At 36.6% G+C, this 288358-nt stretch overlaps 4 protein-coding genes and 1 long non-coding RNA gene across 6 annotated transcripts in view; 3 read left to right on the top strand and 2 right to left on the bottom strand.

Moving 5' to 3' along the window:
• The first annotated feature begins 6081 nt into the window (after nucleotides 1-6081).
• LOC149807163 (palmitoyl-protein thioesterase 1-like) lies at nucleotides 6082-46887 on the top strand. Its single transcript, XM_089962935.1, has 10 exons — nucleotides 6082-6239; nucleotides 7561-7670; nucleotides 12128-12255; nucleotides 12684-12754; nucleotides 23763-23850; nucleotides 29694-29708; nucleotides 34033-34123; nucleotides 36462-36560; nucleotides 37794-37865; nucleotides 43187-46887. Exons 1-10 carry the CDS (start codon nucleotides 6101-6103, stop codon nucleotides 43310-43312), a joined length of 939 nt encoding a protein of 312 aa, XP_089819061.1. The 5' UTR covers nucleotides 6082-6100; the 3' UTR covers nucleotides 43313-46887.
• A 5939-nt stretch (nucleotides 46888-52826) lies between these two features.
• Nucleotides 52827-132265, bottom strand: LOC149807164 (sister chromatid cohesion protein DCC1-like). Its single transcript, XM_089962947.1, has 12 exons — nucleotides 132185-132265; nucleotides 119944-120108; nucleotides 106911-107076; nucleotides 104672-104806; nucleotides 101902-101992; nucleotides 97312-97454; nucleotides 92940-93027; nucleotides 91142-91218; nucleotides 80880-80957; nucleotides 74476-74561; nucleotides 62400-62462; nucleotides 52827-53042 (listed from the first exon to the last, which is right to left on the bottom strand). The coding sequence occupies exons 1-12, from the start codon at nucleotides 132223-132225 to the stop codon at nucleotides 52934-52936; spliced, it is 1242 nt and encodes a 413-aa protein (XP_089819073.1). The 5' UTR covers nucleotides 132226-132265; the 3' UTR covers nucleotides 52827-52933.
• Nucleotides 132266-161141: 28876 nt separating this feature from the next.
• Nucleotides 161142-206488, bottom strand: LOC149807165 (DEP domain-containing mTOR-interacting protein-like). The gene is made up of 9 exons (XM_089962960.1): nucleotides 206131-206488; nucleotides 185432-185610; nucleotides 175848-175968; nucleotides 170795-170973; nucleotides 169590-169799; nucleotides 169015-169158; nucleotides 167606-167676; nucleotides 165187-165291; nucleotides 161142-164108 (listed from the first exon to the last, which is right to left on the bottom strand). Exons 1-9 carry the CDS (start codon nucleotides 206214-206216, stop codon nucleotides 163971-163973), a joined length of 1233 nt encoding a protein of 410 aa, XP_089819086.1. The 5' UTR covers nucleotides 206217-206488; the 3' UTR covers nucleotides 161142-163970.
• Nucleotides 206489-233653: 27165 nt separating this feature from the next.
• The window catches only part of LOC149807166 (uncharacterized), a 268034-nt gene continuing 213329 nt past the window's right edge, over nucleotides 233654-288358 (top strand). The window contains exons 1-2 of one of the 2 annotated variants that reach the window (XM_089962987.1): nucleotides 233654-233948; nucleotides 273552-273665. In XM_089962987.1, the coding sequence (XP_089819113.1) occupies nucleotides 233923-233948; nucleotides 273552-273665 (140 nt within the window). In that variant the 5' untranslated portion in view covers nucleotides 233654-233922. The remainder of the gene's footprint in view (nucleotides 233949-273551; nucleotides 273666-288358) is intronic. The other variant, XM_089962973.1, reaches the window with a different exon arrangement.
• On the top strand, nucleotides 241383-242974 carry LOC149807167 (uncharacterized). The gene is made up of 2 exons (XR_016414487.1): nucleotides 241383-241993; nucleotides 242614-242974. It is a non-coding gene; the product is annotated as an uncharacterized LOC149807167 (long non-coding RNA).

The following is a 288358-nucleotide window of genomic DNA, read 5'->3' on the forward strand; positions in this document are numbered from 1 at the left end:
TCAAGGGAAATTCATGGCTTTGGTTATGCATGCTTTAAGATTATGTAAGATGGAATAAACTAGGACTAGAAACAGTAGTGACTCCTATGCCAAGAAGTTGAACAATATATATGTATATTACAGTATATAATACAAATTCAAGATGTCTGATTGTCTGATTGTCAGCATTAGACAGGATTGGCTGACTTAAATAAACATACTGGAGATATCAAGTTCGCAGATTTTGCATGTGACTAAAAGTACTATTATCAAGTTAAAATCCATTGTTTGTTGAGTGCTGATTCTCTTAAAGAGAAACACCTTATATCTGGTTATGAAAGGTATGTAAAATAATTATGATATGCTTTATTAGCATGGTTGGGATTCACTTTATTCCATTTTACCACACCAAAGCAACTCTAATACCAATAATCAAATCAAAGTCCAGTGAAGACTGATGACAAAACAATGATAGACCTGTTGCAATGTCCACAGTGGTATCCAAAGCTTTAGAACTCATTTTACTTTGAAAATGTGAAAACGTAATCAGTCTGCCATTAAATAGCATCCCTCCCACTGATGTGTGTTGTCTGCCTCCATGGAAATAATTAATTACTATGTCGATAATGGTAGTCCAGTTTACTAATGTTTCTTAGATGACAAGAAGGCTTTTGAGTAAATAAATCACTGAACCTTAACCAGAAAGCTAGTTGATAGAAATGTTCAATTTTATGGCTTTACTTTGTTTTTTAATTGGTATGACAAAGAATAATTTGTGCAAAGTAGGATCAAATAAATTTCATGTTTTTCCATGTGACTAATGGTGCATGGCAAAGAGGTATTATGTCCCCATTTCTGTTTAATGCATATACTGATAACCTTAATCGTCATTTGAATAGGTCTTATGATGGATGCAACATTGGCAATTTATTTACGAATAAAATCAGAATATGTCTGTACTTAGCCCATTTATTGTAGGATTAAAAATTTATTAAAAATTGTTGTATTCATATTTTTGTTTGTCATACTTTTGTGTTAAACTGCTGGCTTTTGACAATAGACTTTAGTCTGAAAAAAAGTTTTGATGATGATGATGATGATGATTATTATTATTATTATTATTATTATTATTATTATTATCTTTCTTTCAAGATGTCTGATTATCAGGATCAGAAGCAGAGAAATAAAACTTGTGCATATTGTAGAATGGGTTACAATATGGTTAATGGTTGCTTTCTAACAAATCACATTGAACATCACAGGATATTATCTGATTTATGTCAGCCACAAAACAGCTCAAGGTTTCTTGGTTTATAGAAAGAATTTAATAATTTTTATCAAACAAATATACTGATAACTATATACATGTATGCAAGAACATAATATTTAATATAAGGAATCAATATTTTTTATACATAAAATTATTTCTAATTTTAAACATTGAATACTTCATATAAAAAGTCATGCACAATATTTGGAATCAAATATTGCAATTTTAACTAAAATATTTTATTTTTTTCTTCTTAAATATAAATATTTTATATCATAAATATTTATATCAAAAATTAATTTTTCACGAAACCTGTTAAATTATAAATATTGAATAAACAGCACAAGTCTAAGCAAGGCAAATAATATTTTATACATTCAACACCACCAAGCTGCAATAAATTCATATAATCTCCAGTTTTATGTTGACTTCATGACCCTGCACAACAATCCATATGATTATTAACAAATCTAAACCAAGAAGGACACTTTAATTAAATATTAATTATACCACATAATATTTCTGATTGGAAATAATTACATAGTATCAGATGACACAGTGAGAGGTTTCACCAGTATCAATGCTCATGTACCAATATAATACCTTTAAGAGAATATTAAAATATCATATACCAATATAATACCATAAAGAGAATATTAAAATATTATGTACCAATATAATACCATAAAGAGAATATTAAAATATTATGTACCAATATAATACCATAAAGAGAATATTAAAATATCATATACCAATATAATACCATAAAGAGAATATTAAAATATTATGTACCAATATAATACCATAAAGAGAATATTAAAATATCATATACCAATATAATACCATAAAGAGAATATTAAAATATTATGTACCAATATAATACCATAAAGAGAATATTAAAATATCATATACCAATATAATACCATAAAGAGAATATTAAAATATCATATACCAATATAATACCATAAAGAGAATATTAAAATATCATATACCAATATAATACCATAAAGAGAATATTAAAATATTATGTACCAATATAATACCATAAAGAGAATATTAAAATATCATATACCAATATAATACCATAAAGAGAATATTAAAATATTATGTACCAATATAATACCATAAAGAGAATATTAAAATATTATGTACCAATATAATACCATAAAGAGAATATTAAAATATCATGTACCAATATAATACCATAAAGAGAATATTAAAATATTATGTACCAATATAATACCATAAAGAGAATATTAAAATATTATGTACCAATATAATATCATAAAGAGAATATTAAAATATCATATACCAATATAATACCATAAAGAGAATATTAAAATATCATATACTAATATAATACCATAATGAGAATATTAAAATATTATGTACCAATATAATACCATAAAGAGAATATTAAAATATCATATACCAATATAATACCATGAAGAGAATATTAAAATATTATATACCAATATAATACCATAAAGAGAATATCAGAATATCATATACCAATATAATACCATAAAGAGAATATCAAAATATCATATACCAATATAATACCATGAAGAGAATATTAAAATATCATGTACCAATTCAATACCAAGAAGAGAATATCAAAATATCATGTACCAATAAAATACCTTGAAGGGAATATCAAAATATCATGTACCAATAAAATACCTTGAAGACAATATAAAAATATTATGTACCAATAAAATACCTTTAAGAGAATATACAAATATCATATACCAATATAATACCATAAAGAGAATATCAAAATATTATGTACCAATATAATACCTTTAAGAGAATATCAAAATATCATGTACCAATATAATACCATAAAGAGAATAGCAAAATATCATGTACAAATACAATACCTTTGAAGAGAATATCAAAATATCATGTACCAATAAAATACCTTGAAGAGAAGATCAAAATATCATATACCAATATAATACCATAAAGAGAATATCAAAATATTATGTACCAATATAATACCTTTGAAGAGAATATCAAAATATCATGTACCAATATAATACCATAAAGAGAATATCAAAATATCATGTACCAATATAATACCTTGAAGAGAATACCAAAATATCATGTACCAATGTAATGCCATAAAGAGAATATCAAAATATCATGTACCAATAAAATACCTTGAAGACAATATCAAAATATTATGTACCAATATAATAACTTTAAGAGAATAGCAAAATATCATGTGCCAATACAATACCTTGAAGAGAATATCAAAAAATTATGTACTAATATAATACCATAAAGAGAATATCAAAATATCATGTACCAATATAATACCTTGAAGAGAATATCAAATATTATGTACCAATATAATACCTTTAAGAGAATATCAAAGTATCATATACCAATATAATACCATAAAGAGAAGATTAAAATATCATGTACCAATATAATACTTTTAAGAGAATATCAAAATATTATGTACTAATATAATACCATAAAGAGAATATCAAAATATCATGTACCAATAAAATACCTTGAAGAGAAGATCAAAATATTATGTACCAATATAATACCTTTAAGAAAATACCAGAATATCATGTACCAATATAATACATTTAAGAGAATATCAAAATATCATGCACCAATAAAATACCTTGAAGAGAATATCAAAATATTATGTACCAATATAATGCCATAAAGAGAATATCAAAATATCATGTACCAATAAAATACCTTGAAGAGAAGATCAAAATATTATGTACCAATATAATACCTTTAAGAAAATACCAGAATATCATGTACCAATATAATACCGTGAAGAGAATATCAAAATATCATGCACCAATAAAATACCTTGAAGAGAATATCAAAATATTATGTACCAATATAATACCATAAAGAGAATATCAAAATATCATGTACTAATATAATACCATAAAGAGAATATCAAACTATCATGTACCAATATAATCCCATAAAGAGAATATCAAAATATCATGTACCCATAAAATACCTTGAAGAGAATATCAAAGATTATGTACCAATAAAATACCTTGAAGAGAAGATCAAAATATTATGTACCAATATAATACCTTTAAGAAAATACCAGAATATCATGTACCAATATAATACATTTAAGAGAATATCAAAATATCATGCACCAATAAAATACCTTGAAGAGAATATCAAAATATTATGTACCAATATAATACCATAAAGAGAATATCAAAATATCATGTACCAATAAAATACCTTGAAGAGAAGATCAAAATATTATGTACCAATATAATACCTTTAAGAAAATACCAGAATATCATGTACCAATATAATACCGTGAAGAGAATATCAAAATATCATGCACCAATAAAATACCTTGAAGAGAATATCAAAATATTATGTACCAATATAATACCATAAAGAGAATATCAAAATATCATGTACCAATATAATACCTTAAAGAGAATATCAAACTATCATGTACCAATATAATCCCATAAAGAGAATATCAAAATATCATGTACCCATAAAATACCTTGAAGAGAATATCAAATATTATGTACCAATATAATACCTTTAAGAGAATATAAGAATATCATGTACCAATATAATACATTTAAGAGACTAACAAAATATCATGCACCAGTATAATACATTTAAGATAATATCAAAATATATTAAATTGTTTAGAAATGTCAGCACATATATAGATACATATACTGAGTTGGTAAAATTGTACTGAATTCATGAATGACTATCTTCTAAACCAGCAAGCCGAGAAAGAGATAGATAGGATCAGGTGGGATAACTTACACTAGTAAAAAACTATTTTTAAAAAAACAAACAAGTGGACTAAGTTAACAAGAACACACCTAGAAAAATTTACAGGATAATCGATGTTGCCAATATAAGTGTTCTTGTCACATCTCTTTTAATTTTGTCTAAGTTTACCTGGTGAAAAGATGTTCTACTACTTGACAAAGGAGAATCTTCTACAGTCTTCTAGTAATCCTGTGCCAAACACAGAAAATGAACCCATATCCAGAACATTTGTTGCAAAATACAACTCCATTTTAGAGAGATCTTGAATCCCTTAATCCCTTTAGAACAACCATACTGACACTTAAATAGTTAGTGGCCCATCTCCTCTACAACAAAGTGAAAGAAAGAGAATGACAATTCACATTTGGATTTTTTTTTAAAAATTACTATTTTGTGTTTGTCTAAGGAGAGATATTTTTATTGAAAAATGTATGCATAAACATAATAGATTTTAAACAATAATGGAATAATAGTTTAATTTGTGTGGAGATGGGTGGGTGGCATTGGAACTATTAAGATGCAAAAAAATCTGACCACCAAATAACTTCAAAAAGTATTTTATGATTGATGTAAAAACAAGAACACATTATTTTCAGTATATCAGTTAAATGAAAAAATTACTGAGGTGAAAGAAAAATAAATATCTTTTCTGAAAAAAATTGCAGCCTCACCCAGTCAAATCATCAATCCCAAAGTTAACTAATTCATGAATGTGCAATTTAGGCAAATGTAACTAAATAAATTTCCCGAAGAAGTAACTCTAGGTGTCGACGCACTGCTTCTTAGAGCGATGTTAATATTAAGTAAATGCCATAAGGATCCCTCCGTTAAGAGAATAGACACACATACTTACAAGCAGACTAAACTCAAAACTAATTGCATTGAAATCAATTATAATATCATTATTAATTCTTTTATTTTTATATTAATATAAAATACGTTTAACTGACAGTCTGGATTAGTGCCAACACCAAAGAAGAGAAAAAGAAAATGACTTTCCCCTATGGACTACAAGAGATAAAGACCTCCCTTAAAAGTCACATGATTTTGGTGTCGTACAAAATGGCCAATAACGCTCGATCAAGACTAACAATTTCCATTTCAGTATTTCTTATTTTGCTGAATACGGTTCCCCATGGCAACGCCTCACCGGTGCCTGTTGTTATTTGGCATGGAATGGGTAAGATAAGTGACATGGAACAGAAATCGATTGAAATTTGTAATGCGGGTGAAACGACACACCTCTGCAGCGTGTCTTATCGTACATATCACACGGTGGGTCCTACTAAATACTGCTAAGCCCGACAAAGCCATGCAAAGTCAAATTAAAAAAGTGTATTAATATTGTTGATTATATTGATGAATAAATTAACCAAGCCGAAAGACTAGTTTTAAACATATTTATACAGAATTATATGACCGAAAATTGGGCGACAAAGTTCGAAATCGAATAATGACAAAATAATAACAGTCTAACAAAATCATATGTAAACTGTTTATTTCTTTATAAATTGTTCATTTAACTTATTATAGAAAGAAAATGCAATTTTTTTAATATATCCTAATCACACAAAGTCATACAAAGCCTGACAAATCCTCACAAAGCCTGACAGTCATACAAGTTATAAATAAATGATAAATAGATAGATAAATGTATTTATATTGTAAATTATATTGATGAATTAATTAACCAATCTGAAGGCTTAGTTTTCAACATAATTATGCCAAATTAAATAACCGAATCAAATTTTGTGGCAAAGCTCAGATTTGAATAATGACAAAATCATGATTCATATGTAATGTCTATTATTTGATAAATCATTCATTTGAAAGAAAATGTAATATTTCAACATGTCCTAATTATACAAAGCCTGACAAAGTCATACAAAGCCAAACAAAGCCTAACAGTCATACAAAGTAATATAAGACAACATATATTGTAAATTATATTGACCAAACAGAAGTACTAGTTTCAACATAATTATAAATAATAATAAAGTACTGATAAATCTGAAGAAAAAAAACATATTTGAAATGTTTGTTGTTTTATAAACTTTTCATTTGACTAATTATTGAAACACAGGTTGACAAACTCAACAAACCTTTCAATTGTTAATGTTAAAGTGTTCATGTTAAAGTGTGGTGATCCAGAATGCCTTTAACATGATGCTTTTACTCATATTGAATGTTTGTGACAGCTATCCTCAGTGTGTTCATAAAAGAATGTGTTACAAAATCATCCTTTATCCAGCTGGTTATTCAGCAGGATCAGGAGTTGGAAAAATTAAAGTTCTTGACAATCAGCTGCTACATTCAAACTATTTCTGCTTTTATTTAAAGTGAAATACCATGTAAATTGTACTTGTTCACTGCCTTTATTTAAAGTAAATACCATGTACTCCTACACCAGTTTATAACATGGCATCCAATACTAGGTTTTCACACCAGTTAGAATTGTGCTAATAATGATGTTTTTTCACATTTGTCCATTTTCTTTGCAGGAGATAGTTGCTGTAACCCTTTAAGCATGGGATCCATCAAGAAACTGATTGAAGAGAAGATCCAAGGGGTCTATGTCACGTCCCTGGAAATTGGGAACAGCATTGCTGAGGTAAGGTGATTTAGGGTAGAGCAGAGTCCTCTTTAAGTGGAGTCCCTTTAGGATTTTAAGATTGAATTCCAAGGCCCCATTCATCCAAATACTGGAAAACTAGCAATAAAAATGGCTGACCAGATTGTACATACTGAAAGTCAAGGTCCTCTTGACTGACTGTAAATAGGGCTTTAGGTCTTACCATGGAAATCAAAGTCAGAATGAAAATATTTATACACATTTTTGTCAGGTAGTTATTTCAGCATAGGAGAGTATGACATTTTCTGACAAGTTCATTATGTTTTTGCTCAACCCATCAAAAAGATAATGTGTACAAAGACTTCACTTGAAAATCTTTACAAGTCTTGTCAGTAGGCTTGTGAGTGATATCATTTAGTATCATGGCTTAATTATTCACAAAACATGAATCCATTTAGAGTTATCTAGAATGATATCTTTTAGTATCATGGCTTTATTACCAAGCCTGAATCCATTTTAGAGTTATCCAGCTCCTATTTAGAAAAAAGGCTTGAAAATCCAGTTGATCAAAAAACATGCATGTGTTTCCTTAAACATTAAGAATTTGGTTCTTAAAATGTTGGCGAAACTAATTTGATCAATTAAACAATTTTATGAATTTTTTCATCATGTGATGAGTTAAAATGTCCACAATTTGTATAGTTTCATGTATTGTATATTTGTCTTTAGATCAAAAGATTTAGTCTAAATATTTCACACTGTAATTCTGAGAAAATTTAAGATTTATGTGTCAAAGTTGACTCTTCATTAAGTTATAGAAATATACTAAGTGTTGTCCATGTGTCTACCATTTGTTTTGGGTTATAATTTAAGTTTTAGAATGTATAATTTATATAAATCTTTATACCCCTGCTTTGAGAAGAAGGCTTATATACAGTAGTTTATACTTTGTTATTCTGTCCTCCACCTCCCTGTCCTATCTATAACCCATTTTTTTGTATGCTATATAGACCAGATTTGCAGATTTGAGTCCTCTTGGAATGAATTGTTCTCCTTTCTAACACTGAGTCACTCTAACCTGTTTACTAGAGGGTCTGTGGCAGTTGCCACACAGGACTATTTACCACATGATCATTAGTTATTTGTGACTACGCAGTATAGTTGAACGTGCAGTGGGAAGAATTTACTCATAATGCAAGGTGAATTTTTCTGTGTACAACTTAAACAAATATTGCACAGAACATAGAACAGTTACAAATAGTTTGGTATCTAGTTCTTTGCAGCACCTGGTGAGAAAATCTACATGGCTTAAAATCTTGTCCAGAATAAAAAACAATTTCTTGTCAGATTACCAATTAATATCAGAGTTAAAATATGAGGTATCTTGTGATGAATGCATGGCTTGTAGAAAAACTCAGACACTGTGACCTACTTTAATATTTTTTAAACATTGGCCAAATTGTTGCTTTTTCCACAGAAGTAGAAGGATATATGTAAGGTTTGATACTTTGATGTTCAAAATTGCTTAATTATCTTGTGTCAAGCCAGATTCTTCACATCATGTTGTATATACTGTATATATTGTACATAACAGATAGAAGGCCTCAAGGTAGATTAGTTCTGTGACTAATTGAGTTATCTTCTCTAAATAAAGTCTTTATTATTGTTATTAACCATCTCACTGACAGTGTATCTTTCAATTTAAAAAATTTCCATAATATTTGTGTTTCTTCTAGGGTTTATAGAAAGAATATGAAGTACATAAAAGCTTGCTTTTGAGAATTTATAATGCAGTGGGGCCCACATAATCCAGCCATAAAAGCATACAAATAAATGTAGTGTGTACTGGACATAAAGTTGGAATGGTAATTGTCAGGTTTAAGTGAACTATGAAAGGGCCATGGCTTGACAGTCTACATTCAAAAATATGGATTGAACATGATTATATTATACAGACACGGATGGAAACCCACCTTCTTTGCTCTCCTTTGGTAGAGACTATGCCTGCAGATAATTAACCATTACATAGTGTTACTTTAATATTTTCTGCAGTATGTCCAATGAATATACTTCACTTTAATACTGTATGTGCTTGCTTAGAAGTCAAGTCCAGCTGTAAACTGCACTGACCCAGATCTGTCATTGCATAATGTGCTGGCAGATCTTGATCTGTGAAGTTTGTTAGGAGTAATCAGTAGAACAAACAACATAGACCCTGGTCTGCAGGTGCATAATGCTATGGCAGATCAGTATCTTTGTTGTTTGCAGTTTGAATCAACTTATATGCAAGTACATACAGTAGTTCATGCCATGCATTGAACAATTTCATCAACTTTTATTGCAATATACATGTACTACCATGAAAGCAATGCCTCACCTGAGAATAAATTAATTGGAATGAAGTTTACAACAGGTTAGTGCCTCAGAGGTCTCACTAGGATATTAAAACTAGGAGTCCAGGACTCCCATTTTGGTAAAAATAGGAGTCCTACCATCAAAAGTTGCAGTCCCTTCTTTCCTACAGAATCAACACAGACGTGAGTGCACATATTTTTAGATGGAGAGGTTTACGTAATGTAATCACTCACTCTAATATAGCTTCATTACAGCAGTCCATTGGCAGGATTGCACATGTATGGTTTATTTATTTGTCTACATCCTTGTAGTAATTTTAGGCAAATAAATAGTATCTGATTTGCTGTTTTTTTCCCGTATTTTCGCAAATACATGACAAGTCAGAAAACAGCTTAGACCTTAAAGCGCATCTCACGAATTCCACAAAATAGCATTGTCCCATACGTTTCTGACCTGAATAATTTGCATTTTGAAGTTAAATCTTTAATAAAATAATACCTAGGCTTTGGTTTCAATGAATTGTATATTTTTTCTGAATATATTTGCCTGATGATTTACGAAAACAGACAATCTATTAAACTGGTACATCCCAGACTCCGCGAAGTCCGCTATTATTCCTGTCAGGCCTACTGGTTTACTTACAGTTTCAAACTAATTTTATGACGAAATAGTATATAAGAGGCAGTTAATAAATATCCAGATCACCGATTCTGATCTTAAAACACAAGTCTGTATGTTTTATCATCAAAATGATATCATGCATGAAATTGATAGTTGCTACCTTACTCAGAAAAGGGTTAATGGTCAATCAGCTATCAAAACATAATGCTTGTGAATGGATAAGAGTTTGTTTGTCAATGTAATGGATATAAAAACTTGGCCTAGCTACTGATGCCTTGATGAATACATTTCGCTACAACACTAGAACTAACCGGGCTAAGGCGAGGGGCATTTAAAAAAAAATATGGTATGGTCAGTCAATGTACCTCTTTAATAATCACAGGGCAAAGTTGTTTTTGCCTTTCTAACAGAAGAAGGCAAAGTTTACATTTTTAGGCGACTTGTCACCCACTTACGAATGGCATTTTGTCTATGTCTCAACATGTCTTGATTCTGAGGTCACGTGCACTGCTTATTCCACTACATTCGGAAATGAACACAATAACGAAAGCTAAAGTCGTTTATTTGATGTACTTTTATAAATGAGTACATGTACATCTCTGGGTCTTTCTGCCTCTGAATTCAATCACTGTAAATATCAGTACATTTTTCACCCGACTGCCAGTCAAAGCCTTTGAACTTGCTTCCCAGCTATTGCATCGTGTTCTTTTTTTATGTACTCTTATATAATGGCAACACATAGGTACATCAAGGGGTATTTGAGTCACTGAATTCTGTCATTGTAAATATCAGCACAGCTAACTGATAAACACATTTTCCCACAAAGCAGGTGGCTGAAGCAGGACTGGCAAGTCTTTGAATTTTGCCGCACACCTATTACATGCGTACAAAGGACTCCCGCCTCAGTGATTTTCTGCATCCCAGATAAAAAAATGGCGTCCAAATACGCATAATTAAGCATTTCCGAGATAAAATGGAATCCCCATTTTACACTAGTCAAAACCATCGACTGTTTCTAAATACTACTTTTAGGTATATTTTTAAACCAATGAGAGGAGGGTTATCCCAGGCAGCTGTAAATTACTATTTCTCTTTCTGTTCTCAGGCTGCATTTTGTAATAAAAGTTGATGAAATTATTCAATGCATTCCACAAGTTGGTAAAGTCATATTAATTGGAGTTATTCAAGAAAAATAAGAAGGAAACACTCATTAAGTGAGAATTAGCCAGTATTTATATATCATAGGGAAGCAAAGATGACATTTGTCTGTTTTGTATTTATGAGACACGGGAGTATGTTCCAGTAAAAATGTAGAGACTATCAAACATCAAGCTCTTGTAAATATGACAAACCAAAATTGTGTGGTTGACGCATGCAAGTAATCTGATATAATTCTTCAAAATGAAATAAAATAATATATGCTGCGTTTGTTTTAGTTTTCTGTCTTGTGTGGATTCTTAATTGTAAAGGTATGTACTTTATTTATTTATCAGTTAGCTGTGTTCTTGTACATATTGTAGGATACATTGAATGGCTTCTTCATGAATGTCAATGATCAGGTGAAGATTGTATGTGGGAAACTGGCTAATGACACCAATCTTCAAGGAGGATACAATGCTATTGGATTTTCACAGGGTGGACAGTTCTTGTAAGTCTTTTTAGAGCCTGATATGTTGACACTACCAACAGCATTAACAGTTATAATGACAACAGTAGCAACCATTGAAGAACAGTAAAAATAATAGCAACAATTACAACAGTAGTAATAGCAACATCAACAACAATAATATCTATGGAGGCCATCATTTAGTTGTCTGCCATAACACTTGCTTAGGAACTCATTTGTTATCATTTTTGTGATAAGAACTTCTGGATACCTTGTTATTTTCCAGATGTGCCTCTTTTTGGTAATACCTCAGCCCTGTTTATTGTGCAAATAATTTTGATTAAATTGTATAGACCTGTATAATTATTCTGTTTTATAATGTGTCTGCCAGTTTGGGTCTACACTGCATCTGCAGTTTGATATGCATTTTTTGGGGGGAAATACTGTTTGAATATACATCTTTGTTGCAGGCGAGCTGTTGCGCAGAGATGTCCCAACCCTCCAATGCTAAACCTTATATCTGTTGGAGGACAACAACAAGGTCAGTAGTCCAGTATATTGTATACTTTGCTGGGTCTATAGTCTAATGTATTGTATACTAAACTAAGTCAGTTGCCCAACGTATTGTAAACTTTACTAGGTCAGTAGTCCAGTGTATTCTAAACTTTACTAGGTCAGTAGTCCAGTGTCTTTTGTACTTTGTTAGATCATGAATCGAATGAATTGTATACTTTACTAGGTCAGTAGTCCATTGTATTGTACACTATACTATAAACAAGCTCATTTTTTTAACATGGCAGAGCAATAGCAGTTCCTATTCCCAACAAATCCAGACTCCTGATACTAAACCTAATTTATGAACATAATTAACAAAACTGCAAATGTTGTTTTTCTAGGCAAGTATGTTGCACCCTGGTTGTTAATAATGAAATAGCTTGACATATTGACTATAGTGAATTGAATTTTAATGGTAATACATTACTTACCATATTGATTATAGTGAATGCTTTTTATGGTTATACATTACTTACCATATTGGCTATAGTGAATTGAATTTTAATAGTAATACATTACTTGCCATATTGACTGTAGTGAATTGAGTTTTAATGGTAATACATTAGTTGCCATCCTGACTATAGTGAATTGTGTGTGTAATTTGGATTTTTAATGCAGCTTTAAAAAAAATTCAGTCATATCACTACGATGTCTGCAGTGTGGCAGTTTATATTTATATCTAGCACTGGAGCATTATGCCGCAGACATGTAGCATGATATCCCACCCGGTCACATTATCCTGACACCAGGCCGACCAGTCCTAACACTAACCTCTTAATGCTGAGCACCAAGCGAGGCAGCTGTTAGTACCATTTTTGTAAGTCTTTGGTATGACTTGGCCGGGGATTGAACCCATGATCTCTGGCAATCCGAGGCAGACACTCTAACCACTATGCCACCGGAGCAGTTTATACAGAATAGAATTTTAGTAGTAATACATTACTTGCCATATTGACTATAGTGAATTGAATTTTAGTAGTAATACATTACTTGCCATATTGACTGTATTGAATTGAATTTTAATAGTAATACATTGCTTGCCATTTTGACTATAGTGAATTGAATTTTAATAGCAATACATTACTTGTCATATTTTCTGTATTGAATTGAATTTTAATAGTATTACTTGTCATATTGACTATATTGAATTGAATTTTAACAGTAATACATTACTTGTCATATTGACTATATTGAATTGAATTTTAACAGTAATACATTACTTGTCATATTGACTATATTGAATTGAACTTTAATAACATTACTTGTCATATTGACTATATTGAATTGAATTTTAATAACATTACTTGTCATATTGACTGTACTGAATTGAATTTTAATAGTAATACATTACTTGTCATATTGACTGTACTGAATTGAATTTTAATAACATTACTTGTCATATTGACTGTACTGAATTGAATTTTAATAGTAATACATTACTTGTCATATTGACTGTACTGAATTGAATTTTAATAACATTACTTGTCATATTGACTGTACTGAATTGAATTTTAATAGTAATACATTACTTGTCATATTGACTGTAGTGAATTGAATTTTAATAACATTACTTGTCATATTGACTATATTGAATTGAATTTTAATAGTAATACATTACTTGCCATATTGACTATAGTGAATTGAATTTTAATAGTAATACATTACTTGCCATATTGACTGTAGTGAATTGAATTTTAATAGTAATATATTACTTGTCATATTGACTATATTGAATTGAATTTTAATAGTAATACATTACTTGCCATATTGACTATAGTGAATTGAATTTTAACAGTAATACATTACTTGTCATATTGACTATATTGAATTGAACTTTAATAACATTACTTGCCATATTGACTATATTGAATTGAATTTTAATAACATTACTTGTCATATTGACTGTACTGAATTGAATTTTAATAGTAATACATTACTTGTCATATTGACTGTACTGAATTGAATTTTAATAACATTACTTGTCATATTGACTGTACTGAATTGAATTTTAATAGTAATACATTACTTGTCATATTGACTGTACTGAATTGAATTTTAATAACATTACTTGTCATATTGACTGTACTGAATTGAATTTTAATAGTAATACATTACTTGTCATATTGACTGTAGTGAATTGAATTTTAATAAGATTACTTGTCATATTGACTATATTGAATTGAATTTTAATAGTAATACATTACTTGCCATATTGACTATAGTGAATTGAATTTTAATAGTAATACATTACTTGCCATATTGACTGTAGTGAATTGAATTTTAATAGTAATATATTACTTGTCATATTGACTATATTGAATTGAATTTTAATAGTAATACATTACTTGCCATATTGACTATAGTGAATTGAAATTTAATATTAATACATTACTTGCCATATTGACTATATTGAATTGAATTTTAATATTAATACATTACTTGCCATATTGACTATATTGAATTGAATTTTAATAGTAATACATTACTTGCCATATTGACTATAGTGAATTGAAATTTAATATTAATACATTACTTGCCATATTGACTATATTGAATTGAATTTTAATAGTAATACATTACTTGCCATATTGACTATAGTGAATTGAATTTTAATAGTAATACATTACTTGCCATATTGACTATAGTGAATTGAAATTTAATATTAATACATTACTTGCCATATTGACTATATTGAATTGAATTTTAATAGTAATACATTACTTGTCATATTGACTATATTGAATTGAAATTTAATATTAATACATTACTTGCCATATTGACTATATTGAATTGAATTTTAATAGTAATACATTACTTGTCATATTGACTATATTGAATTGAATTTTAATATTAATACATTACTTGCCATATTGACTATATTGAATTGAATTTTAATAGTAATACATTACTTGTCATATTGACTATATTGAATTGAATTTTAATATTAATACATTACTTGCCATATTGACTATATTGAATTGAATTTTAATAGTAATACATTACTTGTCATATTGACTATATTGTATTGAATTTTAATAGTAATACATTACTTGTCATATTGACTATATTGAATTGAAATTTAATATTAATACATTACTTGCCATATTGACTATAGTGAATTGAAATTTAATATTAATACATTACTTGTCATATTGACTATATTGTATTGAATTTTAATAGTAATACATTACTTGTCATATTGACTATATTGAATTGAATTTTAATAACATTACTTGTCATATTGACTATATTGAATTGAATTTTAATAGTAATACATTACTTGTCATATTGACTATATTGAATTGAAATTTAATAGTGATACATTACTTGCCATATTGACTATATTGAATTGAATTTTAATAGTAATACATTACTTGTCATATTGACTATATTGTATTGAATTTTAATAGTAATACATTACTTGTCATATTGACTATATTGAATTGAATTTTAATAACATTACTTGTCATATTGACTATATTGAATTGAATTTTAATAGTAATACATTACTTGTCATATTGACTATATTGAATTGAATTTTAATAGTAATACATTACTTGTCATATTGACTATATTGAATTGAATTTTAATAGTAATACATTACTTGTCATATTGACTATATTGAATTGAAATTTAATAGTGATACATTACTTGTCATATTGACTATATTGTATTGAATTTTAATAGTAATACATTACTTGCCATATTGACTATAGTGAATTGAAATTTAATAGTAATACATTACTTGCTATTATTGCATTACTGTTACCCTCTTCTGGTGCTAGCATGATGGTGGTAGGTATATATTCATAAGACAGTTATATATTTATTAAAGAATGTCCATAAACTAGGTTAAAATTCTGAATATAGACTACCTAGATCATCATCGATCCGTTTCAGTTTTGTTTTCTTTCCACTTTTGGTTTTGACATGCAGTTTGTTTCATCAGCTGCTTTTGTTTATAATTGGCAGATTTGTCTTGTTTTCTGACAGAAATCCAGGCCAGTTAATTGTTTTAAACCTTGAAACTGGCTTTGGTAAACAAGGTTATTGCAGTTAACTCTGTTTTTGTTGTTTTAATACTGGGGCCAAATTTTTCTGTCAAATACGTTATCTGGACACATTATATTAGGATAACTATCTCTGCTACCAATATCTCTGCTATCAACAAATCAAGCCCTACCAGAAAAACATCTTTCTTTGTACCATATTTCACGTTAATTTTTTGTATTTTTTAATTTTTCTACACCATCAAGCCATAAAAATAAAAATTAATTCTATCATATTTTTTCGTACACAGAATTTAATATTTTTTCGGTCATGCTATTATTTTTTATACATAAAACAATCTACTGTGAAGATTTACTTTTCCCAAAGTGACAAAAAAGCACAGCCCTTTAAATTTTACAGCTAAGAATAAGACATAAAATCATTGTTTTAGTTGCATTTTGATTTATCTTCTATTTTTTATCATTTTGTTAAAATTGAAGACAGGTTCCCATTTCAAACGGATTTAAAAATATACCAAAGTTCGATGTAGGTACATCAGATGACCAGGGTATTGTTTTGCTAATCAAGTTATGAGTAGTGAGTAACTTTGGGCAAGTTCTTAACTGAGGCATCAAATAGTGAAATGAGAGATTCACGCAATATGACAATCATCATTTTTAATCATGCATGTATATCATTTATAATTTCTTTATTTTATTATTGAATTTCACTACATATTTTTATGCTTTTATTTGCATCACGTTTCAAACAGCATCAGAAAAAATGCTGATTTATCACTTAGATATGCAAAATGACTAATTTATTCTTTGCCGAGTATATTTGGTATAATCCCATATGAGAAATGTAAATTTTGTTTCCTCAATGAAACACAAACCCGAATTATCTGTTATCTTCGCGTAAATGTGTATCTGAGGCATCTAATAATGAAAAGAAAAAACCTAAAGAAATATTCACCCATTATAAGTGTTTAGAAAGCCCTTTGCTCAGCTTACTCAGAAAGGGCAGCTGTTTTGTTAACTGAGAATTTATTCACTTTCATCATATTGCCCTTCTTTGTCTTTTGTATTGGCAAGAAAATATAATGATTGATGTATTTGTTCTGTTGTTGTCATTAGAATATATACTGCTATTCATTAACAACTGGATGTTGTTAATGAGCACTCTTGATTACACCAGTTGGTGAAGCAAAGAAACACACATATTTAAAAATGAGTTCAGGAGCCATTTGAATTTATTTATCCAGTGAAAATAATATCTCAGTACAGGAAGACGCAAAGACCACAGACCAATGGGCAATTAATCTTATTGTCTTAATATAGTAATGCAGTAAAAACTATAAAAACCCAGTTAGTTTCAATCATAAATGCAAAAGTCATTGACTCCATGAGTTCAATTTATATATATAGTTAATATCTTCAAAGATCTTAGTCTATTCATGCTTGGGCATGTCTTCATTACATGTATTAAGTTTCTTCAAACCTCTGCCAAAGGGAGAGACTTTTATCCCACCACCACCTAAATGCACTGAACCACCAAATAAAAGGCAGAAAATTGGACCTGGACAGCCCAGAAAAGAAAAAGCCCATCACCTCTCTGTTACTTTAGTTACTGAGATCAACAATGTAAAAGATGATGCTGAACTGCATAAATCAAATATTGATGCAGCAGATAATGCCATCATACCCAAAGATACTGTTGCAAAGGCGCCCATTGTTGCTGACAAATTTCCTGAGCCTGCAGTAGACAAGCTGGACTACAGCAAAGATATGAGGGATATAAGCCAGTTTCCTGGTACGGCAAAGTCACCAGTAAGAGGACTACAGCAAAGATATGAGGGATATAAGCCAGTTGCCTGGTACGGCAAAGTCACCAGTAAGAGGACTACAGCAAAGATATGAGGGATATAAGCCAGTTGCCTGGTACGGCAAAGTCACCAGTAAGAGGACAGTACAAGAAATGGGACATTAACGATAAAATAAGAATTGTTGAGGAGGCAAAACTATGGGAATAAGGCCCATAGCTGCAAAGTACCACCATACACCAAGTACTTTATCAAGCTGGATGAAAATGGATTTCTCGAAAAATATTCAAAGGACAAAGAAAGGATCTATCCCAGGTGCCGACCGACCCTTGACATATTTGCATGAGAAGGAACAGGAAATTTTATCCTGGTTACTCTGTATACGGGACCATTACATACCTGTAACAATTGAGATGTTACAGGGTTATGCTACTGCAGTTATTCAGCAGGAAAAGTTTCATGGCTCAGGAGGATGGGTTGATGGATTTTTCAAGCGAAATGGACTTGCACTGAGATGTAGAACTTCAATATCTCAAAATCTACCTCGAGACTGGAGGAAAAAATAGACTGCTTCACCAGATATATAAGTAGGCTGTGGGAAGATGAGGAATTTGATGAACATTTAATTGAAAAAATGAATGAAACTCCAGTTTATTTTGACTTGGTTCCAGGGAAGATAATTGATAAAGTCGGAATGAGAGAGGTGCGTATTAGAGGTACCGGCAGTGACAAGCACCATTTAACTTGTGTATTGACATGCCTGGCATCTGGTGGCTTGTTGCCACCCATGATAATCTTTCGGGGAGATGTAGTGAAAGTTCAACAAAAGGCATGGATGGATGAACACCTAATGTTGGATTATATTGTTGAAGTTTGGAAAGTACACATGAAGCTTGCACGTTCTCTCCTAGTGTTGGATTCATTCCATGGCCATTTGACTGATGGAGTAAAAAACTCCATGAAAATATCCAGAACAACAATGGCAGTAATCCCATCCTTGGTGGATGTACAAGTAAACTAAAGCCACTGGATGTACATTTTAATATGCCTTTCAAGGGACTGCGACGAAAAAAATGGTCAATGTACATGAAGGACCAGGCTTTCAAAACTATTGCAACCAGGGAGGCTGGTGAGAATGCAATCAAATAAATTCCAGCCTCTTCAAAGCAGCAGATGATTGACTGGGTTTTTGAAGCCAGTGAAGAATTAAAGAAGAAAAGGGACATGATTATCAGTAGCTTCAAAGTTACTGGCCTTTCAAATGTAATAAATGGTAGAGAGGACCACTACATAAAGAGTGACAATGTAGCTCTTTTGGAAAGTCTTTCTAGTGACAAAGAATGTGAATGGCTTGAGGGTTTTGAGCTGGAAGACTTGTAAAACTCTTGAAAATTATGAATGTTTCATTGCATCATGTATTTGCATTTGTTTAGTGCATTCATCCAACGTTGGAACACAAATTATATCCTTGAAAATAACATGTTATGTTTATTATACAAAAATATTTTTATACACGTTGCTTTGTTGTTCTCTCTCTATTTCTCTATATCTCTCTCTCTGAAATTTATTTGCCATTTTTTTCCAGCAGGCTTCAGAACAAGTATCTGTAGATTAATATTGTTCTTCAGCTAATGGGCTTATTGTGCACATTTTCAGTACCCCATGGGTAGCCTCATTTCCCTATGTAGAGCCTCCTTAATTCAATCCAGTATTTACTGGAAAAGACCAAGCTCAAGGTCAAGCATATTTAATTAGCATGTATATTACATCCGTAGAGCCGTGTGGCAAAGTGACAATAGATCTCATAATTACAACCAAAATGATTTATTTATTCAGGTTTTAATTGCCAATGGAATATAATAGTGCTCTTACAGTGTTTACATAAGGAATAACACAACTGACAGGTAACTGAACAACAAAGATTACTCTCTCTCTCTCTCACATAACAACAGTCAGATTCTTGAGTTGAGAGCAGAATGAGACAGAATTTGTACATTAGTTTTGTATGTTAGGTTGACGAGTGTCGTGTGTTCCACAGGCCTTGTCTGGGTATGATCTCTTTATTTTTTGTACACGGTCATTACCACAAAACGATAACTATTTACTTTACATATAATATTTTGTTCACTGAAATTAATAATTATTTTTTCGTGTATGAAAAATAACATGAAACAATGTGGCAGAAGATTTGTTACCCCTTGGCAGCCTTTACACAAGCCCATTACAAATGGCCCTTTCAAGTCTACCTTTCATATGCTGTCTAGATCAGAATATGATTATAACCACATCAAAAACTTCCTTCTCCATTGGCAGACAATGAGTGGCTTGTGGTAGGAATGCTCTAAAAAAATCCAGAACTGGAAATAATGATTTATATAGATGATAGTCTGTCAGGATGGGGAGCACACTTGCTACCAGACTTTATGATAGTCAGTGGCAGATGGATACTGAAAGACATGGCTCTTCACATCAGCTTCTAGGAAATGAAAGCCATTTTCGATGCCGCCAGCACTTGGGTAGTCTGCATGCATGGCCATACAGTTGGACAATTCAGAAGTGACCATGTACTTCTTCAAACACGGAGGGATGAAACTACTAGATAGTTCTGATCCCACCTCTATGATGGGACAAATCTGGGATAAATGATCCCACCTCTACAATGGGACATATCTGGGATAAATGATCTGAATGCTGTAGCAACAGACATACCCAGAAAAGTCATAGTGACCTCCTCCCTGCTCAAACAGCCCATGTCACCACTGTTCCATCCATATCCAAAGAAAATCCTCCTTCACACTTACTCATCAGCTGGGCAACTTCTTTCTCTTTGAAGACAATAAGTTAACCCCCATCAGTATGATGGCATATCTGTCCATGATCTCAGACAAATTTCTGACATTATGGATATTGGATACAGCAAGGACCTTTCCAACCTGTTGTCTAGTGTAGATTTATCCAGACAACGCTCACTTATATTCCTAAAATGGAAACTCTCTAGTTGTTGACATCATCCAAGCTTGAGGCCCTGTCATCCACATCCATCAGTCAGCTATCCTATAAGTTGTTTCCTGATAGTGATTGCAGCAGCATGGAGAGTATTATGTTTTATGTCCTCTCTGTGGACTCAAACTTCAGGCAGTTCCATCCTGATGGATCAGCCTTGTTTTACAGAGAAAAAAAACCAGGTTGCCATCACTAGACAGTCAGTAAATATGTTTGTCCCCTCTCCTCAATTGATAATTAAAAAAAAAGAGTTGAAGTTCCGAGATCCTGTATGCAACGGCCAGACTTTTTCTGCCTCTCAAGTCCAGAAAGCAAGTCATTATACCACAAGTACTAGTTTCTTGGTGCAAGGGAGATATACAATCTGCATACATTGATCTCTCCTAGGAACATATATGCCTCATAAAAATCTCAGCTAACAGAATACATGCAATTTCCACAAGCCTTGCATTTGAATATAATGTCTCAATTTGAGACATAGTGAAGTCAGTTGGACAGCATGCCCAGATCACTTTTGCCAGCTTCTATCTGCAGAATATGGCCTTGCATATGAGAGAACTGAACCTCATCAGGTCAGTGGTGCATGTATTTGCACAGACGGTAACTAGTTTATAGTAATGTTTAGCACTGGAGCATCATGCCACAGACATGTGGCATCATGTCACACTCATGTAGCATCATGTCACACGCAGTCAAATCATCCTGATACTAGGAAGACCAATCCATACACTAACATCTTAATGCTGTACACCAAATGAGGCTGCTGCTAGTACCATTCTTTTTTATATAAGTCTTTGGTATGGCTCAGCTGGGGTTTGAATCCATGACCTCCTGCATCCTAGGTGGATGCTCTAGCCACTTAAGCTACTGGAGCGGTTCAGTCAAAAATGTGCCATGCAGTCAGAAGAAGTAAAAATAAAATTTTAAGGTGTCCCAAGACATATAGTACATGAAAAAAATGTCTGTAGTTTCATAATTTCATGTCCCAACATGTGTGGGTCATAACAAATAGTTTTGATCATAATTAATGTATCCAAAGACTTATAGTACCACAAGAATCACCATCATTATAGTAATTTCCAGTTAAATGACATTATTTCTTCCTTCAGTTGTTATTCGACATGTAGAATAACAAACAATATGATTCATTCTGATACGTTAGTTTACATCCAACAGCCAGAATATCATCCTTCTACAATGTCTCTTGTGCATTCAGCACTTCATCATCTAAGTTGTCTTCTGTCATTTGTATACTTTTTGTGTTGTATTTATTATTTTCTTTCCATTCCTTGCTTTATTTTCATGTATGTGTTTTCCTTTTCATTGATTTTGAGGGTCTTGAGTACATCACTATCAGTGCTTCTTGTGTTTAATTTGTCTAATAGTAACTGGTGTTCATATAAGCAATTCCTGCCCTTTTGTTCTGGATTATTGTTTTATTTCTTTCAAGAGCATTTGGGTAGGTATTACTTATCCTGACACCAAGACATAGAATGATGATATTCCAAATGTCTGATGCGGACTGAGATATTAGACTGGAATCATGCTTTTTTGAAAGTTGATTCTGGACCTCCAGTTGGAGGAGGGAATAATCACCTTGAACTGGGGACTGATAGCAGGACAATGCATGAACAGCAAGTAAGTATTACGTGGTAAAAATTAGTTTACTCATCCACCACCACCACCTGTAATACAAATACATATTCTTGCATGGTAAAGATATGCCCATATCCAGGGAACATAAAAGAAATAGCGTTGTGGTTGATACAGTTAGTACCAACTCAGTAACAGTCTTGCAGTTGTTACAATGACTACCAAACTCAGTAACAGTCATGCAGTTGTTACATTGAGTGCTAGACTTGGTAACTGTCGTGTGGTTATTATATTGAATGCCAGACTCAGTAACTGTCATGTGGTTGTTACATTGAGCGCCAAACTTAGTAACAGTCTTGTGGTTGTTACATTGAGTGCCAAATTTAGTAACAGTTGTGTGGCTGTTACACTGAGTGCCAAACTCAGTAAGTCTTTTGGTTGTTGCAGTGAGTGCCAAAATAAAAAACAGTGTTGTAGTTGTTGTACACATAGGCATTCTTTTTTTTCAATTTATACAGATTTGTGTAAATTGCTATTTACATTCTTTATAAAAGTAAATTGTTGAATATTTCTTGTTTGTATGCAGGTGTGTATGGATTTCCACGTTGCCCTGGAGACAATAGCACAGTATGCAATATAGTCCGGGAGATGCTGAATGTTGGAGCCTACGTCAGGTGTGGTATTTTAATATATATAAAAGTCAGTATTAAATTTAATTTTGTTTCATATGGTGACGTTTGTTATGGGGTACTAAGTTTCAGACATGTTATATCAGCTACCGTTCATGAATAGTTTTTTTTTTGCTTAATGCCATATATAGCTGGTGGAGGAAGACCATGGGAAAACCCCAGCTGCTGGCACCTCTCTCACATACCCACATTAGACCATGGCAAAACCCCAGCTGCTGGTATCTTTCTCAAATATCCACATTTTTTATTCACTAGAATGTGTTTTCATCAGAAAGTCTTTCAGATTTTTCTGTTTTCATCCATCCATCATGAAATGGTTTCAAACCTTTTATCATGATATATCTAGCAGTGTGCTAAATAAAAGATACTGCTGTCAGATTTTCCCTATACAGTGTGGGGTGATTCCCCATATGTATTCATAATAGCAGTTAATGGCACTGCTATAATAATCAATCCAGATGTAAATAGTGTAAATATCACTGGTCAACAGTGAAATCATTACTGACTTGAAAAGGCCCTAATCTGTAGTATTTTGGTGTGCCGAACACGAATATAACCGTGAAAAATTTGTATTGGCTCTCGTTTTGAAGATATTCATATACCTCATTTTCTATGTTTCACTGTGTAAATTTCTCCAGTAGGACTGCAGCAACATCCGGAATAATGATGTAACATTGCATAATACCATCATGCTCACATCATCCACAGTTGATTGCATCATTTTCTGATGCAATGCAATACTAATGCCATGCGGCTGCTGAAGTAAGTTGACGTCAGCAGTGTACTATACATGTGTAGGCCTATTATACTAATGCCAGGCGGCTGCTGAAGCTGACGTAAGCAGTGTACTATATAAAGCCCAATCAGATAGGTTCAGCATTTAAAATATTTTAGACGTTGTGCGAGACAGTTCAAGCTACTGTTACATAAAACTTATTATTTTATCCATTTACGTACAATAAAGAACAGTAATGCCTCGAAAGTGTGTTAATACCGCGGACAATTTTTGCTATATTTGTGGGAAAGTGACATTTGCCAACCAGAAGAAAAGTATCAATTCTCAAGTGAAGAAGGCATATCATCTTTACTTCGGATGCAAGGTTGGTGACCAAGACAAGCCTTGGGCTCCGCATATATGCTGTGCTACATGTACAACACAGCTTTCACAGTGGTTGAATTGCAAAAGGTCATCAATGCCGTTTGCAGTCCCAATGGTGTGGAGAGAGCCAAGCAACCACCTAAATGACTGTTACTTCTGCTTGGTTCCTCCTCTTTCCGGCGGAATAACGAAGCGAAAGAAGTCGAGAATAGTCTACCCAAACATTCCGTCTGCATTGAGACCAGTTCCACATGGTGAGGGACTTCCTATTCCAGAACCTCCAGCAGAATATTCTCTTGATTCATCTGACGAAGACAAAGGTGAGTCGACCTGTTCTTCTCCTGGTCCATCAGCATGCAGTGATCCAGATTTTCACTGTGGTGCATCATCAACCCCACACAGAATAACACAGGAAGAACTAAATGACCTGATTCGTGATTTGGACTTATCAAAGAACAAGGCAGAATTGCTAGGATCAAGACTCCAACAATGGAATCTTCTAGAAGAAGATGTCACAATTACTGCATATCGAAAGCGCCACCAGCAATTGGAGCCTTTCTTCAGAAAGGAAAGTAATCTGATATTCTGTTCCGATATTGAGGGCCTCATGAATGCTTTAAAAATCACTCATGACCCACAAGAATGGAGACTATTTGTGGACTCTTCGAAACTGAGTCTCAAGGCTGTGCTTTTGCACAATGGAAACATTCTTCCATCTATTCCAGTAGCGTATGCTGTCCACATGAAAGAGACATACGAGAACTTAAGGCAGCTACTGAATTCCATTGAGTATAACAAGTACAGCTGGCACCTCTGTGGTGATTTGAAGGTAGTTGCCCTTTTAATGGGACTGCAGCAAGGATATACAAAATACATGTGTTTCTTATGCGAGTGGGATAGCCGAGCAAGGGAAATGCACTACATGAGGAAGGAATGGACTCACAGGCAGAATGTAGCCATTGGAGAGAAGAATATCCAACACCCAGCTCTGGTTGAGGCTCAGAAAATCTTGCTACCACCCCTTCACATCAAACTAGGTTTGATGAAGAACTTCGTGAAAGCCATTGACCGGACTTTGCCAGCATTCCGATACCTGCATGAAAAATTCCCTCGACTCAGCGAAGCAAAGATTAAAGAGGGAGTTTTTGTGGGTCCTCAGATTCGAGAGCTTTTCAAAGATGACCGGTTCAACAACTTGCTGGAAGGTGACGCGAAACAAGCATGGAATGCTTTTCGCCTAGTTTCTACAAACTTCCTCGGAAATGTTAGGGCAGAAAACTATAAGGAACTAGTAGAAGACATGTTGATGAAGTATAAGAAACTTGGCTGCAATATGTCTCTAAAGATTCACTTCCTTCATTCCCATTTGGATTTCTTTCCTAGCAACTGTGGTATTGTTAGTGATGAACACGGCGAACGTTTTCATCAAGATATCGCAACAATGGAACAAAGATACCAGGGAAAATGGTCCACTACAATGCTGGCTGACTACTGCTGGACACTCCTCAGAGATGCTCCCGAACAGCTGTACAAGAGACAGGTGAAGAAATCTAAGATGTAGTCAATGACTTGATTTTTTATAGGTAGGCTATTACAGTTGACCTTTTACTATTGGAATGCATTTCGTTATGTAAACATTAATTTCTTGCAGATTACAAAAAAACTAGAGCCAATTTTGCAATTTGACTGTCATATTCGTGTTCAGCACATAAAAATTGATAAGAATTGACTAATTTTATTTCAGTAACATGACTTTTGTAAAAATTTGTTGTCCAGTGTATTATTAACACTTATTACCTAATAAGTCAGTACCTTTTTAGCGGATGACAATATTTCCCTCAATGTAAGATAGTTTCCTGCTGCTCTTGATTCAGGGTTCCCTCACTACAGAGAAATTGGGACAAAGTTGGAAAAAATGATTTTAAAAAATTCCGACCATGAAAAGTCCTTAATTGTTGCAAATATTGATGAAAATCAGGTAAAAACCTGAGAATTTTCTGCCACCACTTGATTACAGAAACAGTTATATAATAGTCTTATAACTGAACTGATTGGAGTTTAAATTGATTGAGTTTTGACCAGAATATTTGAATGTTACGATATGGATCAATTGGATGCCTGCTGTAAACATATTTGTATAGTCAATCCAAGTAGTCATTTGATTAGATTCATCTAGTAGACTGGTTTATCTACAGACAGCTCCATATCAGTGTCCTAATGAAGAAGGTATGAAGACCATTCAGTCATACAAGAAGACAAAATATCTGTGACTTGTGATCTTGGAGAGTTTTAAAGATAAATTATCCAGCTTATTATCACCGGTAACCTTGGCCACTCCCAGCCTTTGTGAAAAATGGGCAGCCATTGCTTATAGATAGAGCAGGAAGTCCGATTTGATATAGCCTCAAATGTTGAATCTTTGAGCTGAACATTGATGCTAAATCCTTACACTGTTTGAGATGTAGCTTTCAAATATCCGTGTCATTTCTTACAGGAGAAATTAGAGAAATATTGCCCCTTGTATTATGTATTAGGTAAAGTAATAGAAACAAATGACACTCTGTGAGTATCAACACAGGTTTGGGAACTGGTCTATCAGACATAATTGAATTCTACAGAAAATTCTATCCTTTTTTATGAAGTAGGATATAATTTTGATGGTCTTTTTGTCAAAATTTAAATCAACCCTTTGTCATTTGGGCCTTTTAAGTGATGGATTTTTTAACCAAATTGTCTTGAGGAGTTCAATTCATTTGAAAAATGTTCTTAGTTTTTATTTTTACTGGCACAGATTAATTCAGGGTTTAAAACATTTTAATTTACAACATAAGCATACTTTGCATTTGTAGTGTTTTTATACTCTGTTAGGAAATGTTTACTTTGTATATCATGCTATTATAGATTTCAAGTGGTACATGTACCAAACCCTTGCATACGGTTTGGAGTTTGTTGAAAACAATAACATTTGTTTTCAGTAATTAAATGCTGTGTCAGTTAATAGATATTCTACTTGAGACATTGCAGTCTTCCTTTACAACTGATTATTCTGATTTCTTTGAAAAATTAGAAGTTTGAAGAAAACAAAACTAATTTCAATTGTTCATTCTATTCTTGTTTCCTCATACCAACATAATGCAGTTCAGCAAAGCAAAGTTAACATTTTTATTCTGTAAATTGAAATGACTTAATGTGCAAATTTTTATGAATTTTCAGCAGTAAAACTTGCTTGTTGTGATATGTTTTATATGTTAATACATGGTCAAATGTCTGATTCAGTTGTTGTGGGTGAATCTAGAAATAGAAACATCTTTTGATTTGAAAAATGCACTTTTCTTGGATAAAATTTTCTTTATTTCCATTTAGAAATAGTCATATATGAACCTTGAAAGAATTAATTTCATCCTGGAAAATATTTGGTAAAGACCTGAACATTTTTCTTTAAAAAAAATGAGAATGATGTTGATTGGGGGTGAACTTAACAAAATCCAGGTCATACAGTTTGTTGACAAAAAGGGGCTGGTGGTGAAGAATTAAGCACAGCAAAAAGTATTACTCTTGTTGTTTTATGTTTCTTAAATTTGACTTGATTAAAAACAATACTGCTGTAGTAAATTATACAGAGAAAACTGAATTAGTTTAACAAAATTAATTGCTAATTTGTCTTTTAAAAATCTGTCCATTGTTGGAAAAACCATTGTAATAAAATATTTAGCTTTGGATGTGCTTGTTTACTGTTTTATGGTACTTCCTGACCCTCTAAAGAAAATCATCCAGCATATTCCAATAGTCTTTATTAATTTGCTTTGAAGTGGAAAATATGACAAAATTAAAAGGAATCTTTTAGTCGATGACTATCAAGATGTTGAGCTCAAGATGCCACACATTCAATCTTTTTGTCATACACTTAAGATTACACGGATAAAATAATGTATTGATCCACTTAAGCATTCATTATGGAAACTTCTTACTTTAGATGTTCTTGAAGAGTCTGTAGGGGACAATATATGGTGTTTGTGGGAGGGGTTAGGAAAGAAGGATTCCACATAGTTTCACAGAATTTTAAGAGTTTTTGGAAAGATATATTTTTTGCATGGTCAGAATTGGATGACTGTCCCACCACAACTCCTGAACAAATGTTATCAGTGCCATTTGGGTATAATAAATATATCAAGATAAATGATAACACAATCTTTCTGAAGAAATTGTGTGAAAAATGTGTATTTTTGTTCCTTGCCTACAGTGGGTTCATACAAAAATATAATATCAGTATTACTTTTGTAGAATTCTGTTGAGTTCTTGCAAAAACACTACATATTAGAAATACAATGAAATTAGACTCTCCACTACATAAAAATATAAATCTTCTCAGGAAGAAGGACAAAATTGCATTTTTATTGTATACATTATATATGAGGGAAAAAAGGCCTTCCCGTTTAACTGGAAGCATTTTATGACTAGAGCCTGCCAGGAAAGTATGAGATGATAATATTTTGTGATTTGAAATTATTGAGTAACTAATAGTTATGATTTAAGTATTTTACATTTTTATCCAAATTTGAAAGAAATAATAATGTGGTATTTGGTTGTGGTTATTTTGAATAATTTGTTTTTTTATCATTTAATATATCATGGGATTTTTATTACAGTAATATAACTTTCTTTTTTGAAGTACTTTAATATAGCTTTCTTTGTTCAAATAATTTAATATAGCTTTCTTTCTTTTTTCCAGCTATATACAGAACCAGTAAGATCATTTATATTTTCCACTCCTAATATATTTTAACGTGTTACAGACTTAGAAATTGAAAGTCAGTGACTCATCTAAGAATAATTTGCTGCACCCTATTTATATATAATTTAATTAGATTGTTAAAATGTGAAATGTTCCTGCTGTAAAATCCCATACACAATGAGAAATAGCAAAAAGGCATTGAGCTCCATATGATTTGGAACTGCAGCTTCTGAAACTGTACCGGAGGTAATTAAGGTAATTAAGGTCTAAGTGTACTTTACAAACTTTTTTGTTGAACATAATGTTTACCATTGCTGTAGTCTCAGATCACATTTTTGAACTTTTAAATGCATGTTTTTCAACTTGACAATAGCAGTACATGATATTTTGTTACACTTTACTGAAAAATAAAAAAATAAAATTGACTGCCTTACTGAGGTGGTCTTGTTAGAGTTGGCAAGTTTGATAACATGATACTACTTCAGACCCAATGACCAAAATTATTTCTTGCGAATGTAGAACTTTTAAGATCCATTAAATGCTAATTGTAACTGAAGACCATTGAACTTGAATTGATTTATCAAATGGATGACAATATGGGTGGAATGAAAATCTCAGGAAGCTTAGTATTTTGTCTTTCCACAGATTTGCTGGTCATTCTCACTATACTGCATTCAGTTAAATAATGCAGTCAGCAGTTATGGACCCCAGTTACTGCTCAATACTGAATTTGAAATCTGTATCACCGCCATTATAATTTGATCAAATTCAGCAAATCTGAAAACAATAGTTGTCTCCAAGTTATTGATATTAGTGGCAGTTCATTCCTAAACTACCTGACAGATTGCCAGGAAACTTTGCACACACATTTACCCTGAAGTATTGTTGGACCTCAATGAAAATGTTGCTGTTTGAACATCCAATGTGGCCTTCACAGCGGCCTTCTGGAAAATCTTGTTATTGCTACCCCTCCTTTGTGGATGGTCAGATCAACTTGGGAGGTTTCGCCTTCAGATACATTCCCTGATCACAGTAATGTATAGAAAAATAAGTGTCTTTTCTGTATCTGTAATACATATGAAGGGCTGTAACTCCTGCCCACAAACCGCTTCGGTGGCCTAGTGATTAGAGCATCTGCCTCAGATGTGGAAGGTCGTGGATTCGATTCCTGGCCAAGTCATACCAAAGGCTTACAAAAATGGTACTAACAGCTACCTTGCTTGACGTTCTGCATTAAGAGGTTAGTGTTAGGACTGGTCGGCCTGGTGTCAGGATAATGTGACTGGGTGGGACATCATGCTACATGTCTGCGACATGATGCCCCTGTGCAAGGCATCACTATAAACTGCCACACTGCAGACATCGTAGCGATATGACTGATTTTTTTTTAAAGCTACGTTAAAAATCTAAATCACACACAAACTCCTGCCCATTACCTATCCTTACCACTGCCAGGTATCAATAGTTTAAACTTTTGATACTGTACAGGTAGCATCATACTGTAGACCTCCCAAAAATTATGTTATCTCCATGGTTTTCAAACCATCTGTCCCATTATTTGGGTTTTTACTGTATAGGAAGGAAGCTACTACAGGCGGTATACATTATATTTTGATTCTGAGCAATTTTTGTGTGAATTTGTCACATTCATGGGTTTCAGTTATTATGACCATATGCTCCATCATATTATCATGGATGCCTGTTACTGGTTCACATATTAGTGCTAACTAGTTTTTGCTCACTCAGCTATTAACAAGTGTTGGTTTTGCAAATTATGAACACATTGGACTTGTTAATTTATTAATTTTTTGTTGTTCTTGTTATTTCTGTTAAATGATGACAACAAAATGACCCAAATAGAAGAAGTTAAAGGCCACCAAGGCCACACGACATGTGCCTTACCTACTCAAAATACACATCAACTGCGACCTGCAGTTTTTGTGCCGTCTGGTCAGAGGATATCTGGCCAACTGTCCTTTGGAAGCATGTTAAAAAAAAACGGACAAAACTGATAAATCTCACATCAAGGAGCCTGACAATTTGGGTATCCACCCCAGGATGGATTCAGCTGTGAGTTTTGTGCGGACACCATCTGCCACCATTATATTAGCAGAATTGGAGGAGCAAGATGCTGCAGTTCTTCCATCCTCACAGTTTTGCACACCATTATTAGAACTATCGATGCATCACCTGGTCCAGGAAAAGATGATACAATTATTACACAGTAATCCAGGCAGTTCTGAAGCTTTTTTTTTAGAGAGCCAATTAAGAGCAACTTTCTCATCAGGCTGGTAGAAGATGCACTCAGGTGCCTTTTAGACTGAGCTCCATAATCAACAGTTTAGCAGCTGTTAGGATGACTGCTGATATTTTCTGTAAAGTTGATAACATGTTTCAAACAACATTGAAACTGGTAAGTAATACTGTAGCCACATCATCATTGTTAGATTTGATCTTGTTAGCAATTTCCAGCTTGCCCAAAATAAGGGTGAAAGTTATGCCGCAATGACTAGAATTGTGAAATTTATTAACAGAGATGCATGTCTCCATTCACCATCACTTAGGCTGCATCATGCCCTGGCATTGTGGCTGAAACCGTTTGGATTGCCATTGCTGTTTGGAGTAAAATTCAAGGAAGTGAGACAAGCAGCTCATGAACTGTCCCTCCAATTTGCTGTGCAGCCTTAACAGTCCTATAAATCTAATCAGTATCATCCTCAGAGGAAAGATGATTGGAAAACAGATAAGGGTTAATTTGCTCTCCCAATCATGGAACCATTCTCAATCCCACTCAGATGTCAGTAGGCAACAATCTCCTTGGTTTAGGAGGTAACCTTATAGAGGGGACAAGGGTTCTTGTTCCCCAACCTCCTAACTCTCACCATTGACTCTCCATTTTGTCTGTCCAGAGACAGACTACCAGGGGATACAAGACTTCTGTATTTCAGCCCTCACTGAATTGCTCTGATTCCACAAAACAAGTTGTTTTGGAGGGACTTCAGATTTGGTTTATCCAAACCCACAACTTTTGTCCATCCTGCTCAGGATGAACATACTGTCTGAGAAGGACAAAATTATACAGCAGGGATCTCGTCATTAGTTGACAAGTTAGTGGTGGGGATTGTTCGGAAACTGCAGTCATCAGGGTTCTATTCTAGGCCTTTCTTTATGAAAAAAGTCAATGACAAGCTCAGGCAAGTCATTGACCTAAGCCATTTGAAGAAATACATAGTTCTATCAAAATTAAAGATGGAGAAAGAACAGTTTTACTCTCCATTGGAGGGATGAATTCACCATCAGTATCGATCTGACAGGTACATACTTTCATATGTCTATCCATGCATCATCATGGAGATTCCTATGATTTGCATATTGAGGGAATATCTACTAGTTCCAAGCTCTTCCATTTGGTCTAAACGTCAACCCTTGGGAGTTTATAAAGAGGAGGAACTGTATTATAACAATATGCATTATAGGATGGAACCATGACATGACTGTGTTATAACTGTTATGTATATTTGATTTAATTTATATTGATTTAATTTGTTTGTTTGAAAGTTTTAATTTTTTTATTCTATTGCATGCTATTGTAATATAAATTTTTTTATTGGAATAGAGGTCAGTTCATCCAGATTCGAACTCAGTTTCATTTGGACTTTTTATTACTAGGGCTTTTATTTATTAATTCTTGGGTTAGTTTTGGATTTGATTCATACCGTAAGTTCTTTTTCTCACTTTTATCTTGTTTTTCTAGGGAAATAAATTATTTGTTAAATTTGTTAAAGCTTGTTGTCTTCACTCTTTTCTTGTTACGTTTTGTAAGAGCCTAATCATGTAACAATAACAATATGCATTATAGGATGGAACCATGACATGACTGTGTTATAATAATATGCATTATAGGATGGAACCTTGACATGAGTGTGTTATAACAATATGCATTATAGGATGGAACCTTGACATGACTGTGTTATAACAATATGCATTATAGGATGGAACCTTGACATGACTGTGTTATAACAATATGCATTATAGGATGGAACCTTGACATGGCTGTGTTATAACAATATGCATTATAGGATGGAACCATGACCTGACTGTGTTATAACAATATGCATTATAGGATGGAATCATGACATGACTGTGTTATAACAATATGCATTATAGGATGGAACATTGACATGACCGTGTTATAACAATATGCATTATAGGATGGAACCATGACATGACTGTGTCATAACAATATGCATTATAGCTTATAACCTTGACATGACTGTTATGCATTATAGTGTGGTTCTTCTGAATGCATGCTATTGATTCCGATTCCCATCCACAGCCTAGTTCAAGCCGAGTATTGGCATGATCCACTGAATGAGGACGAGTACAGAAAAGCCAGTATCTTCTTGGCAGATATCAATCAGGAAAATGTGAGCAAAGCAATTTTTCTGTTAGATTCTAGAACACATCGAGGATGATATATGTTTTCATAATGGTTATGAATAATTCATGAATGTCAGCAGGTTAGATTCACTGAATGAGATGATCTTGGACACAATGAGATGTTTTGCCATGCTTGTATGTATTATTGATTACATATCTCATGGAAATAATGTTCTGCACTCATCTGTTTTATTGTTGAGAAAATAAATATGTACTTGTGTTGGTTGTTGTTAGGCCAGGGAGATAATATATTGTAGCAGTAATAAATGATGGAAGACGAGTCACAATATAACAATGAATAAATTGTCAAAATGTAAGCAGTATGAGGTCATTCAGTTAGGCCGTGACATTGTACACATATAAACACTGCCCACTTTTGAAGTGGTGCTGAGTGCAGGACATGCATATCTATGGTGGCTACCAGAGAATTGCTTTCTATGATTCAGTGAAATATTTAGCAATAATGGTGAATAATTTGCCACTAAAATATATATAATAAAAGTTTGTTTTCATTAATTTGACTTGCGTATATTTGAAAATTCTGTTGTAAGAGTTAATTGTATATTATACACTTGGAATTATGTTTTGTTTCAAAACTAGGCTTTATGAATGATGCGAAGATACAAATAATTACCTTTGTCCACCATGGCCTTTAGTAGATTTAATTGATTTCATTATGATAGAATTTAACATCATTATCATCTTTGTAAGGTTAGCATTTTTAAAATACATACATATCTAGGTAAAGCCTTTATTAATTAATTTATTTTCCTGCCTACATGTATATAGTATTACCTATAATCAACTTGACTGAAAAATTGTTAAAGCTATGTTAAAAATCCAAATCACACACACTATAATCAACCTACCTATCTACCTATCTACCTATATTATAACGAAATACTCATGTGTAGGTCTTTCCTTCATATAGAAGTATTCTATCCTTAATGGACCAAACATTGGCTTTTTTTAAAAGAATATATTAAAGCAGAGAAGACACATCTTTTATTTAATATTGTTTTAAAATTAGAATACTAGTCCCTGTTTTAGCTTGTGTTACTTGTTTAGGCTCGAATAAACAGTAACACAGATAGAGGGAAAAAAACAGCTTTTTAAAAGTTAACAAATAATTTATTTTCCTGGAAAAATTCTGTAAAAATGAAAAAAGAAGAACTTACGGTTTTAAGAATCAAATCCAAAAATAATCGAAGAATAATCCACAAATTATTTTGCAAAAGTCCTTGTAACAAATGTTCTAATAGTTTCAAGTTCAAATCCTGATGGAAAATCCAAGATGGATGATGATGACGTATGCTGTGGTCATTACTGTGCTTATCTACGTTCCTTGTAGAAATAAAAATAATGGCACTCCGGTGTTGGAAATTCAAATTAAATTTGTAAGCAATGTCTTTCCAAAATCTCATTGTGAGCACTCCTCAAAATATTTCCAGAGAAAAAAAAGAATTAATCCTTTTGAAATCCAACTGATCTAAAGAAAATTAACTCAAAATCTGGCTACATCAAACTAACTTGACATCAGTGTAAAAAGCCCCAAACTGAGAGATCTCTCTCTAAAACAAAGGTTATTTTGTATTATAAGACGCAGTTTCGAAATTCCCCCAAGTTGCGAAATCAGAAGGGGGTCACGTGATCATGTTTATACCACGTACACAGAATATGGCCTTGATTAGACCAATAATTTTCTCTAAGAAATAAAAAATAAAAAAGTTGTTTACATCTTAAGCCCAAAGCCCTATCATGACCTTGACAACAATCGATCATTTTAAAATAAAAATAGAACTTTGTTTACTAATTTTGAATCAAGGTAAGCATCCAGGCCAACACCTGGTGTTTATGAAAAGAATGATTCAGGTCAACCGATTTTCTAGAAAAATATCATCTCCAGTGAATAAATTTACATTATAACAGCATATAATAGAATACAAAATTTAAAACTGAAAAACAATTAAATTAAAATAAATATGAATTAAATCAGATGTACGTAACACTTGTATACAGAGTATTGAAATGGTGGGACAGTGTAGTATGCCTATGGTGGGACTGTATAGTGTTCATATGGTGGGAATGTGTAGTATGCCTATGGTGGGAATGCATAGTATGCCTATTTTGGGAATGTATTGTATGCCTGTGTTGGGAATGCAAAGTATGCCTATGGTGAGAATGCATAGTATGCCTTTGGTGGGAATGTGTAATATGCCCATTGTGGGACTGTGTAGTATGCCTATGTTGTGAATGTATGCCTATGGTAAAACAATTGCTCATCATTTAAATATGCTTTTCATTTCTATATAAATAATTTGCAAGGTCAAGAACCCAACATATAAAGCTAACCTGGAGAAACTGAAGAATTTTGTGATGGTCCAATTTCTGAAAGACACTATGGTTGACCCAAAAGAGAGTGAGGTAATTATCTCCCTTTAAATTTGTATCTTTGTCACTAATTCAGGCATAACCATGTATCTCACTTGTTTTGCATCTCTGCAGTCACAGCTTTCTTTGTACATGGTAATTTTGAAAGATTCAGAGAGTCAGCACTAAGTGCCCTTAACTTTGCAAAAACCAGTGTCACATCTAAAATTTTTGAAAGTAAATTGGACCCAGTCTGTGCCTCCAATGCATGTTTGAAGATTTATTGACCAAACGGGAGATTGCAGTTGTTCAATTTTTCATTTTGATTGGTTTTTGCAAAGGTACAAATTTGCATAATTGAATCATTTTACTATATTGGTTGCCGTTGATTTTGGTTTAAGTTTGGTTAGTTGGTTGCATGCTGCTATTTTTATCACTTGAAAGTTTAGATGGTTCATTCAGATATATTCTTAAGTGACTGTGGTAATATGATGTCATTTTGGCCAATGAAATAACCTGCTACATGAAATCTTCATATTAATTAAATTATAATCTTCTCAATTCAAGTGTTAGTTGTTTTCAATCCAAGATCTTATTGCTACCCCTCCTAGATTGAAAATCATATCAGAATTGGATTTTCACCAGAAGACTTCTGTGATGTCTAAATGAAAATGGTGTCCATCTGATATCCAATATGCCCACCATGGCAACCATCTTGAAATCTTGTTATTTATGTTTCTGTTAAATGGAATGCCACATCAGCATGGGGTTATCACCAAAAGACTAATTATACTATCTTGTTGGTCCCGAATAAAAATGGTGCTGAACTGACTGCCACAATGAACATATTGCAAATCTTGTCACTAATTCTTCAGAAGGGATGGTCTTATAAAGATGTGGTTTTCACCAAAAGTGTTCTAATGGTGTCCAGTTTAGCCTAAATTAAAATTGTTCTGATTGTAGGTCTGGTATGTCTGCCATAGTGGCTAATTTGAAAATCTTATTACTCGAGAATACAGAGATGGCTTCAGTACTCTACAATTAAAAAGAAGAAATGATATCAACTTGAAATTCTGGAAAGCCAGGAGATTATCAGTTCATTTAATGTACTATTGTTGATTGTAAGTTACTTAATTGAATTTAATTAGTCTTTTATTTTTACAAACTAAGACATATTGAATTCAGGTTTTAATAATCTTCAAACTTATAGGTAGTACTTAAAATGAAATTTTTAAATTTTCAAATCAAATAGAATGAATTGCTTTAATTTTGTCATTTTCTCTTCAGTGGTTTGGTTTCTACAAACCTGGACAAGCAAAGGACATAAACAACCTTTTTGAGACCCCGCTGTACACAGAGGTAATAGCAGTTAAATGATAAATCAGATGACAACTACAAAAATTAAATGGGTGTTGGACTTCAAAGACACAAATATAATTAATTATGAATCTAATGACATTAGAGTATAGTCAAACCCATCATAAGCAGCCACTTCTAGGAAAATGAAACAAAGCTGCCACAGAACAAACCTATTTGTCTTGCTTAGCCTACTACTTTTCTGTTGGTTACAACAGTACACATTACATATCAAATTAATTAGTCAATGACAGGGTCAATCAGTGCTTGCGGAAACCCAAAGACAACACTCCCTCAATAACTCGAACACAAAGGGGTGAAAAATATTGATCACAGCATAAGTGACAGTACAAGCTTTTGCAATACCATTGAAAACTTAAGAGATGGAAATCAACCATGAGATGAGAGAGGGTGTGTGTATGTTTTTATATGGGTGTGAGGACCTGATTTGTGTTGCATACCATCATCTTGAGGAAGTAACTACATTTCAAGGAGTTGCACACCAGTTCTCTAAATGTGTGTTTGGAAATAGATTCAGAATGATCATTGGAGATGATTGATATGTTACTGTGAAAGTTATCTCAAAGTTGGTAAAGTCTGTATATGTGTAGTACAATTTAGTGCCTTCCCTTGGTGTGACTAGAAAAGGCATGTAAACATCAGCCAATCAGGGTGTTTGGCTTTAGCTCGTCTGTCAGCCATTCAGAATGATGCTTCTTTACATTGTCAGTGTAATGTACACTAATATTTATAACAATAATAACTTATGTGTGCTACTGTTAATGGTAATTCTTCTTTTTTTATATAAAAGCTATGCCATATAATAATGGCAGAAGATAATTTGCTATATTAGGCTTATAGTGTCTGTGATATTGATTGGTTTTCTTCATGTGCTTTTGGAAAATCATGAAGCCAACATCAACAATTTAACCAAGAACTACAGGATCAGCCTGGTAAGAAACAAGAAGGGTCTTTCTAAGTTGTTTATTATATTAGTCCAAAAGAGCCAATCATAGTAAATCATTAGTTAGCCACTCATATGACAACTTGACTTTATCCCTTTTCCAAATCAGCTTATCAATACTTTATATGGTCTTATTTTGAATCTTCATTTTACGTGAATGAAGCACACTACAGCTGTGGGTGAAGCCCACTACAGCTGTAAACGATGCACATAACAGTTGCAGTATCGAAGCATGTGCAGAGAAAATGTTAAACACTGATTTCAATTATACCCTTTAAGAATCTGCTACTTTAGAATAACATACCTCTACATGCATGTAGGGTACACCTTGTAATAACAGTAACAAATTTATTTGTACCTTGAGATTCCTTATCCATACTTTCTGTAGAATCTAATGTGTAGTATATACAGTTATTTCTTGTACAATTTTTAATGTCTTATTGCATCGAGCTTTATTTATATCTGACATTGATACAAAATTATATAATGGTTTCTAGTAATTCAAGTATTTCTTTTCTTAAATTTTGTACATGTCCCATTGATGAGTAAAATAAGAATTGACTTGAATTATAGGGCAACCTCAGTGTTTTATTGGTCCATAACAAAATATGCAGACAGCATGATAATACAGATACAATGCTTGATTCTCTGCATATGTAGACAGCATGATAATACAGATACAGTGCTTGATTCTCTGCATATGCAGACAGCATGATAATACAGATATGGTGTTTGATTCTCTGCATATGCAGACAGTATGATATACAGATACAGTGCTTGATTCTCCGCATATGCAGACAGCATGATAATACAGATACAGTGCTTGATTCTCCGCATATGCAGACAGCATGATAATGCAGATACAGTGCTTGATTCTCCGCATATGCAGACAGCATGATAATGCAGATACAGTGCTTGATTCTCCGCATATGCAGACAGCATGATAATACAGATACAGTGCTTGATTCTCCGCATATGCAGACAGCATGATAATGCAGATACAATGCTTGATTCTCTGCATATGCAGATAGCATGATAATACAGATACAGTGCTTGATTCTCTGCATATGCAGATAGCATGATAATACAGATACAATGCTTGATTCTCTGCATATGCAGACAGCATGATAATACAGATACAGTGCTTGATTCTCCGCATATGCAGACAGCATGATAATACAGATACAATGCTTGATTCTCTGCATATGCAGATAGCATGATAATACAGATACAGTGCTTGATTCTCTGCATATGCAGACAGCATGATAAGTTTTCACTATTAAATAATGTTCAGATTTTTCATCATTTCTTAGCAGTTTGAAAACTTGAACTTCTTTGTATCAAATTATTTGAATTATTTAAATACATTTAATGTAGGCAAATTAAATTTTGCAAGCTTTTTGATCAGTGTTTAAAAGAAAGACAGTTTGACCTTTTATCCAATTTGGAAGCAACTGCTTATAATGCAGATTATTTCATGCATAAAATCAAAGATATTGAGATAGGTCATTTGGACTTATTTATGCCTAGAATTAAAGATACTGCACATTTTTTTAATGTGATGCCATTTTTGTTGAGCCCCTTGGTACAAGCTTACCATAGTATCACTTTACATAGTGTGCATGTCCTTAAATACGTCCTTGCTTACCCTAGACCCCACCCCCTGAGTGAAGTTGTTTACTTCCTTTCATTTCACTGCCATTTTGTCCAAAATTTCTTCACATGATTTGGAATGCAGCACTAAGGCAAACTCAAGCTGTTGTCGTGGCCAGCTCTTGTATTAATTCATTAATGACATCAAATTCTTGGAAGGAAAATGTGAATATCTGTATAGCTTTATTAATATAGAATACAGTTTAGAAACAAAATCCTACCTCTTTTTTACTTTGACTACTTGGACATGCAGATGTTACAGAATTATGCCTAGTTTGCTTCTCAGGCTCTGTTAATGGAGTCATGAAACTGATAGAAATGTGAGTACTTGACCATTTTTCAGAATTCAGGTTACTGTGATGTAGTTTGTGCACTGTGACAGTTCTTAACCTTAAATTAAGTTTAACTACCAGGCATTGTTTGTTGACTATTAAAAGGCTGAGCATATAATGTACTGTTCATGGGACTCTTGTTCAGAATGTTTGGTGTTCATGGGGTGGGGTGGGGTGGGGTGGGGTGAGGCATACTTGTCTTACAAACATAGATCTAATTATGAATTTATGGGATTCAACTTGTGCATTTAATCTTTGGTGAGGGGATGTTCATCTTGTGATCTGATGCATTGAGTACATGCACAAGATATCTGAAACTAAATGTAACAGAATGCATACAAACACTTTGCATTTTGATTTTGATAATCAGCTTGGAACATGATATATTCTCATTCTTAAATATGTGAAATGATTGTGGATTATGTTCTAAAACTTAAAAAAAAACTAGGACTGTATCCAGTTGATTAGAACCCTCCTCTCTGTCACACTTTCTTTCTCTGTGTTTAATAAAATTTTCATAATTTTAATTCACATCAATAGTTACTAGCACAAGTCCTCAGTTTGATGCATTCTTTGAATGACAACCAGTCTCATTTAGGAAACTGCTTTCTGACTTCAAAACTGAGGTCCTCACAGGTAAACCATCTGCTTGTCATTGAAATGCTTTGTTCACAACTGAACTTTTGAAAAAAATATATAAATTCTTTTATGGGTGAATTGACAATTTAGATAGCTTTGTAATTTTTAAATTTTCACTCTCTTGAGTTGATGCTAAGGTTTTATTGATTCATTATATTTCTCAGTTCTCAACTTAGTGGTCATTTCTTAATGCTTAAATATAGTTCTTACAAATACCTCCTTATAATAATCATATAGTTAGAGAGGTCATTAAGTTGTGAAACAATGTTTGAAGTTTTGTATCTGTCTGTAGTTAGTTCCTAAGCATTCATATTAAAGTGTTCTCATGTTGCTGCAAGTTATGAATGAAACACAAGAAAAAGATTGTTCAAGCCATCAGGTTGATGTTACTTTGAGTGTAATTGGTCCTCACAATGATAGTCAAATAAGAGTAGTCCTCATAATCATTAAAGAGACATACAGGATAAAGGAAGTGATGTACAGGATAAAGGAAGTGATGTACAGGATAAAGGAAGTAATGCACATGTACAGGCCTGGCCTTTGGATGTGTGGGGCCCAAGGCAGCATGTGGGCCAAAGGCAGCAAGCGATGAGCACTGGGCCCCAAGCAAAAAAATTGCATTGCAAGGCAGTTGCCTCGTTTGCCTTGCCCTAGGGCCAGGCCTGCACATGTAGCCTGGACTGCAGTTAAAGCTTATATTCAGTTTTCTAATCTATGCTTTCATTCCTTCTTTGGGTGTTGGAAATGTCAAGGTCCTCACAAGTTGGTCAACACAATTGTGTATGTGTGTGTGTACATGGTAAATTACTTGTTTTATAATTTGTATTGGGAATAATTGTTAATAAATAACTTTCGTTTATTAAGTTTTTTTTTGTGGTACAAATTACCTTTAGTTTTAAAATAATCTATTTTTCAATGATCATTGAAAACATCACTGAAAGAGATTTCAGTCTTCATCACATGTACCATTGTGTATTACATCACTGCTTTTGCATGTGAGCGTGGATACATTCTAGTGTTATTGTTGATTAAGAAACTGAACTAGATTTTTTATATAGAAACAGTACCATCAAAACTGGGTTTTGTTATTGTTCTATCAGTAAAATATTGAAGCTGTGATTTCATTGCAAGTAGTATTGAAGTTTCGGCTCATCCTTGCACAAACCTCAGAGCACCACCAATTTAGGAATTTTATATTCACTACAAACTATGGATCTCTTTTTTTCCATAGTGAACCCTGGTCAGTGAAACTAAGTATGCCTTTGTCTGGACCCCATGCTATCCTTGATCACATTTGTGACTGATTAGGATAAACCATTAATTAAATGGTAGATGCTTGAATGTTGTTACTTACATAATTATACAGATTTGTATGCCTTTCAATTCTTTCATTTTGCCTCCTTTCCTTGATTTGATACGAGACATAATGTGATAAATACAAAATGGGTCCAATTTTAATTAATTGGAACAGTACATCAAAGATTTCTGCAAATCACAGATCAAAACAGTCAGCACTCAGATTTTCAGACAGATCTGGGTTTATACAGTTGGGCTCTACTTTAAATGAGTATATATCATATGTGCTGTTGGTCTACTGGTTTCCCATTGAAGAACTGTTTACTCCACAAGCCTTTTACAGCACAGAACCAATCTGAATATCTTCTAGTGCTATAGCACCATTTAATCTGAACACATTATGTTATGGGTTAGTTACAGCATAATCTGTTTAATTTCAGGACTGGCTTGGTCTGAAAGTGTTGAACAGCACAAGTCGACTTCACTTCCTCAGCTCAGACACGGACCACCTTCAGTTTACAGAGACCTGGTTCATTGACAACATCATCAATAAGTTTTTGATGTGATTAGTGTTACAGAGAAGAGAGACATTGTTGTTTAGCATATTAACTTTTCCACTTGACCCATCCATGACAATTGTGCAAATATAGTTTTTAATAAGTCAGGCCATTAACATTTCTGTAGAAGTATTTAAAAATGTTCCAAACTAGTTTTCAGCTTTTCAGGATAAGTACTTCAGAATTTCTTGCTATAAGTTTTATGTAGAGTTTGTTAAGATTAGAGATGTGTTCATGGAACACTAAAGCCCCACCACATTACAGTGGAACCCCACTATAACGCAGTACTTTACTTTTTTCAGAGAACAACTCATTGGCACATATATGTGTATTCATGTCTAATATATATGATGAATAGGGTATCAACACCGTTTACTATCGTGCCATGCAGTTTATCCATAATGAATGTAATTCCATTGAAAAATTGCACAGATTTATAATATTGTCCCAGATCATTGTCTGAATTCAACGTCTAATATGTAGCATGAACAGAGTATTAACACCATTTACTTGCCATCTGATATCGTACCGTTGGGGCTTGCAATTAATCCATAATATATGTAATTCCTTTGCAAAAATTGCATACATATTTAAACTGTTCAATAATTTTGTCATAGATCATTATGCATCTGAATTCAATGGGAAAAATTAACAGCAAAATTAGGTTAAGAAAGACGAAGCATGTGTATGGTTTATTATGTTCCAAGGGGGGCCCAGAGTGGCCGAGTGGTATAACGCACTTGCCATTATGGATCACTGCCATCTCACCTGTCTGTGTGGGTTCGAGTCTTGGATTCAGCCAATGTGGGTATGTGAGAAAGCTTGCCAGTAGCTTTTAATGGGTCAGTGGTTCTTTCCGGGGTTTTCCTCCACCATTAATACTGGCCGCCATGGATAGCCTATCGTTTGCTGAAAAATGGCGTTAAACCCTACTACAACAACAACAACAACATTCCAGGGTCTATGAATTGTGTCTGTACAAATTTCATACTGCTAAAAATTTCTCGTATGTGTTTCCATATACATTTATCCATTGTAAATTTCCAATAATGAATGCTTATACGCCTTTTCATTTGAATGACTACAGCAAGAATAATTAACAGTCAACACATGCTTTCAGCGTGCTTGTAACTTTTACTTCAGATTTTGGGAATATCGAAAGAAACATGAAAACTACTGTACTAATCATTGCGCAAAGTGCATAAAATGACTTGCATTGTGAACTTGCTTTTCCATAATGGTAAAATATTTTTATAAAAAAAAGGAAATTAATAACGAGTTCATAAGCAAACACCATACACATGTAAAACCTGAGAACTAAGTACATTAGGCCTGCAATAGTCACGAGTCACTTTTATAAAAAGTTTAAGCTGATCCCATGTACAATTTCGTACCCTTTCAGTTTCCAACTAATAAAGCGAACATTATTTACTGGTCAACTGAAAGTGTCTAATAACACCGCCAAGCCAAGCAAACATGTTGGCAGCCTTCATTTTTTGATGTTTATTAAATTTTATCAACCACCACATTGTCTGCTGCTTGGTTGTGTTTGCAGTTAAAGAAGAAACACATGTTAACTATTGTTTGAGCAATGATTGTATAAGAATTAATTGAAGACAATCACAAAGACAACTTACTGGCTTTACTCATGGATCAGTAATAAGTAACATTTCTGATAATGTTTATTTTGGCATAACACTTCAAGAACCTGGTGAAATTGTTAAATTTCAGAAGCTATGCCACAATCGTATTAAATTCAAATTCATATGCGAACTCTTCACCAAAATGATAATAAACGTTTTACACACTATTTCTTGTACTTAAAAAAAAAAAAAAATTCCTTGGTACAAGAAAAATACACGTACATGTATTTAAAATTTCAGGAACCACACCATGATCATATTATATTCCAATTCATGTGATATCTTCCCCAAAATGATAATACATTTTTTATACACTGTTTCACGTACTTTCAACAAAAAATATTTTTTCATGTGCAAATGAATATACAAAAATTTCAGGAGCCACGCCATGACTGCATTATATTCGAATTCACGTTATGGTGGGGCCACACTGTACTTAAAATTACATAAACACAAATTTAACCAAGGTGTGATGGGACAGACAGAGGTAACACTGTATACCCCCCATCAGTAAAGCAAGGTGAAACATACAAAGTAACGAAATGTTTGATGTGCCACTGTCTAGGAAGATACTGTACATATATCCCTCCATATTTTTTTTTATAGCATCGCAGAAGTTGTTACTTATTAGTCAAATTATCAAGTACAATAGTATTTAAAGGGATACATGCAGGTAGTATCATCATTAAGTACAGTGTGTATTAAAGGGAGTTGAATATTTTGATTCAACAAGTTGTGTCTCTGTTCAATATTTATCCTTTACAAACTTCAAATTGTTGTCAGAAGATGCAGTATTTCTCGGTAATTTATCATGTTGAGAGAATCCATTGTATCAGCAAACTTGTATCTCTTATATTTTGTATAAGTGTCTTCAAACACATGTTGAATTGTACTGAATCATATTACTCAGTAAAATACCAATTATCTTAACCTAATTTTTCATTTCATTCTTCTTTTATGCTGAAAAGTGTTGAGTACCTAATGATTTTATCCTGCTATGTCACACATTTATCGTTATAAATGACATGTATTTTTGTTCACCCGTATCTTAATTTTTCTAATTTTTCAATATTCTTGCTCTTTTAGTGCTGTTGTTCACTCTATTTTATTTTATTGTTTTAAATTAACAATGTGACAGGTATGAAATGTTCAGATATACAGAAGACTGGTTGTCAGTATGGTACAAATGAAACCTCTGCAAAAAATTTTAAGTTAAGCCACTAGATAATATTTAAAGATTTTTTTCTTCAAAATGGTTCCTGATCTAGTTCATGATGTTTTACATGAGAAGACCGTATTTTATCACCTTAAATAGTCACATATAAGTTAGATCATGTTGCAAACTGCACAGACCCAGATCTGAAATTACATATTGCACTGGCTGTTCTGGGTCGATGTAGTTTGTTAGGACTAATCAGTAGAACAAACAACACCCTGATCAGCCAGCACATTGTGCAGTGACAGATCAGGGTTTATGTTGTTTGTAGTTGTATGTGACCAATAAGTGAGTATATATGGTAATTGAAACAATTTCACTTGTACCTGAAAATCTTATCTGGTCATTCAGAATAGAAATGGCTTGCGTTATGTAAAATGTATTCCAGGTAAAAAGAAAAATTCCAAAACACGAAATATTGCATTTTGCCTTTATAAATTTCAAGAAAATACTCACATACTCCCTACCATTGACACCAAATCAAAGAAACTAATAAATATCAAATTGTACAAATGTTACTAAAATTGTAAAAATTTTAACTAAAATAGGATGTGTAGTTATAATATTTTAGAAATCTAGAATCTTGAGTTTTGTTTTGCAGTGAGTGTGGAATTGTATATGCAGACAAACCCCATATTGGTAAAATTCTGTGATAGCTGGTGTTACCTGTTGCTGTATTTTGATTCATGCCTGTTATTGTGAAATAAATATAATTATTATTACAATGTGTAATTTATTTTTACCTCATCTTGCCATAAGGCCAGTGTGCTTTTGTATAGACTGGCATCTGTTGTATGTCTTAACAATTTTTACAACTCTGTAAACTCTGAAACCGTTTTGCTTAAATCTGGATTATGAGCTTATACCATCAAGATCCCAAACTACTTTCATAATGAACAAGATAATAATGAGGTTTATATTAATGAGGTTCACCCAGAAAACTATATTTCTAATCCAGTTCTGATTTACGCTTGCATCGAGTTGACTGGGCATGTAACTACTTCGGATACCATATTTCTGATCGGATTTTGATCAAACTCGGAATATGGGCCTTTTATCATCAATATCACAGTTGAGTTCAATAATGAGGATGAATCACATAGTATTGAGGTGAACTTGAATTTGGTTCCCTTAGCTTGTACTTTGGAAGCTATATTTATCACCTTATTTCAATTATTCTTGGTCCAGTAAATCAGTCCCCAAACTTGTATCGGTCTATGTTCATTTGTGATTGGATCTCAACAATCGTAAAATACTTCAATTATTGTTGACATATTTATTCCATCAGTATTGAGCAACCATCAGATGTGACTTTCACTCAATCTATATATTTTGGTCACATGTTTCCAGCATCCATGGATTTGTCATGTGCTTTTCACATGATAAATAACATCTCATAATGTAGATATTAACACAACTAAACAATGTGGCAAATTGTAAAGAGGATGCATGGAAGTAGTTTGGGTTGCAATTTACAATTAAAGGCAAGGCAGTGTGAATCCTTATTAAAATTAGCTGAGGGAAACAGTGCCAGATTAAACCCTATGGAGGCCCTTAGGCAGACAAAATCTTGGGGCCCCCCTCACAGATTATCTCCTAATATTATTTTGATCCGTTGACATGGGACACCTAGGCCAGTGCCTACTCTGCCTATTTGGTAATCCAGCACTGGAGGGAAAGCATGTTGTTGCTTTTGTATCAAGAGACTCAGCAAAAAGCCTGATAAATTTTCATTTTTCCTTCTTAAAGACATAGGTACATTAAATTTAAAAAAAAAATTAAGATATGTTGACGATTTAAGTTGCATTTTGTGGAAGTAATAGTGGTTGTTTGTATGTGAAAATGACAGCTAAGAATTATGATAATTGGTGATTTTATTGATATTATTATTATTATTATTCAGGTGGAGTTATATTAAATTTATATCTATGGTTTATTTTATATAAAAACAATGGATCAGAAATCACAAAAATTAACTTTATATTGCTTCTTACTGAGACATAAGAAATGCTTTGACAAAACACAGAAAGTTGTTTTCTTAACATATTCAATTAACAGCAATTCAAATTTTTATTTTTACAAAAGCATCCTACTAATTCAGATTTCTGGGCCAACTGCTGTCTTTAAATAGCTGTCAGCTAGGTGACTGAAGTCAGATATCTGGGCCAACTGCTGTCTTTAAATAGCTGTCAGCTAGGTGACTGAAGTCAGATATCTGGGCCAACTGCTGTCTTTAAATAGCTGTCAGCTAGGTGACTGAAGTCAGATATCTGGGCCAACTGCTGCCTTTAGGTAGACGTCAGATAGGTGACTGATTTCAGATTTCTGGGCCAACTGCTGCCTTTAGGTAGATGTCAGATAGGTGACTGATTTCAGATTTGTGGGCCAACTGCTGCCTTTAGGTAGATGTCTGCTAGGCGACTGAATTCAGATTCATATTAAAAATCCTATTATTTTGCACTTTTTTCATATCCATACAGACAGCAAGTTTCTTAAAAAACCTTTACCATCAATATGGATGGATAAAAGAAACAATTGAGCAACATACAAATAAGCAGCACTAATCAAATATCACACCAGCTACCAATGAAATGTCACAAGCCACCAATCAAATGTCACACAAGCCACCAATCAGATGTCACACAAGCCACCAATGAAATGTCACACAAACTACCAATGAAATGTCACACAAGCCACCAATGAAATGTCACACAAGCCACCAATCAAATGTTCACACAAGCCACCGATCAAATGTCAGAGAGTATACAAATACAAAACTTGACATGACTGCATATTCCCTTGCATTGTTTGGAGCATGTACCTGCTTATGGTGTTTAATTTACCTCCTCTGTGGCTGCTTTTTGGATCTGAGTCCCGAGTGTTAATCAGTAAAACCCATTTCAGTATATATTGTACAGTCTGCTTGAGATTCAGGATAGTTTGCTTGCTGCAGTCATGAAAAAGTACAGCTGTCCCTCACAGTAAAGTTCTCCTATATGGTACAAAACTTTTTCACTTAATTGAGTTCCTGTCTAATGAGAATTCATTGTAATATTGTTTCATATAAAATTCCCAATTTGTGTATTCTTATGTGGCCATGATACAGCTTTGTTGGAACATATTTAAGTAACCTCCATTATATTGGTGGTCAAAATGGCTTGCTGGACAGCATCATACCCAGGTCATCTCATAATGCATGCCACTGGTTTGGCTCCCATGAACAGCATCACCCCAGTATAAAATGGCCTCACTAATATAACACGGATTTCTTTATGGCTCCCTAACAGCATCATACACCAGTATAAGGTGGCTTCACTACTAATGCAGGTCAAATGTATGACTTTTGGGACCATCCATATGATGTCATGCATCGAGGGGGTTTGGGGATCCAACCTGTGTGACGATGGGGGTAGGTGGGATTTGAAAAGTATGATGTTACAAAAACAATACCAGCACAATGGGAGGACAAGAACATTAAGAAATAAATTTATGAGATGAGATGTCTACCTTGCATTTTAAGTCTTATCCTAACCAAAATTTTTCTCTTTAGGATAGATTTCCAGAGAACTAAACCTGGCTGGATCAGGATATTTAAGTATTAAATAATTCAGAATGTAGTGTTGTATTATTGTGTCTTTTCCTAATACAAACTGATTTCAAACCAGTTTTATTTTTTTTAAATGGGGGGGGGGGGGGGGGCGAACAAAGCTTTGTGACATATGATGTGGGTCTGAGTTATTGTGATGGGATGTGATGAGAGGGAAAGGGGGTAAAAAAAAATCTGCCAAAATTATGTAACAGCATCATATGCAGTACAAGGTGACCTTGCTTTTAATGCAGGTCAAATTATGGCCTTCATAAACAGCGCTCATAGCTAACATAAGGGCAATTCTAGTTTATGTCTCTCTTGCAGTGTCACACCCCAGTATAAGGTGACCTCACTAGTAATATGGGTCTCTTTAATGGCTCCCATGAAGAGCATGATACCCCATTATAATATGGCCTTGCTAATAACATGGGTCATATTTATGGCTCTCATGAAAAGCATGATACCCCATTATAATGTGGTCCCACTTATAACTAGGGGTAAAATGGTGCACCTAAGCCACATATTGATACAATTCACAATACACAGCCCATGATATTATGCACTATCAATACACATGAACTTTATGTTTTTTTTATCTTTAGATCTCTTAGTGGTAGAGTGGTGCCATTTTGTGTTGTCAGATTTGTTGTATTTCTAGTATGTAGATTACAGATAAATATAGACCTACTATTTGTTCCTATGTCGTTCTCATTCTTGTAAAGATTTTTGTTTTTAAATTTGGTTGTCTGATTTTAATTACAACTTCAAGGCTATTTCATGTGATGTAGGGCCCATTTCAGCCACCATACCACATTTTGCACTGCATGAATGCCCAAAAACATCTTATTTAATGTTATCATTTACATTTGGAAGGCATTATGGTGTTATCTTCAAAACATGAAATTGTGTTATTTTCTCCTTCAAGGATAATATTACAGAGATCAAGACAGTGTGGAAGCAAAGGTGACTAATAACAAGCAAATCCATTGTATTGTACTTATTGCAGATGCATAATAACTGCTGTGGCCACATGTACTGATTTCTGACAGTGCCTGTGAGAGTAAAATTAAATTACTGAAAACACCTACCCCTCTTCCACAAAGACCTGGTGGATATAACTCATGTAGATTGGAACTGGCTCCCTCCCTTGCCAATTCTGCACTAATATTTGTTTTATCCTGTCATCATGTTTAGTCTCAGATTACATATATCAGTGCAAAAGAAGACATTCCAAACTTGTTTTCCATGTAAGATTTAAGTACTGTAAAAAAAAGTCATTTTTGTGTGAAGCCTATCTACTGCGTTGCATCTATTTGGATGGAATATTGATGCAATGCTTTTAATGTGTTGCATGGTGAATAAGCTACAGTTCTGATTGGTGGTTATTGGTTTACACTGGACTTGAACAAATAATAACTAGAAATCAGGATTAAATGTAATATATTTCACTGCAGGAAACAAACCAGAAGTGTAGCCTTCTATTCAAGAAGAGAAGGTTCCTCTAAAAATAGTTATTATTTGGTCCTTAAACTATCTGAATTGTACACAAGGAACATATACTGAATGTCTCCTTTATGATTATATATAAGGGACTGAACATGTTGACAGGTGATATATATATATATATATATATATATATATATATATATATATATATATATATATATATATATATATACACACACACACACATATATATACATACACACATACATATATATATATACATACACACACACACACATATATACATACACACATACATATACACACACACACACACACACACACACACACACACACACACACATATATATATATATATATATATATATATATATATATATATATATATATATATATATATATATATATATATATCAATATCAATGTTGTGTGTTTAACTCTTGTCCATGATTGTGGATTGTAAGGGTCATTTTGTAAACAACATATTACACAGCTAACTTACATCCATGATTGTAGACTAAAGCTTAAGTTAATATTCGTAAATATGTTTACTTGGATCTGAGTTCAGGACACTGCTTTTCACCTTGGAAATTCCTGGTCTACCTGATTTTTGTCATGTTCTTTATCAGTATTTAAGTATTACCTGACCTTCTTTAAAGCTTGGAATGTTCTGGAAATGAACTTTTGATCCTCATTCTGGTCCTCTTATGGTGTCTTAGGTTTTTATATAAAGGTTGTGATCAAAAGAATTATCCATCTCTATTTTAACATCTGTCCAATGGAACCAGTCTTTTAGTTGTGTCCAGAGAGGTAAAAAGTTCAGCCAATCAGATACAAGATCACCTCATTAATATTTGTGGATCTTGTTCACTACCAAATTCTTAAGAGATCCTGATCATATAAGCCTTTATTCCAAGTTTGACCAAAACCTGATCAGAATTATGGCCTCCTGAGTCCCAACAAGCACTGCCAATCAGATGCAGTATCATCACATTATTATACATGAATCTTGTTGTTTGATATTAAACTCATCCAAAGGCTTGATAAAATAAGCCCACATGCCAAGTTTAATTAAAACCGGACCAAAAATGTGGATTCAAAAGCAATAACAATCTCAGCTAATCAGATAACTTTGTTAATATGCAGTGATCTGGCTCATTATCAGCTCTTGATGATATAGGTATGTATTCCATGTCTTGTCAACTTCAGATCAGAAATACAGACTCTAAAGTGGTAACGTGCTCAACCAATCAGATGCAAAATAACCTCATTAATATGCATGGTGTTTGCTCATTATGGAACCTATCCAAGATCCTGACTGAAAAGTCGCACATTCCAAGTTTAAATAAAATCAAGTTTGGCCTCCAGAATAGTAACAAGCTCAAGCAATCAATATGTAAGATTATCTCATTATTATTCAAAGATCTTGCTCAAATCTGAGTTCAGCTGATAATAATGATGATATAAACCTATATTCCAAGTTTGATCACAACTTGATGAAAAAGATGGCCTTCGAAGTAGTAACAATCAAATGTGTATGGAAACACACAAAGCCATACTATAAGCTCATTCAGCCTAATGGTCATCCAAAAATGAATTACACCACCCTCTTTTTCAAACTAAATTTATTATGGAGTATTATTATGAATTGGAGGCACTTGAAATCAACAATGTCTAAAGTTCATGTTTTGTAAGTCAAATCTGCACTGCTTATATCACATGACTGACTTCCTGGAGTTATAGACCTTGATACCATTCTGTGTTGAAGCTCTGGCATACTTAGTTAACAGGGCCTTAACATCGGTTGTTTCTGTAGCAAGATCACTGCAAAATACACAAGAATGCATACTGATGAAACAATCTCTTTCAGAATGGTTGCTGATATTAGTCCAGGTTCATTTTTAATCCAGTATGCATTTATTGTTAGGAAATAAAATGCATAATATTAGGTATTCTTGATGAAATGTGAATATTTAGCATCTGCTTTTTTAATTAAAAAAATAATAGACTTTACATTTATTATGATATCATTTTGGATGTCTTTTTGCCATTATTACAGACCGCTCTGGTGGCCTAGTGGTTAGAGTGGCTGCCTCTGATGCGGGAGGTTGTAGGTTCAATCCCTGGCAGAGTCATACCAAAGACTTATAAAAATGGTACTAACAGCTGCCCCACTTGGCGCTCAGCATTAAGAGGCTAGTGTTAGGACTGGTCGGCCTGGTGTCAGGATAATCTGACTAGGTGGGACATCATGCTACTTGTCTGCAGCATGATGCCCCAGTGCTAGACATCACTATAAACTGCCACACTGCAGACATTGTAGTGATATGATTGAAAAATTGTTAAAGCTACATTAAAAATCCAAATCACACATACCCACACACCATTATTACACTACTGTTATCTCTGCTATTACTGTCTTGTTAAATCACACAAAATATTAAATAAATTATAATTTGTTAGTACATCTAGCCATTTAGTTAGGAAAATATTACTGCTTCTATTTAAATATCAGTGAAATCATTCTGATCTCAACCGCAAACTGTACATTGATGACCATGTGACAATATTGCCTGGATAGCTTTGCTTTCAAATGTGTTTTCATTACAATAAAAGAGCTTGAAGTCTTCATCCCCTTTGGGTTGGGGGGGGATATAAAATAGGACTGTCAATAGCAAGAACGCCACTTGAACCATACTAATATACATGTAGATCAAAGTAACCACTTCACTGTACTCGATGCATGAGCTTATCACAGTTCTGTGCCATGTGTACAGAGGTAAATGAGAAAAGGACCCTGCCAAAAAAACACTGCACAAATAACTGATCATTAGAAAATGGTAATGATGACCTATCGGCTGGAAAGACTTCTGCCTTTTAGATAAAATACAGATATCAAGTTATATTATTGTAAAGATGGCAAAGAACACTGATATAAAGTTAATCAATTGAAATTTTAATTGTCAAAGCCTGCTTTGCAAGCAAAACAAAAATGAGACATTTAAATAGATGCAGCTAATTATCCACATAAAATGGTAGATTTGGTAAAATCTATAATCAACCTTTTAATTTTCATGATTTAAGAAGATAGTGATGACAAAAATTAATTTATTGCAACTTGAAAGCTAAAAATAGGTGTCTAAAACACCACCATAATGATGTAAAATATCAACAAAAAATGATACACACATAGGTTGATTTGATCTAACAAACCTAATAATAAATATTTCAAGTGCATGCTTTTAACATTGCATATGAGACAGACTTTTTCAATACATAAACCCAGACTATGTCGACTTCCATATACTATGCATGATTATTGCATGATTACATTATCAATATCTCAGCACATCTTCAAGTGTAATGCAAAATCTGATTGAAGGAACATGAAAATTACATCTAACAAATCTAAAATTATATACTGAAGGACTGATATTAAACAAGGGTTACACTCTCATGCTCATGAATGGCATATCAGTGAAAGAAAATTAATATCAGAAATCATGTTTCTACCAATCACATTTACTTCTGGATTTAACTCTTGCTACATCCCAAATCCAGTACGCTAAAAAATAATAAAAAAGTGGAAAAATAGTGCATCTTTTTCATCAATATACTGTTTAGACTATAATAATAGCATCCATGGGAAAAAACTCCTTTGGGATATCATGATGATAATCTCCCATCTGCACTATTTTGCTACGTGTATACTGGATGTTTAAGTTATGCTTCAGTAATACATCAGTGAGAATGCTCACATTTGCAGAGAAATAAGTGTGGCTTAAGTAAAATTGAATCAGGTAAGTATTCTCAAGATCATAATTTACAATTCAAATTTCCTTTCTTAGTTGAATACATTACCTGATCACATTTACATCTAGGAGAATATGTAACAGGAGGAGGTAATTCAAGGCCATTCAACACTACTTTGGTCAAGGACGTAATGATAGGGATCCTTGTATGATGATTAATACCAGTCCTCAAATAAGAAAGGAAACATCACTTAGGAAAAACAATTAAATTGACCAACTCAAAAGCTGTCAAGCTAAGCCAGAAAACAAGGAAAAGATATGCATGCAGTTCCCTTTCCTGAACAAATTTCCACGTGAATCCAGTGAGATCTTTAAACCAATGCCCTTGACGAGTTTGTGCTGGCATCAATATCAGGTGAAAGTCTTGACAACCACTACTGGACCCAACTACTTTTTGGCTTCCTTCTCTGCAAGGCTCAATCCAAAGGGTAAGAACAGGAAAACATTAACTGAGCATGCCAACCCAAAACTTCAACAATGTCAGTTTGAAATGATTCAGTGCAGTTACAGCTTTTATCCCATGTGCTGATATCTTCAAAGTCGTATCTGATCCGTGAAGAGCTTTGAATGAACCACCCAATAAGTGCTGAAGCTTGGGAATTGATGTCCCAAATCTACCAGAAAGAAAAACCTGTGACGACCATGACAAAGTCTTTCAGTGCATTTAAGACATAAACTCAAAACACAGATTAAATTAGGGCTGGGTATTGTATTGTAACATATACCATGGTGATTGGCCTTGCCATGATGTTATCTTTATAGTATTGTGTGTGTGTTAAGAAAACAAAGAACTTACGTGTTGTTTCAGAATATGCTAAACCCCCAAAACAATGAAAATCTAATTTTCCTTTTATCTACGCCTTTCTTTAAAATATGCACTCAATGACTGAATCATACAATTTAAAAACACCCCTATTATCATATTCTGCTGAATAGATGCACTCGGCGCATGACGATAAATGAAGGCGCCTTTTTAAAAACCTCCACAGCTAATGCATCTTGTTCTATCTATGTGCACTATTAGGAATATGTACTATTTATCAGTTGTTGATACAATCTGTTTAAGATAAAAAATAAAAACATCACAATATATGAGAACTAAACACATCTGCAGATGCCATTTTCCCTGCATAGATCATGCCATCAGATGGAAATTGTACAGCTAGCTATCCGTAGTAGCATATTGGTACATACCTACTGAAAATGCCATATCTTCAAACATCATGCCATCAGAAGGAATGGGTACAGCTAGCTATCCAAAGTAGCATATTGGTAACGTACCTAATGAAAATGCCATATCTTCAAACATCATGCCATCAGAAGGAATGGGTACAGCTAGCTATCCGTAGTAACATATTGGTAAATACCTACTGAAAATGCCATATCTTCAAACATCATGCCATCAGAAGGAATGGGTACAGCTAGCTATCCGTAGTAACATATTGGTAAATACATACTGAAAATGCCATATCTTCAAACATCATGCCATCAGAAGGAATGGGTACAGCCAGCTATCCATAGTAGCATATTGGTAAATACCTACTGAAAATGCCATATCTTCAAACATCATGCCATCACAAGGAATGGGTACAGATATCAGCAATAACATATTGGTACAAACCTATTGAAAATGCCATACATCAGGCATCATCATGAGGAGTAGTGATAATTTATGCTACTGGACAAATGGCTGATTGACAACGAACAACAAAACAATCACTTAAGCTCTTCTGGTATATGACCAGAAGACCTAATAAACAATACCAACTTTGTTAGCAAATAGTTAATATTTCCTGTGAAATCCAGTGAATTTCAAGAAGTGATAGACAGAATTTGGCCTTTTAGAAAGCTTAAACTGATAGAGGTAGCCACCAAGTGGAAACAGTGGAGGTGTTTATGGTATCCAAGAATAGTTTTCTACCCATAAATACTATTATTATAGTCTGCACAGAATACAAACAGTAACGAATTTAATTTATCTTTTTGTAATGGCTTATTCTAATGTACATGTGGTCAGATAATAATTAAACAGAGAAATACTGTAATATTAATCTAAAGTTTTAGCTGAATACAGCATTTACACACAGAATCAAAACCGTGGTGCTGATGTTATCTGAAATCTGATACCTCCATCTCACTATTGTGAAAAAAAAAAATGACATCACAATGCTCCTTGAAAATTATACATTTAACATAATGAGATTTTCAATAAATTCTTTTGCAGCAACACATAAAGGGTATAGCGATCATAGTATTTCTTTTTGGCAATAGCTCTGCATAAAGTCTTCATGACAAATCATATCTCACATAAGTTGTAAGCCTATAAAAAAACCACAAAATCACATCTCACATACGCTGTAAGCCTATCAAAAAGACACAAAATCATCTCACATACACTATAAGCCTATATATAAAAAATCATATCTCACGCTGTAAGCCTATCAAAAAGACACAAAATCATCTCACATATGTTGTAAGCCTATTAAAAAAAACCCCACAAAATCATATCTCACATATGCTGTAAGCCTATAAAAAAAACACATCTCACGTATGCTGTAAGCCTATCAAAAAGACACAAAATCATATCTCGTAGGCTGTAAGCCTATAAAAAAAAAACCCCACAAAATCATCTCACATATGCTGTAAGCCTATTAAAATGATAATATCATCTCATGTACGCTGTAAACAATTAGCCATAAGTACAAGAAAATCTTTGTCAGTCCATATTTATCATCATTTAAGTGGAGCTAAATGATTAATTTTAAAAACAGTGTTAAATATAAACCTGAAGAATGGGGCTATATCGAGGCTAAACCTTTAAAATAATTTGCATTACTTTTAATCAGGATCTTTTACGATTAAAATTTCGCAGATACAATACATTATGTTTGCTCAAGGCTCTAATTTGATTTTTTTTTAGTACACCTCTCCCTCAATAGCTTGCACACAATGGAGTCCAAAAACACAAATTGCACTATAGGTGATGGCATGTTATATACCAAGGGTCCTCTGAAAAATGAAGAAGGTACAATCCTGGCCAGACATCAAGAAAAGTTTTACAAAATGACACATTTGCATTGTTCTATACAACAAAACACTGTATATCACATCACTGCTTTTTGAACAATAAAACATTCCTTTTGTTTCTAAAGTAGACATTTATTTTGTGAAAAAACCCGTCACTGTTGAAACCTGAAATTTAAAAATTGTTTTATTAGTGAATTATTCATGCTTTGATTTCACTGCAAGTAATAATGAAACTTCTGCTCATACTTGAGAAAATCTCTGAGTACAAATTCAGGAATTTCAGTTCACTACAAACTTTGGAACTTGCTTCTCCATAATGAACCATATCTATCAAACAAAACTTTGAATTCACTGGGTATTCCTTTCTCTTGGTTGCCTTGCTATCTTTGATCATATTTCTGAATGACAAAAGGTAGTTTATTTATTACTTACACAATAATATTTCTAACAGTGTTCAAGCATTCAATTGAAAAGAGTTGACCTGACACATCATCATACTTACACAATAATATTTCTAACAGTGTTCAAGCTTTCAAATGAAATGAGTTGACCTGACGCATCATGAAATGAGTTGACCTGACACATCATGAAATGAGTTGACCTGACACATCATGAAATGAGTTGACCTGACCCATCATGAAATGAGTTGACCTGACACATCATGAAATGAGTTGACCTGACCCATCATGAAATGAGTTGACCTGACACATCATCATGACCACTATCTGTTTTACAGGTCGGATTTGCATGCCTTTTTAAGTCTTTTTTTGGTGATAATTCCATATCTTTTATTTGATTTGACACAAAAGACAATGTAATAATACAAAGCAGGACTGCTTTTAATTGAAAGTAACAATATAAAATATGTCCGCAAATCAGAGATTGAAACAGTTGCCAGTTAATTAGGCTCTCACACAAACACCAGCAGACAACAGTAGATTGGCATTTTACACATTTGAATAATAGACGGCATGTCACATTTATGATGATTACACTGAAACAAATTAAAAAATATGACTAAAACACACATTTCACTGGAAAAAAATTGTTTCATTGCTATTTATTAATAGTGACATTTTCACACATTAAATTTTATCAAAGAATTATTTATAGTTTACTGAGAATATCTGTTTCTTTGGCCAAGAAAATGTAACAAAATATAAGACTTCTTAAAGTAAGGCGAAAATTTCATAACATCGGTCGAAGACGACGAAGCCAACAACACTAAAACAATACTTCCATCTCTGACACAAATAAAACACCTGTCAAGATTAATCACTTTTGCCATGCTTTTGTTTGAGTGCTAACCATCAAAGGAAGCCGATGCAACCAACAACACTTGGCTAATCGGTTATTAAAGTACATATGAATGATCTCTTACTTAAACCACTGTCTATGAAGTTGCACCACCAGTACTTTCTGACTATCATGGCATTAACAGACCTGCCAATAGCTTTTCACTCATGGGATTAAACATATATATTATCCACTTGGAGCCAGCAAATTTTCTTTTCATTTTATTCTCAAATGTATTCCATAGCACTATATTATAACAGACTGAAAGCAGATTTCTTAATTTAATTTAATAGACCCTCGCCATAATGTCAGTTGTTTACCACTTATGTTCTGGTGTTTTATGTATATTCACACACAAAATATCACTAGTAACATAATTTGTCCTTCCTAATTCAAGACAAAACCCACATTAAGAAAAATAAAATAGAGGAAAATAAGATTTTAACATTATTAGATGTGAACTTGGCTCATTTGCATTATCACATTTATTTCATTTGGGAAATCCAGTAATTAATGGCTTAGCATAAAATAAAACAAAACATTTTCATGCCTTTGTATCACTTTAATTATTATTTGATCTGCCATTATGTTTGATCTATGTGATTCCTGTAAAAAATTAATACAAGCCTGGAGTGAATTTCCATGCCTTTGTAGCCCTATCATGAACAAATTAATACTCAGTGGAGGTCATCAGCAAATTACAACTCTGTGGAGATTTATAAGCAAATTAATACATTGGAAATTTATAAGCAGATTATTACTCTGTGGAGGTTTACAAGCAAATTATTACTCTGAAGGTTCATAAGCAAAGTATTACTCTGTTGAGGTTTATAAGCAAATTAATACATTGGAGATTTATAAGCAAAGTATCATGTCCCACCAAGTCATATTATCCTGACACTAGGCTGACAAGTCCTAACACTAACTCTTAATGCTGAGTGCCAAGAGAGACAGCTGCTGAACCATTTTTATGTCTTTGGTATGACTCAGCTGGAGTTTGAACCTGCGACCTCCCACATCCAAGGCAGATGCTATAACCACTTAGGCCATGGAGCGGTCAATAATATCACATATTTGTGGTTTTTAATGTAATGGTTCAGAACAATAGAAATAGTGTTTCCCCTTGAAAACATGTCTGTGCCCTAGAATACTGTATATTATTAATTGGTATAAGTTTGGCCAGAGTACTGAGGTACACACTAAATAGCATATCACACGGTGAAAGAATAAATGCCAAAATAAAGTTTTTTTACATCTTGGAATTCTGTATTTGTATTTATTTAATTTATGTTGTTGTTGTTGCTGTAGGGTTTAATGCCATTTTTCAGCACAAGATAGGCTATACATGGCAGCCAGTATAACTGGTGGAGGAAGAACTCTGGAAACCCACGGGAAGAACCACTGACCCATGAGAAGCTACTGGCAGGCTTTCTCATGTACCCAAGTTAGCTGAGCCTGAGACTCAAACCCATACAGACAAAGGTGAGCTGGTAGTGATCCAGGATGGTGAGAGCGCTTTAGACCACTCAGCCACTGCTGTATATCACAAGAAAATTTAGCACTTAAAAAAATAAGATTCCAGCTTGCATATTTTGCAATTAACTTAAGTGCTGATTCATACCCAGTTGTTGGATAAAATTTTTATTAAGCTTTGACCAGTTTTGACCAGTGTTATGGAAATTTCATGTACAATAAGACAAATCTATTTTAATGCAAATAATATTCTGGCACATTTGAATAAAGTGATGACAAATTTTAGCTGTTATATATAAGCAAGACACCTAGAATCCAGACACAGTGTTCATTCCAAAAATGGAAATGTGAGGCTCCAAACAGTTCCAAAATGGAGTTGTATAGAAATGAATGAGCTCGTAAACACATTTGTTCTTGTTTTTGGCTTTTCTACTGTTGGCCTTCCATACCAGGAATTAAATTTTCATGCTTGATTAACTTCTAGAATTTTACTTTGGACACTTAAGTCTACAATGTTCCTCCCTGTGAACTGCTTGGACACTTAAGTCTACAATGTTCATCTCTGTGCACTGCTTGGACACTTAAGTCTACAATGTTCATCCCTGTGCACTGTTTGGACACTTAAGTCTACAATTTTCCTCCCTGTGAACTGCTTGGACACTTAAGTCTATAATGATACCCTTGTGACCTGCTTGGGCATTTAAGTCTACAATGATCCCCCTTGTGAACTGCTTGGACACTTAAGTCTACAATGATCCCCCTTGTGAACTGCTTGGACACTTAAGTCTACAATGATCCCCCTTGTGAACTGCTTGGATATTTAAGTCTACAATGATCCCCCTTGTGAACTGCTTGGATATTTAAGTCTACAATGATCCCCCTTGTGAACTGCTTTGACACTTAAGTCTACAATGATCCCCTTTGTGAACTGCTTGGACACTTAAGTCTACAATGATTCCCCTTGTGAACTGCTTGGACACTTAAGTCTAAAATGATCCCCTTTGTGAACTGCTTGGATATAAATGTAGCAGGGTTTTCCTAAAGATTTGATCTTTTGATGATTGCTGACCATGTGCTTTTGATTTGTGACCAAGCTAATAAAAATAAAAATCATGAAAACATTTGTTGGTCAGTGAAACTGACCATTGTATGCTTCTCTGACAAAGACAATACTTGATTCAATAGGCCAACATGGGGTGCATTAAATTTAGTCAGTCTAAAATCAGTTGTAAGGACCTTTTATCCTTATTTTCTGGGATATTTTGTATGCACCCTATGGCCACTATAGTGATAGCCTTCTTGCACTAAAGATGAAAAAATAGATGTCTATGGTTCAACCTAAATAAACTTTACCAGCATGTCTGGGTAAAAACTTCAGCTTTAGAGTAAAAGTCTGGCAAAGTTTTAGTTGAATACAGCAAATGATCCAAAAGATACATGGTTTTCCAAACCTTAAACACAGCACCTTAAAATTAGACGCCATCAATGTAATCAGAAGAATTATACCAATGTGTTGCCAATTACAGGTAGGACCAAAATGGGATGGAAGTAAGAAGTGGTTTTTTTTTCTCACCTGATAAAGGGTGTGATATCCTCCAGACTCCATTTCTCTCTAGTCCTAAATAGGAAATTGAACCTAGAAATGGAAAACAAGAGCATTTTACACTGAACATATCCGTGTTGATCAATATAAGGTTAATCCCTTAAATGTGTGACAGTCATTTATTACCTCATTAAAAGGGGCAGCATAACTGGTAGCAAATCTATATTTATAAAATAAAAGATTCTCTTGTCAATATGTTACATAATAATGAAGCAGCAATATTCTATCTCTAGTGAAATTTCTATTAAAGTTCAGTGAAAAGTAGGATGTTATGTAATGTAAAACTGTAATAATGTTAAGTACCACCCTACTTTTAAACAGAAAGCCAATCCTGATGATGCAATGTCAAGTAACAAGTTCAAAAGAAAGCCAAACGTGATGTTCCATTGTAAAGTACCACCCTACTTTTAAACAAAAAGCCAAACCTGATGATGCAATGTCAAGTAACAAGTTCAACAGAAAGCCAAACCTGACGTTCCATTGTAAAGTACCACCATACTGATCAACAGAAAGCCAAACCTGATGTTGAAATGTTAAGTACCATCACGTGGTTCAAAAGAAAGCCAAACCTGATGTTCCAATAATAAGTACCATCATATGGTTCAAAAGAAAGCCGGGGGCCCCGAGTGGCTGAGTGGTCTAAAGCGCTCTTCGTTATGGATCACTGCCATCTCACCTCTGTCTGCGGCGGTTCGAGTCTAGGATTCAGCCAATGTGGGTATGTGAGAAAGCTTGCCAGTAGCTTCTCGTGGGTCGGTGGTTCTTTCCGGGGGTTTTCCCGGGTTCTTCCTCCACCACTGATACTGGCCACCATGTATAGCCTATCGTGTGCTGAAAAATGGCGTTAAACTCCACAACAACAACAACAACAACAAAAGAAAGCCAAACCTGATGTTGAAATGTTAAGTACCATCATGTGGTTCAAAAGAAAGCCAAACCTGATGTCCCATTGTAAAGTACCATTATGTGGTTCAAAAGAAAGCCAAACCTGATGTTCCATTGTAAAGTACCATTATGTGGTTCAAAAGAAAGTCAAACCTGATGTTCCAATGTTAAGTACCATCATGTGGTTCAAAAGAAAGCCAAACCTGATGTTCCAATGTTAAGTATCATCATTTGGTTCAAAAGAAAGCCAAACCTTATGTTCCAATAATAAGTACCAATGTGTGGTTAAAAAAAAGCCAAATCTAATGTTCCAGTGTTAAGTACACCACTCCCTTGATAACTCGCACCCTGATAACTCGCGAACCCGCTTATAACGCGGTGTCAGCCGTGGATCCCATTTTTTAAACCTGAAAATACCCAAAAAATTTATCCCTATTTGTTGAACTTGAAGAAAATCGCGATCAAAATTGGTAATGAAAGCTTTGATATACCACTCATTTTATCGTTGAAAACGGTAGATAGGACCTGTAAATTTTAGTCAACACTATGAAATATCAAATTTAAAAATAGCTCATACAATTTTTTACATTTTCTTTCCAAACGACATTCCTAGTAAACCGCAATTAATGATATGTAAGGAAATTTCGATCAATCAAAATGTCACGCCACGTGGAGGCAGTACTTTAATAAATAAATACAAATTAAATAATTTTTTTATCAATTGAAATTTGTGTTCTAGATCCATCTTTTAGTTCCTTTTAAGTGTAATCATCATAAATGCAATGTGTCCTCTTGTAATTAAACGTAAAATATGTCAATCTACTGTAACAGCTATGTCCGTGAGCGTTTCTCTGAGAACCTAATTAAGTGCCGACTGTGTTTTGATAACTGACTTGCGGAAGTATCTGTTGTATTATTGCACTGAATTTAAAGCTGGCCTCCTTTGTATTATCACGTTAATGATGTCTTTTGAATAGAAAAAAGGAGGTGGAATAAAAGAAAAGTTAAATGGCACAAAAATCGGACTAACTTAAAATCTAGCAGCCTCGGTCGTATGTTGGGTGAACTCACTTCATTTGATCAATTGAACACTGTAATAAACGTTTTTGTGTATGTAACAGAAACTACCTTAAATTCATCGACTCTTTCATAACTGATAAAAAATAACAAGGCAGCCAAGCAAAAAATGAATACTTCGTAAAATATAGAGCTTGGTTTCACAGATACGGACCATTGTGGGCAAGCAAGTTTCAGAGAATTCTTGAACTGGTATTTAGAGATATCCTCAGGGATGATAAGCAATTTCATTATTACTTCCACTGAAATCACGACATTAACACTGTACTAATTGAACAATAAAAAATTGAGTTTCTACGTAGACGTGTCACAAAATAAATGTCGCATGTTTTTGAGAAGAAAACAAAAGGAATCTTGTTTGGTGGTATATCATCAGCTAGTCTGGTTCCCAAATTATGGACTACCGATTTGGCAAGATATTATTACACACCATTACGGGAACCAGACTCATCAAGAAAACAAAAAGCAGTGACGTAATACACAGATTTTTCGCGTACATGTAATGGTTCAAACTAGTTGGAACGATCTTTCATATAATGGATATTTTGAAGAATTTTTTATTTATTTAAACAGAATAATGAACAACTTCATCAGAAAAAGCGCATTTTTAAGAATTATTATCGACGTGATTGTAAAATGATGATTCAGTCATTAAACAGCCCAGTTCCCTAATGCGACCCACCCCCACGGTTTTCTCGATGTCAAAGCGACTTTTTTTCAATTTTTGGAGGTCCCTCGGTAACTCGCACCTCGCTTATAGTGCGGTCTATGTTTATGGACCCCATTGTGCGTGAGTTATCAAGGGAGAGGTGTACCATCATGTGGTTCAACAGAAACCAAACCTGATGTTCCAATGTTGTGTACCACCATACTGGTTAATAAAAAGCCAGATATGATGTTCCAATGTTAAGTACCACTATATCTGGTCAACAGAAAGCCAAATATGAAGTAGTAGGATGCAAGGGGGTTATGGGTACAGTTATGTATACTTCCATCCATCCAAGCTTGTTTTTGCCATTTTAACCCTTCTAAGATGAATTTTAATGACCTTCTTATAGTAATCAAAATTGTTTTGAAAATATAGAATAAGATTATTATAATGATACCTCCTACAACAACATTCTTTTTTACTTCATCTAAAATTAATTCTGTTGGCTTGCTTCATACAAAATATAGCTATAAAATAAACTTACACCCTACTACTAAACAAACTGAAAACTTATTTACAAATGTGTTTTATAATGCCCTAATGCAAGTGTGCTTATACCATCAGTACAGTATCGTTTATCATCAAAATTAGTTAATCCTTGTTTGGTTATTTTATCCATTTTGATTTCATGGCAACATGATCTTATTGTGGTCAATTCTGCAATGTGATTTCATTCTTCATTAAATAATACCTGTCAAAAGTTATCATGAATAAAATTCTTCTTTACCACAACTTTTTCAACACCTTTTGCCTGCATCATTTTCTTAGGATTTGAACATAATACTGAATACATCTTGCTTTGAAGTCCAACAAATTCGATAACTGGCTCAAAACAAAATTTGTCTTTGATCTTAACGATTACTTTTTTTATTTGTTGAGTCCTGAAATCCTGCCTTTGGTGAAAGATCATCAAATAGATCCAATATTTCTCTATTATTTTATATATTTTGATACACATAATCATATGCGAATGAATCAGTGTCTGTGAACAACAATTTTGCACTTGGCCATTTTTTCTTCACAAAACCATACTGAAGATCATACATAAGCCACTTTGAGATTTCTAACACAGATGCACCAACAGATTGGCTTATTAAGTACTAAATTCTTTTTATGCTTCTTAATCATAACGAGATTTTCATTGATGTGTATTAATAACGCAAACTTTTCTGATGTGACTAACTTGCTGCATCGTTTTGGATTATTAACGACTTCACTATCAACCCCAATACGAATATTCTCCACTGTCTTTCTGTATATAGAATTATTCATCAACATGAAAAAATCTTTTTCAAAATCTGTTTTTGCTACAGTTCGCACGTTAGTGTTAAATTTGATATAACCTGCCATCATCCATGACTGTTTCAATTTTAAAACTGTTGAATTTTTTGGAGAATAGGTCCATTATCGAGTGACTGTTTAAGCAAATTATAATGACAAATATAATTATGTTTACTCAACAAATTCAAGACTAATTTAGCTACTGAATACGTTTTTCCTTGCCGATGTGATAACTGTTCTTTTGACAATAAAGAATCTGGTACTATCATTTTTTCTGCCATGAAAGGATAGTCATTACGATAATCATCCAATGATTCAGGATCTAGTTCAACAGAATAAGTAAAATCTTAATCAGAAAGATCCACGGTTATATTTTTCGCTTCTATGAAAAAATTGTCTGTAGTTTCCCATCCAATACAGCTATATAGCATTCATTCTGACATTGCCCACCCAAACAGGTTATTTTCTATCGAAGTATAAAATATATTGGTTGGTTCAGTAGGATCATAAACAGATAAATACTTGTTATTAGCATGTGCATGTTTTTTTTATCACAATGCTGATTCTGCCACAAATTCCTCTTTCAATAAAATGGTACATATCAGGATCTGTTATTAATCCTAATTCCGCTTTGGTAAGTTTGAGTAATGCATCCCATGATAACCCTGGTGATGAGAAATACCAACAAGGATCTAATTTATATTTGTCGATACTTGTTCGACGAAAACTCTGAAATATATCATTGAGTAATACAACATCTTGCATTAAATATAAATCCAAATAATCACCAAGAGTCTTACTACCGAATTCTTACCAGACTCAATGTGTCTGATCATATTCATCATCAGTTATATTTTCCACTGTTAGTGATGAATAAAATTTATCAAGATCTGGCAGTAACGTTTCATTAAGTCATTCAAAGTTATCTAAATACTCATATGGGAAGATGCCTTTCTGCTTCATTAATTCTGCTCGTTCACCAAAATGTCCCACCAATGATGGAAAGTCCTTGCAATTTTTCACTAGCAAGTTCAATGAAAAGTTCATGAATTGCAGACTATCAATAAAACAAAGTGGCCCAACTGTTAGCGACATCAATTTTTCAGAGTTGATTGGGATACCCTCTATTTTGTGACTATCACACAATTTAATAATATCAGGATGACCTAACACTGATAAGATGAAATGGCCATTACAGCTTCTAAAATTATGTACAACACAAGGAACGAACTTCGATGCATGAAATTTTATGTTACAACAATTATGTACGGCTCCTCTAAATTCTCTAGTAATATGACAGTGATCATGAACTTTTCTATTATCATCAGAATTTGCATTTGTTAATAGAGTTATAAATGGCTTTTCACAAATGTGATAGCATACAGCTGTTTCAAACTCCTGCTGCTGCCCTGGAGTTAATTGATTCATAAGAACTGATTTGAAAGGCGTTTAAATATTTTTGCTGCTTCACTGAAAAGGTTTTTTTATTAACCAAACAGCTGGTTCTTTTTCATTTTTATTTTTTCGGACGTAGATTTTAATAGGCTCAGTCAGCGCAGGATTAATCATACAAGTAATTTTATAAGCAACAGAGACTGGAATCTGTTTATGTATGTGCGTGGTTATTCGTAATCCAGTAAAATTAGTTTCTTCAGGAATTAACTCTTGAATGGACTAAAACTCATACATGATCGTGAATGGTATCATGAACTTCTTATAGTTGGTGAATTTCAGTATTTTGTCTTCTTTTTTGGCATTGTTGTGCGTTGTTGATAAATACAATAATTATTATGCCTCAGGAGAAATTCTTTATTGGTAAAACCCCATGAACAACAATAACAAAAATACTTTTTTCTTTGTGTTTGTTAAACTGTTTATCTGCTAACCCATTAAAAAAATTTATCAATGCATAATGTTCTTTTTTTACAGTAACAGATTAATCATCTTACTACACCGCTCCCTCGATAACTCGTGCCTGAATAACTCGTGATCCTGCTTATAACGCGGTGTCCATCTTGGCTCTCGATTTTTTCCAGAGAAAATGTATTTAAAATATCTTTAAAATATGTTGAACATGAAAAAATTATGATAAGAACTGATAAATTAAACCTTGATACATTGCTCGTTTTATCATCGAAAATGGTGATTAATGCCCGTAAAAATATCATCCATATTTTGAAATTTTCAAGTTCTAAATAAGAATTAATTTCAGAGATCTCGAAAACGCTTAATTACGCGTATCTGGATGCCAATTTTTGATCTGGGACGCAGGAAATCACTGAGGCGGGAGTCCTCCGTATGTATGTAATAGGTGCGCGGGAAAATTCAAAGATTTGCCGGTCCTGTTTCAGCCACCTGCTTTGTGGGAAAATGTGTTGATCAGTTAACTGTGCTGATATTTACAATGACAGAATTCAGTGACTGAAAGACTCTTTGATGTACATACATGTTGCCATTTTGTAAGAGTACATTAAAAAAAAGAACATTAAAAAAAAAAGAACATGATGCAATAGCTAGGTGGCTAGTTCAAAGGCTTTGCCTGGCGGCTGGGTGAGAAAATGTACTGATATTTAGTGATTGAATTCAGAGGCAGAAAGACCCAGTTTTAAAATCCTAGCGAGACCTCTATTTAAAGATATCATATATTGTGTAAGTTTTTATGATAAATAGTTGTCAGTATACTGTAAATAAACAGTCTGGTGAAATAGCAATCAATGAAAACTTCTGGTAAATGCTAACAGGTGGCAACAGAGAATGAAATAAACACCAATTAAATGTCTTCCTGTGTGAAAGTCACATTCTAATCCTTTAATTCCATTTCAGTGTAAACATTATAATCACAACATATTCTGTTCATTGAAAACATGAAAAGAGTCAATCGACCGTCACATCGAAACCTGTGAGTACTTCTGTGAGAACCTAATTACATGCCGGCTTTGTTTTGATCAACAACTTGGGGAAGTGTTTGTTGCATTAAAAAAAAAATCGATTACAAGAGACCTGGGGTGCTGGATTAAGGGTCTTGGAGCTGCCTTTGACATAAAGCAAAACAGTAACAGAGACAGCGACGATGATAGTGACTTTGAAGGTTTCAGTGAAACTGATGTCATTAATGTCGAGGCTGTTTGGGAGAAATTCGTACAGACTCATGGTCCTGAGATGGGCGTTTCTATTGATGATATGGAGGAGTGGATTTGTGCTGACAATGATTGCCCCACAGCCAAATACATGTCAGATGAAACAATAATTAATTCAATAACGAACAAATTGCAGCAGAAGACGATTCTAACTGGAGTAACACAAGTGTTGAAAGTGATGCAGACGCAGATGTTGCACCCCCCCACCCCTCTGTACAGGAAGCAATCAAATATTTTGATATTGCCATTAGGTGGCTGGAGACCCAAAATGTTGACTACGTAAAGCTCATGCAGTTGAGAAATCTGAGGGAGTAACACAAAAAAAAAATTAACAGATTTTTTCAAAAAGTGAATTGATATTTGTCAAGCGCGGCACAAAGGGCAAGTATTAACTTGTTCTAATTTACGCTGTTTTAAATTTGTAGACCAATTAAATATGTTAGTACTGATTAACCCGTGTTTTTTTGTTTTCCATTTTACTTCTATCGCATTCAAATATTTCTACCTATCGTTCGATCGACACTGTTTCTCGAAAAGAGTTGATCTTTCGTACATAAAAAAACGTCTAATTTGGATCAAACAATAAAACTAGAATGTATCCAATTCAACATAAAAATTATTGACGTAGTACACAATATGTGAAGTGGTACACATGTTAAGCGAACGGAAACCACGTGGAATAATGTTTTCGATGATCGCCTCAATATACTGTAATTTATCCTGAAATTAATGTTGCCCTATGAGGAAATAATAAAGTACACCATTATTAAGAGATATTTATTCACAGTTAATCTCAGCATGATTATAAAGTGAGTATTCAACAGTATAATCTGCCTACCCCCCCCCTTATTTTTCCTTTATGTCGTCAATCACTTTATTGGTTTTGGGCTTATTTTATAGGTCCCTCAATAACTCACGCCTCACTTATAGTGCGGTCGATGTTTCTGGACCCCAATGTGCGCGAGTTATCGAGTGGTGTATTAGCTTTCTTTGAGATTCATCTTGGATAGATTCTATTATCATCATCAACACCAAATACATTAATTCCACCTGGTAACAGATTTTTATCATCTGAAATGACATTTATGCAACATTGTGTGTTCTTATTTTTTTTCTGCGAGCTCAACAAAATTACTGATACATAAAGGGTTGTATTTATGGAATTGAATCAATATTTTTTAAAATCTCAATTAAAACCCATCCAGAACCAAATGATTTGTATTCATCAGCAAGATAATCATATTCTTAAAGTTAACAAAACAATGAGGTTTTAGTGATAAGTAAGGCTCAAAGAATTTTTCAACAGCCACAGCGTGTCTAAATAATACCTGAAACTCTACAATTATTTTATAGCTTGGACTGTTATATAAAATTGATCTGTTTCAAATTGCTTTTTGTATTTTGAGGGACCCACTGAAAAGTTTTATTAAATCCTTTAAACGATGAATTAATCAATGTCAATTGCAATTGTTCTTGTCTGAGTGAATCAACATTTTTTTGTAAACGATCAAGCTCAACATTTGATTTTGGATAATTTTTTTCCAGACAATTGTTGATACTCGCTCATTAAATTTTTAACAAATTCGTCTCTGGTAAATTTAGTTCTTGCAGTTGTTGGTCTTAGTCTAGGAGGACTTTACATTTCTTTAAGTACTTGCGTGAAATAAGTTTTTTGTTTTTCTAACACCGCTTTTTCAACATCATTTTTGAGACATTCTAAGTCAGCATTTGACTTTGTATACCTTACAGTTTTTCCTGTAACGGTCTGATATTCATTCATTATTTTTGTTACAGTAATAAGATCAGTGTATTTCATCTTCATAACCATTATACTGTTTATATATATCAATTAATAATAAAATATGATTTAAACAAAATTTAAAATTGAATTAAAAATATGTTTTCGAAGGCATTTTTGATAACAGAGAATTATTTGATCTTTCCAATGTTCCACGCGATAATCCTTTTCATGATTCTACCAACCTGAAGGTGATTGGAAAGTTCAAGGATGAGTTTGGCTTTGGAACTGTTTCTGAATTTGTTAGTCTGCATAGTAAAATATATGCCATATTGACAATGATGGAAATGATAAAACAAAAAAAGTGGAATGGTTAAATAACAATTATGTCAAAAACAAAATATGATTTGCGTATTATAAACAAGCGCTATATAGGAAATCAGGTGAAAAATTTGATTCAATAACACGAGGTTTTAGATCCCATAAGCACATCATTGTAACAGATCAAATTACCAAAAACGGCCTAAATAATTATGATGATAAGCATTATGGCGTTATTGGTATAAATACTCCTGCGCTGGGTCATTATTCAATAAGATGAAAAAAATTTATTTTCCACGTATTGCTCATTTATGTTTATAAAACAATATAGCTGTTGTCTCTTTTTGTCAGGAAGGTTTCTTAATGCATGTTCAAATATGTCAGTAAAAGGATCAGACATCGAATCTTCCAATCTTAAATCATCTGCTCAGAAAACAATCCAAAATGATTCATCAAATGTCTGAAAATAATTAAAACCACCAGATGATTTATTAATTGCCTCTACGGGAATTGCCAAGCCTAGAAGCCATCATTCTGATTGATTCAAATTCTATAATCTGTTTCTTCGTCATATTTAGACATATCATCTTAATATTTCTATCAGGAAAGTCACATGTCCAGGATTTTGGTAGTGCCATCTTATTTTCCATTATTTCTACTATCCATGATTGTAAATACCGTTATACCATTTTATTGTTAAATTTACCCTTTAATTTTTTATTTAAACTGTTTTGTATATTATATTTGCTGGTGAAATAAAAACCCATTGAGGTGTCTTGGTACCATAAAATTCTTGATTTTTTTCTTAGGAGCAGGCGTTATCTGATGAAAAAAGGTTTCTGGATTGGGGTGGCCCAGAATCAACAAAATCCCCGAGTATACGGGGGAATGTACTGTACAAGGTCATGCTTCCTATCACTTTTTTCATGGATTTTTCCTGATTTTTAGTCTGAGCAGAAGCAGTTATTTTAATTAAAAAAAGGTTTCTAGACACGGGTGGGCCAGAATCAGCTTGTTATCATACTACTTATGTTCCAATGTTAAGTACCACCATGCTAGTCAACAGAAAGCTAAAACTGATGTTTTAGTATTTAATACCACCATGCTAGCCAATAGTTGTTTTGAGTTTAATGCCTTTTTTTCAGCACAAGAGAGACTATATAGACTATACAGGACAACCAGTATATATGGAGGAGGAAGAACCAGAAAAATGCTGGGAAGTACCACCGAGCCCCAGGAAGTTACTGGTAAACTTTCTCGCATACCCACGCTGGCCAAGCCTGGGGAATCAAACCCATGTGTACAGAGGTTAGATATCAGTGATCTGTAAAGGAAAGCACCTTAAACTATTTGGCCACCCAGGGCCCATACTGGTCAATAGGAACTCAAAACGGATATTCCAATGTTAATTATCAATATGCTAGTCAACAGAAGACCCAATTCAAGCAACTCTGCCCACAAAGATGATGGGACATCGCCCTGTATCCATGACTTTAAAGATCCAATATAAACAATTCTGCCTGTAAATAGATCACATACCAAAAGATCTGCTTGTAAAGACATCCAACACAGACAAATCTGCTTGTAATGACATCCAACACAAACAAAACTGCTTGTAAAGACAAAAGGATACTGCCCTGTGTCCACAATGATAAAGAATCAATAGAAACAGATTTGCTTGTAGAAACAATAGGACACTGCCTTTTGTCCACAATAGTGTAGATCCAATAGAAACATATATGATTGTAGAAACAATGGGACACTGCCCTGTGTCCACAATGATAAAGATCCAATAGAAACAGATCTGCCTGTAAAGACAATGGGACACTGCCCTGTGTCCACAATGATAAAGATCCAACTGAAACAGATCTGCCTGAAGAGACAATGGGACACTGCCCTGTGTCTACAATGATAAAGATCCAGTTGAAACAGATCTGCCTGTAGAGACAACAGGACACTGCCCTGTATCCACAATGATAAAGATCCAATAGAAACAGGTCAGCTAAATATAGAAAATATATGCATTCACAAATATACATCAGAAACTCTTAATTTAAAAGTTTCTTAAAATGATATCTCCATACTTTCTATGTTTTTCTTATATATTTTATCTTTCTTCCATGTTTTACTGAGGATGTTGGGGACTTTCAATTTTAATATATAAAACACATTTATTGGTCACATTTTTATACATAATAGTAAATATACATATAAAAACAGAATATCACAAATAAGCAAATGAAAAAGTACTCTCCATGAAAAAAATGCTGTCTAAAAACCGAATTTTTAAAAATATTTGCTACTTTTTTTTCTAATATTCCATTTCAAAATGTTCCTACTGTTCATGAAGCACATCAAAAAATATCTTGCATACATGTTTAAAAAACATAAAGTTCATGAAATATGTTCAGTTCTACTTGCTTGCAGTAAGTGGCATATTAAATTGCTTTTAAATTAACAAGTTTTAAATGTTTAATCTCTAATGAAGATATTTTTAAGAATATTCATTTTACATATAAAAGTGTACCATCATTGCAAAGACTGGTGTTATGCCACAGAGTGACATTATGTATATACTCACTTACAAGTCCAACTGCAAACTGCACTGACCCAGATCTGCAGCGCATAATGTGCTGACAGATCTGGATCTGTGCAGTTTGTTAGGTGTGATCAGTAAAACAAACAAAATAGACTCTGATATGCAGGTGCATTATGCTAGGACAGATCAGGATCTTTGCTGTTTGAAGCTTAACTCAAATTATAAGTAAGAATATATGGTAATTGCACAGATTGGTGTTATGCCATTGTGACTAATGACTAGTGTTATGCCAAAGTGTGACACAAGATATTTTTATGACATGACATTTTGACACCAATAAAAGAAAGTAAGACAGTTACCTCTCTTCCACTTCTTCAGGTAAATCAGCTACACTGAAGTACATAATGGTTTCTGGGGTGGAATTCTGGTCAACAAGGGCCATACCCTGACAGATGAAGAAACAGGAACAAGAAAAGAAATATCAGTAAATTCAGCAGTGTCATTCCATAAGGAACACAAAAGGCTGGACCATGTCGTGTAATCTGACTCAGTCAAATGTAATTGAGAAACTGACCAACATAAAACTTTAACATTTTGGTGTGAACATATCGATGTATCATTTGGTGAAAGCTTAACTGTGTAGTAATATCATTCATATTTGACAATGTGTTTTTACTTTCAACCAACATACACAAACAATATATAGAAACTTAGCCTGAAACTTTCATCCTTCTACATATCTTGGACAATTTGTTAACATCCCTCACAATTCCATTGACCTATGTTAACAGTCAGTTGAAATTAAATCAGTCTGCCGATGAAGTCTTTAGCGAGAACGAAGGTTTCAGATTAGCTTTCTATATATTGTTTGTGTATGATGGTTGAAAAGTTAAAAACATTGTCAAATATGTGGATGTCAATGGATAAGCACATCAACACTAATGAGATTGCAATTTCCAGCTTTAGGCAGGTTAAAGACATACTCACTCCCGATGAACAATTCTTTACAACAATGTCTTTATTATCAAAGATTTGTGACATCACTATTCGTGTATACTCAAAAAAGTATTCACCAAGTATCACTGCTAAGAATCGACTCTGTAACTCTAAAATTCAGATGTCCATGATAGTGCTTATGCACTGGTTTTAACGTTTTATTTTTAAAGTTACTAAAAAATATATTCCAATAATTCATAGTTGCTTATATAGACTTATCTCCATCACAAACTGTTACAATACCAGTAAGATTTCAAACTGGTACCCCACTGATATCATAGTCATGTGATTTAGGGGTACAAATCTGGAGCCAGTATGCAATGTGGACCAATTTTCCAATTCCATGATGAGGAAGAAAACTATACAAGTAACTGTAAGATATTAGAGTACCACTAAGAGACTCCACATTCAGGGAATAGGTTTTTGGACTTGATAAATATTTCTTCACTGCCTGCTAGGAGTCAAATGAGTATTCAGTATATTGATGTATCAATACTTTTTCCTTATTGATACCCATATTGACACAAGAGGTGAAGAACTGATACGAAACAGTAAAGAACTGATGCAAAACAATACTTACCCTATACAAATTACTTAAATTTTCAGCAGCTATTAATAAATCTTAGTTGTTTGCCTTTTATTCTTTAAATTGAGAATGAATCTGAGACAGCCAAATCAAACTCATACAATCATTCTGTCCACACACAAAAAATGAAAACCGTCAATATCTACATGCCTTCTATAAATTAACACAAGGTGACAAGGTTCAAAATTAGCCCCCACCCTTCTAAATTCCATGCAAATTATTGTATCCAGCCATTTAAAATATATATCAACTTAAAGAAGACATTCTAGATTTTTTCTCCATATACTCTACTGATTACTTAATTACCACTTTTATCTGCCACTTCACATATTGTCCATTTGGATTGAATTCACATATTGTCCATTTGGATCGAATTCACGTTTTCCATTTGGATCGATTTCAAAGGCTACACTTATGGTGTGTCGTGCAATGACATATCACACATACAAATCTGATGATGGTTATTGTTTGTTAAGTCTAAAGTCCAGGGTAAAACAATAACCACCAATCAGAACTAACTGGCTTCTTCCCTACATGACACATTAGAACTATTGGCATCCAAACTTGTTCCAAGCTGATACAAAGCAATGGAGTCACTTCACACAAAAGTAGCTATTAAATGATCTGTAGTACAGTCCTACATATTTTGTCAAATTGAAATTCCTGAAACATGAGTACATACAATACAGCGGAACAATCTGCATTGACTTTCCGCAGAGTGCACGTCAATGTGTTAGTCACATTATACATTGTACAACAAACCCATTGTTGACACATGCTCTATTCTTGATGACTCTGCCTTCCTCCAAGTTGCTGCAACAGCAACAGGTTTCTGGTTGATGTTCACAGACCAGTATATTGAGAATTGTGTCCTTTTACAAACGGAATGTGACTTTAATATTTTTGTAATTTTGTTCAATATTGGAAAGGGGTTTATTGTTGGCATCATGTGACTACTGGAGCTCTGAAGTCATTGACATGTAGGTTGCAAGATTTGTGTAGTCATTTAACTAGAAATGCAAATGGCGAATACCAGGTCAAATTTCATTACTACTGCAGTTATGTCTTGCCTGTTAGCAGATTGAATAAATAATGATTATAATACTCACAATTTATTAGAAAATAAATAATTTTCCTATTGACTTCATGCAGGTATATAACATTGGATAAGTTTGCTAGGCCTGCTGGTAAGCAGCTAATATAATAACTTCCAAAGTCAGAAAAAGAACAAAAACAAATGTTTCTTTTAGCCATTACAAGGTATTAGGCAAGGCTGGATGTTTATTAATGTTTTTTAAAAATCCAATTCTGACTTCAGCCCATAAAATTTTACTATAGTGACACATTACAGTGTATCAGTGAACACACCCAGGTAGTTTATCAGCAACGCTGTTCTTTTATTGTCTGCTATGCACAGCTGGAGTCTGAATTCTGTCTAAAAAGTTATGAAATCACAAATCTTGTTACTAAAATAAAACTGTAAAAATAAAGCAACAATTAATCATAAAACTATGACCTGTTTGTCAGCAACGTTCTAGCAAACATGAGAGTAAGAGACAGGAATAAAAGTCAAGGACAGGTTTAAAATTACATTACTAGTTTTTTGAACCTTATATCTTGGGACCTAGTTACATCAATGATTTTTTGCCACCCCCAACATAACTGAGATAACTGGGTTTGACTGTAATAATATTATTATCTGTAACCATAAACACGTATGTTATTACTGATCAACGGACATGGATTACCTATACATACTTTAAAATTGACAATGATTGTAACCGGCATGTTAGTTAATAAACATCATTCAGATTATCTGTCATGTTTTCTGACAATTCTCTATCCCTCTTGGTGGAGGTCACTCAAACCCACCATCTACTTTGGTGACTCACCCAATAATTTTTTAATCTAATGGAAGGCCCTGCATAGGCATGTTAGGATGGATAAATCTATTACTAAGGTCTCTATAAATTCAAGAGATGAAGCCACAGACCTGGTGAGATGGTCAAATCTATTATTAAGATCTCTGTAATTGTCAAAAGTTGAAGCTATAGGCCTGGTGAGACAGACAGATCTTTTTATAATCATTCCCTGATTGAGATGGCTGGATGATCATGGCTGGTTTCAGACTGTGATATGGTAGTAAAGGATAGAGCTGTTGGAGGAGCAGATACTGGCTCAGACCATTCACTGGTGATGGCAAAACTAATGACCAGAATCAGCAGCATAAAGAAGACTGGACCACATAAATATCCATGATATGACACCTCCAGGATCACAACTGTTTAAAAACAACAGATCACCATTTCACTCTCCAAATGATTCCAGTTTTTTTTCCTGCTCTCAATGATGGCTCTTTAGAAAAGAAGCGGAAACTAGTTAGAAGTACATTCACATCAACCTGTGAGGAGATGATATGATTCAGAAGATGGGATCTGACTGTCAAAAGACACAAACATGAAGAAGGAAGACAGATGAAAAATCAAGCTCAGACTTGTACTGGCAAAAACCTAAGTACAGAAACAGCATTTTCAGGATCAATACAAAACAAACCATAATGAAGTCAAAAAGTTGACAAGAAAGACAAGCTTGTCACAGATGCAGAGAAAGCTGCAAATATAAATAACATGAGGACCCTCTAAAACATCACTTGGCAACCAACACAAGCATGCCTATATGTGGAAAGAATGAGAATATCCTAAGCAAACCAGCAGAACAGCTTAACAGGTGGAAGGAACATTTCAGCAACTTGCTCAGACACACACCTGTGGAGAACACACCCATCATAGAAGAGGGAAAGGATCTGGAAAGCAACATAGGACCCATTACCAAGGAAGTGGTCATATAGGCAATCAAGAAAATCAAGAGTGGTAAAACCCATGGCTGAGATAACTTTCCAAATGAAGCAAAGTTACATGGTTCTCCTTGATTGACTGTCTACAGCAAATATAGGACAAAGAAGATGTGCCATAAGAGTGGAGGAAGAGCTACATCATCAAGATTCCCAAGAAAGGAGACCTTAATGACTGCCAGAGTGGAAAGGTATTCAACATCTATCCCTACTGAGCAAGATTCTCACAGAGCTATTTTTGGAGAGGACTAGGTCTACAGTAGATTCCAGGCTGATAGAACAAGCAGAATTTATTGCTGGAAGGTTGTGTAAAGACCAGATAGTAATATTCCACATTATCATCAAACAGTCTCTACAATGATGGTCACCCCTGTATGTAACTTTTGTAGACTTCAGGAAAGCATTTGACATGGTGGATAGAAAGACCATTTGGAAAGTCATAGTAAACTGCAGCATCCCAGAGAAGATTTTCAGGATTATCCAGTGGATCTACAAAGACAAAACATATATCTTACACAACAATGACTTACTTCCATCTTTCTCTGTTGACCCTGGTGTCAGGCAAGAATGCTTACTTTAACTATTAATCTTCTCACTAGTGATAGACAGGGTTATGAAGATGGTAATGGACCAACCACAATGAATACAGTGGACCCTGCTTCAAAAAATGAAAGATCTGGACTTTGCAGACAATATTAAAAATCTGGACTTTAAAGATGATATTGGACTGCTTTCACACACACACACCAGCACAAGCAATTAATGCCAGCAAGCCTACATACTGTAACCTGAACTACAGCCTGAAGACCAATGCCAACAAGCCTACATAATAATGTAGCCTAACTATAGCCTGGAGATCAATGTCAACAACCCTACATACTGTAGCCTGAACTACAGCCTGGAGACCAATGCCAACAAGCCTACATACTGTAGCCTGAACTACAGCCTGGAGACCAATGCTAACAAGCATACATACTGTAGCCTGAACTACAGCCTGGAGACCAATGCCAACAAGCCTACATACTGTAGCCTGAACTACAGCCTGGAGACCAATGCCCACAAGCCTACGTACTGTAGCCTGAACTACAGCCTGGAGACCAATGCAAACAAGCATACATACTGTAGCCTGAACTACAGCCTGGAGACCAATGCAAACAAGCCTACACACTGTAGCCTTAACTACAGCCTGGAGACCAATGCCAACAAGCCTACATACTGTAGCCTGAACTACAGCCTAGAGACCAATGCCAACAAAACAAGACAAAATGCCTTGGAGTCAATGCAAACCAGGATGCACATATTCTCTTAGAGGGACAAGCCACTGAGGATGTTAACATACCTTGACAGCATTGTTAAAAAGTCGGATGGATCAGATGATTAAGTCAAGGCCAGGACTGCCAAGACCCTTGTCTATACCACTCTAAGACCAGTACAAAGGAATAATAACATCTACATGAAAACAAAGCTCAACTCCAATGTTACATCAGTGCTGGGGAAGAGACCTGGAGACACAGAAAGAACTTGAAGCATAAGCTGCAGGCCTTCATCAATACTTATTACCACCACACCGAATCCCCAACCAGGCATTATGGTTGACAACAAAACAGAACCTCATATCCAAAACCAATAAAACACTCAAGTCATGACCATCTGCATTTCTGGGAGGGAGGCAAAACAGCCCATGACCATGACAAATGAAGGAAGGAACAAATAGGAGTGATGATGATTATTATTTTTATGATTACATAAGGAACATTTCTGCATGTCATCTAATGTTTTCCACTGTATATGATTTCATCATCTTTAGAAACAAAGTAAAAACTAATAACCATGTTAAAACCAAACTGTTCTATGAAGTACCATAAACATGGGTACATCCATGAACAAAATATCAATAATGTCTAATACAAACAGAATCAAAAGTCAACCTAGTGCTTTAATTATGAGCAAACATTACATCTAGAAATATAAATATTTAGGTAAATCTTATGTGCTATAAATTTGATTCAAATTAGAAGACACCAAAATAATCACAATTTGATAAATTAGTGACCTATTATTTGTAGCTTAACAAGATGGGTCTTTACTGATTTTCATTAGCACTAAAACTTTTACCTCAAGTGCCAAAGGCGATGCCAAGAAAATGTTATAATCCTAAAAATTACTTTTCAGCATATGGAAGTAATAATGCAGGAGTATTATTTAAACAAGTCATTTTATTTACAGCTTATGAAATGAAGTGTCACACAAGCACTGAGAATATTTATAAAAAGCTAACCAACCTGTAAAATTCCACCTTCATCATAAGATGAAGGCAGTTGGACTCTTACCTCAATCTGATAAAGCCCTGTTTTCATTCCTTCTGGGACACATTTCTGCCACACTGACAAAAAGTCCTTCAGATTAAACTGGAATTAACAAAGGAAAATAATACTTATATATATATATATATATATATATATATATATATATATATATATATATATATATATATATATATATATATATATATATATATATATTATAAGTATTGTAACTGTATCTGTTGCATCCTGTAACAGATGAGTATGAGAACACAGTAGTAACATACTTGCTTTGCAACTATATGGTTCCAAGTTTGATCCCAAGTTTCTGTATAAGTGAAGGCTATTCGCTTTGTATTCAACATTAATTGTTTCCACAGATTTTGAAGTTTCTGCAAAGACTATCACCAACTGGAGACAAAAAGACTTTTCTATAATGCCTGGATACTAATGGAGCAGTACATTTTATCCTTAATAGAAGCTGTCCTTTATAAAGTTTAAATACATAAAGTTAATGAAGATAATGACATCTTAAACCAGGGGGCAGTTTTCCCACATTGGTACAGTGTGACCCACTATAACACAGTAATTGGGAGCCATAAAGCCTGACTGTGTTATAGACCAAACTGTATTATAAGCAACCAGTTCAGTTAGGTGAAGAAAATGATGCATGTACCCCAATATATTTGCAGGGGTGGGAGGTGGGGTAGGTAATAAATGTGGGTGCAAAAATTCATGCTTCATTGGACAGTTACCATCTTAATCATTGCATATTAAATAAGAAATACAACTGTAGTGAAAACAGAAGGCATATATAATATTTTACTTTATTCAGAGAACCACACATCAGTACATATACATGTATACTGTTTATATATACCTGTCTAATGTTAGACATGTATATATAAACAGTATACACGTATATCAACCCTGTGTACTCACCCGCGAATCTTATCATGTACAATGAATCCACAATACAAGTATTTCCATCGAAAATATGCTCACACACAGATTTAAAATATTCAATAACTTTGTCACAGGTCATATAGGTCTTGAATCCAGTGGGAAATGAAAGCACCATCATGTAACAAATGATGAAGTACTTTTACTTTTCAGTATGTCTCAAGTCAGTAAAAGTTAGTTTGCATTTTAAGCTGCTGTTGGTAGCGTTCATAAGCATATTAAACTTTTTTCCTGCAAACTTTCACTGCACAGTAAACATGTTCCAGTCACATTGGAAAATTAAACAATCCATCAGATTCCATTACTCTTTTATTTAAGTTTGGTGCTGACTTTCTTTGAAGAAAGGTTCATTGTTTTTATTGAAGATTGTAGTCTGCTTTCATTGATGAAGGATGAATGTGTTATTGAAATTACCTCTAAACGACAGCTTTGGAGAACCAAACAAATATCCGTTTCTTATTGTGGCAGCAACATCAAATAATTGTATTGCATGATTGAGACTGATTTTTTTTCCACTTGCTTAGTACATTTTCATATCAATCGGTGCTTCAAAGGTAATCTGTTTTCTTTGAAATTTCAGCAAACTATTTTATCTGGGTACATTTTTAAAAAAAAGGAATAGGCTGTCATTTGGATTATGATATAACAATGCACTGTTAAGATGGTTTGTCAAGATGGACAAAGAATTTTTTCAAGTAACAATAGATAAATTTCAGTGCATCAACTGTGCAGCTTCCTTTCATGGGACCTCTGAATTTCTGCACTCCAAGCAATGGTTGTATATACAAATATGAAAGCCAACAATGTTGCCAAACAAAAATAAATCGCCAAATGGTATATTTTACTGCCAATAAGAAAAAATATATCACAATTTGTGACATTGGCGAAGCCCTGTGTGATCCCTAAATAAACTTTTTACACATTATTTTTCATCTACGAGAATATTACATAAAAAATTTCAGAAGCCATGCCACAATTGTCTTGCATTAATTATAAGTGATCTTTTCCCCAAAATGATAAAAAACTTTTAATGGTTTTTTTGGTAATTTAAAAAAGATTTTTTTTCGTGTACGAGAAAATACATGTATATGAAATTTTGGGAACCACACCATGACCGTGTTATATCTGAATTCGTGTTATAACGGAGCATGCTTTAGCGGGGTCACACTGTATCTGTACATTATTCACGCAGATAGTTTGGACTTTGAAACAGATTCCTGTAGATTTCAATGATTGTTTCAACTTACAATACAGCTGGATTTAAATAATAGGAATTGATTTCATATACCCTCAGAACCATCATCAATGGAGTTGCTTCTAAACTCTCATAAATTCCATGTGAAGGACCATTCATAAACCTGAGAAGTAATAGCTAAATACATTTCCACTGATATTTGTTTAATTATCTGATAACTGTACTGTGTATGAGGTGACCTACAAACCCAAACAAGATGAAATCTGAGTCTGGAGAGAGCAGGCTACCAAGCTACATCGAACAATTACTATCAACGCTACTTAGTGGTTTTCATACCCAAATGACAGATTGTTTTAAACTGCAAGTATCTTTGTATGAAGAGTAGATATATGACAGTCCAAACACCCCTAAGAAACTAAGACTGTTCCTTGTCTTGAATAAGCCATTAACTGTTTAGAGTATGGCGTTTGCATTACAGTGCATTTATGTTGCTGCAGGTAAATGTGGAATGGCTATTATTTGAACTTTGTGAGTCAAATCACAGGATGGAACACAGATTGTTTTGAGCAATGGAGTGAAAAAGACCAAGAAGAAAAAGTCCACTCTAGAGAGACTTCATTAAACATAACTTAAAATTGACATCGGATCTTTACCTTCTCCAGGCCACAACAGAAATAGGTATTGTGTGTGATCAAAATTCATCAGTTTTGGAGTTACTGGAATAATCATTATGGTGTAGTTTGAACCTTCCATGAATGACCTTTAACAAATGCATGTTTAAAATACAGGCTTCTTAAAAAACCCAAAATGTCAGATTCCTGGTGTTGTTCATTATGTTTTTGTTCAGCAAATACTGGTTGGTGATGATTACAACAATTTTTTAAGTTTTGAAGTATATTGGATTATTGGAGCTGGGAAAATGTTAATGGAGATACCAGTGAGTGATTTTGAGCCAGAAAATGGTATTAAATACGCGTCAGATGTACATGTTGGATGGACAAAACAGACAGCAGAACGAACAATCACCCTCTCTGCAGTATTTCAAAATTAAATGTAGAAAAGGAAAAATACTGATCATATTTAAAATAAAGAATGCAATTTTTATTTTTTACCAATTAATTTAGCTCTGCGGATCATATACTACAAAACCATATATCCATATCAGGGTAAAGATAAACTGAATAAATAAGGATGAAAAATGAAATTAAGAAGTAAAGATATTTATCTGCATACCTGTTTGCACATGCAGACTATGGTATTGGTGAATTAAAAACCCTAACACAGCATTATGGAACAGATAAGAAATCTGGCATGATAGTAAAATACTGATTTAAGAAAGTAAGTTTATTTTAGTAAAAAAAACCTAATTTGGAGCGGATGTATCCAAAAGAAAATATCTGTGAGCTCTGGGAAATTGTACATAACAGCCATAAAGATCAGTTCCCCAACATCTTCAAGCTGACAAAGCTAGCTATTCATATGTCCCTTCAGATGAAAGCCCAGAAAATTATTCATACACAGATATGGAACAGATTATGCTCAGAAATAATTAACAGAGTAATACTTATACAACTAGATGTAATGTATCACAGGTGACATCTTTTTTAGGAGTTTGATTTCAGGAAAATTCTAAAAAGTGGAGCAGGATGAAAAAGAGACAGTTCTTGATGTGTTTGGTAAATACTGAACTATGGCCATTTCCTCCTCCCCCTTCTTTTCTACTGCACACGTCTTTCGGTGACAAAGGGTGAAGTCCTCTTAAGATAAAATCCTGGAAGCATCTCTCATTAAATTGTACATGGGAAACAAAGTTGGAATTTCTCTTTTCATGCAGAGATATTTAAACAGTGAATGAATGTGCAGATGGAATATATAAAATTAGCACAGAGTCAGCAAGGTGAAGGTTTTAAACTGCTCAAGTTTGCAATCTTGTGTAAAAAAATTAAAAACTTTATAGAACAGGACTGGGTGTTGTCAATAGTTTTCCTTCTTCACTAATGAATACAAATACCTGTAGCTGCAGCAGCCTTTTGCATCTGCAAGAAGGACAGTATGATAGATTTTGTTGTTATTCATTCTCATTCCCATGCCAGGATTTGTTCTAGATGAGATTTTCTTTGCACGAGGAAACTGCATTATTTTCTCTGTTTTGAAGATAACATCATAATGCCTTCCAAGTTTAAATGAGACATGAGATTATTAATAAGACGTTTTCAAAGCATTCATGCCATGTAAGACAAAGGCCTTGTGGCTAAAGTGAGTTAACTGAAGCCACCATTTCATAGCCTAAAACACTGAATAAAACTGACAACCAACAGGTAGTCTGTTTGAAAGGATTTTCGTTTTCTTATTCTCGAAATACAACCAGTATGTCAAGATGGAAAGACCACCAAGTTCATATGTGTATCGATATGTATCATGTCACAGGCTGTGTATCGTGAATCGTATCGATATGAGGCACAGGTGTATCATTTCACTCCTAATACATAGCTTACAGTATGTCAGTAAACCCAATTTGCAGTAGTTACTCACTGGATAATATTTTTTATCCACTTTATCCCAACTTTTCTGTTAAAACAATTATTTATTATCACTATCAGGAAATACTTTTCTATTTGCGATTAAAATTTCGCAACTTCTTGCAGAATGATGATTTTTCTGGTCTAAAGCATCTTGTGTTTGACAACATCTCCCTTTCTTGACATTGTGTTTAATAGTGTTAATAAAATTGTATTTATTTACAATGTTATGTTGTTTCCTCTCTTAGCATACTCACACAATGTGTCAAGCACAAGAGTGCTATTTTTAGAAGTGTACATTTTATAAAAAAATGTACTGAAAACAAATTTTAAGATAAATTATGTTTCTCTGAGAATACTTACCTAATCACATTACCTTGGGTATCATTCTAGGGAATGATGGCTGGATTTCACATGCGAACAATAACCCATTTTCCTAAGTACATAAGCAACACAGCCTAAGGTCACTTAATCTTTGACCAATACATATGGTTTAATAGATAATTATTGAAATCTTCTCACCTACAAAATTTCACTGGTAAATCCAGCAAAGTTGATAGGCTGACTGTTTCAATTAGGCCTGATAGTCATCTGTGATGTGGCCACCACACCTATCAGAATCAAGGTTTGCCTCTACGAAGCTAAAGCTCTTCCATAAAAACTTGAGAAGGTTGACTCTGCATGCCAGCCAAAAGCTTCTCTTTTATCTCGGATTGAAATGCTACATTCGAACATGAGGCTCACACAGATGGCTCAAATCTCATGAGCAGTAATGTTGATGATATGACTCTGATCTTGTGAGACCTCAGAGTAGGCTGAGCACCCATTTGAGCCACAAGGCAAGGGCTTGAGGGATGATATCCTGTTTCCTGGCTTTCAGAAAGAGGCTTTTGCACATGCCATGTCATGCCTATGTGCAATTCAAGCAGTGCTTGAATGTGTGAACAGGATCTTGCATGGCAGCTGCTTTTGACCTGTTGATAGGAGAAAGCGAGCGAATGACTACTCTTTGGTTACCAACAGACAGTAACCTATTTTTGGCTATAAAGCCAGGCTGTGTCAAGAGGACCAAAAAACCATCCGATCTGAATTAAAGATAGTTCAGGTCGATGGAGAGGGTGTGTAGCTTTCTGACCATGCATACTGAAGCTAAACTATCTGGAAACATGTCTTGCATGATAGTAATTTTAAGAAAGTGTGGGCTAGAGGCTCAAAATTATTTGAATTGAGCCAGGTGAGAACCCAAGACAGATTCCATTCTGGAAACAGAGTGAGGGACTTTGGTCGATTGGGATCAAAAATGGCTAAAGGATCAGAGTGGTCTTTATCATGCTCAATGTCATGTCTACCATGATAACAAAATGTGTCTGATATCATGGATCAATAGCCTTTAGATAGTAATTGGGGCCAAGTGTTTCTCCTTGAAGAGCCAGAGAAAACATTTGGCCAGTTGAATGATTGAGGCCCTCATGGGGAGGATGTTATTGGTATAGCTACAGTCCCTGAAAGAATGTTTGGCCTGAGAGTCAATCTTTTCTTTCCAGAAGTCAAAGATGCTGATGCCTTCATTTCCAGAAGGCTGATGTGCAGATGCTGCTCCCCTGGCTCCTACATGTCTCCGATGGTAATGAAGTCCGGGCACAGGTGGGCACCCCAACATATGTACTGGCATCAGTATACACCATTATTCCACTAGGGACTTCTCCAGCAGGATCTTCATGGTCAGTTAACCTGGACTGTACCACTGATGCAGGAATAATTGTATCTCAGGCATGATCATAACTGCCTGACTGTGGGGACTTGAAAAGGGGTGCCATTGTGCTAGCAAGGTTATTTGTAAGGAGCATATAAAAAGACGACTGAGCAGGATCAAGTCTGCTATTGCACTGAATTATCTGAGGACTTCCAAGAACTCTCACTGAAATCTAAGTCCTGATAGAAATGGACTCGAGTTAGATGATTCTGATTATGAGAACACGAGAAAGCTGCACCAAATTCAGTTAGGCAAAAAACTCCATACCCAGAAGGACACAAGTCTGGGATGGACAGAGGTTGGGCTTTTCCCAGTTCATGAGAAAGCCTAGATGATCTAACAGAGACAGCAGATCATTCCTGCTTTGAAACAGGATAGAACTTACCATGTGTTTCTAGAGAGTGTCATCCAGGTATGCTGCCAATGTTGTAGATGGTGTAGATCAGATCAGGGTGACAACGCAATCCATAACCTTGGTAATAGCCCAAGGGTTGATGTTGCGGCCAAAAGGAAGCACTTTGAACTGAGCAAGCATGTCGCAGCTAGCAAAAAACAGAAACTTCCATAACATGGGGTGAAAAGGGATATAAAATGTGCACCACTTGGATCAAGAACTGATGGCATACCTATCCTGCCAGATGGAGAGATGGACTGATCTCGCTGTCTTAAATTTTGAAGTGCAATGAATTAGTTGAGGTGACTCAAGCCAATGATGGACCTCAACCTACTGTTTGCTTTCTGATTAAAAAACAGCCTTGAATAAAACCTCAGAGATTTTGGTCTTCGCACAATCTCCACCGGCTGTTTTTCAATGAGGGACCATATCTCCTGTTGTATGAAGGCATCCTTATCCTGATCTGACAGTTTGCCTGTGAAGGGGAGGGGGTTGGATAAATGAAATCCAAAACCCCTCCAAAATGGACTGGATCAACCAATCATTCTGTGGGAATAGGGAGATCCAGTGAGCCCGAAATTTCAGGAGTCGCTGGTCCATCAGTAAACTGCCGGCAGAATAGGTCAATGTTTATGGTTAGGAGGCTTGTAGGCAGAGAAATTTAGTTTTTTACTGCCTCTATATGACTGCCCCCAAGCGTTAGTTAAATTTGTCTCCACAAACATTTGTCACATCATATTAGGCCTAAGTTGGCCAAAGCCATCAAGGCATTGGCCATGGTATAGTGAACTGCCTGGTTAATGACCCTAGCAATCCTTTCCGTTGCCTCCCAAGAGTGGCTACTGTCGCATTTCTGTGAGTTGGAAGATTATTAAAGAGGCCAAATGAGGACGTCGTGACAAACCAGCTTGGACATGGCATGGAAGACACTTTACATTACAGTGGAGTTGACATGTGAATGGCTGCTAAATTCTTGTTGAGAACTGGAAGATCAGTACTGAGGAGTTTTATACCTGTAAGGGGAGAATGTCACTGAACTTGGTTTTCTGAGAAGAAAGCCGTATAACTTCCCCTGTTACCAATTCTACCCACTTACCTCCCTAATTTTAGCCAACTAAGGAAAGTATCAAAAGGACAGAATCTCTTCCTCCTCCCTGAAATCTAACCAAATCTTCAACTTTATAATCTTGAGTAGCATTAGGGAATGAAAAGCAATCTGAAGTGACCAACACCCAATAAATTTCCTTGACTGTAGATTTGAAGCTGAATTCAGTTCATTCCATGGTTGGATCTTAATACAGTTGATGTGAGAGAGCTTCATCACACTCAGTGTGTATCCAGTCCCATCTGGGTCCACTTGCAGCTCTGGATAAGTCATGTAAGGTGGCAGATGACCCTGGCTGGTCATATTTGAAGATGTCACTAGCTCTCCCTTGTGGATAAGCAGTGAACATTCTGAAGTCAAGCCATGCTAGAATGGCTGGCTGGTTTACCCAGCACATGGTCGACCAGGATGCTGGCAGTATAGAAGATGGTCCAGCTGTCATCGGTACTAGCCGATCCAAAGGTGCTGATTTCTCACTGAAATCTCTGGCACAGTAATGGTAAGCTACAGATGATGCAACTAGACAGAAGGATTTGTCACTAAAATCCCCATACATCCTAGGTCTGAAGGCCATACTCGGATATGCAGGGGGATTTACACCACTGGGCTGCCTAACATTAGGGAAGTACTTCCTCAATGAGTCACAAAAAGGTGTGGAAGTAAGCGTGAGAAAAAGAAATACAATTTGTCCTGATGTCCAGAGTTGTTTTGTTGTCTCCTGGACCAGAAGACGCACATGTTCAAAGGTAGATGGTTGTACCCTTTCCACATTATCCTCCTCCCATGCTGTTGATGTAACTTTGTCTGATGGTTGCAAACAGCAAATATGCATGGGTAACCCAGCATTCAGCACATGACTTTGCAATGCAGGCTGACTTAGGATTTTAATGAGGGTGTCAACTCTTTCATTTCTCAACTTATTCCATCATTCCTTCCCTTTAGTAGCCTTCTGAACTACCACAACCCAGACTTCTTCAGACCAGCATATTAAATATGGACCATGGAAGAGACGATGTACATTTTGTACATACAATACACGAGTCATGGTTGTTCTCAATTGCTTTGAACTTTGTGCACTTTATCCACTTGGATGACATTCCCACTACTCATAATGACAACACAAGGTCAACGATAACATGGTGTAATCAGGTTTTAAATAAACAATGTCCATAAACAAGACAAAATCACTCAAATTTGGCAGAAACTGTAAACATAATTTACAAAACCTGCAGCAGAATGATTATTCCACACAATAAAACCAAAAGGAATGTTGGATGGTCCTATCTGAACACAAAAATGGTTTGGATTGTCAGAGATAAACTGTGCAATGTTATCAGTAAAGCAGTGAAGCTACAAACTGGTGACTTCTGGAGGTGGCAAGGGAAGGTAATGGGCAAGAGTTATTGTCCTTTGCCTATTTGAGATAGAAAAAGCCATTTTTCATCTTTTAGTGTGTGTGATGTTAATTTTATTTTTAACGTAGCTTTAACAATTTTTCAGTCATATCGCTACGATGTCTGCAGTGTGGCAGTTTATTGTGATGTCTAGCACTGGGGCATCATGCCACAGACATGTAGCATGATGTCCCACCCAGTCACATTATCCTGATACCAGGCCGACCAGTCCTAACACTAACCTCTTAATACTGAACTCCAAGCGAGGCAGCTGTTAGTATCATTTTTGTAAGTCTTTGGTATGACTTGGCCGGGGATCGAACCCACGACCTCCCACGTCCGAGGCGGACGCTCTAACCACAAGGCCACTGGAGCAGTTCATCTTTTAGTAGCGCTGGATTCACGAGGTAGCAGGAAAATATTCCTAATATAATATGATAGGGGAACATATCTGAAGGAGAAAGTGTACAGCTCTCTCACATTATAATACAACTCATGTGATTCAGGTTATAATGTGGTACTAAAATAGACCCATGACCAAAATCACACAAATATATAACAACATGGGTTGAAAGAAAGCAAGGTGAAACTTTGTGTTAGTCTTATTTCCTTTTCAAAACACCATTATTTAACAAAGTTTGACAGTGTCTACTATACCGTTCTTGGCATATTATGCTATTCTCAATATAAAATGATTCTGTACATAACACAGTTCTCATTATCATGTGGTTCATTATATAACACTGTTGGAAGTTATGGACCCTGACTACTGCGTTATGAGAAACAGCTGTACTTTATCAGCAAATAAACATACCACTTAGAATTAAGTAATTAAATGGCTCGTATAAAATCACAACGTATTCTAATAATTTAAAGTAAACTACTGTATACTGATCACACACTCCTTATAAAAACTAAACATATATATGCAAAATATTACTTGTGTGAACTTGAAAATATACCTACCTTTCCAGCTTCTCTTAAATTCAACTCTGCAAAAAAACGACAGATCTTGTCTTCATTGAGCCTGTAGTAATCAATATCTGAAAAAATAATTACTCAAATTCAGTTAAAAAGGCTGGCAAAGACTAACTATCAAAAAATAGTTTTCAATTCCCTGATTTGTGCATTACTTCTTTTCTTTTGCGTTACTAAGCTGTGAGTGTTGATAGGTCAAAACTACACCACCAATAACAACAACAATAATAATAATAATAATTATACAGTGAGACCTGTTTATAAAGAACATCCATTTCTGAACATGCATAGCAAGTAGACACTGTATGAAGAGTAAATAATCTCTATAGTATTGATTGTTTCCGATCTTATTATAAAATTGTAATCTATCCATTGAATTTAACCTTTCACAGCATGTTGCACTTCTGATTTAGTTACTTTACTGTCCAGATTTTCAAGGCAATATTATTTGTTTTGTGTAATCTAAAATGTTGGTCCATCTCATACTGAATATTAAATAACTCAGAAAAGTACTGGTACCATCTGGTTAATTATTCCATGCATGGTGTTGGGACATTTTAAAAGTCTCCAGAGGCATTTTGAGTCTTAATCTGAAAGTGCTTTTTCAAGACTTGCCTTTTCCTTTTCACTCTGAAAGTTGCATTTGTGCCTTGTTGTGATATTGTTCATAAATCTTTAGTGTTTATGTAAAGCCAAGTTATCTACCATATTATTATTTCTGAATTTATTAAGTGGATCAAGTGCATGATATTTTGCTACTTTACAGTCTGCATCATACCATGGTGGTTTGTTGGCAGAAATTCGATCATTTCTTTTAATGACATCATTTTGATCTATTCTCATTGTATGTGCTGATTCAATACGCCCTCCATGAAAGAATTCAGAGTGGTATAGAGTTGATTCATTGTAAGAATAGTATTGGATCTTCCTGATAGTATGGAGATGATATTCTGGACAAATATATTTTTTTCTGTTTCATTCTCTATATATATCTTACTCTTGGAGAAATACTTTCACTAATATCAGTTGTGATGGTGATGGGATCCAAGTAAATATTATTGGTTGATTAATCGATTTAATTATAATACCAATACTAAAGGTAGTTATACAGGCAAATAATGATTGATCTAAAAGTAAGCAGTCTATGGCTGTAGCAGAGGTGTCTTGTATACATGTAAAGTTTCCAATACCTTTTTCATCCCCACAATTACTATATGCAATCCTTGTTTCTTATAATTGACAAAATGTCAATAAATTCCCATCATAGTGATTTAGTGCCTTTCTGTCCTTATTTGCTCTTACCCCATAACCTATATCCTCAACATAAGTAATGGTCTTATCAATGATCCTAATACTTTCATGTATAATAAAATAAGGTTCTGTGGAGGTATAGGCATTGAAATCTCCACCAGTAATAAATGGGTGATTTGGATACACAACTCTAAAAGTGTTCTGATTCATTTTCTATGATGGTAATCAAGTATTCTTCTGCATGTATTAACCATAAACAAGGGGAGAATTTCAACCAAACAGTATTTTTACTTACTTTCAATTTACTGATATTGGACTTGAAATTATGCTTAATTATACTAATGTAAACCAGTGAATTCAAATTATACTCAATTATACCCATGCAAATTAATTATATTTAATTCTATACTTAATGATACCAAGTAAATTAGTGAATTCAAATTATACTTAATTATACCCATGTAAATTAGTTAATTCAAATTACACTTAATTATACCCATGTAAATCTGTGAGTTCAAATTATGCTTATTTATACCTATTGTTAAAGGTTCATCCTCTTCTTCCTCGGAATTACCTGAGGTCACCACTTTATCAGCATACATTTTAATTATGTGTTCCAGCACCTGCCTACAAACATATTGATGAAACATGAAATAAACATGGAAAACTACAAAAATATGGATGAAATAATTAAGCTTATAAATATTTGAATTAAATATTTAAACATTAAAGTTTCTAACTCACAGAACCATGAAGTATATGCCATACTGACCTACTTTTTTTGGAAGTGTTTGCTCACCAACAGGTAATCCACATATAAAACTGCCTAACCATGCAGGGACAGTGCATAACAAACTAAAATGTATAACTTAAGCACATTTCTTGGTCCAGTTATTTTGTGGGTTTTTTTACAGCACACCATTTCAATGTTATATAGTCAGAGTTACCTAACCCTTACAATGAAAAATAGTAATGGTTGACAAGAAATATAGTAAGGTAGCTGCTTTAAACAGTAAGGTAATTAAAAATACTAAAATATATTGATAAACCTAATTTATTAATGGATAAGATGTCCACTCTTACATCAGTGTTGCACTCTTCTGGCTACACAATTACTTTGACTTCAATTTGTAAACAATTTCTCTTCATTTGCGAAAAAATCCTTCAAGGGGTGTAGTGGTCCAAGAGACGATTCAAACACTTGTCTAGTGATAACTAACAAGTACATGCATGTTTTAACATTTTTTAATTTTCTTTGCTGTGAAATTCTTGATAGAATTTATGGGAATATTTCCAATGGAACTTGTTTCTAAGTAGTGAAAAATATCAATAAGAAGATTCTCCACTTTTGCATTCAGTTTGGCAGAAGCCTTTTCTGCTGCCATGTGAATCAAATGACACGGCAACTGAAGCAATACAATTTTGGTTGTTATGTAAGAAATATCCAAACACTTTTTTCTAACAATCCCATTAGAATTGTCACATCCAAGTGAAATTATATTATTATATGGAATAGACCATGATTTGATTTCAGAATCAAATAATTTAATGTATTTTCTCCAGTGGCCTTCTATACACAAATATGCACAGACAGTATCGTAGAAATAACTTGACATTACTTATAGTCAAAATATCTTATCACAACTGGATACTGCTTTAAGTCCAAGTCACTACTTCCATCTGTGGCAACAGAAAAAGCTTTGCATTTTATATTGTCAACAATGTTTTCTTTCTTAATTACAGAAGGTCCATTTACAATTGTTGAAGTTTCTCCTTGCACTGCTGTATTTGGAGGTTATTTTGTTGTCAGGGAACATTTTGACAAACAACTTGCTCACATGATCTGCTACACTTATTTGTAGATTATGCTCCACAATAAATTCACTAAAGAGAGTTTCTACATTCATAACTGCAACGTCTAAATCAGAGAATTCCTTTCTGGGCTTAAAGAATGTTGAAATTTTCTTTGAAGAATTTTGCAAGGCAGCTAGCTAAATCTTTGTGTTTCTTTGTAGAAACATGTTTTTGCAATTGTCCTTCCCTCTGTGTGATATGCTGATATGCTGACTACATGTATTAAAAAAGGCAAAGGTTTGATCTTTTGCTGATCTCTGGATAATGAAATGTTGCGTGTATTCTGGTTTGAACTTCTGTGCTCATTGCTTTTGTGTAAATTTCTTGGTGATACCAGCAAAGCCAGTTTCATGAGCATATTGTTTCTTTATTGCTATAATTAGTTACACTAATACCGGCAGTCAGAGCAATCACAAACGCCTTTATTGTCAAGTTGAGAAAGAAATCTCAGATGTTGTTGTTGTAGGGTTTAATGCCATTTTTCAGCACAAGATAAGCTATACATGGTGACCAGTATAACCGGTGGAGGAAGAACCCTGGAAAACGCCGGGAAGAACCACTGACCCAACCCTGAGACTTGAACCCATACAGGCAGTGATGAGATGGCAGTGATCTGGAATGGTAAGCGCTTTAGACCAGTCGGGGCCCCAATCTCAGATGTAATTATCACCACTGAGTATTGTATTCTGAGCTACTTTTGTTCATTATCATTGAACAGTATTGCAGTGGAAGGACAAGGTCACAATTGGAACCATCTGTCTTTGTTGTTGAAGCATATGTGGTGCACTCTGCCTGAGGCAAATTACCTAATTCATCAAACTGATGTGTATTCCTACAATGCCTTCTGAGGTTATTTCACATCACAGAAGTGGCCAAGTGATGTTCTGATACTAATACTTGATCCATATGAAAACAATTTCAAAAAGGAAATTATGATTTTTACTGAAATTCATAAGGGAAAGAAGGAAAATTATAATATCGTAAGTTACTCCTGAAAATGTGAGGCTTATGCCAATATCATAAGGGTAGGCAACTCTGTATAGTGCTAAGGCATTAGGGTGAAGTGCCTTACCCATACATGCCAACCCCTGGCAAGGAAAAAGTGTATTCCAAGTGGGCAAAAAGAGTAATCCGAGCAGAAAAAGAGTAATGCACATATAACATGATAAAAATTCAATGAGCATATGTACAAAATGATTTATGTATCCTTCTGGACTTTTAACATCAATTACTGCTTTAAGTTTTCGTATATAACACATTCAGCTTTAAAAAGCAACAGACTCTCATACTGCATTTCAAAACACTTTGTACCAGCTGAGACTATGAATGTTTTGCACACTAGTAGAGCACTAAGTGCTGGGTTACTGAGTCTGGATATGAATTCAGTTTTATTTATGTTAACAATACTAAACAATCTCTGTTATATTTATTCAAAGCATTATCAAGCACAAAAAAAAGGTTTTCTCCAGTGGAATCTACTGTTAATTCTGGTAATGAAAGAAGAGCACTCTAACTTTGCCCTTTTCATTGTCAAAGTCTCTTACACAGACTCTAAAAAGAGTGTATGGCTTTTTAGCTCTTCGATACACATGTGACAAAGTTACCCAGTGCAGTGTGCTATAAACAGAACACCTGTTTACCTATTCGACTCCATACACAATGTTAAGCAGTGCAGTGCATGTTACGTTTAACAGCAATTTTAACCATTTTACATTTCTGGTACACATATATTATGTACAGAAAAATTTAAGAGTAAAGTCCAGTTATCATAGCTGTGTAATTATTTTCATGGAAGAATTTTTATGTGCTTTAAAATCTTGAGAGAATTCGTTCATCGTCAAGTCAGTGAAGCCGCGTGACCAACTGTAGCCCCCATTTCACATACTCAAAATTTACAAGTTCTTTGTCTGCGTCCACATCACTAAGTCATCTGAATTTAATAATTTATAAAAACTAATTGCTGCCTACATAAATATCAGAGACTTTACCTAAGTTACTGAATCTTTCATAGTTACGATTCTAATCATGAAAACTCGAGTAAGTACTGAATGAAATCCGTGACCTCCATTTTGAAGAGTGGAGAATACGACCCAGTTACTTTAAATAGCAGATTTCAACCAAAGCACAAACAGTGTCAAAGCCCGGTAAAAGGCCTGGTAACAGAAGGACTTCCCAACCACAGGTATTTGCATCAGTACCGAGTCACATCAGGTTGTGACTGAGAGGTATTCCTGTTGTGAGTCAACCTTGGCTGCACCACTAGGCCAGGAATGATACTATCTCACTCATTACACTCATCCTGTAATCAAGCAGCATTAAAAAGAACGCCACTGAGATAACAAGACCATCTGCAAATGACGGTGTACAGGACTGAAACATATTTTCCACAAAATAAATAATTCATCTCATATTTAGCTGATGAAAATGTTTTCCCACATTATATGATGCAGCATGAACAAATAGCTGGCATTTTTTTCTCAATATTATCAACATGGTATCAAGTGAAATTCTGTAAACAGCTGATTCTCAACAATTTACATTTGTTTTCAATACACGCCTGTTGATAATAACAATTAATGAATTCAAACATCTGGCTGCAATCCTGCGAATATTTATCCTCACAGTGACAGATGTTATCTACAAAGAATGCAGATATAAATATTTCAGCATTAAATGATTTCCTTGTTGGGCATGATCATGGTGGAGTGCATGTGCCTTTGCATGGTGGGTTTTTCAACATGTCCTGGACATCTGGGCAATGAATGTTTCCAGTACTTATACAATAGCAAGAATAGTGAAGCACCTGAAATTCCTGAAGCTTTTAGGGAAATATACCAATCCTTATCTCAAGTGATGTTAATGATAAAGACAGGAATATTCTGTCATGTAGAATGCAGTATACACCTATGCAATGATGTATCCTCCTTATATCAAAAACTAAAACAAAACATGAATGTAGATTTGAATGCTTCCTCACTGACTGAAAGTGAAATCAATGTCTCACCATGTTTATGAAGATGAGACAACAGTAACAAATTCAATACACGGTGCACCTGCCTAGGAAATAGTTCCTGTAGACTATTTAGACACTCCTCTATTGGGATTCCTGTGTTTAACCAGTCGTTTTCCTCACACATCTGAATAATGTGGTTCAAGACCTGTGTCAGGAATTCAAAATCCAATATCCTCCAAAAACCTAAAATGAAAGAATGCAAACATACAAAGGAACCTTACTCAAACACTTTTGGGCAGAATTTTTGTCCAAGACATAAAAAGTGCACAATATGTTTTGTTTATTTTTATTCATTGAATAGGAACATGCTATGACCCATGCCAGGCCAGTAAGGCATAGCTGGCTTATTTGCTATTAGTATTCATTGAACAGGAACATGCTATGACCCATGCAAGGCCAGTAAGGCATAGCTGGCTTATTTGCTATTAGTATTCATTGAACAGGAACATGCTATGACCCATGCCAGGCCAGTAAGGCATAGCTGACTTATTTGCTATTAGTATTCATTGAACAGGAACATGCTATGACCCATGCCAGGCCAGTAAGGCATAGCTGACTTATTTACTATTAGTATTCATTGAACAGGAACATGCTATGACCCATGCAAGGCCAGTAAGGCATAGCTGGTTTATCTGCTATTAGTATTCATTGAACAGGAACATGCTATGACCCATACCAGGCCAGTAAGGCATAGCTGGCTTATTTGCTATTAGTATTCATTTAACAGGAACATGCTATGTCCCATGCCAGGCCTGTAAGGCATATCTGGAGTTCTTAAAGTATAAGAAACAAAGATCTATCAAATATATGTTATTTCTCTTTACCTCATGGAACCATCTAGGGACATAACCTTAACAGACCAATAGTGTCAAGAGAAAGGAAAGTTTGGTATCATATAATATTCCAAATTTGCAATTAACTTAATACATATTTATTACAACATAAAAGATGGAATCAAAACTTTGACAACTTAAAAGTATCATTCATTTAACTATGCAGTGATTCAGGCAATGGATGATGGAGCAACAAGTACTGGAAAAATACTTTACCCAAAGCTGTTCCCTACAAATCCATTTATCAACAATCCAGGCACTAGATGCTCCCATCTTGGGCATAAAATGAATTATGAAGAAATCTAAATAATAAAAGCAAATTGCAGCAAGTTCTATTTACACATTATTGATGCATATTTACCAAACAAACAAGACTACCCTTGCATAAAAGCTGTTTGGAAAGCATAAATAATGACCTTTACAGTATAAGATCCCTAGATTTGAAGACCTAACAGTGAAACATTAGTGTACTTGCTTCACACCTCTATAGTCTCAAGTTTGATCTCCAGCTTGAGAATTTGCAAAGGTTATAAGATCCAATTTTTTCAGATTTCTAGCTACGGATGCCTTAGTGAAAAATATCCTAAGAGACCTTTTGTTTTGGTTGCTCAACCTTTCCTCTGTGATCTGTGACATTAAACTTGTTATAGGATTCTGGATAATTTAGACCTGTAAATATTTTTTTTCCCTCTATGATCTGTGACATTACAAATTTTATAGGATTCTGGATAACTTAGACCTGTAAATGTTTTTTTTTTTCCCTCTACGATCTGTGACATTACAAATGTTATAGGATTCTGGATAACTTAGACCTGTAAATGCCGCCTCTTATCTCCAATGCAAGGGACACCTCTCTACAACAGGTGGTTGAATGTCCATATGTTTGGATTTTTCAGTCCATATATTATGCCAGGTATAATAAACATGCTGATTTCTACAATATTTGAATTAGTGTATAGCATCTTCCATTTGGAATGGGTGACTGCGGGGCAATTTTAGCTGCGTTATCTGCCCTTTCATTACCCTTGTTACTTATGTGACAAGGCAACCAACAGAACAGATTAGTTTCAATGTTTAGTCAGCCTGAACAAATTGGGGAAATGTTCTTTATGGTTGTTATGTACAATGTTCCACAGTTCAGAGGTATCATTTCTTGGATATTTCTTCCCCAAAATAAGAATTTTCACCAACATGAGCTCTGCCAAAGTTTCACTTTTTTGAATCAGTACTTTGCTGACTACGATGCTAGATTTCTTATCTATTCCATTATGCTGTATTAGGGACCATCAATACCAAAGACTGCTTGGTATTTTGCCCTTTTTAATTTTTTTAAGATTCTTCTTTATTCAATTTATTTGAACCTTACAAAACTATGGTTTTGTAGCATAAGATCCATTAGGTGATGTTCCAGCTAAACATAAATAGATGGGCGCTATGCAATGCCAAACTTTTTTAGCGCCCCTGTCAAATTTATGATGCCTTTGAACACTCCTATCAAATTTAAAAGTGCCCTGATCATTCACTTTGGAAATTTAATTCTGTTCTGGCACACTGCTCTTGGCTGGTTTTGCCACAGCCATACCATTGGTTAACTAAAAATTTTTATTGCTAAGGTTTATTATCGATGTGCGCAAAATCATCACAGAGAATGCCTACAACAGAGAGTTCACTTGCAAAGATGGAATCGAAGCAAAGGTAGAAAGTGACAGAATATTTTTGGTAATTGCATTTTATTTTCAATTTATTCATGATGTAGAAATGTTTATTTTATTCCTATTTGATAACTCAATCCTTGCACCATCATCAAGACTCATTGTCTTGTAAGCTAAAACCATTTCTGTTTGGTATGTGTTACTTCAAAGCATATGAAAACCGAAAAACACAGCCTTTTTTGTCCATATACTCTTACCTATACGTGTATAAAGAAATAATTACTGACAAGGAGTAGCCCTCAATTTAATTTCTTTTTTTCATTTATACTCGTCATCGAATAATTGTACAACTGACTATTAATTTATTCAGAACGCACAATATGTAGACATAGTTCTTTCTTAACGTCAGTACAATGATGAAATGATATACAAACATTTATTTGCCTTTATAATGAAATCAACATATCTAATAATTAAGAGAATGATGTTTCAACGAAAAAGTAACTTTTTTAAAATAAAAAAATATATTCTTTACATTATATATAGAAAGAAAAAATTATACTCCATGTTTCATGGTTTTAATTTTTATCACATCAATTTTCTAATTATCATATACTGTGTGGACCATAAGGTCATTTATTATTGTTGTTGTTGTTGTTATATATTACAGGAGAATGAAGAGTAAAATGAACATTTGTATTTTTTTTAGATTCTCTCAAAATGAACCAACCTAGGAAACCAGGACAGATGAGACAGCAACAGACCCAAAACCTATAACCTATAATAAAGAAGAATCCTAGCTTTTAGTTAAATGTTGTTTGAAATAGTGTATAGTTTGAGAAATAAATGATGTTGAGTCAAAGTTAGTTATGTTTTTCTCTATTTGTATTGGTTACTATATGACATCCATTCACACATGAAGTGCCCTGATCCTGAAACACTGTCCAACCACGCTCAAAGTGCCTTGGTCAGCACCCCTGTCATTTGAAATCCTAGCTGGACCACAGCATTAGGGCTCAATTGTTTGAGAAAAGAAATGAAAATTGCACTCTACTTTTAAACTGCCTGTATTTTAATTAAAGCCTGGTATTTTTCCTTTTCTACATTTAATTTTAAAATACTACTGAATAGGTGGTTGACTGGCATGCCTTCTCTTTTTGTCTATCTTGCATGTACAACAGTCTCGTACTGTACATCATTTTTGGTTTCAAAATCACCCACTGGCATTTCCAGTAAAAATTTCACAGCTCCACTAATCTTATATACTTCAAAACCTTATAAATCTTGGGCATCATTGCTATCCCTAGCCAGTATTTGCCACAGAAATCATCTGAAGGAGAACACTGCTGGAAGTCAGCCATTTTGTATTTTCCAGGTAATCCACATTTTAAACCTGCATTTGTTAAACTTCCTTGATGAATGCAAGGTTCAAACTACAATGGAATACTTGTTCCTGGGCTCAATGGGCTAATCAATTTTAGTTTAATCAATGGGCTAATCAATTTTAGTTTAATCAATAGGCTAATCAATTTTAGTTTAATCAATGGGCTAATCAATTTTAGTTTAATCAATGGGCTAATCAATTTTAGTTTAAAACATTTCATGTCAAGCTGAAGTACCCAAATGTGTAAACAGTTGCATACCTTAACTTAATAGGTTAAAAGTTAAAGAAAAATTGTATACTGTACTGACCACATTTTTTTATGCACAACTTTAAACTTATTTTCTGGAGTTCTCACAAAACATTTCTCTCCAAGAGACAAATTCATACAAATTTTGCGTTATTGATGCACTTGTGCACACTAGCAGCATCTTTGAATATATAAGTGCTAGGAAATGGCTGGAAAACATATCAGTAGTGTTTCTTGGTAGTGTGTCATATTCTAATAATACCAATGAATCAAAAACTTCCATGTCAGTGATATGAAATCCTATGTAAAAAAAATTTTTTTAACATCATGCATTTTTGCACTAACTTCTAGCATATAAAACAAGAAGTCAAAGTTCAGCACTGAGTGATTAGGCACCCCCAGCTATAGGATTTTAGGTCTTCTGCCTCATACAACTACTGGATGTTTCAGGATTTAGAATTAAATTTGAAAACATTGGATTATACAACAAAGGTAAATTAATTAAAAAAGTTACCATCAATCTGTACAGCATGCAATTTCTCTAAAGCAACCTCAATCTCTGTTTCACTGGCTTGGACTAGGTTCAAAATGTCATTCAGAGTATACTGGAAAAAAATAACGATGACAGTGGTGGAAGCAAACACAATTTTTCATTGAAAAAAAAGACAGTACAACAGTAAATGTCGATTATTAGCATTAAGAATGGCTCACAGTTCATTTTGAAGCTATGATAACAAACTCTTTGTTTAGCGAAGAAAGCTCTTAACAGCTACAATTACAGTCAAACCCTTTTATTGTGATTACGTCAGAGGTGTCAAAAAATCATCGACATAACCAGGTCCAGAGATATCAGGGTTTAGTTGAAAAATCTACTGCAGAACAATGATTATGCATCTGAAGCATCAAAAATGATTTACTTCTGAAAACAAATGAGTTTCTAAAGCTTAACATAAATATTAATTCAGTCATGACATGTTGCAGAAAAAAAGACTGGAGATCTTTTAAATGAGATTAAGTAACAAGTCACACATTTTGACAACACTTATGATATTGTAGCAACGTCATTGGTTTAAAGTTTTATTTTATTTCCTGTGAATAGCCTCACCGCTTTGGTAGCCTCAGCAAGAGATTAGTTTTCTCAAGCTGACCAAAATCTAGGCCAATTTAAGTACATGTACATGCTGGACTGCACTTTTAAAAAAAAGAATTTTGTTTGTTAATGTTGCCTAACTAGTAGCAAAATGTTAGTGACCAAAACTGTACATGAAAATTGATCTCTTTTCTTTATCAGAGGTTCCTTTACACTGGTATGCCAGTTTTTACCCATAAAATTTGCCTCTGTACCAGAAAAATGAAGAGACTGTTGGTAGTCATGTACAGACAAACTGTAAATGTGTCTAAAGTCTTTAAAGTTAACTGTCTCGACATCAAATTCTGTAAGAAGCCAACATGTTCTACTTATACAGTTATAGTCTCCCGACTTTGATCAGTGACTATCGGCAATAAAAGCTCCAGAAGGAAAGTCAGCATATCATTTTGGCTGCAATGCTCTGGTGCTCAATTAAACTTCAAGATAAAACAACACAAATGAAAGCAACTCTCTTTGTTTCATTGATTTTACTCCTATCAGTCACTTTCTGCTTCATTCTGTTTGAGTTGAAGAATCTGTAATCATGGCATACAACTTCGTTTAAACAAAAAAATTTGGGCACTATGGATTTTATATATTTAAAAAACACATTATTGATTTATTTACTCTTGTTAAAAACAAATTAATAACCAGGTTTTTGTTGTGGGAGAGGGGTACCAACCTGGTTTGGAATTTTGATGGTTTCTATTTATAGATGATTATAAGTCACGTGATTTAGCCAAGCTGAATTTTAAGGCTTACTTACACTCACCTCGCATGGAAACATGTTAACTTTTTACTTCACAAGTGAACTCTGAACCAATCTTGTTAACTGTGTATGGTTTCAGTTGGTAACTGACCGTGATTATATTGGAATGGGATTACACTAGTTTGTTCCACAAAGCATCCTGAATTTTATCCTATCTGTAATTCTGTCAATTGTCAGGTTAGCAACATTAAATGCAGCTAAAAGTATCTAATTCATTTTAAATAGTGTAAAATGAATTAGGTGTTTTTGGCTACATTATTTTAATGATGTTGACCTGATAATTTATTGAGTTACAGATAAAATAAAATTCACGATGCTGACGAATTATATCGTCGTGGTGTTGACATGTGACGGTGTCCATTATGAACGCAGCTCCTATAAAGGTCAGAAATGCATTCATTCAGTTTCTCTACTCCAAAGTATCATTTACAACATAATTTTCCCCACTCTATTCAAGTGATAAACTGTGCACTTTGCCAGATAGCTCTCTGCAAAAGTAAAGTTAGCAGAGTAATTTCTCAAGACTGTAAGTACTTGACTGTAGGTGGTGTTTTAGGTACAATTGGTTTGAAATAAATGTCTGTATTGAACATATTCAGGGTTCATACAGAATTCTGAATGACAAATTCAAAGACTTTTCTCAAACTTTCAAAGACCATAAACACAGATTTCCAAGACCTATTTTCGCTAACATTTTGTATACAAGTTATGTTATATGAGAAAACAACAAATGCAAAATACTACAATATTGTTTAATCATGAAATTCAAACTATAATTAATCAAAAGAAAGAAACCAGGAAAACTCGACTACATCCAAATCTAACAACCTTGGACAATTTTATTTGTGATTTTGGAAAGAAATTAAAATGTTTGGGTTTATTTCAATCTTCAAGGACTTTTAAAGACCTGAGGGTAATCTACTTGATTCTCCCAAACTTTCAAGGCCTTGAAAATGCTACATCATTTTTCCCAAACTGTCAAAGACCTTCAAAGACTGTAAGAACCCTGATATTTTCAAAACATTTTAGTTTTTATGTCCAAAATATATGACCAGCAATGGAAATTTTGAAAGTGAATTTGAATGAATGATGAAAATGATTGGAGTGAATTAAGATTTTGTCAGACTCTTCCCTCTCATGCTGCCATTTCATTTCCACATCTTCAATGTACATTGGTAATGGTTTAAGTTTGCAGAGACCAGAAGATGGCTTTGTCCTATAATGTATTCGGAGTCATCTTAGTCCTACTGACTTTCATTTGTCTGGAGATAGTTCATGCCAGTGAACTCAAAGTTACTCTATGAATACAAATTCTGTGGGTGACATTGACATTGTTTCCCTGGGTTCTTTACATGTCTACATGGTTGTAAACACAGTTTTTCTCACCTTCTTACCCAGATGATCTGGGTCCTCCTCATTTTCCCAACCATTATATGGATTCTCCTCCAAAATTGTCTTTAGTTTCTTAAGTTTAGGTTTACACTGCCGCAATTCATAATAGCTGTGCAGTGTTGAAGTCACCTGCAAAATAAGTGTGTGTAAAAATAACTTTTACATTTCCTTATTTGACAATTTCTACTTAAAACTATTCAAACATTTTGTCAATATTTAAAAGATAAATCTGAAGGAATGGAATATGTTGCAGAAGTTTTCTTATTCTGGAGTGATAGAGATATATGCATTGTTTAAGCTTGATGATTCTGGCATGAAAAGGGCCTGAAAAATAAACAGAATACACAAGCTATAACCAGACCCAGGGAACTGTGAAATACAAGTCACAGTGATCTACTTTAGTGATAAGAGTCTAGTACTGAATAGAATGTGTCACCTAAAAAAGTTTCATGATTCCAAGTGTCACATTACTTAAAGTTAAAAAAAAACTTCAGCTAAATGTAAAAACATAACTAAGAATGCATATGTACTTGAAATTAGCCCAATCCCCAAGGTGTAGGTGCTATGAAACTCACTCTACGCTGTCGTCTCAGACCTAGGAAGGAAGAATGGCTGAGATTCAAGGGTAGTACAATAGCTCTCCTCTACTTTGTAGATGTGAGCCAAAAGAAATGGAAAGGGATGTAGTGGAGGGATGAGGTTATATAAACTTCAAAGTTGATTGTAACATATCTGCCAACTCCAAGAGAGGTACAAGCATTATCTAAGCTGATAACAAGAGTACTGTAAATGGTGTATTATACACCCACTCCATGTTGAATAGTCCTCTATACAGATATCCGAAATGTTTGCATGGAAACCTTTCCCCTCTGTCACTTGCAGTGACTTCAACCTTTCATACCAAGATCAATGTGCATTATATGTCACAATTCCAACAAACTGCATAAAAAATGTACATTTAATTGATTTACTAACATGGATCTGCAGCTGGTTTAAGTTCTGAACACGAACATCAAACTGCATGTGGATTAGTACTAGATTTGAAACAAAAAACAGATTTACAAAACCTTCCACACAATAGACACTTTATTTATTGAGTCAGCATGTTTAACTTTATTTATCTAGTCTGCATGTCTAACTTTATTTATCTAGTCTGCATGTCTAACTTTTTTATTGAGTCTGCATGTCTAACTTTATTTATCTAGTCTGCATGTCTAACTTTATTTATCTAGTCTGCATGTTTAACTTTACTTATCTAGTCTGCATGTCTAACTTTATTTATCTAGTCTGCATGTCTAACTTTATTGAGTCTGCATGTCTAACTTTATCTAGTCTGCATGTCTAACTTTATTGATCTAGTCTGCATGTCTAACTTTATTTATCTAGTCTGCATGTATAACTTTATTTATCTAGTCTGCATGTCCAATGTGACTGATCTGAAGTCAACTCAAATCTTGCAGCCAGTAAGGCGATGTTGTAAACTTAAGCACTGTATTATGCTGCTTATGTATTCAGTCTTTAAATTTCTGCATCACCTTTATTTGAGCTTTTTTAATCCAACATATTTCATTTAAAGACTCCTCTCCAAAACATTTTTTACAATCATGTAACATTCATAAGTCACTTTGCTTGACTTACTGTGCCCTTCCAAATGATACAGACTTGTTCTCTAAACAATTTGCTTTATTACTATTATAATGAACATGTGAGACAGGTTTTCACAACAAAGAAATCAGTCTACTGTCTAAGAAATATGTAAGATGCATCTGCTATAAATAGAATACAAGGAAAGTATGCATGTGCTAAATAGCAGCCTTCATTTCTAAACTTTACTCTAACATAATATTTGGGATAGAATATGGCGTTTAAAAATTCATAATCCATGCATAGGCAAGCATAACACATAATTCAGTGTACAAAACAGTATTTATTATGCCAAAATTGCAATGGTTGAGGGGAATATTTAAAGACGGAAGGAGCAGCTACACTTGCCTTAATCTATCTCTCAATAGATTTTAGACCATCAATGAATGCTGGCACCATCATGCTGTACAGGCAACATAAGTACTTAGTCATTAGAATAGGGTTTCTATATTATCAGCATGATACTAAGTCCATAATTCCTTGTTACAATAGGCCTTAACACTTTATGAAAATAGCACTTCTACATAATTTTATCAGGTAAAAAATTTAAGTGGTTATGAAGATATTATGTTAATTCTTTGATGTGTACCTGTCTGTGGTGTAGCTGTGCTGGCCCATCCTCTGGCAGGCTGTCACCAAACTGGAGGTTGGGCATAATCAGCATGGCATTGGATATTTCAGCTCCTTTGATATCATAAGACTTATTCTTTGTACACAATACTGCACCATCCTCCTTGTCCCCTCGAATAACTACTCTGAAAAGTTAAAAGTCGTCTTCATAAAATGTCACTTAAATTTAGTAATGTATATATTCATCTACAAGTCAGATTAAAATGCAGTTTTGTTAGGAGTAATAAGTAGAACAAACAACACTGACTCTAATCTGCAGGCACATTAAGTAAGAGCTGATTAGGGTCAATGTTGCTACTGGACCATACTTATACAGGTTATGTATACAGGTCATGTTTTATGACTGACATTAGGGTAAAACTGGTGTGACAGCAGAGTGTTGAACCTGGGATTACTTCAATATAAACATGGATCACTAACACCTGAACTGAGTCAATATGATCAATTTCTCTGTCCAGTATTCCACCAGAGACATCAAGTAATACCCTCCATCTTAAAACCCATAAAGCTGAAAAGTGCTTTGGTGTTTAATATAAGTCCACAATTCAGCAAGCTCAATTTCAAGTTTAACCCTATCAGATGTCTCAAGTCAGGACATAAACTTAAGTCTGTACATGTAATTCAGCAATATGAAAGTCCATAATTCAGCAATATTAAAGTCCATAATTTAGCAATATGAAAGTACATAATTCAGCAATATGAAAGTCCATAATTCAGCAGACTCAAATTCAACTCTGTTCCATCAATATCTCAAGTCTGGACTCCAACTTACGTCTATAATTCTACAAGCTTAAATTCAGGCCTAATCTAATCCAATGTCATCAGCTTGGACTTCATTTATAATGTCTATTATGGAGGCTTTTGCTTTAATATATTTTTGAATCTTCCATACCTGGAAACCTCATATTCATTTGCAGAAAAAATTTAGTATAAATCTTAGTTGCACTGCTTATGAATAACTGCATTTAAATGTATGACCTTCACAAATCTTGGTTCAGGTGATTTCTGGCTCTGATATGCATATGGAAGTGACATATTACAGGGACAATTAACATCGAGATTATAGTGTAGTGAATTTTCAATATGTTATGAAATGAACAGCTGAAATTTAAGAAATGAATCTACTAATGTTGCACCTACATTCAAAAAGGTCATGCATAGATCAGGAAAACAAACCCAAGACAAATGATAATTATCAGAAAGAATAACAAAATGAAATGCAGAAGATTTCAACATGTTATGTAACTGTTACAATGTATCAATCAATGAGAAAATAAATATATCATCCCTATTTTTTTAGTAACTACTAGTAATATCTCTTGAAGAGTATTACAAATTACCGACACCTCTTGAAAATAAATGGCACATTGGGAATCCCACTCACTTTTGTAACAACTCCTAACATAATATTTTGCCACATTTTACTTGATATCTGCTTCTCTTTTTGTCTCCATCATAAATTTATGAAGCAAATATTTGTTTGAAACAAGTGAATATTGAAAAACTTGGTATTTTCACAAGTGGCGAGTTTTATCTTTTTATTTTATGCTTATACTGACCAGCAATACATATAACAGACTGAAGTACATGCAGCTGATTTCTTACTGGATTCTGCACAACGTCAGCAGTTTACCATTTATGTTCTGCTTTGTTTCTGTTTTGTGAATAGCTGCACAGAAAATATAAACAGTAACATAATCCTCCTTTCCAAATGAAAATAAAATAGCACATTAACAAAAAAAAGAATTTGTACCTTGTTAGATTTTGTCTTTAGCATGAAATGCCTTACTTACCAACTAGGTTACACAAGCATCTAAAATTTCAGATCTCTTGGTCATAATGTTATTAGTGTTTATTGACTGGCAGTGAGAAAATACTGATATTATTTCACTCCAGTGAATTTATCAAGATTATTTCCCTAAGAAAATTCAGTAATTCATGACCTAGCAAAAAACAAAGACTGAAGATCTGTTTGTAGTTCACAGTTATGTACCCTACTAAATGGGACATATTTTCACAACGTTTCTTCTTTTCTCTGTCTCTTTTTTCTCCCAATAACTGTCTAAATGACATGCCTAAATCATTTTATCTATGTTTAGAATGATTTATGATATGATCACTTTTATTATGCTTTAGAAAAAATCAGAATGAGCAGTGCTGCCAACTCAAAATCCTGTTCACATTATTGTGCTTCTGGTTGGAGACTTTATAACCAGCAGTTCATCTATTTTCTATATCTTTCTTCATTAGAGATATATTAAAAAAATAGAAAAATAACTACCTTTTCCTGTTTTTGGTCACAATTTGTGACTACTGTTACGAGTCTAGGCTCTTACAAAAAGTAACAGAAAAGAGTGAAGACAACAAGCTTTGTAAAATTTAACAAATAATTTATTTCCCAAGAATATTAAGTGAAAAATGAGGAGAAAAAAGAACTTATGGTTTTACAAATCAAATCCAAAAATAATCCAAGAATTAAAAAACAGAAGTCCTAGTAATAAAAAGTCCAGAATGAAACTGAGTTTGAATCCTGATGAAATCCAAAATGGCAGACAATGACGTCTGTTGTAACCTGCGAAGTGCTGCAGTGTCAACAGTCTCTTGTTGAATCACAGAAAATATTATTCCAATTATTGAATTCTGTATAAATTTTGATAAATGTCCTTGAACAAGAATTAATTTAGAGCACTATTTTTTCCAGGGAAAATAATCACTTGAAATTCAATAATTTGAAGTAAAATAAAATAATTAGCTCAAAACTTGTCACAACATAAAACAACTTGACTTTTCAAGTGTTAAGGCACGACTAACAATTCTTTCTCAAAACATTAGTAATAAGTCTAACTAAGAAGCAAAACAGATGCCAGGATGGGGTTCAACCTTCTAGAAATGGAAGTTTGTTACATGATAAATATCACATAATCCAGGTATGGCCTTGAGATAACTTAATAATTTTTACTCTGAGAGAAAATATATTTAAAAAAATGATAAATAAGTTGTTTACTAAAATTGTCACTGGTTCTGAATCAAGGTCAGAAACTAGATAGTGTTTCTATTATTAGGTGTTTACCAATGAAAATTTAAATAAGTCAGGTCAAACAGAACTGAACTTAATTGTATAAAATTTTTTTTTCCAAAAAACAATATTACATTACAATAGCATGTAACAGAATAAAATAAAAAAATTAAAACATCAGACAATTAAATTAAATTAAATATACATAAAACCATATACTGCATAAAATAATTATTACTTTAATACACATCTGCGTTAGCTGCTGGTTGGCTTATTATTAAACAACATTACACTTAACAGCAAACAGAGCCTTTATCACAGGAGATAACAAAGTCTGTATTTTTTTTGCACAATTTCACTCTTCAGTCATTTTAACAGCAAATTCTGTGAATTCTGAAGAGTAAATTTTCCTGTACAAACAGCCTTAAAATTACACATTATGTGCAACAAAATGCATCCAAATATGGCATTTTTAAAATTCAGTTTTCCATATTTGACCTTCAAGACTTGAGTTGGTGAAATTGGAACCTGACCCTACAATAGGTACCAACAGTCAGGTGGGGAGAAAAAATGCTAAGCTGGAACAGGCTTCACATATGGAAGTCATACAGTAGGTCCTTACAGCTCCCTCATGGTGGTCAGTCATGGGTCCTTAAAAAGATTAAAATTCAGTTGCATGGTGGTGGTACAGTCATGGGTCCTTAAAAGATTAATATTCAGTTCCATGCTCACTGTGCAGTTGTAGGTCTTTAAGAAGAATATTCAGCTCCCTACCAGTGACAGAATCATCAGTCCCTAACATGATTAATATTCAGCTCTCTACCAGTGGTAGAGTCATCTTTCCCTAACAAGAAGAATATTCAGCTCCCTACCAGTGGTAGAGTCATCAGTCTCCTAACAAGATTAATATTCAGCTCCCTAACTGTGGTAGAGTCATCTGTCCCTAACAAGAATAATATTCAACTCCCTACCAGTGGTAGAGTCATATGTCCCTAACAAGATTCATATTCAGCTCCCTACCAGTGGTAGAGTCATCAGTCTCTAACAAGATTAATATTCAGTTCCCTACCAGTGGTAGAGTCATCAGTCCCTAACAAGATTAATATTCAGCTCGATACCAGTGGTAGAGTCATCAGTCCCTAACAAGATTAATATTCAACTCCCTAACTGTGGTAGAGTCATCTGTCCCTAACAAGATTAATATTCAGCTCCCTACCAGTGGTAGAGTCATCAGTCACCTAACAAGATTAATGTTCAGCTCCCTACCAGTGGTAGTCATCAGTCCTTAACAAGATTTATATGCAGCTCCCTACCAGTGGTACAGTCATCAGCTGCCTAACAAGATCAATATTCAGCTCCCTACCAGTGGTAGTCATCAGTACCTAAAAGGATTAATATTCAACTCCATACCAGTGGAAGAGTCATCAGTCCCTAACAAGATTAATATTCAGCTCCCTACCAGTGGTAGAGTCATCAATCCCTAACAAGATTAATATTCAGCTCCTTACCAGTGGAAGAGTCATCAATCCCTAACAAGATATATATTCAGTTCCCTACCAGTGGTAGAGTCATCAGTCATTAACTAGATTAATATTCAGCTCCCTACCCATGGTAGAGTCACCAGTCCCTAACTAGATTAATAATCAGCTCCCTACCAGTGGTAGAGTCATCAGTCCCAAACAAGATAAATATTCAGCTACCTACCAGTGGTAGTCATCAGTCTCCTAACAAGATTAATATTCAGCTCCCTACCAGTGGCAGAGTCATCAGTCACCTAACAAGATTAATATTCAACTCCCTACCAGTGGTAGAGTCATATGTCCCAAACAAGATTAATATTCAGCTCCCTACCTGTGGTAGAGTCATCTGTCCCTAACAAGAATAATATTCAGCTCCCTACCAGTGGTAGAGTCATCAGTCGCCTAACAAGATTAATGTTCAGCTCCCTACCAGTGGTAGAGTCATCTGTCCCTAACAAGAATAATATTCAACTCCCTACCAGTGGTAGAGTCATATGTCCCTAACAAGATTAATATTCATCTCCCTACCAGTGGTAGAGTCATCTGTCCCTAAAAAGATTAATGTTCAGCTACCTACCAGTGGTAGAGTCATCTGTCCCTAACAAGATTAATATTCAACTCCCTACCAGTGGTAGAGTCATCAGTCGCCTAACAAGATTAATGTTCAGCTCCCTACCAGTGGTAGAGTCATCTGTCCCAAACAAGATTAATATTCATCTCCCTACCAGTGGTAGAGTCATCTGTCCCTAACAAGATTAATATTCAACTCCCTATCAGTGGTAGAGTCATCTGTCCCTAACAAGATTAATATTCAGCTCCCTACCAGTGGTAGAGTCATCTGTCCCAAACAAGATTAATATTCATCTCCCTACCAGTGGTAGAGTCATCTGTCCCTAACAAGATTAATGTTCAGCTACCTACCAGTGGTAGAGTCATCTGTCCCTAAAAAGATTAATGTTCAGCTACCTACCAGTGGTAGAGTCATCTGTCCCTAACAAGATTAATATTCAACTCCCTACCAGTGGTAGAGTCATCAGTCGTCTAACAAGATTAATGTTCAGCTCCCTACCAGTGGTAGAGTCATCTGTCCCAAACAAGATTAATATTCATCTCCCTACCAGTGGTAGAGTAATCTGTCCCTAACAAGATTAATATTCAGCTCCCTACCAGTGGTAGAGTCATCTGTCCCTAAAAAGATTAATATTCAGCTTCCTACCAGTGGTAGTCATCAGTCCTTAACAAGATTTACATTCAGCTCCCTACTAGTGGTAGAGTCATCAATCCCTAACAAGATTAATATCCAGCTGCTGATGGTACAGTTATTGGATCCTAAGACGATTAACATTCAGTCCCCTGCTAGTGGTACATACATTGATCCCTAACAAAATTAATATTTATTTCCCTTCTGGTGGTGCAGTCGCAGGTCCTTAACAAGATTAATATTCAGTTCCCTGTTGTAGCATAGATATGGATCCCTATGAAGAGTAATAGTTCCCTGCAGGTGGTACAGTCGTAGGTCCTTAACAAGATGATCTCTATGTTTATATGCAGAGTTATAAACTTTGTGTACAATATAAAGCACATTTCATTAGTTACCATCTTGCCTATCAGCGTATTTTAGGATATCTTTGGACAAATACACAGGTTCTGCCAAAACTAGGCATAACAAGTGTGCATACATTGTTCAATAAGCAAAAATTGAATGTTTCATTATATTTACTAATTGTCATTGCAGCAGTTTAAAATTTTCTGGGGAATCAATTATCCATTACACTGGACCAACAATGGTTCAGTGAACATTTTTATCATACAACTTTAAAGAGTCTCAAACTTGACAGATCTACTTGCACATACTTGACACAAATCATCTGAATGGATTCTTCCAAACAACTACCCAATCCAAACATTTAGAAAGAGCAAATCTCGAACAAGAAAATATTGGTTGGTTGGTTGTTGTGGGGTTTAACGCCATTTTTCCAGCACACGATAGGCCATATATGGCGGCCAGTATTAATGGTGGAGGAAGAACCCGGGAAAACCCAGGAAAGAACCACCGACCCACAAGAAGCTACTGGCATGCTTTCTCACATATCTACATTGGCTGAATCTGAGACTCGAACCGGCGCAGACAGAGGTGAGATGGCAGTGATCCGTAACGGCAAACGCTTTAGACCACTCGGCCACTCAGGGCCCCCAAGAAAATATTGGCTTCATATAGATGGTGAGTGCATCTTAATACTAACCTTTGATTTCTCTCAGAATGTTCTGTGCCACCAACTACAGACAGAATAATTAAAATGATCATTGATAAAAACTACCTGAGTTTAAAATTATTAAATGAACTGCATGAAATGTACAGCTAAAATTATTTTTATTTCTCTGCTCTTTTTGTGCAGAGAGACTTGACAAACAAGTGCTACTGAATAACAACCTATACTAAGCAAATGATCTATTATATTCTAAGTATAATACAGGGTTCTCGATAGATTTCAAAACTGAACAGTCTTTTTTACCTTTGATCCCAAGACTGTCACAAAACTGAAATCCCCGTAGTTATTAATTTGTGACAATCAAGAGCTGTTAATTGGCATTGTTCATTATTCATGGAGCAAACTGATCTTTAAGATTCATGCATCACGCTGAATAAAGAGAAACACTTGTACAGTATTTTGTAAGAAACATACAATAAGACCGTGTGACACACATGGCCAACCCTGATTTTTTTAAACAAGTGCTTCACTTTCTAATAGTGCTAAAAAAAAGTCTGATCCCCCAATGTCTGGGGTCTTTCTAATTTTCAGACTGACGCTTCTGTATTTTATATTTAGTCCCATGTGGGCTTGTTGAAGAAAAAAGTAACTTTCCTGAGAAAATATTCATTGCACTGATGAGATGCGTAATTTGATTTTCAAGTTGTTGATAGACTAGTAAGTTATTAATATTTATTCTCAATTAGTCCCCCTACCCTTATGAAGATCATCAACTTACTACGCTTCTATTAAAAGCTGTAAACTTTGTTTACAAAGTGAAGCATGTGACCTATGAATGGGAAACAGACTGGTTACCTATAATCAGTGCTCACTTGGCGATTCAACCAGCAGTAGGACAAAAATACTGATTTAAAGGTAATACATGTATCATTTTAAACTTAAAATCAACAGTTTTTGAAAAACTGAAGAAAAAAAAAACAGAAAAGAAAGAAACATTATATATATGCATTCTTTCCACGCACAGCAGAAACCAACCAGAACTGTTCCAGCTGTCACTGCAACTGTAATGAAGCATGATGGAGTAATCAGATTATGGCTAACATTGTTAACTGATTATCCTATGGTCTGTCTTAATTCGGAGAGTTTAGGCCAATGCTGGATGTTTCTGATTTTCTTACTGTCTGTCTTAATCTGTAGAGTTTAGGCCAGTGCATGATGTTTCTGATTATCTTACTGTCTTAATCTGGAGAGTTTAGGTCAATGCAGGATGTTTCTGATTATCTTACTGTCTGTCTTAATCTGGAGAGTTTAGGCCAATCCTGGATGTTTCTGATTATCTTACTGTCTGTTTTAATCTGGAGAGTTTAGGCCAATGCTGGATGTTTCTGATTATCTTACTGTCTGTCTTAATCTGGAGAGTTTAGGCCAATGCAGGATGTTTCTGATTATCTTACTGTCTGTCTTAATCTGGAGAGTTTAGGCCAATGCAGGATGTTTCTGATTATCTTACTGTCTGTCTTGATCTGGAGAGTTTAGGCTAATGCAGGATGTTTCTGAAGTGTAGTAAGTAATGAATGTATCAAAGTTGATCCATGATGGTTTTTGAGTCTTTGATTAAAAATTGACTGTAATTTTGCAGGGTGAGATAAAAAGAAAAACTGGCTAAAAGTATGATTTCAGCAGAAACACGAGTAATTAATACAATACTGATCAAGCATATTAAGCGGCACCAACAAATAACATCAAAACTATAGAGGAAAACTATCAATTAAAACAAGCTTCAGATGCTAGAGAATATCCGCTGCTGATCCAATGAGCAATGGATAACATCGGGACCTGGACAAAAACATCTGAACTGTTTTTAGGTTGGAATAAAGCATACAAGGCAATTAATGATTTAGTTGATTTCTTTTCATATTTAAGTACAGAAACTGCACCGTTGTGCGACAAATTAAAGCAATAAAAGTAAGGGAACATGGATTTGGAGTCAGGACTTGTGGAATTTTAGTCAGGGCCTGTGTCTGGAAAAAGGTTTTCTTTGAGCACTGTCTACTTATGTATAATTGCATGGATATTTAAAGACTGGAACTCCACATAATGGTAAATGGGTTTGATTGCCCAGTATCCAACTCCTTACACAAGTTGCATCGTCACAGTATTTCCATCTTTCACAACATTTTTAACCCAAAGAAATACACTTTTCAACTCTTCCTTAAGTTTTCTTACAACTTTAGGAGATTTATTCCTCCTCGGCTCAAAATTATTGCTAACATTGTCTTTCTTTGGAGTCTGAGTGTTGGAATGATCATCACTGGCAGATTGTTTCTGAGACTGAAAATGTTCATCTTTGAGCCATTATTATTTCACAGTTCTCAAATACATCTAATATCACAAAATCACTCCATCTCATTATTGGTCTTGAGCAATTTCAAAGAACAAAATAGATTAGTGAGTGTAATGTACTATATATAATTCATACTAAATAATATATATTTAAAACAAAAACATTTAATCATTTTGCTGACTGAAGTAAATTAATTGCAAATACAGCACAATTACAATTTGTCCATTTATCTTATTCAACTGGCTTTGGAGGAGCACCAAGTGGCCAAGTGGTCTAAAGTGCTCACCATTATGGACCACTGCCATCTCACCTCTGTCTGCATGGGTTTGAGTCTCAGGCTTGTCCAATATGGGTACGTGAGAAAGCTTGCCAGTAGCTTCTCGTGGGTTGGTGGTTCTTTCTGGAGTTTTCCTGGGTTCTTCCTCCATCATTTATACTGGCCGCCATGTAAAGCTTATCTTGTGATGAAAAATGGCATTAAAATCCTACAACAACAACTGGCTTTGGAAACTGACATATTTCCCCGTTTTTCTAATCATTATAATTTAATGGGCAATCAAACACTTATCTTTTATCAATAGATAACACATAGAGTTCCAAATGCTATAATGTGATATTATTACTCTCCATAGAGTTCCAAATGCTATAATGTGATATTATTACTCTCCATAGAGTTTTAAAGGTTATAATGTGATATTACTACACTCCATAGTTTTAAAGGCTATGATGTGATATTACTACTCTCGAAAAGTTTTAAAGGCTATAATGTTATATTATTACTCTCCATAGAGTTTTAAAGGTTATAATGTGATATTACCACACTCCATAGAGTTTCAAAGGCTGTAATGTGATATTATTACTCTCCATAGAGTTTTAAAGGTTATAATGTGATATTATTACTCTCCATAGAGTATTAAAGGCTATAATGTGATATTATTACTCAAGAGTTTTAAAGGCTATAATGTGATATTATTACTCTCCATAGAGTTTTAAAGGCTATAATGTGATATTATTACTCTCCATAGTTTTAAAGGCTATAATGTGATATTATAACTCAAGAGTTTTAAAGGCTATAATGTGATATTACTCAAGAGTTTTAAAAGCTATAATGTGATATTATTACTCTCCATAGAGTTTTAAAGGCTATAATGTGATATTATTACTCTCCATAGAGTTTTAAAGGCTATAATGTGATATTATTACTCTCCATAGAGTTTTAAAGACTATAATGTGATATTATTATTCAAGAGTTTTAAAGGCTATAATGTGATATTATTACTCAAGAGTTTTAAAGGCTATAATGTGATATTATTACTCTCCATAGAGTTTTAAAGGCTATAATGTGATATTATTACTCTCCATAGAGTTTTAAAGGCTATAATGTGATATTATTACTCTCCATAGTTTTAAAGGCTATAACGTGATATTATTACTCAAGAGTTTTAAAGGCTATAATGTGATATTACTCAAGAGTTTTAAAAGCTATAATGTGATATTATTACTCTCCATAGAGTATTATTACTCAAGAGTTTTACAGGCTATAATGTGATATAATTACTCAAGAGTTTTAAAGGCTATAATGTGATATTATTACTCTCCATAGAGTTTTAAAGGCTATAATGTGATATTATTACTCTCCATAGTTTTAAAGGCTATAACGTGATATTATTACTCAAGAGTTTTAAAGGCTATAATGTGATATTACTCAAGAGTTTTAAAAGCTATAATGTGATATTATTACTCTCCATAGAGTTTTAAAGGCTATAATGTGATATTATTACTCTCCATAGTTTTAAAGGCTATAACGTGATATTATTACTCAAGAGTTTTAAAGGCTATAATGTGATATTACTCAAGAGTTTTAAAAGCTATAATGTGATATTATTACTCTCCATAGAGTTTTAAAGGCTATAATGTGATATTATTACTCTCCATAGAGTTTTAAAGGCTATAATGTGATATTATTACTCTCCATAGAGTTTTAAAGACTATAATGTCATATTATTACTCAAGAGTTTTAAAGGCTATAATGTGATATTATTACTCAAGACTTTTAAAGGCTATAATGTGATATTATTACTCTCCATAGAGTTTTAAAGGCTATAATGTGATATTATTACTCAAGAGTTTTAAAGGCTATAATGTGATATTATTACTCAAGAGTTTTAAAGGCTATAATGTGATATTATTACTCAAGAGTTTTAAAGGCTATAATGTGATATTATTACTCAAGAGTTTTAAAGGCTATAATGTGATATTATTACTCAAGAGTTTTAAAGGCTATAATGTGATATTATTACTCAAGAGTTTTAAAGGCTATAATGTGATATTATTACTCAAGAGTTTTAAAGGCTATAATGTGATATTATTACTCAAGAGTTGTAAAGGCTATAATGTGATATTATTACTTAAGAGTTTTAAAGGCTATAATGTGATATTATTACTCAAGAGTTTTAAAGGCTATAATGTGATATTATTACTCAAGAGTTTTAAAGGCTATAATGTGATATTATTACTCAAGAGTTTTAAAGGCTATAATGTGATATTACTCAAGAGTTTTAAAGGCTATAATGTGATATTATTACTCTCCATAGTTTTAAAGGCTATAATGTGATATTATTACTCTCCATAGTTTTAAAGGCTATAATGTGATATTACTCAAGAGTTTTAAAGGCTATAATGTGATATTATTACTCTCCATAGTTTTAAAGGCTATAATGTGATATTATTACTCAAGAGTTTTAAAGGCTATAATGTGATATTATTACTCAAGAGTTTTAAAGGCTATAATGTGATATTACTCAAGAGTTTTAAAGGCTATAATGTGATATTATTACTCTCCATAGTTTTAAAGGCTATAATGTGATATTATTACTCAAGAGTTTTAAAGGCTATAATGTGATATTATTACTCTCCATAGAGTTTTAAAGGCTATAATGTGATATTATTACTCAAGAGTTTTAAAGGCTATAATGTGATATTATTACTCAAGAGTTTTAAAGGCTATAATGTGATATTATTACTCAAGAGTTTTAAAGGCTATAATGTGATATTATTACTCTCCATAGAGTTTTAAAGGCTATAATGTGATATTATTACTCAAGAGTTTTAAAGGCTATAATGTGATATTATTACTCAAGAGTTTTAAAGGCTATAATGTGATATTATTACTCAAGAGTTTTAAAGGCTATAATGTGTATAAGGCTAGTTAAAGCAATCAAACTTATTTTATATTTCATCCTGTAGAAGTAGACAAAGAAACATCTGTCTGGATATCTATCATCCATTTTGGATAGTAACATGCATGTTCTTATTTTATTTGGCTCAAAACAGTAATAACATGTTTCATGTAAGCAAATGTTTTAAACATTCTAAATGCTGATGTCTGTACAGTCACTTACCCACTTCCCCACTCTGCCCTATTGTAGCAGGGAAGAGAAATCACTTCACTATAAAATCCATTGAGTTCTTTAGGCTATAATGTGATATTATCACTCTCCAGTGTGGACTCTTGCCAGCTGTACAAAATCGTTGCAGACAGAAACAAAACATTTGCTGCGCACATAAAAATGTTTGCCACCTGCCTTGGATTGTATAAGATGAAAGTATAAATGAAACCTTTTTTTATGAAATATGTGAAAATCAAGCAGAAAATGTCCAGAATTTTTCCATTCCTGAAACTGTTACATAACTCTTTGTAGCATGATCAACAGTTTCCTGGTCCTTCAGTTTCTGGTTATGGATTCTCAATTTTCAAACAATGATGTACATTTACAATTTTATATACTGGACTCTCAGTTTGGGAAGAAATGTAGCACAGAACTTCCATTATCAAAATCAACCAGACAGCTATGCTTTTGTTAAAAAGGATAATAAGAAAGGACATTCATATGGTTTATTACTTATCTCCCTGACTGAGGGCATCCAGCACATCAGAGTCTAGCTCTAAAAGACGCACGCTGTCATTGTCAAGGTCTGGTGAAAAGTGGATAATTTGAGTAACAGCTTTTATCTCTTTCCTTTCCACCTTTGCAAACTCCAGTACTGCTTCCACTTCAGTGAGCGTCCTAAAAAAAGATAATAAACAATCTGTCTAAATCTCAGATGACAACTTACTAACAATAAAGATTCTATTTCATTAAGGATTTCTTGCATTTTTTTCTGACATAATTTATTTTACACCCTGTGATTCATGATCCGAACAGTACTTTCAACTAGTCAGCCTCCAGTCCATTATGATTTGTACCCTGCCTACTGTCTTCAAAGTTTTCATCTGACAAGATTACACTCTAGCTGAGGATTATTTAATCCTTACCAAACCTTATAAATTTCAAAACAAAGCTTGTTCTGTCAGTTGGAAACCAACTAGTCATTAATGGCAAGTCCAATGTTAAAGATGTGCCATATTTAGTAGACAGACTAATGTACATGGTCAGGTACATGGTTGTGATGTGGATGCCAGCACAGGTAAGTATAAGTCAGGGCATATATACTGTACACAACAAGAAAGATAACAACTGCTACAAAGGTAAAATTAATACAATGGAGATGGAGCTACAGTGGAAATATTTTCTGAATAATAAAAATGTACTGTAAATAGAATATAGATTTTACTATTTTGGGGTTAATTATATGCCACATATTCCAAAATAATGCAGTGTGAATAGAAAATATCATTTTAAATGAGACATAATTATGAATTTTACAGAAACAATTAGAAAGCCATGTTTTATTCAGACCATGGTCATGTATCACATCAGAAGTGACAATGCAAGTTACATTCCTGCAGAACAGCCAGATACAACACTACCATATACAGTTACAGTACCTTCTGTATTTCACAGAATGTTACATATTTTTTATACTGTAGATGTGTATGCTTTTCAAATATGACAATTACTTTCTTGACCATAATGAGTAATTTTTATCAAGAAGCACCCATTATAAAATTAGTTACATCACAGATAAAATATTATAGCAATATCACTGAAAAAGTATTGCAGTGATATCAGATACAATATTATTGTTACACTATTGGTACAATATTATATTGATCTCAATTAAACAATATTATACTGATGTCACTGAAAGGATATTATAGTTATACCATCGGTACAATACTATAATTATATCATTTATAAATATTATAGTGACACCAATGATATGATATAGTGACACCAATGATATGATATAGTGATACCAATGATACAATATTATAGTGATACCAATGATATGATATAGCGATGCCAATGATACAATATAGTGATACCATTAAAGAAGGATTAGACCTTTCCTATCGACAAAATAGAACACTTCCTAAAGCCTGTCTGCTGTTTCTTTTCCTTCTTTGTTTCTTGTTCTTTAATGAATTGATAATTAATGATAATCCCTCAGATTAATATCTTTCTTTGTCACCAGCATGCAGGACTGATCAGTTTGCATGTAGCTATGCATATATGTACACACCATACATGTATATTAATTATTGTTGCATTTTATAAACAGACAGGTTTGTAACTGCAGAAAAGTATGTAGTGATTGCCGGTTTATGAAGTTTTTTGTTAGGTTGTATTTTTACATAAGTGTTTTCATTGTTTTCCTTTATTTCTGATCTGAACTGAAAATGAGATGTTACTGAAAACAACATTTGCAATCCTCTGCAGCACCATACAGCCAATTTCATATCTGTGTGCCATTTGCAATCCTGTGGTGCCATACAACCAATTTCATGCCTGTGTGTCATACTGCCAATGTTATGTCTTTGTGCCATTTGCAATCCTGTGGTGCCATACAACCAATTTCATATCTGTGTGCCATTTGCAATCCGGTGGTGCCATACAACCAATTTCATGTCTGTGTGCCATTTGCAATCCTGTGTGGCACCACAGAGCCAATTTCATGTGTGGTGCCATAGAGTCAATTTCATGTCTGTGTGCCATTTGCAATCCTGTGTTGCACCATAGAGCCAATTTCACATGAGCATGCGATACTGCTAGTTTTATGTCTGAGTGCCATTTGCAATCCTGTGTGGTGCCATATAACCAATTTCATGTCTGTGTGCCATTTGCAATTTTGTGTTGCACCATAGAGCCAATTTCATGTCTGTGTGCCATTTGCAATTTTGTGTTGCACCATAGAGCCAATTTCATGTCCATGTACCATTTGCAATCCTGTGGTTCCAGAGAGCCAATTTCATGTCATCTAAAATGAAACTCAACCCATTCACTCACTTTAGCTACATGAAAAATGAACAGATCCGAGATGATCTCCAAGTATGCACATTGACTTGTACTCATATAATCAGTAAAACCATGTCTTAAACAATGCCAATTAGAATCGATAGTGCTTCTTAATAATTTTATTTTGTGAACAGTTTTACATGAAAAACTATAACATTATAATCTAGCATAGTGTTAAAAGAAATCATAAATAAACATAGTAACATCATTTACACAACAAATTATCTATAATGGTCACACATACTGTATAGAAAATATTTACTGAACTCAACAGTTACATATTTTCAGACTGAGTTGTGAGAAATGACATCATCATTTAAATTCAGAACACACAAAAGCTTATGACAACCAATAACAGGAAATATGCATGTGTGAAGCAAAAGTTACCGAAATGGTGCAGTCAGTGATACATTCCAACTACCCTACATGTTCAACTGAACAAGACACGGATCAACAGATCATTGTTAAGTAAATGATCTGTTACATATTCAAATAGTACATTAGGAAAAAAGTCTGGGATGTCTCCTGTAGGATGAATTTGGTTATGCATGGCAGAACAAGCCAACAGTAAAAAGAAAACTAACACAGAATCTGTAAGGTTTCGGATTTCGACCTGTGCGAGTTAGTCATCCTGTAACTATACCCAATGTGGGCTGCTTATAGGAAGTGTCTGGAAGTGTGATTTGGACTTTTAACACAGCTTTAACAGTGTAACAGTTTATAGTGATGTCTAGCACTTGGGCATTGTGTCACAGACGTGTAGCATCATGTCCCATCCAGTCACATTATCCTGACACCAGCCCACCAGTCCTAACACTAACCCCTTAATGTTGAGTGCCTAGCAAGGCAGCTGTTAGTACCAATTTATAAGTCTTTGGTATGACTTGGCCAGGGTTCAAACCCAAGACATCTCGCATCCGAGGCAGATGCACTAACCACTAGGCCACAAGAGCAGTCCATGTCTAGGAAGTACCACTTCATTAATTTGTTTACCATAAGTTTGTAAATCATTGGGAAAGTAAATTAAGGAAAGTATACAATTCATAGAAAGCAAAGTCTAAATACTATGTGATAGAATATTTAGCCAAAATGTAATCATGTAGGTCAGAAACATATGCTATGTTATGGAATTTGGTAAGCTCTATAAGGTCAAGGTTGTTACTTGCATCACTCATTTTTATGAAAATACAAAGAAAGCAGTGAAGCAAATACTGTTTAACCAATGCATATCACTACTATATTTCCAAGCAAGTAGCTAATTAATAAAACCATAAATTTGCAATTCTAACAATGGACTGTTGTAACAAATCTACAAAGTCAGTGGTTATATTAAGAAAATCCCGCTTTATTTAGACACACTCACATTATGCACAGGGCTCTATATTAGTTCTTGGTTGTGTCGATCCGTTTGGAAAGAAAAGTCTTGCTCATTCATTATCAACTTTAATGTTTTAGAATGTTGTCTATGAATAGTAATGTTTTGTCAACAACAATGAAATTAGGATGAGTAGCATGGTACAAAGACTTTGCTCTATTGTACATGTTACAGAGGTTATTTCAAAGAAGTTGAAAAATCTCTGAATGCCAGGTTGTAGTGAACTTACAGAAAGTAAAAGTGTCTATGTAGTAGTTGATTAAGCATTGTTACCAAATAGCAATTACAATACTTTAATCTAGTTACTCCTATAAGTGAAAATTAATTACAATGTATAGTTTCTGCTGTCTTCTTTTAAAATCATACGGCTAAAATACACTGCATGATTGTATCTCTCCATCCAAACATACACTTTCTAGTATGAATACAATGGGTATGAAAATGATACTTTTTATACACATACAATATAATAAACTTATAACATAATATAGGTCTAAAGCGCTCTCTGTTACGGATCACTGCCATCTCACCTCTGTCTGCGTGGGTTCGAGTCTCGGATTCGGCTAATGTGGGTATGTGAGAAAGCTTGCCTGTAGCTTCTTGTGGGTCGGCGGTTCTTTCCAGGGTTTTCCTGGGTTCTTCCTCCACCATTAATACTGGCCGCCAGTTATAGCCTATCGTGTGCTGAAAAATGGCGTTAAACCCTACAACAACAACAACATATAATATAATAAACCTATAACATACAATATAATAAACCTATAACACAGAATTTTCAACTTCAAAATAAAGTCTTGCTTAAAAACCAACACTAATGCAAATATGCATACTGAGAAATAGAGGATATAATTCAAATATGAGAACACTAGTTACCACTCTATGGTCTTAACTATGTAACAGAAAAGAGCAAAAACCAACATGTTTTGTAAAATTCCACAAATAATTTATTTTCCAAGAATACATAGTGAAAATGTAAAAAGAACTTACAGTAATGCAAATTAAATAACAAATATTCCTGAAAGATTAATCACAAGTCCAAATGTATAAAGTTCCAACTGAATGCCAGTGGAATTCCAAATAAGGTTTAACATTGAATGTGTTGGCACACTTGTAGTCTTGAATATGCTGATGTGCCAGTGGCCTGTATTGTGGTGATGTTAAGTCTTTTGATGTACCACAATAATATAATCCAAAAATGTTTTCATCTTAAATCTCAATAATTCCAAATTAATGTTCCAATCCAAGAACATTAAAGATGAGCACCTTGTATATCCAGTGAATAATAATTTTAATAAATAATTCCACTCAAAATAAGTACTGAGCACAGCAATGTGACTAATTCTGCCTCAGATATTAAATGTAAGACTGAATAATTTCTTAAGTAAAGAATGTTATATGAAAACCAGACAGAAAAATAGAGCCAGGATGTAGGTCAATCTCCTGGCCAAAACATTCAATGTTATCAAGAAGACAAGGTCTATTACTAAAATTTTAATAAAGATCATGGCAAACATCAGGTCAACCTGGTTAATCCATCGGCAAATTCCAATGTCCTAGACCCAGACCCAAATAAACATGTTTACCTCTATTGATATTTAACCCACACTCATTGTGAGAACATCGAAACGTAAACCTTCAACATGTGACCTTTTTCTTGTACATGCGGTTCTTTTTCAATCGAGTATAGAATATTCCAATCATTATAAGTTCCCATTTCTTACATAAAATCATGTTCTGCATGAGGCATTTTCATCTTTTACTGCATGTTGTGTGTCAGTTACATCTTTATTTACTTTAAAGCACATAACTATATGATCTATACACAGAAATTATGTAAATACACATTCTGGCATCTCATAATCATAATTTCATTCTTATATTGTAAGTTCTGACTGATTCACCATTTATCTGTCCAACAGAATAAAATCAAGTATGACCAAAGTGATATCACAAGATGAATTATAATAAGAACTGGTAAAAAGTAAATAATTTATATCAAAATCATTTAAATCAATGTTTCCTTTGCTTTTTTTAATTCAAACAATTACTATATTTACCATATTAATTGGGACATGATAAAATATTTAAAAAATTCCTGTCCCTGAACTTATGGTGAAACTTTTTTCCACCTAGGTCATATGTCCCAAGACTTAAGATAATAAATAAATTTGTACTGAATTTGTGCCCACTCCCACTGCACGATGCAATAAAATAAACGCCTGTTTGATAATAAAACGAAAGAACTAACCTTGTATTGTTATCATTTATTCCTTTTTTTTTCATTATGAGATTAAAGAATAAAATATATCCATGAACTCTGTGTATGTAGTGTAGGCTTCCATACTGAAGCGTGTATCGCTTATGTCTGATAACATAAGACACATTGTTCATTGACACAAACATTGAGAAACATATTGTGTTTGGTTGAGTTCAAAGTTTTATGTTATCTGACTGAAAACTGGATCCAACAAAATCGCAAAAGAGAAAGAAATAATCAACCAATATCTTGAAGACAAAAGTCATTCACATATGGCACAGTGTTACGTGCAAAATAAAAGTATATCCAGGTCAATTATATGACAGTATCTCACAAACAAAAATCATTATTTGAAAACACATTCACATGGGTGTAAGTGACAATCTTTTCGCTAGCACGGGTTACAAAAGTATCATTAAAGGAAGTTATTTCTGTGTATACTATTTGTCTACAGACATCATTTCCTGTTTGTATTAATTACAGAACTACAGATGCCAAGCACACAGAAGCCCAGGTGGTGAATAAACAAAAATGGCAGCAAGCAGTAAACTCATTCTTTGAACTTACCAACAGGACATCAAAGACAAAGGTTAGTTTTATTACAAAGCAAGAAGACCTCAGAAGTCGACTTTAGATACTCTGATGCTGGTTTTTCTTTTTTTTAAAGGATATCAATACAAAGGTTACTTTATTGCAAAGCAAGCCCACCTCTGAAGATGACTTTGGGTTCTTTTAAGTGTGCTGGTTTTTCTTGAATATACAAAGACAGCCAATATATGTAAACTAAATTTGGTTCCTTTTCACTGGTATTCATGAGAACTTGGAAAATAAACTGAAACAATGGAACAAATTTTAAAGTGACATAATACAGTGCTTTGTACATAGACATCAATAGCATGAAGAGTTTGAGAAAATAAAATCATTTGATGAATTCATGAAGGCCAGAAGAAAAGCAGATCATTTCGCAAATGAGAGGGAAATAATCAAGTGATATCTTGAAGACAACTGCCATTCATGCATGACACTGTGCTAAGTGCAAAATAACCAAAACTGAATTATATCCAGGTCAACTATATGACAGTATCTCACAAATAAAAATTATTTGAAAACACATTCACTTGAGTGCAAGTGACAATCTTTTCACTAGCACAGGTTACAAACATACCATTAAAGCAAGCTATTGCTGTGTATACTATTTACCTGCAAACATCAATGCTCATTTGTATTAATTATAACTACAAATGCCAAGCAGATATCAGCCTGCTTGGTAAATAAACAAAACTGGCAGTAAGCAGTAAACTCATTCTTTGAACTTACAGACAGGACATCAAAGACAAAGGTTATTTTTATTACAGAAGGTGACTTTAGATTCTCTCAAGTGTGCCGATTTTAAAAATAACTTTTTCTTCTTCTGATATACAAAGACGGGCAAGATATGGAATCTAGCTTTTTACTGGTATTCATTGGAATTTTGAAAATAAAATGAAGCAATGGAACAATATGTAAAGTGACACAAAATAGTGCTTTGTGCACAGGCATCGATGACCCAGTGTCGCCCAGAAGATTTGGAGAAAATAAAATCATTTGATAAATTTGTGAGGGCCAGAACAGAAGCAGATGATTTCGCCTACAATATTAACATTAACATGGATGAAATTCTAGTGTACTTTGGAGGGACTGATGATAAGATCGGGGCTCAAAAGTGTTAGAATTAGCAGAACTGGTGCAGATTTGCAAAAAAAAGCTGACTTTAGTCCTTGCAGTTTCCACTTCAGATGATGTGTTGCATATAACCATAATTTTTCACAGTATGAGAAAGATAAAAAAAAAATATATTCCTGCACCAAAAGAATGAACAGTATGTGTGCAGGAGACAGGTTGTATTGATGAGATAAACCTGCAGTAGATTAAATAGTTTTATCTCAACTACACAGTTTTATATTTTTTATGATATTGTGGGGTCTATGGTATTGTTACATTTGGATTTTTGTCATTTTTCTGCATGGCACCACCCCTGGTACACTACATGACCATAAGTCACTAGTTCTGCATCACTAGCTGATTTCTGGAAAATGTCCGGATTGCTGGTGAGTACACAATTTTAAACTGCACCATTGAATATCACTGTTTCCAAATAAGGTTGTACTCCATGTTCTCAAATGGTATCAATATCGTCTTTAAATCTATATCACTAATAAATCGGTTAACTAGTTTGTCATCTGATATTGCCCAAAGATGTTATGCAAGAACCAAACCATATGATCATATTTGTCCAGAACAAAGAGACTGAATCTATGGTAGCAAATAAGAGTCAAAATGTGAAGCATGGACAGTTGTTGTTTTCCAGTAGCTTTCATAACTGACAGGTGTTGACTTTAAAACTTATTTGTACATGACTTATTAAATTTCAGTAGATCACTGGGGGTTGTTTAAATAGTCTGTGGTCAACACTTATTTTCATGCTCATCGTGGTGGTCCATTCTCACCAACAGTCTCGGCTCTACCCCTCCATTAGTCCTACAATGTAAGACCTCAACCATGATATTTATGTTTTGGGCATTGTGGTTTTGCTGTCTAAATAATGGTACAGTGCAGTGTGTTTTAATGTGGAATAACATCATACCAAAAATAAAGTTGTCAGGAATATCTCACACACTTGAAAGTTCATTATGACAATTTTCTACAAATTGAAGTCATAATGTTTTTGTCAGACTTTACTTACTCTGATGTCGCATTCCAGTGAAATAAAATGTAGGCCAACAGAACTTGAAAACATGTCCATTTACTTGTGTGGCATTTTAAATTTATTTGGAAAAAGACATCAGAGAAGTAAAATCTGACTAAAATGTTATAACTGGACTGCTAAGTGAGTGAGATTTTCCTGAAAATCTGACTTATTGTTCAGATATTAATCAATATCAGAACATGCTACACAGTGCCATCATTTGGGCAGTAAGACCTTGATGCCCAAAACATAAATATCAGAATCAAAATCTTACATACTCCTCCATCACAGGTTGTTATAGATCCATTTTTTTAATTCATTGATAACTTTCTGTTGTTGTTGAACATGTGTAAAGGATAAATGACCATGGAGGCATCGTCTATATTCAAGCTGAATTACACTTTGTGCAAAATACGAAGTTCACAATATTAGGACAAGTATAAACCATCATAAAAATATTTTTTGGGTATTACTAGGATATCAGAACAACTCCCTTTGCATGACCAGAATCTACTGCTGTCTGTGTATCGATCATTTACCGCAGTCATCTGCTTTAAACTGGAAATTAAATGCAACTTACTGTAGATAAGATATAACAAAGAGACATATATAAAATATTTAAGTCAATGTTTTTATTTACTTATTTGCCGATCACAAACTTTAAGACCCACAATACCAAAGCCCTTAGTCCTACAACGTAAGACACATCACCCATTATTTTTGTTCTGGGGGTGAGGTATTCCTGAAACTTTGACTACTCGTTCCGATGTCAACAACATTGTAACACGCTATACAAGCCCATTATTTGGATAGTAAGACACAGCACTTAAACAAAAATAACATGTGCTATGTCTTACATTGTAGGACTGGTATGCGGGGAACTCGCCCTGGGAGAACTCGCCCCAACGTATCTGGATAAGTCACCCCAGAGTGGTTGGAGAAGTCGCCCCATTTGGTTGGAGAAGTCACCCCAAAACTTGTCACATAGATAACTTTTTTTGTAACAGAATTAAATAATTTTTAACGTGATTCATATTCAGATTTTTTACAATACGCGATCACAAAAGAGATATTAATTGGTAATCATAAAAAGCAATATCATAGTAATATTTCTAAGGACAAAAGTAAGTCTTTATATAATCTCATGAGTGATGACAGTATAGTGATTAAAAAGGATGATAAGTCTTTTGATTCTCTTAGACAATCATATGCTTGGTACTGAATAATATGGGAAATATTGCTGTTCTTTTTCATCAGTGTTCATCTCCGACAGTTATAAGGCAAAACTGTTTCAATATTGGTAGCAAAAAGTATTCGTTTTGAAATCCTTACTTTATTTCATTGTTGAACAATAATTATATTGTACAATTATATTAACATGGGTACTGGAACAATCCTCAATTTTTGAGCATTTCTTTTGTGTATCTCCATCTTTGAATTATGATAAAAATAATTCCAAATGAAATAACATTAAAGACATGTTTACGCTTTTTCATTCAGTGTTTCCAACATCAATTTATTATGCACCTTTGATTTTGTATGTAACTGAATCGGATGAATATGATTTTTCTTCCAAAACTTACTTACAAGACTGTTTTCCACTTGTATAATAAACCCTTCCTTCTCATTCTGCATTCATCTTGTTTGAGTGATAAAATTATGAACACTGACACAAAAAGAAATAAACTAAATGATGGGCATAGTACAAGTGAGCTTTCAGAAACCGTCCGAATTCTGCGCATTAGCCATAATGATGAACTCAGTAGCAACCACATTTCCTGAGTAAGCGTGAATGATGCTTTTTATCGAGTTCAAGTATCACTCGTCAATGGTTAGCAAATCTCAATGAACAATCAGATTAAATTGTTCAGTTAGAGAGATGATACTATAACTTTTTGGCTTATTGTCGGTCATCGCCAATTCAGTCGATTTCAGGTTATAGAGGTCCATGCCATAAAGGTATCTCAGGACGACTTAGGTTATTAGGTTGGAACCCTTTCATATATAAAACTGCAGACATCACATCATGCTTACAACCACTCTATTTTTCCAAATAAAATGCATCTAATGATTTGAAGAGCAGAGCAAAAAGTACAGATAACACTTATTTTTCATTAAGTACAGAAGCGGAGTTGATCAAATGGAAAAGTTGAAAAATTGCAAATTTTATAGATTTAACAAGTTATTAAGTTGAAGAAAAACAACAATTAATAAAGCCTTAACAACCATGTGGTGACATCTCAGAATTACTATATATGATCCTTGGGGCAACTTCTCCAGGCAAAGTGGGGCGACTTCTCCGACCATCATGGGGCGACTTCTCGTGACATCTGGGATGAGTTCTCCCACGGCAAGTTCTCATGGGATGAGTTCTCTCAGGGGCGAGTTCTCCGCTATTCTGTAGGACTACACAGCCTTAGTTCTATTACCTATGTATCTATATTTATCGATAAATATGCTGACACAGTCACACTTGACTATTAAGCAACAGGTGGTGCATGGTCAAAGATAAAGTAAAGATGGAAGTGATAGGAGTCAGAAGAGTAATGTTAGGAAAGACAGAAATAAGTAAAAGTGTCAGTGTACATTTTCGTCCCTTCATACACAGACCAATCCAGCTACCATAGCGGCAATGAGATATTGAATCTGAACCGGCATACCCTGAGGTCTCACTGGATAGTTTCGTATTTTGACACCCCCCTGATTTTTAAGGTAGAAGGCATGAACCTAATTATCACAAGCCTAACATTTATAAATTCACACATAAGCTAAATCTATAATGTGGATTAGATTTACTTTGAATTAGGTTTGGAAATAGGCTGGCTTGTTGGTGACTGCCTGTCACAGTTAGATGAGCATTGGAGATCAAATGCATAACTTGGGCTGCAAATGAGCTGCCGACTTGGCTTAAGTATTTATGTGTCTGCTACAGAGGTAAATATCTAAAAAATCTAGATGGTTGAGGGGTATGCTAATTTGTTATAGTACTAGTGAACTTTATTCATGCATAAGGCACATACTGATTCTTTTAGCTGCCTTGTCACAGTAAAATATTCAAAATAGCTATTTCTTGTCAAAAATGAGTGTAAAATTTAGGGGTTGGTGGCAGTGTTGGTTCAGTATAAAAACCACCAGTTGCATCAGGAATTAACTTGATTACTGCAGTCAAAATCTCACATGTATGCTTTCTACAAAAATCATTAGTTTGTTTTTATTTGTATCTTCAGTGTAACATTATTCTCATTTTTCTGTAATTAGTTATTGTTGGATGAAAATTCACCAGATAAACTGTCCAGTGAGACCTGAGAATCACTAGGTCTTACTTGTAGCTGACTAGTTCATTAGAATATGATTTGGGAAAGCTCCTGCTTGTGAGATGCCAAGTCAGGAGTTTCTGCAATTGTTGACCTTACCTACAACAAATGAGTCATAATAGTGCCTAGCTATAAAAATACGCGTAATGAAGCAAGTGAAAAGACTGCAAACATAAACATTCTACAAAGCGGGAATCAGTTCTTAGTGCCAACAAAGATAGAGCTCGTACAACCTCTCAATACTCGAAATAACGCTAATGTTATCAGTATCCATCTTTCCCGCAAAATTTTTGTGAAAACTTCCGGTACCTAGGTTTGGCGACAACTTGGAATAAGACCACAATTTGAAATAGGAAGTTGTTGCACTTTTCTCGAGAAAGTGCAAGACCAAACAGAGCGATATAAATAGACTTGAGTCCCTGAGTTAGATTTGTTTGTTGAAGGATTCGACATAAGATTGTTCTAAAATAAAAATTCGACATTTGATAAAATAGAATTCAAACCTTTTGTATTTATTTTATAAATTGAATGATAACTAATTTTAAGGATATCAATTGGTCATGGAAAAGGTTTGGTTGATTGTATTCATTATGTGAAAAATAAATATTACATTTTTAACGACAGGTGCTAGTTTTTATTATCACCTGGTAAATGTTTATTAAAGTGGAAATAATAAATATGGCAATAATACCCTTTCCTTTCAACTTTTGCAGGTGTGGATCCAGAAATTTCGAAACGTGGACGCCCGTTATTGTTTGCTATGTTAAATCACTGATTCGTTACGACACAGAAATTTCTATATTTATGTAGCTATTATATGTACTCTCTTGTAAGATAGATGCTAGGTTTTCCTGATCGCTGATAAACACTGACGATATCAGATTTTTCTTTTTTCAAATTAAACTTGTATTGACTGAGTCTGCAATGGGCCGACACAACGTATTTTCTAAACATTCTACCGTATATTTAGCAATTTGTAAACATGCAAAGATTTTTTAAAAATATTACAAAATATTAAATGACAGTTGAAAAAGGATATTAATACTAAAATACTTTTAAATTTTTCTGTTAGTTGCAAATTGAAATAAATTTGTTTCAAATTTAGTTTGAGTGTCGGCACACCGATTTACACACACACACACACACACACACACACACACACATCAAATCCCTTATCAATTAGACTAACATCCCGATTGATCCTATCCAAATGTATGACCCCTCTTATAAATTAAAGAAAAAAATCAAGCCTTTTCTGTAAGTCCCCTTTAGTTAGCTCTTTTCATAATATTCCCAAATCTCACTCTCCTATTTTTTAAATTAATACTACCTTCAGTATTTCCACTACAACCCTATGGAGCAAATTGTACTCAAAATAATTACTAGCAACACCCAGTGATTTACTATCCAGAGCCCAGTTATATAATATTAACACCCAGTGATTAACTATGTAGGTACTCGATGATCCGCACTTATAAAATTAAACTCTCTTGCCCATTTCCATGTTTTCCTACCAGTCGCTGCTTTCATATTTAAACAAAACTACACTCCATTCATACAAGGTAGGATGTAAAAGAACTCATACTTAAGAAAATATTGTAATCACTTATCAATTTAAAAATAACTTCTATATTTCCCCTTATTGCCCTAGGTTCCCCTTATAAAGTTAAAATCCCTACCTCTTCAATAGTATTCCCACACAACTGACCCCACACTTTTAGATGTGCAAGAAGCAGTATAAAATACAATTTAAATCCCTTATCAACAAAACAAACTTATTTATCTCCCTTTCTACCCTATAATCCTTATTAAAAAGTAAACACCCTCAACCGCCTGCAATCTGTAATGTCCCTACATTCACCTACTCTCCTGTTTTTAAGCAAAACTACTATACAAGATACACAGAGTACGATTTAAAAGAAGGGGTATAAGTTAAAATAATTAACCAACATATCCACCTCCTCCCTTACCACGCACACTCTCAATACTCTAAAAAATAAAGAAAAACTCTCCTAGAGTACCCATTGTAAAGTTAAAATATTCTACCCACCCTCCCTTTGTATAATATCCCCAACGGATATATACCCTCCATTTAAAAAAAAAACAACAGAATTATCATCCTATTCAAACAGAGTAGGATGCAAAAGAAGCAGTATAAAAAACAATTAAATTCCTTATAAACAAAACTAACTTCATTATCTGCCTTACCACCATACATTTCCCATCATAAAGTAAAATTCTCTACCTCTATCTACACGTGTCTAATTGCACCTTTTGAAATAATTGATAAGTTACATATTAGATTTAAATATGGCATTTACAGTTGTTTCAAATGTGATATATTTCATGATTTTAGATGCGCTGAGCAGTTAAAAACTGCATTTAATGAAACAAAACCCTAAAGTAGTAAATGGGGGCACCCTAGCGTCAAGGGGAATTAGCATTACAAGACCCCTTGGGCAACTCTAGCGTCAAGGGAAAATTAACATGGAGAAAAATCGTGGGTCAGATTAGCGTCAAGGGAAATTAACATGGAGAAAAATCGTGGGTCACTCTAGCGACAAGGGGAATTTAACATGGAACTATAGTGTGGGTCTGTCTAGCGACAAGGGGAAATTAACATGGGAATAGAGTTTGGGTTTGTCTAGGGACAAGGGGAATTGAATATGGGATTTTTTTTTTAAATTTAAATTTAAATTTAAATTTAAAAAAAGGGGTAGGCAATGGAAAGGCTATCTCTTTTCGAGAAATATGGCTGGCCCTGAAAAGGGCCTTTGGGTTTATGTTAAAGTATTCATTAACATAAATGGTACCGCATTGGTCTTCTTCTTGTCCTTAGGCTACGTCTCACTGTTGGTCCGTAAATCAGCACTCTTTTCAGGCATCCTTGTCTTTCTACGTAGATCCTACGTATCCACAGGCTGGTGTTTGTCCTGTGGACAACGGTCCACTTGGATCGGACATACATGGGTATGTCCGTCCGGAACATCATGGAAGACACAAGCGTAGAAGATTGCACATCGGTCCACATCTTGAAGCGACGAGAACAAGTGAATCAATGCACTGAACTGCGCTTATTTATAGGTAGAGGCAGGATTGAAACGGATTGAGTTCATTCACCAATCCAAACACGCGTTACAAAATTCAGTCAGCCCGCATCCAATCCGAAGAGAGTAGTCTGTGACGTCAGTTGGTCTATATAGATTCGCTAGCGCTTGTGTGCAGTCAATCTATGCGACAGTGATTCAACATGACGGAAACTCAGAAAACGATCCACTGGGGTGCACCAGCAGGGGAGACTGCCCAAGGGAACCCGGACTTACTTTCAGAAGAGGTACATTGGGATTTTGTGGATTTTCTTACCTCGCAAGAATTTGTTCCGGAACCTTCGTTACCTTCTTCATTACCGCAAGTGGAGAATTTTAGACAGAGACAGAAAGAAGAATTGGAGAAATTTATGCAACGACAAAAGGAAGCGGAACAAGCTTTTCTCCTACAGCAACAGCAACAGCAACAAGAAGAGGTAAGAAAAAAACAACAGCAACAACAGCAAGAAGAAGTAGCAGCAAAGAAACAAGAGGGTGAAAATCAAACGGTCACGGTACTGTTGGACATTTTAGCGGAGTTAAGAAGTCTGAAACAAATGTATCAGACTTCTTTATCACGACCGAAGAGAATACGACCTTCCCGAGCTAAACACGCCAACCCTGTGACTAAGCCTATCGTACCACCCTTAGTGATTTCAACCCAATCATCAGAAGTAGGCCTTGGCCGTGGCAAAGGCTTAAGGCAGTTAAAGTTGATTGGTTAAACTCACCCCTACACAAAAATAAAAAGGCCCTTTTCAGGGCCACCCACATTTCTCGAAAAGAAATACAATTTCATTTTGCCAATAACTCAAAAATAAACCCCACCCATTTTACCCTTATAGGACGTGTCTGTGTATGAGTGCGTGAGTGTAGCTTCTTATTTTAAAATCAAAACTCAAAGACACTTACCTTATATCATTCATGTATTCTTTTATCCATTTTTTTACAATCCAATTCACAGCACAACACTTTAATTAAAAGTTCATTGACTTCTTCTTTCTCCTTGTTTAGTCTCTCTGTTTTTTGAATTTCTTCACCGTTTTTTCCTCATTTTCTTCCCTTCTTCTTTTCTTCTCCTGTTTCTTTGCTTCTTTTAAATAGAATTGTCTTCTTTCTTCCTCTGAAGAATCCCTGTCTTCTTTCGAAGAATCCCTCTCTTCTTCCGAAGAATCCCTCTCTTCTTCTGAAGAATCCTTCTTTTCTTCTGACTCCTCTTGTTTCTTTTTTGGGCAATCTGGAGACCAATGTCCTTTTTCTTTACAATAATAACAGGTATCTTGACTTTTGTCTTTTTTAGCCCCTGTTTTTTTTCTTTTTTGACGGTCTGGACACTCTGAAGACCAATGCCCTTTCTTCTGACAGATATAGCAAGTATCCTGACTCTTATCTCGAAAGGAAGGAGAGTAGTCTGTCGGCTGGTCTGAAGAGAATTTTCTAATGACCCCTCGCAAAGCTCTGACGAAACGTTCGATTTGGCTAGTCTCTTCCATCGTTCTCCTCGGTTTGAGAGTGAAATGAATAGTGAAAGGACAAGACACACCCTTTTAATATACACTGGTTTGCCATGACTATAAATTAGTCTATGGTGTTTGAACTTGAGTCATTTGACGTTTTGCACTCAAGATGAAACGATCCTATTCATTCGAGAAGAAAGAAGAAGATTTAAATTTAAAAAAAGGGGTAGGCAATGGAAAGGCTATCTCTTTTCGAGAAATATGGCTGGCCCTGAAAAGGGCCTTTGGGTTTTCTTCTTCTTCTTCTGCTTCTAATTTCTTCTTTTTCTCCACCAAGTTCTTATTTTATCTCCAACACTCTTTCTCTTCTTCTCTTTCTTTTTCTCCTGCTCTTCTTTCTTCTTCCCTTCCTCCTCTTCTTTCTTCCTCTTCTCATTTTCTTCTTCTTTTTCAATCTTTTCGTTCCATTTGCTTATTCTTATTCTTTCCTCTTCATCCTCCTTCTCCTCCTTTATCTCTTTCATGACACCACTAATCTTGTCCTTTACCTTTTTTAAGTTATTAATTTCCATCTTTACACGATGGGGACTATAGGAATAATGGTCTTCAACCACTCTTATTAACATCTGCTCCATCATTCCTAAGTTGTCTAAAACGTCTTGTAATGTTTGTATTTTGTCCATTTGGTTAGAAGCCATCTTCTTTTTTATTCTTTGCAGAATGGTTTGAACGACGAATACTATGGGTTCTTATACTTAAAGCGCGTACGTGAAGGAAAACATCCCCCTAAAACGTAAAATTGATCTTACCTAGATCATGACCAAACAACGCGCGAACGTGAAGGAAAACATCCCCCTACTTTTTCATTTCATATAATAAAACCCAAACTATACTTTCTCATTTCATATAATAAAAACCCAAACTATACTCTCCACATACGCTAAGAAACAATAAACAAAATCCATAATCTACTATCCATACAATCTTACGTGAGCGCTTACAAAACCCAAACTATACTCTTCACATACGCTAAGAACAATAAACAAATCCATAATCTACTATTCACACAATCGTACGTGAGCGGGTACAAACACAAACACAAACACACAAACACAAACACACAAACACAAACACACAAACACATACGCTAAGAACAATAAACTAATCCATAATCTACTATCCACACAATCGTACGTGAGCGCATACAGAACCCTAACTATACTCTTCACCTACGCTAAGAAACAATAAAGAAATCCATAATCTACTATTCCCACAAACATACCTGAGCTCTTACAAGCACCAACACACAAACACATACCCTCACACTATCTTAAAAAAGAGTTAGTGTTTATAATCACACTACTCTACCTACACACATTGGCAAATCGATCGTTATTTCTTTTCTAGAGTATTGGGTAGCCCTGGAAAGGGCTGTTTTTTTGTTTGCTATGGCATTCTTTTTAGTTTCTAAGAATGCGATGTCCTCTGAGGATAGACTTTCTGGCGATAGGTCTGCTTCTTCGGAAAGAGAAGAAGAACTCTTTGGTGTCGATACGACAATCGACAAAGCCTCTGTCAGCTTCAGGTTGCTGCTGCTGCTCTTGTTGTTGTTGTTGCTGCTGTCTCTGAAGTCTGTACTTCTCTGTCCATTCTTCTTTTTCCCTGTTCATTTCTTCTCTGAAGAGCTCTTCTATCAGGTCTTCAGTGATTTTTAACATTCTCACATTCTCTATTTCTTCTGGCTTCGGTATCAGACTGTGTCTGACCCTATGCAAATTCACTTAGGCTTCGTTGAGTTTAGCTAGTTTGGAGCACATCTTCTTAGGAGGATGAGTCGACAATGGATGGTTAGACTGGAAACAACCCGGTTCTTAAAGTCAAAGCGCGGACGTGAAGGAAAACATCCCCCACACGGTTTTTGAGTCGCAACGTTCAGTGAGTGTCATGAGAGGGATAGTAAGAAATGAAAGAGCATCAATCCAACATTCTTATAGCTAAACAAAAGACAAAGGCATTTTTTTTCAAAACACAACATTTTTTATTCAAAAATCACTTAACACTAAACAACAACAACTCTAACATTTTTTTAACAACAATGCAACACTAAAAGTTTCTCCACTAGGTAAAGAGGGATAACAGTCTTCCATGGTTTCTAGTAATCTAGGATGACTTCTCTCAAACTGTTGATTTCTATGGTATTATCGAATTCTGCATACAGGATGACGTTCACCGTTTCATCAGGGTCTCGGTCTTTAAACTGAAGTTCCACACGAATCTGGCCGGATTTTATAGGGTGGAAATGTCCCTTGTCGCTGCCTCGGTCTGGAGTGAAATCGAAAGCCCACAAAGCGTAGCCTCCTGCATAATCCTCGTACGTAATACCGTGACTGGTATTGGTTCCTAACTGTCCGGTGGCTTCGTACAGGGACAAGTACGATCTCAAGTAATTCTTCTTGGTAAAGTCAGGTTCGAAAGGTCGGGTACACAAGGTCTTGCCATCGCGACTGACTTCGATTTTGGACACGCCAAAGTGTTGAAAGTAGAAAGGATTTTTTTCGGCAGCTCCGTTGAAGGATGTATTCTCGACGATATCAACGATCAAACGTTTGGGTAACTGTCCTTGGAACAGATGATCTTCGATCATGGATCGCTGTCCCTTGGGAATGGTGAAGGTTTTCACTTCCACGCGTTGTATGGGATACTTGGCGGTCGTTCTGCTCAACGTCTGACTGATGTCGTTTCCCACTTTAGGTAACACTTCCACACGGCGTACGTAGAGTCTGGCTTCTAGGATTTTGGTTTTGTAACCGTCACTATCAGCCATCAAATGGAAAGCGGCACTGCTACGATTCAGTCTCAGGCGGACATCCACCCCGTTCAGCAAATACTTTTCTTGCAACCAGATGTCCAAATGCAAACGATCCATCAGTTCTAAACTTGTGTCGGCTCCCGTGATTCTCTTTCTTCGTTCTACAAATCCATCATTGTTGTCTTTCTTTTCATCAGTTTCCAATATTTCAAACTTGGTAGGTTCGTCAGCTTCCCATACCACACAGGCATTAAGATGAGTGTTCTTGGCATCTATTCCGTACGTCAAGAGATTTTCCAGGTAGGCACGATAAGGGTAAGTATCCATGCTGCTACTGACCAGTTTGTTATTCAAATACAAGTCCACTCCACTGAACAAGGAATGCATGAAATTGTTGACGGGAGCTACTGCTTCATCGTCTATAGCACCTCCAGTCTTATCTAGAATTTTGACTTTCAGGTACAAGTAACTGCTATTCAGATCGATGTAATCTTCGGGCTGTCCTTTGATTTCAAACTCGATGGGAGCGGAATCGGTCAGTGAGGAGACGGGGTGAAATTCCACCCACTGGGATTCTTGCATCGTCATCATCGTGGGGGGCATGGCAAACAGATCCAGTTCCGTCTTGGAACAAGCGCAAGATTCTCGGTGCATCATTTTTTTGTCTCTTTTCTCAATAATCGAAAACGTCTAAGTCTCGAACGGTTCTTCTTTTCTTGGCCTTTCTCGCTTGAAGTCTGGTGAAAGGGTGTTTTCTTCGTCGTCTCTTTCTGCCTTGTCCTTGCTGAATGCCTGACTCGGTAGCGTGCAGGGCATTTATAGGTGTTTCTCGTTGGCCTAAAATGTCTTTGCCCGTTTGCAGCAAGACATTTTTGCCTGCCCTCATGAAGGCTTCTCTAGGGTTTTGTTTGTCGATGATGACATTTTGGAAAAATTCTTTGCCTTGCGTCAGTGCCGCATCTTTCAAGGCGTGCAATCCGCGTGTCACCATCGGTTTCAACACCGGGGCCACCGAACGAAAGGCCGATTTTAACATATCTCCTAAGCCGTGTCCTCGCTGTCGAGCAACCCCTCGGTACACTGGATACATGACTTAAGAGTCGTGAGAGAACCGTTTTCGAAAATGGAGTTTCACCGTGACTTTTCCTTTGGTGAATGGAATATTTTGTCCCAGATCTCATTTTATAGCAATGTTGACCGTGTCCAAATACGACTTACTGACCGGCAAATAGTGAGGATGAACAAATTCGCGGTGGACGTGGTAAGTGTTTCCACCTTCCTCGTCAGTGTTCGTGGCAGAATCCACTTTGAAAGGAATGACACGCAGTAACGGTACGGAGGTGTGTCCCACCACGTTGTACTCCACCACATCGGAATACACGAACATCAAATTCAGTCCTTGGTTCAGTTCTACCGGGGCACGAAATAACTTGCTAAAAGACTCGTTGTCGTAAACGATGGGTAATTCGTTTTTCTTCATCATGGTCTTTCTCATGTCCATGTCTCCGCCCAACATCTCATACAATTCAGGACAAAATAAAATGGACAGGATTTTACTCCGTTCAAATTTCATCAAGAAGCGACGAGCTGTTTTGTGGTACTCCATGGTGACGTTTTTGTTGACATGCTCCAAAGCTTTCAGAAACACGACATTAAACCTGGAGGTTATGGTGCTGACCAAATGTTGACCACTAAAATAATAGCCTGGGGGAATGAACAAGTGATAGGTGGTGTACTTTTGTATACGGGTTTCCTTCTCATATTTGACATTGCTATCCATCCACTGTTGCATTTGCTCGTCATGAACTTCCACATCAAAAAAATTTTAATTGGGAAGGACATTGAGGACTTGGGTCGGGTGAATCATTTCTACTAAAGCCACTTCCCAATGGGCTTCGTGATCTAACTGGATGGCCTGAGGTAATTTGGCCGTGTAACAGCACAACGTGTTCTTGGGAAACACCTCCATGGAACTGTCACTGGGTAAAGTTAAGTAAAATTGGTTTTGGTGACTCATAATTCCAGAGTTCTGTGGCTGTCCGAGGGGTTACTGGACGTCATAGGCGTGTCTAGGTCTAAAATGGGGTTCTGGTTGTGATTGAAGTGGTGACTGACACTGGCACTGGACACAAGGTTCCCGGGGTTCCCGTTTGAGGTGAATTTCAGGGAGGGATTAGGAAGCAGGTAACCGATGCAACTGCTCAATAAAATGGTCCACAATTGTTTCTCTCCTTGTTGCAAACTCAAATTGGCAATGGCTGCCCCGATGACACAATACACCACGAAGATTTGGCAGAAAAAGACGATTTGCGTTTTAGGCACACGTTCTCCACACCACACCCACAAGGGTTGTTTTTGTAAATCTTGCACAGAAGAACTAGGTGAAGGAGGAGTGGTCGACGTAGCTGCGTCTGCTGTGTGAAAGTTCATGATGGTCACTTCTTTTTATAGTCGATGACTTGCGAAGCGTCGATCCAAGAATCAAAACTGGGTGGATATCCTTTCCAACGTACTTTGACTTCTTTGACACGTCGTTTGCCCACTTTACGGGTTCTGCGTTCGAGAATGCTTTCGATGTCTTCTTTTTTGGTCACACGTTGTAACTCGGGCAAATAAAACGTTCCTTTGAGCACTTCTCCGTTCATGTCTTCCAATTTATAGACGGCAGGATGACGGCCATGCACTCGTCCAGTGACGCGAAACAATTCGGTCGTCCAGTTAGGTAAGTAACCTTTGTCGAAAGTGCGTTTGGTTTTGCCAATGCGCACCCAATCTCCTACGGCCAACTCTCCACTTTTCTTGGGGACAGCCCTCGTCGGGGACGTACCAAACAGGCGCTCAAACACCAGCACTTCGTTGTCGGGAGTCACGTCTTGCGGGGCACGTCCGATGCTTCGATGGTAAGATTGGTTGTACGCTTGCACCAGGTGCGGTAAGATGTCGATGTACTTCAGAGTGTGGTGATGCGTAAAATATTTCCACATGCGTTCTTTCAAAGTGCGTTGAAAACGTTCCACGATGCTGGCTTTGGTTTCGGGATTCTCGGTGGTAAAAAAATGAATGGCACGTTTCTTTAATTCTTTTTGGAAAGCTTGGTTCAGAAATTCGGTGCCTTTGTCCGTTTGCCATCGAAGAGGGTGACGACCGCTTTGTTTCAACACCCGTTGCAGGGCTCGCACTAACTCGCTGCTCGATTTGGAAGTCAAGGGCACGACCCAGGCAAATTTGGAAAAGACGTCGATGACACAAAACAAATATTTGTAGCCACGATTGTAGCTGGCCAAATGAGAGACATCGGCTAAATCGGCTTGCCATTGATGATCGATGCCTTCCACTCGGGTGCGACTTCTGGCAAACTTGCGTCGAATGGGTTTGTGTAAAGTGTAGGTAGCTTGTTCTTGTAACCATCGTTGCACTTGAGGTAAACGGAGACTTTTCAGTCGAGTTTTGGCAGCACGATACAATTTTTGAACTCCTGCGTAACCTGCAGGATGCGAGGGATCGTAGTAAATGCTGGCTAAGACTTTTTCCATTTTTTTTTGTGTTGGTTGGTGTGTTAATAAGACACCCACTCTTGGAGGATGCTACTCTTTTTCTCTTGGGGTATTTTCTTGGATTGCAATGCTTTGCGTGTGCGGCCAGCAATAGGTGTCGAAGAGGAGAAGGATGTCTGAGCGGGGGATATCGGTTCTTGTTTCACTTCTGTCTTCACTTCTGTCTTCACTTTCTTTTTCTCTTGTGAGGAAGAAGGGGTGGCCATCATCTTTTTAATCCATCCAATTCTGGAGGTAGGTGGTGTTGTTAACTTGCGTACTTTTTCTGGTGGAGTTTGAAACCCTTCCTCTTCTTCTCCTTTTTCTGTCTTGGTCACGGGTACTGGTGGTACTGGTACTGGTACTGGTGATGGTGCTGGACTTTTCATCAAGGTCTTAAAATCTTTCAGAGTGGGTAGAGCTGTTTCGTCTAAAGCTTTCTGGTGAAAGAGTTGCAGTCGTTGCAAGAGTTGACCGTACTTTTGCGATTTTTCTGTTTCGGACAAATCTTGGCGATCCATCAAGGACTGCAATTCGTGTTGTAACTGGGACATCTCGCTCAAATGGGGATTGGGAGGTAAATGCGGGGTGTGTTGTTCTTGCCACCGATGGTATTCCATCCATCGTTTGTAAGGCACTAAAGCTAATTTTCGTCCTTCCATGGGGTTGTCAGGGGTCGATTCTGAGATCTTGGAACTTCCGAGGCCTTTTTATCTTGCTCCCACCAGTCCTCCCAACATGGTTCCCAAGACTCCTTTCAGTATGGGGCCTAACAAGAGAGGTAAAATACCTCCACGTTGCACTAACATCTTCTTTTTTTGACGAATGGGAATTTTCTTTTGAACCATTTGGCGAAGAACGTGACGATGTTTGCCTAAGCATTGTTTCTGGTGTTTGGACAAAGGGATCGTGCCTTTCAAAACGTTCAAACAACATTCGCACACGGTATCGATGACCTCTTTGGAGGCTGTTTGAATGAGTTTTTTTCGTAGAGGTGGAGAAGCTTTGGACAGGACAGATAACATGTCCCCATGTTTGGCTAAACGTGGTGGCAGTCCTTTCCTTTTCTTTCCTTGGGGTTTTCTGGAGGGTGACATCTTTGAGTCTTCAGGAGCACCAAAAAACACTGATACCCGACTTGGTCACAGGCCTTTTTTATACTGGAACGCGTCGCCACTGATTGTCTTGACGTCGTATTAGTTTGAGGACAGGCATGACACGTCGTGCAGGGGTACGTAACGGACTAAATCGAGCCAGTTCTTGCTTGGACAAATCCAGTAAACTTTGTAACATGCCCGATCTTTCTTGAACTTTAATTTTGGGAGAAGGTACTTTGTGAGCAGCAGCCACTGCCACTAAATTGGAAGGTCCTGCCACTGGGGAAGTTCTTTTGGGGGTCATCAACGGAGAAGTTCTTGGTGTGATCAACGTCTCCAAGTACTCTTCAGTTCTGGGTGTCATTAACGGAGAAGTGGACGAACGTGAAGCTGCCGGAGACGCAGTCACGGCCGTGGCAGGTCGTGGTTTGCGAGTGTAAGGTTGCGTCCTGGCCGAAGTGCCTCTCTTGCGACTAGTTTTCTGTGGACTTTTCTTTTTCTGGGGGCTTCTTTTCTTTTTCCGGGGTGGTGGTGGTGTCTGGTCAGAGGAGGGTCCTGCCACTGGAGAAGTTCTCCTTGGGGACCTGGTCTTTTTCTTCTTGGGGCTTCGTTGGACTTTTGTCTTGGGTATAACTTTGGGGGTATTAGGATCCCATCTTAAGAGTGAGCGAATGATGACCCCTCCTAGAGTACCGCTCCCTCCAGGTTTCAAAATGATTTGTTTTTTGGTTTGAGTGTCGATGCGGGGATCGGCCAGTTGGACCAAAGCGACTTTGTTTCGATCAAAAAAGCGTTTGGTTTGATGAGGAATCTGAATGATTCCTTGGAGTAATTGACGTGCCGTCACCGTGAACCATCGTAAGACTTCTTTCAGACTAGCTTCTAAGACACGAGCTCGTGTTTGTGGATTTTTTTCTCGACTGATGCCATACAAGGCACGAATCAATTTGACGGGAAGATGCGACTGAAGGGACGTCATGTTCGCACTGTGTGAGACAGACGAAAAAGGGTCTGAGGTTTTTATAGATTTTTTTATGGGGAGTGAAATGAAGTCGAGGACGGAGACATGTACAGGACAGGCCCTCCGTCTTGGCACCAGTGGTGAAACAAGTGGGTACGAAATCGCAAATCCTCAGGAGTCGTAGGTTTCAAATCGACGAGTAAATAGGCGTGTGGCGTTTGAGTGGCATCGTCGTACGCCTGAGTCAGCCAAGGCGTTCCTAACTGTTTGGCTAAGACTTGCACTTGCGATTTATCTCGAGGGCTTTTAAACAAGACCACGTAATGCGCATTGAGACTGATGGTGCGATGGGCTTTACTTTGTTGAAACAAATTTTGGGTGATGTAAACGACACTGGCATTACGGTGATGCCCTTTGCGCGTGAACCACAGTTTAATTTCTTCTTCGTCTTCTCCTAACATGTCGTCGAAAATGACCAAATGGGTTTGACGGGAGTCAGAGACGATGCCGTCGTCTTCTTTAGGAATGCCTTCCACAAACACGATGGAATCGCCTTGACTTTCTCGCAAGAGGCTGTACGCCGATTGGCACTCTTTGTAACACCACACGATCCGTTGAGGGGGTCGATCGATCAAATGATGTTTATGTTCGATCAAACGTTTGACGAATTCAGTTTTGCCAGAACCGCTAGGTCCAGCAATGAGCATGTTAAAGGGATGGCGAAGATACAAAGCCTCCCAACTGGCACGATCTAAGTGTTCGTCGATGACTTTGACAGTAGAGGAAGAGGGAGCAGAGACAGTAGAGGTAGCCATGGTGTGAGGAATGTCACTTGTGACACGAAAAAACAAACAGGACAAGAGTACAAGAATAAAAGGCACATGAACGTGGAATAAAAAACAAGTGTCTGTACAACAACCACATGTTTTGGGTAAAGTTATAACCAGTTCTATAGTAGGGGGTAAGGTCACACAAGTGTCCTCCCGAAAGGGTCTTTCAGGCCTATCCACGACAGTCCTGTCCTGGGTGACGGGTTCTTCTGGCACCGTCACTAAAACAGGTTGAAAAGTAACTTTTTTCCTTGAATAACTCTCGTGCATACTGGGCCACCTCTTGTGTCCAAGCCTCAAAACCCTGGTCTCGGTGATGTCCAACATTTGACTCCTAACCAATCTGGTTTCTTCTTCGTCAACGACATGGTAAGTTACTTCAATGAACAATGAACTATTGGTCTTGGACGTTGTCCCTTTTTAAATGCTGACCAATATCGATGTGACCGTACGGCAACGTAAAGTGATTGGGAAGTCTCACTCGCTTCTGGTACACGATTTGATAGATTTTTTCCAGGGGTCGACTGACGATGTGGTGAGTGGGTAAACGTACAATCTTGTTCGGTTGATAAGTGGTCACTTTAAAGTTTCCATCCTCTCCCGATTGCAAGGCTTCTTTCAATACCCCAAAGTTGACCACTCGACTGGTACGATGATTCAGAGTCAGTCCTTTCACTTTGCACGTCGTGTGCACTTCTCCTTGTTTGTCCCGGTATTCCTAGCCGTGATTTTTGGGACCACCACTGACGAAACTTAGAATCTTGTCGTCGGGATGCTCGTCTGTCCAGGCTGCTAAACGGTCTCCTTCGATGTCAGGGTGCTGTTGAATCGGGTGATGGATGTAAATGCAACTGTCCGTGTCAAAGTACAGGACGCGTTCTTCTAACAGTTCTAAAGCTTCGTACAATTTTAAGCGAGCATGAGCTGTCACGTAAGCCGCAATGATGACATTTCCAAAAGGGTCGTCTTGTACAAAGTCCAGATCTTCTTCGTAATTGACCAAGATCAAATCCTCTCGAACGACGTCCACGTGTTTCATGTATTTGGTTTTGTCGTGAATCATCTGGAAGTAGCGGGACGGTTCTGTCAAATATTCCGTCTTGGGTAAACACGGTCGTTGTGCCATTTTACCCCACAAGCAATTTAACATCACTTTGGCAAACGATCGCCTGCCTTCGTTTTTTTCGATGTGGTCTAAAGAGATGCCTTCTTGTGCGTAGTATTTCTCTTTGAATTGTATTTGGTCTTCGGGAGTGTGACACCAGGAAGGATAACCGCTGGCTTCTTGTTTCAGTTTCAAAAAGGCATCCACGTAGTCGGCGAAAATGCCTTTTTGAGTAGGGTCACCCTTGTGGTACTGTTGTGTCTTGGGAAAGTGACAAATTTCGTACACTTCTAACAGTTGGTATCCCATGTCCAGAGCTTTGAACAATTCTACGCTGACCCAGGTTCCCGTCAAGGCACGTTCTTCCTGGCTGTGATGGCAAGGTTGGTCCTGGTTGCACGTTTCGGCACAAGTACGGCACAAGGGAAACCTCAGTTTGCCTTGACAATGGTGAGGTAAGACGGGATGGTATAGGTTCGTGGGAGGCAAAACTTTACACTTGATCAAGCCTTCGTATTGTCGAATGTTTTTCAGGTCGATGTGTTCCGTGAACAATTGCGGGTGCCCTACAGGAAAGCGACAATATTTGCACACGTAGGGATACAGCGAACACACGTCCAAGTATTTGATTTCTTCTCCTTTCTCTTCGTCGGCTTGGTACAGCAAACAGGTGGCATTGGTCCTTCCTCCGTACAAACTATCCCTCGGGTTCAGCGGGTCCATGAACTGGTAACTTTCCACGAGGCGTTTAAACTCGGGATCGGTTTTCAAACGGTGATCGTACTCGTGTTCCCACATTTCCACCACTTGGTATCCTTGCTGTTCTAACTTTAGGCGTCGCTGACAAGTGTCCTGGTACAAGTCTTCCATGGTTCGTTGCAAAAAACTGATTTTTAGTGTCACGGTCAGGGTAACAGATTGGACATCCGTGAAATAAGCAACCGTTAAACTCGTACACGATCTTGGGGTTTTCTAAGTCCTAGCCATCTACCGAATACGTTCCGATGGTCTTTTCGCCTCCTCCGTTGCGGGCATGCTGAATCCATTTGTCTTCCTTGTCGCACAAGTAATGTAACCAACGTAGGGCTTTGACCGAGTATTGACGCTTGACATAGTGGGTCGTTTGAGGACTGATGACAGCCACGGTGTTTTCAGGCATGAATCGTTGGCGGTACACAAAGGAACACGCTTTGGTAATGGTGCAAGCTTCTTTCAAAGGATCGACCCCTCCGTGTTTCATAAACAGTTCTCGAAATTTTACACAGCAACGTCGTAAAATGTCCACGTCGGAACGACAATACTTTAACATTTCTTCCTGAAAGTCGAAGGGGTCAGAGGCATGAGCCTGGTACCAAGCGTAGAAAGCTTCTCGTTGTTCGGTACGCATGTTGTCGGGGTCGTAATAGTGAGCCTCAGGTAAATGGGGTAGAACGGCATGTTGATTGGCTTCCGTATTGAAAAAGTGTGGAAAGTACCCTTTAGCCATTTCTGTCATTCAAAACGTTTTTGGCATTCGACTCAAAGGCATGGCCAAGTAACTCATCGAATCTTTAAACTGTACTTGTCCCACTTGCATGAAAATGATTTTGGCTCCGTTCAAAGTGACTTTAGGACGTTCGGTGCCTTGTTCCGTATAGTATCTGAGAAGAAACTGTCCATCGTATCCGGAGAAATTGTGAGCCATCACCGTGGCATGACGATGACAATCTCCGTAACGTTCGATGTCCTCTTTGCTCCATGTCTTGTCGATGGGGTCTAAGACCCATTGGGCAAAATCGGCTAACGTGTTTGGTCCTCGAAAGATTTTTTCACGTCCTCCAGGAATCTTGCTGCAGTGAGGGCAATGACTGAAGATAGGTTCTTGAATGCACTTCTCGCACGCTCGATGAGCCACGCAGAAATTAGGAATGTGAATGCCGGTGTCTTGCATGCATTCGAAATCGAAAAAGATGAAATTGCCTTTCTTCTTGTGACCGTCCTCTTCCTCTGGTGGGGGTTGGTATTTTTGCACGTAACATTCGTGTTCCAAGTCCACGATGTGGTGACAAATGTGACATTTTTTCTTTCCTCGACATACGTGTGCCTTGGTACTATTGGTACGTATGCCTTGTCCACACGTAGGGCACAATCTCAGGAGTTGACAAGCACATTTCTTCTGTGAACCTTGTGTTTTCAAATGTTGCTGGTAACAGGTAGGGTTGACAAACGTGCGCAGACAAGTTGAACAAGGCACGGGTTCTTCGCTCAGACAGGGTGGAGAGGCCAAACATCCTGGGCATTTCCATCCACAAGACTTGTGTTGCTCTCGATTGTTATAACCATAATCACATTTCTCACAATAATAACTGTATCCCAGGAATCCGGTAATGGTACTGGTAATGGTATCGAAATGTTCATTGTGATAATAGACATGAATGTATTTTCCGTCCTTAAAATCTTGACCTCGAAACAACAGAGTTCCACGCATTTCTTGAGGGTGCACTTTCAAGGTGTAGCGTGGAGCTAGGGCATCTTGCAATTTCTGCATCTCAGGAATGCCACAGGGTGTGTCTTTGGACAGTCCGGCTTGTTGTAACAGGAGTTCTGCTTCATTTCGTTGTTTGTCTCGATCGGATTGTTGAATAGTTTTCCAGGTTCTTTTCCATTCTACCGTGTCGTTCTTGTTGGCATAGGTTCGTCCCACCACGATGGCACGGGCTAAACACATCTTGAGGGTTGTGAATTCGGAGGAGACTTGTTTTGGTGTTGCGAAGGTTGTCCACCAATAACATCTTTTTGCGTCCTGTCCCTTGAGGAAGAGAGACGTGGGCCATTTTCAGTGTGGCTTTACCATCGGTGATGTCAAACTGGTCATTAGATTGTTGTACGTGTTGAATCTTGTCCATGATTTTGGAAGGGGTTAGTTCTGCGGGTCTGCTAAACTCGATCCAAACAGGGGATTTCAAACCGTCGTGATCTATGGATAGTGTCAAGCGATCGTCTTCTTTGGGTTGACATTGTCGCTTGAGTGCGGTGAGCAAATCCCACATCTCGGTGATAAACCCTTCTGCTTTCTCCAAGGGTACGTCGGCCTTGAAATCTTTAAACTTCACCGTGTAGGTGTAAGCCGTGGTTCTAAATTTTCTAGAGGAGCGCTTTTCCGTCTCTCGAATGGAATAGTACTTTTCAGGGTTGACTAAGGGTGGTGAACTTGGTTTAGAGGGTTCGGATTCTGGTTCACTCATGTCCTCTTCAAAATCACTGGCATGAATTTGTGCCAAGATTTCAGCCCTGGTACGAAGCGATAGATCACGTTTCTGCCTCTTACTTTCTTCTTCTTCTTTCTTCTCGAATGAATAGGATCGTTTCATCTTGAGTGTAAAACGTCAAATGACTCAAGTTCAAACACCATAGACTAATTTATAGTCATGGCAAACCAGCGTATATTAAAAGGGTGTGTCTTGTCCTTTCACTATTCATTTCACTCTCAAACCGAGGAGAACGATGGAAGAGACTAGCCAAATCGAACGTTTCGTCAGAGCTTTGCGAGGGGTCATTAGAAAATTCTCTTCAGACCAGCCGACAGACTACTCTCCTTCCTTTCGAGATAAGAGTCAGGATACTTGCTATATCTGTCAGAAGAAAGGGCATTGGTCTTCAGAGTGTCCAGACCGTCAAAAAAGAAAAAAAACAGGGGCTAAAAAAGACAAAAGTCAAGATACCTGTTATTATTGTAAAGAAAAAGGACATTGGTCTCCAGATTGCCCAAAAAAGAAACAAGAGGAGTCAGAAGAAAAGAAGGATTCTTCAGAAGAAGAGAGGGATTCTTCGGAAGAAGAGAGGGATTCTTCGAAAGAAGACAGGGATTCTTCAGAGGAAGAAAGAAGACAATTCTATTTAAAAGAAGCAAAGAAACAGGAGAAGAAAAGAAGAAGGGAAGAAAATGAGGAAAAAACGGTGAAGAAATTCAAAAAACAGAGAGACTAAACAAGGAGAAAGAAGAAGTCAATGAACTTTTAATTAAATTGTTGTGCTGTGAATTGGATTGTAAAAAAATGGATAAAAGAATACATGAATGATATAAGGTAAGTGTCTTTGAGTTTTGATTTTAAAATAAGAAGCTACACTCACGCACTCATACACAGACACGTACTATAAGGGTAAAATGGGTGGGGTTTATTTTTGAGTTATTGGCAAAATGAAATTGTATTTCTTTTCGAGAAATGTGGGTGGCCCTGAAAAGGGCCTTTTTATTTTTGTGTAGGGGTGAGTTTAACCAATCAACTTTAACTGCCTTAAGCCTTTGCCACGGCCAAGGCCTACTTCTGATGATTGGGTTGAAATCACTAAGGGTGGTACGATAGGCTTAGTCACAGGGTTGGCGTGTTTAGCTCGGGAAGGTCGTATTCTCTTCGGTCGTGATAAAGAAGTCTGATACATTTGTTTCAGACTTCTTAACTCCGCTAAAATGTCCAACAGTACCGTGACCGTTTGATTTTCACCCTCTTGTTTCTTTGCTGCTACTTCTTCTTGCTGTTGTTGCTGTTGTTTTTTTCTTACCTCTTCTTGTTGCTGTTGCTGTTGCTGTAGGAGAAAAGCTTGTTCCGCTTCCTTTTGTCGTTGCATAAATTTCTCCAATTCTTCTTTCTGTCTCTGTCTAAAATTCTCCACTTGCGGTAATGAAGAAGGTAACGAAGGTTCCGGAACAAATTCTTGCGAGGTAAGAAAATTCACAAAATCCCAATGTACCTCTTCTGAAAGTAAGTCCGGGTTCCCTTGGGCAGTCTCCCCTGCTGGTGCACCCCAGTGGATCGTTTTCTGAGTTTCCGTCATGTTGAATCACTGTCGCATAGATTGACTGCACACAAGCGCTAGCGAATCTATATAGACCAACTGACGTCACAGACTACTCTCTTCGGATTGGATGCGGGCTGACTGAATTTTGTAACGCGTGTTTGGATTGGTGAATGAACTCAATCCGTTTCAATCCTGCCTCTACCTATAAATAAGCGCAGTTCAGTGCATTGATTCACTTGTTCTCGTCGCTTCAAGATGTGGACCGATGTGCAATCTTCTACGCTTGTGTCTTCCATGATGTTCCGGACGGACATACCCATGTATGTCCGATCCAAGTGGACCGTTGTCCACAGGACAAACACCAGCCTGTGGATACGTAGGATCTACGTAGAAAGACAAGGATGCCTGAAAAGAGTGCTGATTTACGGACCAACAGTGAGACGTAGCCTAAGGACAAGAAGAAGACCAATGCGGTACCATTTATGTTAATGAATACTTTAACATAAACCCAAAGGCCCTTTTCAGGGCCAGCCATATTTCTCGAAAAGAGATAGCCTTTCCATTGCCTACCCCTTTTTTTAAATTTAAATTTAAATTTAAATTTTAAAAAAAAATCCCATATTCAATTCCCCTTGTCCCTAGACAAACCCAAACTCTATTCCCATGTTAATTTCCCCTTGTCGCTAGACAGACCCACACTATAGTTCCATGTTAAATTCCCCTTGTCGCTAGAGTGACCCACGATTTTTCTCCATGTTAATTTCCCTTGACGCTAATCTGACCCACGATTTTTCTCCATGTTAATTTTCCCTTGACGCTAGAGTTGCCCAAGGGGTCTTGTAATGCTAATTCCCCTTGACGCTAGGGTGCCCCCATTTACTACTCCCTAATTTTACGCGAAATGATGGCGCTTCTCTGTATACAGATCAAATTATATAATGAAAGACTGTTTATCTTGCATTGTCCATTTAATAGTGAACTATTTTCAAAAATAGCTCATTCACATTTGTAAAAAGTGGAAATAATTCACTTAATTGTGTTGAGATATAATACAATTACTAACACTGGTATATATATTAATCTTTATCCTGAATATTATGCTATATACTAATAATGCTAAATAAAATATATTCAGTAACATTACACCAGGTTCCTCTCAGATTTTTTAAAATTTAATTCAATTAAAAATCATATGGCAATAGCAAACAACCATATTCTTCTAATCATGTGGACCAGCCATTAATTATAATTTAAAAAAACATAATAATGTAAAGAAACTGGTGGTATTGTCTCTTCAGATAGATAAAATATAATTTACTAACTTCATTAAATCACTAGGTGTTTATTTTTCCTCCTAAGTCATAACATATAAAATTCAATGCACACAAACTGACAAAATTACGAAAAAGACATGCAGTCAATTTTTTTTTTGTAGATACATATTGGTCTGAGTATTTTGTTACATTTTTAATTATTATTTATATATACAGATCTGAGGATGTTAAGGCTGTTGTCAGAATTTCTGCAGAATTTATATTAAGGCTGTATATTGTACTATAGACTGATTGTACTAAATAACGAAACCTGGGTCATGTCAATTTTTTTTTTACTGAATTAAATGCCATTCTGGAACACAAAATATAAGCTGATTTTAAATAACTTGGGTATCTATATTATGTGTTAATATAATATCAATTCTGAATTCAAGCATGGATTTAATATGTATTTTAAATGGAATTTTTACGTTCATTTACATTGCAACATTTCAAAGGTTAGAATAAAAAATAAAACAACCTGGTTTACTGGAAGAATTTACTTTCAATATAAAATGTTAGAGATAAACACTAAAATACTCTTTAATATTTTGTTGTTGTTCAATAACTCTTTGCACAATATTTATTTGATAAATATAGTGCGGAAGAAAACAATACGATTTGCATAGTAAGCCAATAAAAGCCATGGGTCAATTTATATGCACTACTATTTAAGTGTTGAAAGTAGGCCCTACTGGCCTGATTTATAGTTTCAAAATCTATTTCAAAGATATGCATTCAAATAATAACTTAGGTTTTGGGGATAATGAAATTAAAATAATATAGATATTGTTTTGAATTCAGCTAGAAATAAACAAAAAAACTAAATTTAAGAGCTAAAAATCAACCCTTTTCATTCTCTATGTAATTACTTAAAACTAAAATAAATATTCAGATAAATTTTGTTTCGTATACCATTGTCTTATTTATCAACACCCACATTTGTCTTTCTTTCTGTTTGTCCTAGCTGCCAAACAAGAGTTCGCGAGTTGGAAACTCGCGGCAGCTTCCCGATTTTTTTTCCCCGTCAAAGGACAATTAACCTAGTTTTCTTATAATATTTCACATAGTCCGAATCAGCCTGGCATTTGTGCAGAATTGAGCAAGGTCAGAATTAAGTAATATTTTCCTTTCAAAACAAACATTTGAATGTAAAAAAACAACAACAAAACCAGCTTCCCTCGGTTGCTCCATTCCCGAAATAGATAACCCGTTTCAGTCGTAAATGTGCTGGGGGTGATCGGTATCGACTTTTCTGTCGAGTTTGGGCTTTACGTTTTTATATGGCAGCAAATAGAGAGAGAAGGAATATATTTTCCTCACCCATTAAGGGTTCAACTGATATTTCAGATTCAAATGTTTCATTGTAGATTGCTGTACCTATATAAAAAAAAGAACTCATCAGTCCATTACCGATAGTGGCCTTACATTCATGATTATAAAAGCCACGAATGGTTCCTCGTGAGAATATCTAACACATTCATCTCTGGAGGTTGTGGTGAAAGACGCTATCTTCGCCTTCTTTTCTCTCACCAATGCGAAAATACATTTTCCTTGGGTCCAATAGTTGTCGCTGAAAATATTTCACATGTGGATACCATCCGGTAGCAGTCTTCAACTCTTTAATGAGCGTAAGTATCCCATGCCTTTGATTTATCACCAGCCTAATGGGGGTGGGGGATTCTCATAATACTATTGGGGTATCTTCCATCTGGAAAAGTACCAACTACGCAACAGTAGCTAGTAGGTATTACATCATTAAAATTGAATTATCACCCATAACATAATTACTCTACATTTTTTATGCAGCAAGATACTTCATACATTTAAAGTCTTTTCAGGACTTAATTTCACAATATGACAAGCAGGCATTATAGAACAACTTGGAATAATGCCCTTAAGTGTGAAATATGGCTATATGGAGTGAAAATAATAACAGACCTTTAGTGCATTCCAAATATTATACTTATGCAAGAACTCTGTTCAAGACCGTTTCTATCTTTAAAATTGTCTTTTAGGAATAAATTCCAAACATTGGCATGCTAACATCATGCATCAACCTGAGAGAAAGAAAGAAAGAAAAACAAACACTTTTTTCAGCAAGAGATAACTTACTCACAAATATGCCGCTAGAGATTGTATAAATTTATCATGAGTCTGTTCAAGACTGTTCTAGGTGCCAAAAGCACACGGCAACTTTCACCCGAGTATACGCCTAAGCTCTTTGAACCATTGATTGTGGGTTCATAGCTTAAAGTGAAGATACCACGACTGGTTCTCAGTGCCGTTCAGGACGGATACTTCGAAGTAAGTTTAGACTTCCAAGACGCCTACTTCCATATTCGAATTCATAAATCTTCACACAAAAATCCTGATGTTCGATTTCATGGACACGATATACTAATTCAGGACACTCCCTTTCGGTCTGAACATCAGTCCAGGGTCTTCACTAGAATTATGTAGCACTTCCTAGCCGCCTCCACATTCGTAACTTACAACTACCTGGACGACACAGTACAAAATCACTAAGTGAGTTATATTCTAAATCAAGGAATGATCTCCGTTATTTCACTTCTGCTCCATCTTGAATTCATTCTTAACAACGATAAAAGTAGGATATAATCCCATCTCAACAATTTGCCCACTTGGGTATGGATCTCGAAAACGTATGTAAACAGGATATGTCTGCGCCTCCTCCCTCCCAGGAACATGCCTTGAAAATAGGCTCGACTATCTTTTATTCTCTTAAATGATCTCTCAGCTTTGGGATTTCTTCGCCTCTAATACTCCTTAATACGACAGTGAATTTCACCACCCTTAGTCGCATGTTGATGAAACCATTGCAAATAATTCTCATGTCCCAGTGGCGTCTGAAAATTGGCCCACTGGATCAAGTGATCCCTCTTTCGAGATATATGATAATCTCAGCATGTGGAGAACCTCATCTGGCTTAAAGAGTGCATTCTCTTAATTACTCAGCACTCGAAAATCACGATTTGCACAGATTGACAGCTCGGCGGGATGGCGTGTCCACCTGCTGCCTTATTTCAAAATGTCATCGAGATGTTGCTCATTCAGCACCATGCATTACACATCAGTCTCCTGGTGATGAAGGCCTTAGTGAATATATTTTAATCGTGTCAGGCGAAGCTCTTGGAAAGGTTTTCTCATTATGTCTGACAACTCAGCTGTGGTTAATTATATCAGAGGCAAGGAGGGCCAAATCCTTAGATCTATACCTCTTGGCTTGGTATTTTATCAGGTGATGGCTTCAAGGACAAACTACAAGTCTGGCACATTCCATGTAGACTCCATTTATTAGCGGACACACTGTCTCCGTGGAAACAGATAAATATGATCGAATGGTCTATTCACCCTTTAGATTCAGACGAATCTACACCACGCGTAAATCTATTTGCGACAAGTTTGAATTCAAAGTTACCCACATTTGTCTCTCCTATCCCAGATCCAAAACCCCGAACAATCAGTGGATTCAGATAGCCTGGAGTCATATGACCTGCCTTTAACACATCTAAACCACAAGGTCTTGTAGAAAACGAGAAACTCGGAGTGCCATTTAATCCTGAGTGCTCCACTCAAGGGAAAAGAATATTATGGACAAATGATCCATAGAACTTAGCAGAGCAAAAAAAAAAAAAATATAGAGATCCTCAGTTTTTCTTTATTATTTCAACACACTTTAACACTAATAATTACTCTCTACTCGATTTTTCTTTCATGCCAATAGATTCTTAAAAGAAACTTATTGGATTCATAAGTTAGATAATTTGTATCCTAATGGCCTTAATGCCAATGTACTATATAAAATTGGATAAAAAATTAAATTTATATATTATATATCCTTTAGAACAATATAATTATATGTATAACTGTTTGTCTCTATTTTATTATATTATTTTACTGATTCAAATTGTGAGCAGTTACAGCGCGGCGGTCTAGTTCCACTAATGCATTTTTTGCTTGAAACAGTCTTTTGTTGTGACACTTCTTTCCTCGGTGGACCCTTCACTTCAATGGTATATACAGGATCTCATATGAATATTGCAATGGTACCTGAATTTCTTGCACATATATGTAAGTTATTTCGGGGAACTTCCGTGCAGATGTATAAATTAAATGTCATTTGTTGTACTAAATTAAAATTAGAAGAAATTAATCTTTATAGTAGAACAATCATGCTCCTCTTTGGTGACACATGTAGAGAGGTATCATGCTCATCATTTTCTCCTCTTACCTGTTCTCCTAACGCAGTGTGATGAGGTAATGTACTTGACGGAGAAAGCGAATTTGTTTTGTAAAGTATGTTCGTCGAGAATACTTACCTGATTACATTACATGAATCCCTCCATTTGTTTATATTATTCACCCCATATATTTAGCCACTATTTCTCGAAATCGGGTAGAATAATTTTCTGTAACGTTTAGCTAACGTTACCAGCATATTCCAAACAGGGGTTTATATCAGACTTCTCTAAACAGAGTTCAAACATCGCAAACTCTTGATATAAAGATCTTCGGAGTAAAGGTATCATATTGCCGGTATCAATAAAGACCCTCCGATTTCTCTGATTCCTTTCGATGAATTTCGTCAATACATCTTTTAGATGCCAAACTTATCTCAAAGTACACCAAAAAAACCCCAAAGAATGGTCCATGCCAAAATCATTTAGGAGCGAATTGTAGGGTTCATGTTTGGACTAAAGAGATAGTATCCCAATCTTTCTTCTTATTCTTATAGCTACCAAATATTTAGCCCTTTATTTCTCAAACCGGCCAAACAAATTGTTTTCTAAACTTTTACTAATGTAGATTACCCATAACTAGAACCAGCCCAAGAGGTGTCGAGATAAAAAAAAATTTCCTCAGTATGGTTCCAGCGGGTACAAGTTGTTGATAGTATCAATCAGTTATGTACCTCCATTATATAGCCGTTACCAATAAGGACCCTCCCATTTATCTGATTCCCCTCGACGAATTTCCTCAATAATTCTTAAGAACGACAACTAGAACCAAAGATATTGATATTTATGGTGATGTTCGTAATAATAATAAGGTTGGAATTTAACTTTTCTTTACTACTTACATTTTTTTGCCAGTGGACAAAATGTCAACTTGCAAAATTCTATTTATAACAGCATTTTTTGACAGCTATTTTATGAATACTGAAAGACAGGTGTTGTGGAGTAAGATTGAACTTGACACTTTTTAGTTTCAATTATAATTTAATTGATATTATGAATTTAAAAAGAAACTAAATGCACATATGAATTTTCTGGTTTATAACTGATTTCTAATTTGTAACGGACACCAAAATGAGGTCATCGATTACAGCTCCCAAAATAGTTAGCGTAATACGTTTTAGTTTTCGAATGTTAATAAAAACCTAAAACATCGCCTCATTTCCATTTAGCCAAATCAAAAGGAGTAATTACAAACCAGCACAAAGAGATAGTTATAAATTTAATCCCCCCCCCCAACATCCTAGATTGGCTTACAAAATCATTGAAAAACACACATCTTCTAATCACATCTGCTGAATATTCTTAAAACCTAATTGATGCATTTTCAAAGTGTGTACAGTCAGATATTTTCTAAAACATTTGGCAGGCAGAACATTCATGGATGCCAATATGACCGAACTATCAAGATCACACATGTCCAGGTTCGTCTTTTTACACCCTGAAAAGTTCATAAACCATCAGCCTTACCATGATGAAGAATTTAATATGTTAGGAACAACAATATTCTATCCAAGGGATACTGATGGCAATATTTTTAAATTTTTGTACTCACGAGCGTTAAAATCTCAACTTGCACTTTCCACTATTAACTCGCATTTTGAATAATAAGCGTCGTCATTCTCGTCGTCCTGTTGAAGTAGTAATATTAGCAATAGTTGTAGGAAAATCAATGTTGCTGCTGATGATGATGTTTGCTACTACTGCATCCCAGTTACTCATTTCGGTAAGAACAAATAGTAACCAGTAGCGTTCTTAAACTGGGAATGAGTAACTGGTTACTTCTTCCTCACTGAATTGTTGGGAATAACAAATAACGAATAGTCTATAGTGATGGCTACATCTGAGGTATTCCATTGGTAACTACATCTGAGGTACAGTAATACCTCGAACATTCGCGAGGTTAGGTTCCAGAACCAGTTGCGGATCAGGAGGAATCGCGAATGTTTGGTACGAGTCACTAAAAATGCTAATACATGCTTATTTCTAGGATTTAAACCCTAAATATGACCCAAATCATGCTCCCAAAGCACTTTAATTTCATTTAAAAGTTAGCTTAATACATTACCCTTAAAAAGAGAAATAAATGGTTGACGTAAAAATAGAGTACAGTATCACCTAATGGGTAGTTGCCACACTAGCGCATTTACAGTACGGTACATGTATACATGTAAAAATATTACCCCTATACTAATTCATTGGCTGCCATTTTCTTTCGCACTCACAGTAAGGTAAAACCAAGTAACGAATGGGACTGTAAACTTAATGACTGATGTTTTCTTTGTCATTGTCAGAAGGTAAACTAGGTAAACTTCATATGTCACAGAAGTCATATAACGAAGGTACAATTCAATAAAATAAAGAAAACATGTACGTAGAGGATACCAATGAAAATTTCGCGAATCCGTGAATTCGCGAATCCAGAAACGCGAATGCACGAGGTATTACTGTATTCCCATTAGTAACTACATCAGAGGTGTTCCCATTGGTAACAACAAACATCAACCAGTTGCATTTTGTGAGCGGGTATACGTAATTGGTTATTTATTCCTTATTGAACCAGGAATAAGACATAAAACTACTTGCATTGTTTTGATCGAAAATAAGTAACCGATTAGTTATCCCGTAAAGAATAAGCAATCATATTGATTTCGCTATCTTATAGTCCAAAGTGTTATGGTAATTCATCCCAATTCATCTCTATACAGTTTCACATAGCCAAATTATTATAGTAATTCATCTCTATACAAATCTCAGATAGTCCAGTGATAGAGTAATTAATCTCTATACAGGTTTCACCTAGTCCAAAATAAAATAGTAATTCATATCTATGCAGCTTTCACATAGACAAAGTGTACAGTAATTCATCTCTATACAACCTTCGTCAAGCTAGTGTTATAGTAATTCATCTATATACAGCTTTCATACAGCTAAATTATTATAGTAATTAATCTCTATACAGCTAAAGTGTTATAACAATTCATCTCTATACAGTTTTCACATAGCTAAACTATTATAGTAATTCATCTCGTTACAGCTTTCACATAGCTAAATTAGTATAGTAATTCATCTCTATACAGCTTTCACATAGCCAGTGTTGTAGTACTTAATCTCTATACAGCTTTCACATAGCCAGATTGTCATAGTAATTCATCTCAATGCAACATTCACATAGTCCAATTTGTTACAGTAATTCATCTCTATACAGCTTTCACATAGCCAATGTTATAGCAATTCATCTTTGTCTAGCTTTTACATAGCTAATGTTATAGCAATTCATTTTGCATAGCTTTCACGCAGCCAATGGTATATCATTTCATCTTTGTATAACTTTCACATAGCCAGTGATATAGAAATTCATCTCTGTATAGCTTTCACATAGCCAATGTTATAGCAATTCATTTTGCATAGCTTTCACACAGCCAATGTTATAGCAATTCATCTCTGTATAGCTTTCACATAGCTAGTGTTATAGCAATTCATTTCTGTATAGCTTTCACATAGCGAATGTTATAGCAATTAATTTATGTATAGCTTTCACTTTGCCGGACCATTGATATAGATTATCTTGAAGATTTTTCTGATTCCATTGGACAAATTTCGTCTCAGCTTATTCAAGATACAAGTCGATCCCTAACTATAAAAAACCCCAGAAAGACTGTAGCAAAAAAATACGTACGAGACGGAAATCTTTGTCTCCTTATGAGCACAATAACTCATCGTTAGAAAGGTAAAAATGAGAATCCTTCCATATTGTACCTCAATCCTTGACACACGCGACAATTGTTATTCTTATACAGTTCACGCACAAATCTCTCATACTAAAATACTAACACACGTTCATATTCGAAATCAAGCAAAATACATGCAAATGTAATTAATGTTTGCAGTAATAAACAGGTAAATGAAATTAATAATATTCCTTGAAGTAAAACTGCCTTATCATATACAACGCAACATTACGTGTCGTTTAATTATGAATTTATTTGTGAAAGAATAAAATATGATAGTAACAAATATTCATAATTATATCATCAGCAGAAGAAATGCATACAATTTTTAGCGTCGCTGTAACATTTTTTAAATATTTCGTTGGAATATGAAACACGATCAGAGTACATATGTAAATTATTGCTACAACGGGGTCAGTGAAATTGGATTAGTGCATGAAATATTTATTTGAAATGGAATGGGATCGCAAGTTAAGTGAAATAAAATACATCTTTGTCGAAACTAAACCATATATCATTAAAATAAAAAACTATGTCATCTATATTATAGCGTAATGGAGAAGTCCAAAAGTCTACAATAGAGTCTATTTGTTGCACAAAGACTGCCCATACGATTAAAAACGTGCGAAAGGTACAGTTCACATTAAAATCTTTTAAAGCATATCATAGTTGAAATATAAGTTTGAATTAGGACTTGCGCATTTGACAATGTTTAAAATTTCCAGTTACAACTTGACCTTGTTGTTATTATCATTTTTATATGCAACTATCATTATACGCAAGGAACAGGCAATAACAGGAATTAACCAGTCTAATGATAGTAACAATGTTCATTATAAGGGCGATTTGCTACAATAGTTAAGTCGAGTGCTACAGTCCCATGCTCTTTGGGTCGACCGATCACATACTGTTATGATCTTACATGTATCAATTAGCACTTCTATTGTAATAATTCCCCCCGGCTGCTTATTTACAAACATGTGATGTACAGTACCGTAATTTTGATGAGCAGCTTTAAAAAGTATAGAAACAATTTTGGTGGAATATGTCCAAACTTACATAAAATGGAATCGAGTCATAATTGTTAGGATATTTAACATTTAGAGAAAGATAAATGTCATGACTGGTCAATGAACAGCAAAGGGATTTTTGTTGGTGTGGTGAACTCATTTGACCACCCTTGCAAGCTTTGTAACTTGCATCACACTACTAAAAACGTTCTGCTCTTTACAGCCTGTGTTTGAGATTGTAGTTTAAAGTCATACTTTCTTGACTCGCAAAGAAGTTTCAAAGGTTTATGGAATTGGAACACCTCAGGTTTATCTTCCAATCCATGACGAAAGGCTCAAGCGTACTCCAATTGGAAACTGAAGATCATCATTGGGAACACTCTGTTTGTGAAACTATTTCGTTGTGCTTTGTTTCTATTTTTGTTGTTATTACTGGGATTTTTTCTTTATTGTTTTAACCTTCCACAGTGATCCTCCTTTTGAATGTAACATAATATCAAAGGTTTCGGAGCTGCAAATTGTTTTCATAATAAAAGGTAACAACGGTTCATTATAAGTCCGCCTCTTATTTTTAGTTCTCTGTGTAGGCATTAGCAGGAAATTCCTGGTTCTAGACAGTATTGGACAATGGATTACAATAATCTGTTCATGATATATTGAGACAAAAGTTGTACGTTCTCTCATGCTATAAGGGCCAACCAATAATGGTGTTCAGTGGACAATGTTCAGAACCTAAGTTGTAAGGTAGAACTCATATTCTTTAATCGAGTCGTTGTGGCCTTGGCATTTATACTGTCTCATTTTTTGTTCTTGCTGTTTGTTTTTTGCTTTTGTTTTTCTTGTCTCAAATGCAAACCATGCACAAACTTTGGTCGGAGTACATTTTCCATAACTAAACTTATTGTGCCGAAATACTGTTCAAGTCCCTGTGACCTTGATCTCTGACTCTTTTGTTCCACAACTCGATACAAATTCTGCCCCGCAAGGTTTCTGCAAAGTTTGGATAAGGTATATGGTCGCCCAATAATTGTATCGACTGTAAAGAAATTTTCTTATTTGAGTCACAGTGACCTTTACCAGCCATCTTTTCACATATACATCCATTTTCTACATTTATTATACAAACAATATAGAGACTGTATGCCTTCTGCTGTGTGCAAGCGTTTGCAAGAACAGGAGAAAAATGTTTCAGCCAGAGGCTTTATCATCCTCCAAAGAATTCCCCCAAGCGTTTGGGCACAGCAAACCTTTTATAATCCGTATTCTTACATAAAGTACTACGTACATGAATTTTACAACATATACCTAAGAAATGGAGTTTTGAGCACAACAAACTGTTCTCAGAACAGCGTGTGTGGCGTAAAAAAAATTACACGTGTCAAATCAGGACAATCCCCCTGACCATGTTTGGATGTTATACAGAAATTAAGTTGCTGCCTTGGTCATCATATTTGGAATGCGTTCGATGCATTAATTGCACAAGACTATTCCTGCTCAAAATGGCCAAATGATCTTGACTTATGGGAAGCAACTTCAACAAATTTGTAAAACGATTCCCGTCACATTGTTTCTTTAGGCCACCTCTGTAAGCTGTCAAACCAAAATCTTACGATTTCACAAGAGCGACCCTCGTTAATACAGTCAATCATATTAGACGGAAAATGTTTCGTAAAACATCATATGATGTAATGGCAGCTGCTGTATACCACCCCATCCCCGCAAAAAAATAAAACAAAACCAACCAATTTCTCGAAAAGTTCACAGTGTAGGTTGTAGCTTAAGTGGAATATCATCGAAGTATTCACCAAGCAGCTGACGCAGGAAGACCCAAGTTGTAATTCATGTTATTTCCATAAAGTTACTGCGTTTACGATAGCGATCTTGAACTGGAGTACTTCAAAACAACTTTAAATTTAAGTTAAAAAATAAATAATGCCATGAGCACAAGCCATCGACTGGGATCACGTTTAGCGGCGCATGCACACTAAGGTATCCAAGAGAGATGGTAGATCTGGTATCTTGGGTAATGTAAGACATCACACAATCCGTAATTTACAATGATGTACCTCGTTTATGAGTCATAACTACGAGGTTAACATAACATCTACTTTTCATCATCATTTTAGCCACTTCTTTATGATCCATGTGGAGCACATTGATTCCATTGACTGAGTAGATATACTGCCGTACCTGAAATAAAAACCAAAAATGCATGCACGTATCAACTTCGAGGAAAAACAATCGGAATAAAGCAAAATATATAAGCGGAAGAGAAAATTTTGTTCACTTTCGTCTTCGGGATTCACAGTTTTGGGGAAAATAGGTTCAGCATTGATTTTTAGGTAGGGTAAAACCCACGAACCTTAAGAAGAAGGGAACTATAAAACGAATATATGCATATATTAATTTTCAGAACATTGTAAGAGGGGTGTGTGTGTGCCATATTTCAGTATTTCTTTATGTCACAACATATACCTACTAAGAGAGCAATTTGTCATTAGAATTTACTTTTTGTAAATGTCGGAAATTTTGAAAGACATTAATTTATTAGTAATTATCAAACTAAACCAATGAGATATCGCCTGAGTAATAAACTATTGATCTATGGCTCATTTCCACTCAGTTTCATTACTTGGCAACACCGTTGGGTTATTTTCATTACATTACTTTTGTTTGATGAGGATATATATATATATATATATATATATATATATATATATATATATATATATATATATATATATATATATATATATATATATATATATATATATATATATATATGGTTAGTATTGAGTACAAAAACACAGGAATCCTTAACTGGTACGAAGACAGTTGGGAAAACAATGTTGGATTACTGAAGACAGCATTTTCTGGCAGCAACAGCAATTGCTGAGCGCTGATTAATTTTCATTGGATGTTAAATGAAATTATTAGTTTTGATATATAAAAATATCTAGCACGTTTACTGCATATGCATGTTGAGCCTAGTCTATAAATTTTAAATGTTAGTTCCCAATAATCAATACCCATGTAAAATTTAACAGATGACACTGGACATCAACACGTGATTGTCAGATAGATTACACAGAAAATAATTCTTCATTTTGATCGGTCCAACACTTTTTATATCACATAGCCCCTCTTTGAGGAAAGTTATGCCACAAAACTGTACCATTTAAACATTAACTTCAATATAGAGAACCATCACACAATAGTAATATTTTTGTATCAGTGACCTTGTTGATGTAGAATTCGGAAACTTTACCTTGAGGCCGGCGACTGCGGCTGGTCCCAGAGGGTCAATAGTTTGAACATAAGTCGGAGAGTTGCCCCGAATCACGAAGCCGAAGCCCACCGGGTCACTGCTAATCTGTCACGGTTTAGTAAATAGAACAAATACATGAGATAATTGTGGGGGAAATGATCCGTTACAAAATAGGTTAAAATGGCCACAACAATTGTAATGCATAAGTATACAAGTTCGGTATTTCTGGAATTGTATTCGTCAGCTTAAGTTTGTATTCACAATTTGCTTAAAATGATGCCTGAAAAGTTGTTCTTTTCCTGAATTTGTAAAGATTTTTTCAGCATTCCTAATGCTATGTCTGTATTCAAACTATGTAAACTTCCTTTACATCCTCCATCCATCCAAACATATTTCTCGCACAAAAATACTGACGTGTGACGGTCATGAAATAGTTGTAATCTTAATATAATATCGATTTGCACAAACATTAAAACATATCATAGTAAGTATATTTTGCATGAACATATATGAATGGGGTTTTTCGTAATCATAAAGGTTTCCTACTCGTCACCACCACCCACCACCACCACCATCCCCTCGCCACACACACGCAAGGACCCTCAGCATCATTTTGTAGGATTTACTCTGCTATTTCGGATTTTTAATAGGACTAAATTTCTGAAGAAAAAGCAGTCCTCACATTTGGCTTGAGGGATAATATGTTATTTAAAGAAGACCCGAGGAATGCATATGTTGGCTTGAATCAGTTTTACTTAAGCATTCACTATGTACAAGATACTGAGTGTATCTGGCTCAATATGATTACAAGTCCGAAAGCGAAACTATGAAATCTGATTGGGTGCTAAGTTTAAAGCAAGAGCGGGTACACAAGTACTGAGATGATTTAAAAAATTTTAAAAAATGCTATCCAGTCAGATTTTCTTCAAATTTCGTCTCCATAAAGACAAATTAAGTCATTTAAATTACTATATGAGTATATGTGTATAAAAATATTTCGTTTTTCAGAATAGGGACAGAGGAAAATTTTGTATATTTTTGAACTATTTTTGCACGTTAATAATCTTCATTTAAACAGGTGCAAGATAAGTCTGGACTAAAATTTAGAAGTCTCCAGGTACACTGACAGATAATTTTGTTCGGAATCATATGAGACGAAAACAGTAAAAGTTTTGGGCTTTGGGGGTGTTCTGAATGACGTCGTGTGATGTAATGGAGGGCTGAAGAATTGTGTCTCTCGCATTCTTTGTTATATTCCAAAGTTGGTAGAAACGCTTATTGACAACGTCGTTAAAAAAATAATAGATCAATATTTTTATATATAATTTTAAGGTTAATAAGTTTTATGACCGTGAAAATAATCAATAACGAACGTTACGAACACTTTGTTGTCTTACTTCATTCTTTTTCAATGGAGCATTGGCAAATCTCAAATACTCAAAGCATTAGAAAAAACATTCGAGAAAGAAAACTTCGTGTTGCTTGTTATTACTGAAATTAAGGCCTGCAAATTAAAATGTATGCAGTTGAAAATATGCGATATTCATCGGGATTTGTCGTACAAGATGAACTGGCTGCTTTCTAATTGAAAATGCCTTCAAAATTGTAGAGACTGTTTTAAGAAAAGTGCCGCCGATGGACTGTAATAGGTGTTGGATATTAAATAATTCATCAGATTACTTTATGAATTATGAGACTGTGCGGTAGATTCAATGATTAACAAGCTATCGAGTCCTCCTTCTTTCATACAATCCTATCTCTATCAAACCAACCAAAAACAACTAGGAACATTTCACTATAAGATATGTTTGATCACCAAATCACGAGTACACAAACATTTTAATAAATAAAATCCAGGGCGCTTAAGCATTGTTAAGTGAACAGATGGGACGTGATAAAAAAATACTACATGAAGGAATCTAATTAATACTTCCTATTTTATTGACAATATTAATTCGACGGAAACAAAATGACTTAACATATTTAATCCTTTCTCAGAAGACACCATCGCTATCAAATGAAAAATGCCTTGGGCAAAGTTAGCAACATAGGAAGTGGACATTTACTATGTTAGCTTTACGAGGTAAAATTAGTTAAGAGATAATGCAACAAGCGACCAGTAAATAATAATTAGGTATTTATATTTTTTGTCTTCCTGATTTTAATGATAATTCTACGAATAAAGTTGTAGGTTCATGACCTTACGGCGTACCGCCAACGATGTTCCTGACCTCTAAGAAGCACTGGAAGTCACACCCAATGATAAAAGGAATCATTTAGTAAATTATCAAATGATAATGCTAAACGTCTATATAAGCGTAATCATCTAGAAAATAAGGACCCTTCTCAAACGATTGTTTTTCTACTTTCTCTCTCCACACACTACCTTTGCCCACCCCACCCCATTATGATGTCTTACCTTGATAGATTGTTTGACATAGGGTGTGTCGGGAGATTCCAGCTCTTCAACAGTAGCATAGCGAAGCAGGACTGTAACAAAAACACAAATATATATATATATATATATATATATATATATATATATATATATATATATATATATATATATATATATATATATATATATATATATATATATATATATATATATATATATATATATATATGTATATATATAATGTTGCAGGAATATAAATCCTTTTCCATTAGAATGAATGTTATGCAAACTTATAATTTATTTTTTAAAAATGTCTTTAATATAATTCAGCCAATCAGAAACTGTTGGTTGGTTTGAACTATACTCTTGACACATCAATGGCTGTATCATGCCGTGAAAATAGGAACTGAATGCCTGATAAGAATACAAGGAGACAGCCGACCCTGGTTGACCTGGGCGGGTAATCCCAATTACGTACCGACCTTGAAGGATTTGATCATATTTGTGAGTGTGTTCTAAGTAATTAGTGTGTATGTATTACACTTCCATCTAATGCTTTATTTTGTACTGATATTAATGCTTCGTATTTCACTTCGCACATGCAAGCTGATTTTCTATATGTATGTATGTATGTATGTATACACTGTCGTTTTCTCATGATCTCACCGTGAAGTAAAGTTTAATTAGAGAAGTGAAGTACAGACACAGGGACACTCAGCAGAATGTAAGTGTAAGTGTCTACACACAAAAGTGTTGACTATGAATCTATGTGAAACCGATGACCGTGTTAGGGAAAGTGTCCAAAAATTACAAGTGTTGAATATGAATCTATGTGAAACTGATGACCGTGTTAGGGAAAGTGTCCAAAAATTACAAGTGTTGAATATGAATCTATGTGAAACTGATGACCGTGTTAGGGAAAGTGTCCAAAAATTACAAGTGTTGAATATGAATCTATGTGAAACTGATGACCGTGTTAGGGAAAGTGTCCAAAAGTCCAAAAATTACAGGTGTTGAATATGAATCTATGTGAAACTGATGACCGTGGGTGACAATATACTAATATCATATGGTAGGGTGACATTCCTACGGATTTTTTTGTTGTTGTTGTTGTTAACGAGTGGTCGCTTCCATTTGAAAGTACACATACACTATTCCTTGTCACTTAAATTGAGAAAATCACCAGAACGTAGCAATACAACAGTAACAGCTGGTGAAAAAAATACTTACAGGTTAGAAAATAAACGCAATTTGTACAAAGTTGTTTTGCTTTACAAAATTATATATTTGGAACTGCACAGACGATACATAAATATCTTGAGCACGATTTCTTGTAACCTGAAAAACAATTATTTCATTGAATGACAAGTGACATTGAAAATCAAGTTTGATAGCCCCAAAAAATTAAAGAAAAGATTAAGCATTTTTACCCGAGGCTGGCGAGCAAATTTCCTCAGAAATCTCTTGTCTTATTTCATATTCCGTGGAACTCGCACTAGCTGTCCTGTTGCTTGAGTAACTTTCTGTGTCGCCGTCTGCAGTATCAATGCTACTGCTGTCATGCCCAACACTGTCTGTAACAGAACACGGACGTTACTTTTAAATTAATCATTTTGATCATGTAATTTGATAACTGTAATTTTTAGGAATAATTATGGATGAAATATATTTTTATAGTATGCATCAGTACATGTTAGCAAATCCGAAACATTGTTACACTGTGTCTGAGTGTAATGCCTTCAGTTATTAATCGACATGCATTAACCACTGCCATGGCTTCATCTATAATATAGCACACTAGCAAAGGATCAAATGCTCTTAATCTGAGGACACTTTTCGGCGCTTTGGCATTAAAATCCCACTAACAGACATTAATCTTCCAAATATCTACTTGGCAAAATCTATACGGCGGTAAGCTGATGAATTATGCAGTCTACGGAGAGAGAGAGAGAGAGAGAGATTATAGAAGCTGCATGTTTTATTTCAAAGTTCTGATATTACTAACCTCTTTTTTTTGCAAAGGTAATATCCTTCGTTCCGATGTCATATTTTTTAACTTGGATCTCCTCGTTGCTCTCTGTGCAAGAATCGTGGAGTGAAGTGGATTTCTTCTTGACGAATTTGAAGACATCAGAAAGTATACGTTTCTGCTGGAAGTCATAAGAAAACTGGTACAAAAGATGGTCGTCATCCCGGAAGTGATGATCATCCGTAACTAGTAATTAAGAAAAAACAAATCTCTTGATTCTTGTCAAAACCACTAACATATATTTAGTTTCTAGCACGTAATTCTGCAAAAATTAGACATTCTATAAGAAATGTTAGAGAAACTGTCAACGTTGGTCATGAAAAATTTGAAGAATAACTTTAATTAAGCATATGAAAAGTTAATGACCAATTTTTCTTTTAGAGCTTAAGAGAAAAATAATACCAACCCTCTCGTACCTCAGACAGCACATGGGTAACCGTCGCCGTTAAAAGTAAGAAAATTAATATCCATGCAAAAGTGAAACGTACAGTTGGCTAATGCATAACTCAAATATGCTCAACGGCATGTCTCTTATTAAAGAGTTTTCTTTGTACATGTGCATGTAACTGAACAGCCCAGCAGATATTCCTGGGAATTATCAATGTTATTTCTCTCATTATATATGCTAAAATAAATTATTTTGTTGGCTTTTTAATGAGCACAGAGCAGAGCAATATGCAGGAAGTACAAGTCCAATCCACTTAATTAGAACGTCTCTCGCTAATTCACACACTAATTCAAACTGACGTCTTTGTCTTTATTATTTATACCAAATCTACAACTGACAACTGACGCGGGTGCAATTTTACTAACATAGTGAGCAGGAAATGAAGCTAGAAATTTGGTTCAGTTTGGAAAGTAGACATATTTCAGTTTTTTTTATATAAAAATGGCTTAAATATCCTTGTAAATATATGTATACACTACTGTTCTACACTTAAATTTTAACGAAATACATGATTAGTATAGTAGTAGTAGTAGTAGTAGTAGTAGTGGTCTTCTACCAGTATGCCTCTACCATTAACCAAGAGAGTAGCTTCCCATGGATCGGTGGTTCTTTCCGGGATTTACTCGGGTTTTTCCTCCACCAGATATACTGGCCGCAATGTATATAGCCTATCATGCACTGAAAAATGGCATTAAACTCAAAACAACAACAAAAACATTAACCAGACACTTACCATGTCTAATAATATCGTGCTCTAACAAACGTCGTCCCAGAAGTGCGGCATCTATACGAGATTTCGCCTCGCCCTGAATTATCAGATGATCAACAAGTTGTGACCCAAAAAAGGCGTTCCGGTAACGTTCCCCATTTTGCTCATAGTTTCGACAGATGCCGCTAGTTTTGGAGCTAGCGCTTAGAATAAAAGAGAACAACAAATTTTAATGAATGAGACCGGAAAAAAGTGAAAAGGAAGACGCTTCGGAAAACAGACACAGGTCATGTCTAGAGGAGAGGTTTTAAGTTCTACGTTAAAGTTTCAAATTAAGCCCGCTTTCAGTGATTTTATTTTTCTTCCTCAGGAAATAAACCAGTATCGATATATGGTCACCATGAATATTGAATTAATACCTTGGAATTTGTTTTTTTTTTAAAGAGAGAGAGAGAAGAGAGAGATATTTTAATCACGAATGCAAAACTGAAGGATAAACAAATAATAACACGTAAATGCGTAAACGCTAAAATCGAATGTAATTAATCCTAAAAGAAAGATATGATAATGATGAGTGTGACTTTCAAAGGTAGTATAAATACTTTCGTTATTTTCTTATCACAGCAATGTATCATGTTAAGCATTAAAGAGTTTAGATAGAACAGGTGTTTACTGTAAGCCTTACAAACTCAGCATAAGTCGAGTAAAACACACCAAATCATGACATCAGACGAGGTTATTTCCGAACTGTTTTGGCTTGAATTGATTGAATGTGGTTTAATGGTACATCGCCACAATTTAGGTTATAAAGTGCCATTGTAGTTGCAAAAATGTCGAAAAGACAAATCTGTACAAAAGTCTAAAAGAGATTTAAAAATAAAATATACAAAATAGATTGTTAAAGCGTAGTATTTAGGGTATCAGCAGGACCATATCTAGTCCCATGATTCAAACAATTCTCTCATTCAAGTTAAAACTTCAGAAGCATTCTAACGACGGATTTGCTTTTGCAAAGTCAGAATCTACTCAGCACTACTGATGCCTGGTTGGTCATTGTAATCAGATTTTACCCAGTACTCTGATGACTGACTAGCTATTGTAAAAAGTCAGATTCTACCAGCTTGATAATGCCTTACTGGCTATTGTAAACAAAAATCAGATTCTACCCAGCACGCTAATGCCTTACTGGCTATTGTAAAATCAGACTACCATGCACTCTAATGCCTGACTGGCTATTGTACAATCAGACTCCACCCAACACTCTGATGCCTGACTGGCTCTTGTAAAATCAGACTCCACCCAGCACTCTGATGCCTGACTGGATATTGTACAATCAGACTCCACCCAACACTCTGATACCTGACTGGTTATTATAAAATCAGACTCCACCCAGCACTCTGATGCCTGACTGGCTATTGCAAAATCAGACGTTAGTCAGTATTTTTAGGCCTGACTGGGTATTGTACAATCAGACTCCACCCAACACTATGATGCCTGACTGCCTATTATACAATCAGACTCCACCCAACACTCTGATGCCTGACTGGCTATTGCAAAATCAGACGTTAGTCAGTATTCTTAGGCCTGACTGGGTATTGTACAATCAGACTCCACCCAACACTATGATGCCTAACTGGCTATTATACAATCAGACTACACCCAACACTCTGATACCTGACTGGCTATTGTAAAATCAGACTCCACCCAGCACTCTGATGCCTGACTGGCTATTGTACAATCAGACTCCACCCAACACTCTGATGCCTGACTGCCTATTATACAATCAGACTCCACCCAACGCTCTGATGCCTGACTGGCTATTGCAAAATCAGACGTTAGTCAGTATTCTTAGGCCTGACTGGGTATTGTAAAATTAACAAGTGCTTGTACTGTGATGGCTGATTAGCTATTACAAAATCAGAAGTTTTGAAAATTCATAACGTTTTAGCGACTTCATCTAGTTTATAACCCAGTCTTCCTCGGCATTTGGTCTTCCAGCTCAATAGCTCTAACCGTTGAACTGTCTTGCTTTTCTTTGTGGAAAAAATATGTGTAACATTATATTGTAACAAAATCCAGTCTCCTTTTTTCAAAGCATTATTTAAAGTTAAACGTAAATTTATAAAGTTAGTTCAGATAAGAATGGAAATACGGTCTGAGTAAATGGAAGGTTTTCATCTGCAGGAAAGAGAATTCTGGCCTATATACTAAAGTTAAGGGCAATTTTGTAATCCCTGATTATCGACCTACTTTATGGACTAGTTGTCACAATTATTACCACGAATATGGTCCAAATCTATTTTCACAATATTGTTTTCTTTTTTGTTTTGGTGGCGATCTTTGGTTTAGATTTAGTCATTCTTTGTATTGATTTAAAAGAAATTGTGCATCCTTTAGAATTTGAACAATATGATGTTATTGTCTTTGTGTATTTTGGCTACATTGCACAGTGAATAATCAAGAGTGAAATCTGGACCCATGACACGTTGTTTTGTTTACAGTTCAGCCTCTCAAAAATGCCTGTTTGCCCATGAGATGAACTTCACTTTGAGTTCATCTTTGAAAATACTTAATTTAAAATATGATTTATTATGAATTAGAAACACTAGAAAATACAGTACTTACAAAGAAATGTAGAAAATATATATGGAAATATATTTCTACCAGAGTCCATATTTTTGTTATCAAGGGCTCCTGCCTGAGAGTCAGTATAGCTTCAGGTAAGGACGAGGTGCCAAAGACATGGAGTTTACAGTTCGTTGTCAACTGAAGGAGAAATGTGAGGAACACAACACCAATCTGTACACGACATTCGTCAAATTGACAAATACATTTGACACAGTCAGCCACTGAGGCCTTATCATGGCAAAATTTAGTTGCCCTGAAAATTTCATCGTGATAATTCGGTAATTCCATGATCGCATGCTCGCTCGTGTCAGGACAACGGCGAATCATCTGAACCATTCCCAGTCAACAATGGAGCCAAGCAAGGCTGTGCTGGCCCCAAACCTCATCAGTGTTGTCTGCCATGTTTACTGATGCATTCCGTGATCATGGTCCTGGGATCAGCATCAGATACAGGACTGATGGCAAGCTTTTCAATCGGAGGAGATTACAAACGAAGACGAAATTACGAAAGTGACTATTCCTGATCTCCAATTTGGGGACGGTTGTTCCCTGAATGCCAAATCTGAGTCTGATCTGATGTGCAACAGAGTAAGGACCATTTCTCTTCAGCTTGTGACAGTTTCACAATCGGTACCAAGAAGACAGAGCTGATGCACCAACCTGCACAACAAGGAAAGCCTTAAGTAGAGCCTACAAATCAAAGTAAATGGCCAAACCCTCATATCAGGTAACAAGTTCACCTATCTCCGCTGCATATTGTCACGTGCAGGCTTCATCACTAATGAAACCAACGCCATAATTGCTAAAACATAGGTGGCGCTTGACAGACTACATGCAAATGTGTGGGAGAGCAGATGATTCGGTCCACAAAACAATAAAGGTCTACAAAACCATTGTGTTGCCGAGCTTGCTGTATGCTTGGGAAACCTGGACGGTGTACAGATGTCAGTGTAAGAAGCTTAACCATTTCAAACGGGCTGCCTAAGAAAACCGACGAGGATATGAATGAAGGAGAGCATCCCAGACAAAGAGGATCTCACACGATAGACATTCACAACATCCATACTCTGCTTGATGAAATCACATATGAGATGGGCAAGTCATGTCAGCAGGATTAGAGAAGAGCGACTACCAAGGGAAATACACTATGAAGAGCCGAAGGAGGGAGTGAGATCACATATGATTAGAAGAAAAGCTTCAAAGATCTCCTCAAGTCATAATTGAAACAGTTCAACAACGACCCTGCATTTTGAGAGAATCCATACTGGAGCTACAGACTCTGAACGGAGGAGAACTGCAGATGAAGTGCAGAAGCACAAGCAGCGTAAATTTCAGAACTGCAGAATTTCTTCTATCGATCATGAAAACAGCAAACGGCATCTCCTGCCAAGTGTGCCACAGCCAGTTCATTACACAAATTTGCCTCATCAGTCATCAACGTACTCAAAGAAACCAAACCAGTCAGTAATGTCATGGTCGTCTTCAAACTCGGAGGACTAACAACATTAAACGTAATAATAATGTAAAGCTCCATCTGTGTCTTAGTTAATCATTCACAATACCATCTTAACCTTCCATCCCGTACCAGGGTATCGGATGAATAATGTGAGTATAGGGATTCACCTGTTGCACAAGCTAAGATGCTAAACTAAGGCAATTAAGCTGACTTATCAACTTCCACGGACACTGTTAGGGTTAGGAGAAGACACAGCTGGTAATTTAACAGCGCTTTGGAGCATAGATAGTGGAAGAGATTGGTGGTGGATATGAGGGTGGTACCGACATAAGTATTTAAATAAGACAAAAAAAGATAAATTCCCAGTACATTGTGTGATAACCCTGCCTTGTGTTCTAAATGTAGAAATCTAAGCCAATTGTAACTTATATCAATAGATTCGTCAAACATTTATGTCTAACGCTGTCATTTAGTTACGTGAAGATAAAGTAGGCAAAGTTGAATTCATAATTGTTAACGAATAATTTACCAGCAACGTGCATGTCCCATTGAGACCACAACTTTTCTAATTGGTATGTCATAAAGAGCATAAGCCGTCTTTTTTTCATATGAAAATGAGCTTATGAACGACGGAAAATCTGGATAAATGTTCATGAAGTGGATGGCTTTACGTCCTTTTTCGAAGACATATAGTAGAAACGTGGCAAGATGTTTAAAACCTGTGATCATAAGCTTGATGATATTCCACCCCAGCCCACTGTAAAAAAGAGTTAGCATATTTTTAATTTTAAAAAGTTGTTACCTGATCATAAACACTATCATTTCGTCACACTCCTTCAATCAATTATAAAATTGTCCATTGTGCATATCACAGGAGAACTAACTCGTGTCATATTTGTAGAACCAAGCGATACTATGGTTGTAGGAGACAACAAAAGGCAGGTGTACATTATCATGTAATATATTTATGAGTTTGTCACTCGAAATGATTACCTATAAAACAAATCCCATCCGCTGAAGAACAGTTTAAGCTCTTTGTCATCAATGTACGAGTTATCTTCTCTTTTAAATCTGAAGAACAGCATTTCATCTTTAAACACGTGGTCATCACATACTACAAACAAAATGAAAAATAAATATATGTATTCAAACTGGAAAAGAGCACAGTTTTATTCAAATTGGAAAAGGTGACAATTTTATTCAAATCGGAAAACCCGACAATTTTGTTCGAAATAAACAACAAGAGGATATCTAGTAATTCACGTGTAAATGTAAATATGAATACTTTTAAAACTTCGACAGTTGGCTACTTAGTCCATATTCCTTCTTAAGTAAGAAACGTGTAAGAATTATTTATTCCAGATTTAAAAAAGTGCAAGTTGAAATTCGAATACAGCTCTTGGCATTAGTAGTGGTGATGGTGGGGAGATCAACTTAGACTTAATAAATTGAGACGAAATTAGTGGAGCCAAAGTAGCGAAATAGGAGTGCCGCCAATGAAAGGTTAGAACTGACAGGATCAATTCTATCAACACTGTGGACTACGCCAACCTCTGCCTAGATAACTGACTTTAACCCTTCTTTAAAGATTTGTCACTTTGGAAGTACAAAAGTTCAGGGCTTCGAGTCGGTTTCGCCAAATGGGAGACTAAATATACGGTAGATGTAAATTAACTGTAAGGAGATCACATTTTATGCCAAACTATGGGCCCTAAAAAGCCCTTCTCAGAGGATTTTAAACTACAACCCTTAACAAACCTTCTTCAATGGATTTTAAACTATGGGCCCTAACAAGCCTTTTCCAACGGATTTTAAACTATGGGCCCTAGCAAGGCTTTTTCAAAGGGTTTTAAACTATGGGCCCTAACAAGTCTTTTTCAAGGTGTTTAAACTATGGGCCCTAACAAGGCTTTTTCAAAGGGTTTCAAAGTATGGATCCTAATAAGCCTTCTGCAAAGGATTTTAAACTATAGACCCTAACAAATTCCATCAGTGGATTTTAAACTATGGACCCTAACAAGATTTCTTCACTGGATTTTAAACTATCGACCTTAACAAAATTTCTTCACTTGATATTAAAATTTACCCTTATTGTTATGTCCAATGATTTAATGAGTCCCAATACAGGTTATAACAGGCTAAGGATTCATAATGCATCCGTATAATACAATATCAAGCCTTGTGATCCGTTGCATTTGCACCAACAGGGATAACCCGGTCAGAAGAACATCTATGGTTGCAGATATAATAATGAGATCTTACATAATCGATGAGCGACCAGTTACTCCGGGCGGCTCAATTATTATACTTAGCATGTCATTAAGAATCAAGATTTTTAATTCAGTATTAATACCACAATGCCGCCATTCGTGCAAACTGTCGTATATGCCAAATCATCGGAATAATATAGATATTTGTCCTAAACATGGTTGGTGCCATGCAATTTCTTCCTCGAACTGAGAAACCTGGCCATTTTTCACATGTGTACGAACTAATCCGATGTCGATCGGCGACATCCGTGAATCAACCGATTTCAGTCGAATGCTCGAACCTAATATTTTATGACGTCACCATTGTAAACAGAAGTCAACACTACGCTATGTCGGATACGGTAGGTAATCCTTATGTGATACTCTGTTCTCATTTTGCGTTTGATATTCTCCAGTACTCGGCCTAGCCTTTACCAATTTTTCCTTTAGATGCATAACTGACGTGCGTTATATTTTTTTACAGGTACATGTTGTATGCTTACCAATTAATAAGGAAATCCGCAACAGCTGGGTTTGTATTCAAGTTCGCCCTTCAGAGCACTCTAGAGACCCAACCGATCACCAATATTCACCCGATCTTATTTTCATTTAATGCACTCTTTTTCCTCTCAGATCGGCTTAAAATGAGGACCTACCTATCTTTTCTTCTAGAATCGATTTGTCCGCCACGTGCGAATGTTGTTGTTATTAGATTTAACACTAACATAATTTGTCGAATTATGACATCACTACTTTTGGAGCACTCCAGAAAAAGCGACTTCGGCAATTAAATTAAGAGATGGCACCTCTTAATTCTAAACTGAATATCTAAAGGTCGTTTAAGCAAAGCATCTAGATTATTTCAAAGAACGGTTTAGCAAATCATTTCCTTCCTTCCAAACTTTTGTTAGAATGGAAGAATGGTGAAATTTATGAAAAACGGCGGCATTGGGGCTTTAAGTAGGTATTATTTTCAATCACTGTAATCATAAAATTATACCAGAAGTTTAAGGCCAGCTGAATGATGATATTCAATGAGTCCTAGAAGTTTGATGATACTGATAGAGGCCAGTAAGTTGCAAGTAGCAGATACTTTGAACGTTTCAAACATATATATCACCATATAATGTAGGAACTAAAACATAATATGTACGTAAATAAGTTTGAGACGAAAAGATCTGCAAACCTAGTACCCGATATATTAATTGTATCGTATCTATTTATAGCAGTCTGGCATGTAGTGAAAATCTCAGACAATCAAGACACTCCCTAGGGTTTGTAATTCAAAAAAAAGTCTGATTAGATATGAACTTAAGACAAAGGAAAAACAAGCATGTTTCGTTCTTCATTAGATCCGCTCTAAAGAGAAACAATGGTAATTACCAATTACCAATTACCAAATTACTCAAATTAATTTATCCTGTCCTTCAAGGGACATAGCAACCTCTATCAAAGAGTATTATTATTATTATGGGGCTTGTGGTCTTTTGTTACTGATACGGGCTAATCATTTCTTTACCCCACGACTTAACCACAAACCGTGGTTGGTTAACCTCGTGTGAAAAAATCCACAGGCGAAGTTACTACACTATGTTCCACAGCCATGCCAATACACTGCTGGCCAGATCAATTTACACTTGCAATCAATTACTCAATTTTCACTGCCTATAAATCAATCACCTGTTTTGGGGTCGCTAAATCCTCCGTTTCGTACCTGCGCAGGAAGTCGTCCGTAGCTCTCCACTTACGCCAACACAAGCTCGAATTCCACCATGCTAATTAACTTATCATTGAGATCCCTGGTGCAATGTTTTTTACTAGTACTGAGACTACTTTTTGCTACCTCGAGAAGTTGTGCTTCGATTATTTTCTCACGTCAGCAACTTTGATGGTCTATCATAGTTCTTCTATTAATAATGAGATCGAGGAATATAATTACTCGACAAGGTGGCCATGTTCAGGCGCATCACGCAAACGCACAGCTTTTTTATTTGTACAGCTGCCATGCAATCATAGAAAATATCTACCTGGGGAATATGTATGTCTCCGGCGATTGAACGTTCTGGGCATCTAGGACCTAACATCACGTTCATATATAACTATACTGATTACTCCACTGATTGTTCACGTCATCTCCCAAAAACCGTTACACGGGCAAGCGCGTACTTGTTGAATAACTGTCGATATTTTTCTCTTTTTGGTTAAGTCATTGTAACCGGGGTGGCTTTGTCGGTGAACTCCACTCCTTCGTTGTAGGCGTACCATTACACACGATGATGTGTTTTGCGAGCGGGTGTTTTCGCGTGATAATGAAATAAATTAAAACTGGCTTTGAATTGGCATTGGCACGCGAGGATCGTCCCAAATGTTTCTATTTGACCTTTAACAAGAATATATTTCAGTGTGTGCGTGGGTTGGCTAAGGCTCTTTTTACAGAGATACGCATCGACAAGTGGAACAAAATTGCCATCGATATTAACATCACTGATCAGCCGATCCAATTAATTCTGCATCCTCATCTCCGCATTCTGAATCAATCACTTGTATGTAATGATACATATAATATTAATCACAAACTATAAAAAAACATATATGTACCATTTTGGATGCATAATGAATCCTCCATACTCGATTTCATCTTCGGCTACTAATGCTAATGCTAATGATACCGTATATATATATATATATATATATATATATATATATATATATATATATATATATATATATATATATATATATATATATATATATATATATATAATTGCATACAGTCTTGTCTATTATAATACGTGTTAAGAATATATTATGCAGAGAATTATTCATCAATATTGTCATGAAACATTTACCCCTGCACGTCTACCTATCATTTTATAATAAACAAATACGACGCAGACTCGTACAACTTTAAGATCTACCAGTTAGGTGTATCTAATCATCCCTGACAGTAATCACAATACGTCGACGGTTTACTTCATCATCATCATATTTTTTACTGTCTACGCCCTTTGAAGTTACTATGCATGATAGTGTGGGCACCTCTGCAAATTTGCATCCGTGTATTGTTTCACCACAGCCTTGGCTACATCAATCCAGGTATTGATAAACGCAGTCATGTAACAGAGCTTCTGATACCCCAGATTACGTTGACTTCGGACCTGTATTTGCAACAGTGCCCTGCAGCTTCAGAAGACCCTCTTGAATGTCGACGTTAGACATCTGAAATTTCCCAGTGTAATCACTGAAAATCACAGTCTCACACGGGTCGACGTCAACAGTAACTTAGATGGTAAACTCGATAAAATAAGGTTTGTTTGCATACCTTCTCAGGTCCACATTAGCGCCGCGTCGGGTTGAGCGATGTCCGTAAATGCTAACAGCCATTTCGTATTATATTAAGTGTAATACATAGGTGACTTGGTAAAATCAACAAGCGAGCGTGGTGAACGCACACGTGAACTCAGCTCTTCAACAGCAAGATGTCCAAATATTGGTCTGTCCAGCAGAGTTGGTAATGGTATTGTTGAATACAACAATGGTAGAAGACTTTCTATTCCATTGGTTAAGCCACCCACCATGTAAATAACAAGTTCAATCCGATATCAGTTAAAATACAATGGATGTTTGGGTGTCAACGCATATGCAACCCAACGAGTCACAGCTTCGGTTGATGAATCAAGTTTAAAAATTCCAGTTTACCGCGTGCAGAGGATCATTTATACAAGCTCATTTCGCAAAAAAAGCATCGGAAATTCCTGACTGACTTTGTCAGAGCGATTATGGTTAATTGACGCACTGTGGTCATGAACGGCGAGCTATTTGCGAGTCGTACCGGTAAGTCAAAGACCTCTGCCTCCGGTTATTTTGAGAGTCGTCTCTGGTAGCCAAATGCCTTTTCCTGTCTTAATCGTTTATGAAACGTTTTGCAACCTCTAGAAAAATCGTAGATCTTTCCAGTGACCACTTTTATCCGAGTCATTCCTGATACAGTTCTAACGGAGCCTAACGCAGTCGCTTTTTCAACCGCAGGAGCCTCAGCCGCTAGCAATATTGGAATGTCACATTTGACTTTGAAAGCTGTAATATCGCGGAGGTGTTTGTTCGTTTGGCTTCTTTAAAGTTGTTAAGCTGCTTTTGGGTTAATCACACGTGGACAGTTAACCTTTCTGGAGAAAAGTTTCTGTGTGACCCCGCAATCGTTATATATTGCGCTCTTTCGTTTTGCAAGCTGCTTTGGACTAAGGCCAAAAATAACTTCATGATAAGACATTATTTTTAATCACGCTGTTCAATTAAAACAGGTAAAAGAATTACGTTTTTCCACAGACGAGTCAATAATCGTCATTCGACCACCTGCACCCTCCAAAAACAACATGTTATCAGAGAGAATTACATCAATACTTATGTAACCGCCGGCGGTGACCGGAGTTACACATGCATGAAAGTGCACGTCGAACAAGACTGTCATTGCAGGTCCAGGTGTTCCAACGATAAATAATAAATCCGGTACAACGTGGTCAAGTCTGTCTGGGAAATCTGCAGACCTATATCAACGTTTTGATCTAAATCCATATTAAACGGTCAAATATCATTTGATTACTATGCTATCCATAGCGGGGCTGAGTTATAGTTCGAAACGGTAGTTATTTGCAACGAAAACTGATGAATGTTGACTTCTACGGAGTTGATGATCAGCGTGAGAAATAATAGTAGCGATGTGCATCGAGAACTCATAAACAATACAAACGTTTTAATGAAGCCACCAAATGAACACCAACATCACTCCAAATTGCATCATTGCTGTTAGGCTTTCGGTATGTTGTGACTGTGTGTTTGGTTCCGAAAATGACCTTTCGAACGTTTCTGCAAACCCGATTATATGCCAGACGAATCGCGCAGAAAAAAACAATAACGAGGGTTCATGAATATGTCCTCGACGCACCGCAATAGCTGGGTCGTAAAACGTTAAATCTTCTATATCTACATTGGCAGGGGGATTTGCGAGGTGCACAGCCCTTCGTGTTGTACATTTGTATATGTCCAGCATTGATCGATTCCATGATGTCGTACGCGTACTTGGGAAGCCCATTCCAGGTGGCGCTGCCTTCCGACGAAAACATAGACGTGTTATTCTCGGAAAGATATCCAAAATGTAGTTATCGGATATCAGACCATCTCAACTAGACATGCAAGGACGCTAGTTCAATCTTGAGTATGCGGGTTTCTCCTGCAGTGGTTGGTGCAAACAGTTACATCAATTTATCGTTATAGATGGCAAGCATCTAGGTGACGCTCTGGGTTGTATTTACAACGACACACTGCTTCCAAGTATTTTTTTCTTGTACAACACGAAGCGTTTCAAAGGAAAACTCTTCGGAATTCATCATAATTGTCGTAATATACGTCATTGATGTGTTCAATGAGTTCATTTATTAACAAACTTAACATCCGCGAAGTCCATAATATCATTGGTGAGTAACCACTGACAAACGTATGCTGCCTCGTTGAAACGTCTTGTACCTTGTTGCCAGCGCGAACTTATCCCACTAGTGTTTCCAACCGATCCAAGAGATTATTTGTTTGTTGTTGGTCCACAGACACGCATTTGAACCCGGCAGGTTTGAACAATTGTTTGTTAAGGAACCTTTAAAATGCCCCAAGTCTGCGTTCGCGAGTACTGAGACCCTTTTCATATTAAGGTGGTTCCTCCTGCGATGGGAGGTACATCCTGTTTTTGAGGCTCCTCCCCATCTAAGTTTTGAAAAGCTACAACGTATTTCAAAAAAATATCTAAATAAGGTGTGGCGTTTTTTAATAAAATAATTTTCTAGTACTTAACAAGCTTTTCAGACTCAGGCCACATATGATCGTTACTACTTATTCTTTGATGTCCAACCCACTCCTTATATATCCATTGCGTGACATGTATCATTGTTGTAATTCGGTTACGTACTCGTTGGTAGTTCCTGCTCCAACATATAATGTTTTCATTCATTGGCATTAGGTAGTGTAGTGGCAAATTTTATGAAAGGGTTAAAGATAAATAAAGATTTGCTGCCGTGCCGTGTCTTAACATTTCTGAACTTTTGATTTCAACTTTGATACGTGCTAAAGTTGTTGTTCATGTGGAACAAGCGCAAATGTCTCTCCGACGTAATATTGTAAGTTCTATAATCTGTTTTAATTTGTGGTAACTGTTCTGGCGTACGCCTAATCGAGCCAGGTCGTCGTTGTGTTTTTATCAATTCGGCAATGGTACTTGCAACTTTCTTCACTTGTTCCACAGTTTCCACGGTCTTAGCAACACTCTCTTTAGCTGGTTTTAACTAGCGGTGTAAATGTTTGTTTGATGCCAGGAATGGGGCCTTCCTGTTCAGCCTGTCGCGACTTTAACATATCTTTCACAAGTCTGTATTCATCCACGTACTCGCGAAGAAGTTCCAGTTGATCGTGTAGGGCGTCGGTCAGCAACTCGGTATGGTGTCACTGGCGGACTTCATCACTGCGTACGTTTAATATGGTTATTACATTGCTTTGTCAAAACCGAATCGACAATTTCCGAAGGCTCTGGTCAAGTCAGTGAGATAACTAAACGGATGTTGTGTGAACAAACCATGCACATTCCTAAACTCCTACGCTGTTGGTCAGTGGCACACAAAATCTAATGAATGTTCGTAAAGCCATGTGAGTCCATGCCACGACCAACATGTGGCAGTTTTCTTGGATCACTTTAGACACGTTTGCGTATCGTTGTGTTACATAAACCAGATCTGTGTTTTTGCCTGTGTTTTTGTGTCGGCCTCGTAAATATATTCTCGCTGAGCTGTCTTGGTCTTCAAGCAAGACAAGATTATTCGCACTCAGATCAAGGTCATCAATGGCTAAAGCTTCATTAATTGTGGAAAATAAATCAACAGTACAAGCGCTTCCCAAAATGAGTAAATCATAACATGGTTGATCGTCCGCCACTCTGCAATCGAAGACAACCGATCCCACCTTAACCATCTCTTAATCAGATTTAACAACTATTGACATTTTCTCCGACCCGACCGTGCGAATAACAAACGCACGAACTGAGTTTGGAAACACGTCACCGTGTTTGGGTAGTCTGGGTTTTGCCTGTGCATGGAAGTAAATGACCGTAAAATAGTTTCTTCTTTGCGACGTCATGTTAAATATCAACTGTGGTATAACTCAATCTTCCCTTCATATTGTGTGTGATGTCGTGTGAAAACTAGTACAGCAAATACAACGTGAGTTCAAACATGTAATGGAAGACCCACGATCGCTCGAAATTTGTGTTTGGCGTGGAGCAAAGAATTTTACGTTTGTGAGAAGCTCAGGTTGCAAACCTTTCATTTGTAAAATATTCAATGGTGATGTCGCTACCGCGTTAACAGAGCTACTCGGAACACCAAGCAGCAAATACACTGGTGAAACACATATCCTCGGATACAATTGCTGTGGGCCTGGAACAGGGCTGGATGGACGAGTTGATTCTAACGACCAGCTGAAGCGTCGAAAAGAAAATATCAATTGTGTCAATGCTATGTTACCGACATGATCTCGCATACAAAGCATCAAGCGATAGCCATATGCGTCAGCGTACTGATATAAAGTGCTGATATACATTCCATCCATGGCTTGAACACGTTCAGTCGTACACTAGGAGAAAGAATCGTTAAATAGATAATCAACGGAGGTATGAAGTTTAAGATTCTCATTGGTGTTGAGCAAAGTCCACTCCTTGGAGGCTAAACTGTAATATAACAAACACGAATAAGGAAAGCATAGCTTCTAAGCCCCCATTGCCTGCAATATACTCCAGTCCGCGCATGCATTGGAAATTGGAAGGGTGAAATAGCCGTTGAAAAGTTGGCGATTGTAGCAAAGTTTGCCCACGGAGTTGCTCGAGTATGGTTAGCAAAACAATCGTTGTGGCAGGCTTACCTACCCGCACCAAGGGACATTTTTCGGCGATGGCTTGATGTAAAAACACCTAACGAAGTTTATCAGGCTGACCTTTTGTTTCTTCTACCTGATAGGGCACGCGGACTTACATACAAAGACGAGTTAACTATTGTAGACGTTGACAGCAGATACAAGGAAGAGGAACCGTTGATATATAAATATATATGAGCTTTAGTTTATGCTAGGTCGTTCTTTTGTGCAGAAAGAAAAGACACAAACCATAACATGGTCCTCATAATCAAAGGAGGTGGGCATTATTTTCTATTATTAAACATTTGAACTTAGATAGACCACATACTTCACGGTAATTTTTTTTTTAAAAACCAGCTTAAAAACATAAACAGAAAGCAAAACCACCATGATGCAGCAAGTTTGCCGCCTGTAGGATCCTCATTCCATCCACTGCTGCACGCCTATTTTCACAGTGCTTCCGCTTTACTAGCCAATCGACTGTCTCCTTTCCCACGAAACAATTTCGATAACGCCTAAGATGGTACATCCGATCTTTCACCAGATTGAAAGATTGTAGCTCTTGTCTGCAAGGCAATAAAAAGAAGTTCTTATAAAAGCCATAACATTATCATCTACATCTCAAGTCAGAAATGCTCAAAAGAATGTTGATGTATAGAAAAATTTCGAAACAGACAAAAAATCAACTGCGTTATGCAACGATTGACACAAGCAGATGACCTAGATATCAGGGGGTTGCAAAAGGAAATCCAGAGTATGATAAGTAAATATAAAATGTTCGAAAAAATTTCTGACGTTTATGAGCAACAGGTAGGAAGGAAGATATAACTCAAGGACAAATAAGGATGATCTAGGTAGTATAGACAAAAAAGACTTGACATCAATGGCAAACTCATGAATGAGTAGTGGCGTATGTGAAAGGACACCCTCTGTTTCCAAGTCAAAACCTTCCCTGGCTGACAGGTGATATTATGGACTGTTGATAATGCACAATTCAATCCTGGTGGGTGAGAATGTACTCTGGTTGTGAATAAATGTCTAAAAAATATTATGGAAATGGTAATGTATCATTTCTTTATATTAAGTAGCCAGCAATATTTAGGAGTGAGTGTATAAAAGACTAATTTATAATTAAAAATACCTTTTTAGACACAGACATTGATGCAGTATACAGCAGTAAGGAGTTTGTATGTAGTGAAAAAGAAATGTCAGTGATACTTATGAATAACGATTTAGTGGAAAGGAGAAGTGGATTTTTGTATAAAACTTAAAGAAATCCATCTTCGCTAGCCAAGGTTTCGATATGATAACCCTATCTATTCCTTGGCGGATCGAACAGATATTTTAGTACTTTGTCCTAGCGACAGCTATTGGATTTGACGAGTTGCCTCCCTTAGTATGTAATGTCAACTAACCAATAGCGTACAACAGCAGCGCATTGAACATCGGTCGAAAATGGTAGAGGCAATTTACTTAAAAAGGATACTTTGTAAGTTTAACATCGAAAGTATAACTACGTACCAAAGGAAAGTCATTACAGGTGTATTTGAGTGAAAGGTATTTGTACAAACACGGACAGGCACTGGCAAGCTGCTTATTTGTCAGTCAATTCAAGTTGTGTGCTCCCCCTGTCTCGATCATTTAGGAACAGTGGTCAAATTTGAACAACTTAATTTTGATTGATTGCGGTGGTTTGCCGCCACATCCAGAGAAATGCAAAGACCTGATGCATACAAATATCTGCTCGATACGCCAAGGTGTAGATAGGGTTATCATATCGGAACCTTGGCTAGCGAAGATGGTAGAAACCTAGCATGAAATGTTTTATCCTCCTCCGTGCCTCCGTGTATCTTGCTTTGTAAAGCACCATATATCTTGCAAATGACAACACTGCACAACTATATCACAAATACAGAACAAATGTTAATTAATCACCATTAATATGCATATAACTAACTTTACAAATAAGTGTCAACTCTTTTCCTATAAGTGGCCGATTCAACACACAGTAGAATCCACTGTAGAAAAGCCCCTGGATATGTACACGTATACATGTCATATTCAACGCCACTAAGCACGTTGCGCAATAATTTGTTTAACATTCACGATTAGTAACAATCTTAACATCCAAAGAGCCGGACGACCATTTTGTAAAGTATACAACTTTTTATATATCCTGCCCGATCAGTTTTTAATTATGTTAAAAAATTTCATTTTCCTGATTTGAATCACACTCTTGCTTTGCGGGAAGTGCCTTCTCATACTTGAGCAGAAACATATACCACAGCCACAGTATATCTCTCATACTTACAAGCAAATCCAATAAACATCCCATGGATGCATACATATAAGGTTTGTTAAAGATAAGTAACTAATGTCAAGTACTTTTTATTTTCTTTAGAAGGGTAAGAAGAAAGATGGGCTTATAATGCATGAAGATGTTGACTTATGCTGATTAATATTATTTACAGAACAAGGTACACGCGGCGAAAGAAAAGAGGAAAGGAAGTACGATGTAAGCAGGTAAATATATCATTGTACAGTTTTCGGAATTTTCTTTGTTCTTAACATTTCCAACCACAATTGTAGTTTCAATATGGAAAGTTGCTAACCATCGGGTTGCAGGTAAGTGTGTAATATGAGTTAGTCATGAAACCGGATCGACCTATAAGACAAGTATGGCAGCCCCATTTATATGACACAGAGTTCTTTGCAACATTGTAAGCAAGGTTTAGTGCATATGAAATATGTAACGCTCGTTGCATCGTGCTTATCCTTCATGCAACACGATAATTACCTTAGTAACGTGGTCTATTGTGTGTGTGTGTGTGTGTGTGTGTGTGTGTGTGATTTAGATTTTTAACGAAGCTTTAGTTGTTTTCCATTCACATAGATAAGATGTCGGTAGTTTGGCAGTTTTTAGTGATGTCTAGCACTGGGGCATCATGCCGCGGACATGTAGCATGATGTCCCACCAAGTCACATTATCCTGACACCAGGCCGCCAAGTCCTAACACTAACCTCTTAATGCTGAGCACCAAGCGAGGCAGCTGTTAGTATGATTATTATAAGTCGTTAGTATGACTCGAACGGGGTTCAAACCCGCGACCACAAGCATCCGAGGCGGACGCTCTAACCACTAGGCTACCGGAGCCGTCTATTTGGTCTAAATGCAACATAAAATCTGGGGCGTGCGCAAATTTTTTTTCGGGGGTGGGTTGAGGTGGCAAACATGTAGTGGGCAGCTTTTAAGTATTACGAATACAGGCAAAAACATGTTAGAGGTGAAATCCGGGGAACGAGCACATTTTTTATTTAATAGTTCATAATGTTTCTTTGATTACCCACCCACCCTGTTTAGCATATTCGCATTATCTCTAGCCTTTAATGTCGATACTAATTATACTGCAGACACTAATATCATATTTTGAGGCCTGTCATGATCATCGACAATGCACAAGCAAAGTTACTGTACAGCTTGCTCACAAACATCTTAGCTAGCCAAGGTTCCGATATGATAAACCTATCTACACCCTGGCGGATCGAACAGATCTATTGCGTTTATTCCTAGCGACATCTACTGGATTTCATGAGTTGCCTCCCTTAGTGTGTAATGCCAACTAACCAGTAAGGCAATAGCGTGGCGCATCGTACATCGGCCAAAAATGGTGGGGGCAATTGACTAAAATGGATACTTTGGAAGTTTAACATCGAAAGTATGACTATGTACCAGAGGGAAGCCATTAGAGGTGTATTTCAGTGAAAGGTATTTGTACAAAAACGGACCGGCACTGGAAAAGTGCTTATTTATCATTCCATTCAATTTCTGTGCTCCCCATGTCTCAATCATGTAGGAAAAGTGTTTCAATTTGAACAATTTAATTTTGAATGATTGCGGTGTCTTGCATCCCATGCAATTAAAAGACCCGAAGCACAGCAATATCTGCTTGATACGCCAAGGTGTGGATAGGGTTATCACATCGGAACCTTGGCTAGCGAAGATAGCTCACGAAAGGTCAGCATGTACATGGCCCATATCTAGTGTATTAGCTAATACTGACCGAGAATTTGACCTAGTTAACACTTAACGGTGTCAAGGGAGTAGATCACAGGATTACGAACATGTACAACATGAGCGTCTGCAACCTAAATATTTGAAAATTTGCTTTTATAAATGTTTGTGGATTAGGACAAAAAGCTCTTATTACCTGAGTTTTCTGAATTTATTCATTTTTATGATAGTGTTTCTTTTATTAAAACAAAGAATAAAGATATAGATGTAATCAGTATCGATGAATATAAAAAAGAAGAAAAAAAGACAGAAAGAAAGAAAGCAGACATAGATGTCTCTAACGTCACCGGGAGTATGGTAGTTCTTATGAAGGATTTTCTCTTTGATTGTGTGGATGTTGAAGAAATGGAATTATAATAAACCCTTTGGATCAAAGTTAAAAATATAGAAATAACATAATCTGATTAAAATCAGATTGAAAAATAACCGATAGTGATCCTGTTGTTGTTGGATCAGTTTTATGGAGGGGGATTACCAGGGGCGGATTAAGGCTCACTGGTGCTCTAAGCACTGGCAAATCTTGGTGCCCCCCTCCTTTCCACGTACACCTGGGAAGATAACACTAGGGTGTACCATGATCAAGAAACAGAATATTATGATCAATTTGCACTAGTTTTATCAATTTTTTTTTACAAATCTTCATTCGTTTTTTTTTTCTTTTCACCCTTTTCTCAACTTTGTGGTGCCCCCTTTGGCCCTGGTGCCCTAAGCACGTGCTTAGTCTGCTTAATGGTTAATACGCCCCTGGGGATTACCGCCATAATTATATGCATGTATTTTCTAATCTTCCTTGATTCATTATTGTAAAAGGCTGCTTGCAAGTGCTACTTTCATAATTCTATCCATGTTTATTGTATTCTTCATTGATGCAAACTGGACGTGGCAGTTTGCATATGCTACTTTCCTTCTGCATTATTGTCAATGGCTGCTTGCAAGTGCTACATTCATAATTGTAGTCATTAATTTTCTATTCTTCATTGATACAAGCTGAAAATGGCTGCTTGAAAGTGCCTAAACCTAGTTTCCTTCTGCGTCCTTGTATCTTGCAATTTTCCAACTACTGAACTGATTCTGCAATTTGTCTTATGGCAAATGTTATGTTAGTTATTACAAATTTTAACATTCCATTTATAAACTTGCTATATCACAAGTTATATAGATTTCACCTTCAAAAATCAGGACTATAATGTAGCACCAAGCACATTGCAAGTTAGAATCAAGGAAGTTAGCATAAAATAATACCTCATTATGACAACAGATGGCGCTGCGACACGTCAATTTCTTACAATACAACAACTCCCCTGACCCTAGCAACAAGAGGTCATATCACTTTACGGCATGTTTGGGCGTCTTATTTAAAATATCATTCAAATTGTATTACAGCAGCTGATGTCTCAGAGTATTAACATTCGGAAAAGAGGTGGCCTGCAGGTAGCACAAAGCAAATTAAATGTATCAAATTGTATGCAATTAGATGTACACTGCTGTCGGGCATTTCTGCGCACCTAAGGTTTTCGTTTCCAATATTGAAGCAAAACGCATACGGAATTCGAGCGATTGATAAAAATAAAATACAGCAATGCTTACCATTTGAAAAGATGCAATGGTCACCAGAATATTCTGTTCAAAATAATATTAATTTTGGACACAGAGGATACCCCCCCCCCCCGTTTTCCTGAATCGCGATATGTCGGTCTATTCTGCGCATAGCTTTGAAAATATGCCATGTTTATCCATTTGGGCCGCAGAAATGAAATACATTTACTTTGGACTGTTTCTGTTAGCAATTCAGTCGAGTAATTAGGTCAGGTTTCTAGCTAGTTTTACAAAATTCAACGTAAAAATGCCAATAAATGGCAAGAGGTATTAAACAAACTAAACCTATCTTGTAAAAAAGTTACTAAAGTTCAACATTTTATAAAAAATAAGCTATTACGTGGAACAGAAACAACAATAAATAGGATGTAATGTGATTACAACGTCTTGCTGATGGGGAAATATTACTACAGCATTTAGAAACAGACTATACGCCGTGGAATTTGTTGATAATTTATGTTTTAGCGGCAAGTAGACACGTTGGGTAGCAGACGATTTTGTATGTGTGGGACAACTTCTTGCAAAATTGGAAACTTGGATTAAAATACAGTTTTGTTTTAAGGTACACATTTCCATCTTTTATATAATGTATTTATTTGTATTATTCTAAAAGATGCATAGTAAATCGTATTTTCTTTGGGTTACAGGTTCAAGACGGTCATGGAGTGGGTCTTCACGTTGCCATTTAGAAATCACATTTTTATGTGCATTTCGAGTCTAAATGTGGGATATTTTTGTACACTTTATGAATATCACTTTTCTTAATTAATGTACGATTGTTCTTTCTGGATACAAAATGGATTTTTGACCCAAAATAGCACGTGATCCAATGTTTATAGAAATGACGTATCGTTGCGCAGAATTACCCGACGCGCAGAATTGGCCGACATGGCGGTATTTACACAACGTTATATTTCCGCTAACCCTTCCGACCCCATTTTGTTTGAACATTTTGTCCGTTTAATTTACTGCTGCCGCACGGTGGCAGAATAGGGTAGCCCCTTACAAGCAACATTTGAGGCCCTAATTTGTTTGTATATTCTCATTCACAATGTTATCCGTTTAGAGCATGTTTAATATTTTAGAGTGCAGTGCAAATTCAGCTTTTTGTATCAGTAAAGACCTCGTAAGGTTTGAGCAAAGTACAGATAATTGCACCTCGAGGCCATACTTTCATTTCTGTACTCACGAGAGAGAGAGAGAGAGAGAGAGAGAGAGAGAGTACATTACAGAGATGAGGATTCTGTTTAGTCTCTCAACTCAATGTAATTAAATTTTACTGTTAATCTGCAGTTTACAGTGGCAGTTTAATCATATATATATATATATATATATATATATATATATATATATATATATATATATATATATATATATATAACAAGAAGTAAGTTGATCGATAGTCAAATTATACAGAATTCTAATATATATATGGCATGGATGATTATGCAATAGCCAGAAAGTATTGTCACTAGTGACAAGGACGTCATATCTCCAATTTCGTTTTAAATCTCCAATTCCAAAACAACAGCAAGAGGCAAATGATTTGAAAATAGGACATCACGTACAAAGCATATATGCAACAAAAATATGTAGTTATTTCATTATGTAAGAAAAGAAATTCTAAGAGTATGAAATATATTTTCTATATGTAAACATAAAGAACACCTCCATACAATTATGAGATGCTTTATTTTGACAGATATCAAACTGGAAACTACATTTTTTTTAAAATTTAAAACCGTATTCATCCATATTCGAAGCGATATTTATTGTACAGATAAGATGACTGATTGTATGTTACCTCACTGATAAAACATCAGACTCCTTTGGTAGCAAGTATAAAAATATAATATATTGAATATAAATAACATTGCTACCGCTACCAGTAACCAGCTCAATTTGTTTGTATTATTACTGCTACGGTACAGTGCTAAAAGTGCTTGATACATTTGGATATGAAAGTAATGTAGTAGTTAAAAAGATTAATACAAATTTGTACATATATCTTCTACAGATGTGATTGTTTTCTGTTAGATGAATAAGACACCCCCCACTTAATTTTCTAAAAAAAACTTGTAAAGTTTTTAAGGCTAGTCACAGCTCAGACTGTTGTAGCATCCACCCCCACCCCCACATAAACATCTTCATTTGTCTGATTTTATCATTATTTTATCCTGTTTAAATTATACATTAATATTGTCATGACACAAAAAATATCAGCACAGTACAACTATGCAATAAAGCAAAATAAATTTAGAAAAAACAATATACAGTCCTATGTTTAACTTTTCATAGGAAATATAAGAGAAATAAAGTTTAATTTAAACCAGCATTCATAAAAACAATATTGTTAGATGAATTAGTCTGAAACAAAAATTATCATGCAGGTAGGCAATTATAAGGAACAAATACATGGATTGTCTTGTCACATTGTTCTTATAGATTTATTTGCCAATCCCTTTTGTTTTTCACTTTCACATGAATAAAACAAGAATGAAGACAAGCTTTTCACACAGTCTGGCTTTTGGATTGAACATACACTCATCATTGCAAATTTTGAAGAATTAAAACTGTAAATTCTGGATTGGCCAAGACACATTACCTTTTGTGTACCACATACATTTGTAAATTATGACTCAAGAACATTCAGGTTATATTCCCTAGTGTCTGTGTCAAGAATTAATCCCCAAAAACATTCCATTACTGCATCTGTATTCAATATATATATATATATATATATATATATATATATATATATATATATATATATATATATATATATATATATATATATATATATATATATATGCTCACTTTTTGATGAATTTATTTTGTGGGAAATAAAAACAAGTTGTTTGGACTTGCTATGAACAAAATACCATGAAAAGGATTATATTTTATTTGCTAATCTGTTATTTCTGATACTTTGCCCTTCACAAAACTGAATTTTTAAATTTGGTCTCTTATCCCTAAGGTATGTTCCTTGGAACAATGGATAAGGTAAATTTCATAATTTAAATGTCTTAATCACTCAGCAGAGAGAGAGAGAGAGAGAGAGAGAGAGAGAGAGAGAGAGAAGAAAGTAACAGCTACTTTATAAGCATACAAGTCATTTTAATGTGATTTATAGGCCCCCAAGTACTATTCCTCAGAGAAGACACAAGACTGGGCTTTATAAATTAAAGCCACACAAGTACCAGTTTGTTACTTTGTGAAAAATAGGGTCATTATGAGAAAACGGAGACCACCTGATGTAGCTGCTGGTGATGAGTGGTCAATGAACAATCAAACTGTTGTTCCTAAGTCATATAGACAGGAAATGCATAGTCTTGCCCATAAAACTCCTTAAGCTGGTCATTTTGGTGTCAATAAGACTTATCACAAGATCCTGAATCATTTTTATTTGCCGAAAATATTAAAAGTGATGTTTCTAAGTACCATAGATCTTGTAACACTTGTCGAATGATCTGTCACCCTAAAAGTAATGGGGCTAGCTCAAGACTCCGAAAACACTCTCACCTACCCAGGATACATGTATACCATTATATTGTATGAAACCTTAAAAAGGACAGTGATCAGTAAAATCCTGCATTGTATAATTATCGAGTAAGATCAGGAGAGTTTTTTTTCCCCCATATTGGTATTTATCACCAAACGAAAGATCCCATGACCATCCTAAAACAACAAAAGACCGTCCCAAAACACCATCAACTACCCAGGATACATATAGGCAATTAAATAGAATAAAACCAAATAAAAAGACAGTGATCTTTAAAATTCTACCCTGTATAATTATCGAGTAAGATCAGTAGAATTTATTCTTTTGTTGATACTTGCTGAAGACTGTCCCAAAATACACTCATCAACCCAGGATACACGTATACAATTACAGTGACTTAATGAAATATGCAGTTTTGGTGCATTCTCTCTCTTTCTTTCTCTCTCTTTTTTTGATCATAGATAATTCACTAAACTACTTTCATATTGCAAAGAACAGCACAGTTAACAAGTCAGAATCATGCGTTACTACATTCATATTTCAAAAATTCTTTAAAGCTTTTATTTAAATCTTTATTGTGACAAAGAGCAGCTGTATAATTAGAACCTAAGGGTGCTATATTTATATTTTTAAAATTCTTGAACCAAATTATTAACTTTAATTGGTTTGATAATGGTAAGAATTACAATAAATAAAAGTAAAATCTCCTGTAACATCTTTTGTCTCTGATTAGTTCCGCTTTTAGAGACAAAAGTTTTAAAGGCTGTAAACCAGTTTTAAAGCTGTTTTTTTTATATATTTAAATACATTCATAGATTGAGGTTCTGTACATTAACAATGCAAACTAAGTATTGGAAAACAATCGTACACTAAATCTAATCTTTCTAATTGCAAGTAAACATTTTTATCATGATTTTCCACAGTTTGATTAATTCGGTTTTTGGGCGAAATTTGTTCCAAAATGAAGATCGTGATAAGAATAAGAACACCTTTAAGGAATGCTTAATTTTTTAAATGTCATTTTACCTATGAACTTTTTTTTAATGTGCTATTGATGTTGCTCTGAAATATTTTATTTTCGCGGGAGCTTATGTACAAGAGTATCACAGGAAAAGATAGACGTCTGTGAGGTGCATCAAAATGGGTGACGTACAATACAATCCTTACAACCAGGGTTCGTCTGAAGAAAGCTTGTTAAGAAGAGTACGAGGGAATATATCATTGTCATTTCTGAACCTTACTAAAATAACTAATGTTTCCAAAGTAAAAAGAGATATCACTAAGAAGTAGATTTCTTAAACGGTGACGGTAAATACTTAAGTGCGTCAAAACTGGGGTTGGAAAAGATGGACCACCCTGTTGTACTGTATGCGTTTTTGTTTTCGTAAGGTGCTAGAATCACTTAGATGTTCGTGAAAGCATATGGTTTTAGAGACGATTAAAACTTTTTTTGCTAACGTACACCTTAAAAAAAGGGACTGAAAGAATTATCGACACAAAATGAATGTCGTAAAACTCCATGGGGAGCATTCATTATTTATGGTAAAGGAAAAACTTTAGAAATTTAGAGCGCCGACTGTTGTCATAATGCCATGCTAATCTCGTGTATGCCATTATGACAACAGATGGCGACACAAGTTGGACAACAAAGACGATACTGATAAAACTTAGTATTTACAGTGTTGCAAGGCCAAATCTGTATAAATACAGCAGTTGGAATGATGTAATTGTAAAGTTTATAAACAGAATATACAAAACTTGTAATAACTCATATAGCGTTTGTCATACGACAAAACTACAGAATCAGTTCAGTAGTTGGCAAATTGCAAGATACAATGACGCAGAAAGAAGGTAGATCGAAAAACTTGCAAGCAACCATTTCCAGCTTGGATCAATGAAAAATAGAAAATTAATGACTACAATTATGAATGTAGCACTTGCAAGCAGCCATGTACAATAATGCAGAAGGAAAGTAGCACATGCAAAATGCCACGTCCAATTTGCATCAATGAAGAATACAATATACATAGACAGAATTATGAAAGAGCACTTGCAAGCAGCCATTTCAAATAATGCATCAAGGAAGATTAGGAAATACACGCATATAATTATGGCGGTAATCCTCCTCCATACAGTTTATACACACCTTGAAGTTTTGGAGTATATCTCTTTAAAAAAAAAACTTTACTGTAATAGAATATGAATTGCTACATTTTTCTTATAGCTCCACTTACATTTTCTGGTTGGAGACTTTAATGCCAGAACCGCCAGTTTATCAGATATTTGTTATTTATAACTTTCTTAACAAAACCAAGTTGAAACGTTCAGTGTGTAATGATCCAACGAATTACATAGGGGGGATCAAGCGTCCAGACAAATATGGTATATCCCAGGTCAAATATTGAGAAGACTAAAATAGAAATCGGTATGGTATGCAGATATCGAATTTCGGCATGAATAATAATAATAATACGTATATTTGTAACAGAAGGATGGGGAATACAGGCGAGTTGAAAACTGCACATCCGGTGACAAGACTCTGATTGATCATTTAGCATTTGCTGTATGTGGCTTCCGGTTGTCAAACAATTTTAAAGTGCTTGATTTAAATCTCTCTTATCAGATATTTTGCATACCAAATTCGAAGTCATCAGATATTCAATGTGCTTTAGTATACCAATTTCGAAGTAATCAGACATTCACTGCGATTTAGCATACAACATTTGAAGTAATCAGATATTCAGTGATTTAGCATACTAAATTCGAAGTCATTATATATTTACTGTGATTTAGCATACAAAATTCGAAGTAATCAGACATTCACTGGGATTTAGCATGCCACATTAGATGAAATTAGCTACATGCACTTCATGATTATATCACAGAATTAAAACTAGAAGATTGTGAGATTCGAATAGAAACAATGAATTCCTGGTGAATATAAATATTCAAAATCTGAATGACGTCAACATTGAATTGGAGGAACTTCTACATAAAGATAATGTAACACGAGACTATATAAATATAATCATCAGCGATAAAAGTAACATTTTTGTTAGCTCTGCAGAACTGATGTTTTCTGGAAAAGACTTCTTGTATAGGAAAGTCCACTAAAATAGAAAAACTGCACAAAGTAAATCCAATATGCTGACAGCTGATAAACAGAATAAGAAAACTCTTGCAAATCAATACTCTAGTTATAAAAACCATTACAAAGGAAAATACCCACTTTACAAAGGACCCAGAAAGATAATGGAATTTCTTAAATATTTAAATAGTATGTTTCTTTTATACGTAAGCAATCCGGTGGCCTACTGGTTAGAGCGTCCGCCTCGGATGCGGGAGGTCGTGGGTTCGATCCCCGGCCGAGGCATACCAAAGACCTATAAAAATGGTACTAACAGCTGCCTCGCTTGGCGCTCAGCATTAAGAGGTTAGTGTTAGGACTGGTCGGCCTCGTGTCAGGATAATGTAACTGGGTGGGGCATCATGCTACGTGTCTGCGGCATGATGCCCCACTGCTAGACATCACTATAAACTGCAACATTGCAGACATCGTAGCGATATGACTGAAAAATTGTTAAAGCTACGTTAAAAATCCAAATCACATCACATCACAACACGTCTTTAATACGTTGATGTCACATTATACTTTATGTGAGTTAAATGACGCATCTGACCGCTCTGGTGGCCTAGTGGTTAGAGCGTCCGCCTCGGATGAGGGAGGTCGTGGGTTCGAACCCCGGCCGAGTCACACCAAACACTTACAAAAATGATACTAACAGCCGCCTGACTAGGCGCTCAGCTTTAAGAGGTTAGTGTTAGGACTGGTTGGTCTGGTGCCAGGATAATGTGACTGGATGGGACATCTTGCTACATGTCCGCGGCATGATGCCCCAGTGCTAGACATCACTATAAACTGCCACACTGCAGACATCGTAGCGATATGACTGAAAAAATTGTTAAAACTACGTTAAAAATCCTAATCACACACACAGCTAAATAATATTAATACAGGCAAGCATAGGCAACTGCCACCAATGCACCATCTAAAGGAAATAATCACTGGAATTAAAGTTAGAACTGCAGATTATAGGTTTCCTGATCAAACCTGTATAATGAAAGATATTATAATACTAACTACTCTCTGGTTCATATTTTCATGCTTAAAGACGAAAAATTAATACGTTATTTTCGCATTTCCATGACTAACGCTTATATGTTAAATCAGTTATTGAATTCTTGTAACACACGACACTTGAAAAATATTTGCAGGTTCTTAAATTTTCAGAATTTTGTAATCCCTGTTAACCTTTGTGTTTTTATATCAAACGATTTATGTACGTTCTGTTTCTTATGCACCTACTATGTGGTAAACTTTACAACCTGAGCGTAATAAAAATTCTGTCTTGTCTTGTCTTGGCGAGTGTTCTAAGTTTGCTAGCTTTCAGCGTCTACCGGGACACGAGAGACAAGAGCTAGCTTTCGGATCCTGATCAGACCAGACCAGTCAGACAAGAGCTAGCTTTCGGATCCTAATCAGACCAGACCAGTCAATGTGTCGACTTGCCGTGTTTCTGGCAAGCGCACTTGATTCCAATTGCCTCTGTATAACATCAATGTCTAACTGTGTCGTTTATCACGAAACGAACAAACTGAACTCAAAGGTTAAAATGTATGGCCCAGTGAAGTGATGGTTTTAATTTTTGTAAACAGTTGAAACTCAGCATACCGCATCAATAACACTTCTTTTTTCACAAAATAACATACGATCAAAGTTTGAAACACGTCCGTTCTACAAAATGTTTTTCAGTCGCCACGTGTAACTTCGATGCATGGGTACGCATGGTGGCACAAACGTGGTTGAACTAGCCAGTTTCATTATTTAAGAATATCTGTCAGATAATTGTGATACGGCATATTGGAAAATCCTATGAATGTAATAGAGTGGATGCATTTTCGCAAATTTTGTACATTGGCTGATGTACGACAATTCACTGCCATAACTGTAATCGTAACGCCTCTGGCCTTTCCTACCAATATATAAAAACAGTATTACTTAGAGATAGCAGCTATATTGTAATCAGTTTCTTTCAGAAGTTTCAATATGTCGATCACTGTATTACATTTGGCGTGTTTTCTTGGGGCGGTAAGGCCCGGATAAGTTTCAATTTTTTCCCCCTTCTTTAATTGGAGCTAGAAGACCCGGTATTACTTTTGAGGTGTTATTCTGGGGGAGGGAAGGCCCGTGCTATTGTGTTATTCTGGGGGAGGGAAAACCCGCGCTATTGAGAATGTTTCAAGTTAAAGTCTTTTTATCATTTTTAATCCTTACCCGACAATGATACAGATGAAAAGCTTTCATCGTGAGGTTCAGAAGCGTAGAGCGCCTGCTGGCGATAATCAACTGGGATCAACAAAATTAACCGAATCTGCATATCCCTGCCATTAAACCTGTACATTTTCGATTGCACTCCTACTAAGATATTTGTTTGACCCTCCCACATCAATCCCACCCAATGAACTTGTCCCTAAAATATAGCCTCATATATTGACAATGTTTAGCACAAAACTAAAGTTTTAAGTATAGTAGAAAACAATACACTACTGCGAGTGTCTATCTCAAAGAGACCAGCAAACAAAGAGAAAAAGCAAACCCTAGATGTTTTCTGACTCTATGATTCTAAAATTACTATTAATACAATAACAGAAAGTGAGTTTTCGGACTTTGACATGTTCCATGGAGTCTGATGAAATGCCATTTACGGAGACAGAAAATGCTAGTAATATACTCCTGTTTAAATTATTTCGTTTATAATGCACAACCCAAAATGATGTTCGTTATCGAATACATGATTCAAAATGGGAACTATCTGTTACATGCATAGTGGAAGTAATCTGTAGTAATCTTTCGTATGGCCTTATGTATGCAGATGAAGCATGTGTTGTCTTTTTTGCATGTATGTATGTATGTATGTATGTAGGTGGGTAGGTAGGTAGGTAGGTAGGTAGATGGGTATTGTTATGTATATTTTATTTATATTGTGCCCTTGATCTTTGTTCGTAATCGAGGGCAGAGTTTTAGCCTACATGACCATTGTCGTAGATGAGGGTTGTGTCTCCCTGATTCTTGTAAAGTTGTTTACTACAGTCTAAGTTCAAAACCTGACTCTGTTTACAGGTTAGTGAAGTTTTCCAGAAGATAATATTGCGTCATATGTCAGGTGACAGTTTATATAAAAAGAGGTTTTAGTAAACAATGATTCATTCATGCATTAAGTTCAGTCTGTGGGATCATTTAATGTTGTGTTCAGATATAATTTGAGAAGAATCAATAATTTTAAATATTGATTGGAATTATATAGTGCTCATTGACTTTATGGACTAAAGCACTACTTTAGAATTATTGTGAATTCATTCAAAGACATTCTGGATTATACCAGTGATACATACATATTATTGTACGTCGGCATATTCATGACTATTGGTGCATCAAGACATTCAAGACTGTTGGAATTCATTCGGAACATTCTGTACTTTTGGACATGTGATAGGACATCTAGGATTTTTTTTTAATTTAATTCACAATATGTCTTTTAAAATTTCATTTTGTATTCAAGGGAAACATTGTTTGTTGAATTTTACTAAACTTGCTAGTTTCGCTTCCATAGTTTAAGAGAACAGAGTCGTAACCAAATATATGTATGTGTGCAGGTAGGTAGGTAGGTGCCTTTCTGCGTATGTAGCGCCAACGTATATATGTATTACGTACGTATATACGGACCTAATTAGGTCTGATTTCCTGTCTTAAATAATCTCTTTTTCATTTATAACCTATTATGGTCTAGCCCGTCGGTGGACTGTCGGATTCGTAATCCAAAGAAGAAGGTTTGATACACGCCTAGGCAAGCCAGGGTCGGCTTCCTCTGTGTGTCAGTGGGAAGGGTATTAACTCCCACATTCTTTTCACGATGTAGTCAATAACGTGTTAAAAGTGCCAGTATAACCAATCCAAATCTAACTTGCTTTAATGGATTTTGACAATATGAATTGGCCTAACGGGTGGGTCGGTTTGGTATAGTGAAATATCACGTATAGTACGTAATGAGTTTAAAGTGGTATATTATTAACCTAAAAACATGTCATTTAAATTTTCAGGAGGAAACTGTGTTATAAAAATATATTGAAATGAGCTAAAATAGGCAATTTAATATTTTATTTTATGCGCAATAGATCAAGGCATTGGGATAGCACTGAGCTATTGCATTCTAATTTTCTTGTTGCAATAGGATCACTCTAGACGCAAGGAGCGTTACATTTTTCGTATACAATAGACCTTGCATACAGTGCATCTGGCACTCATCACAATGCCAGGAAAAAGGGGCTGCCATATTGGTCTTCTTCCAGTCAACCCGGCCCTTTGACTAACAGTCATATTACACGCGGACCTGATGGCTATCAAATTTCCATATTGAAACTACAGTTGTGGTCGGTACTGATAATAGCAAACAGAGTTACAACACATTCCTGAAATACATACTATAAAATGACTTATTTGCTTGTCAACATTTGACTTCTTTTCATCTAAATTTTCACCCCATGTACGTCTCTAAGCATTAATCCGCCAAAGGTTATATCTTCGGGTAGCATCTGTCTTTCGTTCTTAATACCTGTCTTCAGATAATGAAAAAGTACTTGCCATTAGCTACTTATTCTAAATAAACCTTATATGTATACATAAATAGGATGTATATTGAATATAATTGCAAGTATGAAAACTTTTCTAGTTATAGCATAGATTTCCGCTAGTGTGTGAGAAGGTACGTCCCGCAAAACAAGAGTGTGAATCAAATTAAGAATTTTTTTTTTTATAACAAAATTACAAACTGATCAGGTAAAATATATAAGTAGCTGCATATTTCACAAGATGGTACTTCGTACAAATCTTGTGGATGTCATGATTCTCACTAATCGTAAATGTTAAACGAAGTATTGCGCCACATGGTGAATGACCGTGAATATGACATGTATTCATGTATGTAACCATGTGGTTTTCTAAACTGGCTTCTACGGTGTGTCGAATAGGCCACGTCTTTGGAAAGAGTTGACACTTATTTGCAGAATTACTTATGTACATGTTAGCGTATATTGAGTTACAGTGTACAAGAAGGCAGTTAAATGTGGCTGGCGGCCTACATAATGGGAAAGTGTTACACCAGTCTTAGATTTGTACATGTTGCCTTCAACCTATTATCAGGATACAAAAAAAAAGTGGTTAGAGATTTAAACTCAAGATTCAACTATTAATAAAGTTTAGAAAACTGAATTAACAACTGTTGTACAACAGATCGGTCAGCGTGTGCAAAAAGTCACATAAGAGAATATGAATATTACAGACTTCATTTTTTGGGGAACATCAAACTGTTTTGGAATAAAATTAATTTATTATTATTATTATTATTATTATTATTATTATTACCCAAATAGATGGAGAGTTGTATAATTGTTTTTATCAGGAAATGCTGCTTATAGCCATTACAGGCCGTCGTACCTTTTTTAGAATTAAGGATGTTTAGGACTGACTTGAATCCATTTTATTTGCAAACAGTATGTGCAGTAAAACATTTAATGATCAGTTTCTCCAAATTTTATTCAAAATTCACTTCTCCTTGCCACTAAACTGTGTATTTATAAGTGTCAGTGGCATTTCATTTTCACTACATACATACTCCATAACGCTGTACACTGCATCAATATATGTGGACAAAAAAGTGGAATTATTTTTTTTATCTTATTCTTTCACACTCACTGCTAATTGGTACATGATAATAAACTGAAAGAAGTGGGACATCACTATTACCATAAAGTTTATCCATTTCTTGACCCCACCCACCCACCTGTACTGAATTTTGCATTACAAATAGGCCTTAATAAAACGTTTCATTCTGGCTCCGCACTCAGAACTGAACCCTTCATGACCTTTTCACACAGTCACGATATGTAACAATAATGTCTTGATGACAGGAAGTAGATAGAGTACGATGACTGCTCTTTTCTTATGGCCTAATTAAGTGTACCTCTTGTAAACAGCGACTAACGTATACACCTCATCTGCACAGTATAAAACTTATGTTAATCTTGAAAATCATCCGTATTGTGGTGGAGTTACCCTATACGGAGAAGTTGTTGAAATAAAGAGGAGTAATCAGTATATGCAGAAAATGGATGGTAGAAAAAAGAAAAAAGAAAATGTCAGTAATAAGTAATGGGAAAACTCCAACTGATATAGTTTGCCTACCTAGAGGTTAAACATCACAATCACTAAGACAGTTTCCATGGACTGTGATTTTAACGAATTCATAAATATACAGAATTCATAAATATACATTGGATATAAAATTAGGTTGATATGAAATCAGTGTTTGACACGGACTTGTCGAGCCGAATGAGCGTGAAGTGGATCACCGTAAAATCGGCTATGTTGTTGTTGTTGTTTTGGGGTTAATGTTATTTTCAACAAATGGCGGCCTGTATAACTGGTGGAGGAAGAACCTTTGTAATCCCAGAGAAGAACCACCGACCCATGGGAAGCTACTGGCAATTTTTTTCACATGCCTACATTAATGTCAGATATGCTTACAAAATATTTGGAAATCCAATGTGTCCATTTTCATCCAATCAGCGATTGTTATTCTCCAGGGCTCAATCCACTAACACACTCAAAACCACCAAAAAGACTGGATCCCTCTCTCACAGATATTCAGCAACTCACAAAACAGACTGGATCCCTCTTTTCTAAATACCCAACACCCACCAAACAATCAGGATCTCTTTCTCTGGAATACCCCAAACCAACTAAAAAGACAGGATCCATCTCTTCGAAGCAATTAGTGTCGTCAGACTCATAAAGATCTTTGGCAGTTCATCTCCTTAGCCTAAACCTGAAAAAGGTTTAGCTCATTCTTAAAGGATGTCAAGATGACTATGCTCCAAAATGGGGATTACTAGCAGTCCTGGGGAAAAATCGTACTTGAAACTATCTGTCCGTTGTGAATTATGTGATAAAAGAGTACGTGTTCTGGTACGACTTAATGCTAGAGTTAGATAGCTACTAGGGTCAACGTGGACGTGAAATTATGATAGTGATGATAATGGGCGAATAATGTGCTCAAAGTTCAGAGATTGTTTACAAATGGGGCCAGGTTTCAGGACGTGTGCTGTAATATCGGAGCTCTTTTTGTGTCTGAACGAGAATAGAATATTGACGATAATGCCTCCGATACATAGGATTAAAGTTTGAGCCGTTGTTAAACGTTGCACAAATGGCAACAAGCAACTACATGTCCATAAATCTTACACAAATGGCAACAAGCAGCTATGATGTCTCCATAAACATTACACAAATGGCAACAAGCAACTATGATGTGTCCATAAACATTGCACAAATGGCAACAAGCAACGATATGCCCATAAACATTGCAGAAATGGCAGTAAGCACCTATAATGTATCCATAAACATTGCACATATGGCAACAAGCAACTATGATGTGTCCATAAACATTACACAAATGGCAACAAGCAACTATGATGTGTCCAAAATCATTACACAAATGGCAACAAACACCTATGATGTGTACTTAAACATTACACAAATAACAGGAAGCAACTATGACCTGTCAATAAGCATTTAGACTCTTCCAATCTTTGCGGGACGAAGAATACAGTTACTGAGTTCATCGATGTTGAATCGTAATACACGTATTTTAGTAACAGATTTATGACGATACAGGTTTAAGTGTATATGTTGTTATATAATAAGTCCTATACCCTGCATTATGTTCCATTTTATGCAAACAGATTAGAACTTGTTTAAATAAAGACGAATCCACCGTTGTCGAAAACAATACCGATCTTTGCAACGACTTCAACTTATTCACATGCAGAGTTAAAGAGAATGTAGACAGAAAATTACAATTAAATCAGAGATGATGCAAACACGAATATGAAGTATTAATCAAATTTTAACTTGCAAGCATCATCGATACGCCTTTGATATTTCAATGGTATCTTTGGGATGAATGATCCTGACCTTAATTTACATTGAAATCTAAATTCAGTATCTCATTACCTGCCCTAAATTTAGTATCTCGTTACCTGCCTGTTCAAATAACCACCAGGTGCCCTAGGTGGCCTAGTGGTATAAGGCGCTCGCATTTACAGATCACCGCCATCTCACCATTATCCGCCTGGGTTCGAGTCTCGGCTCGGCCAACAACGTGGGTATGTGATAAAGCTTACCAGTAGCTTCCCGGGGCTCGGTGGCTCTTTTCAGGGTATTTCTTTCGAGTTCTTCCTCCACAAAGTATACTGGCCGCCATGTATCATGTGCTGAAAAACGTCTTTATGACCACACATCTCCGACACCCCCCATCAAATAACCCCCAGCTCAAATCATTCTAAAAAACTGTTTTGCAAATTCAGAAATATCAGTAAGATTAAGAGCAAATATAGGAAAAGTCTGTCTTATGGTAATACATATGAATGGAATACAGTATGTCTGTCATATGGTAATACATATGAATGGAATACATTATGTCTGTATTATGGTAATACATATGTATGGAATACAGTATTTCTGTCTTACAGTAATACATATGAATGGAATACAGTATGTCTTTCTTATGGTAATACATATGAATGGAATACGAGGGCATAGGGAAGATGTATTGAATGCTGTGTCCGATAGTATAAAGGCATTACTTTATCAGACCAAACAAAAATAAAAATTATTTATGACCGGACAACAGATATACTGTTGATACTCGGTGCTTACTTTGGATCAGAGAGAGAGAGAGAGAGAAAGAGAGAGAGAGACTGTTGTCTCTGTCTTTCAATATATATTCTGTTCAAAATTACCTGATATGTTCTCCAATAATAAATATTTCATTCATATCTGTAAAAATCCCAGATCTGTCTTTCATTTCCCTCATTGTCACTGCCATTTTAGGACTGAAGGACCAACTATCAACTATCCAAATGAAGTATTAAATCGATCCTCACTGAAATTTACATAATAAAAAACAGTTTCTCAACCTCGAGAAGCATGAAGTATATTCTACTATCACGCGCTAAGCTCGCAGTCCAGGTCAAACAACGTTAGCTTAAAAGATATGAGCACGCTCATGATCTCGAATCGTTAGTGAATTAAGGATATCTTATCGAGGTTTTCGCTCATTGCATGCGCAGTCAGGCTTAAATATATGGATATTTACGGTTTCGTTACAGTGCAGTATCATTTGCCCTTCCCATTAGAATATCAGATAAAATAACGTGATAACGTGTGATGTCTAAGCCATCTCCGGTATATTTTAAATAGATTGAGTGGGTACAGTCATTTCTTTATTTAAAATATCAATGGTGTAATCAGGATCCATACAGAAGGCAATGATTGCACTTTTCTGCTCAATTTCTGTAAGATGTGGTCATTAGTAGCTACATATAAACATACTTGTACTTTTATCATAAATGTGATCTAATGCAAGCAGATCTATCCGATTCGACTCAAGAATAATAATACCATGTATACGAAATTAGTATAGTGGGTCGATCTGGGGACAGTGGAAAAGCCAGTAAAAAAGGTCGTGGGCGTGTATAGGGACAAGATTTATAGGGAAAATGGAAATCGCAGTCAAAAGGGTGTTGGGCCTGTATAGGGACAGTGGGACTTATTATTATAGGGACAACAGGAATGGAACAGGTGGGGTGATGTCACGGTACTGAAGATTGGAAACAATGTTGCAAGGAGCTGACCTCAATCGGAGCATACAGCGGAAAAAACCTAGAACGTTTGGCGGGACATAGAGATATATAACACATACAACATATAACATGCAGACATAGATGGATGAATATTAATTTATCACACAAACAACTATACAACCGACAAATAACAATTTAGGTAAGAAAGCAAATCTTTTCGAGGCATATGAGTGGCCCTGAAAATGGGCCTTTGGGTATTTTCTTCTTTTTTCTCCAACTATCTCCTCACTTTCGTTTTGGTAACTGGATACCTCTATTCATGTTCAAGCCTTTCCACTGCATATATCAACTGCCTTTCAAGTTGTTAAACAAATCCATTTTCCAAACGTCTTGACTAGTCAACGCTGGCTGGCCAGACTATCAATCAGTCAATAAAAGGATTTAAGTCGCCTATGCAACTAGTGCTTTCGAGACTTGTTAAGTCTTGAATGTCGAGATTTTAAATTGGTCGGGACTGTAGGAATGGAGCCACTACAGTCCCGCTTTTATGTACGAATGTCGCACTTTTTAATTATGCTGTCTGGCAGAGGCAAGTTGGAAAGGAACCCAGGAAAAGGCGCAGACGTAACCAATCAGACAAAATTTCCAGTTCTATCAGAAATAAGCATTTTATTTCACCACAATAATCACAACGTTCAGAGTTAACCAACCAGGGAATTAAACTCCCAATCAAATTTGACCTAACATGACCGATACGAACAAGTTAGAAAACCAACAAAAGGACCCAACTCCCAATCAGACCTGACTTTACATAACTAGCAAGGGGCCCCGAGTGGCCGAGTGGTCTAAAGCGCTCTCCGTTACGGATCACTGCCATCTCACTTCTGTCTGCGTGGGTTTGAGTCTCGGATTCGGCCAATGTAGGTATGTGAGAAAGCTTGCCAGTAGCTTCTCGTGGGTCGGTGGTTCTTTCCGGGGTTTTCCCGAGTTCTTCCTCCACCATTAATACTGGCCGCCATGTATAGCCTATCGTGTGCTGAAAAATGGCGTTAAACCCAACAACAACAACAACAGCATAACTAGTTCTAATAAGTTAGAAACGATCCAGAGGTCAGATTTGACCTTACACAGCTGACGTTAGTAAGTCAGAAAACTGCCAACGACGGCTATGATTTATATACTTCAAGCATGGACGTGAAGGAAAACATCCCTTACACTCACTTCACATATTATCTACTATCCACACAAACGTACGTGAGCTCATACAAACCCAAAAAGATAATATCCACACACGGGAAGAGGGAAAAACATACACTCTACTATCCACACAAACGTACGCTAACTCATGCGAACCCCAAAATATACTATAAAAAATACCAGTATCTAATATCCACACAAACGTACACGAACGCATACAAAACCAAAAATATACTATCAAAAACCACAATATCTACTATCCACACAGAAGGGAAGTGCAAAAAACCCCACAATATCTACTGTCCACACAAACGTACGCGAACCCATACAAACCAAAAATATACTGCCAAAAACCACAATATATACTATCCACACAAACGTACGCGCACTCATACAAACACACACTCTACTATCTACACATAAGTATGCGAATTCACACACACACACACACACACACACACACACACACACACACACACACATATATATATATATATATATATATATATATATATATATATATATATATATATATATATATATATATATATATATATATATATATATATATATATATATATATATATATATATATATATATATATATATATCAGGAAAGGAGTAAGTGTTTATAATCGCACTACTCACACTCATACAAATTGGCAACTTGAATACTCTCTTTTCTAGAGATTTGGGTAGCCCTAAAAATGACTGTTGTTTTTGAACTTCAGATGCACCTGGATAATAGTTGCACCTCCCAGGTCGAGCACCACAGCTACAACGTCGACTCCAATCTTGCTCCCAATTTACAGTTGTTCTTGGGAGCGCAGACGGGGCTTGATTGGCTTCACTATCCCACTCCTCCTTTTGAGGGACTGTGAAGACATATTCCCTCAGTCTTCTCCTATGCCAGACCAGTGGATGCTGTGGTTGTCGTGGCTTCTCTCGCTGTCTTTCCAACTCATCCTCTCAGCGTTTCATCTGGGGGATCACGCTCTGGTATTGGTTGTGGCAGTTGCTGTAGCTGACGTGCTTGTGGTGGTGACAATATTGCCTGTGGAGGGGTCTACACCGAAGGGTTCCCCTCGCATACAGGTCTCAGCATGAGGTGAGGCAGGACCCTTTCCATCTCTTCCTCTTTCTTTTTCATCTCCTCCTCTTCTATTCTCACATTTTCTTTCAATGGCCTCCATAGCCAGTTCGTCAAGGAGGCGACAGGCAAACTCCAGGTACATCTGAAGTACAAGCAATTTGGTGATTCTGTTACTCATTCTTCGTAGTTCACGAATCTACGATAGCTAACCAGACTGGTTGGTCGGTCGTTTCAATTATAGTCGTATTTGCCCATACAGGCATGCACGACTGATTAATGCCCCATGTGGGGCTGATTGATTTTTTCGAGGAGGACGGTATGGAGCCGCGTCCCCCAACGCATTAGAGCACTTAAAAAGTGCTATTTGATTAGTCCGATTTTCGAGACATTGATGTCTCACATGACTCGTGGTGAGTGGGAATGGCCCACACGCACTCACGTATATAATACATATAATGGAGTGGCAAGGGTATGTCGGACTGAGTGGGTAGGAGGCGACTTACATCCGGGATCGTCTCTTTTTGTTCACCATTTTAAATGTTAAATGGTGACGTCTTCTCGTATTTATAATTTGGAAAATTATTATTTGTGCTGTTTGTAGGATGGAGGTGACATAATGGATCTTCCTAGTTTATTTTAGGGGGATTTATTTAGTCAGTTAATATTTTTGGGTTCATACCCTAGTTATCATTTTTTCCGCCTTGTGCGGGGGTGTGGGGGGGGGGGCTGATGGCTGCGTTTTAGCACCTTGTAATTCTAAGTTTGGGGTCATACTTCTTTATTATATAATTTTAGGTGCCACATTGTGTAGCTGGTCCTGATTGCTCTGGGGGTCCTGATGGCTTGGATTTAAGCCACCTTATAATGGCTAAGTTTATAGGCCAGTTTTGATTCTTATATTTAAATGACCCATCATGCTTTAAGTTGAAAGAGAGAGTAGGTAGAGATTGTTAGTATAAACGTTGAGGGCGAATTGGCTACCAACCACCTATTGCATTGCTTAGCGGACCATATTTCTGGTCTACCCTTGATGATGTTGTTGGTGATTGGTGCTGGTGTAGCATCAGCCCGCGCTTGGCGGTACACACCCCTACTTGGGTGGTAAACCGGATACTACCCGCGCACCTAAATCCCCACCCAGTCATACCAAGAGGGGCTTCCGGTGGCAACATGACCAGTTGTTTTTGTAAATGCGGGGTTTGGGAATTGACCTACTTTTATCTCTGTCGCTCCATTGCATTGCTTAACAGTTCACACTCCCGATCCACCCATTTTGCCGTAGTGGGTGATGCGTGCAGGTGCAGCATCAGCCCGCGTTTCGCGGTACACACCCTTACTTGGGCAGTAAACCGTATGCTACCCCCGCACCTAATTCCCCACCCGTTTCAATAATTGAAACTAGCAGTTAGGTGTTAAAGTTGGTGAAGATAGATACCTGGTAGGTGTATGGGGTAGGTATAGTGATAGTCAATTAATGAAATGAAATGTCAAACCGGTCTAAATATGAGAGTCAGGGTTAGATCTTTCCAGTTTTATCAATCTCCCTGAGGAAGATTAATATGGCCTCATTAGTTTGTGGGGGTTATGGATAGTTTGGTACAGTAATTCGGGGTAAGTATTAGGAGAGCCAAATTTCGTTAGCGAGCTAGTTAGCTTTTTTTCTTGGCTCTCTATATCTCGGGCATATGTTGAATACGTGCCGGAGATCTTCGTCATCAATGCAAATGGGACATTTCGCTCCATTTTCTCTATTAGCCAGAACATATTTCCACATACTACCAGCAAGTAGGGTTTTTCCTGTTTTGATTCGGTTTATGATCCGTTGATGATGTTTGTTGTTTGTTGACGGTGCTTTGATCTTGCGACTCACTGTTTTATGAATCGAGTACAGCGTGCGCCCTTTTGGGGCATGTGTTCCATTCGGTTTGCCATTTAGAGGCGATTTTTTGTGTGGATATCATGCATTATAATTCTGGACGCTGTAATCGAGCTGGGCCGGTTTTGGTTCGTTGAGTTGGTTCTTTGCTGCTAAGTCGGCCCTATCATTGCTTGGGATGTTGATATTGGACGGGACCCACATGAATTCTAAAATTTGGTATTGTTTTTCCATATTGGTAAGCAGCAAGCTTGTCCCTTTTAGGAGGTTTTCACGCCCCTTTGAGTTGCCAGTTTCCAAGGTTTTTAGTACACTAAGTGAATCGCTGAATATTAATGTTTTCCGGAAATTTTATTGGTTTGCTATCTTCAAAGCTCAAAATATGAATCAAAATTCTGCTGTATACATTGAACAATTATCCAGGAGTCTGCTTCCTATTTCCTTATTTAATTCCGGGATAGTATAGTTAGGGCTGCAGCAGTTCTGTCTGGGTTGTTTGATTTTGATCCGTCTGTGTATATTTTGACGAAGTCCTTATAAGAATTGTCCAGTATAGTCAGGATCTTTGATCTTATTTCTAATGGTTGGTCTTCCTTGGAGCCGAAAGTTGTTGCTAAGGTGTTTATGCTGGGCTTTTTGCTTGTCCATGGTGTGGCGTCTGAGTATCGTGTGGGTTCTGCATGAAGACAGCCGATTTGTAATTCTTTACATAGTGTATGGATCTTTTTTCCGGAAGGTGAATAGGGGACGAATCTCTGGCTAAATGGAATGTTGCATTTGTTAATGATGTCCCTTGTGGGATGGCTGGGGTTGTGTATAGAGATTATGGCTGCATATCTTAGTGTTAATTCTTCTCTTCTTAACGATGTTTCGCCTGTAAGGATCTGAAGTTCTTCTTTGGAGGTGTTTTTAAGTGTACCTATACATATACGCAACGCTTTTGGCTTGGATTATGTCGAGGCGTTTGAGGAGTGAGGGTTTGGCTGAGGCGTAAATCTGGCATCCATAATCCAGCTTGGACCTAATTTAGGCCTTGTAGAGCGTTACGAGTGTGTCTCGGTCTGCACCCCACTTTAGACCATTGATGTTTTTCAGGAGATTTAGGTCTCTATTACATTTGCGTATTATTTCAGTGATGTGGTGTTTCCATGAGAGATGCTGGTCGTAATACATACCTAAACATTGTGCTACTTTTTAAAATTTGATGGGTTCGCCTTGTATGTACAGGGTTGGGGTCATATAGTGTAACCTTTATGGGGAGAAAATAGAATTCCAGTTGTTTTTCCTTTTGATAGTTTGAACCCCAATTTGTCTGACAATTTGCCCATTTTCGATACATTGGCTTGTAGTTCAGTAATTAACTGTTGACTGTGGGTTGCCCGCTTTCCACATGCCACAGTCGTCAGCAAATTGCAATATATCGATTTTACTGAGGTCGACAGAGCGTTCTAGGTCATTGATTATGATATTAAATAGGGTCGGGCTTAATACACTTCCTTGGGGTTGCCATTTTCTAATACGTATTTTTCTGAATATTGATCACCTAGTTCTAATATGTCTATCGTTTAAGAAGTTTTTGATCCATTTACGCACATGGCCGTTGATTCCATAGTGGTTCAATTTGGCGATGAGACCATCAGTCCAAACTAGATCAAAGGCTTTAAAAAGTCTTGAAAAATCGCTATGAGATGTCGATCGCATCTTCGTTAGCAGTGAAAGCTAGTTTAACGCGCGACTCAAGCCTTATTAGTTGGTCCAAGGTAGGTCTTTTGTTGCGGAAGCCACTATGGGTTTTTGAGAGAAGATTGTTACTTTCGAGGTGATGTTTAATTCTGTTGTTTATCATTGTCTCCATCACCTTACATATAGTGTCGGTGAAGGAGATTGGTCTATAAGAGGATAATTCTGTTTGGTCTTTACCAGCTTTTGGGATCGAAATAAGTCTAGCTTGTTTTCACTTTTTGGGTATTTGTTCTGTCTGCCATGATTTATTAATCATGTCTAGTTAGTGTGATTTCTTCAATATTGGGTGGAACGTTTTTTTTTGTATATGTCTTATCCTAGATTGTCTTCTCCTGGAGAGATGGATTTCTTGTTTTTGACGTCAGATTTTCATTCGTCATAGGTGAAAGGGTCGTTAAGAGGGGAAATCCTGGACTCTAGGTCAGCAAACAGATGGGGATATTTACTCTCTACTGTCGCGCTATATGCTTGGAATTGAGCAGAATGGTTATCATTCTTGCTCATTCCGGCAAAATATTTTGCTATATGTTCAGCTTTTTGTTGTTGGTTGATCACCCTTGATATTTGGGATACTGTTATTACTGTGCTTCTCATTGCTTTTGTTTTGTTCCAGACCTGTTTGGAATTGCATTTCTTGATCTCAAGGGTGGAGAAATATTTTTGCCAAGTTGTTTCCTTTGCTCTTTTGATAATAGTTTTCACTTGTTTTTCTTCGGTTTTTCATTCAGTGTAGTCTATTGATTGTCATGTGTGACAAAATTTATTGAGGTCTTTCTTTTTCTCCTTCATTATATTTTTGCAGTCGTCGTTCTACCATGGAATGGGTTGTTTTGTATTTGATCTGTTCTCAGTTTCATTAATGGGGATGCTTTGTGTGGCGGCTTTTTTATCGCTTCAATGATATTTTGGTTGTATCTGTCGATGTCGTCTTCTCGTAAATTGGCTGTAGTTATGCCGGTAAGTATGGTATTGAATGTATGCCAGTCAGCTTTGACAAGTCTCCATTTGGGTACTTTTGAGGAGGCGGCGACTGGGTTTGTAAGTTTTATAGTAATATAGGGATTCTCTATATACTTCCCAATTAGTCATAGATGCTAATTTGGGTTTGAAAATTGTTAGATCAATTGCTGATAGAGAACCAGCCTCTCGGGAGATTCTGGTTTTGGTACCATCATTTAGTATGACTAGGTTGTTGTTAAGGACCCATTCTTCACTCAATAAGCCTCTCTTGCTTTGGTGATTTCCACCCCATTTTTTGCTATTTTGCGTAGAAATAGCCACAGATCATCTACTCACCAGTTGAGCTGGTTAATTGGGCATAGTGGATTGCCAGGGTCATATATATTAAATATTTCAAATGAAAATTTACCATTGTGGATGAGTATCGATTGATACTCGAGAGTTACGGGATTGTCGGGGTCCATTGGAAATTTGGAGTGTTGTTCAAATGTTGTATTTGGGAGTAAGTCGCTGACAAAGCTGTCTAAACCACCCCTTTTTATTATCTCTCATGATGAGTTTAGTGGTCGAAAAACGGGGGATATTTGCTATATGTTTCGAATTTCGGTGAATTAGGGTTTCTTGAATACAAATTATATCTGGTTTGTGTTTGAATTGTTGAAGTTTGATCATTAATTATAGTTTGTTAATGTTTAATCCCCGACTATTCCATTGCCAAATTATTAATTTGTTTTCATTGTTTTTTTAGATAGTATATAATGGTGGTATGTGAGAAGACCTCGGAGGAGGGCGTCCTTGTGTTATCTACATTGCTTTTGCATATGTCACTTGCAATGCTCGTCATTCGGTTTTTTGGTTCGTCTGCAGTCTCGCTTTTTGCTTGAGTGCGTACCTCCTGGATGAAGGTTGCTAGGTCAGGATTGGTTGATATGATGGCATTGCTATTAACATTGCTTTCATTTTTTAATGGGTCTTTTACCTGTTTTCTTCGTCTTCTCCTAACATGTCATCTAAAATGACCAGATGGGTTTGACTGGGGTCAGACACGATTCCCTCGTCTTCGACATGAATGCCTTCCACAAACACAATGAAATCGCTTTGACTTTCTCGCAAGAGTCTGTACGCTGATTGCCACTCTTTGTAACACCACTCGATCCGTTGAGGTGGACGATCGATCAAATGATGTTTATGTTCGATCAAACGTTTGACAAATTCGATTTTGCCTGAACCACTGGGTCCGGCAATTAACATGTTAAAGGGATGACGAAAATACAAGGCCTCCCAACTAGCACGATCTAAGTGTTCGTCAATGACTTTGAAAGTGGAGGAAGAAAAAGCGGAGACAGTAGAGGTAGCCATAGTGTAGGGAATGTCACTTTCGACACGAAGACAGACAAGACACGAGTTTTTATACTTTTTTCAGGACACATTTAATTGCAAATTAAAATGGAACAATACGAAAGAGAAAAACACATAAAAGCCAAATTTTTAAGTACAGCGATAAAATACACATCAAAACGATCAAAGTGGAATATAAAAAAGTCACTGTACAACATGATTTTGGTAACAAAGGTGTCCTAGGGACAGTGTGTAATATTCTTAAGGTCTCTACATTGGGTACAGTCACACATGTGTCCTCCCAAAATGTTTTTTCGGGAATGTCTATGACAGTCCTGTCCTGAAGGGAGTGGTTGTCCTCGGTGCCGGGTTCTTCTTTTAGCACTGTCACTAACACAGATTATAAAGTTACTTTTTTCACTGGACGTTTGAATTGAGGATCACAGCTATTAAGCATACTTGGCCACTTCTTTGGTCCAAGCCTCAAAACCTCAACTTTTCCAGTCACGTACATATGTCCAGTGAGGGTGCAGGTCACAAGCTACACACACATCAACGTACAAATCTTCAGTACTGAAAGTTGACGAATTTTTTTCACGTACAGGTCGTCAAGTATCAAGATGAAAACGCAAGGTTTTTAACAAAATGAGTCTCTCGTGGACATTTAAAGGGACCACTTTCAGTGTTTTATTTGGTGGTAAATACTGTTAGTAAGAGTCCACAAGGAATTGACTGGTAAACGAAATCCCAGAACGCAAGTCACTAAGACACACACCACACGTCGACCCCAATTCATGGGACACAATTCTCGTAATAAGTGTTGGTAATCTTCCACCGTTTTAATGCTCTCATCGATTTTCTTCCATGGAATATGTTGTATCACCACTGATCACTGGCATGGTAGCCCGTTTTTATTCCTCTTTTTGTCGGAGGTAATAAGTGTACTTTTTGCACAGAGATGATCGTACTTCACTTCCAATTGTCCTTATCTTATTTAAAATCTTCTCCTAGAGCGAAAGTAATGGACATAGTGAGTAATTTCTGAACACTGCCATTCTGCGTAACGGTCAAGAGAGTTAGGACCTCTTGTAAGGTCCACTGCCTGGCGGCTTTAATTAAAAATGCTCCCTGAGCACATAAATGCCATGGGGCAATTAAATAGCCTACCGTGTAGGCATAAAGCAGAGGTACATGCTCGAAAGAGCTCAAACCTCATTAATCCAACATAGATATATAGATGTCCTCTTGGGTCCATATCTCGTCGATGGGGTCTAAGAGCCATTGGGTGAAGTCGGCTAGCGTGTTCGGTCCCCGAAAGACTTTTTTCACGTCCTCCAGGAATCTTGCTACAGTGAGGGCAATGACTAAAGATAAGCTCTTGAAATGCACTTCTCGCACGCTCAATGAGCCACACAGAAATTAGGAATGTGAATGTTGGTCTCTTGCATGCATTTGAAATCGAAAAAGATGAAATTGCCCTTCTTCTGGTCATCGTCTTCCTCTTGATCTTTGGAATGGTAATTTTGAATGTAGCATTCATGTTCCAAGTCTACGATTTGGTTAAAAATGTGACATCGTTTCTTTCCTGGACATACGTGTGCCTTGGCATTATTGGTACGTATTCTTTGTCCACAAGTAGGGCACAATCTCAGGAGTTCACAAGCACTTTTCTGCTGTGAACCTTGCGTTTTTAGATGTTGTTGTAACAAGTAGGACTGAAAAAGTACGCTGACAAGCAGGGAAATGCACTCATTTTTGTCCTTCGTCCAGACAGGGTTGAGAGACCAAACATCCCTCACATTTCAAATACAATGCTTATGTTGCTCTCGACCGTTATAGTCATAGTCACATTTCTCACAATAATAAATGTATCCCAGGAATGGGGCGATACTAGTAATGGCATCGAAATGTATACTGTGATGACAGATGTGAATGTCTTTTCCGTCTTTGAATGCTTTGCCTTGAAACAACAGAGGTCCGCGCACTTCTTGAGGGTGTACTTTCAAGCTGTAGTTTGGAGCCATTTCAGGAATGCTACAGAGTGTGTCTTTAGATATCCCCGCTTGCTGTAACAGGAGTTCTGCTTCTTTGTTGTTGGGCTCGGTTCGATTTTCGAATGTTCGCCCGGGCTGTTTTCCATTCTACCGTGGCATTCTTGTCGCCATACGTTCGTCTCACCACGATGACACGGGCTAAACACATCTAGTGTTGAGTGTTGTTAATTTGAACGAGTCTCTTTTTGGTGCTGCGAATGTCGTCCACCTTTTTGCGTTGTCCGGCCCTTTTGGGAAGAGTCACATGGGTCATGAATAGTGCCGCTTTTCTATCTAAGATGTGAACTTGTCGTTAGATTGTTGAACGTGTTGAATCTTGTCGATAACTTTGGAAGGTGTCAATTCTGATGGGTTGATAAACTCGATCCAAACGGGGGAATTCAAGCTGTCGTGATGAATGGAAAGTCTCAAGCGATAATCTTCTTTGGATTCACATTGTTGTTTCAGTGTGGTTAACAAAGAATCCCACACCTCAGTGATGAATTCTTCTGTTTTCTCCAGCGGTACATTGGACTTGAAATCTTTAAACTTCACGTGTACATGTAAATTTTCTAAATTTTCTGGACGAGCGCTTTTCGGTCTCTCGAATGTGGTAGTCATGGGTTTTTGATGATGATCTTTGCTTGTGTGTACACTATCTGGGTCTGGATTCTGGCTCACTCATGTCATCTTCAAAATCCAAGCATGAATTTGAGCCAAGACGTCAGTTACTGTGCAAGGCGATAAGTCACGTTTCTGCCTCATACTTTCTTTTCCTTTCTACACGAAATGATGCGATCGTTTCATCCTCACTGCAAAAGTCAAATGACTACATTTTAAATGCCATGGGTCCCTTTATATCCATGTCAGACCAGTGTATATATAATGGGTCAGTGTCTTCCCTCCTAGTATTCATTTCACTCTCAAACCGTTCAGAACGATAGAAGAGCCCACACATATCGAACTTCTGATCAGACTTTTGTGAGGTGTCATATGAAAGTTTTCTTCAGACAAGCCAATGGACTACTCCAAGATACTTGCTATATCTGTAAGAATAAAGGGCATTGGGCTGCAGAGGGTCCAGACCGTCATAAAAGCAAGACAGGTGTCAGAAGAGACGAAAGTCAAGATAGCTGTTATCATTGTCAAGAAAAAGGACATTGGTCTCCAGAATACTCTAAAAGCAACAGGAGCAAGAGGAAGAGAGGGGATCAGAACAGAAAGAAGAGGTACCCTATCCAAAGGAAAAGCTCAGGCACGTCCAGAAAGAGAAAAAAGAGAAGAAAAGAAGACAAGGAGAAAGCGAGGAAGAATAGGAGGAAAAACCTGTGAAAGTGAAATTTTTTTAAAAAAAAACAGAGAGAATGAACAAAGACGGAGAAGAAGTCTATGAACTTTTTAAAGTGTTGTATCGTTTTGTGAATTGGATTGTAAAATTTGTACCAGAAAAGACCAGACAGAAAATGTGAGTGTCTCTTGGTTTTGATTATTTAGAACAAGGATCTACATTTGCACATTCCCAAACGTACATCAGGGGCAAAAAAGGAATTTTTAGTTTTAATTGATTTTGGCAAAATGAATGCTATCTCTTTTCGAGAGAAGTGGGTGGCCTTGAAAAGAACTGTTGGGTGTTTGTTTAAGGAAACAAACTCAGGAACGGAACGTAATCTGCTTTAACTGCCTTAAGCCTTTGCCACGGCCAAACCCTACTTCTGGATTTGCTCCTGTCGATGATGATTTGGTATAAATCGACTAGGGTTGTATGGCAGGCGTAGTAACAGGGCTGGGTTGTTTGGCTCGGGATGGTCTTTTTCTCTCGGGTCTCGTATTAAAGAAGTATGATACATTTGTTTCAGACTCCTTAACTCTGCTAAAATGTCAAAGAGTACCTACACCGTTTGACTTTCACTGTCCTCCTTCTCTCCTAGACATTATTTCTTCTCTGTTACTTCTTCCTGTCGTTTCCTTCTTGCTTCTTCTTGTTCTTGTTCTTCTTCTTCTCGCTGTTGCTGTTGAAGGAGAAAAGCTTGTTCTGCTTCTTTCTGTTGTAAAGATTTCTCCAATTCTTCTTTCTGTCTCTGCTTAAAATCCTCGACGTGTAAAGAAGGAGAAGGTGGTGATGCTACTGGTACCTTCTTGCGAAGAAGACAGAAAATCGACTAAATCCCAATTAAAATCGACCTCTTCTGGAAGTAACACTGTGTTGACTTTGGTAGCCGCTGCTATACCATCGCTTCTCGTCTCCATGGCCGGTGCACCCCAATTCATTGTCTTCTTAGTTTCCGTCATGTTTGAAAAGTGTGTCACATGGATTCACTGCGCACATACGCTAGCACATCTATATAGGAAATGTGACGTCACAGACCGCTCTTTTTCGGATTGGAAGACAGACTCAGCACTGTAACTGAATTTTGTAACGCGTGTTAGGATTGGTGAAAGAACTCAATCCATTTCGATCCGCTCTTCCATTATAAATAACCGCAGTTCACTGCATTCCCTTCACCTGTTCTCGTCACAAGATGTGGACTAATGTTGAATCATCTACTCTCGTATCGTCGATGCTGTTCCGTACGGACTTACTCATGCATGTCAAATCATCATGGACAATTATCCGGATCACAGACACGAGCGTTTGAAAAAGAAGAACCTATGTGGAGAGACTATGCTGTTTAAAGAGAGTCATCATCTACGGTCCAGAAGTCAGAAGAAGTTTGAGGAAGAGAAGAATACCTATGCGATGCACTCTGTGTTAACGAAATGATGTTAACATAAAATCAAAGGCACTTTCAGGGCCACTCATATGCCTGGAAAATATTTGCTTTCTTGCCTAAATTATTTTAGTCGGTTTTATAGTTGTTTGTGTGATAGATTAATGTTCATCCATCTATGTATGTTGCATATTGTATGTATTATATATGTCAGTGTCCCGCTAAGAGTTCTGTTTTTTCCGCTGTTTGCATCGAATGAGATCAGCTCCTTGCAACATTCTTACCAATCTTCAGTACTGTAACGTCACCCCACCTTTTCCATTCCTATTGTCCCTATATTAACAGTAAGTCCCATTGTTCCTTTACATTCCCAATACCTTTTTGACTGGGATTTCCATTGTCCCTTTAAATATTGTCCCTATACAGGCCTACGACCTTTTTGACTGGCTTTTCCAATGTCCCCAAATCTACTTACGATTGAGGAGAAGCGGTTAAGATCGCCAAACAAGTTTTCACCATATCTATAGATGAAGTCGAACGAGTCGCACATTTGTGCTGATAAATGACATGTCCTTTTCCTTCATAATTTTTATTATTTGGTCTTTTCTTTGAAGAAATATTTTTTATATCATGTCATTATAATGACAAGAAAATTATCTTCAATAACAGGCGTGAGTGTGTAAGCAACTTGTATGAAATTCAGTCTAAATTAGACATAGCTCACAAAGCCTTTTTCTGAATTCCTGTGCACAAAAGGTCATGGAAAAGATGTCTCGTGAAAATATATTTATGATAAGATTACATGCCAATGCTTAAGTACGCATAACCATGTGTAAGTCATAGGGTTATTGACACAGTTGTCAGCAACAAATGCATGTCACAGCGACCTAAAGCTCAAAATATTGAAAACCAGGCTACTGATGATGGACTTACAGTGCAATACTTCTCTTTGCACACATAGAATCTTCAGTTTGGAGAAACAATTTTAATCTGCCCCAGGTACCTCAAGGTGGAACAGTTGTTGTATGGTTTAACGCCATTTTCAGCACAAGATACGCTATACATGGCGGACCGTATAACTGGTGGAGGAAGAACCCTTGAAAACCCCGGAAAGAACCAACGACCCAAGAGAAGCTACTGGCAAGCTTTCTCACGTACACATGTTAGCCGAGCCTGAGACTCGAACCCACGCAGACAGGGGTGAGATGGCAGTGATCCGGAACGGTAAGGGCTTTAGACTACTCGGGCACTCGGGGGCCCCCAAGGTGGGACAGAAGTGGGCAAATCGTATTTTACACAATCCCATGGCACAATGAACATTAGCAAATAATGAGAACGAGAAACATTGTCACTGGAGTTGAACAGTTTGGGCATTGTATTTGATTCCACGCAAGATTTCAAAATCGTTAATGAAAACAAAAATGCTATCACATCATCCCAGCTCACATACACATATCCATACCCTGCCTTCCATACACATATCCTACCTTGCATATAAATATCCTACATTACATACACATCATGTTAACTTACATACACATTTCTTAACTTACACAACCGCTCCGGTGGCCTAGTGGTTTACATACACATCATGTTAGCTTACATACACATTTCTTAACTTACACAACCGCTCCGGTGGCCTAGTGGTTAGAGCGTCTGGTGTCAGAATAATGTGACTGGGTGGAATATCATGCTACATTAATGCGGCGTGATGCCCCAGTGCTAGACATCACTGTAAAATGCCACACTGCAGACATCGTAGCGATATGACTGAAAAATTGTTAAAGCTACGTTAAAAATCCAAGTCACACACACTTTCAACTTACATACACACTATCCTATATTACGTACACATCATTATACCTTACATGCACCCCATCCTAATGTACATAAGTATCTTACATTAACATATCCTACCTTACGTACAGATATCCTGGGGCCCCGAGTGACCGAGTTGTCTAAAGCGCTCACAGTTATAAATCACAACAGTCTCACCTCTATCTGCCTGGGTTCGAGTCTCGGGCTCAGCCAATGTGGGTACGTGAGAAAGTTTGCCAGTAGCTTCTCGCGGGTCGGTCGTTCTTTCTGGGGTTTTACTGGGTTCTCTTCCACCATTTATACTGGCCGCCATAAAAAATGGCGTTAAACCCTATAACAACAACAAAATACACATTACGTTATATACACGTATCTAAACTTACATATACATATCCCATCTTACATATACATATCCCATCTTACATACACATATCCCACCTTACATACACATATCCAGGGACGGCGCTACCATATATGCAAACTAGGCAGCCGCCTAGGGCACTGATTTCAGGGGGCGCATTTCTCCAAATCAACAACAGTTTTGAAAAATAAATAAATAAATTTCAGTTTTATTGAGGGTCGTGTTTTATCCTGGTTTATTTCATGCAGGGACAAATAATCGGGTAGATTCAGTCTGACCGAAACACCAGGCTGACCGGAACAAGCAAAATGAGTGAGTGAAAATCGCGCGTATACGAAACTTTGAGGACGTAATTACGTTCGCGTGTTTTTATAGGCCACGAGTTTTTCCGTGGAATCACGCGTATACGAAACCTTCAGTTAGCCGCGGAAACCAAATTGAGGGGGGTAACTTCTTATTTTAATGGTATAAACAAGGAAAGAAATGGCCTGTGTGGGGTATTTAAATGTCCGTCTTTATGTTGGTTTATTCTTGTCTTAATTCTGCAAATAAAATAGTATCAAGTAGTGCTTTTTGGGGGTGTCTGGACATTTGAGCACAAATGTTGAAATTTTTTTAATAAAAGTTTATTGTTTAAAAATTTTGAAATTGATAATTTCGGGGTGGGGGGGGGGGGCGCCAGAATCTAACCTTGCCTAGGGCGCCAGATAGTCTGGCGCCGGTCCTGCACATATCCCACCTTACATACACATATCCAACCTTACATACACATATCATACATTACATATACGTATCCAACCTTACATACATATATCCAACCTTACTTGATCATCATCGTACCTTAAATACACAATCTGAATAAACTTCAGTGGAAAGCTAAATTAAATTGAAACTGTTGATGTGCTTTGGTGGCCCGTGTTGTGATAACGTACCAACAGTATTTTGTTGGATCAAAATAATACAATCCAAGAAGAAAGTTTTTATTTAAAATTTCACTACAAATTCAAATCTTTGTTTCCAAGAAGAACATTTTGTATTTCCATAGATAAGTCACTTGATATAATATGAATAAATTAAATCCCCCCAAAAAAATATTTAACGAACATGATGGTCTGGATAATAGTGATGTTTTACATCAATGATGTCATCATCTAACCGACACCTGGGAAGATCACTTAGAGACAATTCTGAAATTTGACAGAGTCACTGATGGAAATTTGACAGTTAATTTATCTAAAAGTGAGCTTTGCCGTGCTTATATTACATTTCTAGGACATATCATGAGACATGGACAAGTTTAACCTATATATGGTAAGGTCAAGGATATCTCTGAATTTCCTGTGCCTGTCAGTAAAAAGCCACTGATGAGAGTTTTTGGGTATTGCTGGGTACTATCGGAAATTTTGTTCCAATGTTTCCATAATTGCTGAATCCCTGACAAACTAGTTCACCAAGAAAACGAAGTTTCATTGCCTGAAAAATGTCGGGAAACTTTTGACAAGTTAACAGTCATACATAAGAGTGCACCAGTTCTTTCAGCGCCTTATTTTAGACAATGATTTAAAATGTCTGTTGATGCAAGTTATGTTGGGGTTGGTGCAGTATTGATTCAAGAATAAAAAATGGTGTAGATCAACCAGTGTGGTAATTTCTCTAAAAAATTAAATAAGCATCAGAAAAATTATTCCACAATCGAGAAGGATTGTTTGGATTTTATGGTTGCTTTGCAACACTTTGAAGTGTATATTAGTTCAGCTCCTTCTCCGATTATTGTGTTTAGTAATCAGAACCCCTTAATTTCATTAGCAAGATCAAAAAAATCAGATTTTATTAAAGTGCAGTTTTATATTGCAGGAATACAACTTTGTCATCAGGCACGTCAAGGGAAAATACAGTCTGATAACAGATGCACTTTCACGTGTATAGAAATAGTATATTGTTTTATGAATAGTTTGTATCATTCATAAAATTTCATCTTGTGTAATTTTTATCACATGTATATTTATTGCATAAATCTTTGTCTTTATGAGGGGAGGTGTTATGTATATTTGATTTGCATTATTTGTATATAAACAAATTCAATTTTATTATATCCAACTGTAATATACAATTGCATATTAGACTTGACCTTGTCCAAATCAAGTTCATTTTCTACTTTACCTGAATTATTGATTTTATATTTTCTGTAAAAAAAACTAATACATAGCTAAATCAACCTCTATGTATGGGTGTTTAATATTAGGATCATTACTAATATTAGTCAACATATTTATTTGGTTTTGGGTTTAGGTTGTTGGAATTTGTCGCAGAAGAGAAACCGAGTGGGTCTTTGGACTAAATGAATAAGACAAACACAATGTGAGAAAGATAGAAATTTATGAAATGAATTAATAAAGAAAAGGGGCCCCGAGTGGCCGAGTGGTCTAAAGCGTTCGCCGTTACGGATCACTGCCATCTCACCTCTGTCTGCGCCGGTTCGAGTCTCAGATTCAGCCAATGTAGATATGTGAGAAAGCATGCCAGTAGCTTCTCGTGGGTCGGTGGTTCTTTCCGGGGTTTTCCCGGGTTCTTCCTCCACCATTAATACTGGCCGCCATATATGGCCTATCGTGTGCTGAAAAATGGCGTTAAACCCCACAACAACAACAACAACAATAAAGAAAAATATATGATGTAAAAATACAATGATTCTCTCACGCTCTCAACATACGATTCACTCAAATCACTCTACACAACATTCGCACATCGAAAATAAACCAAAATATTAAATCAATATGAAGTACAGATCCAAGAACCTCATGGACTGCAGATACGCTTCAAACAGTATTTTACACTATAAGAGAGATTCACATAATCTCGAATATGAACTCTATTAAGATTCAAAATAATCTTATGAACACAACTAAGATTCAAAATAATCTTATGAACACAACTAAGATTCAAAATAATCTCATGAACACAACAAAGATTCAAAATAAACTTACGAACACAAAAATGCAATTGGAACAACAATTGAACCAAACGTATGCTTCTAGACCTCTTGTACAGTCGCACGATTCCTTGGAATTGGCCCACACTCTTATGGGCCGCTTGCACCCTTTATGGATCCACCACGTGTACAGTCCATACGTATACACACGTACAGACAGCATACAGCACCCTTTTTAATTTGCTACGTCTACGTCCGTGGCACAGACATACGTACATACATACATACGTATCGACAGCACGCAGCCTTAAATACTCTGGAAACTCCAGACAGCTCTGAACAACTTTAGACATCTTCAGACAGCTCTAGTCATATTCAGTCACAATCACAGTGAGAGTCACAATCAGAATCATGGCCACAATCACAGCGACAGACACAATCAGCTACAATAAAACCAAATTGGTCATAATAATAGTTTCTGTATAATCTCTAGATATATGATAATACTTTAACCTCTAATAGTGGCTTGTAATTCAAAGTTCAAATCTGCGTTGTAATAAATGCATTATTACGCGATAAGACATTACAAACCGAATAAGCTTCGCATATCAAATGAAAATGTAAATTTAACCCTTAACCCTATGGCTGGAGAACAATGGAGAGCGTACTGTCCTTGGCGTGATCCAAAAGGACCAGTGTCGGTTTTAGAAATTGAGCTTGCTTAAATCCATAGGAGAGTGAGCAAAGGTCAGGGTAAAATACCCGTGCATATCATGTTAGTAATGTTACTTCGTCAGAAGTAATTTCTGGCGAGGTACATGTTAATACAGTCACTTACCTGGAAAAACACGTATTCACCCTAGTTATTGTTGTACGCATGTACAGCGAGAAATAGTCAAATAGTTCTAAGGCAAAACCAAGTTATTTCGTTGCCTAATTTTGTGACAGAATTCCCCTATAAATATACCTGACCTACTGGAAATACAAAGTACTTTTCCAAAATAACATTGTCTAGGCAATTTGATGAAAATCAGGGTTTGGGTTCATATACTCCGTAGTTTACGTCTGAATATGGAAACGGAGAAGAAAGTTAATTTGCCACCAAGGACTTAGAGTTAACAGTGGTATCACAGTTAAAGAAAAAGCTTCAAAAAAGAGTTGAGTTGGCTCTCTTCAGATTTGTATTTTATAATCGTCCAGGTTTTCTTCACTGGTTATCATGGCCATTTAAAAAGACTTTGTACATTTAAGGCATTATTAAAAGAACTTTTAATTCCCTTTAATTTGGATGTATGATTGATGGGTGAAATATGGTTTGTAGAATATTTAGCATAACCTTACTTCAGATTTGCATCTATAAGTAAAAATAATGCTAGCCCTGCTTGTTTATTTTCACTTTCTGAAATCTGAAGGTAAATTTTAAAAAGAGCCCATAACTTTTTATTTTTTATGTATTTTGTAATTCATTCGTTGTACTTTCATAACCTAGTAACGTTTGCTCTGGTCAAATCCTTTTTCACTATTTTAATAACTGCTAAATATATAGAATACTTCAGACTAATTCAGCTGATTTATCGAGCATATGGAATCAGCCATTTTAGTTAGCTGTGTGCTTAGATCATATGTAATTCCCACAAGTACAATATCCAAAGAAAATACATACGCAGTAAATGAAAGTAACATTCGTCAACATTCTCTCCATTATGCATGTTGCAAATGCAAGCAACTTCACCTATCATGTCACTCTTTCAGACGTACATATTATCTATAGAGCACCCCCTTGAAGAAAAAAAACTACTAGTATTTTCATATCCACTAAAAAAGGATGATAAGTAAATGTCCACAACAAACTAATGAGCTACAAAACTAGTCTATATGTGGTGGTATATTAAATACCGTATTTCCAAGAATAATGCTCGCTGATTGGCTAAAATAACTACCTCAAAATTGAACGTAAGTTTTCGTAATATGCCTATGTATGGGTAAATTGTATGCAATAGTGGCTTTGAACCTTAATCCATTTCCACCGTGTCTGTTGCTGTACAGTCACTACTGGATTTAAACGGCGGTATCTCACCGAGTCGGATTTTCATAGTGGTCACCAACAAGAGCATTTCCTGAAAAACGAGTTGCGCGACATATAATTTGTATCGCCTTTAAAGTTTCCTCTTGGATAAATCGTTTATTGTAATGACAGCAGACGTGTTTTTCCTATTTTACTACTGAAGTACAGTACTTAGGCCAGACATGAACATTACGGTACATGGGAATCAAATTAGTTTCATGTGAACTATGGCAACCATCATCAACTATTCGTGCATTTTGACAAACCTTTGAACGCATTAATATCATTCAAAGGTTCTATCCACTATCCAGGATCAGACTTAGTGCAACTGAACAATATTTATAGCCTATTAAAAATTCTATATATGATTTTAGATTCTTGAGTTTGGGTCAGATATTAGGCTTCTGTTGTCTTACGGAACATATATGGTCTCTGGCAAAGAAAGGAGTATATGAGCGGTTACTAATCGGAAAATCATTTCTGCTCATATTCATCAGAAATTATATTTCTGGTCAATCGACCTTGACCAATCACTACATCCTGCACCAATATTTCTCATCAAAGCTATTGACAAAAATGGAAATGAAACTAAATAGAGAATCTATTAGAAGATCTAGCTATAAACAATTGGCAAAATTTTACGGAATTTCAGAGCAAAACGCTCCACGAGTATCAGGAATACGCTCAGCTTTTATTAATGTTCCATTTTGGGTGTAAATCATCTGCTGTTAACTTGATGAAAGTTTTCAATAGAAATGACAAAGTTCAGAAACGTTCCGTACTTCAAGACTTGACGCAAAATGCGAGAGAAAAGTGCGGTACGGACAACTGAAAATCATACTGCATTTATAGACGCACATCATTCTAGTGGTTATTAGTGTGTGTGTGTGTGTGTGTGTGTGTGAGAGAGAGAGAGAGAGAGAGAGTATGGTTACATTGATGAGATGAAACCTAGTGTGTGTATGTGTGTGTGTGTGTGTGTGTGTGTGTGAGAGAGAGAGAGAGAGAGAGAGAGAGAGAGAGAGAGAGAGATTGGTTACATTGGTGAGATGAAACCTTTAAATACTGCATTTATATATGCACACCCTACTAGTGGTTATTAGTGTGTGTGTGTGTGTGTTTGTGTGTGTGAGAGAGAGAGAGAGAGAGAGAGAGAGTTTGGTAACATTGATGAGATGAAACCTATTGTGGGTATGTGTGTGTGTGTGTGTGTCTGAGAGAGAGAGAGAGAGAGAGAGAGAGAGAGTTTGGTTACATTGATGAGTTGAAACCTAGTGTGTGTGTGTGTGAGAGAGAGAGAGAGAGAGAGAGAGAGAGAGAGAGAGAGAGAGAGAGTTTGGTTACATTGATGAGATGAAACCTAGTGTGGGTATATGTGTGTGTGTGTGTGGGTGAGAGAGAGAGAGTTTGGTTACATTGATGAGATTAAACCTAGTGTGGGCATGTGTGTGTGGGTGTGGGTGAGAGAGAGAGAGAGAGTTTGGTTACATTGATGAGATGAAACCTAGTGTGGGTATGTGTGTATGTGTTATGAGAGAGAGAGAGAGAGAGAGAGAGAGAGAGAGAGAGAGAGAGAGAGAGAGAGAGAGTTTCGTTACATTGATGAGATGAAACATAGTGTGGGTGTGTGGGTGTTATGTGTGTGTGTGTGTGTGTGTGAGAGAGAGAGAGAGAGAGAGAGAGAGAGAGAGAGAGAGAGGGAGAGAGAGAGAGATTGGTTACATTGATGAGATAAAACCTCGTGGTTTTCTTTATTTTAAAATACAGCTGGTATGCAGTTCTATGTGCTAGGTTAACTGATGAAAATGTTTTAAAAGGAAATTCTCATTCCCAAAACATGCAGTTAATTTTGGGATTTGCGTTATATTCGTACATCTGATAAAGAAATTTAATACCTTTGCAAGAAATCTGGATCATTTAAAACCTTTATTTCGACATCTGCAAATTAATTCGAGGATTAAATTTTTTGAATTGAAAATTAACTTTTGATACCATTCATATATATGGGAGTAAAGTGCTTCTAGGATTAAAAATGGCAGACAGTTATGAAAATGGAACATCTGTGGTTTGAGAGTTATTTACAATCTCATGCAAGATGACCACAATGCGGAGATAGTAAAGCAAAACAGACATTAATCTTTGTGCTCCTTGAACTTGAAATTAGAAAGAAAAAATCTCATGTGAAGATCTCAGTGTTGATGAAAGCGTTGAGTATTTTGGCAAATGGCTACCTACTTCAGATGTGCATAATGGAACGTTTTGAGCAGAATAGAACCCTAATTGTGTGGTTTCCAATCTCCTAAAGGCTCACATAAACTTTTCTATCAAAAATGAGATATTTCAGAGTGAATGTATCCTAAAAATATGATACCGACTAGATACATCTTTAATTAGTTTAGTTAGGTGAAAGTATTGGAATTAATTCCGAACGAGAATATCTACTGCACGTTGACACTGTCTTTTTGTTCCAGCTTTAGGGACGTCTACCATAAAATCATTCATGTGTTGAAAAACAAACAAAAAATTAATAGAATATATTTTAAGTGCATATGGATTTTAAAAATTTATCAAAGAAAACATAATTGAATTTTTTTTAAAGCTTGGGATAAAAACGGTAGCAGCTGAAGAATTAATTTCATGGCACCATTTACTAAGCAGGATATCAGCAAACTAAAGGGCCTACCTAGATTTCTTTGCCAAGTTCGAAAGATTTCTGAATAATTGCACTAGTTTTGAGATACCCTATCTATGGCTTAACAAGGTAAATATGGCACGGCATAATAGTTTGGCGTATGCTGATTTTAAAAAGCGATGAAGTGATCTTTATTTGCCAACTCCCCGTCCGATGTGCTTTTTCTTCACTCGTTTCCACGGCAACCGTGTATAGAATCTAGAGCAATAAGACATTGCGTAGCTCATGTCCGTACTTAAACTAAAATTATATTTGTAAAACTGAATTAGGATATACTCTGCACTCATGAAATATCATCTGAATAGTCATCGTTGCAAGCCACCGATAAAAATCCACTACGCTCCCTTTTCACCCGTGACTGTCTGGGATAAGATTTCCTTGTTTCTTTTGACAATGCATAAACCTGCTCAACCAATCATTGCGAGCCTGAGTGAAATCACAAGCAGCCATATGTGATTAGAGAACGTAGTGGATACATACATGTGGCTTACGACGATGCAAAATAATATTGGTTTTGCACGTGAATGGCCATACACTGATATAGCGTTTCCGTTGGCGCTGTCGTCGTCGTCGTCGTCTTCACGAGGAATAATCATGTTCAGGTCCTGTGCCCAAGTTTTTTAAAGGCACATGTCTTCTACATATGTTTCTGCATTCAACTGACACATTTTAAAAATATTATTAAGAACAAGATTTTCCAATCCAAATTTGAAATCAGTGAATAATGGTACCAAAAGCTTTATTACAAATTCAAATATTTTTAGCACTATATTATGGACCCTGAAAAAAAAAGTAGCAGATGCAGCATTTTTATGCAAGATTTCAGGTTTAGGGTTTAAAAGGCGATTATAAAGCGACAATACATTTTCAAAATTTCGTTAATTATGGACATAAAAAGCATGGAAACAAAGATTAACACAGCTTTGCACTTTATTCGGCACGTCAGTCCGGAACATTATTCATTTTGTTATTTTTGTGTTATTGCAGTTTCAGATGGAGGTTTTACTTCAGAATTAAGGAGCAAAGTTTCAGTATGTTTCTCTCTAAAATACTTAAATGGTTTTAGTAACAAAATCGTACTGCTACCTGATCAACAAGTAATGACATATAGAATGTGTTATGTATATTTCTATCGTTTGTTGTTTTTTACTTTATGAGTGTTTGCTTTGTATATTTGTATTTTGTACTTGACCTTTGTTCAAAATCAAGTTAATGGTGCAGCTGACCAGTGACATTTATTTTGTAAGCAACATAAAACGAAGTTAATATTCCTCTATCATTGTGGATTAAATAATCAGATCATTATTAATTGTAAAATTTGTTACTGCAATTTGAGTTAAATATTCAGTCTGAGACATTAGAAACGTCCAGAATTTAAATTTCCCATTAAGTTGACAGAGTATTTTCAGAAAATGGGAATTGCGACCTAGGTGAAGCAGAGGGGTATATAATCTTTCTTTACCAAAGAATTATTCATTCTTGCCTAAACATCTAAAGCGCAATCGTTCTTATTGTTGTCTTTAGTTTATAATTTGGGTGAATTTTTTTTTATTCAATGTGATTTACTGGAATTACAATGTACTCAATAGTATTCTTGGACTTAAACGTTAATTTGGAATAACAATGAATTCAGATCAGAACAATTTGGATTATATTATTGTGATACATCAAAAGACTGTTAACGCATCACGTCATTCCAGGCCACTGGCACATTAGCACGTTCGAGACTACAGGCACATCAGCACATTCACTATTGGATTTTATTTTGGAAGAGCACTGGAATTCAATTAGAACATCATTCATTTTGACTTGTGATATAACTTTTAGGACTATTTGAGATTTAAATCACAATATTATAAGTTCGTTTTATATTTTCACTTTGTATTACAGGGAAATAAATTATTTGTTGAATCGACCTATCCGGTGGCCTAGTGGTTAGAGTGTCATCCTCGGATGTGGAGGTCGCATTAAGATGCTAGTGTTAGGAGTGGTCGGCCTGGTATCAGAATAATGTGACTGGGTGGGACATGATGCTACATGTCTGTGGAATGATTCTCCAGTGCGAGACATCACCATAAACTGCCATAAAAATTTTTTTAAAGCTACGATAATATCCCCCACCCACCCCCACACATTTGTTGAATTTGAATCTTACAGAATTTGTTGGTTTGCGCTCTTTTCTGTTACTTAGTTTAAGGCCATAGTGTCATACTAAATGAGTTTGGGATCGGTATCGCCTCTTTAGTAATGTGTTTGGAATAGATTGTGGAATAGATTGTGCTATGCTATCTTTAGATTTCATTCTCACGGGCCCAGTTCATTTCGAGGTAGGCACGACGGTTTGCACACACAATCAAATCTCTTTGTCTTATATATGCAAAGAGCTATTTAAACTTTCCTACTTCTTGTTCATTTTCACGATTATAATAGAAAGGACTAACCATTTTTTAAAATTGGGTTGAAGACATAGCAAGTGGATCACCTTCATAGTTAACAGACACAGGGCTAGAAGATATAGGTTTCGTTTTATTATAGAAAAGGTAGAGGTATTTTGAAAAACCATTATCATCGCCTCTACACCGATAGATGTGCTACATATTTCTACATTATTCAGAGAGTTATTGTCTATTAAAAAAGATAGTACCTTTATCTAAATAACATACGTTCGTTTTTCTCTTATGTCACATATCTGTCAATTTTACGATTTATGGCTACCGCAACAAGACATCTTTGGATTGAAGTAATTAGAATAAATTGTTCGATAAAATCCTAATATTAAGTGTTTGGAGAGTTTGCTACAACTGATCATTCCAAACAGTTACAGCCATTTCTTGATTGCAATCTCTTGCCGTGTATTTGTTCAATCCGTCAGATATTCGTGCCCATACTCAAAAACTGTGTGTTTCTCTTTTGCCTGTCGATAAAGAGCTCTCCGATCAACAAAGAAAATGAAATATCCTTAAAAAAATCGATTCGCACCATGAATATGCTAAGATGGACAAAGCTACATGCGGTTCTTTTTCCCATGTCGAACTTAATTACTGAAGATGTTCCAGCCCGCAACCAAGTGACTCACATTAATGAAGAGAACGTTGACCATGAGTGACCATGCCGCGTATTAACTGACAGTGCGAATATCAACGATTTATGTATTGCGTCCTTTCGAGAATCAATGATGAACGATATGAGTTATAAATAATCATGGCAAAAGTGAAATAATAATGGAAAATACACCAGCAATAAAAAAAATTATTAAAAAATGCAACCTTTTCTTTGTTGACGATTGACATTCTTGACTTCGAACTGTATGACATGTAGAGTATCGAGTCTGAAAGGTGCATGCCCATAGCTTGACATTTACATAGGAACAAATGCAAACAATACCGAATCTATGTTAAGAATTTTGAAATAAGGAGAGGTCATATTTGGCGGCCTGCGCATGACGCAAAATTACCATTAAATTTTCTTCGGCAGAGCTATGATGTACCGCTTATAATACATGTTGGTTTTGTCAAATTACATTGAATAGTTTAACAGCTATAATCCAGATGAAAATCTCTCTCTCTCTCTCTCTCTCTCTCTCTCTCTCTCTCTCTCATCAGACGGAATAATAACCTAAGTATCTCACAATTGTCATGGTACAAATTAATTTGGTAGCTTTTATTTTTATCTGAAGACTCCAAAAATACCACGGGATCCGTCAATTGTAACATTTCCTTCGTTTCTAGACAAACAAAAATGGTTGTTATCAAACGATCGAAGATCTTTTGACTGTTGTATGAAGTAGCCAAAAATATCTCAGCTTGCCCAAAACGAGGCTCAGTTAGGATTGATTCCAAGGAGCCTCTTTACAATATTGCCATGCAAAAGAAATAATGAGAATCGGTTCGCGCCTCTGGGGATGAAAATCTTACTCATTTGCTGCTCTTAATACCTTCTTACTTACGCTGTACGTGTTGTGATTATACAAGGTGTGATTATTCCCCCCCCATTCTGGAATCGTGGCAAGTGAATGCCCAGCTGATTAAAGTGATTATTTAAAAGATATAGTGATCTGTAAGTGCTTTCTTAAAATGGAAGGAAGCAGACGACACATTATCTTTGATAAGAAGAGGATCGGATGAAAAGAATACAGGATGAAAAATATGAACTCTCGTAAAAGGTAAGTTACCTATTTGAAAATGTTACCGTCATACCATCTGTGTAGGGGTAAAATTCATTAATGAGCCACCATACTATAGATGCCGATAAATACAACTTTCACTTATCTATTATTATTATTATTATTATTAAGGCACAATACTAAAACATCAATTGATCGAATGAACCCTTCTCGCCTAAGAGATGCACTAGCGTAACGATCGCAAATATCGGAACATTTTGTTTAAAACTTCTGACATCCCCTCCTCCTCTCTCCCCCCGCCCCCCCCCCCCCCCCGCCGCCCCGGTCTCCCTCCATCTGAGGCTGCATCCAAAGCCCAGACCTTGTATTTGTCATTAACTCACCAGTATAATACATCCCAGCCCTCACATGAACTACCTTCCCACCACACCCCAGCTGCATCTAGGATCCGAGCCATTGTTTGTGATCTTCTCTTCTTTAACATGATACCAACATATGATTATTTTCTGTAAATCGATTTATGACGAGTTCAGGTTACAATGAAATCTGACCGACGAACATTCGCTATCGCAGGACTCCGGGTGACCATGTGGTACGAAGCGGTCACCATTACCGATCACTGTCATCTAACCTCAGTCCGCGTGGGTTCGAGTCTTTGGCTCGGCAAATTTTGGAATTTTTGAAAGGGTGACAGTAGCTACCCGTGGCTCAGTGGTTCTTATCGGGGTTTTCCAGCGTTTTTCATCCACTAGTTATGCTGGCCGTCATATATAGCCTATCGTGCACTGAAAAATGGCGATAAACCCAAAACAACAACAACAACAACAACAATGATGCGAGCCATCGCAATATATCCCTACATATGAGGGTAACTAAGTAATTTCTCGATCAGTCAATCTCGTCTATTCGAATTGGGCAACAAGCTGAGCTTTCCTGCTTTCTTTACTTCAAATTGTTAGATGGATGTTTTGTATACATCTAAATACGCGTTTCCAAAGATGCGAATTTACCATTTACTACAAACGATTACATATGACAAAACGAGGTGTATACCTTAGGCTGTTTTTTAAAGGTACTTTCAAAACCTTGTTGACCATATGATGCCTAGATAATGGAAGTTAAGTGAACTTGCCAAACGCACACCGAGGCGGCTGCCCAGGGCTGGCCTAGGCAGGTATCAAACCCACGACCTATGGATTACAATTCTGACCTTGGCTACCTATGCGCAACTCGTAATGAGCCCACTATATTTTTTCAAGTTATTCCATTTGTAACTCCAGGAATATACAATGTATGAAGATAAAACTGGCCATTTTGTGTTGTATTTCATAGGAATACTCTTCACTTTGATCATTAGTCAGACAGTTTCAGCAGTAATTATGCAAATTTATCACAAAACAGGAAGCATGGAAATTAAAACACAATCTCTATATAGTCAGTAAATACTCCAAGAAAATTGCTTGAAAAAAATCAGATTAAATACTACAACTAGAAAACGATTTCATCGAGTTGTATCAGACAAGAATGCTTGCTGAGAACACATTCTCTTTGATAAATCTGTCAGCAAGTATTATTCGATACAACTACCATTATCAACATAGAATAAATCTAAGGCATACATTTCTGTATTCTCATGCATTGTGTAGACAAGCTCTCTCTCTCTCTCTCTCTCTCTCTCTCTCACACACACACACACACACACACCGCTACTTGCACAAATACTTAATACATACAAAATACCGAACTTCTACTAATTCGGACCACCTCGTCTATTTATGCCAGATAAAAACATGCATCCATTGTTTGTCGGCTTAGTAATTTACACCCAAAAAGTCATATATTTATCTCGCCGGAAATTTGGTCGCAAAAAAGTAACAACATTTTATCCTGACCACCTGGACTGTTTTTTTTTTTTTTTTTTTCTTTTTCAATTGGATTGACGGAGAAGTTAAGAATGTAAAATAGTTCGATACACTGGCAACTTTTCGGTCAATCCTGGTTTCGTAAGTAGCCGAGTTAGTTCGAAAAGCAACTCTTGGCATTCATTCGAAAAATATGATCCGTTACGAATGTACATTTAGTCTTGTATTTCGAGGCAAGGTATGCCGACAGTTTGACAGAAGAAAGTGAACACGTTTCACACTACTATCTGTAGTATGTAAATATCTAGAACGCTGTCACAGTTAATTCGAAGGCATATAAAAGTCATATGAACTAACATCAGAGTCTTTTGCACATAATTAATAAACGTTCATATTATGTAGGTACTGTAAACGTTGTTGTGTGTAAAATTCGGCTAGCGCAAAAAGGCTGATTTCGAGGGTTCATAGTACAAACAAGCGCTTGAATACAGCAAAACATATCTGATTGTAATTTTTACATGATTAATAACTATCGTCACAAATTGTATACCAATTACCCGCAAACGAATTTTTTTAAACTCGACAAACCCGTGTTTTAACACGGGTTAAAACAGCACATGCAATCAAAATGTTTGAATACGGTTGACACAAAAAATTGCACTTATCAAACCAGCTAAAACCGGCCTGAACAATTTAAGATTGCTCTGTGAATGTGTCTGCCTGTATGTATACAACTATCGTTTTCTGTACTGTCTACCCATTCATCTACCTTCTTATATGTCCATCTGTGTGTCTGTATTACGTGCATGTGGATGTAATGTTGCGTAACTCCATCCACACTGAAGATATACTAGCATTCTAGTTTTTTATCTCTTGGTGGGTGGGATGAGGGGTGAAATGTTGATTTACAGAGGGAATGCATCCCGAAATAAGTTCGTAGAGTTGTTAGTTTGCTGTAATATTTATTTATTTACTTTTTTATGTATTTCAATCATTCAGACAGTCAGTCACTAATTTACTTAGGTAATTGGGTCCGTAGGTAATTGGGTATGTAAGTAATTAGGTACGTAGGTAATTAGGGACATAGGTAGATCGTTCAGTAGTTTATTTCCTTTGCAAGTTCATATCTCACTGAGTTACCAGATTAGTTTGCATCTAGCGGGCAAGAAGTTTTACAACATCGGTACTAAATCCTTTCCAAAGCGAAATATTTGTAATAAACAACATTATTTCACTAAGGAAATAGACACACTCATGACACAAATGAGAGAGAGACAGAGAGAGACAGTGTGTGTGTGTGTGTGTGTGTGTGTGTGTGTGTGTGTGTGTGTGTGTAGGGGAGTAGTTTAAAAATGGCAAATTGAGATTTTCACTTGAAAGTCACATTTTGTATTGTATAACCTCATCACTAACCTACAGGTTTAAGAGCAAGTGTATTGAAATAATGCTACTTGTACTGAAAGACTTTTACCCAGCATCACAACCAGGGAGAAAAGATTTGTAGGCCGATCTTGTGAAAGAGGCCGATTACTTTACCTAGGCCTTCTGAAACTGGGACTAAAACTTATTTACCATGCCCTCTGCGCCGGCATGGCCAGCCCAAAATGCGCTTGCCCACATCAGAGGTTGTGCCCCCGCAAGGTCAACTTCAGTTCTTTTCAAGGTTTTAACGCAGGGCGCAGTAGGAATTGCGGAGTTTTTTTTATCACGCGTCCTGAAAACGACGCGAAATAACGACGAATGCCTTAATGTGACTAGTGGATGTACGTGCGCGGTGGATGGTAACCGTACCGTAGTTAAAAACTTTGGGCGATTCATGGTGTGAAATATTACCGTTAAAGAGTCGAGTGAACCGAGCTGAAGGCAAGGACAATGTCTTTTTTTTTGCGGCATGTACAAGGATCTTTGTCTAACCGATGAGAACAGTCCTGCACGTTGGCGGTTATAGCACCGGATACTATCCTGTCGGACACTTTAATATTACTCTCGATTTTGAGATTCTGGCGGACCGCATGCCCTTGTACCAGTCGCCACTGACAGGATTGCCTTCAAGCTAACATTCAACAACTACAGACGCGTGGTCAGAAGCACCAACACAATAGAGTAAATCTAAAACTACCGGAACTGGCCAGGGTGATAAAAACTACTGCATAGTCGAAGTTCCTATTTACTATACGCGGGTGAAGGATAGTTCGCAACAAAAGTAACACCGTATGGAACATCAACATGTTCATCCTGCGAAAAAGCTTACAAGGCATCGTTAATCTGTTCGAGGACGCGGATACCAGCTGCAACGATGTCATCGACACAGCTGTTGTGCAACCCTGTAATGAAGGAGGTGCTGGTGACCATTGAAGATGTCCCCAAACAGGCTGTACGCCTAGGAGCAAACTCGCTCTATATAAGCCATTTTTATCGAAACGAGCTTGCCTTGGTTTTGGATATGAGAACAAGAGGACCATACCTTCCACGGCTCTGACCAGGAGATCGAAAATTTAAGCAAGGGGATTACGCTGAGATCGAAAAGTAAAGTTCGTATTCATGTTCTCCGCGCTAAGATGAGAGCTTCACTTGGGGCGTCACTGGTCAGCCTCTACATCTGTTGCCTCGGCAGATCCTTACAAATCGTTGCTGATGTTAAGCCGGTGAGCGATCTTAGAAACGACTCACTTGTCCAGGCGTCGCTGTCAGGTGTCTGTACCCACGTATATTTTAAGGACTGCCCTTATTTAGCTCCGGTAGCTGCCGGTATGATCACCTTCAAGCATGCAGTCTTTACTGCGTTTGGCGTATACCGGCATCCAGATTGCCTTAGCTGAAACTGGCTGTTACGTGTTTAGGCTCGAATAAACAGTAACTCAGAAAGAGTGAAACCAACAAGCTTTTTAAAATTTAGCAAATAACTTATTTTCCTAGAAAATTCTGTTAAAATGAAAAAAGCAGAAGAACTTGCGGTTTCAAGAATCAGACCCAAAAATAATCAAAGAATAATCCACGAATTAAATTGCAAAAGTCCTAGTAATAAATGTTCTAATAATTTCAAGTTCGAATCCTGATGGAAAATCCAAGATGAATGACGATGACATATGCTGTAGTCAGTACTGTGCTTATCTACAGTTCTTTGTAGAAATACAAATAATGGCACTCCGGTGTTGGAAATCCAATCGCTAATATCTAATAAGTGCATGAAATCTTACAAAATTCTAATAAGATTTCGAAACGCACACTAATCTCTAATTGGACGACATGAACGTAACACATCAAAAAAGCCTAACGATTTTACCACCGCACGCTAATCTCGAATTGCAGGATAAACCCCCGTCCCTGCTGGGGTAAAGGTGTTTTGTCTCCGCCTGCATGGGGCTTGAGACGATGCGATGTTGACGGGTGGGGGTGGGGGTGGGGGGCGACCAAGACGCTTTCGTGTAGGCATGCGCCTCGACCTTGACCGCTTGGGGAGAAAAAGTTTCAGCCCTGTTCAAACATCGGAGCACAAATCTTTTGGTCCCGGTTGTACCTCAGAGTAAAAGCATCTCAAACCCTATACACAAATAAGCCTTATTGTATTGAAAAATCTGCTTTAAATATATTTGATAGTGATGTTTTTTTCTTCTTTCAGAATAAGAAAATGTGACTCTCATGGAAAAATATAAAACCTCCATTTTCCATATGATGGGAATATATCAGTGGTGTTAAACTAGTTGTGATTTCATTCATAGTACATATGGTCAAACTGTTGCGTGACTCCACTTTTTTTTCTCGGATGTTGACCTCAAACCTTATGATACTGGGGGTTGGGTTGTCTGTAAATTTAGTCTCTGCTGGTGAGGTTAGTGATAAGGTATGTTAGATTGAGATTTTGATAGCCATATAAACATTTGTGTCACTGAATAATACTTTGTTTAAATTTTCTGGCGTAGTTGCTCTAGTTTAATGATATGTTCGTTCATTTGTATTTGAGTTCATTCTTATTTTCTTTCCTCTTTTTTTAACTACACTAGACTCTTTTATATTCGAGTCTCACAACAGAATAGATGTTTACTTTATTCTATCATCACTTACAAGATTTCCAGATGATACCTTTCCAAGGAGCGTTACACACCTATTCCTGGCAAACGGTTGCCTTGCCCTCTCGAGGTAAACCCTGAATCTAAAATATTTGAGTGTTCTTAGACGGTCTGACCCAATATTATTCACCCTCCCGCATATTATCAGAATATTTTTTTTCTTATAATGCTGAACGTTTCACTACCTTCATAACTTTGAAGTCTATGCTGTGCCTTGCAAAGTGTAAGGCAATATTTCTGGTCACGAATGTAATCTGTTTCCTAAACGTCGACCTTGGTAATATGAGAGAGAGAGAGAGAGAGAGAGAGAAAGAGCATTTACGTTACATCTAGTGGCAAGAAGCTATGGTCGTACAAAAATAGTTATGACTTCGCCGTTTAAATTTAGTCCAAGTGTACTTTTGCAAATAAATTTTAACAAATATATGAATTTTATGTTTCTTGATAAATTGTGCAGAAAAAAACTGAATGCCACGTTATTTTAGAGTACACAGAAATTCATTTGTGGTCGCAAGCTATGTTTGTATTCTTCGAGAAACGAGAAAAGATTTAATTCTGTGTGTGTGTGTGTGTGTGTGTGTGTGAAAGCATAACCTGACAAACAGGTCTGAAACAGCCCTAGCTCTTTCGGAATCTGCCGATTTCATTCTCAAGGGCACAAAGTTACATAGACTGATTACAAAAACGAGACTAGAACAAAATACACAAACGTTATCACTTTACAGAATCTATACAATTTTTTAGCTGTTGATATTTACAAATACTGTACAATAACAAGATGATAATACAAAGAGCAAGGCTGTGCTACACTACTCGTTATTATGCGTCTTACAAAGTAGTTTGCTAGTCGGAAAGGGAAAAGAATAATGTAGCCTAATTGTTGACATACGTAGGTCAGCAATGAAAATTGCGTTATAGGATTGTTAACAGCCTTCCAAATAGTGGTTTCTTGTTAGCCCCGATATAGCATATGATGGGCTACAAGTAGTGGTTTCTTGTTAGCCCCGATATAGCATATGATGGGCTACAAGTAGTGGTTTCTTGTTAGCCCCGATATAGTATATGATGGGCTAGTGTTTGCTTAAACCTAGATGTTTTGTTCTATATTATTATTGTAAACCTGTGTTGCGACCGATTATAATAAAATCAACAAAGTTATATGCATTTTTTATGTTTGAGTGTAAATAAATAAAAAGAGGAATGGATGTTGGGATCATCGGTCTGAGGAATAAAATTAATGCCAGGAAAATGTTATTTTGGCATCTTTTGTAGGAAATGTATTGTTATCAAAACACGAGAATTTGCCGGTTTGGATATATTACTTATTCCGCTGAGCTTGAGTGGTTAACAGCTGGCGAATCCAGGATGCTTATACTTTTTCCTCACGTTCCACCCATATAGCTCTCAGTATATCGCATCATTACAAAAAACACTAGCCAACCAATGAATTTTTCGAACTGATAAACATCATCTTTCCTTTCAGAATCAGTAGTAGCATTCTACAGACCTCAAAGTCTGAGAGACATGTTAATCAGATCAAAGTTAAAGCCACTCTCAAATCAAACAACTGTCATGAATAGGGGCGGAGCCAGAAATATCTCTTTTCCCCCTTTTTTCTTTCTTTTTTGAGAAAGAGGTTGGGGTTGGAGGGAAGCGTACACAAGGGTCGGCCTGTGGGATGGAAGCCCTTTTATGGGCCATAGTGTGTGTCACGTTTGCCTGCCCGCGATTACGTAAGTCAGGAACAAAGGAATGGATTAGCGCCATGTATATGTAGACCATGCGTCTATCGTAGTGATTCGTGTGTGTACAAGAGCCCACATCGTTAGGTGTCAAAACTAACGTGTAGACGTTGGAAGCTTTGTTTTAAGAACAAAGGACCCTCCATGCTGTTGTAAATCTCCCCGCTTTGACAGATGGCCTGATGCTCGTCTGTTAAATTGGACCGACTGGGGTAGAATTGATATCCAATCGGAACTGAGGAAGGGTGGGGCCATCAATTCGAACCAGAATTTAACAGTCATTTGGGCTGGGAACGAATTAGTCATTGTGAAGCATCGTGCTGAGAAGTTGTAGCAATAACTCCGAGGAAGCCACTCGTGAATTGGCGGGAAAAGAAACCTTAGTACATTCAAGGACAGAAAGCTTCGTAAAGGTCAGTGAGTTATTTGCTCGATTGTTGCAGAATGTTACGGCATTGTAATTGTAATTATGTGCAGTATGTATGTTTACTTACTAGAATTGTTAGTACGTAGAAATTACCTTTGTATTGTTTAATTTACATGCGTACTTGAGAAATGAGCTATGATTATGTAGATTGCTAGCTCGTAGTCAGAATTAATATTGTAATTCGCTATCTGGTTACTTCGTGGCAAATTAGTGTATTTATTTATGTGATATTCTAGATTTTGCAATTGTTGAATTAAATTGTAACTTTGGAAATGGTTGCAGTGTGTAAATTTAAATAATATGGATATTTGAATATTTGTGCACACTTGTGGGAGTGTAATGTACAGAAATGCGTCTGATTGTTGTGATATTGTTCAGAATAATGAGATTAAGAATATATTGATGTGACGCAATTTAGTGATGTCTGTATGATAAGTAGGATACCGCTCTTTATTTCAACGTTGTTTTCTATAAGAACGTGTGTGGTTTTCGATGTGCATCAATGCGTGAGCGAAGATGTAGATAGCCTTTATCTGATGATTGATTGTTGATTTAGTGTGAGCGAGATGGCTAACGAAACATGCTAACGTCCTTGTGTTTTCACAGGAAGCTTTTGGGGACAGAACTACCGGGTAGTCAAGTCCCGAGTATCAGAGAGACAGGATAGAACAAGGCAGTAGGCAGAGAACAAGCCCAGTTGCTAGAGAAAGAGAGAGAGAGAGAAGGGGGAGGAGAAAAGGAGACAAAAGGGGAAGAGGATAGGAAGAATCAGAGTACGGAGAACGCCGGAAGGAGGAAAGGAATTAGCAGAGTAGGGCACAGATGAGTAGAAACCAAGTACAGGGAAAAGCCATCTCACACTATAATCACGTTATGAAATAGGTTGTTACATGGTCGAGAGGAAGAAGATTGGTTGAGAAATTAATATCGTTTAAATTGTATTAAATTGTTATTCTTTTGAATTTCACCTTTGTGTTCTTAATAATTTAATTGTCGGTATTGCTGACTGGGGGCTCGGAGCTGTATCTCTCTCTACCACTAATTTCACTTCCTACAAAAACGAGCCAGGGTGGGAATTCCATAGTAATTCAAATAAATATTGGGAGCACCCCACCCCAACTCATAACAGAAAGTTCGTTGAACGCCACAGGGTGGTGCCCCTGTAAGCTCCTGCATTCCAAGCATCTCCAGGGTATAACTTGACCCATCTAATTGTAAATAAAACATATTCTATGAAGTTTTCTTCTGTTTCGTGCTCATTTCATGTTAGGCCCGCCCAGACTCAGCCACCACCCCCCCTTCCGTCTTTTGTGAAATAAATGCATTGTAAAAGCAAAATATGTGAGAGCTAGAGTTTATGGTTCCCCATCCAAAGTCTGTGGTTTCCTTCTAGTTTTCCATTTTTTTCTAAGTAGTGAAAGGGGACGATTCAGGGACAATGGGAATTAGCATTACAAACCCCCCCCCCCCCCCCCCGGGAATGTTTAGCGACTATGTAAATTTAACATTAACCACCCTGGGACTGTTTAGCGACTATGTAAATTTAACATGGACGAAAAATCGTGGGACTGTTTAGCGACAAGGGAAATTAACATGGGAAATAGATTTTGGGACTGTTGAGCGACAAAGGGGAATTGAACATGGGGATATGGGACTGTATAGAGTCAAAGGAATTTAAACAGGGTGGGACTGTATAGAGTCAAGGGAAATCTAACATGGGATTTTTTTTTTTAAAATAAAAAAAAAGAAAAAAAAGGGGTAGGCAATTGAAAGTCAATCTCTTTTCGAGACCTATGAGTGGCCCTGAAAAGGGCCTTTGGGTTTATGTTAATGTATCCATTAACATAAAGGGCACCGCATTGGTCTTCTTCTTGTCCTTAGGCTGCGTCTCACTGTAGGACCGTAAATCAGGACTCTTTTGAGGCATCCTTGTCTTTCTACGTAGATCCTACGTATCCACAGACTGGTGTCTGTCCTGTGGACAAATGTTCACTTGGATCGGACATACATTTGTATGTCCGTCCGGAACATCATTGAAGACACAAGCGTAGAAGATTGCACATCGGTCCACATCTTGAGCCACCGAGAACAGGTGAATCAATGCAGTTGTTGTTGTTGTTGTTGTTGTGGGGTTTAACGCCATTTTTCAGCACGATAGGCTATACATGGCGGCCAGTATTAATGGTGGAGGAAGAACCCGGAAAACCCCGGAAAGAACCACCGACCCACGAGAAGCTACTGGCAAGCTTTCTCACATGCCCACATTGGCTGAATCTTTGACTCGAACCGCCGCAGACAGAGGTGAGATGGCAGTGATCCGTAACGAAGAGCGCTTTAGACCACTCGGCCACTCGGGGCCCCGAATCAATGCAGTGAACTGCACTTATTTATAGGTAGAGGTAGGATTGAAACGGATTGAGTTTGTTGACCAATCCAAACACGCGTTACAAAATTCAGTCAGCCCGCATCCAATTCGAAGAGAGCAGTCTGTGACGTCACGTGGTCTATATAGATTCGCTAGCGCCTGTGTGCAGTCAATCTATGCGACAGTGATTCAACATGACGGAAACTCAGAAAACGATCCATTGGGGTGCACCAGCAGTGGAGACCGCCCAAGGGAACCCGGACTTACTTTCAGAAGAGGTAAATTGGGATTTTGTGGATTTTCTTACCTCGCAAGAATTTGTTCCGGAACCTTCGTCACCTTCATTACCGCAATTGGAGAATTTTAGACAGAGACAGAAAGAAGAATTGGAGAAATTTATGCAACGACAAAAGGAAGCGGAACAAGCTTTTCTCCTACAGCAACAGCAGCAAGAAGAAGAGGTAAGAAAAAAACAACAACACGAAGAAGTAGCAACAAAGAAACAAGAGGGTGAAAATCAAACGGTCACGGTACTGTTGGACATTTTAGCGGAGTTAAGAAGTCTGAAACAAATGTATCAGACTTCTTCATTACGACCGAAGAGAATACGACCTGACCGAGCTAAACACGTCAACCCTGTGACTAAGCCTACCGTACCACCCTTAGTGATTTCAACCCAATCATCATCATCAACAGTACGCAGTCCAGAAGTAGGCCTTGGCCGTGGCAAAGGCTTAAGGCAGTTAAAGTTGATTGCTTAAACTCACCCCTACACCAAAAACCAAAGGCCCTTTTCAGGGCCACCCACTTCTCTCGAAAAGAGATAGACTTTCAATTGCCAATAACTCAAAAATCAACAAAAAAACCCCCCATTTTACCCCTATAGTACGTGTATATGAGTGCGTGAGTGTAGCTTCTTATTTAAAATCAAAACTCAAAGACACTTACCTTTTTATAGCTAATTTATTCTTTTATCAATAGTTACAATCCAATTCACAATTCACAACAGAGCACTTTAAAAAGTTCTTCCACTCCTTCCCTCTCATTGTTAAGTCTCTCTGTTTTTTAAATTTCTTCACCGTCACATTCTTTTCCTCCTCTTCCTCTTCACTTTCTTTCCTTCTTCTCCTGTTTTTTTTTCTTTACCTGGCTGCTTTCTTCCTCTGAAGAATCCCTCTCTTCTGAAGAAGAATCCCTCTCTTCTGAAGAAGAATCCCTCTTTTCTTCTGACTCCTCTTGTTTCTTTTTTGGGCAATCTGGAGACCAATGTCCTTTTTATTGACAATAATAACAGGTATCTTGACTTTTGTCTTTTCTAGCCCTTTTTTTTCTTTTATGATGGTCTGGACACTCTGAAGACCAATGCCCTTTCTTCTGACAGATATAGCAAGTATCTTGACTTTTATCTCGAAAGGAAGGAGAGTAGTCCGTCGGCTGGTCTGAAGAGAATTTTCTAATGACCCCTCGCAAAGCTCTGATGAAACGTTCGATTTGGCTAGTCTCTTCCATCGTTGTGCTCGGTTAGAGAGTGAAATGAATAGTGAAAGGACAAGACACACACCCTTTTATATACGCTGGTTTGCTAGGACTATAAATTAGCCCATGGTGTTTAAACTTGAGTCATTTGACGTTTTTCACTCAAGATGAAACGATCCAATTCATTCGAGAAGAAAGAAGAAGTAAGTAAGAGGCAGAAACGTGATCTATCGCCCCGTACCAGGGCTGAAGTCTTGGCACAAATTTATGCCAGTGATTTTGAAGAGGACATGAGTGAACCAGAATCCAAACCCTCTAAACAAAGTTCACCACCCTTAGTCAACCCTGAAAAGTACTATTCCATTCGAGAGACGGAAAAGCGCTCCCCTAGAAAATTTAGAACCACGGCTTACAAATACACAGTGAAGTTTAAAGATTTCAAGTCCGAAGTACCGTTAGAGAAAGCAGAAGGGTTCATCACTGGGGTGTGGGATTCTTTGCTCACCGCACTCAAGCGACAATGTCAACCCAAAGAAGACGATCGCTTGAGACTTTCCATACAACACGACGGTTTGAAATCCCCTGTTTGGATCGAGTTTAGCAGACCCGCAGAACTAACTGCTTCCAAAGTCATGGACAAGATTCAACACGTGCAACAATCTAATGACCAGTTTGACATCACCGATGGAAAAGCCACACTGGACATGACCCACGTCTCTCCTCCTCAAGGGACCGGACAACGCAATAAGGTGTTACTGGTGAACGACCTTCGCAGCACCAAAAAGAGTCTCGTCCAAATTCACAATTCTCAAGACCAGATGTGTTTAGCCCGAGCCATCGTGGTGGGACGAACCTATGCCAACAAGAACGACACGACAGAATGGAAAAGAGCCTGGAAAACTATTCAACGATCGGACCGAGCCAAACAACGAAACGAAGCAGAACTCCTGTTGCAACAAGCCGGACTGTCCAAAGACACACCCTGCGGCATTCCTGAAATGCAAAAATTGCAAGATGTCCTAGCTCCACGCTACACCTTGAAAGTGCACCCTCAAGAAGTGCGCGGACCTCTGTTGTTTCGAGGCCAAGACTTTAAGGACGGAAAATACATTCATGTCTATTATCACGATGAACATTTCGATACCATTACCAGTATCACTGCATTCCTGGGATATGGTTATTACTGTGAGAAATGTGACCATGGTTATAATAATCGAGAGCAACACAAACATTGCGGATTGAAATGCTCAGGATGTTTGGCCTCTCCACCCTGTCTGAGCGAAGGACAAGAAAGAGTACATTGTCCTGCTTGTCTGCGCACGTTTGTCAGCCCTGCCTGTTACCAACAACATCTGAAGACGCATGGTTCATAGCAGAAATGTGCTTGTCAACTCCTGAGATTGTGCCCTACCTGTGGACAAGGCCTACGTGCCAATAATGTCAAGGCACACGTATGTCAAGGAAAGAAAAAATGTCACATTTGTCATCACATCGTGGACTTGGAACACCAGTGCTACGTGCAAAAATACCAACCCCAACCAGAGAAAGGGTACGGTCGCAAGAAGAAAGGCAATTTCATCTTTTTTGATTTCGAATGCATGCAAGAGACTGGCATTCACATTCCTAATATCTGCGTGGCTCATCGAGCGTGCGAGAAGTGCATTCAGGAACCTATCTTCAGTCATTGCCCTCACTGCAGCAAGATTCCCGGAGGGCGTGAAAAAATCTTTCGAGGACCGAACACGTTAGCCGATTTTGCACAATGGGTCTTAGACCCCATCGACAAGACGTGGAGCCAAGAGGACATCGAACGTTACGGAGATTGTCATCGTCATGCCACGGTGATGGCTCACAATTTCTCCGGATACGATGGACAGTTTCTTTTGAGATACTATACGGAACAAGGCACCGAGCGTCCTAAAGTCACTTTGAACGGAGCCAAAATCATTTTCATGCAAGTGGGACAAGTACAGTTTAAAGATTCGATGAGTTCCTTGTCCATGCCTTTGAGTCGAATGCCTAAAACGTTTGGAATGACAGAAATGGCTAAAGGGTACTTTCCACACTTTTTCAATACGGAAGCCAATCAACACGCCGTTCTACCCCATTTACCTGAGGCTCACTATTACGACCCCGACAGCATGCGTACCGAACAACGAGAAGCTTTCTACGCTTTTTACCAGGCTCACGCCTCGGACCCTTTCGACTTTCAGTAAGAAATGTTAAAGTATTGTCGTTCCGACGTGGACATTTTACGACGTTGCTGTGGAAAATTTCGAGAACTGTTTATGGAACACGGAGGGGTCGATCCTTTGAAAGAAGCTTGCACCATTGCCAAAGCGTGTTCCTTAGTGTATCGACAACGATTCATGCCTGAAAACACCGTAGATGTCATCAGTCCTCAAACGACCAACTATGTCAAACGTCAATATTCGGTCAAAGCCCTACGTTGGTTACATTACTTGTGCGACAAGGAAGACAAATGGATTCAGCATGCCCGCAACGGAGGGGGCGAAAAGACCATCGGAACGCATTCGGTCGATGGCTGGGACTTAGAAAACCCCAAGATCGTGTATGAGTTGAACGGTTGCCTATTTCACGGATGTCCCGTCTGTTACCCTGACCGTGGCACTAAAAATCAGTTTTTACAACGAACCATGGAAGACTTGTACCAGGCCACTTGTCAGCGACGCCTAAAGTTAGAACAGGAAGGATATCAAGTGGTGGAAATGTGGGAACACGAATACGATCACCGTTTGAAAACCGATCCCGAGTTTAAACGCCTCGTGGAAAGTTACCAGTTGATGGATCCCCTGAACCCGAGGGATAGTTTGTACGGAGGAAGGACCATTGCCACCTGTTTGCTGTATCAAGCCGACGAAGAGAAAGGAGAAGAAATCAAATACTTGGACGTGTGTTCGCTGTATCCCTACGTGTGCAAATATTGTCGCTTTCCTGCAGGGCACCCACAATTGTTGACGGAACACATCAACCTGAAAAACGTTCGACAATACGAAGGCTTGATCAAGTGCAAAGTTTTGCCTCCCAAGGACTTGTACCATCCCGTCTTACCTCACCATTGCCAAGGCAAACTGATGTTTCCTTTGTGCCGTACTTGTGCCAAAACGTGTAACCAAGATCAGCCTTGTCAGCACACCCAGGAAGAACGGGCTTTGACGGGAACCGAGGTCAGCGTAGAATTGTTCAAAGCTCTGGACATGGGATACCAACTGTTAGAAGTGTACGAAATTTGTCACTTTCCCAAGACACAACAATGCCACAAGGGTGACCCCAGTCAGAAAGGCATTTTCGCCGACTACGTGGATGCCTTTTTGAAACTGAAGCAAGAAGCCAGCGGCTATCCTTCCTGGTGTCACACTCCCGAAGACCAAATACAATTCAAAGAGAAATACTATGAACAAGAAGGCATCTCTTTAGACCACATCGAGAAAAACGAAGGCAGGCGATCGTTTGCCAAAGTGATGTTAAATTGCTTGTGGGGTAAAATGGCACAACGACCGTGTTTACCCAAGACGGAGTATTTGACAGAACCTTCCCGTTACTTCCAGATGATTCACGTCAAAACCAAATACATGAAACACGTGGACGTCGTTCGCGAGGATTTGATCTTGGTCAATTACGAAGAAGATCTGGACTTTGCACAAGACGACCCTTTTGGAAATGTCATCATGGCGGCTTACGTGACAGCTCATGCTCGCTTAAAATTGTACGAAGCTTTAGAACTGTTAGGGGAACGCGTCCTGTACTTTGACAGGGACAGTTGCATTTACATCCATCACCCGAGTCAACAGCACCCTGACATGGAAGGAGACCGTTTAGGAGCCTGGACAGACGAGCATCCCGACGACAAGATTCTAAGTTTCGTCAGTGGCGGTCCAAAAAATTACGGCTACGAATACCGGGACAAACAAGGAGAAGTGCACACGAAGTGTAAAGTGAAAGGATTGACTCTGAATTATCGTACCAGTCGAGTGGTGAACTTTGGCGTATTGAAAGAAGCCTTGCAGTCTGGAAAAGATCAACAGTTTAAAGTGACCACCTATCAACCGAACAAGATTGTACATTTACCCACTCACCACATCGTCAGTCGACCCTTGGAAAAAGTCTATCAAATCGTGTACCAGAAGCGAGTGCGACTTCCCAATCATTTCACCTTACCGTATGGACACGTCGGTATTGGTCTGTATATAAAAAGGAACCCTAGGCAAGATCAATAGTTCATTGTGACTACCAAGACCAAGCGAACAAGATGAATACTTTCAGAGAAACACAAAACAAGTTCAGACAGGCACAATTCAAGGTTGGGGACTCTGAAGTAGAATGCGATTGTGAGCCTTGCGATGGGAACGATGCTGTACGTTGTGACCTTAGCGATGCCGTAAAGCATGATGGGAACTTTAGTGTCACTACCTCTATCATGGAAAGTGATGCTGTGCGTGCCAAACTTGAGGGATGTGAAAGCGATGCCACTCGTCCTCTTGGACATTTTACTGGGTTTCGTTTTAAAGGTGGATGTTCACCTTCACGTCTACCTCCCTACGGATGTCATCCAGCCCTGAGCAAACTCCTGTCCATGTCACCCAACCCTCATCGAAAAGAACCTGTGAAAGACGAATATTCGTTTCCTGTGCGTTTGTCGTAATACTGCGACTTTGAAAATCGTCTTCAATCGTTCAAGGAAAATGGCCTAAGTATCTGGGAGGACCGACCCCTGAAGAATTAGCCAGAGCCGGATTGTTCTGCTTGGGCGAAGGAGATAAAGTCAAGTGCTTCAGTTGCGGTGTGTCACTTCACCACTGGGAACCACAAGATTCGGCCTACCTAGAACATGCTCGTTGGTCACCGAATTGTCATTACTTACCCTTAGTGGGACCGAGACATTGAAGTAACTTACCATGTCGTTGACGAAGAAGACGAAACCAGATTGGCTAGGAGTCAAATGTTGGACATCACCGAGACCAGTATTTAAACTTCATTTCAAAAACGATAATGAATCATTACCTAAAGAACTGCAAGAGAAGATTTACAAAGAAGTTTGGCAGGGACTTGCCAGAGTAAATTTCAGTGGGTCACTGTAGAACTTTTGTGCCGAGAAATTCACAAGAGGAAAGTGAAAAAAGTCAACCAGTGTGTTAGATTTCTTTGGGTCAAGTGTGCATTCGTCCTATTATATTACTCTAGACCGTTTACATCAAAAGAGTTCAGTGACATTCTTGGACGTTACCCTGAATGGCAGTGGTCAGAAATTACTCACTATGTGGATTACTTTTTGCTTTAGGAGAAGATTGTGAATTGTACGGACTGACCTATTCATGGATACTTTACAAGAGAACATTCGTGCTTTGCCTGTGGAGTTGAGAGAACGCATTTACCGAGAGCTGGTGAAAATACAAGTGAAACGTAAGGAACAGTTGCATCCGTTACGTCGCCGGTGTTTGAACCAATGGTACCTGAATGATATAAGAGAACTGATTCGTCAGAAATTGTTTCAGTGGTCAGACCTTGTTCAATACTTCCAGGGCCCCGATGATCCACGTGTTGATCATTTTGGTTACTTCGAGATTCACCTAGTGCAACGCATTGAGGAGGACAAGTTAAAGGATTACCAACATATTTTACGTGGAATCTACTTAGTGGAAGAGGAAACTCCTAAACAAACTCTGAAGTTTAGGTTACAGTATGCAAGATTTAGATTCCCCACTGGAGAACGAAGATCTCTGGCTAGAAAGTACGTGTATTGTTTCCGAAACAAAGAGACTATAAAAACAGGCTGCCATGCCACGACTTATGTCGCATGTAATTGAACAGATTCCGTGGAAGGAACTCAATGACCATATTCAAACCGTGGATCATTACCATCGATTATTACAAGAACTGTATCCATTCAATTTGGGTCGACAAGTGGTGTGTGTCTTAGTGACTTGTTTTCTGGGATTTCGTTTACCAGCCGATTCTTTGTGGACTCTTTACGAACAGTATTTACCACCCCATTCAACATGAAAGTGGTGCCTTTAAATGTTCACGAGAGACTCCTTTTGCTCAAAGCCTTACGTTTTCATCTGGATACTTCTCGACCTCTACGGGAAAAAAAGATTCGTCAACTTTTAGCTACCGAAGACGTGTATGACAATGTATGTGTAGCTTGTGACTTACACCAGCCATTGGACAGATGTCCGTGCCTGGAAAAAATGGAATTTTGAGACTTGGACCCAAGAAGTGGCCCAGTATGCACGAGAGTTGTTCAAGGAAAAAAGTCACTTTTCAACCTGTGTTAGTGACGGTGCCAGAAGAACCCGTCACCCAGGACAGGACTGTCGTGGACAGGCCTGAAAGACCCTTTCGGGACGACACTTGTGTGACCTTACCCCCCCTATAGAACTGGTCAGAACATTACCCAAAACATGTTGTACAGACACTTGTTTTTATTCCACGTTAATGATTTTCATGTGCATTTTATCGTTGTACTTAAGCCTTTGACTTTTATGTATTTTTGTCTTTCGTATTCATTTTTAAAACATTCAATAAACGTGTTCTGAAAAAAGTATATAAACTCTTGTCTTGTTTGTTTTCGTGTCACAAGTGACATTCCTGACACTATGGCTACCTCTGTTGTCTGTGCTCCCTCTTACTCCACTGTCAAAGTCATCGACGAACACTTAGATCGTGCCAGTTGGGAGGCTTTGTATCTTCGCCATCCCTTTAACATGCTCATTGCTGGACCTGGCGGTTCAGGCAAAACCGAATTCGTCAAACGTTTGATCGAACATAAACATCATTTGATCGATCGACCACCTCAGCGGATCGTGTGGTGTTACAAAGAGTGGCAACCGGCGTACAGCCTCTTGCGAGAAAGTCAAGGCGATTCCATCGTGTTTGTGGAAGGCATTCCTAAAGAAGACGACGGCATCGTCTCTGACTCCCGTCAAACCCATTTGGTCATTTTTGACGACATGTTAGGAGAAGACGAAGAAGAAATTAAACTGTGGTTCACGCGCAAAGGGCATCACGGTAATGCCAGTGTCGTTTACATCACCCAAAATGTGTTTCAACAAAGTAAAGCCCATCGCACCATCAGTCTCAATGCGCATTACGTGGTCTTGTTTAAAAGCCCTCGAGATAAATCGCAAGTGCAAGTCTTAACCAAACAGTTACGAACGCCTTGGCTGACTCAGGCGTACGACGATGCCACTCAAACTCCACACGCCTATTTACTCGTCGATTTGAAACCGACAACCCCCGAGGATTTGCGATTTCGTACCCACTTGTTTCACCACTGGTGCCAAGACGGAGGGCCTGTCCTGTACACGTCTCCGTCCTCGACTTAACTTCACTCTACAAAAAAATCTATAAAAACCTCAGACCCTTTTCGTCTGTCTCACACAACGTCAACATGACGTCCCTTCAGTCGCATCTTCCCGTCAAATTGATTCGTGCCTTGTATGGCATCAGTCGAGAAAAAAATCCACAAATACGAGCTCGTGTCTTAGAAGCTAGTCTCAAAGAAGTCTTACGATGGTTCACGGTGACGGCACGTCAATTACTCCAAGGAATCATTCAGATTCCTCATCAAACCAAACGCTTTTTTGATCGAAACAAAGTCGCTTTGACCCAACTGGCCGATCCCCGCATCGACACTCAAACCAAAAAACAAATCATTTTGAAACCTGGAGGGAGCGGTACTCTAGGAGGGGTCATCATTCGCTCTCTCTTAAGATGGGATCCTAATGCCCCCAAACTTCTCCCCAAGAAAAAAGTCAAACGAAGCTCCAAGAAAAAGACCAGGTCCCCAAGGAGAACTTCTCCAGTGGCGGGACCCTCCTCTTACCAGACACCACCCCGGAAAAAGAAAAGAAGCCCGAAGAAAAAGAAACCGAGAAAAAGTCCCCAGAAAAAGAAAAGTCCACAGAAGAAAACTAGTCGCAAGAGAGGCACTTCGGTCAGGACGCAACCTTACACTCGCAAACCACGACCTGCCACGGCGGTGACCGCGTCTCCGGCATCCTCACGTTCATCCACTTCTCCGTTGATGACACCAAGAACTGAAGAGTACTTGGAGACGTTGATCACACCAAGAACGTCTCCGTTGATGACCCCAAGAACTTCCCCAGTGGCAGGACCCTCCAATTTAGTGACAGTGGCTGCTGCTCACAAAGTACCTTCTCCCAATATCAAAGTTCAAGAAAGATCGGGCATGTTACAAAGTTTACTGGATTTGTCCAAGCAAGAACTGGCTCGATTTAGTCCGTTGCGAACACCTGCACGACGTGTCATGCCTGTCCTCAAGTTGATACGACGTAAAGACAATCAGTGGCGACGCGTTCCAGTATAAAAAAGGCCTGTGACCAAGTCGGGGTATCAGTGTTTTTGGTGCTGAAGACTCAAAGATGTCACCCTCCAGAAAACATCCCTCTTCTAAACAGCCCCAAGGAAAGAAAAGAAAAGGACTGCCTCCTCGTTTAGTCAAACATGGGGACATGTTATCTGTCCTGTCCAAAGCTTCTCCACCTCTACGAAAAAAACTCATTCAATCGGCCTCCAAAGAGGTCATCGATACCGTGTGCGAATGCTGTTTGAACGTCTTGAAAGGCACGATCCCTTTGTCCAAACACCAGAAACAATGCTTAGGCAAACATCGTCACGTTCTTCGCCAAATGGTTCAAAAGAAAATTCCCATTCGTCAAAAGAAGAAGATGTTGGTCCAACGTGGAGGCATTTTACCCCTCTTTTATAGGCCCCTTACTGAAAGGAGTCTTGGGAACCATGTTGGGAGGACTGGTGGGAGGAAGATAAAAAGGTCCTCTGAAGTCCCAAGATCTCAGAATCGACCCCTGACAACCCCATGGAAGGACGAAAACTAGCTTTAGTGCCTTACAAACGATGGATGGAATACCATCGTTGGCAAGAACAAAGCACCCCGCATTTACCTCCCAATCCCAATTTGAGCGAGATGTCCCAGTTACAACACGAATTGCAGTCCTTGATGGATCGCCAAGATTTGTCCGAAACAGAAAAATAGCAAAAGTAGGGTCAACTCTTGCAAAGACTGCAACTCTTTCACCAGAAAGCTTTAGACGAAACAGCTCTACCCACTCTGAAAGATTTTAAGACCTTAATGAAAAGTCCAGCACCATCATCACTACCACCACCACCACTACTACCATCCCCAGGGGTCACCAGAGATGTTACCCCACGAAGACCTGAGGAAGAAGAGATGCGAGAAGTGTTTCAAACACCGTCAGCAGCACCCATTTCAAGTAAGACTTCAGCATCCTTGTTGACCCCGTCCCCCACACCCCAACGAGAAGAAATGAAAGCTTGGGTTAAAAAGATGATGTCCACTCCTCCTTCGACAGAAGTGAAAAAGAAAGAAGGGAAGCCAGAAGTGAAAAAAGAAAAGAAGACCAAAGCCATTCCATTGCCACCTCCACCACCACTACCTTCGACTTCTACTCCCGTAGCCCATCGGACACGTAAATCCGTTTCTAAACCACCCTTTCGACCCACCCAAAGTAGCATCACCGAAGAGTGGGTGACTTATTAACACACAAACAAACACAAAAAATAGAAAAAGTCTTAGCCAGCATTTACTACGATCCCTCCATTCCTGCAGGTTACGCAGGAGTTCAAAAATTGCAACGTGCTGCCAAAACTCGACTGAAAAGTCTCCGTTTACCTCAAGTGCAACGATGGTTACAAGAACAAGCTACCTACACTTTACACAAACCCATTCGACGCAAGTTTTCCAGAAGTCGCACCCGAGTGGAAGGCATCGATCATCAATGGCAAGCCGATTTAGCCGATGTCTCTCATTTGGCCAGCTACAATCGTGGCTACAAATATTTGTTTTGTGTCATCGACGTCTTTTCCAAATTTGCCTGGGTCGTGCCCTTGACTTCCAAATCGAGCAGCAAGTTAGTGCGAGCCCTGCAACGAGTGTTGAAACAAAGCGGTCGTCACCCTCCTCGATGGCAAACGGACATAGGTACCGAATTTCTGAACCAAGCTTTCCAAAAAGAATTAAAGAAACGTGACATTCATTTTTTTACCACCGAGAATCCCGAAACCAAAGCCAGCATCGTGGAACGTTTTCAACGCACTTTGAAAGAACGCATGTGGAAATATTTTACGCATCACCACACTCTGAAGTACATCGACATCTTACCACACCTGGTGCAAGCGTACAACCAATCTTACCATCGAAGCATTGGACGTGCCCCGCAAGAAGTGACTCCCGACAACGAAGTGCTGGTGTTTGAGCGCCTGTTTGGTACGTCCCCGACGAGGGCTGTCCCCAAGAAAAGTGGAGTGTTGGCCGTAGGAGATTGGGTGCGCATTAGCAAAACCAAACGCACTTTCGACAAAGGTTACTTACCTAACTGGACGACCGAATTGTTTCGTGTCACTGGACGAGTGCATGGCCGTCATCCTGTCGTCTATAAATTGGAAGACATGAACGGAGTAGTGCTCAAAGGAACGTTTTATTTGCCCGAGTTACAACGTGTCACCAAAAAAGAAGACGACGTGTACGACATCGAAAGCATTCTCGAACGCAGAACCCGTAAAGTGGGTAAACGACGTGTCAAAGAAGTCAAAGTACGTTGGAAAGGATATCCACCTAGTTTTGATTCTTGGATCGACGCTTCGCAAGTCATCGACTATAAAAAGAAGTGACCATCATGCCCTTTCACACAGACGCAGCTACGTCGACCACTCCTTTACCCAGTTCTTCTCTGCAAGATTTACAAAAACAACCTTTGTGGGTGTGGTGTAGAGAACGTGTGCCTAAAACGCAAATCGTCTTTTTCTGCCAAATCTTTGTGGTGTATTGTGTCATCGGGGCAGCCATTGCCAATCTGAGTTTGCAACATGGAGACAAACAACTGTGGACTATTTTATTGAGCAGTTGCATCGGTTACCTGCTTCCCAATCCCTCCCTGAAATTCTCCTCGAACGGGAACCACGGGAACCTTGTGTCCAGTGCCAGTGTCAGTCACCACTCCAATAACAACAACAACCCCATTTTGGGCGGAGACACGCCTCTGACGTCCAGTAGCCCCTCGGACAGCCACAGAACTCTGGAATTATGAGTCACCAAAACCAATTTTGCTTAACCTTACCCAGTGACAGTTCCATGGAGGTGTTTCCCAATAACACGTTGTGCTGTTACACGGCCAAATTACCTCAAGCCATCCTATTAGATCACGAAGCCCATTGGGAAGTGGCTTTGGTGGAAATGATTCACCCAACACAAATCAGAAACATCACTGAAACTCAAAACTTTTTTGAGGTGGAAATCCTGAACGAACAATTGCAACTAATCATGAATGACATCGTGTTTTCAGGGGACACAAAACCATTCAGCAATCCACTCTTCAGTATCTACACCTTGAAAATTCCGCCAGGGTTTTATTTTAGTGGTCAACATTTGGTGGATACCATTGCTTCCAGGTTCCAGTTAACCTTTGGCAAAGCACTGAACAGAGCCAAAAAAAGTGTCACCCTGGAGTACCATAAAGTGGCTCGTCGCTTACTGATGAAATTTCAGGATACCCAAACGTTGTCCCTCAGGTTCAATGGTAGTTTGTTTGAAATTTTGGGTGGACATGCAGGAATGGTTGCAAGCAATTGGAGCCCCAAGATCAACAGTAATATGGATTTTTACAAAGCTTTTGGAAACCCGGTAGAACTGAACCAAGGACTGAATTTGATCTTTGTGTATTCCGATGTGGTGGAGTATAACGTGGTGGGACACACCTCCGTACCGTTACTGCGTGTCATTCCTTTCAAAGTGGATAGTGCCACGACCAGTGACCAGGAAGGTGGAAACACTTATCACGTCCACCGCGAATTTGTACATCCTCACTATTTGCCTGTCAGCAAGTCTTATTTGGACACGGTCAACATTGCTATAAAAGGAGATCTGGGACAAAATATGTCATTCACCAAAGGAAAAGTCACGGTGAAACTCCATTTTAGAAAACGGTTCTTTCAAGATTCGTAAGTCATGTATCCAGTGTACCGAGGGGTTGCTCGACAGCGAGGACACGGTTTAGGAGATATGTTAAAATCGGCCTTTCGTTCGGTGGCCCCAGTCTTGAAACCGATGGTGACACGCGGATTGCACTCCTTGAAAGATGCGGCATTGACGCAAGGCAAAGAATTTCTCCAAAATGTCATCATCGACAAACAAAACCCTAAAGAAGCCTTCATGAGGGCTGGCAAAAATGTCTTGCTGCAGACGGGCAAAGACATTTTAGGCCGACGAGAAACACCTATAAATGCCCTGCACGCTAACGAGTCAGGCATTCAGCAAGGACAAGGCAGAAAGAGACGACGCAGAAAACACCCTTTCACCAGACTTCACACTTCTAAAGCTAGAAAGACAAAGAAAAGAAGAACCGTTCGAGACTTAGACGTTTTCGATTATTAAAGTATTGAGACGCAGAGAAAAAAATGATGCACCGAGAATGTTGCGCCTGTTCCAAGTCGGAACTGGAACTGTTTGCCATGCCCCCCACCGTGATGACGATGCAAGAATGCCAATGGGTGGAATTTCATCCCGTCTCCTCTTTGACGGATTCAGCTCCCATCGAGTTTGAAATCAAAGGACAGCCCGAAGATTACATCGATCTGAATAGCAGTTACTTGTACTTGAAAGTCAAAGTAACCGAAGTGGACGGTGACCCTCTCATTGATACGTCCAGAGTAGCTCCCGTCAACAATTTCATGCATTCCTTGTTCAGTGGAGTGGACTTGTATTTAAATAACAAACTTGTCAGCAGCAGCATGGATACTTACCCTTACCGAGCGTACCTGGAAAATCTCTTGACGTACGGAAAAGAAGCCAAAAACACTCATCTGGATGCTTGCGTGGTATGGAAGCCTGACGCATTAGGTGCAAAGTTCGACAGCACTACAATTGATGGGGATGCTCAAAATTTATCGGGATTTATAGAACGAAGAAAGAAAATTGCACTAAGTCGTAGTTTAGAACTGATGGATCGTTTACATTTGGACATGTGGTTGCAAGAGAAATATTTGCTGAACGGAGTGGATGTCCGCTTGAGACTGAATCGCAGCAGTGCCGCTTTCCATCTGTTGTCTAATACTAACGATTACAAAACTGTCATCCAAGAAGCCAGACTCTACGTGCGACGTGTGGAAGTGTTACCGAAACTAGGTAACGACATCAGTCAGACGTTGAGCAGAACGACCGCCAAGTATCCGATCCGACGAGTGGAAGTGAAAACCTTCACCATTCCTAGGGGACAGCGATCCATGATCGAAGATCATCTGTTCCAAGGACAGCTACCCAAACGTTTGATCCTTGGTATCGTCGAGAATACAGCCTTCAACGGAGCTGTCGATAAAAATCCTTTCAACTTTGGACACTTTGGCGTGTCCAAGATCGAAGTCAATCGCGATGGGAAGACCTTGTGTACCCGACCTTTCGAGCCTAACTTTACCCAGAACAATTACTTGAGATCGTACTTGTCCCTGTACGAAGCCACCGGACAGTTAGGAACCAACACCAGTCACGGCATTACGTACGAGGATTATGCAGGAGGCTATGCTTTGTGGGGTTTTGGTTTCACTCCGGACCAAGGCAGCGACGAGGGACATTTCCACCCTATAAAATCCGGCCAGATTCGAGTGGAAATTCAGTTTGCAAACCCACCCCCTGATGTAACGGTGAACGTCATCCTGTATGCAGAATTCGATAATACGATAGAAATCAACAGTTTGAGAGAAGTCATTCTAGACTATTAGAAGCTATGGAAGACTGTTATCCCTCTTTACCTAGTGGAGAAACTTTGGAGATGGAATGTGAGGAGACCGTGGAAAAAGAATCTCAAGACAAAGACGACGAAGTTATGATGAAGTCAAGATGGCCAGAACAAGAAACGCATTTAGTCTCCTGTTTTGCCAAACACTTGGTGGAAAAAATGACGTAATTGATCAAAAAAGAGTGCTATGGATGTCAAAACGATCATCCCAGTCAAATTCAACACGATAAATGCCTGATGCTGAGTCAAGAAGAAAAATTGGACGAGTATCTGGACGAAGCTTGGAGTCTCATCTCGGACGAAGTCGTGTTGCATCAGTGGTATAAAGACTTGCGTGAACATTCTTGTCCACCATTAACCACTCAAGAGATCGATCGTATCGAAGCTCTCCTGAATCAGAGTGAGGAGACGAAACGAAGAAACGGTTATTTGTCAGACATTTTCAAGCAAAAGTCAGGATCGAATTGATGACTTATTATTACCTGTGAAGAAGGAAAAAACAAAACATGGATACCTGGGAACTTTATTACCTTTTGAACCACAGTTCGTATACGGCTTCTTGGAATCCTGTCGTCTGTGCTAAAGATGAACTCCCTCATCGCAAACCTCAAGACCATCTAGCTTATGTGATCAACACGGACGACAGTCATCTCCCAGGAACCCACTGGGTAGCCGTCTACTTTCCTCAAGAAGGATGTGTGGAATAGTTCGATTCGTACGGATTGCCTCCTTTGGAAGACGATATCATTGACTTTATGAGAAGAAATGCTCAGACCACCCGATTCAATAATGTGAAATTACAAGGCACAGATTCCTTGGTGTGTGGACAATATTGTGTGTATTTTCTGCATCATCGCAGCCTGGGCTATTCCTTAGAACATTTAGTGACTCATTTTGATCCTCGTTCTTCTTCTAGAAATGATGTGAAAGTAGATCAATGGTTTTGTGACCATTATGCTTATCTTTTGTCTCTAGCTAGGAAACGTAGTGTCCATCAATGGCCTAATGACTTCCAACAGTGGAAATCACAATTTCATTCACAACGTTGCCAACCCTGTCCAAAATAATGTGTAAATTGAAAAAAATGTTTGATGTTATATTGTTGGATTATTGTTAAAAATGTTAGAGTTGTTGGTTAGTGTTAAGTGATTTTGAATAAAAAATGTTGTGTTTTGAAAAAATGCCTTTGTCTTTTGTTTGGCTATAAGAATGTTGATTCATGCTCTTTGACTTCTCTCTATCCCTCTCATGACACTCATTGAACGTTGCGGCTCGAAAACCGTAGAGGGATGTTTTCCTTCACGTCCGCGCTTTGACTTTAAGAACCGGGGTAGTTTCCAGTCTAACCATCCATTGTCGCCTCATCCTCCTACGAAGATGTGCTCCAAACTAGCTAAGCTAAACGAAGCCTACGTGAATTTGCATAGGGTCAGACACAGTCTGATACCGAAGCCAGAAGAGATAGAGAATGTGAGAATGTTAAAAGTCACTGAAGACCTGATAGAAGAGCTCTTCAGAGAAGAAGTGAACAGGGAGAAAGAAGAATGGACAGAGAAGTACAGACTTCAGAGACGGCAGCAACAGCAACAACAGCAGCAGCAGCATCAGCAGCAGCAACCTGAACCTGACAGAGGCTTTGTCGATTGTCGTATCGACGCCAAAGAGTTCTTCTTCTCTTTCAGAAGATGCAGACCTATCGACAGAAAGTCTATCCTCAGAGGACGTCGCCTTCTTAGAAACTAAAAGATTGCCATAGCAAACAAAAAAAAACAGCCCTTTTCAGGGCTACCCAATACTCTAGAAAAGAAATAACAATCGATTTGCCAATGTGTGTATGTAGAGTAGTGTGAATATAAACACTGACTCTTTTTTATAGTGTGATTGTATGTGTTTGTGTATATGATTGTGTGTTTGTAAGTGCTCACGTATGTTTGTGTGGATAGTAGATTAAGATTATGGGGTTTTTTTGCTGTTGGAGGTGTGGGGAGAGTAGATTTGGGGTTTGATTGGATTGCTTTGCGTATGTGAATAGTATATTATTTGTTTAATAAAATTGTTTAGAATAGTGATGGGCTGTATAAAAAAGTGAGTGAGTGTTTCTTTTCGGTCCGCGCGTTGTTTGGTTATGATCTAGGTAAGATCAATTTTGTTTTAGGGAGATGTTTTCCATCACGTCCGCGCTTTTAGTATAAATTGAAACTCGCTTGGCAGTCTAGCTACCCTGTTCATTCGTTAACAAGACAATGAATACCAGAATAAGCAAACTTCTTGAACTCCAGATACATCTGGAATATGTCAGGCGCCTGTTAAATGAACTGGCAGCGGAGGCCATAGTAGATGAGGGAAGAATAAAGAAGGAAGAGGAGCAGAGAAGACAGAGGGAAGAGGAGGAAAAGAAAATAGAAGAGAGGATGGCTTACAAGATACCAGAGACAGAGGATTGGGGTGCTGAAGCATATCATCCTCCCTCTGCGCTCTCAAGAAAAAAGTAAAAGGAGACTGGGGAAGAAGATGTGTGTGTGGTGCCAGGCCTGGAAGGTGCCATCATTAACCAGGTGTCACTGGAGTTCAAAAACAAACAGCCCTTTTCAGGGCTACCCAAACCTTTAGAAAAGAAATAACAATCGATTTGCCAATGTGTGTATGTAGAGTAGTGTGAATATAAACACTGACTCTTTTTTTATAGTGTTTGTGTTTGTGTTTGTAAGCGCTGACGTAGGTTTGTGTGGATAGTAGATTTGGGTTTAATTTTAATGCTTTGCGTGTGTAAATAGTAGATTAGAGGTTTGTTTATTGATGCTTCACGTATGTGGATAGTAGATCATATGAAATGAGAAAAGTAAGGGATGTTTTCCTTCACGTCCGCGCGTTTTAAGTGATAATCTAGGTAATATCAATTTTGTTTTAGATTCTACCCATCACTATCACAGCGAACAAACGTATATTTGAGCTCTGATATTGTTGAAAATTTTATTGAAATTACTTCGCAAATGGATACAGTTTTGTTATCGAATATTACACCATTTTGCTGAGAATGAATTATGTAAGGTTTCTGTGACTATTGTTTCAATATCGTTTAAATATATTCAGAATTACATAGATTGACAAACTAACGTTGTTTATTTTAGTGACGTCATTCCCATAACGTCAAGTTTGAAAACTATCTCTGAATTTGCTTGACTTGTTTACTGTTTAAAACCGGCTTGGTGTATAATTTTAAAATTTCTACTGAGTGCGGCCACCACCAACACCAATTAATATAGAAAAAAGGAACAGGACAACTTGTGTAAAGAAATAATGCTAAGAAGAGGAAACGATTAGCAACCCGGCAAGCCGTGAACAAAGGAAGTGCACAGATCTAAGGAACTCTCACAAAGGAACGATAGGAACACGCAGTAAGATAGTAATATATCAGACAAAGGAAATCCAGCCAAGCAGCCCGCCACGCAGCCATTTTGGATCATACCACCTCGTATAAAAGCTAAGTACTTTAGTACAAGGTAGGAAAATTACTAAGCCTGCGGGCAATTAAAACTCTATGCTGTTTACATCTCACTATAATATATTTTACCTTACTTGTACTAAATTCCGTATCTACTCAATTTGCCGCCTATTCTCTTAAACAGTCTCTAAGAAACATACTAGAACCGACTGGATTGAACCCACACATGATACAAGCACCAAATATCATTGTGTGATTTTCAATCATAGAGAATAAATTCGACAAATTACACAACTAACCACTACCTTTTTCTTATAATAACAACTCTAGCTGTTAGCACTGTTCCCGAAAACAGGCACTAGGAAACACACTGATACCACGCCTGGTCAGAATCTCACAAATTACAAGCACAAGCTAACCGCTGTGAGATTTTCCGATTCACGGAACGTAACAGAATCTCATCTCTCATTGTTTCTTCATAACCACAACCACTATTAACAACAATAAGTAACCTAAACCTTATTCAAAACCAAAGTAGGAATGTCTCAATCAATCACAAACAAACTTAACTTTAACACTAGAAAACAAATTCTGAGAAACAATAGGCTTGAAAAGGAAATGAAATCACATAAACCTCCCACCCCTATGACACCAAACCCGCAAATAATCACGGGGAAATTGGATCTCAGTGAAAACTCCAAGCACCTTGAACTTTGCGAGAAGAATCTCAACTTCTCATCCACTCCTGAAAGGAAAGATTTAACAACACCGCATCTAACCACCCCTGAGAGAAATGAACTAATTCAAATATCAGCAGCCGACTTAAGTATCAACTCAACTGTAAGTTTCAAAAACTTACTAGATCCATCGGCAAACAAGGACCTGGATGATACAATACCTATAGAAACACCAATATCGCCACTCCAAAAACAAGACCAGCCACCCACCCCCAAATACATGGTCATTGCACAATCCCCGGAAAAAAAACATATAGCCATGATAATAAGAAACCCACCGAAAATAGGGCCCAACTCATGTAACAAAGGAAAAACTACACCCAAAATGGGGCCCATGGTAACGATAACTCCACCCATTCATATCAGTAACAACAAACCGAAATATCATAACAGTCAGACCCCTGGACCATCAAAACCCTTAACTGAAGAACAATTACTCAGCAGCCGAAACAAAACACAAGCTAACCCAACCACTAAATCAAAACCTAACAGTCAGACCCCTGGACCATCAAAACCCTTAACTGAAGAACAATTACTCAGCAGCCGAAACAAAACACAAGCTAACCCAACCACTAAATCAAAACCTAACGTGTGGGATGGCAAGGGTAAAGGGAAGGGACCCATGTTTACCAAGAACAAACCTGCCCCCCAAAATAATTCAAACTCACACCCCCACAAAGAACCAAAGAAACAGGCCAAATTTTCATATCACCCCATAGAACACACACTTTATATCAGTAGCAACTCCAATAAACTGATAAACTTAACTGTTAACAGTCTCACACAGGCCCTCCTTAGGGTTCATCAAGGACAATTCAAAATATTTAGGCCAAACACAAGATACATAATAGTACACTGCAGCACTCGCAGTCAAATGGCCAAATTCCTAGAAATTGAAATTATTAACAACATTAGGGTTAACGTCGAAAGACACAAACAAATAGGGACAAAGAACATAATAACCAAAACACACAATAGCAACCAGACCCTCATGGCAATAAACAATAACACACGAACAAATGACTTAGCCACATACTCCCGCACGAACACCCCCACATTTAAAGCAGTTCTAAAACTCACAGGACAAAATAAAGGGATAAACAATGAAACCCTCACTGCCAAACTCAAAGACAGTGGTACCCCCATAAATAGGGCGTATAAACTCAAAAATCATTTAGGACAGGAAACCAATACAGCGATACTAGAATCAAATTCTCCACTCTCAACCATGATAAGACTAGATCACTCTGGGGCACGCCACCGCCTTGAGACATACATAAACAAACCCAGGTTCTGCAGCAACTGCCAACACTGGGGACATTTCTCTAACAGATGTAGATATACCCAACTATGCTACAAATGTGGGGGAAACCACAAAGATGTATGTTGTAGAACCACACCCAAATGTACCAACTGCAGGGGCCCGCACCTACCTAAATCCCACGAATGCCCCAACACTATCAAGGAATATCAAACCATAGATATCATGAACAACAAGCAAATCCCGTATCATGCGGCGAAAAAACTAACCCCCAGTAATAAAAATTACCACATCATGACCCCAAACAAACCAGCAACTGAAGCAACCACAGCCCAAACACCCAACCTACCAAGGTCAAACAAGGTCAAACAAGATCAAACAAGATTAAATAAACAAGATACATTCTTAATCAAATCCCACAAAGACTCACAACTCCACCCCGAAGAATCAGATAACACTAACACCAAAAACAAATCACTGTCAAACCCGACAATAGAAAAGTTACTCACAGAGATCAAAGCCGAACTTATCAACAACCACCACTACATCGTGGATAAAATAACACAGATAATAAGCATAATAAGCAAAATCGAATCAAATTTGAAGTTAACATAATAACCCTCAACACAAAAGAATCAATAAATGACCACCCCAATAATGGATTATACAACAAACCGGAACATTATAATATGGCAATGGAATGCTAGAGGCTTAATAAGTAATATCAGTGAACTCAAAGCCAAATTACAAAGCTTAGAACACAAACCAGATATTATATGCATTCAAGAAACAAAAATAACAAGTAGAACCAAACAAATACCCAAACTCCCAGGATATGCCCCAGGTCACTTCAAAAATCGAACCACGGGACAAGGAGGTGGGGGTTTAGCCATCTATATAGCAGATAACATCCCGAATGTAACAACAGTAACCATAACACCAACCCCAGGTAGCAACGAAGCATTCGAAATTCAGTCCCTCATAATTCATACAGGCAAGGGTCAAATACAAATATTCAATATTTATGACCCAGGGGGAACATCAGGCACAGCTAACTTAATTACTTACAAACAAATAAATGATCACAAACGAGTAAATCAGATCGTCATCTGTGGAGATTTCAATGCCCATAACGAGCTATGGGGGGGCGGTGTGACGGACAAAAGAGGCAAATTGATTGAAGAATGGACCGCAGAATCTAACTTAGCCATTTTAAATGACGGTACAAAAACACGCCTTAACCCAGAAAACGGTCTCATGTCCGCCATCGACCTCACCATTTGCTCGCCATCAATAACCCAGGTGGCGGACTGGAGAGTGGATCAAACTGACCCCTTGGGCAGTGATCACTTTCCAGTAATAGTCACCCTGCAGATGACGGTCCAATACAACTCGCTAAAAAGAACCCCTAGATGGATATATTCAAAAGCAGATTGGACCTCATTTAATGAAACACTAAGCAAAATAGACACCAAAAACATAGAAAATGATAATATTAATAAATATTACGAAGACCTGATTGATACCATACTAAAGGCAGCCACCACTAACATACCCAAAACCAGTGGTAACCCACATAAACAAGGAGTCCCATGGTGGAATGATGAATGCAAACAAGCCATCACTGATAAGAAAAAAGCCCTCAATAAATTCAAACGCACTAAAAACTCTATTGATTTCACTATATATAAACAAAAGGAGAAAAACCTTAAAAACATAATTAAACAGGCGAAGGAATCAACTTGGCATAATTACTGCACGAATATCAATATCACAACTAGTACCAAACAAGTCTGGGATAAGATTAGATCAATTAGAGGAAAGACAACTAACACCACTCCAAAAATAGCTGGAGCCATTACTAATAAAGAAAAGGCTGACCGACTAGCTCAGCATTTCTCAGATATGAGTAGCAACACCAACCACACCCCAGCATTTCAATTACATAGGGACAAAGTAGAAAGAACCCATAGTAATCTCTTTAAAGACCTCGGTCCCAAAGTCTCGAACCTAAATAAAGACATTACAACTTACGAATGGGACCTAGCATTGAAAACCAAAAACGAAACTAGCCCAGGGGAAGATCAAATAGGATACACAATATACAAAAATATCCCAAATAACATTAAACAAACAATTATTAAATTACTAAACCAAATATGGACCTCAGGCAAACTACCCGATAAATGGAAACACGCAATAGTAATTCCAATACCCAAGCAAGGAAAAGACCCTAACGATATTAGCTCCTACAGACCCATTTCCCTAACAAACAACATTTGTAAGATCATGGAAACCATAGTCACCAACCGACTCAAACACCACCTAGAGAGCAATAATTTAATCTCCGATAATCAATGCGGATTTAGAAACAAAAGATCCACCACGGATCAACTAATACGATTAGAAACCGCAATTAAATTGGCGTTCAACTCCAAACGCAAAGCTGATAGGAATTTAATTGCAGTATTTATTGACCTCGAAAAGGCATTCGACCTTGTATGGACCAAAGGCTTATTAGCCAAACTCAACCACTACGCCATCACAGGTCGAATGTTTAAATTCATTGAAAACTTCCTCGCTGACCGTAAAATATCAACCAGAGTCGGCGACACCTACTCTGAACCACACACACTTGAAAACGGTACACCACAAGAGAGCGTACTCAGCCCAACCCTTTTCAACATCATGATTAATGACTTGGACACCAACTTAACATCAAAACTAATTGAACTCTCACAATTTGCTGATGATAGTGGATTATGGAGAGCAGGAAACCCTTCCAACCACAAAGTAATCAGCGATATTCAAACAAGTTTAAACAAAATATGGAAATGGGCTGATAAATGGGGTTTCAAAATATCCCATGAAAAAACCATAGCAGTATTATTCACCACCAAACGTAAATTACAAAATCAGTTTCCCAAACTCACCATCCAAAATCAAGAAATTAAATTCGTAAATGTAGCACGATTTTTAGGAATGCATTATGACTCCAAGCTAAACTGGGGACACCACATAAACGAACTAGTCAAAAGGTGTAATAAAGACCTTAACCTCCTTACAACCCTTAAAGGAACCACCTGGGGATCCAATCAAGAAACCTTACTAGCTTTATATAAATCGTTAATTAGATCTAAACTAGATTACGGATGCCAAATTTACAACTCGGCACCGCAAAATAACCTCAAAAAACTAGATAGCATACAAAGAAAGGCCCTAATTATTTGCACTGGTGCACTACCATCCACATCACTAGTGGAACTTCAGATCTTAACTGGAGAACTGCCGCTCCACCTTAGAAGACAAGAACTCACCCTCAGATATGCAGCCAGGCTAACAACACACCCCGACACACACCCCACCCGGCTAGCTATAAATAAATGCAACATACCTTTTAGAACTAAATTATCACAAAACATACCAGCAGGGAAATTAGTCCATCAATTAGTTGAACAACTTCCTATAGACAAACTCCAAGCAGAAATTGCAAATCACTATGACAAAGAACCATGGATAAATATCAACCCCACAGTTAACACCCTCATTACGAAATATGGCAATAAAAACGAACAGGAACTCAAACTAAACACAATCTGTACAGAAGAAATCAACTCAAAATATTGCAACTACATTAAGATTTACACTGATGGATCCAAAATTACAGAACCACCCAGAACAGCAGCAGCTTACGTAATCCCCGAACTTAACATTAAAGTAGGAAGAAGACTACCTAACCTCTGCTCTATATACACAGCTGAATTCTGGGCCATACTTGAAGCACTCAAATGGATCAAAGAGAACAAAATACCCCAAGCGGTAATAATAAGTGACTCGCTAAGCGTCATAAACTCAATACTTAATAACAACACCAAATCAAGAGAAAACTATCTTAGGCAAACCAATTTATTGTTAAAAATACTGAACAATAATAACTTACAAGTAGAATTTATGTGGATACCATCCCATATTAACATACCAGGTAACGATATGGCAGATATAACAGCTAAACAAAAACTAAACGAAACCACTCACATCAACCTAGATTATAGCATATGCGAACTCAATAGCATATCTAAAACCCTCATTGATAATAAATGGCAGGAATTATGGAACACAAGCACTCAAGGCAGGAAACTAAAAACCATCATTAAAGAAGTATGTAGAAATAGGAAACCACCCAAAACAAAAGGCAGTGAACAAAAATTCATAAATAGAATACTCACGGGCAAAACCAAGCTGGCTAACAGCTTCGGACAGTACATAGGACCACAACCACATAACCCTAACTGCTACCACTGCAGGGTCCCAGAAGACATAGAGCATATTTTTAACAACTGCCATACACTTGAAAAAGAAAGGGCTAAGTTTAAAGTTAAACAGCATAAAATTGGATCCCCTACAACATACCCAGAATTCTTGATGAACACAAACCCCAATATTAATCTAACATTCAAAAATATCATAAGTTTTATACACGAATCCAATCTACTCAAAAAAATCTAAGAAAGTAAATCAAAGACCAGTTAAAAATATAACAAATCACTGTTTGGGAATTATGACGGCCGGCTCGGTCTCGTGGGTTCACAGACTGACACAGCCGTTCATAGCCCGAATAATAAAAACCAGTTAAGGACGAATATTACAAAATCACTGTTTGGGAATTATGACGGCCTGCTAGGTCTCGTAGGTTCACAAACTGACACAGCCGTTCATACCCCGAATAATAAAAACCAATTAAGGCCACAAAAAATTAAAATAGGAAAATAGGAATTAATTAAAACAGGACTCCATAATAACATACAAACAACCATAAAAACAAGTTTTCATTCCAAACCAATAAGATAGGGAATCAAAATAAATAAGGAATTGATGAATAAAAAAAAAAAAAAAAAAAAAAAAAAAAAAAATGCTCCTAACCGTCTCCTTATCTCTTAAACAACATCTGGCTGAACTTTTAAATCAAGCTTCCACAGCTATTTCTACTAACATACTCAGCCAAATCCAGGCAATGTTGGCAGACGACACTGAAGAATTTGAAACTTCCACGCTGGCAGCGGCCCTGGAAGTATCATCATCCAGCGGCGATGAAGCTGATGAACCTGCACCACCTAAACAGAGTGGAAAAAAGGAAGGCTCTGTCTACCGGAATATCGGACTGGGAAAGGCAATTGATGATATCAAAAAAGCGGGCCACTTCGTCAATGCCACAAGACCGGGTGTCCTAATGTGACCTCATCGCTGCCGACCAATCGTGGCGGGAGTCACATACTGCTTGGTTTGACACCTGGGGCATTTCAATCCAACTAAGAAACACGAGTGTGTGGTGTGACTATTCCCACTCATGTCTATTAGCCTTTCAGTCAGCTTGTTAAGGACTAGTTAGTCCTACACCTGAGTGGCTAAATTAAAAAGTACTCTTTGAGTACATAAAAGCCTGGGGGATGAGGCTCCTTTTCCTTCCCCCAGGAGTAATTAAAAATCACGCAGTGCGTGAATAAAAAAGTGGTACATGTTCAAAAGAACGAAAGCCACTATAATCCAACTAACTAACTAACTAATTTTGTTTTAGGGGGATGTTTTCCATGACGTCCGCGCTTTAACTATAAAGCTAACAGTGTTAGCCATTAGAACCCATTCCACGGAATAAAAACAAAGAAAATGGTGGTAGCAACAGCGTTACTGAATCATTTGATAGGCATTTATTATTGGATAGTAGATGTTACGTTTGTCATGGAAAAGATAGAGAAAGAATTCAAATTAGAAAAGTGTCTTGACTGTTTTAATAATTTGAAGGAAGCAAAGGAGATAGTAACAGGAATGATGGAAGAAGAGGAAAAGAGACTGAGAGGATTGATTGACCCGCCTTATGTAAGAGTGGGAAGTTTAAAGGAAGCACTTGAAAATCTCATCGAAGTTAGGTGCTTCTTAGAAAAGATATTGAATTGGACGGAGTGGCGATACGTAAAATGGGGGTTGGACCAGCTGACAAAAACGGAAGAAGTAATGAGGAAAGTGATGACGGAAGAGGTAAAGAACATCAAAGAAAAGTGGACTAAGGAAAGAAAAGAAGAAGAAAATAGAAAGAGAAAAGAAAGCTTTGAGAAACTCAACAATAACTGGATACGAATACAGGAGAAATTCCGAGCGATAGGTCATCCTGACTGGATGCCTGAATCAGAAATAAAGAAGACAGGAATAATGGCAAAAGTTAGAAGATGGCTACAGAAGTGGACGAAATAAAAGAAGAAGATGATGATGAAACCAAAGGCCCTTTTCAGGGCCACTCATAGGTCTCGAAAAGAGATTGACTTTCAATTGCCTACCCCTTTTTTTATTTTTTTTATTTTTTAAAAAAAAAAATCCCATGTTAAATTTCCCTTGACGCTATACAGTCGCACCCTGTTTAAATTCCTTTGACGCTATACAGTCCCATATTCCCATGTTCAATTCCCCTTTGTCGCTCAACAGTCCCAAAATCTATTTCCCATGTTAATTTCCCTTGTCGCTAAGCAGTCCCACGATTTTTCGTCCATGTTAAATTTACATAGTCGCTAAACAGTCCCAGGGTGGTTAATGTTAAATTTACATAGTCGCTAAACAGTCCCGGGGGGTGGGTCTGTAATGCTAATTCCCATTGTCGCTGAATCGTCCCCTTTCACTACCTTTCTATATTAAAGTCTAATTAATACCAACAATCGGGCCCGACAGTCATAAAAATTTGTTTAGAATTTCCAGTAATTGGAAATTTGAATCGATATGTGCCAATGCATCCTTTTAAATGAGTACAGAATTTTGATATCGACTATTTAAGAGTTTAATATTGTTTTTTTCTGAGTTTATCGTGGTATAAACTGTCTGTTGCCGACTTGCACAGCAAATAACGTCCGAAGAACGTTATGTAAGATGTGTGAGCTGGCAACTGACAGTTTATACTACGATAAACTCAGAAGAAACAAAAAACGTTAAACTCTTATAATTACAGTTATTTATAATTTTATTATTTATTATTGTTATTTTGTTTTGTATCAAGACATTCCCTATCAGTTTAGAGACTCTGTAACCGAATGAATTCTTGTTGAGGCGTTTGCTATGTGGCTATTTATAGAACAGGGCATCTCCATCTGCAACGTAATATCTTCGTCAATATCAAATAAAAAATTATACCAGTGGTAGGCAATCTAAGGTTTTGAATATTTTACAGCATGGTCTCAATCTTTTATTTAAATTGGCATATGTTTTCTGAGTAGATGTTCAATATTCAAAGCAAAGGATGTGTTGTTTTGTTCGACATACGAATGACTCTTGGATTTTATGCTATCATGAGTTCACTGTGACTTGTGAATCGTTATTGTCCAGACACGTGAGTAACAAATTTTCGCGTCTTTAAATCTATTTTCGTGTTGATTGACAGTTTAGGTTACTTTCAGGGGCTACTTACAAATGAAACTAAGACTATCGGTAAATGGTTATAGTGATGGGAGTCCAATAGTCAAATAGTGCAAAACTTCGACATTAACAGTTACGATTGGGGCTGTAGCAGATCTCACACCCACCCCACATCGTAACTATCAAGGTCAGCGTCTTACATTGTAGGACTATGAATCCACTTGTTATAATGCTAGTCTTTCGACCCACCCTTCTCCCAGTCCATATATCCATTTACCAATGGCTTTAAATCCATTTGTAACGAGCTGTGGTAAAAGAGCTTTATCCCCAATGTTCTTGGCAGGTTTTGAGTTTCCCAGCTTTTCTTTTTCAAATCTAGTCCAAGAAAAAATTATTTATATTCAGAAAAAAGCAAAGATGTGTTATTTGGTTCTGTCAAATCAATTTAATCAATTTTCTAAATAAAATATAAACCCACCGTTTTTATTTCGTTTTAAAGGCATGCAGAGTGTATGTGTTCCAGTTCACTGCTTACGTTAGTTACTTTGCACGTGACTCTATTTATGGAAGTTAGTATAAAGTAGTCCTCCTTACAGTTCATGCGGTCAGTTGCGTCTGATCACATAATTATTTTCTGACCAATAGAAATCCTCCGTTCATTTATCTATTGATGCAACTGCAATTACGTCTGATACGGAAGGGCCAGGACTAGAAGTCAAGAAACTGTCTGAGCACAAAATTTAACTCGTGCTCAAATAAAAAGAAAGTGTTGCATAACCTTGCTCCGAGCAACAGTAGGATCAAGAATATTTTACCATTTTCCGAATATTTGAACTGCTACATAAATAAAAATGTGTATCTTATTGTTGGTTTCTAAATATGAATTTTCCTTACGGAATTTTGAGTCTAAGTTCAATTTCGACTGAGTAAATATATCGAGAGTTCTTACATTTTATTTTGTCATACAGTCAACATAATAATCAAATTTATTCTTTAAAAAATGAAATGGGATCCATAATCACAGCTTTTCTTGACTTTACATAAAGTGGTCTTTTTGTGGTTCCAGAGTGTCTTTCGGCAGCAAGGGATCTATGGTGGAAACCCTTATTATTGAAGATCAAACCGATCAGCAACAATATATGGGGAAGCTGTACCAAAAGATCGCTACTAAGGACAAAATGTGAGTACTATGTCAAAACATGATTTTTACCCATGTTTAAAGATTCATTCCATGCTGTACAAAATATTGAACTGGGAGGAATGGTAGCACAAGCTGGGTACATTTGTTTAGAACTAGGTCGAGAGTTTCCGAATACATCATTGTCAATCAGTTGTCTACATCTGTGCAGCATATAAAATTGTGTTAAAAACAAGAAAAACATAGATAAAGAATAATCATGCATCTACGGTGAGAGACATTCGAAAAAACTTGAAATAACTACATGCTCTGTACGCCTTTAATCTGCTCCATCTTTAAAAGTATATGGATCATAGTAAGTCGTCATATTGTCACACTTTGTTTGCATGTTCCAAACCTTTGCTAGAGCAGGGGAGACAAGCGTGAGACTTTAGGTTAAAAGCTTGAACCGAAGGATTCAGACTTTTCCATGCGCGAGAGGGAATTGTGAACCTGAGCGTTCAGAGGTTCCCGAGCGCGATGGAAAAGTTCAAGACTGAGGTTTCAAGTGCATTCAGAGAAAAAATAGAAGTTTAAGTTTGGGTTCATAGTTTCATGAGCACTAAGGAAATGTTTGAGTCCGAGGGTTAAGATATTCTCGAGCACGATGGAAAAATTGAGTTGGAGGGTTCAGAATATCCTGGGTCCTTGTTTGAGCCTGAGTATGGATAGTTTCCTGAGCACGATGGAAAAGTTTAACTCGATGGTTGAGAAGTTCTTCAGTATGACGGAAAAGTTTCAGCCCGTGTTCATAGTTTCATAAGCACTAAATAAATGTTTGAGCCCCAGGGTTCAGAGTTTCATTAGCACGAGGGAAAAGTTTGAGCCTGAGAGTTCAGAGTTTTCCTAATCAGGAGTAAAAAATCAGAGCTCGAACGTTTAGTTTACCGAAGTGTCATGACAACATTAACGAGCAGTAAACAGTGTTTGATCATTTTTATTACATGAGTACATACAAAATAAGTAACTCATTTGATCATTATTATCTCAAGAGCATCTACAAAATAAGTAACTCATTTGATCAAAATTATCTCAAGAGCACATACAAAATAAGTAATTCATTTACTTGTTACCTACAAGCAAAATTTTTTTTTAAAAAACAACAGAAACAAAGCAACTTCTCAGTCGACACATGCATTTACGATGCTTGGGTACAGCTGATGTCACGAAATCGCCTGTCAGAGCAAGCTGGAATCGTTCAGATCATGCAAGAATAGTTCTGTACGGTTTCCCAAAATTTGTTTTAAAAAAAGATCAGATTTTTTGTTGAAATGCAGTTTTCAAGAACGATCGCATTCTTTTTGTTATCATTGGTTAATTTATCTAATGTAAGGAATATATCATTTTCTCTACTGTAAGGAATTGGTCATTTATTCAGATGTAAGGAATTGGTAATTTTCCCTGATGCACGGAGCTGGTCATTTCTCTGATATAAGGAAATTCGTCATTTTATCTAATGTAATGATAGTGGTATTTGATGGTGCTATAATGCATCTATAATTTGATAATGTATGATTTTAGTTTCAGCTCTATGTTCTAAGTAGCTATTGACATCAATATGGGTCTTCCATCTACAGTCCAAACCGCGTTGATTTTAATAAGTGGTCTACCATCAATTTTAACGTTGAGATCTGAACGAGATTTCCTTTATTTTAAAGAATAAGCTATATATATGGAATTTTACACAAAACAGATTCTCGTTTGATTTGAGAATGTAGACTTCTTTTTTACGACTGGTCATCACAAGACTGTTCCTAGAAAAGAACGCAATACTTGAGTAATACAATCGACGACAGTACACATTGTAATAAGGTAAAAATATTTGTGTATGTGTGCTTAATGTACAGCAGCACGTGCCATACGTACGCAAAGGGCTGGATGTTCTGATATTAGCTACAGGCTAAGCATTATGTCGATGTGCAAGATTTTAGTACTTTTAGAAATTAGTTTGAGACTGGTGCTCAAGTACGTAGACATATAGTTCGCAATATAAATTATAAATAGTGTATATGTTCTGCCTCTAGAACATACGGAGGAGGATTTATAATATTTTGAAGATAATTTCTTGGAGGAGATTTTTTCCAAAAGAAAAAAGGAGCCGATGAGAAGAACGGACAAGTTATATTGATTCTCGTGACACAAATATACGTGATTTGGATGTTAAAAGTCACTCGGGTTGTGCATTTAGTAGCGCTCTGACCAGGAACACGTTAAACATTGCTCCAGCGCTTTTGCTCCTTCGTTATGGTCGTGAAACGTTGTTGTTACGGACATCAGTTTGTACGCCGAAAGTGTAGCACACATACTCAGTTCGACAAATACAAGATTCGGAAAGAGGTGGCTAGCATATTTTGGCAAAGTCTATGTACTCAAGCAAGATATCGGAAAGGAAGTGGCACTCTTTGTTCCTATTTGAAGAGGGCCATGTTTTATTTGGTTCATTTGTGGTCTAAACTGGCGCCGTTTGCCAGGCATTCATATTCTTGTCTTTATTTGACTTGTAATGTTCATGTCAGTAGGCCAAGCATTCATGGGACCGCTCCGGTGACCTAAGTGGTAAGAGCGTCCGCCTCAGACGCTGGAGGTCGCGGGTTCTAACCCCTGCTGAGTCAAACCAAAGACTTATAAAAATGATATAATGGCTGCCTCGCTTTGCGCCCAGCATTAAGAGGTTAGTGTTAGGACTGGTTGGCCTGGTGTCAGGATAATGTGACTGGGTGTGGCATGATGCTACATATCTTCGGCATGATGCCCCAGTGCTAGACATCACTATAAACTGCTACACATTAGACATCGTAGCGATATGACTGGAAAATTGTAAAAGTCACGTTAAAAATCCAGATCACACACCCACACACGCGCACACACAAATCACACACCCAAGCATTCGTGTTCTGATTTTTATTTCGTTTTTTTACGTTTTCATGTTTTAGTTTCATTTGAACAAAAGTTGAACCAAGTTTCCTTCTAGAATCACGTTCTCTGAAATCAGGAAAACTTCATATCCTTTTAAAATTATTTCTCTCTTTCTCATATTAGTAGCATAACTTAGGTCACGACCTTATACCTTATTAGGCTTGTATTATATACGTCATGTCGCCAAGCATTCATAGTCTAATCTTTATTCGAATTTTTTTCAAATAGAAATTTCATTTAAACAGAAAGTGAACGAAGTTTTGTCATTTTATTATGTTTTTATGTTTTATTAATCATATTTCATCCCTATTATTTAGTTTTATACCTTCTGACTCACACAGGCACCGAAAGACACCCGATGTTCGCTCCTGGGTACTGATATCAGAAAAGGACCTGAATAAGAAACATTTTTCAGACATAATTCTTGACTAAAAATATTAATATTACCAAAATTATAAATCAATATTAATCAGCATTGCTAGATGGTTTGCCGCAGACACAAAATGGCCTGTGTAATATGCCCCCCCCCCGCCCCCATTAACTGGACTTTATTGAATTAAGGCTCAAGAAAAAGCACATATAAATTTTACAACAGACAAATTTGAAATATAACCAAGAATAGCTCGTTTAATGTACAAGTGGTTAATAAAGTAATAAAGATTGGTGCTACATGCCAGATGTTCATAATTTGCAGAATGATTGTGAAATATCGTTTCCCCATATGACTAGTGAAGCTGGAATAAAACATGTATCGTACAGTCAAATGACTTAGCTGCTGTAACACCTGCATCGTCTCTGTTACTTATTGAAATTTGGTTTCTATCATACATCTTATAAACATAGTGGTTGATTCTTTTTCACTGATGTTATATATATATATATATATATATATATATATATATATATATATATATATATATATATATATATATATATATATATATATATATATATGCCTTGATATTTGGCAACATAAGTATTTTATGACTTTAAATAATCACCAAAATACATAAAAAATTAAATACCAGATATACGGTATTGTGTGGTTTTACTGCAGGCGCTCATTTCGACCTAACAGGATCAAGATGAACTTGATTCCACACGTTAGTTAGGTTCCAACAGAGAGTGATAACAAATAGTGTTGTGCAAAACTTGTTTACACTCATCGCAAACTATCATACATATTTTGGAATCTAAACTGGCACCTTCCTTGACGCTGTTTCTCTCCACTTTCCACATAAGTTTTCGACCACCTGTTTGGCACGAATTGAGGTTAACTATGCTTAGCTTAAAGTTGTGAATGAAGTTTTGATGCTTTTCGCACTCATTTTCTTACGTCACTACATACCAAAATTAGCTATGGAAAATAAGGATACGGCTTTGGGGGGATATTTGTTGTTTGTCTTTTGCCTGGCAAATTAACTCATCCGTCAATATATATATGACTATTGAAAACAAATTTATTTCCCTAAACAAGGGTGTTGTTATAAGATTGTTCGCAATTTTTAGGTGGTCACTTTCTTGAGAAACTGATAAATAATGCTGCTGGAGTTGGAGCAGCCGTGCAAATGCTGTATATCTGAGGTTGCAGCGCCAATGAGCCAATGGCGGCATGTTGGTAATCGATTATGTCAACCTTACCGAGAAAAGAGTACATTCTATTGCAAGGTCGAATTCAGTTTTACACTACAGCGTGTCGCCTCTCCAGACTCAGCTTACATATGTCTCAATTTGTCCTGCATGCCGCTTATATCCTCAAACTTGATACTGCATTCGTAATATTTTCGTCTATTTCAGAAAAGAGGTGAACGTACCTTCTCTCTGTTTCTTGCATGCAAAGGAAGAAACTGAATACGTAATGGTTGCTATGGATTGCAAACGAGCAAAGCATTTTTTGTGTGGGTATATGTGTGTGTGGTGGAGCATTTTGACAAAGAAACGACGCGCGTTCATTTGACTAAATGCCAAAATATTTGGTGATGGTTGTTTTACTCATGTCGTGATTCACTTTTGTGTCAGTAAAATAATTACCTATCTGGTTCAGTCATGGTTGGATTGACACCGTTAGGAATACCACAGTGATTCATTGCTCAGCCAAGCATAGGCAAACAATCTGACCATCTTTAATTGGTTTCATCCCAAAAAATATGTAATTATTAGCCACAATATCTACTAATAATATCATCATAAATTTAGACTTGTGATATGATTTTCTTGAGAAGATAAAGTTTGACTGACAATGAAATCCAAGAATTCTCATTCTTATAATCGTCGAGTATAGTTGTGATTATGAACCTTCTGTAGTTAAATATCACTCGGAAATGTATTTACTTATTTATTTACTTACATATCAGCTATTCTGATTTTCTGCAAACTTACTCTGCGATTGTTTTTGAACAAATTGAAGTTCATGGGGCAGAACTAAAAAATCGCGAGCCATAAAGCACAAGTTACAAACAATTACTGACACACAGCATTCTGTTTGATCTGTTATATATTTTTGCCGTGTAATAATACCAATTTTCAATATATGGTGGCTTGTATCCGAAACATGGTTGATGATTATCATGGAAAAGTTTGGAAAGAAGGCTTTAAGCTGAAAGGTAAAGTTAACGTATTGTTGAGAAAACTTGAAACTTTTTATACATCTCGGATAAAAAGATAATATACTTTCAGTCTGACATAAATGATAATTGAAACAGGATCGTTCAATGATATATAGCAAGTTGTTTAACCGGGACAATAAATCGGCCGATTACGATAACTACTAGTAAATATAAATTTTGCCTCTATATTCTCTAAACTTTTTCAGGAAAAGATATCCGACTTTAGCTAACAAACCTAATTTTATTGTATTACGTTGAATAACCAGTCTGTGAAATTTAAGTGATGTATGCCGCAATTTTACCGGCTCCATCTTTGTTTAGTGGAAGAATACATTATATAAAAATACATATCTTGAGTCTAAGTTTGAGACTGGTGCTCAAGTACGTAGGCATATACTTGGAAAGTTTTGATGGCATTGCGGGCAGAGTGACCTCATACCACTTTTTCTGTTTGGATGTCTACATTATTTAATTTCGAAGAGGGGCAAAAATCCGTAAAACAGGAAACACCATATTATCCTTCTTGTTCGGTTGTTGATAAACAAGCAGCGTTTCAACTCCCCAATAATTTTCCTGAAACTGTTCTGAATTTTATTTATAGCTTAGGATTTATGTTTACTGTCAATAGCACAGTTCTGATGAGCTTTTGCGAATGAAAAAATTCCGCTGTCTACTCCATTCTTCGTTACGCGCCACTCATGCGCCGACCAGTCTACCTTCAGCGGTGCGGTAGAGTCTTTTTGGAGTATGCATTGTTTTGTTTCCGTCTAGTTTTGACTCAGGAAAGTTTGAATACACCCGAAGATGGTTATAGTTTTCTGGGTTTAGCATTATTTTTCAGTACATTATAGGCTATATATTGCTGCCAGTATTTGGTGGAAGAAGAACCTCTGAAGAACCACCGACCCACGGGAAGCTACTGACAAGCTTTTTCACATGCACGTGTTGGCCGAGCTGAGACTCGAACCCACGTGAATAGAGGTGAGATGTCAGTGATCTGTACATTTGAAAATGTGAAGCTATATGGCTTTGGTGATGAATAGGTTCTGAGACGAGAACGTACTTCTTTTGGTAGATTTAGAGTTCCAAGTTAAATACAATGTACCAATGAAACAATTGCCTCGACAAATTATGATAAAGGTGTACATACAAAAGAAAGACGTTTGCTAAAAATCACTTCGCGTGGACAGATTGAAGATCTTACAAGCTCCGATATGTATTTCATATTATAGTTATAACAGATTCAGGACTGATTATGAAATCATCAATATATACTTGCAGAAACAAGGGCGTTTTTTTAAAAGAAAAAATGTATTAAAGAGAAGTCAGTAGGCGCACATTTGGTTATGCATGATGCAAATCAAGCACAAATTATATCATCATGTTTACATTTTAACCCTGTTTAACAAATGACAGCTCGACTCATATAAGTGGAATTTTGAACACTAAACAAATCTAAATGAACAACTAAAATTGTACATTTCGCAATAATCGTGTCATATACGCCAACCATTTGCCGTATTTTACAAGTTTTTTTTTATTTCTGTAAAGGATTCTCTGACGAAACAATGGACGACGACAAAAATATTAAATAAAAACTGCAATATAAGAACATCAGTCTGTATACTAATTGGGAATAAGGAATAAGCGATAAGTAACCGATCTGGCGTTCGTTTACAACTTTGGCAAAACTGAAAATTTACAAAACGATTGTAACGTTTGAAAATGATATGAAACAAGGATTTATATTCTGAGGACATTCGTTCATTTTATTTTTTCTCTGTACTTTTGTCAGACACTTAAGATCTGTTTGGTGGTAGTTAGGAAGGAAAACGGATTTGTGAAGTCCTGTCTGTCTAGAGAATTATGAGATGTCAAAAGCCAGCGTAAAATTGGCAATGGCGGAAAATATGTGCTACAGAAGTTCCTTTATATGTCCAGCAACTGTTGAAGTTGGGGTGCTTTTCTTGGCTTATGGATTACCATATTTTACAAGATTGGAACGTGGTCTCATTTTTTTATATAAAACAAACATAGAAACCTACTCTCAGTCCACAACTAAGGCCACCTGAACCGTTCATATTTCGCAATCTCATCATACCTTTCTGACATGTCAAACTTGACCTTATTTCATTACCTATAAGCAAGCGTATTGCTCGTTGCTTGTTCCGCTTTCATAAATGTCTAAATATTTTGTCAAATCTCAGTTTATATTTTGCATATTGATTTTTAACGTAAACAAACTATGATATTGTAATTGCGCGAAACACACATCTTGAACTTTTGATTTTACCATTGAGATAATGAATTAAAATCTCAGTCATTAAATATCGCAGAGGAAGAAAACTTGATTTGATTGTACTAGGGATTAAAGTTGAGAAGTTTCATAAAAGCAAACCCTGATGCGAAAATACACGTGTTATATGGCAGGTATGGAATTGATCCTATAACTGAACTAAAATGTTGGAACTGTATATAATCTCTGGGCTGAAATAACACTGGAAATATTTTTTGAGCGATTATTGTAATATTGCTTCCTTTCAACTTAAGTTTATAACTAAAGTATATATAAATTTAAGTAATAAGTATAAGTATAAATATAATATTTAATCATTTTTGTGCAGTATTAAATATTTTCTTATGCAAATAAACGTGATGACGCATATGATCTCAGAAAACGAATTAATGTATGAACTACAGATCCAGCCTATGTGTGGTGGTTTACTATATACCGTATGTAAATTAATTAATTTCGTTAATTGGTTTCAAATAATTACAAGAAAAAAACTACCGTTATGTTTCAGAAGAAAACTGCAAATTGGTAAATTGTACACATTCGTAGTCTTAAACCTAGAACCATTTTCATTGTTTCGCTATCGCCACACAGGTACTACTGGCTGTAGGGAGATCTCAACGGACATCTACAAAGAATTTTTGTCAAAAACTTTTATATATCTCTTTCATCAATTTAAAAGTTCCCTCTTTGACAAATTATTTTTACGATTTTCTCATCATTTGCCGATCTTACCAAGAAAGTATTTAATTTGGCCGAAAATTAACTTTACGGTACATGTTTATTAATTAGTTAACTGTACCGTATCGCAAAGGATACACACAGTGGAAAAGGATCTTGATAAAATATGCGGAAGCCATTTCTCACGTTTTTATTAGACAGTTTGGCTAAATTTGCTGGTAATTTTATGAATACGATGTATGTTATACCTGTGTTTTTTTTTACAGCACCGTGTTTTAGTCATATTGCATCGAATTCACGGGTATCCAAAGACTGCTTTTTGTGCAGTGTATCTATTTTATGAGTGGAGCTATATTAACAGTACATGCTCCCAAAATCCTGTCTGTTGTCAATTTGGGCACATATGTGTCTCATTAATAATCCTCGCTTTCAAAATTAGCATATATGATTACAGTTATTAAAAGCATAAGGACGAAAAATGTACAGTTGTAGATTTTGATAGCGGTCACTAAAAGGGAAGTTTTTGTCCAAGACGAGGTGAGCATATTTCATCGTTTTAAAAGTTTTCCCTGTCATAGGTCACAAATACGATGCAAGCTTTATTTGTCATCTTACCACAAAAGAATGGTAATTTGGCCAAATGTTAACATTACTGCCTTGGGATACAAATAGCTCTATGTGCCTTTAAAGCACATTTGATGCATTGACCTAAATATTAATGCACGAGGCACATCCTTTCTGATCGGTAGTAAAATTAATGAATACACCAGTTAAACAAAATATCCAGTTCTAGGGAAGGCTCTGGTCAAAATGCCTGAATCCAATAGATCGATAACTTTACGAAACTGTTAGCTAATGATTTAAATTTACCCCAGTTGTGATTATAAAAAGTAATTATCCCAATATATTGATATATATATATATATATATATATATATATATATATATATATATATATATATACACAAGAGTGTGTGTGTGTGGGTTCATTAGGTAAATCATTGTTAGTTTTATCTAACAAAACAATTTGCTTCAGTCATGCTGTATCAACAAAAGCTAGAAAGACTTTATGTGAGATGACATTCAATCAACTGATCCAGATCCAGATCACGATGACAGTATAGGTTGTGTTATGAGCTTGTGGCCAGGTATTATCAAAATAAGTCTTTAAGTCCTTCAGTTAAGAAAGCCAGAAAACGTTCCCGTATCTAGTTCACATTCTCATTTAGTTTCCTCTTACCCTTGCCACCCAATTTTTGATATTTTGACATTTATGTTGGGGTGTAGGGTCAGATTCCAATCCCTGTCGAAAAGTTGGAATTCGCCGACACCATTTGGTGTCGGCATGAGGTAGCCATTAACTAGCCGGCCCAGGAAACTTGAACGAACTTTCATCGCGATATACCTGCGTGGAATCGATATGAATATGATTTATTTTCTCAGAAATTGCGATCATAGCATTCGTTCTGTCTTTAATTCGCTGACAGAAAAGACGAAAGTACATCGTTGCTGAAATGTGACCGGGATCGGGCCATTTGCATTCCTAGTCACGCGACTACACAATTCTCGCTACCTACATGTCAATGACATCAGAGGTCATCCAGTCACGTTGTATCAACAATACACCAGTTTTACTGTTGTAGGAAATCAAATCAAACATGTAAATGAAAGTCATGTAATTTCTATAAACTTCTCAAAATATTTTCTTGTGAAAACAACGACCAAAAATCTGTAAATGTTGCAGCAATTTGAAGAAAACCAGATTTACTACGCAGAGAGCACATGTCAATGTATTAGTCACGTGACACCAACAAAAACATCGCTGACATGTGCTCGGTACTTCTTGAAAATGGTTTTTTCCACACTGCTGCCATACCGACATGTTTCTGGCCGTTGTTCTCAGAATAAATATGTTAAGAATTAAATGCATTACATTTATTTACTAACATTAAGTGACTTCTATATAATGTGTCCAAAATCTACGTACAACAACTTTGGAAATTTGTTTATTGTCTATATCACGTGATTATATGACCTCTGGTGTCAGCATGTAGGTTGCGAGATTTGCGTAGTCATGTGACTCGGAATGTAAATGCCCAGATCCAGGTCAACTTTAAGCAACAACGTATTTGCGAATTAAAGACATGACGAATGCTATGCTCACAATTATTGAGAAAATAAATCAAATTCCTATCGATATTCATACAGATATATCTCGATGAAAGGTCGTTCAATTTGCTGGGCCGGATAGTAAGCGGCTAACCCATGCCGACACAAAATGGTGTCGGCGAATTTCAACTTTTCGATAGGGAATGGACTGTGACCCTACGCCCCAACATAAATGTCTAAATATCAAAAATGGGGTGACAACGGTCAGAGGAAACTAAGACTAATTCTCATTATGTCTAAGGGCAAAACCCAAAACGTTCCTAAATTAGTTCCTATTCACAGTATGTCTTAGAGCATTATACCATAATGATTCAAAATTGTTCTGTAATTTGGCTCCTATTGTCAGTCTTCTTTTTGTTTTTGTTCATTCTCCATACATGTTTTCATACAATAAAGGAAACTGAATATATGTCCTTTTAGGCACTAAAAATTCGCTTGAGTCTGATTGTTCTGCTCTTAGCCGCCATTAATCTTGTGTCAAGAAAGAGCAATTAATTTAGACTGCCATGCTTTGATTTAGATTAAAAAGATTAGAGAGCGATCCAATCCCAATAACCGATGATATCTTATATAATCTGCCTATTATCGATTCGTAAAATTGACAAGCATCCAGACAGCCGATGCCATACCAGTGATCGGCCTATCATCGATCAGTATTATCGTCAAACATCCCGAGTAATGATGCCATACAAATGATCGGACTAGTATCAGTTGGTATTATGCTGCGAGAGAAATTAAGCTATGAGAACCGACACCGTACTAACGATAGGTATATTATTGACTGGTATTATTGACAATCATCAGACTTATTAGTTAGATTTGTCTCGAATAATATTGATAAATTGAAGCCTGGGATGCGATTTGTGTATGCATAGGGATCTATCATTAATAATCTAAAGGTGGTACTCTCAAAAATGTTCGGTGTGGTCCTATGGCTGCTCAGTCGCCCGTGGGGGAAGGCAGCTTCTTAAGTCCAGCGAAAAGCGACCGTACATCTTGATTCGCATGTGTAAAGCTCCGAAGCCATAGCTCCCAATGTATCCACTCCTGCTGCTTTTCTGCTCGCCCAGCGCCACAGTATTTTAAGTAATTTAAGGTATCTTGAGGGATGATGTCATGACCTGCACGTGAGTGAGTTGGCTTTCATTGAAGGTATGGTGCGCCGAGTCAACCGCACTCTCTCCAACAGGCCATTCTGAATCCAGAGGTGCAACAATGTCGAGTCGTCTAGAGACGGGCCTGGATGCAGCGGATGAACAGTGACTCCAATAGCACATGAGCTGATGACCTGCGCTGTCCATACAGCTCCTGCCGTCTTGACAAAAGAAATTGATTTTAAACCTTATATTCCAACTTAAATTTGGTTTCGTAATCATTAAAGTTTTTGAAAATTTAATTCATGATTTTAAGAGGAGCCTGCGTAATAAATCACCCCAAGCCCCCCCCCCCCACAACAACAACAAAAAGGAAAACAATAAAACAAACGTTCTTGAAGTCTGTGTAAAACTGTTGTAAACGGAAACTGCATCAGTAAGTAAAGACTAACTTTACTTCAAAACAGATTTGCTCAATATCACAAACTATTTCAAACACAGATTTTCCATGTTACATCACTGAAGTCGACTGTATTCGTATATTATTCTGATCGAAACAGGTGAGAAATAGTGTTTTTCATTTTATGTTTTGTCGCGATTTAAGCTGTTTCAACACACTTAGTGTCTATTTCACTTATGCGTATTTGCTCACCGATGAACCAAACAAATAGCAAACAGTGCTTTGTTGTTTATATTTGGCTCCTATATATCAGATGCCAGCTTGACCCTAACAACGGAAACCTTTCAGCTTGATCCTAACAACGGAAACCTTTGAGACTAGTGATAATTTGGAGATTGGATGTCTCAGTAGAGGTAACAGTTTTGGAATTTCTAATGATGCATTGTGTAAATATAGATCCTTTGTCGTAGCTAACAAAACAAGACAGAAAGGTAACGCTTACAATAATTTTGATAGAAAACATAAAATTACATTATAAACGTGCACTTTAAGAACATTAAAAAGTTTTTATCCGCTGTGATTGCTTAAAATTTTTATTTCATTTCGCTTCCGGTACAGACGTCTCTGCGAGGTAAATTAACGTACTGATGCACTGAAATGTTACTCGAGTCGCAACTGAGGAAACAGGAACGGATCCATTGATCATTTTGAATATACTTAGCGACTTCTGAGATACCCCTTGGTACTGATGCGCCCCCAGGTTATTTTAGTCTCAATCGAGGAAACAGGAACGGATCTAGTGATCATTCTGAATATACTTAGCGACTTCTGAGATACCCCTTGATGCGCCCCCAGGTTATTTCAGTCTCAACTGAGGAAACAGGAACGGATCCAGTGATCATTTTGAATATACTTAGCGACTTCTGAGATACCCCTTGGTACTGACGCGCCCCCAGGTTATTTTAGTCTCAACTGAGGAAACAGGAACGGATCCAGTGATCATTTTGAATATACCCAGAGAATTCTGAGATATTCCCTGGCACCAACGAGAAATGGCTACTAGCTGGAGTATTCTTTTATAATAAGTATTATCGTCACTTTCGAAATGTGATGCCCCACACGAATAATGAAAGATGTGATTTGATCATGGCCTTCATAAAATAACTCAGAATTGTCTCCGTAATAACGTGAAAATTTCAATCGACGATTTAGTCAGATTATACTGTATTTCTCCCAGGAGCACTGTTCGCCAATGTTAAGGTGAAAAAGTACTGATGGCATTAATTACGAAAGCAAAGTAGATTAATTCATTTCATTGAGTTCCTCTAAAAAACGGATACCTTGCATGTTGTCGCTTTATGACTATTGGTGTTCGGATATTTAAAAAGTGATTAAGCTATTGTGCCTGAAATCCGCAAAAGATAGTATGCGTCGGCTAAGCTAATTATATGATCACTACAAAATTATGAAAAGAAATATTAAAAAAATTATACATTTAAAAATTGCAGTACTTGCTTTACTGTTTGAAAGTAGATAGAAACTGTCTATGTAACACGCTGGAAGTGGATAGAAAACTGTCTATATAACACCGTGGTAGTAGACAGAAACGTGCCTAATTAACAGCCTTAAAGTAGATAGAAACCTGTCTATATAACACTCTGGTACTAGACAGAAACCTGTTTAATACCCTGAAAGTAGATTGAAGCCTGCCTATATAACACCCTGGAAGTAGATAGACACCTGCATAAATAACACTCATCAAGTAGACATAAACCTGTATAAATAACATTTTTAAAGTAGATAGAAAACCTGTATAAATAACATTTTGAAAGTAGATAGAAAACCTGTATAAATAACACTCTGGAAGTAGAAAAATCTGTCTACATATCCCTTGCATGGCAAGCCTTTAAATGAAGAGTACCTTGCCTGTCACGATGCACATACACAAAATTCTTTCTGCGATAAGCAGTGTTGCGCCTGTTGTTTTCCCTCGCACATGCCTACGTGTTGGCATCGAGATGTGTGCTCCGATTTATGTATTTGATCTTGAAATTGATAACGTTTACGTATTGCATGCCGTATTCCAGCACGTAGAAGTCTCAAATCACGTACGTGTAGATGATTTTAAAAATAGCACTAATGTTGGTTTGAAGCTGCTTTATAGGCAAGAAAAAAAAAACAATATAGGAAGTGGATTTAAATAAAAATAGGTCCTGAAAGAGATATAAAGAGTTATTTTTAAATAATATTTTTATTTATGGCGCACATTTTAAACCATATACGTTTTGACTGTCACGGATTGTCTCACTGTCACGGATTGTCTCACTATGTTACATGATTTGGATGTCCGGTGCTTCAAACAGGGACTGTTATCGTAAGGAAACTAAGGGCAAAACTAATTTAAATTAGATAATATCAGCTGATTTTCTTGATTTTCCGAATATTATAAAAAAAATTATAATTGTTTTAGTTGCCAAATGTTTACTACGAAATTTATCATACATGATAGCCAGCGAAACTTTCCACAAAGTCTGTCA

Source organism: Sinohyriopsis cumingii, chromosome 1, assembly GCF_028554795.1.
Source record: "Sinohyriopsis cumingii isolate HCF-2022 chromosome 1, ASM2855479v2, whole genome shotgun sequence".
Taxonomy (NCBI): domain Eukaryota; kingdom Metazoa; phylum Mollusca; class Bivalvia; order Unionida; family Unionidae; genus Sinohyriopsis; species Sinohyriopsis cumingii.

Excerpts from the sequence above, each read along its gene's own strand:
- LOC149807163 (XM_089962935.1), top strand. The coding sequence starts at position 6,101 with ATGATTTTGGTGTCGTACAAAATGGCCAATAACGCTCGATCAAGACTA. Across the intron at positions 7,671-12,127 it reads TTGGGAACAGCATTGCTGAG|GATACATTGAATGGCTTCTT; the intron begins GTAAGGTGATTT and ends TACATATTGTAG. Across the intron at positions 34,124-36,461 it reads CAGATATCAATCAGGAAAAT|GTCAAGAACCCAACATATAA; the intron begins GTGAGCAAAGCA and ends ATAATTTGCAAG.
- LOC149807164 (XM_089962947.1), bottom strand. The coding sequence starts at position 132,225 with ATGGATACTGATAACATTAGCGTTATTTCGAGTATTGAGAG. Across the intron at positions 101,993-104,671 it reads CAGATCATCTGGGTAAGAAG|TATACTCTGAATGACATTTT; the intron begins GTGAGAAAAACT and ends ATTTTTTTCCAG. Across the intron at positions 53,043-62,399 it reads GATATCACACCCTTTATCAG|TGATCTTGCTACAGAAACAA; the intron begins GTGAGAAAAAAA and ends TGTATTTTGCAG.
- LOC149807165 (XM_089962960.1), bottom strand. The coding sequence starts at position 206,216 with ATGGCAGTGACAATGAGGGAAATGAAAGACAGATCTGGGATTTTTACA. Across the intron at positions 170,974-175,847 it reads GGATGGGATTTGTTTTATAG|CGCTAGCTCCAAAACTAGCG; the intron begins GTAATCATTTCG and ends TTTTATTCTAAG. Across the intron at positions 169,159-169,589 it reads TACCTTTGCAAAAAAAAGAG|ACAGTGTTGGGCATGACAGC; the intron begins GTTAGTAATATC and ends GTTCTGTTACAG.